At 28.4% G+C, this 235167-nt stretch overlaps 8 protein-coding genes and 1 pseudogene across 15 annotated transcripts; 5 read left to right on the top strand and 4 right to left on the bottom strand.

Moving 5' to 3' along the window:
* Positions 1–2055: 2055 nt before the first annotated feature.
* Positions 2056–17675, bottom strand: LOC147806263 (uncharacterized). The gene is made up of 4 exons (XM_087169058.1): positions 17340–17675; positions 13751–14230; positions 4341–4515; positions 2056–2650 (listed from the first exon to the last, which is right to left on the bottom strand). The coding sequence occupies exons 2-4, from the start codon at positions 14192–14194 to the stop codon at positions 2580–2582; spliced, it is 690 nt and encodes a 229-aa protein (XP_087025184.1). The 5' UTR covers positions 14195–14230; positions 17340–17675; the 3' UTR covers positions 2056–2579.
* A 1835-nt stretch (positions 17676–19510) lies between these two features.
* LOC147806262 (ubiquitin carboxyl-terminal hydrolase isozyme L3 pseudogene) lies at positions 19511–22334 on the bottom strand (annotated as a pseudogene). Of its 3 annotated transcripts, none has more exons than XR_015435881.1 (2): positions 22063–22334; positions 19511–20501 (listed from the first exon to the last, which is right to left on the bottom strand). The product of XR_015435881.1 is annotated as a ubiquitin carboxyl-terminal hydrolase isozyme L3 pseudogene, transcript variant X3 (transcript). The 3 variants fall into 3 exon arrangements; XR_015435880.1 differs by lacking the exon at positions 22063–22334 and adding an exon at positions 21772–21981; XR_015435879.1 differs by lacking the exon at positions 22063–22334 and adding an exon at positions 21451–21656.
* Positions 22335–23837: 1503 nt separating this feature from the next.
* Positions 23838–37780, bottom strand: LOC147806261 (prostamide/prostaglandin F synthase-like). 2 transcript variants are annotated; one of them, XM_087169056.1, is made up of 7 exons: positions 37642–37780; positions 35000–35088; positions 33462–33666; positions 31357–31408; positions 30115–30178; positions 29603–29678; positions 23838–26656 (listed from the first exon to the last, which is right to left on the bottom strand). In XM_087169056.1, the coding sequence occupies exons 3-7, from the start codon at positions 33595–33597 to the stop codon at positions 26565–26567; spliced, it is 420 nt and encodes a 139-aa protein (XP_087025182.1). In that variant the 5' UTR covers positions 33598–33666; positions 35000–35088; positions 37642–37780; the 3' UTR covers positions 23838–26564. The 2 variants fall into 2 exon arrangements, with proteins under 2 accessions (XP_087025182.1, XP_087025183.1); XM_087169057.1 differs by lacking the exon at positions 37642–37780 and adding an exon at positions 37392–37563.
* Positions 37781–37828: 48 nt separating this feature from the next.
* Positions 37829–56031, top strand: LOC107443929 (transcription factor IIEalpha). 2 transcript variants are annotated; one of them, XM_016057954.4, is made up of 7 exons: positions 37843–38072; positions 38986–39034; positions 40207–40516; positions 46793–47148; positions 49658–49880; positions 53272–53491; positions 55138–56031. In XM_016057954.4, the coding sequence occupies exons 3-7, from the start codon at positions 40232–40234 to the stop codon at positions 55305–55307; spliced, it is 1254 nt and encodes a 417-aa protein (XP_015913440.1). In that variant the 5' UTR covers positions 37843–38072; positions 38986–39034; positions 40207–40231; the 3' UTR covers positions 55308–56031. The 2 variants fall into 2 exon arrangements, with proteins under 2 accessions (XP_071037331.1, XP_015913440.1); XM_071181230.2 differs by lacking the exon at positions 38986–39034 and having other exon boundaries at positions 37829–38072.
* Positions 56032–63178: 7147 nt separating this feature from the next.
* On the top strand, positions 63179–69952 carry LOC147806260 (uncharacterized). The gene is made up of 4 exons (XM_087169055.1): positions 63179–63456; positions 64918–65134; positions 67818–67983; positions 69701–69952. Exons 1-4 carry the CDS (start codon positions 63375–63377, stop codon positions 69785–69787), a joined length of 552 nt encoding a protein of 183 aa, XP_087025181.1. The 5' UTR covers positions 63179–63374; the 3' UTR covers positions 69788–69952.
* Positions 69953–75037: 5085 nt separating this feature from the next.
* Positions 75038–81478, top strand: LOC147806259 (uncharacterized). Its single transcript, XM_087169053.1, has 4 exons — positions 75038–75195; positions 76651–76867; positions 79173–79338; positions 81232–81478. Exons 1-4 carry the CDS (start codon positions 75111–75113, stop codon positions 81316–81318), a joined length of 555 nt encoding a protein of 184 aa, XP_087025179.1. The 5' UTR covers positions 75038–75110; the 3' UTR covers positions 81319–81478.
* Positions 81479–83441: 1963 nt separating this feature from the next.
* LOC107443933 (ganglioside GM2 activator) lies at positions 83442–89177 on the top strand. The gene is made up of 4 exons (XM_016057958.4): positions 83442–83646; positions 84698–84911; positions 87977–88142; positions 89020–89177. Exons 1-4 carry the CDS (start codon positions 83562–83564, stop codon positions 89098–89100), a joined length of 546 nt encoding a protein of 181 aa, XP_015913444.3. The 5' UTR covers positions 83442–83561; the 3' UTR covers positions 89101–89177.
* Positions 89178–90561: 1384 nt separating this feature from the next.
* On the bottom strand, positions 90562–133587 carry LOC147806258 (uncharacterized). Of its 2 annotated transcripts, none has more exons than XM_087169051.1 (4): positions 132087–133587; positions 115029–115272; positions 96258–96377; positions 90562–93259 (listed from the first exon to the last, which is right to left on the bottom strand). In XM_087169051.1, exons 1-4 carry the CDS (start codon positions 132906–132908, stop codon positions 92886–92888), a joined length of 1560 nt encoding a protein of 519 aa, XP_087025177.1. In that variant the 5' UTR covers positions 132909–133587; the 3' UTR covers positions 90562–92885. The 2 variants fall into 2 exon arrangements, with proteins under 2 accessions (XP_087025177.1, XP_087025178.1); XM_087169052.1 differs by having other exon boundaries at positions 93029–93259; positions 96229–96377.
* A 1768-nt stretch (positions 133588–135355) lies between these two features.
* Positions 135356–233788, top strand: LOC147806257 (eye-specific diacylglycerol kinase-like). Of its 2 annotated transcripts, XM_087169048.1 has the most exons (29): positions 135364–135433; positions 139730–139799; positions 143449–143532; positions 144719–144796; positions 173465–173542; positions 178382–178438; positions 180110–180178; positions 183761–183793; positions 184871–185026; positions 188315–188499; positions 190846–191020; positions 193375–193445; positions 197058–197203; positions 200930–201048; positions 203361–203434; positions 207483–207591; positions 207940–208110; positions 209937–209959; positions 211225–211319; positions 213079–213185; positions 215082–215142; positions 217210–217444; positions 220396–220463; positions 223057–223094; positions 223456–223576; positions 225465–225501; positions 226502–226601; positions 228240–228303; positions 233434–233788. In XM_087169048.1, exons 1-29 carry the CDS (start codon positions 135423–135425, stop codon positions 233457–233459), a joined length of 2661 nt encoding a protein of 886 aa, XP_087025174.1. In that variant the 5' UTR covers positions 135364–135422; the 3' UTR covers positions 233460–233788. The 2 variants fall into 2 exon arrangements, with proteins under 2 accessions (XP_087025176.1, XP_087025174.1); XM_087169050.1 differs by lacking the exon at positions 144719–144796 and having other exon boundaries at positions 135356–135433.
* The last annotated feature ends 1379 nt before the right edge of the window (positions 233789–235167 follow it).

The following is a 235167-nucleotide window of genomic DNA, read 5'->3' as shown; positions in this document are numbered from 1 at the left end:
TAAAAAATTATATGAATGGTATTCTAACTATTCATTTGGTAATTTTTTCGTTAATGTATTAAGGGTTTACCGACAATTCTGTTTTTCAAAACTATAGCTCTTACTAACACACATTTAGTAAAAAATACAGAACTGGAGAGTAAATTTAACCAAATAAAATGCTTTTTACATGATACGGAGTCATGATAAAATTATCGAATTTTATTACAATTACCAAATTTTAACTCGCATTTAAAACTATACTTTATTGTTAATTTTACTAAAATAATTATCAAAGAGTAACGGTAAAAATTACAAGCATTTTGGTATTCCCATGGAGCAAGAACCATATTATTAATTTACCATATTATAGTAGTTATGACTATACTTTTTTTAAGTGTATCAGTGTAATTGAAGTTTGGTGAGTAATCAGAGCAAAATCTATCAGGAAAAAAAACATATCGGAAATTACTTCTTTTAGTGCTTACGAAAGATTATTTTTTAAAATTGAATTTTTTCTGAATTTTAAATATTTTTTCTCAATAAGAGGGGTTGTTGTGTTTTACCTCACCTTTGACAAAAAAACAAATTACGATCTTATGGGGGCGTAACATTTTAGCAATCCCTGTACTAGCAAAGCAGATAACTCTGAATGTACATGAAGTTATTTAAGTGTATTACTAACTAAATAATAAAATAATTAGCAAGATATTTATGAAAAAAAATTTGTAATACGAATAATACGATACTAATTAGAGCATCCTTTTTTCTTTTCCTTACCTGCTGGAAAGCAGGGGCGTCAGGATACGAGATCAAAATCATTGTGATCCCCAAAAAATTTTCCTTTTTCATCAATTTTGCACATTTTTTCTGAAATCGGTAATTGTAACAATTAGGGAAACACGAGAGGTTCGACACATTTTTTATAATAACACAAAGAAAAATTTTGCTTCATAAAGTTTCACAAAGAAAAAATTTTGAAGTTGACATAAATTAATAGCTTATAAATCGATACCTGTTTGCATTATTTTCTTTTACTATTATAAACTGCACTTTCTATCAATGATTTTTCAAGAGTGAACAAATTCGATGGCTTGGTTCAATGGAGGTTTGACTCATATGGGCTTCAAAAATTTATTAAAATTTTTAAAGCAAGAATTAATCATCTAAAGAAATGTTACATGCAATAATTGCATCAAAAAGTGTATTTATTTACTGGTGAAAAAATAACAAGTCTGAATTTAAATTGTTAAATGAATTTAGTTTATGTTAGTAAACTAAACTAGATAAAGACAATACTTTTATTTTTTTATTGGTTTCAGGTTTTTTTTTCTTAATAATTTGCAAAATCTTCGTTATTTTATTACTTTCTTTTAAGTTGTGCCTCTTTTTGATTTCACTTTAGGACAAAAAGGGATGATAAATAAATGTAAATAACGTTAAATAAGGGATAGTCATTTACAGGCAAATAGCGTGTTGATTTTTATTAGTTTTTATACGGATGACAGCCAGAGATACTGTATTTTCTATGTTTAGTTATGCTGATAGAATGTGGTTTTTATGATATCTAGAGGCATTTCATAACGTTTCAACAATTTCCATTGGTTGATTTCACACAATTAAATTTTTTTGTCGAAAGCTTTTAATGTCTAGTTAGCAATATTAAACATTTTAGTGAGGTGCTAACTATAAGCTATTTTAGAATTTGGTAACTTCTTTAATGAAAAAGTCACATTGTTGTTTTTATTTCCAACTCAAAATTATAAAGTAATAGAAGTTTATTAAGAATTCACAAACGCTTTACTTTACAATGATAAATGTATGCTTGAAGTAAAAACAGTTTCAGTGACTAAATTTTGCACAGTTTTAAACGCTTTTGTATAATGTAACTGTTTTTTTTCTAATGCAAAATAACAAAGTTATAGAAGTTTATTAAGAGTTATTCATTTCACCAAGCTTTTACTGTACTGTAATAAATGTATTCATAAAGTAAAAATAGTTTCAGTGGTGGCTAAATTTTGCGCATTTTGAAATAACTTTAACAATTTATTTCTAAAGCAAAATAATAAAGTAATAGAAGATTATCAATAATTATTTATTTCAACAGCACTTAACTATACAGTAATAAATGTATGCTTTAAGTAAAACCAGTTTCAGTGTCTGAACTTTGTACATTTTTAAACAGTTTTAACCGCTTTTGCATAACTTAAGAAAATAATTCATGTTAAAATCACTTTTAAACAGTAAGTACAAAAATGGCTATTACTTGAAATATAATAACTATTGCTCTATTTCAATCAGAGAGGTAAATAAAACAGAAAATAATTCATGATCTAAGAACTAATTAACTTTCCTCAGTAGCAAAGTCGACACAATTTAAGAAATTAACGAAAATTCCTAAAACACAGAATTCATGGGGATGTATGTATGAATTTAACACTTACTTTTAAGAGAATTTAAATTACGTAGCTTCTAAAAATATAAATTTAAACCCTTTAAAATATTTCAATTTTTTTTAAAAATCTCTTTGAGGAATTTTCAATTTAATAGAACACTAACGATAAAAGAAATTCCTCAATGACAGAGGCCACTTGTTGCTACTAATCTCTTCTTCTGTCACCAGCTCCTTTTAAAGGTGATGCATTTCCGGAATCAGTATCTGTAGATTCTCCTACAAAAAAAGTTTGTCTTTTGTAATTAAAAAAAAGTAAATTATTAAAGTTTTACACGGGATATAGGATAATTTTTAAAACTATGCACGGGAAACTCAACCGCAGAATTTTTAATACAGTTTCATTAAAACACTTCAAGAAGACGAATAGGAATAAAATTAAAATTTAGGAAAAGGGGGATCAGAAAAAATTTCATTTTTTACATTAAAATCAAATAGATAAATACATTTTTAAATACTTTTTTAATTTTTAATTGATAATATAAAAACCTCGTTATCAACAACCAGTTGCTATCTAGTGTGCAAATTTTAATTGCCAGATCAATAAAAATCAATTTGTTTCTGAGCAAAATCTCTAGACATGCCATTTTGTACAACATCGAAATTTTTTTTTAATACAGGGTTATTCATAATTCCCTCCGGGGTTTCGAAGCGTTATAGTAAAAAAACGAAGACGAATATGGCAAAAAAGAACATATGAAATTATTCCGAAAGTATTCAAGTTTTAATTTAAGCAGTTGCCGGTAGATGGCAGTAACATGTACCACTGAAGCCAATTGTAGTAATGAAAAATGGCGTTTACAGGCGAAGGGAATTATGAATAACCCTGTATTTTGCCAGATAGAAAATGCTGTAGCAAAAAAAAAAAAAAAAAATGAAAATACGATTGTGCAATATCCGACGAGGGTGGTGGGCGAAGCACTAGTATAGTTCGTTCACCAGGAATTAGCACTTGGCTTCGAAGAGTTCATTTCAGCGCAGGAGTAAAAGGAGAAACGACTCCGCTCTTAAAATTGAGACAACCCTTAATGCGCGCCAAACGCAAACAGTGAATTCTTTTTCAATCACTTACTTCGCTTTATCATCTGCTATTATACCTTTCGTTACTCTAACTAATTAAATATATTGCAGCGAAATGTCTCAAAAAGGACAAACTATTCATTCAAAGGAGAGAAATATCAAATTTATGAAACATTTAATGTTAAAAAAAGGCACATAAAGATTGCGAAGTAAATAGTTTTGTCATACGATAGCCAAATAGCAAGCTTGTCCAAGATTGTTTACATCATTCTCCCAAAAATAGCGAAATAATATCGTCAGATGCCACTTGATGAAGGCGGAGCCAAGTGCCATCTCCTGGTGAACGAACTATACCTCTCAACCCAATGCCTGAATTATTTCGAATATGTGGTCTTCTTAATCAATACTAGTAAAAAAAATCAGAATTATCGGATTTAAATTTAGAAAAACCACCTTTATCATTAATGAACGTCAAATGCACTTGAATAAATATCGCAAATAATTTTAGTAGTATTGGTAGTGCTTCTGTTTTTGTGAAACTCATAAAACATACAATGCATGTGTACCTGTTCCAACTCTTATCAGGCCATTTCGCCATAAATTGCAAATAATAATAATAAATAATGAAATTTAAATATTTATGATTAAACAAGTCAATCTCTATTCTTAAAATGTTTTTGTTATTGTTTTGAAGTACACAATAACCGATAAATGGAAAACAATATCGAAATGCACATTAGAAAAGATCAATATTATTCACACGCAGTAATTACATTATTTCTACAATATGTCTTTACTTTGTGAAAACCATAACAGATAAAAAAAATTTAAACATCTGAAAAATATTTTTGGCTCGTTAAATCTATAACTATCAAAAAATGGAATATACCTGTTGATGCTAAAATCGGAGTTTCGCAAAGACTATGAACATCTCCTATTATATCTACTGCATCATGCCGACGTCGCTCCTTTGAATTTTTTCGACTTCCGTGGTTATATAGATGTGAGATTTTCTCCATTTTCTTGCAGATATCTTTGGCTAAATTCTTCGTGTCGTTGCATACCTTTAAAGTTATATATAAAACAAAACATTTAGAAATATATAATTTTCGGTTGTAATATTTTTGCAAAATATTTTCGATAATATTAAAGAATCGCGGAGAAAATTGAAGAATATTCTCTTGGAAATTTTTCATAATAATGACATACCAAAATTATTTTATCCATGAATGACTAATTTTAAAATAATAAAAAAATATTTATGATGGCTATGTAGGAAACAAAAATAAAACATAGAAAGTCATCTATGAATTTCTATTGTATTATCTTGATCCTTATGTGCAAATATACAGATAACAGTTTTATCACGTACAAAATAGACTAGCGATACTATTATTTGTGTTCAAATTAATCATATGAGAATGTTTCTGATGTAATCATAACCGCAGGACGAAAATTAACAAACTTTAAGAGTGGAATAGTAGACACATGGGACTTTCTCTTACGGAAATTGTAAAGAAATTCAATATTCTTAGATCTGCAGTGTCAAAAGTGTGCCATAAATACCAAATTTCAGGAATAACCTTCCACCATGTGCTACCTAGTGGCCAACCGCCTGCTCTTAGTCACTGAAATCACCGTCCTATGCCTAGAATTGCCAGTGTTAGCCAGGCCCGTTCCCAACTGATTCGAGAGGGGGGGTGTTGAAGTTTATTTTGCCGACTGTCATGTACGTGTCATACGTGTATATATATATATATATATATATATATATATATATATATATATATATATATATATATATATATATATATATATATATATATATATATATATATATATATATATATACAATTTGTACATGGCTAAAGCTTGATAATCAAAGGTAAAACAAATCAAATAAAAGAGTTCAAATGCGCCACAAAACTTGAGCTTCCAAAGTTTATTTTGAAATCATTTCGACTAGTTATAAACATAATGCTATTCATCGAAATACTTTTTACAGCACTTAAAAATGCAACCGCCATGGGTGAAAAATGTGGTATTATTGATAACTGAATGGTACCTGTAATTATTCAAAATAATGCAAAGAAAATATACTTTTTGCATTTCTATTAATTTTAATTATTAAAATGGTAACAAAATATAAAAGAAAAAAATTATTTTTAAATAAGCTGAAAGTTATTCAATTAAAATAAGTTTTCAGTAATATTAAGCAATAATTATTTGTGGAAATAATTTTAAAAAATTTAGTTGTAAATTTAAATGTTTTTCAACGCAACTTTGAAATACTTTTGACTTTATATTTAAATATTTTTTGAAAAATCTCTTGGTAATTAAAATGTGTCTTTTGTTTCATTTAAACGTTGTTACCAAAAGCTAATTACAGCAACTGTTTGAAGATGAGAAAGTAAGTCATAATCAGCAATTACAGACTTTTATAAGATATTGATTCAAAACAAAATTCATTCAAAAGTAAATTGACCTTTCATTTTTAAAAAATAAGAAGAAAAAAAATGTAGAAAAACATTGAAAATATTTGCCATTAAAATTATAAATGAAGAAAATCACGTAAAAATTATAAAAAATTAAGATATTAGTAAAATTACGTTATATTATATTAGCTACATAATTTTACTTCGACGTTGTTTTAAAAGAAAAAAATATTCTGCCAACTTACAGGGATGAGAGTAGTCAGAAAGTAAAAAAGAGGAAATCCAAGAATATATATATATATATATAAATCGCACTTTTTTTGTCAAATTTTTGTTTAAACTTGTAATCCATGTGATTATAAATCCCGATATGAGGCTTTTAAATCACGTGAATATGAAACTCTACATCAAATTTAAAAAATGCGAAAATACAAATCATGATGCGTAATTTTTAGATCAAGATGCATAATTTTAAAATCGCGCGATATTACAACCGCAAAAAGGAATCACGACATTGGATTTTAAGCTCGCGTAGCTACATAGGGTTTTAAAAGCTCGTAAATACAAATCGCGATATTGGTTTTTTAATCTCGTAAATAAGAATCGCAATGTACAATATTTAAATGGCCTGAATAAGAATCGCAACGTTCAACTTTTAAATCAGGTAAATACGAAAATCGATGTTTGATAATAAAAACGCGATTTTAAAAATGCACAAATACAAAACACGATATTAGATTCTTAAATCTCGTAAATACGAGTCATAATGTACGATACTTAAAAAGCGTAAATAAGAATTGCAATGCGCAATCAGGTAAATACGAAAATCGATTATTGATATTAAAATCGCGTGAATAAAAATCGAGATATTTGCAGCTGATTTCTAAAAGGCTTGTTTGAATTGTTTTTTGTTTACACAATGAATAAAAATTTACAAGATTAATTGAATAAGCAAATAAACATTTTCACCACAAATCCACCTCTTCTTTTTTTTTTTTTTTGCTTTTTTTGTTTGCTTTCTCTCCAGAATACAAGAAGCAGCGACGTCTAAATTACGAAAATACGAGCTATCCCGCCGGCGGATAAAAAATACGGAAAATCTTATTTTCTGTGCGTGAAATCGGAGAAAATAGCTAATATAAGTAAACATGCGGAAGGATTAACAGCTAGGACGTAGTTTGAATTTTCTGTTTTTCTTTGAAAATCGTAAATAAATATAATAATTTGACTTCAACGACTGAATTAAAAAAAAAAAAAAAAAAAAAAAAAAAAAAAAAAAAAAAAAAAAACGGGATATTTATAAATGAATAAAAAAAAAAAACTTCTAGAGAATCTGAGTTTTTGATAAAAAGGCTGAAATTCGAGAGACAAAAGCAAAAAAAATCTTATTCCTGTATAAAGGTCAACCAGTTTTATCCCAAGGAAATGATTTTTAGAGAAACTTCAGAGGGAGGAATGAGGACTTCAATAATTTCGCTCAGTGGAAAATTAAATTCCTCATGAAATATTTTAACTTGTGCAAAAAAAAATTTCAGCTGAAATTAGCGGAAAAATCTGAGAAAAAGCGGAAATCCGCGGTAGAATCTCATCCCTGAACTTATCACGCTTAATATTGTCAACAATATCTTTTTCTGCTTCGAGTAAAAGCAGTGAATTTAGGCGTTCAGTGGTTATTGTTGTTCGGAGAGAGTTTTTAATCAATTTCATCTTGCTGAAAATTCTTTCATTTTTCGCAACTGTCATTGGTGCAGTTAACGCTAATAGATTTAACAATAAAAACTTATGAAAGCATTTATGCTAAAATGTATGATTCTGCATTTTTAATACAAACTGTGAATTGAATTTTTACATAATTACAAAATTATAAAGTTTTTTTTACTAATAATTAACTTAAATGAAAAACTGTTAACTTTAGTCAAAAAGATAATTATGCAATTAAGCGGGTTATTCGATCAAAAGCGGAGTGCAATATTCAATCCAAAATTCTGAATTTTTACGAAATTTTACTTTTTAATGATATTTAATGCATAGTATAGCATTTTGATTAAATAAGCTCAGTTTCATGATCAATAAACAATTATAATTAAAACTGTATGCGTTAGTATCATAAAATATAAATGTCATTTAAAATTACATAAAAATAAATCAATATTAGTAAAAACTATAATGTAGGTACTAAAATATTAATTGATCCCTTCCGAAAAAATTTATAATTGAAGACTGTTTTTTATACCCGTTGAATTCATCAAAATTAGATATTCCCTTTTAGTTTCTACAAAAAATTTCATGACTTGCGTGTATTCCTTTCAAACACGTTTAGAATTTTTTTTACTTATTTATTTTTTTTAATCTTCGAAACTTGAGACATTTTAATTAATGCGCTATTTTAGTTAAGGGTTTTCTGAAATTTATTACTTCTAAGATTCATTGTTTTGCTTTTTTCCGATTAATTTAAATCATTCCTTTTCGCTCTCAACTTGCACCCAACTCGAAGTCATTAACTGGGTTAAGCAATTGTTCTATTTAAGAGAAGGACTCTCTGTACTCTAGTGTGTTAGGTTTTTGAAACTTTTTCTTATCAAAGTTAATAGTGCATCAACAGGGGATCACAAGACAAATCACTCTATCCCTTTTTTACATTCTAAATGATGTGAGTAAGTCAAAGAGGGGTAAAAACCCCTTCGTTTACTTCAATGTATAAAACTGACAGCAAGATTTGATTAAATTTTCAACTTTACCTCAAACACCTACTAATGAATAAGAAATCCCTATTGAAGTGACCACCTATTGTATCTTTATCTTAACTGAAAAAGGGAAATTCCATTTTAGCTGGTGAAACATTTTTCAAAAATAAACAATATTTTTTTCATTTCAGTACCACTTCTTTATGCAATTAGGCGGGGGCGAAAAACAACAAATAACCGTTTAAACGGGGAAGCTTAACATTAGTTTCTTCTAAAATGATTTGGTTCCATTAAATTTTATTCGTATAAGCGGGCAATTCGATTATGCGATTAAGTGGGGAAGACAGTACAAAATAACTAAAAAGAATTATTTATCAAAAAAAAACTGAATTTTCTATTTTTAAACACGTTACATTTTCAATAAAATTAGCATTAGTACATTTTCCTTCATAAAGGATTGCAGTTTGGACTTATAAAAACAAAGCCTACGAAGAAATATAGAATTTGAAATTTCAACTAAATAAGATCTATGAAAAATAATTTCAGCTGAAAAAATCTAAAAAAGAAAAAAAAATACTATTTCAAGCACAAAATAAAAGCTTAGTAAAAAGTAAAAAACGGAAAAAGAATTCCAATTTTCAGAATTCAAATGTGATTTATCTTTTTCTATCCCTAGCTCCTACTAATGAATATAAATAACATAGCATTTTTAATTGCTCTTTTTTCTTTCTTTTAATTATTTTACTGCACAAAAAAGATTAAAAAAATAATTTTATCAGCTTCATAAAAATCAATTTTTACCCGAAATAATTTAATTGGAAAGTAATAACACATTTAATGCTATTTAATTAAACTTAATATTTAAACAATAAGACTGCAAATAATAAATATGTATTCATAAAAAAATTATACTTACATTCAAAACTTAGACTGCGGTAGATAGGATGATCGTTGGCATGTGAGCGGACTTTCTATTTTATTCAATAATAATATGAATTTATAAAATACGCTTTGAGTAACTAAGTACCCGTACATGACAGTTAAAGACAGGTCAGTGAAGTAATTGGTACCACAGCTGCCTGTGCTTTGAGCCCCTTCCTTCCCCTTCTTAACCACATGGACAAAGATATTGTCTTTATTCTCAGAAAGAGTAAAACCCCGAGAGAAAACATGAGAAAATATAGCTTAGGGCCTTTCTAGCTAACCACTCTTAAAAGACCCTCGATTTTTCAAGTTGACAGAAATATCCGGGGTTTTGTCTGCTGCTTTACAAGATCAAGTCGCAGCACCAGCGGCTTGATCAAACAGAATTGCCACTTCTCCGTGAATATTCAGAATTCTCTATTTTCACCATATTTTTATTGAAATAATTAATGAATCCAAAATTACAACATTTAACACTTTGAACTCGGCAACCATTCTTAAATTGTGTGAAATGATCGAAGTGTTGATTCGATTGAGTGTAACTCAATTTAATGTTTCAGAATTCTTAGGATTCTTGAAGAAAAAAAATATTAAAAGCAAAAAACAATATTTTATTTTCAAAACAGAAACTTTTATAAAGGTGAATTGAGGATCACATATATGTTAACTATTTTCCATTGAGAATATCAAATTTTGTTGTCATGATTAATTGTTCTAAAGATATGAATTAGTCCCTGCACACTTTATTTTAGGTTAAAGTAATAATCCAATCATCATAGAATTTTAAAAGTTATGAACTGAATGGTAGCTAACAAATTAAATGTTTTTATTTTCTTTTTTGGAGTTAGGAGTCCTTTGAAGTTAGTAAAATTCTTCATAATAGAAAAATAGCGTTTACTAATTGAAAATATAAATTATTTAATAATTTATGTTATTTAAACAGAATTTAACAATTTAAATAAGATATTTTGAATAATAAAGTATCCTATTTAATAGGTTCTCTTATTTGTAATTTTTTCCCTATATTTTGAAAGTAAAAAAAAAATAGGCTGCATCACCAGCACGATTATTTCATATAAAATTTATAATTCTTTAAAAAAAAAATCATGTAAGTTCATCACTTCCTTTAAAAAAATTACTTAAACCTCTAATAAAGATTTAATATAATTCAGATAAATAATATCTGAATTTTATGATACATTATTAGCTAACTATAAATTAAGGCCACTACAAAATTTTTTCAAATTTAGAGATGTCTCGTTGAAATAATAATACAAGAGAAATGGTTTTCGAGATTTTGGCATGTAATGTCGGTCATCTTGCTTTGAATTATCATAAATGGTTACTCTTGGAGGAGGGAAAAAAAAACTAAATTTAAAAACACATTTCACAACAAGATTTGCCGAGTCGGGTCTGGGATCCCGAAACGAAATTCAGATAACATTGAAATCCGTTTAAATCTCATCACCGATGAAATATCCGACAATGAAGGAATTTTGGCAAAGTCGGGATTTTGGCCTGAATTATCGATCATCTTGCTTTGAATTATCATAAATGGTCACTCTTGGAGGAGAAAAAAAAACTAAATTTAAAAACACATTTCACAACAAGATTTGCCGAGTCGGGTCTGAGATCCCGAAACGAAATTCAGATAACATTGAAATCCGTTTAAATCTCATCACCGATGAAATATCCGACAATGAAAGAATTTTGGCAAAGTCGGGATTTTGGCCTGAATTATCGATCATCTTGCTTTGAATTATCATAAATGGTCACTCTTGGAGGAGAAAAAAAAACTAAATTTAAAAACACATTTCACAACAAGATTTGCCGAGTCGGGTCTGGGATCCCGAATCGAAATTCAGATAACATTGAAATTCGTTTAAATCTCATCACCGATGAAATATCCGACAATGAAAGAATTTTGGCAAAGTCGGGATTTTGGCCTGAATTATCGATCATCTTGCTTTGAATTATCATAAATGGTCACTCTTGGAGGAGAAAAAAAAACTAAATTTAAAAACACATTTCACAACAAGATTTGCCGAGTCGGGTCTGGGATCCCGAAACGAAATTCAGATAACATTGAAATCCGTTTAAATCTCATCACCGATGAAATGGTCGATAATGAAAGATTTTCTGCAAAGTCGGGATTTTGGCCTGAATTATCAATCATCTTGCTTTGAATTATCTTAAATGGTTACTCTTGGAGAAGAAAAAAAAACTAAATTTAAAAACACATTTCACAACAAGATTTGCCGAGTCGGGTCTGGGATCCCGAAACGAAATTCAGATAACATTGAAATCCGTTTAAATCTCATCACCGATGAAATATCCGACAATGAAAGAGTTTCGGCAAAGTCGGGATTTTGGCTTGTAAAAAAAAAAAAAAAAAAAAAATGCCGACTCAACCTGAATTTGCCGACTGGATGATATCGCTGGGGGGGTGAGACACCCCTCTCACCCCCCCGTTGGGGACGGGCCTGGTGTTAGCAGAGACAAGTAACATTTCTTGCAATAGCGCATCAATGCGAGATGTGAAATGGACGTGTCCGTTAGGACAGTGCTGTGGAATATGGTTATAATAGGATATGGCAACAGAGGACCGACTCAGATGCCTACTAACAGTACGACATCACCTCCAGCTCTTGTGACCACATGGGTAGGACTTAGACGATTGGAAAACTGTGATTTAGTCAGTTGAGTCACGATTTCAGCTAGTCAAACCTGATGGGAGAGTTTGAGTGCTTCGCAGTCTCTACGAAGCAATGGACACAAGTTGTCATCAAGGCACTGTACAATATGGTGGTGGCTCCATAACGGTGCGGGCGGTCTTTCACGGCAGGTCTTATGGCCTGATTGCACCAATCATTGATTGGAAATGGTCATGTTCAACTACTCAGAGAGCCCTTACAGCTACTCATGGACTTCATGTACCCAAACAATGATAAAAATTTTATGGGTGATAATGTGGCATGTCACCGGACCTTAATTTTTCGTGACTGGTTTGAAGAACATTCAAGACAGTTCAAGCAAATGAGTTGGCCACTAAGATTGCCAAACATAAATCCCGAGCAGCGATGTCTAAGGGGATAGAGCATTCACCTTCCAATGATGTGAACCGGCGTTCGATCCCGGCAATAGCTGGTCGATACTAATTGCGCATCCGGCTTGCACCGACCACAGTGCTGACGTGAAATATCCTGAGTGGTAGACGGATCATGGGTTAGAGTCCCCTTGCCATCAGGCTAACCACGGGAGCTTCTCGAGGTCTTCCTCTCCATATAACACAAATGCTTGTTAGTTCCATCAAAAAGTCCTCCACGAAGGCAAGTTTCTCCCAATACTTGATCCAGGAGATCCCTTGTCTTCTGGATTGGTTTCAAAATTACAAGGCTACGGAGTTGAACATTAGTAGTCGTAAACCCAAAAAAATGAGTCGGCTGTTCAACGGTGGTTATAAAAAAACATGAATCCCATCGAACATTTATGGGATATTATCGAGAGGTCTGCATCCGCAAGTTATCTATTCAGGCTGCATGGGAGAAAATTCCTGCTAAAGATTTCCAACTACTTGTTGAGTACATGCCAAGCCAAGTTGCTACACTTCTTACACTTAAATAAAGTCTGACACGATATTAAGAGGTATCCTATGACTTTTTTCACATCTTTGAATAAATCTGCGTATCTTTTTTCAGAAGCTGTTTATTTAATCAAAATATGATCCATTTGCTTCAATATACTTTTCTCAAAGAGATTTTAATGCATTGATACTTGACTTAAAGAAAATTTGATCTTTTGCATCAATAAACTCTGTTATCGAGTTTCATTTCAGACTATTTAGTCCGAAAAAATTGTTCTAAATGTCTAAAAAGATGAAAGTTAATTGACGAAACATCCGGTGCAGAAGCTTATTCCCTACCAACACTAGTTTAAGCGAGTTTAATTTATTAGAACAATTTCGTTGATGTATTTTGCTATCAGCAGGCTAATTAATATTGCTGAATTCTTTGTTAACTGATATTCTTTTTGAACTAACATGGCATGAGGCTTTTATCGTGCCATCTACGGCATAAATCGAAACAAATGTAAATTTTCCTGATATAAACTGAAAATTTTGAAGAAAGATTAATTTTTGATATATATAAAGAAAAAAGGGGAACATCTAAAGACTTCTCAGTGGTAGAGAATTTTAGTGAACAACTTAAAAATTAGTGACTATTTTAAGAAAGACCTAGTGGGAGCCCTGAACTTACCTTTAGCACATGAGTACCCACATTTGAAGACAGAGAACTGCTGCTTTTGCCAACTTCAGGGCTACTTCGAGGACTTTTAGAAGAATATTTCTTTCGAAACCGAAACATTCCATTCCGGGTACTCGTTTGGCGAGCTGTCACAAAAGAAAACTCTGACGAGCTTGGTACTTTGGACATCAATTTTTGGCAAGTGGGTGAAAATTTAAAACTCTTTAGCCTGATTTGGAAGAAACTTAAGTAGTGGCGCCATGTAAAACCATTCCCTTGATTACTTTGGGCTAGATTGAAACAACGGTAAAAGCGAGCTATATCATCACAGCTATTAGTTCTGCGCACAGGTGGTTCATTATATGGCAAGTATCTGACTTCTTCTTTTAGTCCATCTGGAAAACTAGCTATTGAAAGTCTGTCATAATTATAATCATAATCAGCATTTCTATACATTTCTTTATACTCCTAGAAGGATCTATATATCATCACCTAAAAACAAAAAGCGTTAATTAAATGGTTAAAAACGGGATTGATTAAAAATTGTTAAAACTTTCCATAAATTTCTACTCATTATCTCACACATGCTGAATTCAAAATTTTACATGTACAGAGGAATATTTGTTTTCAAACTCAGATTCATTTCGATAAGACGATTAACAAAATGTTTTTTCCCCAATGTCCCCCCATATACATTGACATTAGTCTTCCGGTTATCAGAAAGGTAAAGGTGTTGTCTACACTTTTAGGAGGCATCATATCAAGTGTGCCTACATAACCCCCATGGTAAGAAGGACAAACAGTACAAAGAAGAAGGAAAAAACATTCAAACCTCTGATCGGGATTCAAACGATGGACATTAGGTCAATTCCTTGACCACCATCTAGGCCTGTCGGATTAAAAAACATTACAAGTGCTTCTCAACAAAATATTCTTAGCAAATTTTTTTCTTCTTGTTCTTCGTTTTTGTAAAAAATATCGACTTTTAAGGGGGCAAAATGAAGATACCTAGAAGGTTCATGGGGGTCAATGAGCGGAGCCTCCTTGTCTATACTTACGAATAAATAAATAAATAAAAAAACTGTGATAAGTTTATGTTTAATTAACAAGGTTTCTGTGTTATCAGACTTTTGCAGTATACAATACTATTTCTTGCACAGTTTGGATTAGATACATCATAAGAAATTGGGCACTTATTACTAATCACATGGTTGTGTCTAATCACGGGATTGTGCATGGCGTGTTAATGTCACAACTTTGAGGCTCGAGTTTATTATCACGCTGAATCAATTTTCGGCTGGGATTTAATTGGATACCAGCTGCGTGTGCGTCGAATCTAACTGATTGATTCACACTTTACGTCACTTACAAGTATCCAACAATTGCCAGTTAAAAAATAGAAAGGTGATCAGCAGACAATAATAATGGTTTTTGATTTTTATTCATCTTTCTTTTATAATGATTTTGCAGATTTTACTGATGTTTCTTATTTATATTTTTTAATATGTAACATCAAATATGCACTCTTTTTTAATATAGAAAAGAGATGAATTAAAATCAAAAACAATCACACTGGTTTTTGATTTTTATTCATCTCTCTTTTGTAATGATTTTACTGATGTTTCTTATTTATCTTTTTTAATATGTAACATCAAATATGCACTCTTTTTTCATTCATTTTTGACATGGATGGTAATAACATATTAAAGATATGATTACGGAGCACTCAATATGTATAAATAATTGCCGCTAATAGTAAGAGCAATTAATTAATAAGAGTTTCGAGTCGCGGTAACTTTGGCAGGTAACAGGTGGCAAAGATGCAGAAAATGTAATCTTAAATCTGTAATCTTAATCTTGTAAACTCAAGCCTCAAAGCTGCAACGTTAACCCGCAATGCACAATCACGTGATTAACTACAAATACCTACTTAAGTGACCCAGTTTCAAATCCTAGCGATTTTTGGTAAAATAAAATTCTGTTTCAAGTTCGTACTGGCCACAATACTGACACAAAGCTGTGGAAAGAAATCTCCTTCCGTGATAGATTTCGTGGTTTCCCTCAAAGTTGGTTCCAGATAAAAGTCCTCAAAAAAGGCTAGTTAGTCCCAATGCTTAATTCAGTAGTTTCCCTTTGGGTTGGGTTTAAAATTATTTACAATGCTATGGAGTTAAATATGGATAGTCATAAACCCAAAAATGGGTCAGCTGTTCAAAGCCACTAACAGAAAATCATTAACATGATAGGAAATCCAAAGCAGCGCAAATTTTTACGTTCGCAGAGTTTTAATTAAATATAGAAAACTATTGGGTTTGAATAAATTTGTTGAATTAGAGAGTGCTAATCTAAGTTAAAATAAAAAGTTAAATTGAGTCTCTTAATTAAGCCTATGTGTTGGCAACAAATTTAACGCTAAGTTTTTTAGAGGAATTTGGCAAAAACGCAAGGTTAATTGGCGGATGTTTCTGAACAACCATGGAAAAAAAGCTCTCTTTGTCACCAAATTAAAAAATCATACTAAATGGATTAAAATAAGTTTAAAATTAAAAAAAAAAAGAGTTATACATTAAAGATTAAATCCCCATTCTGCAACATACAATCTTAACTATTTTCCGATTCAGAGCTTAGTTGGTTTGGCTAAATTTATGCTTCCGAAAGATACTAAAATTTTACAATTGTTTTCGAAACTTTTAATGATTTTTCCCCTAAACGAACAGTTAGTATTTTTTTTCATTCATAAATTGTTTTTCTAATACGTTGTATACACTTTATAATGTTATTTTTAGTATTGTCGATGTTTAATTCTTGTTTGAAAATTATAGGCCGATTTCGACTTCATCATAGAACGTTATGCAGAGGATATTTCCCACAATTTCTGAATTATGCCACTGGCTGCGAAACTACTGTCTCGGCCATATATCGGCGGGTGAATTGTAGAACCTAAGCAAATGATCAAAAACTTTTCTCCTCGATATTTCATTTGTTTTTCCAATTGTGTCCCTTGTGGTTTCTTTCCGTCTTAATAGTTATTAATACAGCAAAAAAAAATTTTTTTTCCTTTTTCTTACATTTTGTACTGAATAAAAATAGCTCATTTATAAGTTTAGTTTTAAATTCTTTTGTATATTATATACAAATTCGAATAGTATATTAAATAGTGAATTCCGTATCATTATCATTTTATTTTATTATCACAGTTCAAAAGCATCTTATATTTTTATTGAAATTCCAACGTTTAGTTGAATACATTTTATCACTTAGTATATCATGTATACATACTTTTATAAATAAAACTTGTATCTTATAAATTCCCTACGACATTTTTACACATTTTTCATGTTATTACATAAAGGGATTATTATAACCATAAATATTTTTTTTGAAGATTTATAAAATTACTTACCAAAATTACGATCAAAAACATAAATAAAAATATTTAGTAACTGTTGCCATAGCAACCTAAAAAGCAAAACTTTCCCAAACAATACTCATTTCTGTATAAATACACGTACGACGTGTATAACTTAATTATTTAAAAAATTCTACATATATATTTTTGTATTCAAATAAGAACTTATTTCAAATAAATAGTTTTACTTACTTTTGTTCCACTGTTAGTAAATTCCATCATGTTCGGAATATGATTTCTGTCACCATAATAGAACTTAACGAAATCAATAATTCTATCCTCATGTAATTAATATCTTTCGGATAAAGAATTCGATTTGAAATTAATATTCCGGAAAAGAGAAATTTAAATATACCTCATATTCTTCTTACCGTTCCCTATTTATCACAGTTAAACTTCTAAATATAGAATTAGAAAACAGCTGTCATTGGAATATATTATAACATCAACCACTCAGCTTGAATTCTGTTCTAATTTTACTTAAACATTCGAATCATTCGTGGTCTTCTTCTTCTAATGTTATTGATGTCATTTTTTTCTCTTTCTCTTTTTCAATTATTTAGATTATTTGAATATTTTTTTAAAAAATTATATTTGTTATTTATTAATAATTTTCTTTAGTTTTTCTAACCTAATTATTATTGTAGAAAAAGTGCCTTTATATAGCTAATATGTTTATTATAAAAAACATTAAGTATTTTAATCAACTCATTTACAGACTTTTGAAATATTAATCATATTCATTCATTTTAAGACTAAGATTTTGAAATGAAAAAAGAACAAATATTCAGCAAACGATTTCATAAATGTCCGACTTTCGGAATCGTTTGAAACTTTTGTAACTAGGACAAAAGGTTTCCAATTAGCTATTCTTACAGTAATTCAGTTTGTAAAAAGTATAAAATTTCAAAAGTTAATTTAAAAATATTTTTTAGCAAATATATAAATGCTTTTGCATGTAAAAAAAAACAACATACTTTTTCTTCTCGAATCGTGGCACAGTGCTCTCACTGCGGAAGCATATTCAATTACTAATAAGATCATGAATTTACCACTTCTTTTCATCATTTACTAAATAATTTATAAAATTCGTTTCAATCGTTTATTAGTTATTTGTTTTCCCTTAATTCTATAAAAAGTTAGGATGATTTTTCTCTAAAGATGTCGAGTGTTACTAAAAAACGAAGTAAATTTTGTCTCAGCACATAAAGTAAATTACGATTTAGTTCTAAATTTTTAACACCTTTCTATAATGTTGTTCTTACATTTATGTCGGTATAAAACATATAAAGTACATGCACAAATATATGACGTGAATTAAGCGACAGTTAATAAAAAATGTGACAAAATAGTTGTAAGGGCTCTTAAAAATTAATATTTAGCGAGGCTGACAAGAACAAGAAAATTAATGAAGCATGGAACGCTAATATTAAAAACATCACGCGCGAATTGTGTTCTTATTTTTAAATTACTTTTAGAAGAGAACGAGATTCACTTTTGTTTAAAGAGGTTATAAATTGGGTACTTGCATTTCAAGAAGAAGATAACGGATAAACACACACGTGACCTATGATATCAGCTCCAACTGATAGTTTAGAAGCAAAATGGCGTGTTAAAGTTGAGCTAAGATTGGTCACATAAGTTAGAATGTTAATTAACGCTAAGTTCATTAAATACAGCGACGTATCGCGCATCGAATTTGTTGAAATATAGCTCTTTCTCGTATACGTCTCATACTTAACTTAGATTTATTATTTGTTTATGTATTTTATTGTAACCGTGATATATTTTTGTTTTATACCAGGCAACTTCCATGCATAACTAGTTTTTTTATGTTCTTCATGGCTTCAAGCCTGTTATGGCTTCAAGCCTGTTGTTTTCGTGTTAAGTGAAAAATGTATAATGAAAGAATTTAAATTTTTGTGATAGTATCTTTGTGAAAGAATATAGAATGAGTCACTTATGAGAATTGACATTTGACGGGCTTGGCGTACACGAAATAGGATGGAAAGAACAGTTACAAACGTAAACAAAACTCCACGTTGATGGAATACCGAGCAATAATATACTTTATCTTAAAAAAAGAAGAAAAAAAAACATTAGCGTAGAGAATATGGACAATGTTTTTTTTTTCCCCTATTTTATTTTAAAATAAAAGAGTTAGGAACATAAGGCGATGACACACATATCCCTACCTTGTTGTTATCTCTCTTATTAGGAAAAACGTGATTGTTTATAATTACCACATAACTTATGACTCGTATTTCATACATTGATATTTTGCAGAATCTATCTTTAACACTTGAGAGACAAAAAACCTATCCAACTTCTATAAAAATTAAGGGATATTTTAATCTGCGATGTTTGATCAATGATAATTAGGCAATATAATGCAGAATTTATTGCAATAATAGCATATATACAAAGTCATAGAACAATGATGACATAAGTAAATGATAAAGATAACTGTAGGACAAAAAATTTTATTGCTGACTGCGATGTTCATCCAACGTTTCCGATTCTCCAAAAGCTAAAACAGCAAAATTGTAGCTATCCGGCTGCCTTTCTATGTATTCTCGACAAATCCGGGCAGCATCTTTCAAAAACGTCTCTTTGGTAGAATCCCCGTGGTATACTGGCATGTCCTTGTACCCATCTAGCTCATAGAGTTTCGAATTAACATTAACCAGTGTTAAATAATGGTTATCCGAAGTCTTTACGGGAGCTTGAGGGGAATCCTCCTTCTCTGCAGAGGATGAACCCCCCTGACTTGTTGGAGTGAAATAAAAATTCGCTGATTGATGGGCTTCTTTAATGCCAGCGTCTTTTTCAAACACTCGTGCTTTTTCTGTAGGATCTAGAGCTATGCATTTTTTAATGAACTTGAAGGCTATGGATGCAGGATTTAAATTCATGTGTTCCATGTTATTAGCAATAGCGTGGATGACGGCTATGGTGCCACAGGCATTTCTGATTGTTTGGAGCATGAAGAAAACTTTTGGATCTACATTCTGTATCGAGTTTTCCAACTGTCGCATTAGATTAGAACAATATTTTTTGTAGATCGCTGTAAATGGGAAAATAAATATAACACCCAGAACTGGTTGAGAAATCGTATCTAGATACTCATCATCGAGTGATAGGATATCAAATATTTTCCATTTAGCTGGCACCCCTAGAGATATCAATAGATTGTTCATCACATCTGGGTTTGATTCCAGTTCCATCCATTCCGAGTCACTCATCATAAAAGACAAACAAAAAAAGATAAGACTATTTGAATCTTTAATATCGTAGGCGCTTTTGGCTTTGCTAAATTAATGTAGGATTTAAGCAATTTCTACAATCAGACACCTACGGGAAACAAAAAAACAGCAACTTAAGGTTTAAATTAAACAGTTAAAAATAAACAGCATTGAAAATCGCAACTAGCTATAATTTCGAAAACTTCTGTTTAGATTGTCGTAAATTACACGACCAATAAGAATGATAAAACAATATTAGAAAAAGGCATAGTTTGCCAAGCAGTTTAGGCCAGGCATAGTTTGAATATTCTTAACTTTAGCTATTTTTACAGTTTTAAAAGACATAAACCAATTGTCTTCAGCCTTTTTGTACCCAAAAGCAAATTTTAGAATATAAGATGGCACTACTAATTTTTCAAGGTGAATTTATAGTTAACATGAACTTTTTATTTTATTTCATATACGGCGTTGAATAGCCGATCCAATTCTGAGTTCACGACTATCATTTTTTTTCTTTTTATTTTATTTTATAACCGTCGGTGAATAGTCGAACCCAATTTTGAGTTAACGTCTACTAACGTTCAATTCCCCAGCCTTGTAATTATGAACCCAACACAAAAGACAAGGGATCTCTTTGATCAAGCATCTGAACAAATTAGCTTTCGTAGAAAACTTTTTCATGAAACTAACCAGCATTTGCGTTACATGGAGTGGAAAACAACGAACATCCTACCGTTAGAAAGGGGATTCTAACCCATTTTCCGTCTACCACAGAGATTTTACGTCAACACTGTGGTCGGTGCGGGCTAAGAACAGAATTCCAGTCAACCAGATACCGCTGGGGTTAAAAAAATTAGTTTGGGAAATTTTAATAGATCTTAAAATTTTTGTCGTTTTCTGCTTTAAGCGTTCCATTTTGATTTATTATTTTAATGTTACTAACTTATTTTTTCTTTTTCTGAATTTTTAAATTAGTTTCATTTTTTGATTAGAAATTTTAATAGCTAAGAAATATTTAATGCCTATTGTGGCATCACAATAATTAATACTACACTTACGTGGCTTGGGCATGTTTTACGAACGTCTACTAACAGGATATTTTTGTCACATTTAAGTGTGTTTCGTCCCACCGAAGGTAATTTATCTTAGTTCTTGAATGAAAAAGATCAAGGAAATCAAGATTAACGTTCAGCAGGTTCACTGTTTTTCAAAGTATTAAATGAATCTTTTTACTATGCTATGCATGATTCTCCGCATCTGAAACAGAAATTCCTTATTTAATTTTCTGTAAAATCCTAGTATACGTTACACGTTTAAAGAGATTTTGAAACATGTCGCCAAAACAGCAAATTCCAAAATGGCTAAAAAGCAAAACGTACCATTCCAAATATACAACAGATAGCAAACTTTATAATCCATCCCTTCAAACTGCGTCAAATCTATCGTGGAACGTATATTGGGATTAATCTAATTTAATCTTTATGAAATTTTAAATTGAAAGTAAAACAAATTCATAATATTTCACATTTTTAACAGGAAAGATTTTATGAGAATATAAAATCCTTTTTATCACTAGTGTACGATATTTGAAATTTTTACTTTTAAAAATTCAAGTAGCAAAAGTGCAAACTTTATTAAAACCAAAATAATAGTAATAAACACATACTTACATTTAGGATTTTGATTAAATTCTTCTATACATATTTCTGTACTGAAAAAGCTTGGTAATTCTCAGATATACTTAACTATGCTTAAGTTAACCAGCATTTTTATCATTTACTAAAACTTGTAGGTAAGGGGAAATAGAGAAGGATGCCGCTTATTTTACGGTTCAGAATTGGGTATACTATATAGCCTACGTCACAGGTCGTGTTATTCCTACTAAATTTAACTAGTTAACAGCATTTTCTGCGAACCTGATTTCTAGCAACAAGTACACATTAAATGAAGTGTGTTGTTATAAGTCGCTACTCGGCAGGTTGAAATTGTATTAGTCTAGTTCCTTTTGAAATAATTTATTTTGTTGTTTTATGTATGTTCATGAATTTAGTAAACGTATTTAAAACTCAGCTTATTAATTGAACTAAAAGGTAAATGTTATTCCTAGTAAAAATTTCGAAGTGGAAGTAGTTTTGTTTTTTTCATATTATACCCAATTCGGAAACATTTCTTTCCAGAGAAGAAAATGATCTCAAAAGCATTTTGACTTTATGAAATTCTCACTTTCTTTTCCTTATTAGTAAATGTTTACTTTTATAAGACATTAATAAAATAACTATCGATGTTAATACGAGTCCATTTGAAATTTTCCAACTGGAATCTATTTAAAAGCTATTTTTTCCGGATATGCTCTTTATGTAAGATAAATTTTCATAAACAATTTGGAAGGTTTCTGCCAAAAGTTGAATGGCCTAAAGATTTTTCTTAGTGATGCTGTAATAAAAATTTGAACAATTTCGAAGCTTTGCGTAGCGAATAAAGGAAATGAATTTCTATTGATGCAGAGTGAGCTTCTAGTATCAATTTTGAGAAAAAGACTAAAAATTTATTAAGTCAAATTATACTTGCTATAATTTTATATTTAATGTTGTTTCTCTTACTCTAAATGAAAAACACAATACATTTAGTCAATCCATGTATGAGAACTTATGGTACACTTGATATATTATTTTCCATTTTATAGAAAGACTTTTTGATTCATTATAATTCTTCTATGGCAATAACTCACCTTAATTGTTTTAATAACCAATAAAAAAGCTGTTAAATCACATATAATTAAAAAGAAATCGTTTAAACATAAAATATTTGAATTCACATTGCTTTTTGTTTCTTTTCCCTTTTAAATTAAAAGTCACAATTACATAGGCAAGCCATTGAAAAAAAAAGTATAGTTTTATGAATGAAAGTAAATATATTAATTAAACATGATGCAATATGAAATTATAAAAGGCAAATAGTTCTTGTTTACATCTTTTTTTTGCAAATATTTAAAAAGACCTTTTTATCTCTTTAAATTCTTTTTTACTTATACATAAAACAAGAGCTTTGGTGTTATATTAATAAAGATCAAATTAATTTACTCTAAGTTACATTAATGAAGATTAAATATTATATTCCACTCAATAATGACTATTAAAGCAAAGAGAAAAACAAGATGTTTTAAAGATTGGTTAATTGCATGATGTTAAAATTGTACGGGTATAAATGCGTCATAATCAAATGTTATGTTCTAATTAAAGACATGGCAATAAAAACTTTTAATCTTTTACTGTAAAAACTTTAATCAATATCTTTTTGGAAACATTCCCCAGCTTTATTAATAATATAGGCTAACTTGACATTTGAAGAAAATGTGACGACGATTAATGTTTATAGCATTTTAGTGTTGTTTCTGGACTATATTTATATTGAAAGGGTAATTGTGTTAAAGTAATCAGTACAAGTAAAAAGATAAAATATTTTAATTAAAAACAAAAATTAAGTGCAGAATATCACATGGTTATAACACTGAAGATTTTCGTATATATACATGTATTAATGTTATAAAATATTTTGTTTCAATCATGTTATTTACAAAACATTGAAATTTTTAAAAAAAAAGAGCATAATTTTAATCCTTAATTTCTGCACAAAATAATCCCTATAAACCAGAACAGTTCGAACATCAGTTACTGTTCCGAATGTTTAGAACAAAAACGTCATTTAAGGCTCTTCTGGTAAGTGATAACATTTTTATTACAACAACTTTGACTATAATACATAAAATAAAAAACAACAAACAACATTAAGGTAAAACAAAATTTTATGTAAAATGAAAAGAAAGTAAAAAAGGAAAAACCATGGCAAAACCATTTAAAAAATATAAATCAAAATGACAATACTTATAAAGAAGAAACTAAATAATGCCTAGATAATGATATAAAAAAAGAACTACATTTCTAATAATACTTATGTAGAAATAACAATATAACACACATATTTATGTATTTTGAAACATACAATCATTTTTAAAACTGATTTTTTTTTTAGTTCTGCTTGCATATTTCAAAACTTATTATAATGTTAGTGTGCTCATTCTTGTTTATATGTAAGAAAGTAAAACAAAAAAGATACACGTTATCAAACAAACTATGAAAGTATTTATCTACATCAACTGTTGCCCATAGTTTTAGGGCAGCAATATCATTGACTAAACACTTTCACGATTGTTTTCTGCTTTGCTTACATTTTTAAAAATTCATAATTCAACAATTGTGAAAAACTTAACTATGGATTTCATACAGCATTTCTTAAATATGAAAAGGTTAAAAAAAATAATAATAAAAAACCATATACCGATAACCGATATCAAAACAATTCAGTAAGTATTCATTTACATCAACCATTGTCCGTATATATTTAAGGCAACAATGTCATTCACTAAAAACTTTTCAGAATGGTTAAATTCAGTTATATTAAAGTTCAGAAATTTCTGTCAGGCAAGATAGGGGACTTAAATGAAGTTATATTAATGTCAACTAATTAATTATGCCAAAAAGTTGAATGTAAACAGAATTTTTTATTCCTTATTTAAATAAAGATTATAAAAAAAATAAAAATATATGGATTTTTCATTGTCATCAACATGGATTCTGCATTGTTCATAATTTTCAAACAAAAATATAGTTTATTAAAAATTTCAAATCAAGATTAAGTAGGATCAAAATTATCTAATAAAATAAATTAGAATTATTTAAATACTTAACATATTCCATTGAAAGATTGCATTAGGAAATTAAACTTCTCACCTTTTTCCATTATTTTTTCTGATACAGATTATAATTTTTTTCTTATATGGATAATAAAAATAATTTTACAAGTTTTTATTTCACATCAACTAGTATGCATACCCATAATTTTTAGGCTATGATGCAGTCCTACAAAATTTTTTAATTAATTTCTAATTAAGTTCAGAAATTTTTGTCAGGTAGGAAAAAAGAAACAAATTTAGTCACTATAATTGTAATATTTAAATTAAAATAGAAAACAAGACTTCAGTATATTTATCATTATTGCTAACATTCCCCCACCAATTGAGCTCATAGAAAATTGAATTTAAAACAACTAATATAATGATTTTTAAAAATCCACTGTAATCTTTAAACAACAAACTTAAAAAAGTCTCCTAAAGAGCTTTTTGCATAATTTTAATTGAGTTTGCACAAGGTTTTAAAATTTATATCAGCAGGCAAAAACATAATTAAAGGCAAGATTGTTCAATTAGATTAAGTTACAATTATTTTAATATTCAAAATACTTCAATTGGAACATTTTTAATAACACTTCACCTTTCAAAGATTCAAAAGAATATTTAATAATCAAAAAAATTCAGGGCTGGCAAAATTCATGATTTTTTTTATTTTAAAAAATCAAATTTATTTGATTTAAATTGGATTTTTTATTTTATTTAAATCAGATTTTTTATATCATCATCAGATTATTTTATTTAAATCAGATCTTTTTTATTTCGAATCATTGGTTAAATATATTAACAGAACTCAAAATTGTATAACAATAATAAAGCGAAAATAGTTGAAAATTTAATTATTACAAACTAGTCAGTGAATCACAGTAATTTTTGTTCAAGCTATTCATCCTAAAATTTTAAAGACAGAGAGGCAATTTGTCAATTAGATACCTAATGAAAAATACAATAAAAAAACTTATTGTAAGGTTCTTAGGTAAGACAAGCCTTTCTTCAAAATTGGTATTCACTAATTACATATTCAATATGCTTTAAAATCACATAAAGTATTCAAATATTGAACTATAAACTAAATGGATACAATTGAGATATATTGAATGCCAACAAATTATTTTACGTACAGAAAAAGAAAAATCTTAAAGCTTCCTTCCACTTTTAGCGTTTCTCTCTTTTTTTAATTTTCACTTTATTCCATAATATAATAATTCCCTTTTCATTATTTCTTTGAATCTTTATTATTACCTTTATCATCAGTGAAACCAGACTGTTAAAATGAATCACACAAGAATTTTATAAATAATCCTAAAGGATATATTTATAAAAATATTTTTGACTTAATGATTTATTTAAAGCAAATCAATTGGTTTAAATGAATATATTTCTTAATAAAATTGCAGTTGATTTAAATTATGCCAACCCTGAAACAATTTATTCAATATTCAGGCATTTCAATATTTCTTTAGTATCAGCATGATCAGCTAATTCTTGTTGCTTATGGCTAAAGATCACCTCCTCACCTCCTAAAGCACAGGAAAAAAAAATAAGCCCATATAAGAATTATGAAAAACATTCAGTTTGTCAAAAGATTTTTAAGAAAATTGCAAATTGCACATCATTCTTAAAGTAATATAAAAAAATTCTGTGCTGAAGGCATATAGCATCACATTTTCTATTGAGGAATAATAACTATCAGGCTAAAAACTTAGCTTTATAGAAATCATTTTATAAACAAATTTTAAAAAAAAATATCATTTATGCTTTGGAAGATAAAAAGTGAAAAAAAATTTGGTTTACATAGCCATATGTCATGACATTTTCATTTTGTTCAAATGTGTTTGCAAAAGGCTTTCTGCTTTAAAGAAATATTTTTCTATTTTCTTATTAACAAATTTAAAAAAAAATATCATTTATGCTTTGGAAGATAAAAAGTGAAAAAAATTTGGTTTACATAGCCATATGTCATGACATTTTCATTTTGTTCAAATGTGTTTGCAAAAGGCTTTCTGCTTTAAAGAAATATTTTACTATTTTCTTTTTATTCTATATATATATTTAGTACAATTTATACTATTATAAAAATTTGAACTTTAAGGATATTCCTTAAAGAGTAAATTAATTTCTTGTTTCAATGATAACTAATATTTACCATTTTTCAACTTATTAACTTTAGTATTTTTCTACTCATGTTTATAATAGTAGACCGACTTTTCTATTAATAATTTCAGCTAGTAATATTAAAGGATAAAAAAAAAAGAATAAAATAGGAGTAAATTATTATCAAATTTAAAGATTTTTAACATACCACATTACATTTTTTAAACAAATAAAATAAATTGCACAATAATTAAAAAACAGAAGTTTTATCTTTTAGTTTGTCAAAGGTAGGTATATATAAGGTATTTATTGAAGAGAAATAATTTTGAAAAGTTAGAACATACCTATCTTCTACGCTAAAATATATGTAGAGAAAAAATTAAGCTATTGTCGACAGCAAGAATATTTTTATTATTTATCTTTCAAAATTTGGCAGTTTGACAAAATCCTGTTATACTTTATTATGTATGAAGTTGCAGACAATGCACTTGACTGCTAAGCAAAATATTAGAGAAAATAAAAGTTTTTACACTGGAAAAGTAAATTCACAATTTACTTGCTAATTGCCAATTTATTATTATTATTTTTTTTTTTTACAATAGTACACATAATGCAATGAATGAATTTGCATATTACATATTTTGATTTGCCTTTTTTTTAATCAACCAAAAATTAACTTAGGTGAACAAATGACCAGAAATGTGATTGCTGGAAGAAGAAATTATCAAAATTTTTTATTTTTCAAAGTGTAATATTTTTTTAGCACTTACCTTTTTCTTAATAGATAGAAGATATTTAAAAGACTGTCATTTACATGCACAATGGTAACATTTATAAATTTTAAAGAGAGAAAGAATTTTTTTTCTATACATAAATTGAAAAAAAATTACAGATTCTTTTTTTTTTGCAATAAAAAAGTGGAAAAATATTTCCCATTTTAATGCGTAGCAGCAAAATTGCTACGCATTAAAATATAAGTTTTTTTTTAAAAAAAAGAAGAGAAAAAACACCATTTTTACTGATAAACACTCGTTTATAAGTTTGCCATTTCAGAATTACTTTCAAAATTACCAACTTTATACTTTTGGGTTTTCCTCTGAAGTTCATTAATTCTAGTTGAAGTTATTATAGAACTTTTTCTTTTGAAGATTATATGAAGTTTGGTTTTTCTCTAACAAATCTGTATAGAAAAAAGTCCACATTGCATGTGAATGAGAACTTAGAAAGAAAAAAAAGAAGGAACTAGTTAGGGCAAAAAATAAATGCATTGTTAACGAAATATTGCGAAAGTAAAAAAAAATTATATTTTAGATTGGCGGTATTCAGAGAAAATTTTGCCGGAATATAAATTGATTCGAGGAAGCCTGCAAATTAAAGGAAGGTTCACATGCCTGAAATAACTTCAGAGAGCTCCGGTGAACATATAGGCTAGTGCGAATATATCAATATTAAGCTGTGATAATAATGTGGGTAAATAATTAACACATGACTTATTGGAATCTTTAGAAAGTTAGATTAATTTCATAAAGTTTTAAACTTTTTTATGCAGTTTTAAAAATTTTAGGCTTTTATCTGAAAGATTTCATTAATATTTTGTAAACTGGAAAATTTTATAAAAACTAACGCTTTTACATGTTTTAAGATTCGTTTTTTTTCCAATTCAAAATGTTGATTCACTGTAGAATTTCATTAAAGTTTTAATAGCCAATATAAAATGTGTACTTACAAAATTCTATTTATGCCTTTCCACTCAGCTGATATTTTATATTGATTTGTCAAATTACTTTTGAAAATAAAAGTCAACTGTGACATTATTAATAAAATATTTTTTGCATTGAATAAATAAATATATATATATACATATATATATATACATTAAAAAAAACATTCTAACAAACTTGTTCATTTTTTAAATAGTTAGAACAAGGATAAGTTGTTAATTAATATTCATAAGGCCCAAGTAGTAATTAAAATGATCATTGATAAAATTATTTTTCAAAACTGAATTTTGAGATTAAAATTAATGTTGCCTTTTTAATTCGACCACTCCTTTTATAAGTAAAAATAGATCAAATATGAGATTTTATGACTTGCATGCATAAAACACACGTTATGTTTATAAATGAAGATATACCTTCCCACTTTAATAATAATAATAATAAATGTTAGATATGTAGAAGATTTAAAAAATACTCAATTAAATTTTAGCTAACAAAATACTAAGTATGTTCAAACAGATTTTAAGTAAACGTTTTTTATTTATTTCTGAAAATTGTCTGCATTAGCTTTCCTCTCCGGTACTGTTATTGGCATTTATTTATAAATTAGAGTTGTTTTAATTAACCAGATAATACAAATGTACAAAAAAATACCTTTAATGACAACAAAAGTGCCACCAACTTGATAATAATCCCCCTTCAAGTCATTAGGTATATTCGCAGCTTTTGCCTAGACAGAGAAAAACACATACACATTAGATTTTTGAAAATTCAAACCTTACAAATTATGAAAAAGAAAATTAATTATCATAATTCTTTTTCCGTCTTAATTCACAAGAAATAAAATAATAATAACAATATCTATATAATAAAAATATTTTGCCTATTTATCATAAAATTATATACTAAAAACAAACAGCTAGAAATTAGATTTAAATAGCATAAAATATTTTCCTAAATGTTTATAGAAGATCATATGAAATTTCAACAATATTAGTCTGTTTTATGTTTTGTTTCACTAGATTTACAAACTATGATGAGGTGATAAGAAAATTTCAATTAAAAGAACTATCTAAATTAATTATTTCAAAAAGGTTAAGTAAAATTAAAATCACAATTTAATTTTTCTTTATTTTTCAATGCAAAAGTAAAACAAATAATCTTACTTCTGACATAGCATTTCTTGAGGATTTGTATAATAGAGCTGAACCAAGACTTAAAACACCATGTCTAGAAGAAAATACAAAATTAAATTTAATAATCAAGTAAGTATTTTCCATAACAAGAGTAATTATTTTGAATGAAAAAAATTTCGCAGAGTTAGAAAGAAAACTATTGCAAAATTGAAATAGCAGGTCTTAGAAAAATTAATAGTTCATTAAAATCACAATAAATACATAGTTCAAATGCAAAATTCATACATTATTTTATTAAATTGTAAAAGTGTATGATTTCAATAGAAACAAACATAAATAAGAGCAAACACTAGTAATTTAAGTGCTCAATTATTGTCAATTTTTGTTTATAGACACTTTTTGAAATTTTATCAGACATGCCACAACAGTTTCAGAAACAAAGATGAATTTTGTGCGATTTCCAAGCATTTTTCAATTTATAACTAAAAAAATTATTATTTAGTTATGTATAATACTATTTAAAAAAAAACACACACAATGAAATTTTACTTCACGTTATAAGACTTTTCAACTTAACTTGCTATAAAATGTCTTTAATTACTTAACTTTCAAATGAAATTCAAATCTGAAGATTTCATATTTTGATAAAAATTGTCATTTGGTTAAGCATTGCAATAATAAATAAAAGGTAAATTTTTAAAAAAAATATTTACATGATAGCAATCCTTTTGCTCAATGTTTAAAAATTTCTATGACTACTGAATTGTTAATTGGATTAAAATAATTTTAAATAAACTGTACAAAGAGATCGACAAAATTTTTTGAGAAGATTCCTAAATATTCAGAAGCAATAGACAGATAATTAAAAAAAATAAATAAATATGAGTGAATTTTGAACAAGAATCTTAACTAAAAATCTTCTTAGCTAAGTTATCTGATTTGTGAAAAAAAGAGAAAATAAAACCTTAGGTTTATTGACTATCTGAAAAAGGATTAAAAAATTTTAAAACTTCAGCCACGATCAAGATGGCAAGAAATTATATTATAAGAAAGTTCACAGTACATCTTTGACTGCCACCCCAGTAGAAAAGAAGATTAAGTCCTATCTCATTGAGAAAATTTACAAATCTATTTATAAGTGAAATTAGAAATATTTGACTTTATTAAAAAAACAAAAACAAATATTTAATTAAATTTTAAAATAAAATTTTGCATAAAAAAGTAACTCAATATAGGTCTTGATTGCTTATCTATAAGAGTAAAGATATTTACCTTTTGTATTCCAAGTCTTTGTAGCACTTTTTATCAATATCAACGAAAAGATCTGAAACATAATTGTCAATATAAAAGTATCATCAATTAGTCAAGTTGAAAGCACAATAACACAGTTAAATAGTAATGATTATAAATATACGCAACTAAATAGTAATGATTATAAGTATACACAACTAAATAGTAATGATTATAAATATATTAGTTGTCTTAAAACAATAAAATACTAGAACTAAATTAAAACAATAAAAATTTACATAAGTGGTAAATTTTTTTATGAATATCAAGTACACACCAATATAGCACTGGGTACTAGAGAGAGAGAATTTGGACGAATCTGTTACATATTGTACCAGATACTTATCAATCTAACTTATAAGAGCTAAAAGTAATTTAAAAATTGTCTTATTTTATCATTATTAGAGGTTTAAATAGTTTGATAATTTAAGGATTAAATACCATCATAAAAATAACAAAAAAAGTAACATAAGCCAAGTTTAATTTTCAATACGAAAAAATCTTGACAAACATTTTAGATTAAAGAATGGAAAAGGGACCATCTTTTAATTTATATATTTTGTCTCTTTTTATTACATGAAAATCATTTAAAAGTACTATTTTAAATTTAACTGTAGTGTTATATTATGAAAAATATGAGCCAAAATTATTTAATAAAAACATTATTTTAATAAATTATGTAAGAATAAAAAATAAACCATGTTAATGCAAATAAATAAAGCAGTATATTACTAGATCATGCTAAAAATGCAAAAGAAAAAAAATGATTAAGCATGTATAGGCATGTACAAGTGATAGCAATTAAAAAAAAAAATAAACACAGAGCAAAGGAGAAAAAAAGTGAGTCTGTATAAACTAAATTTTGGATTTTTTCCCCCCATTAAAAGAATATATATTTTTTTTCAACACTTATACAAGTAGCAAAAAAGAGAAATATTTTAAGCTGGTTGTGAATCAAACACTAATAATAATAACAAGAATTTTCCCTATTAGATTATGTTTTTAATACTTCATTGTCAAGGTCTTTTCCTTAAAAGGTTGAATTAAACAACATTAATTAATTAAAAACAATATTATCTTTTGAGGAACAAATGGCTCCATTCTTGTATGAAAATATGCTTTTCAAGTAAAGAATTTGCAAGGTCAAACTTAACAAGTTATTTACAAACAAGGAACATAAAACCTACTACATAAAAAGAATTTAAAAAAAAAATCACATCTACCATAAACAAAATTTTTTCCCCACATCTTTCTTAGATTCAAGAAAATTAAAAAAAAGTTTTAAAATATATAAATTTTGAAGTTCAAATAAACATTTTGTTTTTATAAATGAAAATGACCTATAATTAAATTACAAATTTTATTTACATTAATTATTGAACAAAAAAAAATCAGTTATAAACATCATTTTCAGCTTAAAGTGAAAAAATATTCAAACAAAATTATATTTTAAAACTAAGGAAAATTTATGTGTACATAAATCAGAAGCAAAAGTGAATAAAAAAAATTGCATTTAGAATTTATTAATGATTCTATCATATAAATTTACATTATAAGTTCATCATGAAAATTAAAAAATTCTTTTTAGATAGCTTTCCTCAAACTAAGTTCTATTTAGAGTTGAGATATTATCAGTATTATTTTGTTTATTGTACATAAAAAAATTCATAATTACACATAAATTAAAAAATGTAATAAAATAAATAAATCTATACTTAAAGAAAAGAAATTAAAACAAAAATAACTAAAAATAAAAAATGTCATATTTTTAATGAATTTAGAAGTCAAGAAACCTATAAATCCAGCGAAAAATATTAAAAAAAAAAAAAAAACCCAACCCAAAGTAAAATATAATTCAAAATTTTTACTACACATAATATATTTTTACTACAGATAATTTAATTTAATGCTTAAAACAAGATGTCTATTTATATAAAAATAATAGTTTATTGAAAAAAAAAAGCAAAATAATAATTTAAAACAATATCATTTAATTAACTAAATATTAATAACTGCTTCAAATAGATAAAGCCTTCTAAGCTGTTGAATATTTCTCAGTGCATTGATTACTTATATTTGATTTTTACCTCCAGTAAAGAATTCCCCTTTAATAAAATCCTCCACTCCTAATTCTTCCACACCAATACCAATTAGGCGGACATTTTTTGTATCAAGTTGTGGTTTTATGTCGCTCAGCTGTTTTGCAGCTAAGCGACAGAACATTCATCCAAATCGTCTGAAGAAGGTGACCACACAATCTTGATTCTCCCATAAAGATTTCATCTTTACAATCTAAGGGGAAAAAAAATGATGATTGTATTTCAAAATTAATATTTTATTCAGTTAGACAATAAAAGCTATTTTTTTTAAAATTTAAAATCATCCTTCTAAAGTAGGGATTAAACTTTGAAAAAGAGAAATAAATTATTAAACAAACATAAAAAAAATGTGAATGCAAAAATTGTACAACAAATCGCTATGATAAATTCTTTTGCTTTCTGTACCAGATAACTCATTCATAAAGAACATATATGTTTTTAATTTTTATGCTGCATTAGTTAATAAGTTTACAGGAAGAAGACAAACTTCCAACATAAATAACTCAAAGAGTTAGAAATATATATAATTACGAATTTTTCTAGAGCTAATTAAGATTTAATTGTCACTAAAAAAAGTGTTTTGTAATTTTAATCAAAAAAGTATTTAATAAATGTTTTTTTTTTTGTGGAGTCAAAGTAAAAATAAACAAGGATGTAAATGAAAAACACTCTTTTACATTCGACAAGATTGAAAATAAATAAAACAAAATAAATGTGTATTAAATAAAAAATTATAACTTTTAACGTGATAATGCTTTTTTTCAGAAAGTATTCTTCAGAAAATTATTTAAAAATTGTTAAAGTATTTCTTTAATAACTATGTTTAGATTTTATAATCAAAGTAAAAACATATTGAAGAATACTTGAGACATGTTCACATTAAGATTTATAAGAAACAATTTGTTCAAGTAAAAAGAAATGTAAAAAATAATTATTTTCATGTGTGATTTTTATTACTTTTACAAAGTATTTTTTTTTAAAGACAATTAATAAAAAAGAATCACTCTTTTTCATTAAGGTCAGTAATTTAAATTAAAAGCATTGTTAGTTCTCAGTATGGACACATTGCTATTATTATTCACTTTTTTATTAAAAGCAGATCCTTAACAGAGAACCATAAAAAAAAACAGTAGTCAAAAATGTACAATTATGACAGAGGATAAGAAAATCATAAAAGAAAATTTTAGATAAAAACTGACTATGAATTTTCAAATAAACTGAATATTATTAAATTATATATTTCATTAAAACCATATATCAAAACAAAATGTAACAGTACTTTAAATAAAATAGTTTTAATAAATATAAATTTATGCAAAATTTCTTATTTAAAAATTTGTTAAAATGAAAATGGAATAACTCAGCTAATATTAATTCAGCTATATCTTATTTTATAAAGATTTCATTTAAAAATAAAATCAATTTCTTGGATTTATAGCAAGTATAAGAGCCTGGCAATAGCATATAATTATGAGAAAATCCTTTAAAAAATAATTAACACTGATATGAATCACATTAAATCTTACCTCTCCACTAATAGGAGATTTGACAGTATTTTCTGCAATCTTTTTTGCTTCATTCATAGTTGCTCAGTTCTGCGACAATAACAAAGTTTCTGATAATGAAAAGAGATATACTTCAGTTTAATAAGCTAATTAATTTTTTATAGTTTCTAGTTATAAGCTTGCACATTTTATCTGATCTCTAAATAGGACTGGGCCATAAATCGATATGTCGCGAATGATTGATTGAACATATAGATATCGTCATGCTGATATAGCGGTTTTCCTTTCTTGCGAGCATCTGTATTATGATTTAAGCAGCTGATTTAAGAAGAAGCTAGCGATTTAATGATTTAACCCTGTTATTTGGATTTATTTTTACCTTAATTTTTGTTCTGAACTCAATCTATTAATGAAAAGAAATTATGAATAAAAAGAAAAAGAGATTCTTCATTGTTTTTTCCTGAAATAATTTTTTTCACTTTAAGCAGTACAATTTTAAGTGCGATCTTTAGCATTTAAGTAATTTATAATTTGTTATAAAAAGTGTTTTTTAAAAAATCTATTTAATACACGTAAGTATAATAATTTGATTATTTTTAAATTAATAAATCTTCAGTCATTTTCAAATATACAAAAATTTCGAAAAAGTTAATGTTATTTATTTAAAATTTTTTTTTGTTGATATTAGTTAAAATCATTAATATGTTTAAACTAAATTAAAAGTTAAGAGATGTTTTGATGCATTTTAATAATTTAACAATAGTGCTATCAAATTTAGTACTTTTTAAAAAAGTTTCTCTTTAAATTATTTCACTATTTGCTTATTTAATAATTTGTTAGATATTCAGTATTTTTTAACCAATAATTCGATTTCCATAAGTTGATATTTTATATTAAAGAAATGAAATAATAATAAAATAAAACTAACATTTATTTTTACTTATATTGCAAATAGAATTTAACCATCAGCTAATAAAACTTAACTATTTTAAATAAATAAATAAAAGAAAGTCTAATGATACTTCAAAAGCATATTCTTTTCAACAAATAATTTAAAAAGTTTTACTTAAGTAAAATTTTCTTTATTTTAATACATGTAAGTAAAATTATTGTTAGAGTTTTATTGTTATTTTTAACGCAACAAATATTAAGTTGCCTTTAATTTATAAGAAAAATTAAAAATAAACTTTAACTTTAAGACAGCGGTCTTAAGTCAATAATCCTTTTTTATTATTTTAATTGAAAAAATTAAGCAATGCTATTGAAGCTATAAAATACATTTTCTTAAAATTAACATTTTCTTTTGTTATAGATTTGTTTCTTTTTGATTGATTTAAGATTGATAAGATTCAGATTAAGATTTCAGACTCAAAAGAAATAGCTTTCGAACTTATGTTATATTACAATGTCTACCAAACAATACATAATGATATAAAATTATTTACATCTTCCAGTTTTATCCCTAACATAAATATGGAAACTGTAATTAAGTGTTATTAATAGTCTTATTGCTGATTACACCGAAACCTAATCGTTGGAACTAGTCTTACAAACCTTAGTCTGACAGCACTTTTTAAATTAAATTCTTTCAAAAATATAGCAGTTAATCTTAATTGCTTTTTTTTTTCTGAGGCAGAACGAAACATTGTTTCCATTTAAGTTTATAAAAGTCAATTATTTTTAAAATAAAATATTATTCTCAGAATATAATTAATTTTATACAAAAATTTTGTGAATGATAACTTCATCAAAAAAAACTTTTACTAAATAAAACAAACACATAAATGTACTTGTCTTGAGCTATTCTTTTATATTTAAAATAACACAAAATATATAGGAATACATGATGATGAAACTATTAATAGACTATGACATTAATCAATATAAAAAAAATTGACCTACCAAAAATGTTTATTATTATCTTAAGATTTTTTTATTATACATAATATATTTAAACAATAATAATCATGTAAGGCATCATTATCGCACTTATTCTGATGTATTACCTATCAAACCTCTTAACAAAAGTTTTAGTAAAAATCTAGCAATAAAATAACCTAATGGCAAAATTCTTAGGATTTTCAATTTAGACCACCATTTTGAAAACTACTAGTCAGGAAAGAAGATAAGAAACATGGCTTCTGTTCTATCCTGTAATTACTAAGATGAATATGATCATCAAAAACAGTTTGGTTTGGAATGAGAGTATTAACTAAAGCCAATAAAGTTAGTAAATTGCATCAGAAAAAAGCTTTTTCTATATACAATTTCAAAAAAACTCATAACATAAAAAAAGTTTTTATGAAATATAAGTGTTAAAAAAACAAACTTGGTCACCAATTGCTGTAAAAAGTGAAAAATACAAAAATGCAGAATTAGGATTTATATAGTATATGAACATAGAAAAATTTACATGTTTAAGGAGCCAGCACTAAACTAAGACGTAGAGGGTGTGCGAGTTTGATAAAGTTAAAACAATAGTCTGTGAATTCTTATATAAGAAGGGAGTAAACAAGAGACAAAAAATAAATAAAATGGGTATTCTGGGTAATACGAAAATTTCTACGTTCAAGGTTCCGAGATACGAATCAATTTTTTATTTAGAATAGCGATTGTCATTTCCCTATACAATCAGACAATATAATAAATTATCGATGTTTTACCTTGAGATACACTTATTTACTGCTTGCAGCTAAATCTTAGTTAATATTTAGTTTTTCTATTTTTTTCATCCTCTGAGGAAAAAGTACGTCTTGAACGTTTCCTGTTGCCTATTTCATTTTCCATACAGGTCACTATTCAAGTTTATTGGAACTATTTATTGAAAATAGATTTTTAAAAAGCAGAAATAAGCAGCGTTTGGCGGGTTCCCAACCACCATACAAACAATTCCTCACAAATAAAATGTGTGATCCATCTATTGAATTATTGAATTTAATAATATTTATTTTTTTTTGCTGCCTATAATGCAACTTTAAAATTATTTTATCTTTTATGAATTGAGTGCTAAGTAGTGACGATTAATGTGTATGCTCATCTCCTAAAACTTCGGTTTGAAAGTCAATGTTTTGATTCAGAACAAGACCTCATTTTCGTAAGTGTAATAATATTTGTTTCTAAAAGCGGTAAGGTTGAGTTAGGGGGATTATCTTAACTGCGGCAAGTTGGTGATGAGATTCGTTTTAATGGTATCAGGAGGAGGGGATAGTTATTTGTAATTAGAAATGACCTTAAATATGTGGACAATTTTAACTGACAATGTATAAATATTGAAAAAAAAAATTGTTTGCCCTTAATAAAAATCGCAGAGTACCCTATTCTCCCTAAAATTAAATGGTTTAAGGTCATCTATGGAAAATATTTGAAGAAATTCTACATAACTGTTTGATCAGTTTCTGATATTTAGCTTTATTCTCAATGATAACCATACATAATAAAATTTCAGTTTTTTTTATTGTATACGTACTTGCTCTTGCTTTGTGAAACTGCCTGTTTGTTATACAAGGCATAAATTAAAAAAAAAAGTGTATTCTAGGGCTTTCCTTCATGGAGCTTTGACTTTTATTTTTCAAGTTTCCCAGATATTGCAATATCTTTTCCTTAATTTTGGGAAGATATCCATATCATGATCTGTGGCAGAATAATCTCCAAGTCTGCCCTCAAAAAAGTAAAGTAAAAAATAAAAAACAGTGAAAGGGACCAACTCGAAGCCATCAAACCTTTTATAAGTTTTTTTATTTTAATAAAATTTTCCCCTTTAAAATTCAATTTGGCTCCTTGGTGATTGTAGTTGGCATAAGAGATCTCAATACAAAAATATCTTCTTAGTTTTAGTTTCTTGTTTTTTGCTGTAAAACCCAGTTATTGTCAATTTTGTGTTAGGTGCCAGTAAGTTCAAGTGAGGAACATGTTTCAGTTCTGAAGCATGTTTTCTTTATTTGCTTTTTTTTATAAATAATTTATCTCTCCTTGATCAAAAGTATACTCATTATTTATATCTGTTTCAGAAATCTATATTAAAGCCCTTGCTTGAAATCAGGAAGTGTTTAGAAACAGGTAGCAAACTGAAATTGTAAAATTTCTTGTCTTCTTGCAAACTTCTACACTAAATATGAAAAAATAGTTAAAACAACTTATAAATTATTCTGAGTTTATAAATTTTTTACTTATAAAATCTGAAGTGTTGTCTTCTTTTCCTTAATTTTTTCGGTTGTTAAAGTCAAGCTGTGTTTTGATGTTATGATAATTCAAATAAAATGGAAAATTTTTTGAAAAAAATTTGTAAAAATAGCTACATAGTAAATAGATTAAAAAATTTATGATTTTTAATTTGTTATCATTACACTATTGCTGACTCAGATTGTATTGTTTTCGCTTTATAATATTTATTCCTTTTAAAAAAATTATACAAATCAAACAAACTAAATCATGCAGTCTATAGAAATTAAATTTTTAACAAATATATGTAACCACTATTTTTTTTTCTTCTTAAAAATTTTTTTTAGAAAATAAATCACATTAAAATTTATATGCAATTTTAGTGCATCTATACAATCTAGTTGACCTGGAATGTTGGTGCAAATTCCCTAAATCAACCCCAAATCATTTTGTATCTCTTACATATTTAATAGAATTTAAAACTAAAAATTAATTAAAAAAAAATAATAATTAATTTTTTTCTAATGCCCACTTTTTTCAATGCGACACTTGTCATTCAGGTATTAGGCAGATTTGTTGGCCACTTTTTCAGGGGCGCCATAGAAGGTCACTGTTGCTCCCACAGTAAGGATTGATAGTGGAGAGAGTGAAAGGCTTGTCTGGGATTTGAATTCAGGACCTTTCTGATGTGAGATCAGCGTCGTTACTACTACTCAGTCTGGTTGAGAGAGAAAAAAAAAACATATTGAAATTGATGTTTTAGAATGTGAATCGTGACTTAGTTAATTTGTAAAAATAATTAAACACAAAACTATGCTTTAAATATATTGTATTTTAACAACAGAAAAAAAAGGTATTTCACAGGAAACCATTAAAGAATAATGTTATAATAGAACGTTAAAACTCCTCATGGTATTTAAAATCACTACAAAAATACATGCAGGTACCATATTTATAGTTTTGGTAAAATGGTTAATGGGATTTTATACTAGTTCTGTTATTTTCACACATTATTCCTAAGCTTTACTATTAGTCATCTATGTATAAAATGTATAATTTTTCAATTTTAGGTGTAGTAATTCCCCATTGAAGAAAATGTCAATAGTAGTGACAGAAGTGCCAACAGCTTTAAAAAGGCTTGTTCGTTTGGTTATGCGCGGTTTTTATTCAGTCGAACATGCAATATTAATGGATATGCTGATTCGTAATCCCTGTATGAAAGAAGATGATTTGGTTGAACTCTTGAGATTTGACAGAAAACAATTGAGGACTCTGATTGCTCAGTTGAAAAGTGATAGATTTGTGAAAATTCGCTTAAGAATTGAAACTGGTGCTGATGGTAAAGCTACAAGGCAAAATTATTACTATATCAATTATAAGGTAAGTGATGTAATTTTTTTAATTATTTTAAATGGTTTAAAAGCCTCTTTTCCTCAACCTACATTAGCCATTAATGGGGTCTTGATGAAAAGAGAGTAAGTTATATATGTTTTTAATCATTTTCATTTAATTTTTAGAAGCAAATTTCTAGTTAGTTGTATCTTTCAAAACATGTAAAATATGAGATCATCACTCTTTCGGAATTTGAGAAATAGAGCTCTTGGTATTCTGTTGTTGTTCCCATCCCAATGACCAGCAGAGCTAGATCAGGTCCATGAGCTCGTTCACTCTGAGAAAGTCTAGCACCAACAGGGGAGCTTGAACCAGGTCCTGCCTGGTAAGTCCTAGGCAAGATAAAATGTGGTCAGGGGAGGCCTGGGTTGCAGAACATTTAGTGCAGATTTCGAAATGTTTGATAAGTCATTGATGACTGATGTCTACTGAAGAAACGAGCGATGACAGTTTGTCCTCGTCTATTGCTGCCCCGAGCCAAGGAACCCCCTGGGCACCTACTCTGATACCATGAGTGTACCGGCGGGACCGTCCAAATGGCCATATTCTTTGCCTTACATGTAGAGAAATGCTCCAAGTAAGTAAGAGGAACGACAGTTGTATAGGCCTCTTCAGTACCTGTTTTGGCCAAACTGTCAGCAATCTCATTTCCAGCTATATCGACATGTGAGGCAATCCACTGAAAGTGGATCCGATGAGAAAGGGAAAGATGTTTTAGTTTCTTCAGAATGTCAGCACCAACACTGTCCCTGACATTAGGCCAATCGGCCAGGTGCTGGATAGCACTTTTACTATCCGAAAAGATCGAGATATCAATAAACCGCGAGAGCGACATCATGGAGTCCAGACCTTCAAGAATTGCAATAAGTTCCCTTCGTAATACCGGGCAGAAGTCCAGATTTCTCCTCTAGATTTTTATTTCCTGATCTCAAAGTTTAATATAAGTGCCACTTCCAGATCTGCCACTATCAAGTCTACTGCCATCTGTATCCAACTGAACAGCATCCATGGGGACATTATTAATTCTTTCAAGTGAAAGCTGTTTCATTCTTGGTATTCTAAAATTAAGTATTGTCAGTGTCATGATACTTTAAAGCAGATTTTTTTCTGATAAAATTATACTATTATAATTCAGGAATTAGGATTTTTTAGAAAGATAGTTTAGTATTATAACTTTTACATTTTAAAAATATCTTTGTTTTCATGTTGTTTATGTTAAAAGAGTGTTTTTTTTTTATTAAAATTAATATATGCCAGTTTAAACAAAAGTAAGCAAAAACATTTGTTTTAAAGGAATATATTAAATTCAGTTTTCTTTCAAAATTGTTAATTATGCATTGTTCTTTATAAAGTTCATGTTTGTGAGAAATCCATAAAAATTTTCCAAGTTATTTTGTCCTGTTTTATTCAATCTAATTAGTTGAAGGAAGCCTTTATTTCCGATTTTTAAGAATGAAAAATAGTGCTGTTGAATGATTCTCTATCATTAAAAGCTCGTTAAGAATAAAAAGCGATGAGAAAAAATTAGCCTAAAAAAAATTACTGAAAATCCAAGATGACCAGTATGTCATAAATGTTAACTTACCAGAGATTTCTTGTCAGTAATCAAGCCAAGACTTTAATTCAATATTGATCAGCAAATAAAAAGTAATGATTTGTGTTCACTGGGGTGTGGTGGTTAATGTAACAAACTGAAAAGTTTGTGGAAAATCAAAAGGTTCATTTTGATAAAGCCTCATATTAATAAGTCTTTTTAATTTAGCTTTTGATTTTTTAAATGTATTTTAGGGCAGGGTTCGTTGATTTAAATCAGCTTGATTTAAATCATGATTAAAATCAAATGATTTTTTTAAAAAAATCATTGATTTAAATCAACTGATTTTTATATATATATTACATTGATTTTAAAAGTTAAAAAACAGTGCTTTAAATTATTGATACTTTTATTATTTTCTTTTCTTAGTTTTAAAATTTATTTTAATTAAATTGCTGCATTAATTAATTTTAGTTAACGAAATTACTTTCTTTCTTGGAGTGTGTTAAACACATTTAAAATTACATGTTTAAAAATCTTTTGATTCTTAACATTGAAAGTACAGATTAAAGTAAATATTTAATGCTGTCTTAATATAGACTTGCATAGCTGTAGAAAGTAAATAAACCTGCTTTTTTTTTCAAAAAGCAAATGTTAATTAAAATTCTACCTTTTGATTAAAAAAGCATGAAATTCAAATCTACATTATAGTTTATTGATAGAAATTTCTATATTTCTAAAGCTTGAGGTTATATTAAAAAGAAATTACCTTAATATGCCAAAAATAGAAAAAAAAAAAAAAAAAAGCTGAGTTCAGATATTTTTTTCCTGATATAGTGTCATTCTTCCCTATCAAAGTCTATTTGAAGCAGTAGGGTTATTAACTGGTTTTTATTTTTCTTCTCATAATATGTTTACTGTATATTTGAAATTATCAGATTTTCTTTTGTGAAAAAAAATTCCAATGAGTACATAGATTTTTTTAAAAATGTTTTTTAGCTTAACTTATGTATTTTGATAAAGGATTAAAAATGAATATTTTAACATAAAAATATATAGATTGAATATTTATTTTTTGATGAATAACAACATTTATAAACACAATCTGTTGCATTTATTTTGCCATTTTATAAATCATGAGAAAAAAAAGAGATCACAATTTTAAATTAAAATTATGCTATGCTAATTGAAACTTTGTGTTATTAGTTAAAGTAGCATTCTTTAAATTATCTATTTTATCTTGTCTTTTAATTTCAATCATGCCTTTGTATCAAAATGGTCGCTATGCATTATAATGAAAAATTATTTTAGTAAGTTAGAGCTTCTAAAATATTGTTATAATATAGTTTTAATATTAATTTAATTTTGATTAAACATTTATAAAGTTTTTTTGATCATAAATTAAAGCTCTTATAGTGTATTTAAATAAAAATCTGATTTAAATAAAAAAAATCCGATTTAAATCAAAATAATCCGATTTTTTTGATTTTTTTTAAAAAAATCAAAAAAATCACGAACCCTGTTTTACCTAATATGTTTTTTATTTATTTTTTATTTTCATTTTATTCATGGGCATTATTTGCTTTATTTCATATAAAATTTATATCATGTGTATTCTGCTGTTCAGGGTGTTTCTTGCAGTTTTGATCTATGTTTCATCACCTTTTTTTGTATTATTATTGTTTATTTGTATCTCGCCCCGCCCTATTTAAGGGCATGCGAGAGTAGATACATACAACATACATAAAACTTTACACAAAACATCAGAAATTATATCAACAACAAGAAGAAAAAGAATAAAACACAAGCGAACAACAGTTAAAAACATGACCCCAAATCCAGCCAACACATTGAAAATCGCAAAGATCATAATTAAAAGAGTAAAAACAATATATACATAAAAGTGAATAAAACATCCATATCGTGCGTGGTAAAAGCAATGCATAAAAGTAAAAGATTACATAAGGAACAAACTGGAATAAAATTTACAGTTGAAACATGACCCAAAACCAAGTCAAACATGAATAAAACCGATCATATAAAAGGAATAAGTAAAAGTAAAATATTACATTAAGAACAAATTGGGAAAAAAAAACTAGCAGTTAAAAACATGACTCAAAACCAAGTCACACAGGTATAAAACCAATCAAATTAACAATAAACGCACATAAAAAAGCTTGAGACACCCAATTTGGAGTGCAGGGTTCCGAATCCTTAAGTGTCACCACCCAAAATATCTTCAAGTGTCTTTTTTATGATACATTTAATAATACCCCTGCAGGTCGAATTAGCAAAACATTGAATTTGATTGAAATTTTTAAAATGTTCTCCATGGAGCGTTCGGAAGCGTGGACAGTATAAAATTAAATGATCTATGCTTTGAATTTCTCCACAATAATTGCAATCAAGGGCTCTATTAAAAAATCTATTCTGATACTCACCGAACACTCCATGGCCTGTAAGAAATTGATTAAAATAAAAATTCAACTGAAGTCTACTAATATTAGGATCCTTAATAAACTTATACGTTTGTCTGCCTTTCTCGGAATCCCGCCACTCCTGTTTCCAACGCATGAGATTATAGCCTTTGACCAATGTTTTGACTTGGGCGGTGGAGCTCGGGACCTCAATGTCAACATTGCCGAGACTGATGGCGTTTTTAGCAACTCGATCCGCCTCCTCGTTGCCTTCAATACCAATGTGGGCTTTTACCCATCCGAGAAGAATATTATTTTTCCAGATTTGTTTGGTGTTTTCTACCAATTCGGAATCGGGTTTAGGATTTTTTAAAGCTTGCAACGAGGAGAGCGAATCAGAGTAAATAGTTGCATTGGGATATTGGTTATTTGCAAGCCATTGTAAAGCAGTGTTAATCGCCATCATCTCGGCCTTGTAAACACTGCAGTTATTGCTCAGTCTGATGGAGGTTGCCTGAATGAGTTTTCCATCTCTCCTGACTATCATTCCCATTCCTGTTCTATGTTCAGAGGTATTATTCATAGCATCGGCAACCTCCATCCGCAAGCCGTCCGTAAAAGTCTCAATTCCCTTGTTAGTTGGGGTCAATCCACCAAAGGGGACGGATTTATAAAGAGAAGGGTGAATATTAATAACTGGTTTCTCGAGTATCGTTGCTCTTAGAATTTCTTGAATATTATGGTCGTATTCCTCAATTCTGTAATTCCATCTTAACCTCTTTATACAAGTATCCTCAATAATTCTTAAATGAATGGGTTTCACCCCCGCCAGAATCTAGAGAGCCTCAGTGCTAGTTGTTGAATAGGCCCTTGTAATCACTATTAAGGATGTTCTTTGAATGGCATTAATTTTATCGTTAATTCTAGTAGTGTTACGATACCAGACACTGGCGACATAAAGTACGATTCTCTCCGTTGCTCTCTGGTAGATAATCTTTAAAATTTTTGGTTTCAGGCCCCAAGTTGCCCTGGCCACCCTCTTAATCAAATTATTAAATTTACCAACTCTCTCCTTAACGTGATTCAAGTGAGCTATCCGAGTCAATCCTGGGTCAAAGAGAATTCCTAGATATTTAAGAACTTGCACCTGCTTAATAGATTGTTTATGCTGATAACTCATCTTAATATTTGGTAACCTCGTTATTGTCTTCTTGGTTTTTGGAAAGGTTATACATTGTGTTTTGTTATCACTAAATTTAGGATTATTATTATGAGCCCAGGATGACAGTTCGGGGAGACAGAAGGTGGCCAATTGGTCAAAGCGATAAAGAATTGGATGTCTCAATAACAACAATATATCGTCCGCAAAAGCAATAATACGGCAATCTTCAACTTTCACATCATTAAACTGGCTAAAATTGATATTATTGTATCAATTGTATTATTATATGTTAACTTAGTAACTGTAATTACTTGTAATTTGTATTATTATATATTAACTTGTAATTTGTATTATTATATATTAACTTAGTTATTGAACAATTGTTGTTAACAGAATAGTAAAATTTATAGTTAGGAGAATCATAATTATAAAACTTCTTCATGTATAAGCTTCATTTGTATTTTTTAGTAATTTGCAAGCTTATTATTAATATTAGATTGTTTATATTAATTTTGTTCATAATTTTTTTTTTAGTTGCTAGGAATCAGTGATTAAATTTTCTAAACTTTTATTCCTATTTTGTGATTGCTAAAATTTGTGCCCAATGTTGAATCAATTGAAATACTGCAAATATTTTTTTGTAGTTAATTTTTTATCCAAATAATTTTTCCTACTTTCAATAATTGTCTCCAGTTTTGGATTCTATTTTATACAAAAATTGTAAGGTTTTTCTTCAAAGAAAGTTTAAAAAAAATTCAATTTTGGAATAAATTTTAAACTGAAAAATACGTGTTCTGGTAAGTCTGGTTTATTTTGCTCTAACAATTTTTTTACCTTTCCTATAATTTATAATTTCTTACCTTTTTTTTTACCTTTACCTTTTGATCTGGTCCTTTGTAGTGAAAAAATACCAAACTATTTTTCGATTCACCAATTATAGACTTTTTACTTGGATTATAACATAATCAATAATAGTTAAATCAATACTTTTCTAGAATTATTTGTTGATCAAGTTTCTCTTCAGTATCTCTGATCTCACATAACAAAAAGAAAAAAATCATGTAATTCTATTGTATTTAAACTTATGCAGTAACCTTGTATGTATTTACTTTGTTATTGTTTAAACCCTTATTTATTTTTTCCCCCTCTAGATTTTTGTTAATGTTCTCAAATACAAGTTAGATCATATGAGACGAAAAATTGAAACCGAAGAAAGAGACTCAACTAGTAGAGCATCTTTTAAATGTACTGTTTGTTCAAAAACTTTTACAGACCTTGAAGCTGATATGCTTTTTGATTTTTCTACTAATGAGTTTCGCTGTAGTTTTTGCGATGCTCCAGTGCAAGAAGATGAGAGTGCTTTGCCTACCACAGATTCTCGCTTGATGCTGGCAAAGTTTAATGAACAAATTGAACCTCTTTACAGTCTCTTAAGAGAAGTGGATGACATAAAATTAGCCCCAGAAATTCTTGAACCAGAACCTACAGACATGTCCCAAATTAAAAGGTGTGTTTACCATCCGTTAAATTTAATTGTTTTATATATATATTTTTTATGAAGTTAAGATTTTTGAAAATTGTGAACAATCTTCTGAATTATATAAAATATATAAACTTCCTCTCAATATATTCTTTTATTTTTCTAAAATAAGTTTACTCTGTTTATAAAAAGCATGTTTGCTATTTTTTAAATTGAATTGTTTTATCTGTTTCTCTTATGAAGTTTAGATTTTTTTAAAAAAAAATCTTAACAGTTTTTGGAACAGTCTAAGTTTATTCTATTTAAATTTACCTCTCTCATTTTTTCCATAAAAAAAGTTAAAATCTTTTCCTGAATTTTTTTTCAATGTGTTTTGTTGTAGCTGAGTTTTTTTATTAATATTCAAAAAATGTAACTTCTTGGAGCTTCTTTCCTTGGCTACTTATTTATAACTTTTTACTCTTTTGTAAAACTCAGTAATATTTTTGAAAGAGGACTTAACTGGTATTTCTTGCCTTTTTTTTAATGTAAAAATCGCATCTGGACATTTTTAGCAGTTTTACAGCTTTCCATTTTATTTTGTGCAATTAAATACAAATAATGGATGACTTCTATACTAATACATTTTTTCATATTTCTTCGGACTTACTTAATGCAGCTCTAGTGCGATGTAAATGAACTACAACAACATATTTCTTCGGAAATGTTTTATGAGATATTTTATAACTTTAGAAGTGTTTGGATCATGTGATTTCTCATACATATATCAATGAAATTTAAGGCTTTTAAAAGGTTTATGGGACCGACAATAAATTACAAATGTAAAATAATGTTTTTAAACACCCTATGCCAAAAAATGTAGCAATAGATTTGTAACTTGTGACAGTTATTTTGGTTATTATATGAAATAATTTTTTATAATTTTGTGAGCCTAGCTTAAACATTTATGAAGAGATGGATATTTTTATAAAAAACAAATTTTTTTGTCTCACCTTTTTTTGCTATCACTTTAAAAATATTCAATAAAACTAAATAAACTTTTTAGAGCAATTTAAAATTAATTACAAAACTTTTGCTTTAAAATTTGAGAAAAATTTGTTGAAAAGCGTGTAAAATATGAGTAATTAAAATAGTTTTTTTAATGCTGTGCATGTACAAAAAATATAAGTTTTTTTCTTAATTTTGTAGTGAATCCGATTTGACAACTAATGAAAAAAGTCTGATTTGATTACCTTAAAAATTTAAAAGGTTTTAAGGAATTTTCAAAGAAATTTTTAAAAGGAAGCTCAAAATGATATGGGGTTTTCTGTAAATATTATTTTGAATCATGTGACAGAATTTAACAGCAAATGATAATACTATACAATAAATGTTCATGCACCAAAATGTGACTTAATGTGTTAAGAAAACAGACGGAAAAAAAAGATGCTTTTCTGGGGGATGATACCAACAATGCTAATGTCATTTTTAATAAATCTTGTGGAATAGTACAGAAAGAAATATGTGGAAAACCCCTTATCATTTTGAGTATTCATTTAAAAAGTACAATAACTACTTAGAAAATTGCTTGAAACTCTTTAAATTTTTTAGATATTTTAATCAGATTTTCTTTTAATTAGTTGCCAAATACTATTCACGATAAAATTACGAAATTTTTTGTAAAAATTTCCCCTTGCACGTGCAGTATAAAAGAACTACTTTAATTAGTCATTTCCTGTGCAGTTTTAAATGAATTTTTCTCAAATTTTAGAGCAAAAATTTTATAAATAATTTTAAATTGTTTAAATTTTAAATTTATAATAATTTTAAATTTTATAAATAATTTTAAATTTTGTTTAATTGTATTGAATATTTGTAAAGTTATAGCAAAAAAACGTGAAACAAGAAAAAAAAATTTTTGTTTGTAAAAATTTTCATTTATCCGTAAATGTTTAAGCTAGGCTTAAAAAGTTTTGTGTAATTTTTGCATATAATAACCAACATAACAGTCAGGTGTGGCTGCTGGCACCATGCCACATCTTTGAGTGTCCAGCAATGAGTGCTAATCTGAGAGAAATAGGAGTCTTGCCGTCATTGATACACCTTTATGACAATAATATCAAGCAAATCGCAGAAGCAGTAATCAAGACGCATGGAAACATTTGATTCGGCTATGTCATAGACACGACAAAAAAAAAAAAAAAAATAGCAGTCACAAAGTTATAAATATATTGCTGCTTTTTTTTGCCATAGAATGTTCAAAAACATTTTACGTTTGTAATTTATTGTCGGTCCCTGAAACCTCTAAAAGCTTTAAACTTCATTGATAAGATGTGTATAAGCGATTGCAGGATCTAAACTCTTCTGAAGTTATAAAATGATTCTCTCAGTACTTCTGGAGAAATATGTAAAAATGTATTAGGAAAGAAATGTTTCCATTATTTTGTTCACCCTCTGTAAATAAGCAGTGTTACATAAATTACTTATAAAGTTTTTACTTAATGCCAGTTTTTTAAGTGTTTTCTAAAATGAATAACATACATTTTCTTATTTTCAGGGATGCAAGCACAAACAAGAGTTCTCGGCCAAACCAATCTCTTAATGATAATCATGGTGTTTGGAGTGGTGATGCCACCAGGAATAAAAGTTATGACTTTGGCAATAACCAAGGCATTACTGTCAACTTTAATGCAGAAAACACAGCTGCTACAAAGGTTCAAGAAAAGAAAGAACAACCTATCTGGATGGTTGAAAGTACAGTTAAAGCTGAAGCCAAAGATGTACTTACTTACATTTTATTTAATTTTAGAATTAAAAACTTTAAGCGAGGAAAAGTGTTTTTAAAAATTTTTTAGAGTATGTAAAGTTAATATCTTTTTTAAAGCTCTTCTAACTTCAACCATGAACTTAGTTTAGGATAGAGCCTGGTTGCTATCTCATACCGCAAACCATTTTTCTTTCAATTTTTTTCAATACAAGTGACTTAGTCATTTCACACCATTTGGCAAATAAAGCATTCAGGCAACTTCTTCATAGTTACTGGCATCTGGTTTCCTCAGATGTATGCAATCATGATCTTTTAAAGTCAAGTTGTGTTTGTCTTTGCCAGGTTAGCTAAGTAAAAATGACAGTTAAGGCCTGGTTTCTTAGGACAGGACGCCGTCAGCTGGAAATCAGCGCTAACCTCTGATTGGTCCATTTGTGAGTTTGATAGTAAACGTCATCAAACGCTCATCTTGATTTACAATTGCCGTCCAACTCTACTGCAGTTGGATTACAACGTAACATTAACTACAGAAGGCAATGGCGGACAACATCCAACAGCACATTGAAATCAGCCAAGATTTTGATTTTGACATTAAACATAGCTTCTTAATTAAACATAGCACTCTTCATTTAGCTTAGCTATAATGTGTTTTTTCTTGGACAAAGTCATTATTTGTTCTCTAAAACACTGGCCGACAAAAAAAATCAATACAAATTCAAAATAAATATTTGTTTACGTTATTAACGCATGCGCAATGAGAGATAATGTCTGCGTTGGACGGACTGCTCACGCTGAGCTAACAAAAAAGTATTTTTTTTGGCGTCAGCTCTACGTCAACTTTCCGCTGAAGCCCAGATAAGGCGCTTGTCTTAAGAAACCAGACCTTTAGACTGGCTTTGAGTCATCCATGTTTAATGAAGATTTATTATTCATAAAATGCTGAAAACATGTGAAATTTTTAAAAAAGATGATGTTAGATGATAAAGCATTTCTAAAAAAGACAAAATTCACAAAATGTGTAAAATTATATATATAACATTCAAGAAGGTTTATTTATACCGAGTTTCGTATATATTTTCACTTTGAAGTTCAACTGTATATTCTGAAATATATTTCATTCTGTTAAAATTTTGTGAATATGTTCACTTTTTCAGCTTCAATTGTAAATGCATGTTCATTCAGTTAAATTTTTGTGAATGTGTTCACTTTTTCAGCTTCAATTGTAAATGCATGTTCATTCTGTTAAAATTTTGTGAATATGTTCACTTTTTCAGCTTCAATTGTAAATGCATGTTCATTCAGGTAAATTTTTGTGAATATTTTCAATTAGTGATTTGGATACATTTTTAAAGATATAAATTTTATTCATTAGTGTTAGTAAAATTTTGTTTTTTCTAATTAGAAAGAAATCGCCCATTTATGACAAATACTTGTGTATATAAAATTTCAATGCAGTTAGAGCTTGATAATATCAGATTTTGAAATTCAATATGCAGTTGTTTGCTATTTTTCTGGTTTAAATTGAAATTGCAATAAGAAAGAAAAATTCCCAGTTTTTGCAAACTATCCCTTTCATGTCGTAAATTGTGCTACATGCAGAATCTTTTTATTTTATTTTTTATTCTTGAATCTTGGCAGCTATGCAAATTTTTCTTATTCATTTAAGCCATGTTGACACAGTGGTTAAGGCATTCAGGTGTAATTGTGAAGAATTGAGGTTCAGCTGAGCTTCAAATTGAGAGATACTAGTTTATCTGAGAAGTAAAGGGGGTCAGTTGAGTTTGCTGAACAGATTGCCCCCCTCATGTTGTTTGTTACGAAATTGAGGAGCATCCTTAACATTTATGACCCCTTTGCCAACTCTTTCCAGGAGTACTAAACATTTAATAAAATAATGTAAGGATTTATTTGTTACAAAATTTAAAATAATTTGGATTTTTTACAAAATTAATTTTCTTAAGTAGACTACATATATAATTTGAATTAAAATACAAGTATTCTGACCATAAAAAGAGGATAAAAGTAATCAATGATTACTCTAACTATAATAATGCATTATTAGTCAATTTGAATACGCAAATTTGTGTATGTATTTTTCTATTAATACATTTACATTCATTTTGGTATTGATAAAGTGTATTACATAAGTTTTTCTTTAGAACTTGTATATTACATATAATCAATATCAAAATTAATCTTATTATTTAAAAACTTTTTTCTTATTTAATAATATGTTCTTGGTAAGAATGGATACATATTGTTTTTATGTCTAGATTTAAATAATTGAATATTTTATTAATTTTTTTTAAATAAAAGTTTTAGTTTGTTTTAAAGATTTAAAAAAAAAAATTCCTTATGGTAGATTAATGAGGATTTAGCATGATCTGTCTATTATGTGTAATTCTTTCTATAAATTCAATTTCAAGTACACTTTAACTATCAATGAGCAGTCATAAGTAAACCTGAAATGAGAAAATATTTCTTTATAAATTTTTTTTATCTGTCCATTTGTGTGATGTTCAAATGCCACAGTAATACTTTATACTAAATTCATCATCAATCACAACAGTGCTTTCGTTTTTTTCTATCATTTCATTTCATTTTCCCTTGCTTTCTTTATCTCTTTTCTTTCAATTATGTATCTTGCAAATGTTCTATTTGCTTCCACTGATAATCTGTTGTACAGACCTCTGTTCAGCTGTCTCTTCTTAACCATACATTCTTGTCATACAATAGTCTGTAACTCTTTACTGGGTTCCAGGAACACTTTCACAGACACAGCCTTTTTGAACGTATAAATAAGCTCTATACTACTTGCAAATGAAGTGTATTTGTTTGATAATGAAGGGCTTAGACTCCACAATTTTGAGATCAACAGCATGAGTCAGCATTGTGCACTGACCACCCTTACTTCTCAGACAAACTTCAATTCATTGATTTCAATCTATTACTTTATATAATCAAAAAGGTTTTTAACTATTTATAATGCAATGTCAATAGATGTGGCATTACCGAATTTGCCATCATGTCCTATCTCTACTATGTGTACTGTACTATCATGGCAATAGTTTCTCCACTAAAATTAAAATTTGATTTAAAAATTAAACAAAATAAATTAATAGAATGGTTTTTATACAGTTAAATAAATAATAATTTAATATCACATTTTATGACCATAACAAGAGAAATACTGATGTTGAGGGGGAGGGGCTTTTGATAACATCATCACTTCATCCAAGCATAAATTATTCGGCTGGGATTTGGAATTTTGAGTAGATTCTGTATTAAGGTGTCACATATGAATATTATTAATAAGTTTCGAGTTTTTAAAAAAAATTTTTTTCTATGTGTTGATTGTTTGATATAATTGATTTTTGATGGAATTGTTTTAACAATTTTTCTAGACGTCTGATTTCGCTTGGGGACAGGAAAGAGTACCTGGACATACAGTGGACAGTAGTCCTTTTGTTAAACAAGATGATATAATGGAAGCACTTTTAGCACATGAAAGGAAAGGTAATGCAGAGCAGAAAATCGTTATTCCTGGTCAACATAACCATGAAGAAAGCAGTAGTGGTTCTGATGAAAATTCCAAAACAATGCAATCATCATTTGCAGAACCTGGTAAGCATTCAGATAGAACTAAATTTTATTGTGAATGTAAAATATATAACATTTTGAATTTTTCATTTAATAGTTTGGAAAGAATTAAATTTCATAATAAAAAGATACTTGTTTAATACTTTTTTGACCTTTTTAAGTTTTTATAGTTTTTGAGTTGCTGAATTATTGATTTAATATGTATAAAGTTGTCAATTAAACTTCATTTTTGTATGTTCAAAATTTGCTTAAAAATAATTCTTACTATTAAAATTGTGTCCCAGGGTTAATTAACAAAATTTTAACTTCAAATTTTTGCACCTTCAAAATCTATGAAAAGTTAAACATGTTTTATTGTACAATATATTAAATGTACAATATTATTGTTACAGTTTCAAAAAAAAAGTTAAGGAAATTTATTGTTACTTTTTTCAGTTTAAATAAAATTAACTATAACATATGTAACCTTAAGTTAGCTAGGTGTGTAAAAATATGTTTTAAACTATAAATGTGGGGCAACATAACAAATTTTGTATTTAAATAGTGTTGTTTTTTGATTCCGTAATGTAAAAAATGTAAAGTGGCAAATATAATATTGGAAATGAAACTTAAAATGAATCATGAGTATCCTTGTATATAAGTTCATTTAAATTTATCTTACACTAAGTTCATTTATGTCAAGTTTCTAAAGAATTCCTAAAAAGAAAAGTTTGGAAAAAAAATAATATGTATCAAAAATTAATCCCAGTTTTTAAATTAATATGTATGTTGCCGTTTGAGATTTTAAAATTTTCTTTAGATTCACATTCCTTTAGATTACTAATTACTAATAATTTAAAATGAATTAATGTTACAAAAATTGATTTATACTAACAATGAAATTTCGGTAAATTTAAAGTTATCAGTTCATTATAATATTTAGTTTGTTGTAATAATTCTGTGAAATTTACATTATTTAATAAATAAACTGACAATTTGTAATATTTTCCTGATGTTATAATTTTTTTTATAAAAACTAATAAAAATGCTTATATATAAGCTTATATATATGCAGGAAAAAAATAAATCTCTAGGAATAAACAATGTAACTTTTTGTACCATCCATTTTCATTGAGGAGTCATTATCTCCCTCTTTTGACAGTAATGTCAAAACCTATATTAATGGTTCTACATTGATAAAAATTTTGTCATTTTTAAAAAATTTCTTTAAATTGCGCAACACTTGGACAAAAAGTTGTGTCATTTTTATTCAAGTATAGTTAAATTAAAAAAACATTTTTATGAATGCAATTTTTAGTAAGTAGTTTCCTATAAAACTTTTATATGCATATTTTGTGGATTTTTGAGTTGCATATTCTAAATATAACTAATAAAACTAAAATTTTTGAAATTGTTTTGAGTATTTTTTTATCACTTATAACTTGAGAGTTATGCAAACTTTTTACTTTTATCGTACTGTGTATATTAAAAATTTTGATCCTCTTATCATATAAGGCGTAATTTTTATAAAGAGCTATTTCTAACGGAACAATTACTTTTAGCTAACACCTTTTTTCCTATTCCAATTTTTTTTTAAAATCCCATATAAATATTATGTTATGCCCAACTAATAATTAATTATACAGTTTTGGTGTGTTTTTTTTTTTAAATATGATAATTCTTTTCTGCAGAAATTGGTGAAATGGAAAGTGATGAAGATGATAACTTAATGGTGACTGTTGGTGACCATAAATATCCTTTAAACGAAGTCACAGAGGAACTGATATCAAGGATGACTGCTGATGAAAAAGAAGCATATATCAGACTAACACAAGACTTATATGCTAGTATATATGAATGAATCATTTTTTTATATTTGAAAGAAGAATTATTTTCATATGTAAATAAATTTATCTTGAATGACCTGGCCATTTGTAAATTTAATAATCAGTTATCATTATTTCATCATATGTTACTCACATTATTTATTGACTATCTATGTTTTTTATGGTTATAATATGAAGGAAGTTGTTAAAGATGTTGCATTTTAGAAATATTTTAATTAAAGGGTTTTGTTTAACCGCACAAAATGTATAATGGATTATATGGAATGAAATAGCCACACGAATAATTAGAGTTTGTTAAATTATTTGTACTTATATTTTTTTATTTTAAGTTTTCCCAATTTCATATTGTTTTCTTGAAGGAACGAAGGAAAAAACTAAATATGAGAGGGAAATTTATAAATTTTATTCTAAGTTTTGAAAGAGAAAAAGCCATCATATAAAAAATAATCTATTTTAAGATCAGAATTGATTTGTGAATTTTAGTTGTTACTCAATTCTTCAATGACAATTTCTGAGTAAAATAATTGTAAGTTCTCACCTAGTAAACTTAAATGAAATTTAACATGCATTGCAAAATATTCCATGTTTATTGTGTTTTTTTTTTTTTTTTTTTACTTGTCACTGTTGGTTATATAATAACTGGTTTTGTTACTCTACAAGTTGAGGTTTTAAGTTGAGAAAGGATATATTATGTCCCCACTTACCTCACATCTTAAATGACCTCATCATTGATAAATTCATCAAATTTCTAGTTTTTTTCGCTGTGGTAGTTTAAAGTGGAATAGATAAAACTAAATGTTGGAAGTATTTAAATTATGAAAGTTTAAGGAAGTATTTAAGTGGGAAAGTTTTTAAGTTATTTTTTATGGCATGCCAACCATGATTATTTATAAAAGAGAAAGAAAAAAAATCTGAATTGAAACTCTTATTAAGTAAGAAAAAAGTTTGAGTTATCAAGGGACAAAACTAAAACATTTGACTAAATGTAAAAATAAAAACTAAATTTTTTTTAAAAATTTCGAGTTAATATGTAAAAGTATTTTAGAATTTGTGTGAGATAGTCATAACTGCTAATGCTTCTCCATGTTCCAATAGACAACTGGAGTTTGTCAATTTCTCCTGAGTTCTCACTGGAGTTTGTCAATTTCTACTTATTTTAATACATCTTAAAAAATTCCGTAAATCAGGGAAAGTTTCAGAAAACATCTCTTATGAAAATATTCTTAATTTAATTTATTGCTTATCTGAGTTATCAGCCTCATTTATAGTTATGTGTTTAAAGCTTTTCTTTTTTGAATATTTTATGATTTTTCAGTTCACGATTTTTAAATTAATTTAAGAATATGTTATCACCATTTAAAATTAGCTATAACATAAGAGTTTTATGCATTTTGCCATAATTGCTATTGCAAAATATAACTTTTTTTAATTAAATTGATTAAGCTTTCCATATTCTATCGATATAATGCTTTATGTTGATATATTCTAAAAGAATTGTTTTTTATTGCATTTGTATAATATATAATATTCAAAGTGCACATTAAATGATATTTTTAAAAACCGAATGTGCTATCTAAAAAGTGCCTTAGTTACAAATATGTGGTCTTTATATGAAAATTTAGTAGTTTTATATGCTGTAATGCTGCACATTCTTTTCCTTTGTTTGCTCAAACAAACTTTAAAGGCTTTGACTTGTTTTTATTCTGTCTTATTCTAAGTTATATATGTGAAATGTTTATTTTTTTCTGGTTTCTTATGAAACTATTTTGAATATCACTGCAATTCATTATGAGGGTTTCAATTGGAATTTTTTGGAATTGTATTTAAAGGGGAAAAAAGTTCAAGATTTCTTAACCAGCTTTTAAATCTCTGACGTTTAGAATCTTATGAGGGGTTTTCTTTAGAAATGATATAAATTTTTTAATTTATATTGCAATTTTAAAATTATAAGCTACTGTAAAACAAAATTTAATGATAATTAATATATTTAAGTAAATATATGTTGAATGTTTCCATGTTTTTTCCCCTTTATAAACCTTTAAAATATTTTTTTTTCAATCGAAAAGATAAGGGAATGAAGGAGATATGTAACAAGAAGCATGTTTGCAGGTTACTTTTTAATTTGGCCCTTTTTTTTCTTCTTTACTATATTGCATACCTTTGGCATTTCAGTATTGTGGGGATGCTACTATCAAATAGTAATGCTATCAATATAGAAGATACTGATGTTATGTAGAATGCCCAATCATGATATAGAATGCCTGCTCATTTGTAAGCGACGTATAAGATCTGAGATTTATTTTTTGCTTCATCTAATATTGTATACAGTACCTAGGATTCTTAAGTATCTTAAATTTTCTTTAGGCATAATATGACTCATGTGAATTAGTATACAATTTGTCTTGCCATTGTACAGAATGCTTGTAGATTTCCACTAGTCATTCTATAGAACATCTAGGCAATGTATGAAATATTAATAATTTCAATTTTGCTGTTTTTTTGGGCATTCTATATGATGTCAGTTTTCAAACACTGATAGTAACATATGCAAATCTTTTTTTTAGCAATAATGTGATTTTTTTTAAAAATTGTGTTGCACATCTTTATTTGCTTATGTTGTCAAATATCAGTTCTAAGGCAAAATATGTTGGTTTGCATATTTCTATTAGAAATTTAAAATCTCCGTTCTTTCAGTCATTACATTTTTTTGGTTGCACAAATTTAAAAAAAAAAGATTTTTTTAAAAATAATTTAAATGTTGTTTTGCTTCAAATAAATCATAATTACTAATTTATATTATTTTTGCATGTAACTTTCATACAATTATCATAAATGTTAAACTTGCATACCAAGATAACAGCAGTGTCATAAAAGTGTGACTCAGGCCTCTTTTATTAATATGATCGCTTTCTTTTTTCTTTCTATTATTTATTTATACCTTTCGAGTGTCCCCAAAAAAATGTTTTCATTTGCAATTTATTTGATTTTTTATTTAAGTTGTTCTGAATCAATTTTCTGGCACAATAATCATATTTCATATATATTATCTGAATTTAATAATAGTAATGTTTAATTTATTTTGGATAATTTACATTGTTCTCATTATTCTTTTTCATGCCATTAGTATCTATGTTAGACTAGCATTATATGATTCTCTCTCTACAGAATTGCTAGCAGTGTTATAAAACAGTGATGCATATCCTAAATATAATAATCTGTCTCTCTTATTCTCTCTCTTTATATAAATTATTTTCTTTTTTTATTTATTCCCTCAAGTTTAAATTCCCAAAGAAAAATCTATTTATTTGCAATTATTTTTGTGTTTTAGACTATTTATTTTGTGTGTATTTAAGTTATGAAACAAAACTTAAAACCTGGCACAATCTTACTATTTCAAATATTAATTATTTAATAATTTCATTGCAATTGTGGTACAGAACATTCATGGCTATTATCATTATTTTAAATAATTATATTTAGTTAATTATATATATTTATAATTAATTAAATAAATGGTTTAAAACAATGAAATCATTATTTTAAATGTATTATGATTATATATAATACATTTTATAATTTAATTAAGTCTGTTTTTTTTTTTTTTTTTTTTTTGTCACATGAATAATATTTATCCAGAATGTTTAACTGTCAAGAGGAGCATGAAAAGAATTAATTTTGACGCACGTTTGTGGAGCATTTTTCCGTGTATATTCCTTTTGCTCATATTAACTATTATTTATTAACTTTTTAAAATTTAATTTAACTGTTTTACAATCTACTGATCAAAATTCAAGTTATTTTTGGGGGTTTTTTTCCATGAAAAATAGAGAACTCATCATGATTTTTTAAATCTATTTCATGTTTTGTCATGTAGAACATCTTTTGTTAAGAGTGTAAATATATTTATCATCTATATGATTTTATTTTCAATAAAAATTATTAATTTCATTTGGGCTATTCATAACATATAATTATCTCTTTATTTTTTATAAATTAAAAACTTTGCATTTTTGCTTGGAATAATGTTTAAAAAATACATTATGTGTATGCGTTTGCAATTAAACACATTGAACTTTCACATTGTACTTCAAAATTTATATTGTCCTTATAACATTGTTCAATTATGATGATAAATCAAAATAAATCATTTAATTTTTATTACTCATCTCATTAAAGCTAGCAAATATTGAAGTTTTATTTTATGTTTTTGTTTTATATTTTGATATTGCTTATCTAACATATGAATTTGGAATAAAAATTAAATTCAAATTAATGCTGCAAAAGCTTGTAAAACTTTTAAGAAATTATGAAATGACACAAAAATTAAATTATGTTAATTTATAATTGATGACAATATTCAGTTTAACATAGACCTACTCTAACTCGTTAGTGAGCTTTTTATTTTGAACTTAGTTCAAAATGTGTTTAAGAAAATGGACATAATTTGAATTGTGTATTTAAGAAAATGGTCATTGCTCAATCTGCTTATTTAAAGATACAGACACAGATCAAAATCCAAATTTTAACAATTGAACCATGAATTTAGCTTCAGCGATTTTTAAAAATTAAATATTGGGTTGAGTGAAGAGTCATTTCGTTTTTCCCATATTTTTCAAACCCATATATTTAAATAAAGGTTAAAGATCAATCAATGCTATGTATTTCCTTTTGCTCAATGACCGTTCGTCATCTTTCCCTAAGCTTCATAATTCCTGGTGCGTAGAAAAACCCGCCTTTAATTGCCTGAAACTGAATAAAGTGTCGATTTAAAACCTTATCTGACTTCAACGTTAATCCACGCAAGGAAATTGTGAAGAGATCGAAGCAAGTGGAAGTCTGAGAGCTTCATGTCAGGTGAGTATGCTAGGTGGAGCAACACATCCCACCCAAGCTCTAATAATTTTTGATGGGTCGCCAAAAATGTGCATGGTCTGGCGTTGTCGTGAAGGAACACTACTTTACAATTGCGAACTGCGGACGTTTCCGGATGACAGCTTCGTTCAAACTGCCCAATTGCCAACATTACCTATCCGAATTGATTGTGCCGTTACTTTGTTGGAGCTCAATAACAGCACCACACGCTTTCAGTCTTACTATATTGAGAGCATAACCTTCCTTTAACGAAGTTCTGCTTTTGAAGTCGCCGGTGATTCATCACCTCGCGACCAAAACCTTTTGTGCACCACATTGTTGTTAACAATTCCATTCTCACCACCAGTTATCATACGTTTCAAAAAAGGTTTGTTTTCTTCACATTTCATGAGCATATTGCTGATGTTTTATTCGTGATGTCAACTGAACTTATTTGAGATTATGAAGAATCCAAATATCGAGCTTTACCTATCCCAGTTTCTTTAGTTTGACGTGAACAGTTTTGACTGATCTTCAATGTAATGGAATCAATGTCTATTTTACCATCATCAATCTGGGTAAGCCTTCCTGATTGAGGAGCACCTTTCAAAATCACAGCTGCCAACTCTTCCGATTTTCCCGGAAGATTTTAATTTCGTATTTGATGTGGTACCGAAACTCATGTCATGCCATTAGACTTTTTGAATTATAATAATAATTATAAATGAGTTTGACCACCTCTACCACTACATATAAATAATTACGACGAATATATAAAAGCATACTAATCTTTATGATAGCGAATTTTAGCGGAGTCAAAATATAAATACATATATTTTTGAGTAAGATTGTTCTTCGGTGATTGTTTTACTACCACTTAAAAAATTCATTCTCAGAAAGAGTAAAAGTTGGCAGGTATGAAAATTATATTATCAGCGTTCAATTTTTTAAACCAGTTTAGCCGCTGTAAACTTTTTGCAATTTTTTACAAGCTTGAGGCTCGTTTTTTCCTTTTACGGAAGTAAAACAGTTAAATGTGGCAAAAACGAACAGTGTGTTTTTTCTTGTTCACAGTGTTGTAAAGTCTCCAAAACTCAACAAAATCGCACAATTTGTTTTTTTGCAATGACGCCTAAGTTGTGATTGACATAGCAACTACTATTTCAAATGCTTGAAGTATTTCACAAACAGTGCAACTGACATCTGTAGCAAAAAAACGCAATATAATTATTACAAAGCAAAGTTACGGACTTCGCAATGAATTGGAAAATTACAGGTGATGTTTTCGTATTCAGATCTCTTAACAGTAAAGTGTTGTGTAAAATACGAAATTCCAACAACAAAATTGCATGGCAAATTTATTTGAAATTATTAGTTAATTCTTTATATAATAACAATACTCGTAAGAGTAGTTTGAAATATGGTATCAAATGCTGTGTTCAATTTCTTTAATACCCATTTTAAGTTGTGTTCCTTTTTCATGTGAGTCAAAATTACAGAAATGGAACGTTAAGCTCATTTGAAGACCTTTAAATAATAATTTAAATCGGCCCTATTAACGCCAAATTTCTGCACTTCTACTTGAAATATAAAATGATTAGATTAATCATATTAATAGATTTTTCAATTCAAAGTTCAAATAAATTTATTTTTAAATAGAAAATCGAAATCTACAGTAAGAAATTGGAATTTTTTAAAGTCTGAAATAATGTCCTCTTTTTTTTTTATCTCTAAATAAGTTATGAAAGAGTAGTATATACTTATGCTTAGATATACAAGTATATACACTTTTGAGAAACTCAAATATGATTCTTGTTTTTTTTTTTTTTTGTAAAACAAACAAACTTTTATTGTTGTAATCACGAATGGATGATTTATTTGAAAAACCGGCCGGAAACGAAGTATTTTTGATACCATTTTTTAAACTTTTGTATGGCCCGCAGAAATTTCAAAAGACGAATTTTTACATGACGAGCTTGCAATGTGTTAAAAAGCCTATCAATGTTGGACTACCTATTACCAAAATCTTAAGCTCAGAGAATGTAAGAAGACAAGGGAACTTGAGAAAAGAGCTTACCAAACTCACGCTTGTGGCAAATTATTTGAATGGAACTAATCTGCATTTGCACTGCATAGAGAAGAAAACAACGAAAATCAATGATTAGCCCGACGAAAAAAGACTCTAATGTATAATCCGTAAAGCACATGAAATTTTTTGTTATTGGAGTGAGTGGAGTTTAATATATACAAATCGACCAGCCTTCGTCTGAATTGTTTCTATGAGAAGAAATTGCTGTCTCCTTTGTTCGACCTCCGTAATTTATGTTCTTTGTATTAAATTTTTTTGTGGCGCAGAAGATAGGCAATACGTAAGTCTCAATTTAACAAAGATCATTAATTTCATTAAAATTGCTTCAAACAGTTATTTCACAATATAAATAATTCATTCAATTAAAGTCGCGGTGGCTCAGGGGATTGAGTGCCGTCTGCCTTTAAATGAGGTGATCCAGGTTCGATTTCTGGAAGTTGCTAGTTAATGAGAATCCTGCCCCCGGCTCGTATGGACCGCAGAACTGATGTAAAATATCCTCAGTGGTAGACCGATCATGGGTGTTAGGATCCGGTCGTCGTCAGGCTAACCGTGAGTGGTTTTCCTCTCCATGTAGCGCAAAAGCGTGCTAGTTCTACCAAAAAAGTCCTGCACGCAGACTAGTTTGCTCCAATGCTTGATCAAGGAGTTCCCTTGTCTGCAGGGTTGGGTTCGAAATTACTAGGTTATGGAGTTGTACATTGGGAGTCGTAAACTCAGAATTGGATCCACTTTTCAACGCCGGTTATAAATTTCTCTAAATTCAGTCATGAACATGGTTTTTAAGAGTCTGATTCAAAATTATTGACTTTAAGTACAATAAAAAAAAATATTTTCGAACTAAATAACATTAAAAATATTAAGTCAGATAAAAAATAAAAATCCCCTTAATTTTATAATTTCTTCGCAGATAATATTGAGTAAAAATAATAATTGATAACTCAGAATCAACAAAATAAAAAACCGCCCAAATCTCTCTCTCTCTTTTTCTTTGTATCAAACGACTGAATGAGCAGACTTATGAAGATAATTTTTAAACGTCAAGTGTTTAGGTTCTCATACGAAATTTATTTTAAACAACCATTTGTTCAGGAAATAATACATCATTTCACTTTTTCGGAATAACGTTTTCTGTCGAAAAATGCAGACTCTTGGATTTACCGTTGCTTTTTTACTGGTTTGGGGAACCGTGCATGCCGAATTTTTTAAATTCGAAGATTGTAGTAAGTTTTTATTTTTGTTCTCATCTACCTGTTATTAATTTTTATACATCATTTTGTTCCGATAAAAGAAAGGTAACTACAACGTTTAATAATTTACTATAACACTATGAATTTAACTAGCATTACAAGATGGTTTTTTAAGTTCATAAATTTTATAAAATATATGAGATGCAGTTCATATTCTAAAGGAAAGCAAATATTTTTATTAATTCCTTCAGTTGGAATATTTGAATTATAAATGAAATATTTCTTCTTTTGAAGTAAGAATTTTAAATAGGATAATTATGTTTCAAAGCAAATTAAGATTATTTTAAGGGTAACCACAATAAATGAGAACCATACTTAAATAAAATGGGAACAATAATAAAATAAATTCAATTACTTAAGGAATAAAATTTGCTCATATAATTAACGAATAATTGTTACTTTATATAATTCGGTTCATAAAAATTGTATTACCCTTCGACTCCGTCGTCACATGACGTCATTTTTTTTATTTTGGCGAAAAGAAATAGTATTGTCATTACTGGTGTGAGTTTGCAAACGTTACTCATTACTGTAAGGTCAAGCTTAATATATTTACAGCCAGCGCTCTGCATGCTCGGTTTTAAAATGGTGCAAAACGTCAATATCGTGAAAAGCCTAAATTAAGACACGTTTGTGGCTTAATTTTTTAATACTTAAAAACTTATTACAATACTGCCTTATCCGAGTTCATAAGAAACTGAGAATAAGGATACGATTTTAATAATTTTCATCTAGGAGGGAAAATAACGCCAAATTGACGAGTTTTAAAAAAGTTTAATAACTTTTAAAACTGCCGTGATAGCCTGCTTGGCAGAGCACTGGACTTACATGTGTGAGAACGAGAGTTCGAATCCACTCGTCCGAAGATTCCCCTAGTAGTAAATGGTGACTAGTGCACGTTAAATCTGTCGGATCACGAAGTCCTCCATGGTTTCATAACAAATAATACCTCTGGGGATAGATCGTTCTCTGATGCAGGTCAAAAATTACGATCTGTAGATGAATGAATGGGTCTGCCCTAAAAACGGATGGGACGTTTGGGTTTAGCAGAAATCGAATTTTTGGCCATGGATGGCGTCACTGGAAAATAAGAACAATCGCACCCCTTGGCATACGGCAACAACAGCAACTTTAAAAATAAAGTTATTTGTCTGTTCTAAAACCCAGATAATTCTTCATGGAAAGATCGTCTATGTACTATAATATTATAGCCTTGCTTCATCTGCAATAAAAATGGGGATTTTTATCTAAAATTTTGATGTTTCTATTCTATTTGCCAAGATAAGGTTAAGGTGTCGATTTCAATAATGCTAATGCATCTTTTCAAACTATTTCATAAGTGTATAGATCATAGATCTGATGATTTCGATCTTTTTTTACCTTTTCCAAACTTTTCAGACACCCTGTAGATGCATGTAATATTTTTTTTTGCAGCGAAACTGCAGACAGCTTACGTAGATGCTTCGGAATTCGTAGTGCGCCCAGATCCAATTGATCTCGAGTCTAATCTGAATGTTACAGCATGGTTAAAAGTCTTAAAGGAAGTTCCTGAAGGTGCAGTTCTCAAGGCCTCTTATTACAGGTTAAAAAAGATTTTCGGTGTGGAGGTCGATGTTTATATTCCTTGCCTGCTGAACAAATTCGGATCTTGGTAAGTTATTTAACACTATAATTTCACTGGTAATTATTATTTTTTTGTTACATGAGATTTTTTTAAAAAAGATTTTAGATACTTTCGTATCGCTGATTTCAGGTTTGTAATCGGTTTCTTTCTCCAAGCTACAGTTTTTTTAATGACATTTTTAGTTATGTCGAAGTTTAAAAACGTTATATATAACAGGAAGTCATATCGTTATATATAACACATTTCTAGGGGAGTTCGGATCAGGATTAAAATTGCATTGACATCCATGCCCCGGAACGCTGTTATACGCTCTGCTAGGGGTGCTTCTGTAATATGAAAAGTTTTTTTTTGCTTGTTTCTGAACAGGTCATAATAGGGAAGCACTACTAACTGCATACGATGACCTTTACGGCCATGCGTTCCCGTGCAGTTTTAATCCTGATAATGTGCCCTATCTCTGCTAGAAGCTTGTCACAACATTGACACGATTCCCTATTTCATAACGTTTTTAAAGTTGCGCATTTCGACAAAAAATAAACTAAAAATATAATTAAAAAAAAAATCTGTTGCTTTAGGAGCAAAACTAATTTCAGATTCGAAATATCCACGTCCGAAATAGGCAAGATAAAGTATTTGATGATTTTGCAACAACAGTTGTTTTTGCAAAGTTGTAACGGGTACTGTAAATTTATAGTAGTGAATGTAAATTAACGCTGTAGGAATTTAGAACTTTTAAACTCACTCTGTCGTTTAGAATTCTGAATACGAAGACATCGCCTTAAAGTTACATTGGTAATAAACCTAGCAACTTTGCCACGCAAGTTGCTAACGAGATTTTGCCCCGTATGACAATACTTAGTGTTTAAATAAATGAAGAAAAACATTGGGTTCCTGTTTATTTTTTAAAATTAGGTTGAAAGCAAAAAAGGTGTATTTTTTGCATCAATTTTGTAAATACGCATTTCAAACTGTATCCATTTTCATAAACACGCTTTTTGAGATCTATTTATTGTCGCAAATATGCATTTCGAGTTGTGTCCATATTAAAATACTCACCGACGAGTTTTAAAGTATTGCTACGCTTGGTCTAAAATATCTTGTAAACTTACTGCAAAGTTATTAAGGTGGCTTAATGCAACTTCCGCCTTTTGTACTCTTCTTTGTATCATAATTTAACGTGAATGATTAGATGGTTGTTTAATATCTTTACTAGTTTTGCAGCAAAATCTAGTAATATAATGGTTTCAGGGACCGATCAAGGCAAATTCAGGCCCTAGGCCCACAAAATTTTCCGGGCCCCTAACAGAATATTCTGAAATTAAATTTCTGAAGATAGTAGTCCTAACAATAAAAAGAATCTATTGAACTGCATGATTCAAGAGAAACTTTCTAAAAAACTTTGAAAGCAGACAATAGAGGATCATTTTTCTAAGATAAAGTTAAAGCATCTAAATATTAAAGCAAAATATAAAACAACAAAACAATGCAAAAATTAAAATAGTTTGGTGACCACAAACAATTGAAATCAGTGATTTTTGCTAAAAGTCACTGATTAGCTGAATTATTTTAAAGATTGTAGCCTTCCATCTACAGCTTTACATATTTGTTAAGAATAAGCTTATAGTTCTTGTTGACACTAATCATTTATAAGACTTTGCGATTGTGCATTCTCGTTGCATTTACGTAAGCCATTGGAGTAAAAATTGCACCATTTAAAATTCAGCTGTACTTTCGAATTTGATTAGTGCAATGTTTACACGTGTTTGGTTTATCACAATATAAAGAAAATTTGAAATAAAAAAAATGCCTTTTTTGAGAAAAACTGTTTCTTTCTGTAATTAAAAAAATATTATTGTGGACTTTTCACTAATTTTTGAGGCCCCCCGGAAAGTCTGGGCCCTAGGCCCGTGCCTATTGAGTCTAGGCGATAATCATCAGGCCCTGAATGGTTCACTTGGTTGACTTTTTTGCTGGTGCGTCTTATGGGTATATTAAATGAAATCTTAATAATATAATAATAATAATAAATATATATATATATATATATATATATATATATATATATATATAATAGCAAATTTAGGATGATTTATTATATCAGCATCGCAAACTATCGGCATTGATTGTATTAGAATTAGATCAGCTGAAAAAAGTTAGGAAACATTCTAACAGGAATATGAAATGAAGGCATTTCTTTAATTTTATTTCACGTGATTTACTTCAAATCGTTAATTTTGAGTTGTGTCGCCTCAGAAGATAGAGCGTTCCTAATGAGGTGACACAGGTTATAATAAAAATTCTGCTTTTGGGCGTATTGACTATAATACTGCCATAAAATATACTCTGTGGTAGACGGATTACGGTTTGGAGCCCCCTTTCTGTCAGGCTAACTGTGAGAGGTTTATTAGTTATCCTCTTCATGCAACGCAAATGCGGGTTAATTCCATGAATAGTCCATGAAGTTTAGTTTGACCCTGTGCTTAATTCAGGACTCTCCTTGTCTTCCTTGTTGGGTTCAGTGTTAGAAGACTACGAAGTAAAACATTGATAGCCGTAAACTCAGATTTGAGTCGGCTGTTCAATGTCGGTCATAAAATAAAATAAAATTCCTTCATTAGAATGTTTTTCGTTTCTTACGTTAAATTTCCAGCTGCATGATTTACTATTGTTTTTGAACTGTAGTGTATAATATGAGATTCTTTTTCTGTAGTACAAAGTACTGGTGTGATTACCTTCGAGATTTTGAAGAACAAGTGACACCATTTTTCCCCGAAGGAGTGCCAAACCACTGTCCAGTAAAACCTGGTGAATATGGCGGCACCAATATTCCAGTTAAAATACCTGAAATGGGTACGATTGCAAAGATAATAGTTGCGGTATGTATTGGGATCAACTGTATCCAATAAACTATTTTAATGAGACTTATTTTTAGATTTCTATCTAAGGTGATATGTCAGTAAAATTGGTAAAATACATATTTGAAAACTGCTTGAAAGTCAACAGTGTTTTTAAAATAAATGTTAAGTTTATAAATCAAATTTATGAATCTTTTAACAAAATGTCTATCTATTTCAATTAAATTCAAATGAATTGTGAAAGTTGAATACCATTAAAAGTGCATATCATTGAAAGTGAACTTATAAAGCACTGTGAACTTTTAAAAAGAAAAAAAAATAAAGAGACTGGTAACTCAATTATTTTATTTTTGAAATTAATCTGAGAGAAGTATGGCAATCGTGCTCTGCTAAATTTATTATTACTGTATATGTTTATATTTTGATCAGAAATTCTTTGATTGAAAGTTTTTTTTAACCTAAGTGGTAGACAGCATCCGATATTATAAACATTAACAGTGAGGATTCCGATCTACCCCTTTTATGAAGGAGCATTTTACAACTCGACAAATTTGCGTTTACGCAACGTCAGAGAAGAATGGTTTAAAGCAGGGTTTCTTAACCTGTGGTTCATGAGCCCCTAAGGGGTCCACGAGTTATATTTTGGGGGTCCGCTGACTACTCCTAATTTTTAAAACGTTTGGAAGCCGACCCATTGCTTGTAAAGCGAGCTATGGCAGCTATAATTCCGTTTGTTACAGTGTATCTTTGCAGAGAGGGATTTTCCACACTTGTGACAATAAAAACATAATATCCAAATCGATTGAATGTTGAACATGATATGCACGTTGTTTTGTCGAAAACCATCCCCCAATTCAATTTATTAATTAAAAAAAGCAGCAGCAACCTTCACATTAAAAATTTTAATTTTAAAAATTTTATATACTATTAAAATAATAAAATTAAATGTTTTCTAACAATTGATGTTTTTTACAATTATTTTTTTCATGGTCCGTGACTTCTTAAAATTTTTTAAAAGGGGTCCATTATATCGAAAAGGTTAAGAAACACTGGTTTAAAGAATTACAACATGTGTTTGGTTAATATTTTTATTTATTCGTATTATCTAGTTGATGTTAATTGTGTTAAGAATGATTTATAAGAGCTTTATTTCTTTAAATTTTTAAAAAAAAAACAATAGTGGTTCTGACTAAAAACTTGTTAAAAGTTAAAAAGAGAGTAAAAAAACTGAGAACTGTGCTTACACTTGTTTCAGTCACATGTTTCTAGTACAATTTAATAAACACGCTACATCACTTTGCTTGCAGTTTTACACACGTTGTATTTGAGGGTGTATCCTTTATAGTGTAAATTGTTGTATACACTACAGTATATGCCATTTCTAATTTTTATAAAAATTCTCCACGTACCACTCATAGAAATTAAATGCTAATTTTATGCTAATTATATTAAATGCTAATTATATTTGCAACAGTGGGTTTTTAGAACATTTTATTATTGTAATTGAATGTTTGTGTTTACTTTTGTTATTATTTTAGATTTGCTAAATCACAATTAAGTTTTTAATTCAAGTTTTTTAATTTAGAACCTATCACAAAGGTTTCCTTATTTTAAAAAAAATAGACTGCCAAAATTTAATGTAGATTGATAATGAAGTTGGTTTCCCGAATGGAAACTATATTGTACATTTTGAAAAAAATTTTCAATCACAAATAATACAGATATTTTGTTAATCCAGGGGAGGTATCGAACAGAACTTGAATTGGTAATAAATCAAAAAGTTGTTGCATGCTACAAGATTTGGGCGGAAATGACATGGAAATAAGAGAAAAAGACGTATGAAGAACTGTTATGAGTCACAACTTCCATTGAAGATTATTTTAAGACGTTTTGTAAATTGATTTATTTATGTAATTTCTTATAAATGCCTTTTTTTCAAACATTATTATTTTCGTTCTATTTTAAATAAAGTTTCAAATTTTTATCGAAATTCAATGTCGAATGGTTCGTAAGTCGATTTCCAGATTTTGTAAGTTACTTTCTAGATTTTCTAGCTTTGAAAAGCGCTCTATACAATATTACCCAAGTAACAACTCCTTACAATATTTTAGATAATTGTAGCCAAATAAGGGATTACATTAAAAACGAGGTAAACTTTACACTTTATTTATGTTGTGAAATTAGTTTTCTTACATTTGTTTTAGGCTCACTGCCAGTTAGAATTTATGAATTACAGAAAATTTTTTTGAATGATAAAATTTCACGTAAATTTGAATACAAATCACAATAATAAAACTTATTAGAACTTAAAACTTAAGCTTGTTCACACATCTCCTGGTAAGCATAACATAAGCGGAGGAATACATCAGAAGTTTTCGAAATTTCTTCAGGTTTTAGGAAGCTTGTTTTTAAATTACATTCAGTCAACTTTACATAACACTTGTATAACATTTGCAATTAAAAATATTTAAATATTAGTACATCTTTTTTATGACACTAACAGCAATAGCATTTCAAAATATTGAGTTAATACCAAAAAATAATAATAATAAAAGTAGAATTAGTAATTTTAAAAATATCAAGAGGTCTAATCTGATGTCATTTCACTTACCTCATCAAATCAATCCATCAATCAGTTACAGATGCAACCAATTGGATTACGTTTCTATTGGGACAGGAATACAAACCGCCCAATGGGAGTAATGTAAACGGAAATTAATTGAATGATAATGGAAGGTTGTTCTAGTTTTGCCTTTGACTTGGACATCTCTATGGGTAGAATTATTTAAAGACACCAACAGTATTTTAATTTAAAAATCTTGAGTTAGTATTGCCTACAATAAATCACACAATAAAGTTTTTGCACATATAAAAAGGGTCTGTAGATGAGTTTTATGTTTAATGACACTGACAGCAATATTTATAGAATATTTGCAAGATAAACGCAATTTTTGCATTTTAAAAATATAAAGCTATTGTTTAATGAAAATTTTGTATGCTCTTGTGTTGAAGTAAGATTATACTTACTTATTACATTGTAGTTCGTGATTTGCGTCCCTTCTCAGGACACAAATGAAGAGATGAGTGGATGAAAGATACAAGTGACATTTTTGTCACAATTGCGATAAAACGGAGATAATTTTTATTTTCACGATGCAATATTCATTTAGTTTCTCACGTCTTTCGATTCCGAAGATTTTAAAAGACGAAGTGACGTCTCTGAGTGCTTTTAGAGTGGAAAAATGGTCCAAGTGCATCATGAACGTGAGTTCAGTTTACCAGTGATGTGGGTGGAGTCTAAACGCACCTTAGATAAATAAACATTCACCTATTCGACATCCGACCCCTAGAAGTTTCGCGAGCTCGAGATTATCCTGTTACGCTAATACCACTTCATTCACAGTACCTTCACAACTAGTAAAAAGAGTCATCCGAAGGTGATAAGCACGGCTTTACACATTTTACTTTTGAAGATCTTCTGTAATCGTCCTCTAGCAGTCGAATTTTTAGTTTCATTTAAGTAAACATAAAAGATATTTTGAAACATTGCATAACAATACATTAAAAGAGTGAAGCGACCAGTTTGGCCCTCCCCAGATAGAGTACACCAATTAGGGATCCAAAATCTTAGAATATAATCATAATTAATTTAAAAAAAAAAACATGTTACAGACTTGTTCATCAAAATTGTATGGAACTTTATTCCATTTGGTTAAATAAAATATTTGATCAAGCAGAACACTGATTTTTCAATTAAACCCGTTATTTTTTAGATAATTCCCTTTTCTCTATAATTAATAATTATAAATACGTTCAAAAACTCATATATATATATATATATATATATATATATATATATATATATATATATATATATATATATATATATATATATATATATATATATATATATATATATATATATATATATATATATATATATATATATATATATACATATATATATGTATATATACAACAAAATAAATAAATACAAGAAAACACGAAGAAGGTTAAGAAAAACAATAAGTTTCATTTATTGCGCATAAGCTGCAAGTAAACAGAACTCATTAGATAAGTTCAAAATGAAGATAAAACAAAGGAAAATAGTAGACATATGGAAAAAAAGGGGGGCGGAAATAATAATGAAAAAATAACAAACAACTGCTTAAAAAAAATGATGAATTTTCTTTTTAAAAAACCTATACTAATTAAGTTATATAACTAAGTTATAATCTTTTCATCAGCCCACACGATTATATCCGCCAAAAAAGTGATACATATATATATATATATATATATATATATATATATATATATATATATATATATATATATATATATATATATATATATATATATATATATGGGTGATTCTCTCGAAATATGACAATTCACTGTCCTTTCCTCCAAGATCTAATACTATAATACTAAAATAACTTTCTTTTTTAAAAATTACTAAATAGCATTGCTGTTAGCATTTTAAAATGACTTTGCACTAGCATTGACAGTTTTGTATAGTTAAAAAACTTAATTGAAAATCAAAATGTCATTTTCCTGGTATGTCCCAAACAATGTTTCCAATAATAACTAGCTTCAAAACTTCCCATACTTTTCAAAACTTTTTCAATATCTAATTTTTTTTTATCTCAACAGAACATTTTTTCCGTTAATAATTTTCTTGTCCCAAGAAAATCTGTCAATTTCCTGGCTAACTTTATTTAGTGGTTTATAACCAAAATAGATAGAGCCAGCAATCAATATCTTAAGTTAATAGATTGATTAGATACCCTCCTATATGAGCATGTCTTGTTGCATGAATAAAGAACCAATTTTCTGGTTCAAAATCTATTTCAAAAAATTTTGTGTTGTCATTTTCCTGGCTTCTTGAAATTATTAACAACATAAACTATATAGATTTATCTGAGTTATTTTAAGAAACCCTGTTGTTTTCTGCAGAATATAAACGTCTTAGGCCAAAATATTAAATTAAAGTAAAGTTATATGCTATAAAATGGCGAATTTGTCATTTTCCTTGCTTATGAATGCCAGGACATTGAAGTGTTACCAGAAATTCTTTTTAACTGCTAATACTGTAAGGAGGGAAAGCAAATATTAACCTAATACCAAGTTTATGTATGATTGTAATGTGCTTGGATGTAATCAAAGTTATTTATTTATTTAATGATTGATTGTTATACAAAATTTTATTCTGTACATATCGGCAACAAAAATTTTTTTGATTCTTTCTACAGTGGACAAAAAGAATTAATTTAAGCAATTTATGATTCATCTAACATAAAGGTTTAAGTTAAGTTACTCACTATTAACTTAAAATGACTGTTTTTTTAACTTCTAAGCTAATATGTCATTTTCCTGGCATTCAATATCTATAATTTGGTGAATTTCTATTTTATTTTTCTTCTCGAGCAAATGTCAATGAACTACACTGCTGTCTGTAAGATACTAATAAGTGTAACTAAAGAAGCATACAAAAAAAAATTTAGATTATTTTGAAGACTTTAAATTTGAAGAAGTTTTTTGGTCCGAATTGTCATGTTTAAAAAGAATCACCCATGTATAGTAGTACAAGTTCCATTTTACTGCCCATAAAAATATTCAAAAACCTATCGTAATTTTAAGTTTCTATGTCATTCAGAAATGCGGTTTGTGTTTTTGTGATACTCCTCTGATGAATGTGATGCCACAATTGGCATTACATATTTATATCCTATCTGTTATTATTTAAGCTTAACAAACAGACTTAATAGTAAGCTTATAATTTGCTTAATATTAAGCCTAATAATAGACTTAATCTTTCAAAACGAACATAAAATATTTTTTTTAATCAATCAATGTAACGGATACTTTTTACTTTATTACTAATGCAGACTTATTAATTCACTGTCGCGCCTAATCGAAAACAAAAATCTTTTTATTCTAAATTTCTAACCGCTAAATATTTCAGTTGCATGGTTGTAATAATTCTCATAAATTTGTTGGCGACTCGTGATCGCCAAGGCATTTTTTAAACCCAATATTGATATGCGGGGTTGGCTTTGTTTTGGCTATGTTATATTTTTAAAAATTGCCAATTTTTGATCTCCTACCCATGCTTCTCCTGTGTCCGTTAGGAACAACTGTATTCACTTTTAATTTCAAATTTGTGGAGACAAGGGGTGCCCTTTTCGGGCCTCCCCAGTCTCAACTGTTACCGTCAGAAAATGATATTCTGGCTGTATGAACTCTCGATGGGAGAGTATTCTGCTTTGATCCCTTTAGGGGCTTTCCTTCTTTTATGGATCTTGAAAATGGCCATTATCCATCATATCAATTCTGCTTAATAAATAAATTTCTCACTAAACGATTTATATTTATTTTCCCGGAGACTATCATTTTGTTTCATCCATTTTAAACGGCCAAAAAGAACAATAATGAAGATACTTTTCCACTATATGATAAGAATGGCGGTGACTACCACCTTCATCATAATGAACAAACAACAATTTTATGAACTCTACAGAAGAAAAATCTGAAGTTTTTGTTGACTCTTTAGAAAATCAGTTTTCACCATGCCGTCATGCACCAGAAAAAAAAAGAAAATCAGTTTTCACCATTTCACCAAAAAACTGCACTCAGGCTAGTTTGTTCCAATGCATGATCAAGGAGTTTCTTTGTTTCCAGTGCCGGGTTCGAAATTACTAGAATTGGGAGTTGTAAACTCAGAATTGGGTCCACTCTTCAACGCTGGTTATAAATTTCATTAAATTCAATCATGTTACATGGTTTTTAAGAGTCTGATTTAAAATGATTGACTTTAAGTACAATGAAAAAATATTTTCAAACTAAATCACATTAAAAATATTTTAAAGTCAGATAAAAAAAATCACCTTAATTTTATAATTTTTTCACAGTTAATATTGAGTAAAAATAATAATAACTCTTACATAACCCAAACATAAAATCAACAAATTTAAACACCACCCAAATCTCTCTCTCTTTTTTTGTATCAAACGACTGAATGAGCAAACTTATGAAGATAATTTTCAGACGTCACGTGTTTAAGTTCTCACAAGAAATTTATTTTCAGCAACCATTCGTTCAAAAAATAGTAAATCATTTCACTTTTTCGAAATATCTGTTGAAAAATGGAGAAGATTCTTGGATTTACCGTTGCATTTTTACTGGTTTGGGGAACCGTGCATGCCAAATTCTTTAGATTCGAAGATTGTAGTAAGTTTTTCTTTTTTGTCCTCATCTACCTGGTATTAATTTTTATACATCATTTAGTTCCGATAAAAGAAAGGTAACTACAACGTTTAATAATTCACTATAACGCTATGAATTTAACTAGCATTACGAGATGGATTTTTAAGTTTATAAATTTTCTAAAATGTATGACATACAGTTCATATTCTAGAAGAAAACAAATATTTTTATTAATTCCTTCTGTTGGAATATTTGAATTATAAATGAAATATTTCTTCTTTTAAAGTAAGAATTATAAATCGGATAATTATGTTTCAAAGCAAATTAAGTATATTTTAAGGGTAACCACAATAAAAGAGAACCATGCTAAAATAAAATAGGAACCATATTAAAATAAATTCAGTTACTTAAGGAATAAAATTTGCTCATATAATTAGCCAATAATTGTTACTTAATATAATTCGCTTCACAAAAATTGTTTTACCCTTCGGTTTTTATTTTCTGTGGAATTTTTTTTTTATAACTGCTGTGAGTTTGCAACAGTTACTCATAACTGTTCGGTCAAGTTTAATCTATCTACAGTCAACGCTCTGTATGCTCAGTTTTAGAATGATGCAAAACGTCACTATTGTGAAAAGCCACAATTTTGTGAAAGACATGTTTGTGGTTTAATTTTTTAATATTTAAAAACTTACTACAATGCTGCCTTATCTGAGTCCATAAGAAACTGAGAATGAGGATATGATTTTGATAATTTTCATCTAGGAGGGAAAATGTCGCTAAATCGACGATTTTTAAAAACGTTTAATAACTTTTATAACGGCCGGGATAACTTGGTTGGCAGAGAGCTGGATTTACGTTTGTGAGACGGGAGTTCGAATCCAGCAGTCCGAAGACTCCCCCAGTAGTAAATGGCTACTAGTGCACGTTAAATCTGTAGGATAATGAAGTCCCCCATAGTTTATAACAAATAATATCTCTGGAGGTATTGAATTGGAGTTGGATCGTTCTCTGATTCAGGTCAAAAATTACGATCGGCAGATGACTGAATGGGTCTGCCCTATAAACGGTTTAGCGAAAGTCGAATTTTTGGCAATAGATGGCGTCACTGGAAAATAAGAACAATCGCACTCCTTGCCATAATGGCATATGGCAATAACAACAACTTTTAAATTAAAGTTATTTGTCCGCGTTCTAAAACCCAGATAATTCTTAAAGGAAGATTGTGTATGTACTATAATATTATAGCCTTGTTTCATTTGCAATAAAAATGGGGATTTTTATCTAAGATTTTGATGTTTCTATTCTATTCGCCAAGATAAGGTTAAGGCGTCGAATTCGATAATGCTAATGCATATTTTCAAATTATTTCATTAGTGTATAGATTATAGATCTGATGATTTCGATCTTTTCGAGATATTTTACCTTTTCCAAACTTTTCAGACACCCTGTAGATACATGTAATATTTTTTTTTGCAGCAAAACTGCAGACGGCTTACGTAGATGCTTCGGAATTCGTAGTGCGTCCAGATCCAATTAATCTCCAGTCTCAACTGAATGTTACCACATGGTTAAAAGTCTTAAAGGAAGTTCCTGAAGGTGCAGTTCTCAAGGCTTCTTATTACAAGCTAAAAAAGATTTTCGGTGTGGAGGTTGATGTTTATGTTCCTTGCCTACTCAACAAATTTGGATCTTGGTAAGTTATTTCACACTATAATTACGATAGAATTTTTTTTTCTTGTTACGTGAGATTTTTTAAACAGATTTTAGATACTTTCGTTTCTCTGATTTCAGGTCTGCAATCGGTTTCTTTCTCCAAGACACGATTATTTTTAATGACATTTTCTATTTTTTGTCGAATTATAGAAGTTTAAAAACGTTATATATAGCAGGGGGCCATATCATTATAAATAACACATTTCTAGGGGAGTTAGGATTAGGATTAATATTGCATTGACACTCATGGCCGTCAGTTGCTCTGCTAGGGGTGCTTCTCTGTTATGAACTGTTTTTTTTACGTGCTTCTGAACAGATCATAACAGGGAAGCACTCTTAACTGCATACGACGACCTTTCCGGCTATGGGTTCCCATGCAGTTTTAATTTTGATGATGTGCCATAATTTCCCAAACAATTTGTCTCAGCATTTACACGAATCTCTATTATTTATAACGTTTTTAAACTTGCACATTTCGATAAATAATAAACCAAAAATATCAATTAAAAAAAATGTAACTTTAGGAGCAAAATTAATTTCAGATTTAAAATATCCACACCTGAACAAGGCAAAATCAAGTATTTGCATGAATTTTTCATTGTTATTGACCATATTTCAAATTACTTGCTCGCTAATGCACTTTGCTTAGGTTTTTAGAATAGTTCATATTATATAAATAAAGACCGCTATATACACTCAAGAGCTAAAACATTATGACCACCTCTATATTTTGCAATAAACTCTCCTGGATGACGTGGAAGGCACGTGATCAGGTGGAAGTGGTATTTAACTGTTGCTGGAGAGTTTGAAGAATCATTCTTTCACTTACTTCTGTGTGTGATGGGAAAGGCTGAGGATCTAAGCGATTTTGATAGAGGACAGATTGTAATGGCTCGAAGGCTCGGAACAAGTATTTCCGAAACTGCACGACTCGTGGGTTGTTCGCGATCTACAGTTGTTAGTACTTATGCAAAGTGGATGAATGACAGTGAAACCAGCAGTAGATGACATGGTGTTGGACGTTCCCACGCTATCAAAGAAAAAGGTCGTCGGAGATTGTCGCGCTTGGTGAAGCAAAACCGGAGCAGACAATGGCTCAGCTGACAGCCCAATACAATGCAGGGTCAAGAAGAATAGTATCAGAGCACACTATTCAGCGCGACACTGTTGGATATGAGGCTACGCAGCAAACATCCCATTCGCGTGCCTTTGCTGACCAAGCGTCATCGCCAACTATGCCTGCTCTGGGCCCGGGAACATCGCGGCTGGTCCATGGATCAGAGGGAGAGAGTTGCCTGGTCAGATGAATCACGGTTTGTCATTCATCATGCCGATGGTCCTGTCAGGATATGCCGTCTTCCAGGCGAACAGTTGCTTCCTTAATGTTCAGTAGGTCACAGGCCGGTGGTGGCGGTATTATGCTTTGGGGGACGTTCTCTTGGGCGTTTCTGGGACCCTTGGTTGTGGTAGAGTAGACCATGAATGCTACAGGTTATCTGAACAACATTGTGGACCAGTTGTACCCTCACACGTTCTCTGTTTTTCCAGCTGGAAATGGAATTTTCCAACAGGACAACGCCCAGTGTAACAAGGCTCAAATTGTGGTGGAGTGGTTCCAGGAACATGATGCTGGATTCCAGTTAATGTCCTCGCCGCATAACTCACCGGATCTCAATCCGATAGAGCACATTTGGGATGTCATGGAACGGCAGCTCAGAGTTTAAAGACCACTAAGTCGCAATATCTCGGATTTGCGTGACCGTTACTTAAACATCTGGTACAATCTGTCTCCGAACATCTACCAAGGACTTGTGGCATCCATGCCAAGGCGGGTTGCAGCTGTGTTCCGGACTAAAGATGGGCCAACTCGTTATTAAGAGGTGGTCATAATGATTGGCTCTTGAGTGTATATATATATATATATATATATATATATTATATAATATATATATATATATATATATATATATATATATATATATATATATATATATATATATATATATGAGTCTTAATTCCATGAAAAAGTGCTCCATGAAGTCTAGTTTGACACTATGCTGAATCTAAGAGTCTCCTAGTCTTCTGGGTTGGGTTGAGACTTGGAAGACTACGCAGTTGAACATTGACAGTCGTAAATTCAGAACTGAGTCGGCTGTTCCATGTTGGTTATAAAATGAAGTAAAATTCCTTCATTTGGATGCTTTTTCTTTTGGTTAAATTTCCATCTGTATGATTTACTATGGCTGTTGAACTGTAGTGCATAATATGAGATTCTTTTTCTGTAGTACAAAGTACTGGTGTGATTACCTTCGAGATTTTGAGGAACAAGTGACGCCATTTTTCCCCGAAGGAGTGCCAAACCATTGTCCAGTGAAACCTGGTGAATATGGCGGCACCAATATTCCAGTCAAAATACCTCATTTGGGTACGATTGCAAAGATAATAGTTGCGGTATGTATTGGGGTCAATTGTGTTCAATAAACTGTTTTAATCAGACTTATTTTTAGATTTCTATTTAAGGTGATATGTCAATAAAATTGGTAAAATACATATTTGAAAACTGCTTTAAAGTCAACAGTGTTTTTAAAAGAAATGTTAAGTTTATAAGTCAAATTTATAAATCTTTTAACAAAATACCTATCTATTTCAATAAAATTCCAGTGAACAAATGCATTTGTCCGAATTGTGAAAGTGAGTACCATTAAAAGTGCATACCATTGAAAGTGAACTCATTAAGTGCTAAAGTGCTGTGAACTTTTTTTAAAAAAGTAAAGAGACTGCTGACTCAATTATTTTATTTTCGAAATTAATCTGAGAGAAGCATGGCAATCATGCTCTACTAAATTTATTATTACTATAAATGTTTACATTTTGATTAGAATATATATATATATATATATATATATATATATATATATTATATATATATATATATATATATATATATATATATATATATATATTGAAAATTTCGATGTATCCTTTTTGTAAAGGAACATTTTACGCTCGACAAATTATTGCTTTTACGCAACGTCATAAAAAGAATGGTTTAAAGAACTACAACATGTGTTTGGGTAATATTTTTATTTATTCGTATTATCTAGTAGCTGTTAATTGTGTTAAGAATGAATTATTTGAACTTTATTTTTTTTTTAAGTTTTTTTAAAAAAGATAGCGGCTCTGACTAAAACCTTGTTAAAAGTTAAAAAGCGGGGCAAAAAAATTGAGAACTGTGCTTACACTTGTTTCAAACACTTGTCTTTAATACAATTTAATAAACAAGCTACATCATGTTGATTGCACACTACACACGCTGTATTCTTTATTCGGTGGTGTATTTTTTGTAGTGTAAATTGTTGTATACACTACAGCAGTGATTCTCAACCTTTTTTTTGTTGCGGCACACTTTTAACGATTTCGAAATTTGACGGCACACAATGAAAAAAATTAGCTTAAAAGTTGTTTACTTACCTATAATACACTGTGTTAAATAGTTTGTGATAATAATTTTGAATGTGAAATAAAATAATATGTACTATAAAAGCGCGTTTATTAAGAGATTAATTATTTCGCACGACTAATTCATTATTAGTTAGTAACAGTTACTTTTTGTTTTGCTAGTTATTAATTGTTAGCTTGTTTTCTACAGTTATTAACTGTTAGTTTTTTTACATTGTTATTTTTTGTAATTTCTTGTTAACTAGTTATTTTTTTGCTGATTATTAATTGTTAGCTTATTTTTTTGTTAATTATCCCTTGTCAATTTGCTTTTATAACTATTAATTGCATAGCTTACTTTAATGATTAGCTTTTATTTCCGTTTGAAAGTTAATATTTAGCTTTCTTTCCTCTGTTAATTAATATTATTAATATACTCATTAAATTTTCTACTTATTTCAACATTTTTTTTAAAATTGCCAAAGATAATTCAAACGCTTATATATATATATATATATATATATATATATATATATATATATATATATATATATATATATATATATATATATATATATATATATATATATATATATATATATATATATATATATATATATATATATATATATATATATATATATATATATATATATATATATATTATATATATATATATATATATATATATATATATATATATATATCATCAATCACAAGTAAGTATTTTTCTTAATGTTTTTACATTGAAAACCCATCACAAAGATTTCCTTTTTCTTAAAAAAAAACTGCCAAAATTTTAGGTAGATTTATAATGAAGTTGGTTTCCCGAATGTAAACTATATTGCACATTTTGTGAAGAAAATTTACAAAATTGCAAATAATACAGATATTTTGTTATTCCAGGGGAGGTATCGAACAGAACTTGAATTGGTAATAAATAAAAAAGTTGTTGCATGCTACAAGATTTGGGCGGAAATGACATGGAAATAAGAGAAAAAGCCGTTTGAAGAACTGTTATGAGACACAACTTCCAGTGAAGATCATTTTGCGACGTTTTGTAAATTGATTTATTTATGTAATTTCTTATAAATGCTTTTTTCCAAACGTCATTATTTTTGTTTTATTTTAAATAAATTAAGTTTCATATTTTTATCAAAATTCAATGTTGAATGGTTCGTAAGTTACTTTCTAGATTTACAAACTTTGAAAAGCGCTCTATTCAATATTACCCAAGTAACTACTCCTAACAACATTTTACGCAATTATAGCCAAATAAGGGATAACATTAAAAACAAGGCAAACTTTACACTTTATTTATGTTGTGAAATTAGTTTTCTTAAATTTGTTTTTGGCTCACGACCTGTTAGAATTTATGAATTACAGAAAACTCTTCCGAATGGTAAAATTTTACGTAAATTTGATTACAAATCAAAATAATAAAACTTCCTAGAACTTAAAACTGAAGCTTGTTCACACATCACCTTCTAAGCATAACAAAAGCGGAGGAATACATCAGAAGTTTTCGAAATTTCTTCAGGTTTTAGGAAGCTTGTTTTTAAATTGCATTCAGTCAACCATCCTAACACTGGTAACAATTGCAATATATATATATATATATATATATATATATATATATATATATATATAATAATAATAATAATAATAATAATAACTATAATTCTCGAACTAATTGTTGAATGTTTTGTTCCATTTTACTACCCATGAAAATATTCAACAACCTATCGTAATTTAAAGTTTCTATGTCATTCAGATTTTTGGGAGCAACAAACCTATATAAAGTTGAGCACCTAAATGTGGCTCGTGTTTTTTGTGATACTCCTCTGATGAACGAGCAAACTCTACAGAACTCTACTCTTTTATGAACTCTACAGAAGAAAAATCTAAAGTTTTTGATGACTCTTTAGGAAATCAGTTTTCACCATGCCGATTTGACTCATCATAACATTGTCACCGATGAAGCAAGCAATTTTACTTCAATTATATTAAAAGCGATTAATCCTGAGGAAGCTAGAGTTTCATTAAAAAAAAAACTATGAGGTTGTGATAGATCAAAAATGAAATGTTTCTTCCCGTTAAATACATAGAGCAAATTGTGAACATCGTCAACTCCTACCTGGCTCTTGTTTGCCCCCAGCTTCCTCAAAAAATGCTAAAGACATCTTAATCTTGAAGTAAAACAAATTATTGGCCAGTTAGTGTTTTGAGTACAATTATAAAAACTTTTGAAAAAAAAAGTTGTTATTGTTGTCGTCGGCCATTAGGCAAAGGGGATGCAAGTGTTCTTCTTTTCTAGTGGTGCTATTTATGGCCAAGAATTTGAATTCTGCCACACCCATACGTCACATCCGTTTATAGAGCGAACCTATTCATACATCTATTCATTCATCCAATGATCATAATTTTCACCTGAACCAGAGAACGATCAATCTACCATTCAGTACCTCCAGAGGTATCGATTTGTTACGGGAACACGGAAGACTTTGTAACCCGACTGTTTCTAATGTGTACCAGTCACCATTTACTACACGGGGAGTCTTTGTCCGGCTGGATTCGAACTCCTGTTCTCGCAAATGTGATTTCAGTTCCTTGCGAACCAGGTTATCCCGGTCAAAAAAAAAGTCATCTACAATAGGATTAAACCACATCTACTGTCTTTCCCAGGTAAACAGTTTGGATTTCGAGGAAAACGTGATATACTTAACATCATAGATTACATTGCTTTTTTTCTAAGAAATAAATAATATTTTAATTCCTATCTCAAAAGATTTTTCGAAGTCTGGCATCAAATTATTATTTTCAAATTATTGCAACTTAATCTTAATCCTGTATTTCAATCAATTGTAATTTAAATAGCAAAACTTTTAAAGTCTTCTATAAAACGCTATTTCATTCAGTGGAAAAAATACTAGCTGGTGTTTCACAAGGAAGCATCCCGGGTCTAATTTTATTTACATAGAATTTTCCTGTACTTTGAATCTTTCTTTTTCACTGATTGTACCACACAATGCAAAAATGAGTGATTATTAAAATATTAATCTCAGTATTGACACAGTTTCAAATTCTAAATTGAAGACATGGACAACAGCAGACATAGATAACTTCAAAGATAGAAACAGATTTCTGTTTACACAGGGTGTTAAATTTCCCACATTTTCTTTTCATAAATATTACTCTGATCTATACATTGTAATTCAAATTACATCTCAGCAAACATGGGTACTTTTCCATTAATATTTGCATTTTTAGCACTTGGGGGAACTTGCGTGAACGCAAAGTTTTTTAAGTTCGAGAAATGCCGTAAGTAAGATTTTTTAAGAATCCTATTAAAATATTTTAACCTAAATTTCATGTTAAAAAATTATCATTTTATACTAAATATGCATTTAAAAATGGATGAGTGATTGAAATATTATTGTGATTGAAAGGATGAGTGATTGAAATAGTTAGAAAAATATTGTTTAATAATAGTTAATTAATAATAGTAAATAATAGGTAAAACACAATAGATAATAAATTAGTTAAAATAAAATGCATTGTTTTGTTCAATTATCTAAATTTCGGTAATATCTGCTGCATTGCAGATAAAAAATATTTGAAATAAAAAAATTCCTGAAAATATTTTCAAGGATTGTAATTAAAAGAAAAGTTCATCTTTGAACTTATTTTCCATTCTTGCTCGATTTTAAAAAATGCCAAAAATCGAATTCCGTTTAAAATTTTCAAAATTAATTAATTTCGATATTGTAAAATGTTGATTTGAATATCGCAAAACAAGGAAATAAATACAGTGTTTAATTTGCTATTAAGTTTTTTTTTAAAGACTTACTTTTTAGATGAATATATAGATTTGAAATAATAGCAAATAATAATAGTTTTAATAGAATAGTAACTCATTTTTGGAGAAATTTGATTTCTCGATCTTTGAAATATAAGGATTAATCGTCATCTGAAATAGATAGTTCCAATAGATTACTCTAGAGACTCGATTTATTGGACATATGATTTATTTTTATAATTCTGTGCATGTATTGTTTGATTTTCTTGAATAGTTTGCGCAAAAAGTGAAAATAATTAATGTAACTCTTGACTGCTCTCTTTTAGTACTATTTTTTCTATATATATACATTGCTAATTAAAAAACAACAACAACGAACGAAACCAAATCTAAGTTTATGGAATCACGGATATTTATCTCCGATAGTCACGAGGTTCCTTTGAAATGGCGGAAAAATATAACTTAATCTGCCATATTTGCTCTTCAATTTATTTAAGGTACTTAGTTTTAAATTAATTTTTATCGTACTTTGCTGATATTGTCAATATAATAAGACGCGTTTCTATTATTTAGAGAAAAATGATGGGCTGGTTACAGTCTCTGAGTTTACAATTAAACCAGATCCAATTGATTTGAAGAAAAATGTGACGATCACGCTGCATATGAACTTGAAGTCGCCTTTGCCAGAAAAAACCAAACTGAGGACAACATATTATAAAATAACTAATCTCTTTGGTGTAAACTTTGATGTAAGAGTACCATGTCTGCTGGGAAAATTTGGATCATGGTAAGTAAGAAAAAAGTATGTCAGGAATTAAAGCTTTGCCTCTGATAATTTTTGTTTTTTAATGAACCGTATCAAGCAACCAATAAGAAAATTAGTTAATTATATAGGAACTAAATTTCGAAAAAATTAAAAATTGTGTATCACTAAATCATAATTAGAAAAAAATGGTAACTGAATCAAAATTGTAATTGTTTTTTTTCTTTTTAATTGTATTTAAGCAACTCGCTAGCAAACGGCATTTTGCGAATTAGGTCAGAAAGGTGCACCTTTTATTAGCTAAGAACTCCACGGATAGATGGCAGCAACACTCATTTGCGAGACCATTGCATTGTAGATCTGAAGGGGAAGGAAATTTTATCTAAATTCGTATACCCATGAAGTGCATGGCGACAACTCTCTCTCTCTGTGTATATATATATATATATATATATATATATATATATATATATATATATATATATATATATATATATATATATATATATATATATATATATATATATATATATATTTATATATATATATATATATATATATATATATATATATATATATATATATATATATATATATATATATATATATATATATATATATATATATATATATATATATTTATATATATATATATATATATATATATATATATATATATATATATATATATATATATATATATATATATTTATATATATATATATATATATATATATATATATATATATATATATATATATATATATATATATATATATATATATATATATATATATATATATATATATATAACCATCCTACAGAAAGTGAGGAAATTTGGCACCCTGCTAGATCGAACTACACGGAAGGTCCCTATCGATATTAGAACATTTTACGACGAACAGTTCGAGTGGGATGAGCGAAAAACGAAACGAAGTCTTCTGATTGGTAAAGCATTAATCATTGTTTTAAATTTTATTATAAGCGATTCAGTTTTTCAAATATTTTAAAGATAGCATTAGTGATATTTTCTAGTCTATAACTCAAAAACCGTTTATACGTTTATTTGATCAAAAAGAGTTTATTGCATTTACCTTAATTTTTTATTATTTTTTATTCGCTATGTCAATTAGCAATCTATAAATTCAATGAACAACATTAACGTGCTTGCATTTTTGGATTACGTCACCAAATTAAAATTTATAAAATTATCTGATACCACATGTCTTTTTTTTCCTTGGTAATACTTTTAAAATGTATTTCTCTGAAATCAAACAATTTAAAACCAACAGTTATTGAAATGATAATAATTCCATCAAAATCAAAATTAATGGAAAAAAATACTAATTCGCTTATGAGAAACTTAAACATTTGCCATTTATTGAAACCAATGATTGTTGCTAATGAAAATAATGATTGTTAAATTATTAGGCAACATGTATAGGTGATATATATATAAATAAAAGAAATAAGTTATATACTAAATTAATGGAATTCAGGTACTTATTCATTTAGAGGAAACTTGAAAAACTACCATAATATTATTGACGACAATGATAATTAATGTTGATAATATGTATTAATTGAAATGAATAAGTACCCTATCTACCAAAAAAAAAAAGTAAACAGAGAAAATATACTTAGTCATTTTGAAGATATTATTATTTACCATATTATTATTGATACCAATGCATAATTGATATTGGTAATATGTTTCAGTTAAAATAAAAAATATAAGTTACGTTCTAAAAATCTAAGTTAATGAAGAAAAAGTTAATGTGAAAATCGCCTGGAGCAGATGACACTTAATTTTGGCAGTACTGCTGAAATTATGATAATTGGTGCAGTTTTAATAAGAATTCTACAACAGAATTTCTGTAGTTTCAGAAAATATTTTCCAGTGGTGGCAAAGATATTGTATTAATATATTAATGAATTTAGAATCAAAATAACTTTTTTCCACCACTTATAAAAAAAAATTACAGTAAATTAAGATCAAATAGAGAATTAGTTATACTCAGATGTCCTCATCAAGTTCTTATAAGAATTCAATTTATTTTTAAAATCATGACTTTAGTTTGCTGCCATGTATAAATGTATTTCGCAAAAAACTCAAACGTTGAAGGTTATGAAATAAGTACCAAATATACCATTATTGCTATAAAGTATTTATATTGATATATTTGCTGATTATTAAAACTGCACCAATACTATTTAGTTTTAATACCAATACTGTGGGAATACGTGCCTTACGGCCAATTGAAAGGGACATGTACAAGATAAATTTACTTGATAGTGGTCAATTTTGAATATCATCAGTTAACCATCATCACGCATCAAATATCTTCACGCGAAGTGATGCTAAATGCAGTTAATCTCTATTCTGATGGGATGAACTATGAATCATGCGTTTTGCTTGACATAATAATGTAAAGATATCGGAAAAGTAATAAATAAACAAAATTGATTGAGTTAGTAAATTGAATAGGAATCGATTTGTTCAAAATGGATCATCTAATCTTCATTTCGTATTTTTTCTCATTTTCATGTTTTAATGATTCGCATATAGTAATTATTAAAATAAATTGTACTAAGAAAGATTAGCGTGTAACTATTATTCGAAATAAGTGAGGGTATAACTAAAAATTCTGTATTAGTAAATCATAATTAGAAATAAATATTTAGAGAATCAAAGATGTGAATAGCAATTAGAAATATGCAGCAAGTTAATTGTAATAAAGGATGAGAAATTGTAATGTAGAATTTTAATTAGAAATACTGAATTAGTGTATCTGTAATTGAATCAACAATTTCGCGAAAACACTATATTTGCCAGATAGTGGATCTTCTTATTTTCAAGACTGATTCAATTAGAAATTAAGTCCGCAATGAATTAGTGAATTGAAACTAGAAATAGTAAATAGCGTCATCAATTAGCCAATCACTGTTACTCAATCACGTCGTGCCAAATATGCAAATTCTGGTTGAGTTAAATAAAGCAATGTAAATCAAAGATTATATAACAGTAAAACACATAATAGAAGAAAAAGAATAATTCTCAAAATCATTTCAATTCTTTTCCCTTTTAGTACTAAATCTTTCTGCAAGTATCTCGAAGATTTTAAGGAACAAGGCGAGCCACTTTTTCCAAAAGATGTTCCATATGGTTGTCCCATGAAACCTGGAACGTTCGGCGGAGATAATATTGAAATACCAATTCCAGATATGGGCACGATCGCACGTTTTATTGTAGGGGTAAGTGCATCGTAACATTGAGACTTAAGACTGTAGTTTATTTTTAGATTTTGTGCCTACCAATGTTCGTATAGCATGAACATATTACGACAAAATTAATCATTAATTTTAGTATAGACTCGATTATTATAAAATCCAGCTACCTTTAAATTAATCTTTTTTTTCCGAACTAATCAAGTATATTTGAATTGCAAAGAAACAGAAACTTATACTCGCTAGTAAAAAATGTTTTAATTAACCAAAACTTACTTTAGTACTTTTAAGAACAAACAAAATCACTAAGCCTAACTCACGCCCATTTTACCCCATCTTGAAGAATTTCTAATCATGAAAAAGAAAATGAAAATTTTTCTCACCTGACTGGCATCAAGTGTTGCCTAGACTGTCTTTCTAATATATAAATATCCAAAGGAGCAAAATAAAATTATTTTCTTTAAGATAATCAGAAGTTAAAAAACCATTTGAATTTTCGTTTACATTCTGCAGCTTCAGAATAAATTTTCATGCGTTGCCACTTTTGAAGCGACGTGACGCTTCACTTTCATGAAAACAAATTTTGCTGAGAATGAAATCATGAAACAAAAAAATGTTGTAAACATGCTGAGAAATATTAAAAAAAAAAACAAGCTTTTAAAATTTTTTTACTTTATAATATTAGTTTTTTGTTTTTGTTAAAGTTAACCATTTTACCCCAAGACCCATTTTACCAGATCCTACCCTATCGTATGTATATTTTACCAACATTTGTACCAATTTGAAAATTTAAAAAAAATGACCATATTTAATGATATTAATGTATTTTTTGAAATAATGAGTATACGTAATTGTTTATTAAAGCCATGACACAGTGTTTTAAAAATTATTTTATCAATTACAGGGAAAATACAGAACGGAACTTCAATTGGTTGTGGAAGGCAAAGTAACCGACTGTTTTAAATTTTGGACAGAAATGCATTGAACAAGATTTTAATGAATATTTACAAATGAACTCTACATGCTAAAACACAAAGAATAAATAACAAGTTTTTAAACAAATGTTTAATAAATTATTGTACGACATTTTATATCATGCTTCATGATACACAAACAATGATTACAGATTTCATGAGTCAGTTTGGCAGTGAAAGATTCAGTGAAAGTGTCATTAAGGAGCTGAGTTATTTTGAATTTCAGTTGGCTGTAGCAATTATTGTACACTGTATAAAAATATCGGTTCAAATTATGGTGACTTTTTACCGTAAAATTCATTTTCACCGTAAGATTCTACGGAACAAAAAATTTGATATACTGTAATTTTTACAGTTATATTATTTTTGTAAAATCACTGAATCACTGTAGTTAAATAATTATAACTGTAAGATATACGGTATAAAATTTTATGGTAAAAATTGATTTTACAGTAAAATTAATGTTACGGATTAATACACCCATCGTGTTGGTACTTTTTATCATAATTTGATGTAGAATTTTTTGCAGTGTACTAGAGCAGGAATGTTGTTGTTAATTTTAAAAAAAAGCAATTGAAAATATATTGAAATTAGAAATGGGTCAAATTTAATTACTTTCGAAATTTTATATGAAAGGGCTCTTTTAAAATTTGCACTGGATATTTTTATATTGAATAAAGTATACTTTGAGGCACAATATAAAATTTTAGAAGGAATTAATTTTGTTATGAAAATTGTTTGTAGACAAAGAAGACCCAAGTTTTGGGTCTGTTGAAAAATTAAGTAAGCAACTAAAGAGTATAGTGTAGTAGCATTGCTTACTTAAGCAATTAAAATGGATAGAGCTGTAGCTTTGCTTACTTAAGAGAATATTTTTCCTTTATTGTAGAAGAATTCCTCTAAAAATTGCGAAAAAAATGTCTTTTTTTGAAGACAAAGTAAGGGTTTGTAATTTTTTTACTTTTCCTGATAAAAAAGAGGGCATAAAGTCAACAAAAATGTGCTTACGTAATATTCAAATTGCTTTTCCTCTCACAAAAGTACAAAAATAATTTTTTTGAGCATTCATTATCGTCATATTGCTAAAAACATTTCCATAAAATATTTTTTTAATATTAAAAAAATTATTTTGAATTTTTTTCTTAAATCACCTGAAAAATATAACTTAAACAAAATTGCTAAATGACGAAATAACACCAAGAACATTTTGGAATAAACAAAATGCTTACTTGAGAGAGCACAATGAAGAAGAAAAGGGTATATAGTTTTTTTTAATTTTCATCTCAAAATATTGCTTATAAAATGTTTTTTCTAATGCAATACTTTGTTTAATTTGAAAGAAAAGTTTTTGTAAAAATTGTGGTATCAACGGTATTTAATAATTAAGTAGAATACATAGCGTAATTCTCTTTTCAAAACAAGAATCAATATTAATTTCGAACTGCGAAAACAATTAAGAATGTGAGATTCTCTTTTTTTCTATTTTAAAACAATTATTCAATCTTACTCTAGATATATTCAGAAAAAAATTTGCTTTTCATACCATAGTGGATTTAGAATTTTTTTTGCGCTTGTAAGAAATTTCTTCTTATAAAGTTTAGTTGAAATTTGTTTCTGAAAGATAAAATCTTCAATCCACTAAGATATAAGCTTAAGAAAAAACAAATTTCACTTAGTATAGAGTGCATTATAATTATTATAATATTTTCTTCATAATTATATAATTGAACATCGGTTGTTCAAACATTCATTTAAAAAAATATCAATGATATTTATCAGCTATTATATAAAAATGAATTTTCTAAAAGTTATTATAAACCATATTTATGTGACGCAAATTTGCAACTCCAAACTTTAAACAACTCGACGTCTGGTTAAAAACTAGTGATTGATTTTACATCGAAAATTCAGTTTTTGCGAAAAACTCCCTGAATGTTATCAAATATGCAAGAAATATATTTTCAATTTTATTGTAATTTAAGTTTATGAAAAACTCATATAATTTATATGCGTTGTGATATGACTAGATATGTGCGAAAGTAGTATTAGACAGTCAATGAATAAAGAGGAAAATGATATTTCACAGAAACTATTAAGCGAAATTATAGAAATTATAAAATGGTTAAGTTATTTATAGCATTTCTATATTAACCACCACGGAATGCCATTTGTCATTGAAATTTTTTGACTACTTTTTGAACCAACCTGGAATAATTTTCGAATTTCATATTGGATGAAGGTGGTTACGTACATAAGTGTGGTCAAAAGTTTTTCACTTAAAGTATTTCTTTTTTAATGAAATAATTCAATAGGTAGGACAATGAAAAGGTCATTTTAAAATTGTCTTTAAATGAGCAGAGGTACAGAATTAAATTACTTGAACTGCATAGTCAGCAGAAGTTTCATTTTTTTTAAAAATTGGGTACTTGCACTTCACGAAGAAGACCACGGATACCCACACATGTAACCTACAACGTCAGCGCTAGCTGATCGCTTATAAGCAAAATGTCATGTTAAAGTTGTGTTAAGTTTCTCCTCATAAGTAAGAATGTTAATTAATATGAAGTTAATTAAATACAGTGCCGTATCACACATCGAATTTATTGAAGTATAATTCTTTCTCTTCTAGGTCTTTTACTTAACTTAGATTTATAATTTGTTTATGTATTTTATTATAACCGTGATGTATTTTTGTTTTGCATACCTAGCTTCTTCGATGCATAATTAGTTTGTTTATGTGCAACATGCTGTCTTTGCCTGTCTTTGGCTTTATGCCTGTCTTTGCGTTAAGTAAGAAATATATAGTGAAAGAATTTAAACCTTTGTGCAAGAATATCGAATGCATCATTTAAGAGAATTGATGCTTAGCTTACTCGAAAGGAATAGTTGCTAACGTAAACAAACGCCACGCTTCAACAACTAATCAGGATCGAGAAAACCACACTACGTCACTTCCAAGTACCCCATTGCTGTATCAAGTGATATTTTCTCTCAAAAGCCTTGTTAAAGTCAAAAAGAAGAAAAAAAAAATCAGATTTGAGGATTTTTAAGCTTAAGCTCTTTTCCGATGTTGACCTATTCATTGTTAACGTGAAATAGAATGACAGAACAGTTTTCCATTGATTACTTTCTCTTTATTTGAGCATTGAATAGTCAATAATCTGCATCATTTATGCTTCGGATACTTGACGAGGCATTCTATACTTGTTATCCTTTATTTATGTTGCTAGAAAATTTGTCAAAAATAAAAGTAGAAGTATGCACATTAACGGTTGCAAATTATTATACAATCGAAAAGAGAAAAAAAACGTTATTAAAATCTTATCAATCACTATTTCGGAAAAAATAAGCAAAACCAGTTTGATTATTGCATGAAATTTTAACGTATTTTTAACAATTGCCATTCACCTCCGCCCAGAATCTTCCAGCTATCTAACAGATATTCATTTCTTTTGAATATTGCCTTCATCTTTAATAATTCCTCAATTTATTTTTGGCCTTTTTTCTTGGGTTTTAATTAGAGACTCACAATGTGTTTGATTTTCTAAAACTATTTTTCGACAGGAATTTTAAAATCGTATATTCGGGGCGCAGATTGTGGAACATCTCGTTTCCAAGATGGTGTTCCTCACACAGGCATTCTCGTAGGATCGTAATGTTGAATTTTGTCGCTAGATTGACAACATAAACAGTGTAAAAGAGCCTTAACCATTTTAGAGCAGAATTTTTAAGTTTAAATAAATGAAATCTGTGAAATATCCTCGTATTTATCGACTTCTAACACATCTGAATAAAACTAAAGTGAATCTAGTACCCTAAAAATACCAATGAAACCACAACATCGCGCTCTCAGATGATCAATAACCACACACGCATCTGTCAGATGATCCATGATATTTGAAAATTCACACATGACACAATAGTTAATGATTTTCGTGGGTAAAATGCTTTTGTGAACGGATATTCTTTTTAGTCCCATGTACTGGGGTACAGTTCGATAGAGTTGGCGAGCCCCTGTCCACATTACCCAGTTTTGCTCGAATTTGGCTCCATCCTCTCCAGGGAGTACTTGGTACAGACACATCACAAATCCTGTTTTATCGGAACTAGGTTTTTCTGGGAATGTACAAGGTGGTGGCCGGGATATCGTAATAGCCTCTTCATAAGCAGCTGAAGATGAAAAAAATGGAACTTTAATCAGTTTATTAACTACAGTTTTAACAAAAATGAATGACTGAATTTTAATTATTTATTTTTTCAAAAATATTAAAACAATTACTGCTCAACCATTGATACATGAAATAATCAACAATTAAGAGATTAACAATATAATAACAATAGCATCAATATAATTACAACAATAATGAGGAGGAGAATCACTCAACAATTGATACGCGAGTATCAATTATTGTTTGTAAGACAGCAAGTGCTTTACACTGCTTAACATAGTGCTGTTTAGTTTTTTGCTTCGCGTTTTGTTTAGTTTTTTGCTCTTTAAGTTACTTTAATGGTATTTATATTAGTGCTGCTTAACTTAGTATTGCACTGCTTAACTTAGTGTTTATTTTGGAAAGTGTTCTACACTGTTTAACTTAGTGCTGCTTGTTGTTAGTGAAACAGCAATTGTTTTACGAAATTAAAGAAAAATATAGAAAAAAAAATTTCAGTTTCAAATGTTCCATGTGTGACCATTTCGTGAGTAGAGGAACATCTAATCTGTAATTAATTTCTATTCACACATTTTGTAGTTTTATACTGTTAATGTTACAAATGTGTTCTTTAAGTATTTGCAGTGTTCTTATCATCGGTGGCTCTTAAACAGTGCTTTGATAACGCGTGTGACAATGACTTACCCTAAATTGCATGGTCATAAAGATCCCCAGTCACGATTTTTCAATCCAGCGGCGTTTAGCGACCCGCACTCCTGTTCGGCATTTTAATAAATAAAATAAAAAATGATTCTTAAATTTTTTTTAGTTCAAGTAGGAAATTTTAAAAGAAATAAAAGCTTGCGTTATAGTTTCAACTACAGCCAGGTGAAAACTCTCTAAAAAAGAGAACGACATATTAAGGACCGCTGAATTGCAAATTAGCCCCCTAGGACTTATGCCATGTAACCTTTTTTATGGAGTTAAAACTACGACACGGTTTATGAACTATAAATATCTAAAAAGATGCATTTGGAGCCATTGACAGTGCGAAACTACAAAATGTGCAGAACGAGCTCGGTTACATATTTTGTTTGCAGTTTCATACATATGGAACATTTGCAACTGGAAAAAAGCTTATATATTTAAAACATTAATATTTAAAACATTTATATTTAAAACATATATATTTTAAATATATATTTAAAGCATATATATTTAAAATTTGATCATTCAGATATTGTATTTCAAAATACAATATCTGAATTTTAATAAAGAAATGTTCTAATATATGAAAATTGCATTATCGCACTGTTTAACAAATATTCAGCAGTGAGAATAATTATATTTTCATAAAATAATACAGACTGGTAAACAGTTCTTTTTTATTATTATTATTCTTTTTTGAATTGTAAAAAACCTCTGTCTTTAATTACTTTAAAAAAAGTAACTTTAAAAAAAGTAACTTTAAAAGGTTTTCAAGTCTGAAAAAGCTTTAAGTCGAAGAGCTGAGATCTAAGTTATTGAGTTTCATATACATTATACACATAAAGTAACTGAGTCTCCTGGGAATATTTTTCAGTATTTTTACAGAATTCTCTGTAATTCTGCATGAGATTTCTGATAAAAGATTTCTAGTTGATTAATATATATCCAAATTTTTTTTTACAAAGTTGTTTAGCGGAAATTCGTTTCTACCCTTTATAATACCTTTTAAGGATACAAATAATTTTTGTCATATTTTTGTTTGTTACGTCTAAGAAAAATACACATTAGCAGTTTTCAAAATTGTTCGCTTTAAGTTTACTTATAAGTTAAAAAACTAGTAACGAGTAAGTTTATAACAGGAATACGTAATTAACCATTAATCATACGTTAAACCATTCATAAGAAGTCTCACGAAAAATTGCAGAGAATAAAAAGTTAAAAGTTTCTGTAAAAGTGTAGAAAATATTCATAGGAGACTCAGCAGTTTTACAGGAAGAAAATACGTAAATCCCTGTAAAATACTTCCTAATTTCTTAAATGTTAAACTCTTTTTAAAAAATTAATATCCAAACCATTAATTGGAATAAGTGCAAATCGATCCCAGTACACGGGTAATCGTATCCCAGTGCAACTCATTGTTTGCAAAAATTCTGTCCACCATACTGAATGCGAGGCTAAATTAATTAAATTAGTTAATAAAATTAGTTAATATATTTATCGAAAATATTTTGTAAATATGTTAATTTAGCAGTAATATTTAATAAAAAAAACTTCATTGGTTCAAACAATATGCAGGTGGAAATAGAAGTCGACATGGTTCAAGCAGTTAAATATAGGCTCCCATTCAGAAGACTTGATAGACCGGAATGAGAAAAAACAATAGTGATTTGAAATATGAAACGACGAGTTGCCAACGTACCATTAAAAATAAATGTAAGAAATAAAAATAGAAAAATGGCAGTAGCCAAAATAAAATCCATCAATAACATTCATTTTACCGAAAAATCTATTTTTACCGTAGCATCCATTTTCACCGAAAAATCCATGAAACCGTAAAATAATATACCGTAATTTTTACAGTAATATTTATTTGATTAAAGTGATTCAGTTATTTTATTGTAAAATAATGTTAGATCAGATTATTTTCGTTCCGTAATATGTTTATCTGAAAATGGGTTTTATAATAAAAAGAACCAATAACCAGAGTGCCGGTATTTTTTACCGCAATTTGATCCGTAATTCTTTAAAATGCAATTTTTGTAGTTCTATCTTGAGTTACGTTACAGGTAGCGTAAGTAAAAATTCAAAAGACATTGAATTACGTTTGTAGTATAAAGGAACAAAAAATAATTCTAAAGACCTTGCGTTACGTTATTTGTAACTTGTAATGCAAATAAAGGAATTAGTTCGCTGCATTCTAAAGACTCCTAGGAAAAGTAATTTTTTTAAAGGTAATGAATTTGTTTTCTTAAAGTGAAAATACGATATTAAAGTTAAAATTACCAAATAATATTGATTCAAATAGAAGTTACCCGTGAAATGTAGCTGTCGCCCCCTATCGGGTGAGGGACTTGAATTTAGGGCTTGCATCTTCTGCGCCACATCATTCCTGCCTCCATTGACGACAAGGTATGTTGCGAAAGGGAATTCAGCTGAAAAAAAAAAAGGTTTTTGTTCTTCAGTTTACATTCTAATTTCAATTAATTACATTCAGTTAATATTCAAATAATAATAAAGTGATAATACTGACGAACAATTTATTTTCGTTTTCTGCTGCACGAGATTTTTTAACGGATCTTATTTTCATGTTGCTGATTTCAAAACTGCAATCGGTTTCCCTGTATAAGTACCGATATTAATGTATATGAATAATATATTTTTGAGCAGAATTTGTTTAAAATATCAATCGTTTGAATACTAAGCGTCCCCACCTTTCTGTTACGTAAGGCGTGGTAGGAAGATGGCGATAATTCATTTCAGTTTATGATGCAAGATTCAATCCGTTAATATATATATATATATATATATATATATATATATATATATATATAATAAACCTTTTTGTAGGAATATTTTCAACGTTTCTTTCGATCAAAAATCATATACACACGCCAATGGCTTACTTTAAAATGGAACTATAAGTAAACATGCTGTTGTATTATTTTATGATGGGTTATTCATTTTTACTCAAATTATTTTGCTGAAAGGAGAACATCATTGTGATTATTTCATAAAAAGCAAGGTTTTTGAGCGAAAATTTTTAAGCTCCAGTTAAAATAAAAATATCAACATTTGTTCAATATTTTACACGCTCTAAATTAACAACTAATAAAATAAATCATATAAAGCAAATCATATAAAACAAATCAAGCATTTTGTTAATCACTTCAAGTAAGACTTCAGGTGACTTCAAGTAAGACTCCACTACAAAGTCATCTGAAAATAATACAGTAGTTAACTACATCAATTTTTATTGACATTTCTTACAAATTTAACTTCTTTTCCATCATTAATGAAAATTTTGTAATTTTATTTAAAAATTATGATTACACATTAAATAACAAATACTCCAAACCCAGATTTCGCAATCCCACATTAAATAAAAAAACCGTGGATTTACACTTAATTAAACAAAACCTATTTGTGTAATGGCAACTCAATTTATGCACGCTAATAAATTTTCAATTAAATGGGTGGAATTGGGTATAGCTATTTAGTTTATTGTTTGAAAAACATTGTTTTAAGAAAATATAATTCAAAATTACGCTAGTTCAGTTTACATCTTGTGTCAATATAGAACACGCTAATCTTTTCTAATTTTACAAGTTCCAATTAAGGAATTTACGTCATTGATCTCAAACATGCATTTTAAGGAATTACCGTAAATCCCATTACCAGGGTTGTTTCAAGTGTCGGAAAAACAAGTGTAATACTTTTTACAGAATTCGAAACATTAAGAAGGAATTAAGGATTTAAAAAAAATAGAAGGGACTTAAACTGTAAGTAATTTTTATGCTTTTAGAAATAACTGCTCAGCCCTCTCAGAAATGAAGATTTGATCTTTGACAATTCTTCAATTCTTGAGCAGAATTGTGTTGGTTTTGACAGTCACAAAAATTCAATGGTTTTTGATAATTACGAATTCTCAAATATTTGATGAAACTGGATTCCTCTAATATCATCGCAACTATCTTTCCTTTCAAAGAGAATTAAAATCTTAAACGAATGCATTATCGTTTACTAGAAATATTTATTTGTAAAAAATATAATATATTGAAAAAATCCTTTTCACAAAGATATTCTTTTTAAATGACCTTAATTTTGATTTCACTAAATTTGCAGAAAAATGTGGCGAATGATTGAGATATGAAAAAATAAAAATATTTTATTTCTTATTTTTTCCTTTATTTCTCTTCATTCTTTCTTCTTTTAAAAACTTATTGCAAAATTTACCAATTTTAAATATTAACTTTTATAGTAATAATTCAGGAGAAAAATAAACCGATTCAATAAATTAAAATTCCGGATCAAATTACGGTAAAAAAACTGGCACCCTGAGTACATCATCCTAAAAATCTATTTTACGGTAAAATTGATACGGTAAATTTTTCCGTAAAATTTCATACCGTAATTGTTACAGTTATATTTATTTAATGACAATGAAGCAGTGATTTTACAGTAACATTAGTATTAAAATTACGGTATATCAAAATTTTTGTTCCCTGAAATTTAAAGGCAGCAAGGGATTTTACGGTAAAAAGTACTTGCACCCTGAGTGACGGTACTATTTTCTGTAATCTTTGCAGTGTTATGTGTGAGCTTAAATAAGAACACGTGACTGAAGAACATTATAAAATATTTACGTTCAAAATAATAATTCAGAGGAAAATCAGTGGATTTAATGCCTCTAAATGAGTTCTTAATATTAATTTCAATAACAAAACGTGTATTCTTAAGTAAGTTCACGTGACTGAAGAACAATCTGAAATATTTACCTTTAAAATGATAATTTAGGAGAAAATTAATCGAATTAATCCAATCTCCAAACGATATTCAAATATTTATTTCAAAAACAAAACGTGTATTCTTAAGTAAGTTCACGTGACTGTAGAACAATCTGAAATATTTACCTTTAAAATGATAATTTTGGAGAAAATTAATCGAATTAATATCTCCAAACGATTTTTAAATATTAATTTCAAAAACAAGATGTGTGAGCTTAAATGAGATCACGTGACTGTAGAACAATCCGAAATATTTACCTTTAAAATGATAATTTAGGAGAAAATAAATCGAACTAATATCTCCAAACGATTTTTAAAAATTAATTTCGAAAACTAAATGTGTGAGCCTGAATGAGGTCATGCAACTAAAAGACGATATGAAATATTTACCTTCCTAATAACAATTGGGTATAATATAGCTTACGTCACAGGTTGTGTTGTTCCTACTAAATTTAACCCATGAACGGCATTTTCTGCGAGCCTAACTTCAAGCCACAAATAAACAAACGAAGTGTTCGATCGTTTAAATAGCTGCTCGCCAGATTTTATTGCATTATAAAGAAAAGTTATTGAAACTAAATACAACTAAATAAACAACAACAACTAAATCAAATAACAACAACTACTAATAACAATAACTAAATAAACAACAACTAAATTCCATTCGTTTAGCATTGCGTCATATGTTGTTCCTACTGAATCGAAGTAGTTGTGTTTTTTTCATATTATACCCAATTGAGAGGGGAATAAAGCCAACTATACAAAACAGTTATTAAATATTCATTTTGAAGACATACTGTAAGAATTTAATTGAGACGTACAATCTGAAAACCTTCGTAATAACAAAAAGTAAATCGGTTCAAATATACGATGCAGTTTTTAAACATTCATCTCTAAAACATATTGTGTGAACTTAAATGCGATCATGTGACTGCAGAAAAACACTGTTGTCAACGCCTTTCCTTTTAGCCTCAGTGATGAATGATCCTTCCTCAAGGACGGGGTTAAGTGAGAATCGCTAAATGCTTCAAATTTGTGGAACAAGCCCCGTATTGTTTCGATAACCAATTTTAGACGGCTACCGTCTTATTTTTATGACTCTGAGGATAAGCGGTATTTGTACACTCAATATTTAGAGCTGAATGTCGCTAAGCTATTTCAAAAACTGAAACAATGCAACCGAACTATAAAATAAGCCCTTATTTATCACAAAATGAATGCATTAGAAGAAGGTTAATAAATTCAATAATATTTCACTTTTATTTGGTTTCAAAATATCCCAAGCACATCCAAGAAAGTTAAATTTCTGCTACTTTATATAATGTCTTCCAACATCTATTTGCATGTACTTTTAAAAAATGGTTCGATGTAATATCAGTACCTTGAACTCAAAAAAATTGATAAGTTATTAAATTAGAGCGTCTTCTGTTTCAGTTGAACTATAGGTATAATTAAATGCAAGATGGGTATATTTGTATCATATTAGGAATCTACTTATCATAGTTTCAAACTGAATGTCTCTAAGCTATTTCAAAAATTTTTCTTAGGTGCTCTCTTGTGTTGCAAATTTAAATTGCTTTTTGTGTGTATTGTCTGTTTGTTTTTGATCTTTAGTGATTGTATTGTTGTTTGATCTTTAGTGATTGTTTTTAAAATTGAGTATTTCATCTTTTTTAGTGATTTTTGGCAAAATGGTTATAGTTTATGCGATATTGTTGGACATTTGTTTCACACACATCCAGGAAATTATAAGGCGCAATTAAAAGTAAATGGGATTGATTTTCACCATTATGTGATTCATCTTTTCATCGTATAGCAATTGCGGTGAATTTCAACGATATTAGAGTTAAATGCATTCCAAATTCTTAACAGTATAGAAATAATATATGAAATACATAATAATTCTTGACAGAAAGGTACTCGAAAAACTGTTGGAAAGTAAAGAGAATGCTGAACCACAATATCAATATCTCCATGTATACATTAAACAAAAATCTATTCTTTTACGTAATTTTCTTATCGAAATCCTCTTCTTAATTTATTACTCAACCACGCTTCCTCGTTTCTTATTCTATATTTGGATTTCAAGTACGCAAGAATTAATGTTTTAAATTTTCTCTTAAACTGAGCCGTGAGGACCATATTATTCCCTCGACCTATTTAATGAACCAACTGAATTTACTGATGTTCTCTTTTTGCGTGTAACTCAAGAAGTCATCGGGATAATTTCGCAGAGATTTTCCCAAATATTTATTCAGAAGCACTTGGATGTCTCTTGTATAATGATTAAGATATATATATATATATATATATATATATATATTTATATATATATATATATATATATATATATATATATATATATATATATATATATATATATATATATATATATATATATATATATATATATATATATATATATATATATATATATATATATATATATATATATATATATATATATATATATATATATATATATATATATATATATATATATATATATATATATATATATATATATATATATATATATATATATATATATATATATATATATATTATATATTATATAACATAAGGAAAACCTTGAAGATTGACCATTATAATACATACTTTTTAAACTTAATTTCCCGATACTATGGTTACCCTTAAAACAAAATTTATTTAAGTTGTAGCTAATTAGCCCATAAAGCATACTAGATTATTCTAAGAGTGTAAAAATGTATTTTTAATGTTAAACAAATCAAATTTATTATCCCCTTGATCATCACGATATAGGGTAATTCGAAATATAACACTTTTAAAGCATTGTAAACAACTTATTCTTGTATTATTATTGTTAATGCACCTGTTTTTTTTTCCAATGTGACAGAAATAGACGACTCTCTTATCGAACTGGGTATCTACGTATGGGTATTTTAATTATTGCCTTTTTCGAAAAATTATTTCAACATCTAGCCATAATATCAATATTTTTAACAATACTGTTTGAAACATTTATATGGCAACAACTAGTTTTTAGCACAAAAACCTGTACAAAATATAGTTTTTATAAAAATGTAAAAGTTAATATTACTACTTAAACTAGAATAATACGTATGAGTAATATGAGTAAAAATTACTCAACTTTCGTATGAGTAATTTTTTTAAAGTTATCATTAATTGAGTAAAAACTCGCAACTTATTCTATGCTTTTGTATGAAGAAAGAGACAATAAAATGAATTATACTTCAAGAAAACGCATTGAAACGTGTCTTCTAAAGCTAACAGAGTTTCAAAATTTTATTATTTTTTCAATGTTTAAACTATTAGAAACATCAGAATAAAAACGACTGTTTCTAACATCCTTAAATGCATCAACAAAAAACAAAATTAAAGTTAATATTATCTTTAGAAACTTAAGGTATTAAAAGGCTTTTATGTGGTCAGTCATTTTTTATTTTTATTTTATAATTTTATGTAAAAAATGCACTTGGAGAAATTATTAAGGAGGTTCAACACACATTTCAGAGATTGTTTTAAAGAGAAATATTTTTCAAAGGATTTATGGAATATATTTACTTTAATAAATACAATACATAATTACAATACATAATAATAAATCATAATTACAATATTTTCCCTTCAGATTTAAATTAAAATTTGCTCATAATTCATTTTAAAGGAGATTTATTAAAAAATTTAATGTCAAGAATAAATGGTCACGTTCTTCAAAAGAAGAAAGGTTTAATAATAAATTTCTATCTCTCTAGCTTAGTTTTCCTAGAGAATTTTGTCTTTTCATCCTAATGTCACTGAGAAACAAGAAATGTTGTTTTTATCAATATCGTTTTCTTACACAGTGAAAAAGTTTCATTCGAAAATTATGGTAAAATAACCAGCAGCTGTCTGACCATCCAATTAACCGTCAAGTTTACGGTAATGAACATTTATTACCTTCACGGTTTTGAAATCGTTTACAATTAGTATGGTTAAAAAACCATGAATACAAAACTATGCGGTTTTTTAACCCTTTACAACTAGCTTGGTTTCAAAGACGTACAAAATAAATTTAGCATGATATTGGAGCTAGTGTTTTCGTTAGGTAATGGGCATTAAAAAAGGTTGTGGTTGAGTTGTGTTTTATAAAATGAATATCTGGTTGTTTCACCATCTTAAGAGCTAGGAAAACCAGACATATTTGTGCAAAACAGCTTCATGGTGCTGCCATCTATGCATGAGTGAAAGAAAAAAATATTGCGGTCGCAATGCAGGGATTTGAGCCTTCGTTCAGTAGGTCATGAGATTGAAAGATTAGCTTTCTCGGCTATAACGTCTAGCTGCATGGAACTGAGTTGCTTCATTGAGTGGGCCAAGTTTGTACCATAAAACTCTGGTTGCTGAACCGTATTAAGTGAAAAAAGTTATTAGACGGTTTTTTTCTACAGTTATCAGTTGTTTTGTTTGAATGTGGTAAAATAGAAATTAAATAAATTGATATTTAACCATTTTGTCTGAGAAACTTCTAACAGTGTGTGTTTGTAATATGGTATTTAATTTCAGTAATAATCGCTTTGAAACTAAAAGATTAAATTATCTAATAACTTTTCTATAAATTTATTTTTAATTGAAATTAAACTTTAATTTAATTCAGCATTTTATGGTTAGTGAGCTTGACATCGATTTTTTTAGCAATAATGCATCGCTTTCATAGACTGCATGAAGAAAAAATATTTTTTCTTAAAAAGCAATAAGCCAAATAAGAAATCTCAAACCTTGCAATGCTTAGCGTAAATTTAATAGTTTGATTGCTTATTATAAATAATACATCGCTTCTTTTTTAAATGAGATACAATATTGATAATGAAATTATGACTTCTCAATAGCATAATGGTTAAACTCAATTCTCATAAAAACCCAGAATAGAGAAAGAATGAATAGAAAACAGAAATCGAAATCTACTAATGACTGATGTAAATTTATGTAATTTAAAAAAAACAACAATAAGTTCAATTTTCGACATATTTAGTGCGATAAATAATTCAATTGAGTCATTAATTGTTGCAGAAAAATATTTAATACTAGAGGGCTGCGCCCCCTGCTCTCTAACGCTCGCCAACCCCCGAAAATTGCTACGCAATCTTATATGGTTTGCTTCGCAAACCAAGCTCGCTTCTCTCGCTACTAACTTAGGTACATTGCAAATGCACAAAATTATAAGAATTCAAAACAATCATTCAAATCCATATAGCAACTTTTTTTTTAAAAAAAAAATTAGCATTATAGGAAAACGTTTCCCTATATAACATAAAATCATAATGGTCTGACACTGTTTTCCATTGTTGTCGGAGCATTTTTATTGGCCGGAAAATCAGTAGGATCCAGTTATCTCCCATTCATTTCCATATTGTTTAGGTTGTCATCAGCAGATCACACTTAGTGAGAAAGTTCCCTCTGGTTATTTCAGTTTCCGTTTTCAAAAGCGCTATATGTTGAGCCACCTCAGCTATATTTGGCATGTGACATTTTTAGCGGCAATCATTGATCGATTTTCTAGCGTTGCCATTCGGGGAGTTGTAATGAGGCTTTTTTTTGTCGCCGTGTAAGAGAAATATATGTATAGATAAGGCACACTAAACTGTATCAATTCTAGTTTTGATTAATCAAGCAATTTTTAAATAGTTTTTTTTTTCGTTTCATCGTTTACTATTAATTTAATCATTTGGTCGTGCATAGCTAAAATGTAACGAAAACACAACAAAAACCGAAAATAAAAGTATTTTAAACTAATTACTGATACAAATCGCTATAAATTCGGATAAACAAGAAGTTTTACTTCAGAGAATATTTAGTGTAAAAAACAATTTAACTAAGCCATTAATTATTTCAAAAAAGAGAATATTTAATATAAAGCACACTATGCTATAAACTATTCAAGTTTTTATTAATGCTTGGTTAATTGAACAATTTTTAAATAGTCCAAGTTTCGATATTTATTTTGAATTAAATTAATCGTTTTAATCGATTAATCTTACATTATTTAATCCTTTCTTATTGAAATGAGATTTAGTATTATGAATGGAATTGCGATTCTTCAATGGCATAAAATGACGCTATCGTAAAAACGAGTCCCAGAGAAAAATGTGACGAGAACGAAAAAACAAAATCCCCAAGTTTGTAATGATTGATGTGAATCGCAATGGTTTAAAAAAATACGAACAGTTAAATTTTACTGAGACTTATAAGAAGAATAGTATGATGACACGTCAAGTTCGGAAAAAAACTCAAATTGAAGATTTCAAAGCTTTAGTTCTGCAGCTTTATCATTTCGGCAATAACAGTGCCAAATTGAAAATACTTTCATGGCCCGTAACAAAAGATTTGAATCTTCAAGGATGTTGATGATGTCAGTTATTTTTCAACCTGTGCAAGTGAATTTTTAGATACAAAATATTAGCTGTCATAATGGTTCTGGCAACATTTAGTATCCGGATTGAGCGAAACAGAAAGGAAGTCAAACCATTCTTTCTTTCCTATCATATAAAAGTTTTTGACAAAAGACTCTGAGCTCCGGTTCGTGGTAGATAAATGCACTTGTTCTTGAAATTATGCCAATTTTATGAGAAGGTAATGAGTGTTAATTGCAAAATATAGAAATAGCTCATTTTGCCAGATAAAACTCGAGTGAGTCATGTTTCATGTTTAAAATAACAACTCATTGTATTTTACATATAATAAATATATTACAAGTCAAAACAGGAATTATTTAAATATGTTAACATCTTCTTAGTATAAAATGTGGTTCGAAATGTCAAAATTTCAAAAACCTTTATTAGTAAAAAATAATTGTAAATTCCACAGAAAAAATAACATAGTTGCTTATAGAAAAAAACCTGTTTGAAGATATATTTAGATTTTTTTCTGTTTGTAATCGTTACCTGCGCTCTACAATAAATTCCTGTTTTTTATAGACTTTCTCCTTACATTTGACAGCTTAAATCTTTTTCTTTTTCTTTAACAATACAGTTTTTCTCTGTTTTTCACCTAACTATAATCGGATTAAAACTTAGTTCAAACTCCGGCTTATTCCATGTAGTTTTGCTTACAGTAAGATAACCTTATCTTTTTTCAAAACATTCCATCACAACAAAACATCATTATTTTCTATAATTGCCTCAGAAATTATTTTATGCTTTGAACATCGTTTGAATAAAATTTCGACTCTATTTTATTGTCAGACTGATTATTATCTTTCATACGAATTCTGCTCTTGGCTCGCACCGACCGCTATGCTGACAGTTATTTTAGAGATTTTTTTCCTTTTGCTAAAATGACAGACTTTGGATCATAAAATAACAGTATTCATCTGCTTGAAAACAGAAGTCCTTTTTGAAATAACAGTACTTTTTTAAGAAATAAGCTGTCTTATATGGCCACACTAGCTGATATTTTGTTTCTGTAAATTTAACAGATTTGTTTTCCGGTGTAGTGATGAAAAGAAAATTTATTCATGTAATTTTGTGCTAAGGTGAATTAGGTGATGTATCTCTCATGGACGTTCAAACAATATAAATATTAAGTTTGTCATATACATGATAAGGAGCTCGAATTACGAACAAACAGTTTAAAAGTATTAATTTCGTTTTAAAGTGAAGTATTCGTTTCAGGGATTTTATTTGGATAAGTAGTTATTTTAGTTCTTCAGTACGGTATGTCTTTCAGTATTCTGAAAAATTAATGCTCTGTGAATAACTTTTGATTTAGTTATAGGATTTTATTGAACTAGGAATCAATTTTTATGATTCTTGGATAGATCTTTAATAAGTAAACATGTGTGGGTCGTATTTTTTTTATGGAATCAGACACAAAATGAAAGCAATTTCTCTGAATTAACTTAGACTTATTTACTTATTTACCAGCCTTATCTTTTGACCCTCTAAATGTAGAAGTTATCAATAAATTGTGGATAGCAGGCAACGAGAACGGTCGAAATTTAGATTTGCATTACATTTCACAGGTTTCCCTATATCTTCGTTAAAATATTACACGCTTGAAAATACTTTTGCACGTTATTACAAAAATCGTGTATTTCAAACATTAATAATAATAATTTGTTACAATTATTTAACAGAATAGTTAGTTAATATATATTCCATACAAAAATAGATAATAAATAGTTATGTTATTTAAAATAATGAAATTTTTTTAAAATCAGATCTGTCTCCAAAATTATTATTTTTTTCCCATTCTAATTTAAGTGCTTAAAAAGTGTAAAAAAATAATGAAAAAATCATTACAATAATTTATGAAAGATTTATTAAATTTTAATCTTTGACTTACTTTTTTAGAATCTTATTATTAGTGTTGCAAATACACATTTCACAGCTAAATAACTACTTTTTTTAACACTTTTTCAGGAAGCTATTTGATTAAATACTGAATGAATTTTATTAATACCTATTTTAAAATTTTTATATTTCGATTTCTTGGCCCCTTTATACAATTTCGTATGCAAAAAAAATCGACTATTTTTTTCAATTATTCTTAAGTTGTTTTATTAATCTATGAAATGAAGAAAATTAACGATTTCAAAACCTTTTTTAACACTGAATTTATGTTTCGAAAATCATAAAAAATAATTCTTGATTGAATATGAAATCCAATTTATTTGCTTAAAAACTATTCCATTTGTTTATGGAACTCAGGATGTGTCAAAGTATTGCATAATTAAACTTCTCTTTGCGTTGAAGAAGACCGCAACCAACAAACTTATTTTTCAAACCTTATAACCTTCAAATGCATCGGAGAAAATCAATTCGAACAACAAATTGGCATCACTTAAAAAATCATACAAAATTTTTTTAAATGTAAATTTTCAATTAATTTGTTTTAAACATTTCTTCTTATTGATTCCTCCTATATTACGCCCCAATTATTATTTATAACTGTTGTCATTGAATGTTAAAAAGGATTATGTTTTCAAGCAAAATGATATCTCAAATTTCATAACACTTAATTGCATCAGAGAAAAGTGATGTTATAATTAGCATTAATTCAAAAAATAATCTAAAAACAATTTTAAAACATAAACTTTTAAATAATTTGTTTAGAAAAATGCCAAATTGTCCTAACATGTTTTCAAATACATATATTATGCCTAAAAGGAATTCAGAATTTCTTTTTCCTGTTGAAAGAAATCAGATTTACAAGTACATTTTCTTTTCAATGTTGATAAAAAAATCAAACTTTTGAGTTACTAACATATAAAGGTCTATTTTTTAAATAAATGTCTGTAATAAGGTTTTGTAATGCCTGTTTTTATCGCATGTTTTCAATGAATCATATATGTTAGTAAAATTGCTTTTAAGCCTTAACTGCAGAAGAAAAAAGTAATTATAAAATGAATAAGCATTAGTTTTGTGAACCATCAAAATTAACTTTTGATTACAAACATTCAATCAATTTGCTTAAAAAATTACCCAAACAAATTTTCAAATATTATTCACCTAAAAGTAATTCATTATTTCTTTGTCATTTAGAGTTGAATGAAAGCAATTTTGTAAGAAAACTTACTTTTCAAATCTGGCAATATTTTATTGTACCAATACAATAAATTTTTCATTAGTTCATGAACCATTGAACATATTTATGGCTTTTAAGAAATGCTGGTAATAATTTCAGTAATTTTCAATAATTTCATGTTATTTAATGTAATTTCATTAATTTGTAATAATTACATATAATGTAACTGGTAATAATTACAATAACTTTTCAAACCAGATGATATTTTAATGCACTAGAGATAAAAGTTTTTAAGACAATGAAGTAATAATTTCAATTAATTTGTGTTAAGTGTTGCTTTTATATGCCTAAATGTATCACTCAATTGTTTGACAAATGGAACAGAATGTTTACAAGAAAACTGACTTTTCAAACCAGATAAAATTTTAATGCACTAAAGATAAAATTTTTTTAAACAATGAAGTAATTATTCTTTTGTTCTATCTCTCTTTTCATTTTTTTTAAAAGCAGTACCATAAACTCTCATTCATAAAATTTCTTTGAATTCATTTTATTTAGCAGTTTAGTTTCCTTTTCCTCAAGAAATTATGTTCGTTAGAAACTGGCTATAGTAAGTTTGATTTTTTTCAAATTTTATTTCGAAATAATTGATCTTAATTGTCTGAATCATATACAGCTATTCTTAAATTAATTATTTTGTTTTGAATATTTTGATATTTAAATAATATTTTAATGTAGTTAAAATGTAATAATTTTTAAATATCGAAATTGTTGAACAATCGTATGCGCATTTTGGAATTATTCATTATATTATATTTTTTCTGAATTTTTTGTTAAATTTGCATTATTTGTTAAACATGTATTATTCAAAAGGTAATTCAGATCAAACATCAAAGGCAATAAAATCGATTTAATTATAAATCAGAAGATATTTTTAAGAAATTAGAATTTATTTTTTAATCTAAAAGATTTCAATTTTCTTTTAACATGAATTTTAGATTGAGAAATTTGTTTTATTCAAATGATATTTTTTTTTGCCTGAGATTTTTTAAACAGTTTTTAATATTTTAACGACGTTTATCCATTAATGTTGGTCAACTGATAATCTTCATTAAAGACTGTCACTTTTATCCATCAGCAAAAGTTTGATGGTTTTTAATATTTTTAACGACGGTCTTTAAAAAAGTTAGTAGATAAATAGAAATTTATTTAAAATTTACCGTAATATTATTTTGGAATGAATTTCAAAGAAATAGAGACTCGCATGATAAAAATTTAAATAACATTTGCCTTTAAGGTATCTCTGACAATTGCAAGAACTTGTATTACGACAAAATTTTTGAAATTGAGTTTATCATAAATTTAGAATACCTGTAATCTTAGTTATCTTAAAATACTGTATTTTTGTGAAAGTTTTTGTGTTTTACTTTTGTGCAGTTTTTGTGTAAGGTGATAATAGTGGATAGAGCAATAATTTTAAGTCTTTGGATGCGTTTTTTTCAAAATAATTCTTTTTCTCCACATTTTACACCACTTTAAACGCAATGTCTCATGCTGGTTTTAAAATAGTTGTCTACAATTTTTCATAAGTGTTTATGATTACAACACATGTGTTTTGAACTACAGACTGAAAAAAAATGCAGAACTTCATATTTATGCATATATTTTCACAGAGAGAGGTGTTGAAATTTTTAAAAATTTGCTTTTTAATTACATTTATCCCTAACTCAAGATTATAAGTGCCTGCTTTTAAGATAATAATTCGAAACATAGTTGATAGCTTTCTATATAAAATACTAAAATAATTTTTTTGTTAGGCGATAGAAATTAATTTTTTTACTGTGTTTAGCGTATATGCTAAAAAGTGCCTAATTTTTACCTAAAAATGGCCATTTATTTAAAAATAATAATAATTATAATACTTTATTTGCTAGTTTTATAAGGTTTTGAAAATAATAAAAGAAATAAACTAGTTTTTAAGAATTTTACACTAATATTTTTAAAAAAAGTTGTTGAAATTAGTCGGATACCTTGAAGAAAAACATTTCATAAATAATTTTATATAATTACTACTTACACTTACGTACAATAATTTGCAAACAACAAATGTATCAGTTGAATAATTATTAAAATAATGCTCAGTGCAAAGTCACTTTATTTAAATTTCACACCTAAAATCAACTTTCAAAAGTACTTGTTTATATATTTTTCACCCAAGTACTTGTTTTCAAGATTTTTTGAATGCCAGATTTTAGAGGACTTTAAAACAAATATTAATATATGCATGCGCCTTATTCTGATTGAAAAAAAAAACAAAAAAAGAAAACAAACTCTTGGTGAAAGTCTAAAATTATTAACATTCGCAAAATTTACAGTATTTTCCAATCTTATTAAGTTTTTTAAGCTTATTATTTCAAGCATGCCAAAGTTTTTATCGACCCATCTGTCTTTAGGCGAATTAAAAATGCTCAAAGAATTACTTATTTTGGCTGAATTTGTGCTAGTTATTAAAATAAATATTTAATTAGGCTAATTAGGACAAGTCTTTAACAAATGAACTTATTGTAAACTGCAAAATAAATTCGGATAATTGAATGATATTGAGCAATTAAGGATAATTTTTTTAAGACTAAACGTATGTAGGTTCTCTGCAATAAAACCAAAACGTGTGGGCTGGTTTAAAAATACTTGAAATTTTCCTGATTAGCCAGACGATTCGCAAAATGACGGCGACTATTTGCAAGGATCTGGTTTGATTGAATATTATTAAAAAATATTTACTTTAACAATAAATAGTAACACTATAACTATAAATAGTATAACTATGAAGAGTACATCAGAATGTCAGAACATTTTTTGAGTAAGAAAGTATTGTCTGAAAGTATCAATATCATAATATCGTAGAATAAGAATAATATTATTCAAATTTTCAAATTTATACCATATTAAGGGGGGCGTAATTCGCAAAATATTATAATTTAATACACGGATAAAAATATTCCGGTAAAATTACCGTACTCGTATGATAATGACATTTCTGGTTCAAAAACGAATCTGCTAATAAAAGCAAAAATATACGGTATTTAAACCATTTATTTTGTAATTTTTCCATTTATATGGTAATGGTTTACCAGAAATTTTGTCTTTCACATTTATAGTTCGTATTACCGCACATTCACAAAAAATAGTAATTCATAAGTAACTTAATAAATATAATAATAATAATAATAATAATATGTGTAATAATATAAGTAACTGAATTAATATTATACCATTCTCTAAGGTAATATAAAATGTCCAAACTTTACCACATTTACCAAATTTTTATATCATATTATAAAACAATATTTTGTTGTTAATTTTACCAAAATCATTACGAATACGCTTTGGTACAAATTATCGTGTTTTTTAGTATTCCCATAGAACTCAGTAATTAGCATATTCTGGTAGTTTTGACCATACTTTATCTTCTTAATCATTCATTCGCTTTAATCATTTATATTTCATCATTCATATTTATCATTCGTAATGAAAGTAAAAACTTTTTATAGTATTTAAATTCCGATTTTGAATTCTATTCTATAGCTAAAAATACTTTTTTTGTTGACATTGATTATGTAACTTACTCTTAAAAATTTGAAGCGGATGAACCATAGTATAATTAAAATTTGTTACAATTCTTATATGACATAAAATTGAACCATATTATCTCCCAAAAGAATCTAGTTTAAACTATATTAGAGAGGATATTATGGTTTAATTTAACATGTTAAGGTCTGTCTGGTATTGCGGTTTATGGCACAGATTTTACGGTTTAACGTCTAAGCTGTTTTATTTGAGAGAGTATGGTTGGAATTTCAGTAAAGTACTGCGTGCATCATGTTGTTTACGAAGCGTTACTAAATGCGTTTTGACGCATTCCCTTTTCGCCATGCTTGTTATCTTTTTTTTGTTTGAATCGAAATCCGGCATAACAGATGGGATTTTAGATAACGAAATAACTCACTGATAAAGTAAGTTTTATTTTGTTTTGAAATAAGAACATCCAAATTTCTTCAACATGGTACTATTTTTTCACTAATAAGAAAACTGTTTTGGGAAATAATTTTATACCTAAAAAACATTATATTTAAATTAAGATTTGTTACGGTAATAAAAATTATTAAATAACTTTAATATTCTTCATAGCAGTATATCAATGTTTGCATTCTTTATTTAAATAACGTTTAAATATTTTTGATTTTTTATATACGCTGTAATTTCTGGTTCAAAGCGTAGAATATTAAAATTTAAATGTCCGACCGAAAGCGATTTGACATACAGATAATTCGCAGTCCGAGGATTAGAACATTCTACGATGAAACTTTTGAGAAAATTGAGCAAAGACTGAAATGGGATTTTCTGATTGGTTAATTTAAATTTAACTATACATTTTTTAAAAATATTGTAAAGATCTCATCAGTAATATTTGCAAGCTTATAGCTCTGAGTGATAAAAAAAGTTAATTGCGTGCACTTTAACATTTAATAAGATAAATGCAATGAATAGCATGAACGTGGTAGCATTTAAGGACTACATCACCAAATTAACGTTTCTAAAGTATCATCTGATGCCACCTGTTTATTTTGTTTATAGTAATTCTTTTAAAATATGTTTAGATAAAAGTAAATAATTTAAAATCAACGGAATTTTAAATAAAAAATTAGCAAAATTACTGGAAACGGGATACTAATTCACTCAGGATTAGAAACGTAAAAAATCACCATACTATTATTAACCCTTATGATTCTTAATTAATATAGGTAATATATGCATATTAAAATAAAAGAAATAAGCTACATAGCTAATATAATTAAAAGGGAAAATTAATGGAGTAAAAGTATTTTTCGCTTAGAAAAACCGTAAAAAATTGTCATACTATTATTAGCGACAATCATGCTTAATTATTGTTGATAATGTATAATAATTTAAATAAAAAAATAACCTATCAACTAAAAAGCAAAGTTAATGGAGAAAAGGTTAAGGGAAATTCGTTTAGGGGAATCGTAGAAAATTGACATACGCAGATGACGCCTAATTAATTTTGATAATATGTACTATTGGTAATAAGATAATTGGTGCAGTTTCAAAAAGAATTCTACAACTTGAATTCCGCATTTTCAAAAAATATTTTTTCAGCTTTTGCAAAGATAGTATGTATATTAATATTTAAATGAATAAGAATTTAAATGATTTTTTTCACCACTACTTATAAATATTTTAAAGAGTAAATTAAAGGTCAAATAGAGAAATAGTCATGTTCCAAAGTCCTTATCAAGGCCTTATAAGAACTCTTTGGTTTTTATAATTTCGACTTTAGTTTGCCGTCACCGACAAATGTATTTCGCGCAAAATTCAATTGTTCAAGTGTTACTCAATTAGTGACAAATATACTAAAATAGGTATAAAGTATTATATTGATACATATGGTGACTGTTAAAATTGCGTCAATACTAATCGCTTTGATAATGATACTGGGGAAATAAGTGTCTTAAGGCCCCTTGAAAAAGATATGTACATCAAAATATGTACTTGAAAAGTATGAGGATAAAGAAAGGACAGAGGATAGGTACGAAAGGAAAAAATTGCTTTAAAGTATTTAGTTTTGAGTATCATGAGTTGATTGCCAGCAATATCATCATGCCAAGTAATACTTAACTCAGTTAATACTTATTTTGATGTGATGAATTACGAAAAATGTGCTTAGATTGATATAATAACGTAAAGTCACCAGAAAGGCAACAAATAACAATAAATAAGAATATTAAGTAATTTCAGCTTCATAAATTGAAAAGCTGAGTGGAAAAACCCGATAAGTGACATTTTCAGAGAGACTATAATCAGGGAAAGAAGAAAAAAGTGGTACCTGAACTATTTTATTCATTAAAAGGCCGAATATTTTTTCATCTTAATTTATTAACCACTGCCTAATTTGAAATGAAAGTCACGCAATCATACATAAAACTAACGTGGATAATTTTAGTTAAGATTAAAGTGAAAGAAAAACAATCCTGTTATATTGAACACACCCATATTGATGGAATTCATTAATTTTTCCTGACTCATAAATACAACTAGAAATGGCACTTACCTATTTCTTCCACTAAGCTCTCAAATTGTGTCGGTATATAACTTTCAGTTTTGTGTATGATTTCGTAGTGTTGTTTAGTACTTATTTAATGACTTTCTTTTTTTATTCACAAAGTACGAAGAACGGGTATTTAGCTAGATTTTTTTTTTAAAATTTAAAAATGAAAAGTTTTAATTTTTATTATTTCTTACACATTGTAAAATAATTTAACAGATTATTTCCTTTTATTTTTGTCGTGAAACAAATCCCACTTTGCCTTAAATGACGAGCCACACAACTGTCTAAAATGTTACGCGGATCGAATTTCTTTCTTTTTCTCATAATTTTTCAATGCAATTAAAAACTCCGCCTTACAAGGGTTTTTATTTTTACGCAGACAATCGCTTTGCGATGCCTTGCAATTAGAAAAGAACCCTTAAATTATTACCCCGTAAATTATTAATGCCCGCAATTATTAATACCCCTTAAAATATAATTACCCGTAAATTATTAATACCCGTATTTTATAGATAAAATTTTTCTAAATGTTGTGCAATCAAGGCTATTCAAGGTTCTTCAAGGTATTAGACGCAGTATCTCAGGAGGATATGACTGATGATTTGTTCAATCATCATCCCCTTTGAATAAGCATTATATCTTAATTTAAGGAAATAGTTACTTACTTATTCTTTCAACATTGATGAGGAGCATACCAGCTGCGGCCACATGGGTTTCCCGAATCCACGAGAAGAACTGTACTTGGTCTCTGGAATGAATAAGGGGATTGTCTTCTGGAGGAAGGACTATCAATCCGGATGTCGAAGAGATGGGCGGAAGAGGCAGCGGGCTCTCTTCAAAGTCCAAGATCACATGGTACTTCCTTTCAGGAATCGGAATTACGCGCATACTCAGAATGGGATCTGGATTCTGCAATTGACAAAATAGGATTTATTTTTAATTACACCTTACTTTGATACTGAATTCTAGAAATAATACAAAATTTACACAAGGAAAAGTTTTGTTTCTCAAATTACCTTATTGTATGGTAATTAAATTTCTGGAAAAATAAATCATACTTCCTGTCAATAAAACCAAAATATACTTTCCTTAAGCAATTCATTCGGCAATTTTTCCATTCAAACGATAACGGCTTGCCTGAACTTCTGGTTTTCAAAATTATAGTTCATATTACCACATATTAAATAAAAAATACAAAACTGAAGAGTAAATTCGACCGAATAATTATTTTTTCATGCAGGTATTACAGGTATCGTCATAAAATTATCAAATTTTACCACATTTACCAAATTTTAACACATATTGTAAAACAATATTTTATTGCTGATTTCACCAGAATCATTACACCGGTAAGAACTTTTCTATGTTCTCATAGAGCCAGAAACAAGGTAAATATCTGGTCATTTTGACCATACTTTTTGCTCTGTGTACTATAAATCGAAAGTGAATTGTTATATAAAATAAAACAGGACATTCAGTAATCACCATTCCAATTAACTCTTAAGTCGATAAGACAAGAGCTTAATATGGGCATAATCCAAGGCGTAACATTCAATGGTCAAAGATACAACATATACAACATATATAGATGCAAAGATGTAGCAAAGATATTGTGGTCTAAGATACAACATATCAAGGAGCCGCAATGGCTCAGGGGATAGAGCGTTCGCCTTCTAATGAGGGGAACTAGTTCGAATCCCAGCGATTCTGGTTGATACGAATCTGCATCCAGCTTGCACCGATCTCATTGCTGACGTGAAATATCCTGAGTAATAGATCGATCATGGGTTAGAGTCCCCTTACCGTTAGGCTAACCGGGGGAAGCTCTCGTGGTCTTTCTCCCCATATAATGCAAATGCGGGTTAGTTCCATCAAAAAGTCCTCCACAAAGCCAAAATTTCTCCCAATACTTGATCCAGGGGTTCCCTTGTCTTCTGGATTGGGTTCAAAATTACAAGGCTACGGAGTTGAACATTAGTAGTCTTAAAGCCAAATATTGGGTCTTCTGTTCAACGACGTTTATAAAATATTGTGACCAAGGATGTAGTATTGTGTTCAACTTGGAATGGTTTTTCTTTGTTTTGAAATTTTTCTTTACTGAAGTGCATAAGGCTATTTGCTTGCGAGAATTTTTTATAGATATAAAAATATATTATGAGTTTTTCGCAAAGTTATACAAATTATAATAAATAATAGGTAAGGAAATAAAATGTAATTAAATAAAGTAAAGTAATGTGATTTTCTAAATTTCGAACTGAAAAAAAAAACGAAAATTGCGTAAGAAAGAAGAATGCTGTAAGAAAACTTCTTTTGAAAGGTTATAATAATTAGGTTATAAAGATAATAAGGCTTTATAAGGTTATCCTTTAACTATTATAGTTATTCTGTTTTTCATACTCTTTAAAAAATGAGGATTATGATTAATGAGCAGTTGGTCTAAACCGGACAATAAAATGAACACTTCCAGCAAGAACAAAAGCTTTTAGAATTAATTTGGTGAGCAATTCAAGACACTAATGCATGGTATTACCAAATGGTAAGTTTAAAAAATAAGTAGTTCAAGATTTCATTAACTCACACAAATTTGACATATCATAAATTAATAATTATTTGCTCATTTTTTAATATATTTTTGTTTTGTTTTTACCACACTAAATGACGGCGCAAATTCGGTGAGATAAATTTCTATCCACCCCATGGAAAAAAATATGGTCAAAGCTACCAGAATATGATAAAACTTAGCGTGTTTCTGGCTCTGTGGGAACATCAAAAAATTCGGTAATTTTCCCCATAGCGCTTTGGTATTGATTTCGATGAAATTAACAATGAAATATGTCTTTATAATATGTGATAAAATTTAGTAAATGTTGTAAAATTTGGTAATTTTATCATGATACCTTAGAGCATGATATAAAAGCTATTCGCTCGGTTAATTTACTTTTACATTTTCGTACATTTCGTACAGTTTCGTACATTTTACTAAACGTGTAAATTTATTTTTAATGGCGGGTACTTGGGATATATTGTCCCATTGGCCTCTTAATTCCAGAACTGCTACTCTCTTCTCGTTACCCAGTGGGCACCTGTGGCGAAGCCACGGCGGTGGAGCAGCGTCGCCCACGTCTCACAACCACAAACCCGTTTATAGGGCGGGTCACATTCACACAATCACACGAAGGAGAAGGGACATAGAATACAGAGAGAAAGAAACATCCATGCCCTGAGCAGGATTCGAACCCGCAACCATCGGCTCCGCAGTCAGGCACGCTAACCACTCGGCCATCTGGTCGGCAACGTGTAAAAATACGACCTGTAATTTTGACGGCCATAATTTCTGGTAAACCGATGACATACGAGCTGAAAAACCTTACCAAATGAATGGTTTGAATATTGTATATTTCGCTTTTATTATTCAGAATTATGTTTCCTTTAACTAGAAATGTTATAGTACAGTAACTTTAAAAGATTTTTTTTCTTCGTGTAATGTGGTTAAAAAACACTGAAAGATGCTAGTAGCATTATTTAAAATTCAATTAATTCGGTCCCTGTTGGCTTAAAAAAATTACAAATTTTCTTACTCTAAGTAAATTAAAAGTTTAACAGAAAAGAAGCACATTTCTAGTTGATTGTAAGTCTATTACTTTTTAACTATTTGGTGTTTTTTTTAAGAAAAAAGGAAGATTTTACGACTTCTTTGCAGGAACATGTACCGACCTTTGCTTAGAATTTACAATACTTTGCTCTCCTTTTCTCGAGGGACTAAAAAGAGGCTTTAAAGAAAATTAAAACATTTTTAAAAAACAGGATTCAAAATTAACTACTCCCAGAGATTCTCGTTAAGTTTAGCAATCTTGTTCATTTATTTAGTGTGATTCTTGAATTTAATATATAGCTATGTTCTATCCATTTCGCATTTATTCAAATGGTACATTTGATTAGATGCACTTCTATGATGAATTATGACACAATTTGCATTTATGTATGCAAATAACCGAAAGACATTTTTTTTTGTTTTTATGTCAATTGATTTCATTAACTATTCGGTGTTTATAAAGGTTGAATTTAAAAAAAAAGCAGTAAAAAGCGAAAATGACATTGAAAATGGTAAGAAACCTCTCTATTTTTATATTCTAAAAAATAAAATGTGATATTTCGTTACAGTTAACATTTTTATGACACATACGAAAATATTTCGTTTATATTATTTTTAACTTTCATTATCTTTTAAAAAAATAAATAAGTTTTTATTTCTTAATATTTAACGGCAAAACATTTTACTAAAAAACAGAAAACTGAAACACTTTGTGGGATGCTGAACGTTGTAGAGTAAACTGAACACTTTTAACATATTAAAAAGCATATAAGTAATCTTAGTATAAGGCAATATCAAGAAATCAAATGAATATGAACAAAGGAAATTATTCAGTATTTAGTCAGATTTCTTTGAATATTTTACGCTAAAATGTTAATGCGTTTTGAATTATAAATGAACTGAAATCCTCATGTAAGTGATTCTAATGAAATGGAGCTTTTCGTATTGCTTCATTCTCTTTTTTATTATATGCAAGATAATTGAATAGTTAAATTAATAACTGAATATGGCAGATTCTAATTAACTTATTAGAATTATTAGGAGACTGTCGTATAACCCCGGGCATACCTTTTTAACTTCAAACATTATTTACGGTTTTATGTTTACTATAACATTTGCACTTCTTTGATTATACTTTATTTCTTTAGTCTCTAATAGTTTCAGTACAGAGGGAATTAATTGAAAATAATTTTTTTATCATACGTCATTTGTTTTTCAGTTTGGATGCATTTATTGTTATTGTTATGAGATTAATTATTGCAATTTTATTTTATTGCTATAATAACATGTATCTTTGATGCATTAGTGATTAGGAGGAATGATGCATAATCAAGTGCTTTTGAAATAATAATAATAATAATAAACTTTTTTATTTTCACTATTTCCAGGTTTTGTTTTGTGTAATTATAATTGAAACAAAATTTGTTTTTCATTATTCAATATTAAATATAAAGGACGACAGGCCTGTGTAAAGGTCAGGGAAGTGGCCTTGCATCAAAAAGGTTCTGGGCTCTAATCCCGGGCAAGTCATTGATGCTCTTTCATTCTCTGCTCTATTCGTCCTTACTGAGGGAGCAACGTTGGCCCATCTAATATGGTACCCCTGAAAAAGTGGCCAACAAATCTGCCCTTCAGATGCCTGTATGACGAAAGGTCATTTATCAGGTGGGCATTGGACAAAAATATATTAAATATTGACATTATGAGAAAGTGACATTATGACTTTATTGAGTGACATTATTTTTGACATTATGAGAAAGTGATTTGAGTTGCATGCATTCATTGTGCTAATTAAATTTCCCTACATAATTGTTAAATTATAAAACCAGACATATAGTTTAAAAATAACGCATCTTTTTCTACATTTTTTCGTCTGACTTAGGTTTAAGCTTAGCAACCAGTAAATCAACTAGTATATTATATTTACAAATGCAAACAATTATCATACTATGTTTACTTCGATGTTTATGTACGAAATTTTACTTTTAAAAAATATTACTTTTATAAATCACTGTTAAATATTACTTATAGGAAAAAAGATTTTTTAATTACAATGTTTACTACATAATATATTAATTACACGTATCAAAAATCACAAATACTGATTTAGTGTTTCAAAAAGTGTTTGTAATTTCTTGCTAATCCTAACTTATAAATAATACTTTATATTGCTCATATTGCTTAAAAATTAATATTTTATTTTTCTTGAAAGTTTAAAAAAGCTCGATTTTAAAGCTTTATCTTTAACACTTTTGAATTCGTTTTAAATAAAACAAAATTTACTGTTTCTTCTATATAACTGCTTTTATAGGTAAATATTTTTTTGCTTTTTTTTACAACAACAACACTAAATGTTCACCATTATAGAAGCGAAACTATAGTGACGAGGATCGCGAACATCAATGATCTCACATGCATCTGACAGAATGTTCAAAATCGTTGACAAACATTGAATCGGTTTAAGCAACATTATTTCTTCACTTTTTACGTTACAAATAACGTGAAAAGTGAATTTTGTGCTTTACAAATGTAAAGCACACTTTGTGCTTTACAAATGTAAAGCATGTGCTTTACAAATGTAAAGCACAAAGTTAACTAAAACTAATATTAATAATACATAAATTTTCATGTTATAGCTTAGTTCTTGATATGGTTTTCCTTTTATTCCGTATAAGATAATCAAAACGCTTTCTAACGGAAAACTATGTAGCGAATTGATCATTTTCATCTTGACAGGTTGAGCACTTTTTGTGGAACTAGTTCTTATGTTCATGTATAAGTGTTTACATTTTTGTATGCAATTCTTTTAAAAAAATGGTTTTGGGAAAATTCATAGAAATTTGAAATATTACTTGAGTTAAAATTAAAAAGAGATACAATAGCTTATTAATGTAATATATATGTTTATAATTTCGAAAGCTTATATTATATTTTATTATAAATAAGTCTATTAATTAGATTTTCTTCATGAATAGAGTAAATTCCCAGCCATGTGCATCAAAGTTTAGCGGTCCGTAAAAGCAACAGTTTGAGAATTTTAAATAAAGCAAGATTTCAGCAAAGAATAAGTGAAATGTTTAGAGGGGTAACTTGAGATGATGCAAAACATTTTTGAAATATCGTTCTCTAACGGAAAATAACTAAAGCTTGTTCCTTTTACCAAACTTTGAGAAACAAACTATAAGTTTAATTACAATATTCAAACTTCTTTTTTTCTTATCCAAATTGGAAATGCACTTTTCTCACTCTGTATTGCCATCTTTCTTTTGCAATTTTTGTCGATAAAAGCAGAAATTCTTTCGATTTTACATCGTCCAAAATGGATTGCCTATCGACTCTTTCGTTTTCGCCATTAATACAGCTGTCATGAGACTATAATCTAATTATGTCATCTTTGAGTTGTTGGGTACAGTTGTATCACGGGGCATGCAGCTTTCAAACATGTATTCTGAATAATTCAGAAACATCTCTCTGTGTTACTCAAAAACATTTCACAGTACTATCTCATTCTAATTTTAATCACTCATTACAGTACAAACGTTTCTTAATATTTCGGAAACCTGTTGTGGGACTAGGTTACACCAATAATGTCCACAATCATCAAAAGGTGCCAATGAAAAGGTGGAATGGAATTATACTAGTAAATACCAGTGAATTGTATACTAGTGAATTGGAATTTAACAGTTATAGTGGTAGCTACACAACACTCTGAAACTGAATCGGCGACAATGAGATTCCGTTTTCGATTTTCGTAAATAAAATAAATGTTTCTCAATTTATCGGAAACATGATCTTAAATGAATTTCTTTGATATTTTTGAACAATGCAGAAAATTTTTTACAAAACTCCTTAATCACTCTAGAATGTGACTTAAGAATAAAAATAAATCTCCAACATATGAATTGTAATCACTGTTTTTGAATAAATGTCCCATAATAATTCAAAACGCTTGATTGTAAGAAGAAGAAAAAATGTACACCGTGAATAGATTACTAAACAAAATTAATCAAGCAGCTTTTCACTCTGTATTGAAAGAAACTAATTAATGATTAAACTTCAACTGTTTTTTGGAATCATCTTCTTTTTTTTACACTGAAAATGGCAAACTCTTCATCTTTTTTGAAGAAAAACCAGAAACTACCAAAATATGGTAAAACTTACCGTGAAAAACCAGAATTTACCAGAATTTTCGTTAAACCGTTACCATATGAGTGAAAAACTACTAAATAAATTGCTTAAATACCGTATATGTTTGCTCTTATTACCAGATTTATGCTTCTTTTTATTGCCAGATTTATGTGTTTTTTTAACCAGACAGAAATATCAAAACTATATACAATATAATAATATTACCAGAATTTTTTTCTGTGCTCTAATCCCAACTCAACTCTCAGTATAGCATTGTATTTCTTTTTACATTTACCAGATTTATTGTATTTCTGACTGTGCCAAATTTTACCATCACACATTTAGTTCTTAAATTATAATCACCATTATGAATTTTCGAAAACCGTTCGATCCATAGTGATTGTGAATTCGTAAGCTAATACGAAACGTCAAATAAAAATGGCATCACTGTCTATTCAGTTTATGAATTGCTTAGTGTAAGAAACTGAAAAACACAGTTTTGATGACTTTTACACATTTTGAAGCATCACTCCGCTTTATGGAAAATGATTTGTTACTTACAGAACGCAACGATTGCATAAAACAATACTTAGAGTTTATCAATCAAAAAGCAAATCAAATCTTACGAAAAACCGAATTTTCAATTTTCAATTCTCTTTGCACTTCTCTTTGCATCACCTTGAAAAACAAATGCTTTACAAATGAAGTCGTTGTACCTGAAATCGCAGATTGATAAGCATTCAAAACAGTTTGAAGAATAGGTATTCTTCGTACCTGGAGGAAATAAAAAATTCATGAAGTTTTCTTTAAATTATGAATTGTAAAACTTTGATGCGCATGACTTTAAACTCACTCCATATTTTTCAACGCTAATTTACAGCACGTATTAATTGTAAAAACATATAACAATTAACTTTAAAATAACTAAAAAATATTTTATTAAAAAAAATGTGTTTACATTACGCACAATAAAACATAAAAAACACGAAAATTATTATTTACATAGATTGCTATTATCATTTAAAATTATCTACTTAAATGCTTGCTAGCGTTTCGATCTTTTTAAATTTAAAAGCCGATTTTTCCCTCCAATTACATCAAGAAACCCTAAATGAACAATTTAATGCCAGCTTTATTACGAAAAATATGTTAACGCACATTTTGAATCAGGAAATTTCTGCGTATCTCAAACAGAACGTTGGGCATTTATTTATTAAATTTAATATTAATATTTCTAACATTTTTAGACATGATTTAATCTGTAATCTTCACACAGGTAAAAATATATTCCGCAAAGAAAAAAGACTCAAATTGAAATTTTATCTGTAGATATTTTTAATCATATGTCGTAGAAAGTTATAGTTAAGATTCAAAGAGCTTTCATAACACACGAAAGAATTTTCTTTCTTAAAAACGCCGAGCAAAGAATTTTATTTTGCCGTCAGAATGCCTCAGGTTTGATATGATTAAGATTCTGTGCCTATTTTTGAAAATAAATTTTCTAAACCATATTGATAATCCTTGCCTGGGGCTTTTAAGATAAAATTTCACATCTTAAAATTCATATGACTTAGTTAAAATTTTTTCTTTTAACCTTTCGTCATATATTGAGTGCATTTAGGAAAGGAAATTAGAATCCCACTTTTTACAGAAATATCTTCAGGCGTTTTCAGAAAAACACATTAAATTTAAATTTTACCAATAATATATTTTCAGAGTTTTATAAAATGCTTTTAAAATGATAAAAAAAAATACAAAGAGGCTATACAAATACAAAAACAAATTATTCAGTATTATTTTAATGACGTGGATATAGTTTTTTAATGACTAAAACTCGGCGACTTCACTCACCATTGAATATTGATAACCAATAATTAATGATAATAAATGAATGAGTCGATTAGTACCAGACGATTAGTTCTCATTCCTCGTCGTTCTCTTAAAGTCAATATTTTTTTAAAAAAAAGCTAGAATCATTTTGTGAATAAAATAAAATTTTCTTATAATTTTATGCAAGCACGCTTTGATAATCTGTTAATCGTAACGAAATAAATGATTGCTTGTACGAAGAAAAAAATTCTAGACCAATTACCACACTGTTTCGTAATGATATTTCTGTTTAAAAAAACACTTAATTCTGGTTAATAAAACTGAAATATGCGGTATTTAAACCATTAATTTGGTAATTTTTATATTTTGACCGACTGAGAGACTATCAAAATATAAGAAATTTACCATGTTTTTGGCTCTAAGGAAACACCAAAAAGTTCGTTAACTTTTATCGAAGAGATTTGGTAATGAATTTGGTAAAATTAACAATAAAATGTTATTTGCTGAAACTTCTGAGTTTCAAAAATACAGTTCTTATTACCACACTTTTAGTAAATAATACAAAGCTCAAAAATAAATTTGATAATGAACGAAAATTTTTAATTTTTGCAGTGCTCTATGGTATCACGTTAAAGTTATAAAATTTTACTACATTAGCCAAATTTTATCACATATTATAAAATTATATTTTATTGTTTATTTTACCAAAATCATTACCAAAGTGTTTCGGTAAAAATTATCGAGCTTTTTGATGCTCCCATAGAGCCAGAAACATATTTTAGCAGCTTTGGCCATATTGTTTTTTCTCAGTGGGGATTCGAAAAATAGTAAACTATATCAAAAAAATTAAGCTTACTAATGTAGCGTGTGCGAAATAATGAGAAAAAAAAAGTGTAGTGGCTTCATTCGTTAATGATACATAACAAAAACCTTACATCATAATACCAATTGAAATAGGAAATGATTTTTATCTTCCTTGAGCTCGGTTTCTTATATTCTTAAAAACAATTAATATGAACTAGTGGGTTGCGCCCCCTGCTCGCTAACGCTCGCCAACCCCCAAAAATTGCTACGCATTCTTGTATGGTTTGCTTCGCAAAACAAGCTCGCTTCGCTCGCTGCTAACTTAGATACATTGCAAATGCACAAAATTCTAAGAATTCAAAACAATCATTCAAATCCATATAACAACTTTTTTTAAAAAAAAAAATACATCTTTTTAGTAAATACTAAGTCATTAAAATAAATTTGAATTCAAATAAATGACGCGTAATTCGTTAAACATATTAGAAATGTGCTATAGTGTAAAATCTTAAGATAAAATTTCTAAAACTGATATCTCTTTATAAAGGTTAAAGTTTTGGTTATAATTAAGTCTATTAAAAATTGAAATAAGTGAATTGCAATGGAAAAACCTGCATAAACAAAATGCTCTCTCTTGTCAAAAAATACAAAATAAACTGACCTGAAATAAAACTCAAAAGACTTCGAATCAAATAATTAAGGAAACTACTATCACGTTTAATATAAAAGGAAGATTTATTAACTAAACAATAAAATTACAGCTTCGAAGCTCCAAAAAACAAATCTCACACTCACTCAAAAAAACAATTTACATTCTAGCTAGTCACCATGGCAACCACAAAACTCTTCTCGTTACCATCTATAAACTAATATATAATAAATAAATTATTTAACAAAAAATACGATACGCATAAGCACATAATATTTTACACTCTGGTTACTTCAGTTTCCGGTTTTAAAAGCGCTATATGTTTAGTCACCTCAACTAGATTTGGCATGTGACATTTTTAGCGGCAATCATTGGTCGATTTTCTAGCGTTGCCATTCGGGGAGTTGTAATAAGGCTTTTTTTGTCGCCGTGTAAGAGAAATATGTATATAGATGTTAAGCTGTTATATCTCACAAGCTATTATATCTATTAAGCTGTTTTGTTGTTGTTTTTTTTTTGTTTTTTTTTTCGTTTTTTTCACATCAGTTTTTTCTTTTTGCCTTTTGTTACTTTAGACTTCAACACAAACGCAAGAATATAAAATTACTAAGAAAGATAAATAAGAAAGATAAATAAGACTCTCAATAACTATGGTTCCATTGTGCTTTTTTAAAACAAAAGAAGTTCGAAAAAGTTTGCTATAAAAACACTTAAAATTGCGATAACGTTCAAACAAACTTGAATTCCAAAAAAATAATGATATGTTTATAAATAAAACTAGAACTTTCAGCAAATCAAATTTCATGTCCAACCTGCTGGAATGCAACTTAACTAAATTGTTAACAGCTTGAACTGTTATTATTGAACTTCCTGTTATTCTTGAACTAATTACTCAATTTTAAATTTTATTCCACCTCACTAGTTATATATTTTTGTAGAGCCCTTTGCAAATTCAAGTTTAAAGTTAATTTCGTTTTTTAAGTTACATCTCTTTTTTGCGCTGCAAAAAAAGATGTAAAGTGAAGTCTGACACCCAAAACAACTACGGTGGGGCTCACGGTTTTTTAATATGGAAAGAAATAAGTATCATAGCAAAATTCATCAATCAGTATTTTTTAAAAATCAAAAAATATTTTTAAATTTTTGTTATCAGCAACATCTAACATTTTTATTTTCTACAATAGCTACCGTGTATCTGAAATCAAATTAATGTAAGTTGCTGCATATCTATTTTAAACCATCTAATTTCCTTTACCGCTCCAGTCGTATACGTATGTTCTCAATCATCATAGCAAAAGACGACTCTGATTTTCTAATACTGAACAATCGAACAGTTTTTTTTTAACCGAAATTGTAATGGTACATTTATTTTATCAATAATACGCAAAAAACACAAGAGCTTTTTTATTAAATCTAAATAGTTAATTCACTTTGTCAAAATTGCGTAAAATATACAAAAGTATTCTCACCGAAATAAAATGGTAAATTTATTTTGTCAATGTTATATACAATATGCGGAAGCTTTTTGCCAAAATCTAAATGCTAAAATATACATCAACATTATGACGTAAAATGCGCGTCAACTTTCTTACCAAAATTTAAAGGGTAAACTGGCTACTCCAATAATACATGGCATACACAGATACATTTTTACTAAATCTAAATAGTAAATTCACTTCGTCAATAATACGCACAGTATATCAAAATATTTGTACCATAATAAAATTTTAAATTTATTTTATAAATGTTACATACAATATACGGAAGCTTTTTACCGAAGTTTAAATGGTTACGTCAGCATTTACACGCAAAATATAAGAAAACTTTCTTATCAAAATTTAAATGGTAAACTTTCTTCGTCATTAATACTTAGAATACACAGAAGCATTTTTACTAAATGTAAATAGTAAATTTCTGTGTCATTCTTTCTTAAAATGTACGAAACAGTCTTACCAAAAGTAGTTGCTAAATCCATTCCGTTAACGTTACGTAAAATGTATTAAAACTTTTTTGCCAACTATCTCAAAGGAAGTATCATTCCGTCAGTATTACGTAAAATATACTTATAAAGAGTATTGACTTTACCGATTTCCAAACAATTTGAGTTTATTTTACGTATTATTTTAATAAATGTTTGTTCATGCATTAAAATTTTTATTTTGTTTACGTATTTGTATTGTAGTATAATTTTGTGCAGATATAAACAAACAGAATGCTCATGAATAAATTTAGACATAAAAGATTTATATTAATTGAAATATAATGTAAAACTCAAATTACTAAATAAATTTTAACTAAAAACATTTTGGGTAACAAATTGCTTTGCTTAATTAAACGTTTAAATTGCGATTAAATTGTTTGTTTTACATATTATTTATAATAAACAGTTATCAATCACAGCGTAGATTAGCATTCCAGATCATTGACAGAGAACTTAATGCATATATTATCTCGGCAGTTTTATTCATCATAACGTTTATAAAATGTTAAAATATCCTATTGATATATATTTATATAAAAAAACATATTTACTTTAAATATTGAACATTTTAATTTTAATTTTTACCTACACTGCTATTATTACGTATATGATTTTGATTGTTTTCGAAATTACGAGTTAGAAACTAAAAGAATTGTTTTTTGTTTTGTAGACTGCATTTTAAGACAAAGTTACTTAAATCGGAGTCTAATCTTACTAGCCACTTTACATATATTATTTCTTGTGTAAAATTACATTAATATAAAGGATATTTCTTAAATTATTCAGAACTTAACAATCAGCTTCATGCGCAATGCGATGCATACGCAAAATTCTATATATATATTTCTCTTACACGGCACCAAAAAAAAGCTTCATTACAACTCCCCGAATGGCAACGTTAGAAAATCAACCAATGATTGCTGCTAAAAATGTCACATGGCAAATCTGGAAGAGGTGGCTCAACATATAGCGCTTTTAAAAACGGAAACAATAACCAGAGTGAGCATTATCAGGTTGTTCAATTCAGATTCATGGCCTTAAAACATGATAATATTTAATTTAAACTCAATTAGGAATTAATTAATTAATTAAAGTGAGAATACTTTAAAAGGCCGCTGTTGAATTGATATTTTTCTACTGGGAGCTACCTAAACGTCTAAAAAACGTCTAAGTGTTTGTATTGAATGCGTTGAATTTTTTTATATTTCGCGTTTATTTATGCATTGAATTTTCACGCTTTAAAATGCAGAATATTAGTGAAGCTGCTAGGGCTTTTAAACGTAAAGAAAGAGAACGTGTTCGAAGAGCCCAAGAAAGTGTTGAGGAATGTTATGAAAGACGTAGATTGCAGAGATCAAGTGCAATAATAAGTGTTCAAGATGTAACAGTAGATGTCGAAGAGTATAATATTGGCTCAACGACGGAACAATGTAGTTATTGTAATGCTTACTTCTGGGCCAAAGAAAGAAATTCTTCTGGCAAATCAATAATGCTGATCACCAAAAAATATTTCATTTGGCGATAAAACAAATTTTTGTGTTCTTGAAAATGAAAGACTTTTTGAGGGTTATTATCTCACAAGGAAAAGTTAGGGTAAAGTTTATATTTTTAAATAATAAAATTTTTTTCTAAAACTTTCAGAATTTCTAGCATTAACTAATTTATTATAAACATTTAGTTGAATTTAGGCGAGTAACTGCAATATTTGATAATTTATTTTGCTAATATGTTTCTCATTTAGCCAACGTTTTGATTTTTTCACCATGTACAATCTAGATAATATATTTTTTTAAAAGCTAATATACTTTTTTAAAAGCCAATAGGAACATTGATAGAATTCTTCTACATAAGTACAATACTATGCCTTTGATGATAAAATACTATGTCTTTGATGATAATATACTATGTCTTTGTGCTAGAACATTGTGTTCATTGGCGAGCGAGCGCAGCGAGCAGGGGGCGGAGCCTCCTAGTTTTATTTAATACATCAGTCCATTTGGTAAGCGAAAATATTAAATTACGGTTGTAAACTCACTAAATTTGCTATACTTTTAATTTTAAATGTTATTTAAATGAATGATTACTTAGAAAAATAGTATGCTTACTAATGGGTCTTAATAAAATCATAAGGGAAATACACTACTTTACAATAATGGACTTCCTTTGATACTGTTTTAAATTTCTCAAGAAATACTTAAAGATTATTTTCAATTTTAGAGATGTTTATTTTATGCTATTTTTCAAACTTAGCGGTAAGATTTAAAACTTTCAGAGGTTTAGGAGACCTACAATGAATAACGAAAGAAAACAAGTATTTTTAAACACCCATTGTCAGAAAATCAAACAATAAGATTGTAACTTGTATCGATTACTTAAGTTGTAATTTTTAATAACTAACTACATGAAATTTCGTAAATCTAATACACATATTTATAGAGATATGGACATTTTTATTAAAAGAATAATTTTTTTGTCTTACATTTTTGGCTATAACTTTAAAAAGACTTAATGGAATTAAACAAAATCTTTGTAGCAGTTCAAAATTAATTACGAGATTATTGATTTAAAATTTAAAAAAAATCATTCAAAACTGTGCAAGATGTGAGTATTTAAAGTAGTTCTTTTATTCTGCGCATGAGCATAAAAAATTTTATTTTTTACCTTTATAATTTTGAATTAAATCGTATTTGGCAAGTAATGAAAAGGTTGGATTTTAATATCTTAATAATTTAAATAAATAAATAATTTTCTAAGTAATTTTCGCACTGTTTAAGAGAAAGCTCAAAATGATTAGGGGTTTGCCACAAATTTCATTTTGTACTACTAAACAAGATTTATCAAAAATGAAACCATGTGGGGAACATCTCTCATAAAAATATGTTTTCTTTCGCGTGTTTTCTTCCCTTATACCATCACATTTTGGTTTCCGAACGATTATTGTAAGGTATTATCATCTCTTATTAAATTTTGTCTTATGATACAAAAGAAATTTTTGTAGAAAATCCCGGATCATTTTGCGCTTCCTTTTTAAGAAGTACAAAAACTACTTGGAAAATTGTTTGTAACTTTTACAATTTTTAAGATAATCAAATCAAACTTTTTTCACTAGTTACCAAATGTGATTCACTACAAAATTATGAAAAAACTTTTTGAATTTTTACTACGATTGCGTAGTTTAAAAGAATTATCTTTAATGCTTACATCATGCGCTGTTTTTAACGATTTTTTTTCAAAATCTTAAATCAATAATTTCAAAATTAATTTTAAATTGTTCAAAAAGTTTTGTTTATTTCCATTGGGTACTTTTAAAGTTATAGCAAAGAACACAAGGCTAAAAAATTTTTTTATAAAAAGGCCCATATCTTCATTAATATTTAAGTTAGGTTTACGAAATTACATGCAGTTATTTAAAATAACAAAATAAGTAATCGATACCAATTGCAAGCTTATTACTTGATTTTCTGGCATAAAGTGTTCAAAAATACTTGTTTCCGTTCGTAATTTATTGTTGGACTTGCAAACCTCTGTAAGCTGTAAATCACATTGCTAAGTATGAAAATTCGCATGAAGTAAACACCTCTAAACTTATCAAATAATACTTTTTATAGAATTTATTGAAATAAATGTAAAAAACTGAAAGTAAATCTTCTATTATTATAGGGTTGGACAAGCATAATCAAGCATAATTCTTATTAGTACATAATATAAGTTAATAATTTCAACTATCCTTAAAATAAATATCCCATGAAACAACATGGGTCTTATCCCCTTAGTATTTTAAAAAAATGCGCAATCAATATTAAATTCAAAGTCTATTTAATTCCAATGGTTTAATTCTTAAACAGACTTACAGATTTTTTTAATTATTTGGTGGCATATATTCAATATATTGCAAGTTAATTTTTTTAATCGAAGAAAAATAATAAAATTATTGGCTAGACAGTATAAGATTCTTAAAAATGTCAATATGGAGTCTTTAATTTTAATCAAATAATGTTTTAATCAAATGATTTATTTTAATCAAATGATGTTTTAGAAATGTTTTCAGTAATATTGTTAATATTCAGTGTCAATAAAATCGACCGGATGATGAAATATCCTATTACTGAAACTGAATTCAAATAATTCTTAACTTTAAACAAATTTATAGCTATTTTTTTTTACGGAATCAAACCATTATAAGGCTTTAATTCAAATCACTAATAAACTATGAATTTTAATATTAAATAGCTAAGAAAAAATTTAAAATTTGTTAATAAAATTGACCTAATGTTTAAATATTCTATTAAAATAAGGTTATTGATGCCAAATTCAAATCAGTTTTAATTTTAAACAAATTTATAGTTAAGGACATTATTAGGTTTTAATTCAAATCAACAATAAATTATGAGCTTTCATGTTAAATAACTAAGAAGAAATAAAAATAAAAAAACTGCTAAATAATATACAATATTCAACTGATCAGCTAAAATATTTCAGATTATTAAATACTGTTCAAATTGTCAGATTTTATATAATAAAAGTATCGGTTAAATATTAAACTCAGTAAAATATTAAATATTGCTCTTTTCTATAATACTTTTCTAATATAATTTCGTTTCATCTAGATTAAATGATGAAATCCTAGATTGTCTTACATGAAGTTTTAAAACTATTTAAGAGTCCATATTCCTCTAAACAATTTTCTTAAAAAAAAAACTAATATAAAAATACGAATGTTCATTTTTTTTAATACTCACGTGGCGTGATGGTAAAAAGCGGCCAATGTTATTGCCAGTTATAATTAGGCAGAACGCGTCACCGAAAACGTCGGTTCCTGACCTCCGTTTATCTTCTTGTATTGACACTTTCTTTTTTACATGGGCTGGAATGGATACTGGCACTAAGGGTGGAGGAACACTTGCAGGAAGTACAGGCGCACTTTCAGGCAATGCTTTCGGGAGGTCTTCTAGTCCATTTTTTGGTGATTTCACTGGTGGTTTGGGGGCCTTGGGTGGAGGTGGCGGCAATGGGGACGGCGGTGGTGTTATTTCTGTTTTTGGAAGAATTGCATTAGGAGGCTGAAGGGTTGTTGGCCCTGGTGCAGAAGCTGGAGGTGCAAAGGTTTCAATAGTGGCTGATAATGGCCTTTTAGTCTTTTTCTCAGACATTGGCTTCCCATCGCTAGTCACACTTCTTTCGCGTTCTGGGTGATTAGGGATAGCTAGCGTCGGTGTCCTGGTAAAACCCTCTTTACGAATACTTTTCTGGGTACTCGGTGAATTAGTTGGACGCTTCATTAATTTTTTAATAGATCGCCCAAAATCAACCTTTGATTCTTCTGCAGGTTTTGGTTGAGGTTCAAATTCTCTTCTCGCTGTCTCCAAGTTTGGACGATAAGCGTTCATAAAATCTTCGAATTCGGACCTTTCGGTGGCTAAGGGTATGGTACTCCCAGCTCCCGACGGTCCGGCTCGTTTCATCGATATGTCTGTCGGTTGATGTTTTACTGATAAACTTTTTGGATTGCGTATCGAAATGTCTCCTCGACAGTTAACTGCACCACTGCTATTTGGAGACATACACTGTATGTGAGTAATAATACAGCAGAAAAACAAGCTTTCATTTAAAATAACTCAAGGCACCACACATATATACAAACTGAATAAATAATAAAAATTAATGCACACGTTCATCTTTTTCGTCGGCGATAAAATTTTTGTAATTTGGTTAAAGATTTGAAGCTTTCACTAGTCATTTCTTCCTAATATTTATCGTGCAGAAAACACTAATCGTAATAATGCATTTGTTAACAACGCTCTACACTGATCAACAACTGATATACAACGTATCCTGATACACTTAGACCTTTACTTGGAATTTCACATGCTTGTTCACAATTGCGTTCGATCGAACTATAAATCCATTGATTAATCCTTGACTCTGCAACACCATTGAGAATATACTTGCAGAAGTTTTAAGAGCACAAAGAATGATGGAATGCTTTATTACCAGAAATTAAAAATGAGTGTCGTACACACTTATTTCAGGAACTAATTTCGAAGAATCTATCTCATCGCTGGATATGTTTGTAGGTAAAATTGATCTTAAGCCAAGATTTAAGAACATAGACTCCATAGGTAGTTTTCATCCACGCATGGCATCATCGGGAAAATTTTGACACAGGCAGGCGAGACACCGACATCAATACAGGGCTTAACCACCACCGCCAGATGCAGAAACCCTTTTTCTTATTTCAAATGCATCAAGGAATGGATCGGGGACCTGGCGTCGAATTTAGTTACCAAAATTCAGCCCACGGAAGAGAAAGGATATTTTTGATGTCGTTCTAAATATATTTTCACACGCTTTGGCCTGTCTCCAGAGGAACAGGACTTTTCCCTTCGCCTTTTTTTTATTTTATTTATTCTGATTTCCCTTTCTCTTTGTTGCTTGCATTTTAAGCTGTTGAATGGACTTTTGGATTGTCTTCGGAAAAAGATACAATGGGATTGGAAATTGGGTGCGCTGGCGCTTTTGTTTGTGTATTGGATACCCTTTTTTCTCTCGCCAAGCATGCGAAGCGCTGGGTGATATATATTTGGATGAGTGAAGCTCGTGGCAGAGAATGAAGTAGAGATTTGCATTCTGTTCTAAGTAGAAGTTGATATCAGTTTCTGTTAAAAGTATTGAGGAAAAGATAACATAAACATAATATCGTACATGTCATATTTTTAATGTTAATGTATTAGATTATTAAGTTTTAAAAATTCTAAAAATTAAAAGCCCTGTCTCCCTTTCGAAAAATTAAATATTCGACATTAAAACTTAAATGTATTTATTGCAACATATAAAAAAATTTAATGAATTTTTTAACTTTAGATTATTAGGTTACTTTTCGAAATTTTAGAAAAGAATTGTTACAGCAATAAATATTGTTTGAAACAACAACAAAATTTTAACAAAATAAAACTTTTTTTTAAGTAATGTGAAATTTGGTTATTCTTAACAGCAATTCATAACGCAATCAAGAACATTATTTCAGGTCAATTCCTCATTATTTAATATTCAGGAATTGACCATTTAAAAAATGATCAATTTTATTTTAATGCTTTTTAAGTTTTTAAATGACGTTTGTAAGTTAAAAATTATAATTTTATAAATTCACATTATTTCTATAAATAACGGCAACACAAAAAAATTCGTAAAAACTTGAGTTTATCGAAGTTATTAGATACTTTCAGCTGTTTTTATAAAAAAAAATATTTAGATAATTTTTTACACTGATGACTTATAACTATAAATCGAGAATTTAATTTGACGTAGTAAAAAAAGTATTTAAATGAAAAACATTTGAAAGAAAGCAAAGTAATTTTGCTTTTTTAGTAAAAGAACATTAAGTCATTTTGTAAAAGTAATCGTACAAAAAAAAGTTTGTTGCTTATTGTAAATTTAAGTACATGTTCTAATATAAAGGACTTAGATATCATGTTTTGATAAGTATATGTTAGGCACTTTTTAGAAAGTTTACGAAATATTAAAATGTCAAAAATAATTATACTAAAATACAAAGATATATTTTGTTTCGCATTTCAAAATATTCCTCTGATGTTCTAAAAAGAAATATGAGTTTAAATTTATGACATTTCAGTTCATTTTTTTTAATATACGGAAATTCGCCACAAATCTCCTTGAAAAATGTGAAATCGTAGCAAATTTGTGTAAAAAAACAATTTTAAATAGTGTTTTCGACATTTTCTGATAACGGATGAAATACTAAGATTCACGAGCTTTCTTCATAATTTTTATTTCTCTTAACTGAACATTAGGGAATAAGTTCAATTAGTTTAAATCAAAATTAAAATTAAATGACATTTCTAAAAACAATAAAGTTTTTTATGTTTAAGTAATGAAACACTTACTGAAAAAATTACGCTTTGTCATTGTCGTCACCGTATGTATTTTATAAAGAATCCTTATTAAGACAGAGACAAATGTAAAGGGTAAAAATGTAACTGTTCCAAGAGAAGCCTTTGAAATGTTAAATATTTCCTGACTTTATTGTTGCTCATACCCGCAACTGCAAACTTGAGATAATGGCCTCCCCGTAAGTCTTAGAATTTCTTTTATACATTAATTAATATCAAAATACATTTTAATTTTTTCCATATTATTTGCTTGTTAAATAGATATGATACCCCTTTTTTTAAATAATATGAAGGTTTCCATGCTAATGCAAATACAAAGCTGATTTTGGCTGGTTTTATTTATTTTTTTAAAAGCACATGTTTAAGAAGTGTAATTTAAGAAAAGTTTTCGAAAAATGTTTATAGATATAATTTTATGCTAGCACTTTATACTGATTGAAGTGATAATTGTTTTTACCTTCTCCTAATGAAGCAAACCTGAAAGAATGACGTCGCTATAAGCTTTAGAAAATATTTATATCTTAATAAATATGAAAATATATTTGAATTTTTTCAATACCTATTCCTTGTTATTAGATGATATTTAATACATTTTTCTTAAAAGAAATTTGAAAGCGTTGAAACAAATGCCTAATTAATGTTTTTTTTTTCACAAGAATTACTTAAAAGAATTACAAGAATTTGTTGTTACTTTTTTAAAATTTTTTTAAAATATATTTATTTACTGATACTTTATACTGATCAACCTGATAACTGGTTTTTACTGGCCTCCAATGCTAAAAATCTAATCTTAAGGTGTCCTCCTAAGTTTTTAAAAAATATATTATGCTTTAATAGTATTCCAATTATAATTTTAATTCTCTATTCATTGCTTAGTTGGGTAAAGATCATGCATTTTATACAAAATAAATTATCATATAATAAAATAAATTAGATTATTTTTGCTCAAATTTCTTTTTTTATAACACAATTAGCAGACTCCTGTTAATTGTAGTTAAATAAATTATTTTGAAACATTTTTTTTTATTTATATACTTAAACCTTTATACGACTATTTTTCATTTGACCCCAATGACAAAGTTGACATCAAAATAGGAACGCACATAGCGAATAAGGAGTAAAATTTTGAATAACAAAAAATTACAAATTTTTAAAACTGAAGCAATAATAGTAAATTTTAAAAGCTGTTAATACTTTAAAAAGATGGTCTAGTAATTTTATCTGCGACTTTATTTTGATTAAAACTCTCCTTTGATATTCACAAAATTAATTTTCAATGTTTAAATCATTTAAATAAAATAAAAAATAAGCTAAATGTATATATTTAGTTTAGACATGTAAGTAGGCCAGTGAGCCGGCTCGTTAGGCGAGCTCACTGGCATTCACATTGGGCTCGTGCTCGTGAGGTTGTGAGCTCGAATTCTGCCGGCCGAAGAATCTCCATGCATTAAATTGTGATTGGTGCACGTTAACATGTCAGGGTAACAAAGTCCTCCAAGTTCCCATACCAAATCAATATCTCTGGGGGTACTGAATCGGAGATTGATAGTTCTCTGGATAATGTCAAAATTACGATATGTGGATGAATGAATGTTGTATGAATGAGTCCTCCTTGTATAACGGGCTGTGATGTATGTAGGGGGCTGAAGTCGAATTCTTGGTCATAGATGGTGCCACTGAAAAGCAAGAAACGCACCCTTTACCTTAGATTTGCTTGGATTCCCCTAGTAAACCAGCCGGTATTGGCAAGTGGCATTAGTAACAACAAAAGTAACAAGTAGACAGTTTTCACAAGCGCTTTTGAGTTGGTAAATAAAGTGTAATTGTCCCTTTACGAAATTTATTTGATGTAAAATTCTTGCTTTCTGGCAATTAAGACGCAGGAATATTTATTTCAATAAAATACATTTGGCGAGCATCTACACAATGGTTAAGACTTTTGAGCCATCACCGTGCAGAACTAGGGATCTATCTTTGATGGAGACATGAAGTCTATTTAGCTTCTGATCGACAAGTTCTATCCGGGAAGTTAAAGGGATTGATGCGTAGTGCTGACCACTACGCCTTCATCATACGATTGATTTCAAAATTGGGTACCTTCCACCTTCATAAACCCTTTGAGTTGGGATATTTGACTGCTGCAGGAGTGCTTTACTTTTAAGGAAATTTTTCTTTAAATTTTTTGCAGTTTTGCTTCCTTATAAAACTATTTATAATAAAATTATCAAGTTATTAATTCCTTACGAAGTTATTAATTATTGTTTATTAGTGAAATTTACTTGATTGAATTTGAAAATACATTTAATAAATTCATAAAACAGATTTTGAATATGTAATGAAAATTTATAAAATAAAATAAAAATTTCTTGGATTTTCTGTAATTGATGGAGTTTCCAACTTTAAACTAAAAATCATTGATTACATAAATTTAGCAAATCTTGACTGTTGGATAAAATTAATACGTTAGACGTATCGCTATTTCTCGGTATTAAATATGGTAAGAACCGACTCTGCCGCTGTTCAGGTTGCTCAACTAAAATGTTAAATTCAATTTTGCTGCGCAAAAACTACAATACTTTTAACTCGAAATTACGAAATTGTGTTGAAAAATACTCGCACAATAAACCAAAAATATTTTACATTTGGTATTTTGTTCAGGAATGACTAAGTGTTAAACTTGTTTAAAAGATAATATACGGATCGCACTAGAGGCCCAGGAATGCAACTGCATTGCAAAAAAAAAAAAAAAAAAAAAAAAAAAAAAACTTTATCAAATTATCGGCATTTAGAGTGTCGGTACTTTTTACCGTAAAATGTTATGGAAATTTATACCTTATTTTTACAGTAATATTTATTGTAAAATCACTGAGTAACTGTAGTTGAATAATTATAACTTACGATTTATAACTTACGAATTATAACTTATATACTATAAATATAAGGTATAATATTTTATGGTAAAATTAATTTTATGCATGACACACTCAGGTGCCGGTATTTTCTACCGTTATTCGATCTGGAATTTTTTACTGTGTACAGAGTTGAAGTCTGAGATGATACAAGTCCCATTTTTATGCATGAACTTAATACGATTTTTTCCGAACGTCTTATATAGTATTGCAATTCTAAGTATTTAATTTGCGAATTTTTAGATAAATTTTTTTCTTTACGAAACATTTTTTTTGTACAAAAACTATTAGAGTTAGAAGCTGAAAATTAAGAGGGTATGTAATCAAATGCATAAGGAGTGCGAGGGAATAAAACAAATTTAAGATTCGATTATTATTCCAAGGATTATCAATTGTTAAACTTGCAATAAAAAAACATGTTTCAAATGCTATGACAGAGATGAAATGTGACGTTCTGAAAAAGCCATTTTCGTTTATAAGCTTAAAGTGAATTTTTTCTTAAATTTTAATTTGTTTACAAGTTATTACAGTTTTTAAGGACTTTTTCCACTGACAACCATGGGAGCTATGCCGGCGGTAGTTTAACTACCGGTAGGGTCTCCCAAGCCGGACAGGTCCTCGTAGGGTAGGAGCCTGACTAAATGGGATACCACCAAGAGCTAAGTCGGTCCTCTACCTATTCTTTTAGGTGCTCTGGTCCTTGGGACTAACAAAGGCTGCAATTTTTCCCCATCCAAACTGTTTATAATTACTATGTTGATTACAAAAAAAAAGAGATTTGAAATTCCAAAATGCAAATTCTTAATGTGTAAAAAAGCATTTTTTTTTGTGATTTTAAAAATCGGTGAATAATTAGTTCTATACAGAAAAGAAAATCATGATCCTTTAAATCCCTTTAAATCCTATTTTCTTTCAGTGAATGATTAATACTTCGTAACATTATTAATTACTTTAATCATTTCCATAAACACTGAGAAAAAAAGTTTAAGATCAAAACAACCAGAATATGGTAAAAATTAATAATTGATAGAATTTATTTTTAATTTAATAGTAAAACAGGATTTGATGAAATATAATAAAATTTGGTAAATGCGGTAAGATTCAGCAATTTTATTATGATACCTTAGAGCATGGCATAAAAGCCAATTTTTCGGCTAAACTTAATTTTCATTATTGTAATTTCTACGAAATGTGTTAATAAGAACTATAATTTTAGAAACCAGAAGTTTCGATAAACCGTTACCATATGAACGGAAAAATTACCAAATTATCAGCCTTTAATTCCGTATATTTTTGTTTGGGTAATTAGAACTATGGCTTTTCTTAACAGAATTTTTTTTAACGGTTACCATACAGTGCGATGATTTACTAGATTTTTTTCTACATTTACCTACAGTTTGAAAAAATTTCCTCTGAGATTATAGTCAGTAATCGGCAAAAGGCTATCCAATCAGTGACTGCAAATGAATACATTTTTTAATAAGTCTTGTAAAGAATTTTTAAGTTAATATGTATGTTTTCATTAAATATGTATGTTTTCATTATTAAATAGCGATATTTTTGCAGTAAAAAGAGCTGTGACGATGAAAATGAGGGAGAAAAGGTCATAAAGCAATCTTTTACACCAAAATGGAGTGTAAGTATTATATATTTTAGGAAAATAAAATTAAATAAATGCATTGTAAAACACAGAACTGCGCAATACTTTTGCTTTTTTGAATAAGATTTAAGATAAAGTACTTATGCCGGATTTCAAACTTTACGTAAATACTAATACAGATATTTTAAATTTTACGTGAGCTTGAAATAACTATAACCTTATATATTGAGCAGTTTCAACTTCTAATTTCATACTTTTCAATTTTCTGTAAATGCAATTTTAAATATAGTCAATAATTAATATAGCTCTCGTAAAATGTTGACTGACTAAAATTCGCCTTTTAGTGATTATTTTCTGTTGTTTAATGATCAGGGAAATTTTTTTTGAATTTAAATATTCGTTTGCTTACATGTTGAGAAAAATCAGATTTATGAAAGCTTCTTGGAATTTTCTGGGTTAAATAAAGGCAATTAAACGTATTTCCTAAACTTAAGCGTAACTCGCGAGTTAATTACGTTTGGAACTTAGTGTTTAAAATTGCTGGAATATGAAAGTTAACTTTCAAATTTTCTTTAATTTTTCTTAGGGAAATATTTATCGTCTGCAAAAATGTAAAATAAATTAAGTAATATTTTTTTTCAATGGAATTTTTTTTTATTCAATTCGTTTTCAATTGATTTTGAGACGGGAGATACAAATTTTAACTTATCAAAGACAGGGGTTGGTGAGTGGGAAGAGCAGTGATTCGATCTTTGAAAATTGTGATATATTAGTTTTTTTTAGTACAAACCACAGTATCGACAAAAACTATTTTGCCAGTAATAAGTGGATCAAAACTAGGAATAACATTTTCTTAGGGGGTATACTTGAGAGATTTGTTGTGTGTGTATACATATAAATCAGCTTGAATTGCACATAATTAAGTGGGTAATTGATTAAACGCTCATAAAACTTGTCAAAACTTTAGACTTTTAATAATGGTTGTTAATCAATTTTGAAACAAGGAATGCGAGATGAGGCTATTAGGTACATTGCGAGATAAATTAAAATTTTCTATTGTAGTGAAAAGTGATTAACGACGCAATTGAATAAGGCAATAATGATTTATATATCTATTCAAAGTGTTGCCAATCTGTCTTCTAAAAGAATAATATAGCATTAGAAAGGGTCGAGTAGAAAAAAAAGACTATGATGGATCTTTAAAACATCTGGAAGTCGTTATCTTCGCACATTTAAGAAGTGTAATTAGAATTTGTTTGTATCAAGGACAGTATGAAAAAGAAATATTGTGAACATAATTCATTAAAAAATATCTTATTTGACTAAATTACTTGCATGTTTCACAATTGTTTGTAAAATTTTTAATATACATATGTCCAACTGTTTTTTGTTTGTTTATGGATTTTAGGTACCACTCCTATTTGTGAAGGTTTAAACTTTCTTCTTTCATTAAAAATATCTTTCTTTTAGCATGGCTTAAAACATTTGTAATGAGTTGTTGGATTGAAAGTGTTTAAAAAAATAAATTAGTTAAAAATAATTATTTCGTTAAAAAGGTTTTATGAATTATTAAAAAAAATCGAAAAACTTTTTTTCATTTTTCAAATTTTTTTCAAAAATTTTCCAAAAATTACAATTTTGTTATTCTTATGGGCTTACTAAAAATGATCAAGCGCGTAAAGTGAATAACGGTTCTTGCTATTTCTTTAACGTTTGTAATTTTGGATGAGAATAAATATATAACTTTTTTATGGACTTAAATTTCTGCAATTTCTGCAATTAAAAAGTTTGACATAAAAACATAATAATTCAAATATATTATTCTATCGATATTATTAATTAATTGAATATGTTTCTTTAACGTAAATTAATATTTAATTGAAATAAAAACTAAATCGCTATTGAGGAAGATGGTGTACCGAATTTTAAATCCTGTTTAATTGCAAAATGATACTTGAAGGTGATAATAGTCTTCTTTTAACTTTTCTTTTCCCTCAATCAAATACGTTTTGATGATTTATTCGATAAAGCTTTGTTGTTGTTGTTGTAGTTCATTTACGTCACACTAGAGCTGCACAATGGGCTATTGGCGACGGTCTGGGAAACATCCCTGAGGATGATCCGAAGACATGCCATCACAATTTTGATCCTCTGCAGAGGGGATGGCACCCCCGCTTCGGTAGCCCGACGACCTGCACGCTAAGTCGAGCACTTTACGGTTGCACAGTTTAACGTGGACCCATACAGCACACCCTCGGTCCCTACGCAGACTGATCCAAGTGGTCACCCACCCGCACAATGACCGCAGCCAGTGATGCTTGACTTCTGTGATCTGCTGGGAACCGTGTCTTAACGATCAGTCTACTGCGGGACTCGATAATGCTTTGATAATCATTATTATGCTGAGGTTTTGAAATCCCTCAGTTGGCGTAGTGGCAGGGACGGATTAAGCGTACGGGGGCCCTAGGCCTTTCAAATTGGGGGGGCCTTTAGATTAAATTTTTTTTCTCGTATATTTTTTATTTACTTAAATATAAAAGTATTTATATATCTTTTCATTTAAGAAAACATATTTAAAATTAAAATAAATAATAATAAATTAAATTTTACTTTATTTTGTTAAATTAGAACTAAAAAATAATCATAACATTTTAAAAAAAATTATGTAAATATGTAAAATAAAATATGTAAAGCATAATGCTACAATTATGTAATACATTATGTAAAAACATTAAACGTATTTCATTAATATACATTTGAAATTGACTTTTTTTAAAAAAAAATAATTGTTTTTCTTATTATTTTAAATTTATTTTCAAAATTTTTTTTAAGGGGCCCCTAATCATTGGGGGCCTTAGGCCATGGCCTAGTCTGGCGAATGGGTAATCCGGACTGTGTAGTGGATTGAGTTTTCCCTTACAACGGCTTGGCCCGAGGTTCGATTCTCCATGTTAAAAGCTGTATGCCTGATTGGCCTTCATTTTCTTCTATCGGGTCTTAGTAGTTTGGAATCCACTCCAATGTAATGACACTGGTTTGATAAGAGGCAGAAATAATCAACGCTTGGCTGAGCGGTTAGGAAGAAAATTGCCGAGACCTCGTGATTACTACCATCCACCATTCCCTAATTGAAAAAGTGATTGCGTAATGGAAGCATGCGCTAGTATCATCTTCGTGTCTTCATTAAGAGGACGCCATTTCCGTTTCAAATTCTCTTTTCTCTCCATAAGTAATATAAAATTTATAATACAGAAAAAGTGAGTTCAGACTAACCTAGAATCAGCCTCGATGCCTCAAATACTGAAAAAAAAATTTCAAAATATCAAAAGGAAAAAAAATATGACTCAGGCTTGCGTAGCTGGGAAATTCTTTTCCGATAATTTGCTTGAATTTTGATATTTTCTAAATTTTTTCAGCATTTAAAACTTTATGGCTCACTCTAGGTTTGTTTGACTCACTATTTCTATACTTTAATTTAGTTATGGAGGCAAGAGCGATTTTGCGACGAAACTTTTTTCCAGTGGTGTAGCGGCGTCCCCTTAAGAATTAATCCCAGACCAGCAGCCCAAAACAGCGACATTAACTATCAAACTGCAGATTTTTTTGCACATTTTATAGGATTTCTAACCTGCGATAAGAAATTATTAAATAATTTTTTTGGCTATAGCTTCTGTTTGTTTTTCAGATCGATGCTAAAAATGGAGTACACTTGTGGTGCCGATCTCAAGCTTCAGGAGATCAGTGTTACGTTTCTAGTGATATTTGTGTAGTAAGTGAAAAGTTTATGTCAACATGTAACGTTACTTTGCTAAAAAGTTCTTTTCACACCCAAAAATTTTGCCATTAAAAATTTTCCTAAATTAAAAATGCTTTTCTACGATTGATGTCAAGACAAGATTCACAAAACTACTTCCCTTACAATGATTCTTCGATCGATCAAATCTTGTTATCATGCAGGTTATCCTGCGTGATAGCGATTATCATGCAGGTTTTATGTAGGATATCTTGCATGGTAACGAAAGATAGCACCATGATAGCAGGATATCCTGCATGATATCATGGAATAAACTTCAAGGCTGTGGTTATCACACTTATGAAGCTTTCGAGCTCTCGTGTCTTTTTCATATTCTACCGAAGTAACTACCAATTTTTTAAATAAGAAAAATCTTACATTTAGTTTATTAGTTCAGCGCAAGAATCAAGGTTAGTTAGTCAACCGGAGCGTTACGCTATATACCCAAAACTTCTTCGCAAGCTAATAGTATTTCTCGATTGAAGGTTCGGCGATCAGTACCGTCTTTAATCATGGGCACACCTGGGCATTTCCCCGGGGTCCCAGGCACTCAAGGGGCCCTTGAGAATCTTACTTTTTATAAATTGTGTTCAAAGAATAAACAATATATATATTCTGAAATAAATATATTTATTATTTATTTTAGCCTTATATATTTTCTAAAATAAATATATTCTATTATATAAAGTGTGCATTTTTTTCTACAAATAGTGATCAATTATCATGCAAACACCAATAATTTGAATAGTTTATCAACAAGAAAACTTAAAAAAGCAATTGAAATCCATTTTTCAACGTTCCAATGAACATTTTATGTACTTGGGCATTGAAAGATGTTTTAATAACTATTTAGTGTGACAAAATAATTCATATCTTTTGAATTTATTTTAATTTGTTATACCTTTATGTCCATTTAATTTAATTTCATTACATGAATTAACTTCCATAATTTTGAAAATTACTTTATTATTTGAGGATTACAACAGCTTAGCATCTTATATATTTTTTTAAAAATTATACATAGTTTAAAAAATTTTTATTCGAGTTTTTGAGGTGATCAAAAATAGTCTAAATTTGTTGAAATTATTGCATCATATCTTAAAAATTATTTACTTTATGTAAAGTATTTTAGTTCGTTTTTAAACATTATGGTATGTTCTAGGGGTCTAGAACATTTTTGTGCTGCCCGGGGGCCCTGTATGCTATTAAGACGGCCCTGTCGGCGTTCAATGGATTAAAGGTAAATAGAATACAACATGAGAATTAAGGATTTTATGGCGAATCCATGATTAGAACTATCATCAACGATATTTGGAGGGCGTATTTTTCATTATGAATTAGCTATTATTTTATTTTGATTTGTTTTTGAATCAGCAATTTTATTTATCAGAACTATCTTAATTGTATGTAATTTTTATTTTTTTGAATGGTTATTGACGAAAGCATTCAAATAGGCACAGAAATCGAATTTTAAATTCGTGATATAAAACTGAAAGATGCAACTGTTTTTTAGAAAAAAATGTAATTTCGTTACCTAAACTACAATTTTATTTTTAATAATTTAAACAAAACGGGCCGAAACAAAACTTCGAGTCAAAAAATACAAATTTCAAAAGTAAATAAAGTTTTAAGATTGTTATGAGTGTTGAGAATAGTCATACTTTCAATTTCAAAAATTTTATATTTTTTGTTAAATTAGAAATGAAAAACTGCTCACTTTTAAGCATTTAAGTGCTTTGTTTTGTTTCAGTTCTAATTTATTACTAGCATACCCTATAGTTAGATACTAAAATTGACAGAAAAACTGATTCAACGTTGAGCCATAATATTTAAAAACTATAACAATGAGCAAATTTCTTGTAACCTAAAAGCGATGTTAAAGTAAAGCATTGTAACGTCACCTTGAGCCATAATACGGAGAAAGTTTGCAGCAATCTGAATAAGATGTTTAATTCATTAATTCATATGCTTAATTCATATGTCTGAATTAAATGTTTAATTCATAATGTTATAATCTTTGTTCATTCGATAAGGGAAGCGAATTTTCTGCAATTTGATTAAAGAGCTTAATTCAACCATCATACAAAGCAATTTTTCTGCAACCTGAGTGAAATGTTTAATTCTACCAGAAGGGAGCAATTTTGTTGCAACCGGAATGAGGTTTTAAATTGAAACAAAACACTGATACTTTCAGCCATAATAGGGTGGAAGTTTCCCGCAACCAGAATAAGGTGTCTAATTCAACCATAATACGAAGCAAATTTTTTGCAACCTGAATAAGGTGTTTTATTCAACCATAATAGGAAGCAAGCTGAATACTAAACTGAACTAAGCAAAATATTGACACCTTTAGCCGTAATAGCAAACAAGTTTTTCGCAACCGTAATAAGGTATTTAATTCAATCATATTAGGAGCAAGGTAGTTGCAACCTGAGCAAGGTGTTAACTTTAACCATCCACTTTGGACAAAACATAATATCCTAAAGTTATATTTAAAATGTACGATTATGTAGTTCAACGCAGAATTATATTAATACTGCAACAAATATGAAGGATATAATGGTTCTAGGGGAAATTTAAACGATATAATGGTTCACCAAGCTTTAAAACTTCTAACAGTGTATACACATTTTATACACTCTTTATTTTTTTCTTGAAAGTCATGAACAATTCAAATTTTTTTTCTGTAAATATTTTTGTGACAATGGCAACAGATGATGGCAGTAAGCAGGCAATTGGCCAACTTCCTTACAAACAGTTTATCGAACAATGGATGCCAACAATTAAAAATTTTACTCGCACTGGCACTACATTTTATCTTTAATGACACAACATCATGCCAAAATTTTTATTTTACTGCTTCTTTAATTAAATCCTGATCACATAAGTCTTAATGGCTCTTGTATCTAAAGATGATTCTACGGGGAAAAAAATAGATTCAAGATGAGTTCAATAAAAAAAAAACTTGCTACTTGAAATTTCACAAAAAAATCAACAACAAAAAATCATAAACCATCAAAGAGTATTGCAAAAGGGTTATTTTACTGCATGAGTTTCTTAACAAATCTAAAAAAGAAAGTAATCCTTTAAATACTTTTGTTTCTGTGGGTGGTTAAAAGAAGCAGAAGTAGTAGTCCATACATTCTTAATATTTTTTACCCTTCGAAAAAAAATGTGGTCAAAACTACGAGAATAAAATAAAGTTAACCTTGTTTCTGGCTCTATGGAAGCACCAAAAAGCAAGGTATTTTTTCCCGAAGGGCTTTGCCAACGTTTAGTAAATATTATATCCTAATATATGATGAAATTTGGTGAATGTGGTAAGGTAATTTGGTAATTCTACCATGATACCTTAGAGCATGGAATAAGAACAATTTATCGATTAAATTTACCCTTCAGTTTTGTGTTTTTTATTAAATACCTGGTAATAAGAATTATAATTTTGAAAATACCAGAATTTCTGGTAAAGAATTAGCACATGAACAAAAAATCATTAAATGAAAGGTCTAAACACTGTATATTTTGAATTTTTTATTCAAAACTATTATTTTTTTAAACCAGAATTGTCATTACCATTCAGTACGTTAATTTAACAGAATATTTCTTTCTTGCACATATTTATCGTACTGTGCAGTTACAGTTTGTCGTGATTGTCATTACCATACAGTACGGTAATTTAAAAGAATATTTCCTTCTAGCACATAAGTAGTATATGGGGGGGGGGCTAGAGGACACTTAGCCCTTTCCATATACTACTATTGATTTCCTATTTTTATATTAAAAAAAATTAAAATAGGCCTATATTTTACATTTTTTATGAAATATTAAACAAAATCAGCATATTTAAAAATTCTTATTTTTATATTAATAATTTTTATTTTATTAATAATCCTGTACCTTATTGAAAATATCGTTTTTTATTTTACATGTAATTCATAATCGTAATATTTATTTTTACCTTTAAAATCAAAAATATATTTTCCACTATTAATTTTTCTTATAGCTTTATCAGATAATTCACCATGACATTTCGAGAGATAAAAATCTTTCTCATCATTGTCTACTTCTAATCTAGCTATAATAGAGTCACCGTATTTTGTATTTATTTTTCTCAGTGATATTAAATTATATTTACCTATCTCGAGTTCATTTAATTTGTATGTTTCAGGAAATCGTTTGAGGTCATTAAATTCTTCCATTTATTTAGAAACATTTTTTGTAATATAATTTCTGTAATACATACACTTGTATAACGAACATCCAGGTCCTAAAATTTTAGTACATTTAGGTACATCAATGTCAATCGATGGTATATTCAATTCATCTAATATCTCTTTTTCTAAAATACCTCCTTTATAAGCAAATATACCACCATATAGTTGATATAGGTTATTTATATAATTTTTTACGTCTTGATGATTTATCCATAAACTATTCTTATTTCTATTAAATCTTAATCCGTGTACTTCTGAAGTACATTTACGTACAATCTTCAATTCTTGATCATTCAATTCACAATTAGGTGTAAATACGCCAATATATTCACCGATTGGTAAATTTAAATGAACCCATCCTATCTCTCTTACAATCTTACGATTGGGAAAAATAAATCCCTGAATGTTTAGGATGACTGTAATCTTATCCATTTATTAAGAAACATTTTTTTAAAAGCCAAAAGGTACAGTATCATAATTATCTAAAAGTCTACGTTTATCGTATCCAAAGGTATAACGTTTATTTGTTTTAATACTTGAAATATTTCTATCTTTTTCGATTTTAAACTGATTGATTTCTACATCCAAATAATCTGTTTCACCTGTTATTATTTTAGCCCTATTATCAAAGTCTAATATGGTTTCACTCTGATAAGACATTTTAAATCCTTTTACTTTTCCATATACAGATTTATCATTTAATTTATACCCATAATCTTTAGAGGCTCCAGCTATCCAAGATGTAATATATTTATCATTTCCCAATTCATCAGTCCATTCTCCTAACATGCATCCCGTTTCAATTTTATTGGTTCCGTCGTCTATATATACTACACTATCTGTATCATAATAAAGTACTTTATCTCCTAATTTATCTAACATTTCATATAATCTAATTCTGGCAGAACTAGTTGTAAAAGCAGCTATATATATATTAGTATTGAAGTTATTTTTTTCAAATATATCTTTCATTTTATAACTCATTTCCACACAATCGTCATTCAAAAAATTCATATTCAAATCTTTAATAGTATCATTTAGAATAATTCTATAAAAATCTTCAATTTCCATCACATATTCAGTTTGTTTCATGTTATTTCTCTGACCAAATTTACCCCATAAAGAATTTAAACATATTTTAGCTATGAATCTCAAACCTGGATTTTCTTCAATTTTATCTAATTCTATATCTAATTTTTCTTTAACTATTTGTCTGTATTCTTCTTCATTTTTGAAATTGTTTTTCCATTTATCGCATGTTTCTAGTTTAATCTTTAAAAACGTTTTAACATATTCTTTAAACAATTCATTTGTTTTATTTTCAAAATGCCAAACCTCATATATATTCAATATTTTATATCCTTTTTTAACAGCTAATCTGATCTCATCGGTAGTCCACGTTCCTATTAGACATCTTTCGTTATCAGTGTGTTTACACTCAGAATTTCTTATCTCATAACACTGCTTACATTTTTTCTTTTCTAAAGTGGTTTTGAAATGATTACATTTTATTGTTTCAGAACAAGTTCTACATAATGAAAATATTAATTTTTCTGCTTTATAAGGTAATACTGGATGATATAATTTTCTAGGTGGAAGTACTTTACATTTTATTAATCCATACCAATTTTCATCGTATTTTTTAGGATTAAATATTTTGATTGGATGACCTTCTGGATAGTTATCAAAATAATTTACAGTAGGATATAAAGAACATACGTCAATATATCTGCCTTTTTCATTACTTTTCATTTCATATTTTAATTTGGTAGGTTCACATCTTCCACCATAAAAAGCATCTCTAGGATTTAAAGGTTCTATAAAATCTCTCTTCCATTCTTTTTTCATGTAATTTTTCATATCCTTATTATTATCAAAATCACACTCCCAGATATTTACCAATTCATAACCTGCTTCAATTATATTTTTATTGATCTTCTTAGTTCGTTTATATAAATCTTCCATGAGCAATTGATTAACAGTGTTTACTTTTGTTCTAGTGAAACATTTGGTACATCCATGCCAGAAACATCCATTAAATTGAAATACTGTATTTTTATAAAATCCATCTACCTTATAACATTTTTCACCTAATTGTAATTTTTTCTCTCCTCCATTCAAAGCATGGCGTATATTAATATTTTCCTTTTTTGATATGTAATCTAACCAAGCTATTGAATTTTTACTGTACTGATCTTTTTGAATGACAATTTCATCAATAGCTATTGTGTTTTCTTTCAAGAATTTATCTCTGTAAATGGCCATACATAGATCAGCTAAAGTTACATATTTAAACGGATCTATATTCACAGTTACTAAGAATAATCTTCTTAATTCTAAACAACCTTTTCTTAAAATATCTACATCAGATCTACAGTATTTTATAAATTCCTTTTGGAAATCAAAAGTTTCATGTTTAATGGAATCATACCATTTATCAAATTTTTTCCTGTCTTCACCAACCATATAATTATATCCATAGTAATATTTATCTGGATATTTACCAATATAATTTTGATTCTTTTGTTTGTTGAATAAATGAGGAAAATAACCCTTGACCAGTTCATTTAAATTGAATGTTTTTGGAAATTTCTTGAGTGCACACATTGTAAAATTAATAGAATCAATAAATCTTATATAGTAACCATCAGCATTCATATATGTTAGTTTATTTCCTTGGTAAATTGTAAATACTTTAATATGCTTTTTGAAACAATATTTAGCTAAAAATTGAAAATCAAATCCTTTTCCATAATGAGCTATAACTGTATATCCTTCGTGTTCCTCGCTAAATAACCATTCACAAAAATCGTTTTCATTTTTAAATTCTGTTTCGTTTCCATGAAAATCATGACATATAACTAGATTCACTTCATGAATTCCTGTATCTTGCTTGGTTTCAACATCAAAAAATAAGTATTTTCCTGTTTTACATTTCTTACACCAATCTTTTTTAATACATTTATTTTTTACACAATTATCTTTACATACACCTCCTTTACTGTTTTCATTTTTCATGAAACACTCATGACCTTTAGTGACCCACTCCCAACAATTATTACAATGATATTCACCACATATATGTTCTTCTGTTTTCCTTTCATTTCTATTAATATTTCTTTTACATTTTAGACATTTCCATAGTAATTTGCAAACAGTAAAACCTTCTGAATTTTTCTTGTTATGATTATCAAAACAGTTTTCTCCTAAGAATTTCCGATTACATTTTTTACAAAATATTTCCTCTCCTTCACAATCAGATTCTTTAACAGAACACCTATCACATTTTAAAGGGCATTTATGTTGATTTGAACGTTTATAACCCACTTTACAATAATTACAATAATTATTCTTACCTAAAAATCCTGTCATTGATGTAATGACATCGAAATGATTTCTATTCTTATATATAAAAATACATGTTGATTTATAATCACCATTATATATAATTTCATTACCATTTTCTCTACAAACTATATTGATCTGAATGTCTAAAAAATTTTCAAATATTTTAACTTCTTCTAAACTGCACACTTCTAGAGGAATTTTACATATATCATGTAATTTTATAGCTAATGTTTTTTGTAAAACACGACCTTTTTTAATATAAATTATCTCATTGCTTGATAATTTTTCAGTACATAATTTATCACTTAACAGTTCAGGATTTTGGATAGCTAAAGCTGTTACAATTGATCTAGCCAAACATATATTATCATCATTTTTTATTTGGCAAATACTTTTCTTTTTTGCTGGATCTGTTTCAGAATACATTTTTAAAGCCTTGTGTCTACCACTTTGAGGTAATTCGATGACATTAAAATCAAATATACACTCTGTTATATCGAGTTCTTTATATTCAATTTGGTTAGATAATTTATCAATGTATTCATTAAAAGCAGTTTTAGTTGACATCATTTTATCATGAAAAGGTACATTTAATTTAGGATTATGTATAATTACATCTACTTTTCCTATAATATTTCCAATAGCCCTTTTAAATATATTTCTTAAAATGTTATAGTATTGTTCAGGTAAAATTTTAGATCCTACCACTCTATATTGTTTTCTATAAACTTTATATTTTTCAATATATTGACCTCTGAATTCAATAATTTTATAATCTGGTTTAAAGAAATTTTTAAGATTTACCTCTACTTTTATTTTTTGAGGCCTATACAAAGCATTTAAATTAGTTTCAGTTATTATATTTTTTTCTTCTTTAGGTATAAATTTACCATCTTTATATTTTAAATTATAAGAATCAAAAACTTTTTTTAATTCATTTCTATACTTAGGATATTTATTAAATAGTTTAGTTTTGTTTTCCATATAATAAGAAACATCCAATCCTAAATAATCTGATAAAACAGATTTATAATTTCCTGTACTTTTGATATAAGAAACTACTGATTCAATAATATTTGATTTTAATCTCTTATCAGTCAGGACAGGAATTTTAAGTTTAGTTATCAATTCTCTTAGTTTTTTAATACTGAAAGTTGAGAGTACATTACTCAAGTGTTTGAACTCCTTTGTCATGTTACTCATTTATAAGGAAGAAAATTTATAAATACTTTTTATAAAAAGGAGTTCATACGCTTTATATGAAAATTACTTCTAAAATGTCTTTGTTTATGCGAATAAGTATAATTTTTGCCACATTCGCATTCATAATATGTATATTTTCTTTTAAGATCACAATCTATACATCTTTTAAATAAATATTTTCTAAATTTGTAAAATTCGTCAGCTGATTTCAAAGTCTTACAATCGCAACAAAATTTATCTTCCATTTATTAAATGGAGTTTTTATAAATACTTTTCTGTCTCTTTAAGAAACGAATTCCAAATTTCATCATAAATGTTTTGTTTTTTAGGACTACCTAACTTAATATTGTTAGGAATATTATAATAATCACATATCTTTTTCATAAAATATTTATAATTTAAACTCTTTTTAAAATACATATAATCTAAAAAGTTTAAAAACATTTCATCTGCTTCAACTGTAAAAATCAAGTTCAATTTTCTTTTTAACTTTTTAAAAAAACTAATTCTCGAATTGTATCTCTGTTTTAAATATTGGTCAAAGTCTTTCGTATCATAATAATATTTTTCTTCTTCCTTATCAAATGTAATTTTTAAATTTGAATGGCTATTCCTTTTAATCTGATTAAATATTTCGAAATAATGACTTTCCATTTATTTACATAATAATAATTAAAACACTTTCCTCTCTGACCTTATCAGCGGGAGGAAAATCGAAGAAACTTTTTTCATGCCACTTTGCGATAAAAATTGACCGCTTCGTGGGATTCTGACCGGAGAGTGGTGTGATTTTTTTATCTGATAATAATCTTCTTTATAAGCTCTTTAGTTACGAAAAAAATGGCAGGTCAAAGTTGTGCAGGATATTCTTACTGAAACTACTGGTTCTTCTTTAAAAGATATTTACTGATAAAATTTTACATTAATAATTGAAAAAATAACATATGAAATTAGAGATTATAAATGGATATAGATAATAAAATTAATTTAAAAATGTTTCGTAATAAAATGACTTCTTTAAAAGATGAGCAAATTAAAGATAGTTATTATTATGGATTGTTTGGAGATTTTAAATTAATAATAAAAAGTGGTTAGAAAATAAAGAATCTAAAGAGTTAATTTTATATTCATTATTTTATTAAATTAAAGGTAGAAGAATTAAAATATAATGGAATTTCTAAGGATTTAATTACAATGTTGGATTTCACCTGAATTTTCTAAAAAAGTAAACGATGTTGTAATTAATTATTATGCTAATGAATTTAATGATAATGATAAACTTCAAAAGAAATTAGATATAATAAAAATTAAAATGAATGACTTAAAAATAAAAAATGAAAAACATCTCAACCTCATGTTTACAATAATAGAAAAGAATAAAAATGATTCTGATTATCATTATTATGTTATTAGAGGTTTATATAATAAAACTATACGAGATTTAAAATTTAGATAAAAATAGCTCATGAAATTCAATATAATCCGAATGCTATTAATTTATTTAACAGAATAAAAGAAAATATTATACTAAATTTAATCATTTAAAATTAAAAGATTATGATATTGAAAGATTTAAAAATGATTCCTAAATTAGCATAATATTTTTTTCATCTATCCAACTATTAAATTCTTCAGGGTAACCTAGCCATTTTACGAATAACTTATTATCTTTTCTTTTTATTATTTTCTCAATCTTATATGTTTCATTTTTCTTATTATATTTTACTAATTCTTTTTCATAATAAGTTCCTTTAATTTCTTCACCATTTAAATCTTTCACTCTATAAGTTATAGGATCTGTTTTCAATATTTCAGATATGATAAAAATTTCTTCTGTAAATGTAGGATGATAACCTCTGGTAAATGTTTCTTTATATTTTGAAATTCTAACTTTATCGCCTATTTTAAACTTTGGTTTCTTTACTTCTTTTTTAGAAAATAAATTATTGTATACGATACTTTCATTTTCTGTCCGACTGGCTTGTGAGGGTGTCATTTTAATAGATCGATGATAAGAATTATTATAATTATAAACTAATTTATCTAGTACTTCTAAGTATTTATTTGTATTATTTGCTGCCATATATTTTCTTATTTTTCCATTAATTGTTTGATTAAATCTTTCAACAATAGAACATTTTATTTCAACATTTTCAGTAGTAAACCAGTGAATATTATTATCTTTGAATAATTTTTGAGTATCTTTATTTATAAATTCCGTACCTTTATCCGTTTGTAGTTTCTCTGGAATTCGTTCTTTAAATATTAACTTGAAAGCATTTGATACTTCTTCGCCTGTTTTTCTTTTTATTGGAATAGCCCAAGTATATTTACTAAACATATCAATAACTGTTAAAATATAATTAACTCCACTATTATATTTACTAAATGGTTTTATAAATAATAAATCGGCTTGCCATTGATCATCAATATGTGAAACGTAACATCTCCTTCTTCTAAATTTACGAATAATTGGTTTATGTCTAGTATAAACATCTTGTTCATGTAAAAAATCTGTAATTTGTTTTTGAGATAAACCTGTTTTTCTTTTTAATTCATTGATACCACAATAACCTTTTTCGGGATCATAATAAACTGTTTTTATGACCCCGTTTTCTTTAAAAAAGTACTTTTTTTAGATCCACAAACTTCACATATACCTTTCCTCATCAATCTTCCATTTTTAGAAGTTTCTTCATAAACATCTTTAGTATTAGTAAATTTTTTACATTTTAAACAATAAATCATACCCATACCGAATGTTCTTTTGGCTTTGATAATAGGTTTAACAATTCCTCTTTCTATTCTTTCCCTGATTGTAGGATTTGGAATTGTATTTAACTCTTCTATCATATTTTTATCACATACATCATTTCTAGTTTTAGTATCTTTATTTTTAAGGTAACAAACATCATGTTTATATGCAATTTCATCTACTCTGTTAATGGGCTTACTCCATTCTTTATATGTTAAATCATCGTTTAATCTTTTCTTTCCATGTAATAATTGTGTTCCAGGTCCTGTAAATTGATGTCCTGGTAAATGCATTTCAAAGGGTAAATTATTAATTGTTGAATTGATAAAGCCAGATCCTTTTTGACCACATTCTTTACAACAAAACTTGAACTTTCCGTCTTTACTTAATTTTCCAACTTTGAATATATTACTTTTACACGTCATTTATAGGTAATAAAAAATTATATGTATTTGTAGCCATTCAATTGAGTTTTTTTAACGTATTTCTCTAAAGGAAAATATTTCAAACTTTGAATAAATTCAGCCTCTTTTTTATGAATTTCTTCTTCAGTTAATGTATTGGCTTTAAACAAATTCAGTAGTTGTTTATAAAATTTGTAAGTATATTTATACTCTTCTTTTCTTTCGGATATATTTAAAGATCTGTCAACCACTTCAATCACACCAGCTCCTAAACTCAAAGCTGATAAAGGGATTAAAATAAAACCAGATAAGCCAGACGCACTAAATAAAAACTTACTCATAGATAGTGCGATACTAATCTTTTGATAGAAATTATAACTTTTTCTGTGAATAAAAATTCTTTTCTCTAAATATTCTTCCATTTATATATACACAAATTCTTTATTTCGGTACCTCATATTAGGATTGACTAAATCTAAAACTAAAAAATCATATGGTTTTTTGATACAGTTCTTATACATTTTATTAAATTCTTCTTTTGTTAATTGACCATCTATTTCTCGTATTATTTGTTTAATTTCTTTTTGTTTCATATCGAAAAATATAAAATAATTGCTGTTACTTCTGATGGTTATAGGTATTTTATAATAGTACTGACTTATATAGATAAGGGATGTATTTTTCTTTCTTCCTCGTATAAAAAATTCTTCTATAGATTGTTGATCTTTTTCACATATACAATCATCAAATACAACTAAATTCATATAGGAAGGATCCAAGTCATCTACGGTAATAATATCCTCTAGTTTGGAAGAAAACAAAACTTGATCTTTTTTAAAATTTTTATATTCTTTCAAAACTTCTTTTTTATTCTTTAAACCTTTACATTTTTGAATATCTTCTAATTCTACATCTGTAAATTGAATGTATTTTTCTTGTAATTTTTTATACTTAGATTCAAATATGTCTTTTGTACACATGTAAAGTCTATCAAAGTGTAAATAGTCATAAATTAAATTGATTAATAAGTTTGATTTTCCACTGTTGGAAGAACCATTTATGATTAATCTAAAGGGATGTATAGGCAATAGAGGATGTTGATTTGGATCTTTAAATTCATCTGGTTCATTATAGTCTTTAATTACAATTTTAGAATACATTTATTAATTAAAAAATAATCTACTACGAGTAAAAAATAATCTACTACGAGTAAAACTATTATTAAAATAAAAATATTTTTTTTTAAATAATTTATTCTTTTAATGGTTCATATAGCGGTACTCGTGTATTATGACAAATTTCAGCAAGAAGTATACAAACTATCTTTTCTTTGTTTGAATTATAAAATTCTTCTGGTAATATATTACTTTTATTTTTTATTAAAAGACAGAAATCTATTTTAGAAACAAATTCTATTACAAAGTCTTTATCAATATCTTGATATTGTATAATATAATCCCAATTTACATAATCTTGAAATTTTCTTATAAGGTTCATTGATAATTTTTGATATCTAGATACAACATTCATATTTAAACGGTCAGAATAATTTTCTATAAATCTTAAATCCAATTTTTGGAATCTTGATATTTCATACCAAGTCACTTTATCTAAATGTCTCTCAATAAAACGGATAGATAAGGTTTGGTATCTACATATTTTTTCCCAATCTACATCAGAGGCATGTTTTTCAATAAAAGGTTCATTGAGTTTTTGATATTGAGAAATAATATACCAATCATTTGGCTGCACATATCGTTCGATTAAAACTTCAGACAATTCAGAAAATTGAAACACATATTCCCATTTTAAATAATCTGCTAAACTTATAATTACATCTTCTGAAAGTTTCTTTCTAGAAAAGTCGTTCCAATTAATTTCATTGGCCATTTATTAAGAAGAAAAATTTATCTTTTCAATATGTAAATAAGGCTTTAATTTACAGCCTCCTCCTGTTAGCACTGATAATGTTAAAACTTCATTTAACTTTCCATACGCAAACATAGTTATTGAATCTTCATTAACATTTATCTCTTTATCAAGAAGTACTTCTTTCACTTTTTCTAAACGTATTTTTGGCTTTTCATTCATTTTGTCACAGGCTAAAAAGATGGTAATTTTCATATACATGTTTTGTGATAATTTTAAGTTTGAATCTAAAAGTTTTGAAGTAGTTTCGTTGAATTCAAAAGTCTTGTAACCCACACCTGTAAACTGAACAAGTCTATCTGTGGTAGCGCAAAAAGTTTTATTATCAACGTAATATTTATTAGCAACGTCAGTATCATTTATGGGCCATTTTACACTAGATATTCTTTCGTTGTGAGCATAATAACTTCTATTAATTTTATCCCACAGTATACAATAATAATCAAGATGTTTTTTGGTAACCACATCGCCTTCTTTTTCAGGTTCTTTTACATTTGATATGATTTTATTTTTAGCATCAAAATTATTTTCATCATGTATTAAACTTTTGTCTTTTAATTCATCGACATATTTTTTAGTTGAAGCATCATTGTCCTCTAGAGGAGTAGCTATATTTCTAATACATTTATTTTTAGCATTAAAATAACCGTTATTACGAATCAAACACTTATTTTTTAAATCATCTACATATTTTTTAGTTGAAGAATCATTATCTTCTTGAGGATGTAAAACATTTTTTAAAAGTTTACTTTCCATATCATAATTACCATCATTCGTTAATTTAAATCCTACACCTGGTGGTCCTAAAGGTCCTTCTTTTATTTCATTGTCGTAAAGTGGATAATAAGCAGCCATTTATTAAAATAGAAAAAATCCTTTTATGTTTTCAGAGTTTTAATCATTTTTATATCCTGAGTTGACATATTCAAGGAGCATTTGTTTCTTTCTTTCAAAATAAAGTAAAAAACATAATTTTTAGTAGTATTATTTCTCAACCTCCAATTGAATTCAATCATTAAATTACTCAAGTTCGTATAATTTTCATGGTTTGCCAAGTTGAAACAAATTATAGGATACTTACTGAAATTTGAATAGTTTATCATACAACCTGTTTCAGAATTTATATTATTCATTCCTGATTCTAAAAGAGCATAATATAATCGATTATAATCATTTTTATTAAAGTCCATCATATAACTTACAGTGGGAACTTTAATGTTATTAATCATTAACCAACATTCTATCATATCCAAGTGATCAAACATCATATTATTTTGATTCATGTTTTCATTTCTTTCATCATATTGAGGAATGACATATAAACTCAAAACTTCATCAGATGTAGCAGGAATAGAATAAGACCCACTGGAATTTTCATAAAATACATTTGATTTGATAATGTTATAATGATCCCAATTTATTTCTATAGGAGTATTTGATAATTTTAATTCATTGAATTTTACAGATGCGGAATTTTTAAATCTAACATAAGGTAACCAAAGTGATAAATCTTCAACAAGAACCTTAAAATCTGGATTTTGAATATCTGTATACAACATATTTTTACTATCATTTCTTTGAATTTCTATTTTAACTTGGAAACCTGTCATTACTTTTTTATATTCGTTAAAGAAATCAAATATATACTTTAAAGGAATCCATATTTTTACTGTTTGACTATTTTTAGTAAATTTACATCTTTTTGAAAATCCTTCGTTAAAACTTTCATTTAGTTTAAGGTTTTTAAAAAAATCAGTTATTTTGGTAGTATCTATCAGATTTCCATTATATTTGAAATTGTTTCTATCTACAGAATCAGTTGTATCTACATAAAAGAACATGTTAGTAGCTTCCGATGTTGAATAATCAGGGGTGAAGTGTATCATCCCTAATACTTGATTCATAATGGCTTTATAATTTATAGTGGATTCAACTTCAGTATTTCCTATAATCAACCTGTTTGAATTAATGAGACCTCCTCCATTCACTAGAGTAACATTTTCATTACTTATTACACCTCCATCTCCTTTTACAATTTTTAATTCTTGTTGTAGATATCCCGCAGAATATAAAATATTAGCATTTGTATCATTGATAAAGAAATTATATGTAGCATTTTCATGAATATTATTTCTATTTTCACTTTTTAATTCTCTATATTCAAAACTTTCAACGTCGTTATTATAATAATAACTAGTGTCTTTCAAATCGTAAATTTTATCCATTTATTTAGGAATAAAAAATTTCAATCCAGTACCATGTTTTTTATTTTTAGAAAATATTTCATTCAATTTTTCTCTCACAAATTCCTTAGATTTATCTTCTACAATAGGACTTATAAAGTCTGAAAAGAAGCCTCTTCCTTGTATTTTTTTACTCTTTCTGTACAATCTTTGTTTATTCATTTATTTAGTAATAAATTTGTACTGTACTTCTTGTTTATTTAAATCAATTAGTTCACCTCTATGATTTGTAATTCTCATTCTAATTCGATTAATAGAATCAGATTTAACCGGAAAAAATATTAGTTTATCAAATTCTTTAGCATATAAACTTCCAGGAGGATTTGATGATGTAAAAGAATAAATAACTTGAGATTGAAACTGATTTATATAAGCACCATCCACTATATCACAGTGAATATAAATATTATCATTACCATTAGCTATATCCGCAATAAATTTACCTTCTTGCTCTTCCTCTTCATATATTTTAGGTTCAAAGCCTAAAATTTTGTACAATTCACTTTTAGATAAATCAATTTTATAATTCTTCTCGAGTTTAATACTAAACCTTTGTCTTTCTTCTATTATTCCAAATAATATAGGTGAATCATTTCCAAAATATTTTACCATATAACGATTCAAACCTCTTATATTGTAATGACCATGAGGAATAATGAAATCTGTCCATTTGACTCCATCAAAATATGAAAATTTATTGTTTTTCTCCGTAATATTATTCCATGAAATATACATTGAAAAAGACTGAAGAGCTATCTCTGTAAAATGAAAAGGTCTCGAATACTCAATGGTGAAATCTTCAGATTTATCTACGTTTTTCGAATCTAATATAATATACTTCATTTATAAAGAACAATTTTTTCATTTAATTTACTAGGTTCTTGAGTAAATGAATATAAAACTTCAATAGGAGATTTATTTTTATTTCTTTCAGTTATATATTTCATACAATAGAAACCACATCTTACAGAACTCGGACTTTGTAAAAAACTATCGTTATATCTAATTTCTTTTCCAGAAGTATTTAAATAACTTAGTATGTTTTGAGGAAGAAAATCATTTTTTATTATTCTATTGTTATATTTATATTCTCCAAAAGGATCAAAATATTTAACAAAATTATATTTTGGATCATTATAATAACAAACCCAATGAGTTCCAGGACCTGTAGATACATCTAAATTTATAATTCCGTTTTCAAATTTTCTTATCTTTTTAGGTAACATATCTATAGTAAATATACCTCTAAATCCTTTTTCATTTTTCATATTGTTTTCAATCATTTTGTTGGATATTCCCATGGCTGATAGACTCCCTTTCCACAAGTTTTTTTTTTTTTACCTGATCCAGAAATTTTGTCCAATACTTTTTTAGTACCCCAACCAGCTGCTCCACTAGCTGCTCCTAATGCTAAAGTAGAAAGTAAAGGTACTAAAAATGGTAAAAACCCTCCATTCTTTTTCAGTTGAGTCTTTGATATTTTAATTCTTTTACCTTTATCAATTTGGTTAATTTGTGTAGCTGTTAAATGTAAATCAAAATTGGGTGTTTTACTTTTATCTATTTGTAAACTAAGTTCTTCACCATTTTTATAAGCTGATTTCAATTTAGAAATCTGACTGTCGCTCAAGTATACTTTTTTTACAATATAATTACTCATTTATATACTAAGAAATTTTCCATAGTATTCCTTTACCTGATCGTTTGTCATAGTTCCCTCTCTTAAAAGTAAATCCAACAAATCTACAGTTTTATTATACAATTTTTTACTTTTAGAACCTTTACAAATTTTATCTGTCAGATCAACTAAGATATTCAGTTTATCTTCTAAACCTTTTCCTGTGTAATGTCTACCTTGTTTAATAGCTGATAAAGCTTCTAAATATCTTTTCATCATATTCATTTTATAATCAGCATTATCAATCCTTTTCTGATACTCATCTTTGTTGTTTGTTAAATTTCTATTTTTGGTTTCATTTCCTTTTTCTCTTTTAAATTGATCTCTTTTTGCTTTTGCCCTTTTAATAACTTCTTCAATATCTTCATCAGTTTTATTCCACATTATTGAAGGTAATTCAAATTCTAATTCTTCTAATAATTCTTTATCTAAATTTTTGTCTATATCTATTTTTAAAAACATACTTCCTACATCTTCAGTATAATCTTCCTCTGACTGATTCTCTATCTGAGGTAAAGATCTATAGGTCTCATTCATAGTGAAAGATAAATTATCAACAGCATCTTTTATACCTATCAAGTTTTGTTGTCTAGAAGTTTCTAGTTTTTCCATTTGATGAAGTACAGGTTCGTGAAAATCGGCTAATGATTTTTGTATTCCTATATTTTCTTCTAATTTTATTTCATTATTTTTCCTAATTTCTGATTGTAGTTTAACTAATCTTAGATCATTTTTTAATTGCTCTAACAACTTTTTATTTCTCTCTTTTTCAATACTTTCCATTTATAGGTAGTAAAATGTTCGTTATACAAGTGTATGTATTACAGAAATTATATTACAAAAAATGTTTCTAAATAAATGGAAGAATTTAATGACCTCAAACGATTTCCTGAAACATACAAATTAAATGAACTCGAGATAGGTAAATATAATTTAATATCACTGAGAAAAATAAATACAAAATACGGTGACTCTATTATAGCTAGATTAGAAGTAGACAATGATGAGAAAGATTTTTATCTCTCGAAATGTCATGGTGAATTATCTGATAAAGCTATAAGAAAAATTAATAGTGGAAAATATATTTTTGATTTTAAAGGTAAAAATAAATATTACGATTATGAATTACATGTAAAATAAAAAACGATATTTTCAATAAGGTACAGGATTATTAATAAAATAAAAATTATTAATATAAAAATAAGAATTTTTAAATATGCTGATTTTGTTTAATATTTCATAAAAAATGTAAAATAGAGGCCTATTTTAATTTTTTTAATATAAAAATAGGAAATCAATAGTAGTATATGGAAAGGGCTAAGTGTCCTCTAGCCCCCCCCCCCCCCATATACTACTCACATATCTGTCGCACTGGTCAGTTACAGTTTATCGTGATTGTCATTACCATACAATACGATAATTTAAAATAATATTTCCGTCTTGCACATATTTGTCTTACTGGTTAGTTCACAGGGTAATGATGAAAAAATAAGTAATTCTTTTTTTTTCCTTCTTCTTTTTGAAGATGGAAAACACATTACCACCTAACACACTAAATGCAGCAGAGATGCCAACTTGCTCCAGACAGCGAATAAATATTTTCGAGCGGTAGTTCATTAATTGTGATTCTAGGTTTAATAAATTCAATTTATTAGGTTTTTATCTACCTCTATTTTTAAATAATTAAAAAGCTTATATAATTCACTACTTTGTTGTTGTTAAGTCATGCTAAACCTTTTAAAAAATAAGCAAAATTAGTCAAATATTTGCAAATTTTATCTTGCAGTTATTTGCCGTTTTTTAAATTATTTTGGTTTGTTCGGCGCAGTTGGCATCTCTGACGTAGTTTATAAAATATTAATTTCTTTCTTTTTTCATCTTTTAAAAGCCTATCGATTTAAATGAACAGTGTTAGAGGCAGAAAGTAGACATACGACCGCAAAGAATTAAAAAAATAAATGATTGAGAACTGTTTTTTCGTTGATTTTAAATGTATGATCGATAAATTAAAATTGAATATAAATTATCGTTGAGTTAGAACGATAATTGAAATTGAATATGGTTCTCGAGAATAAAGAAGCATTACTCGGCAAATCTTCAAAATTGGCCTGGTTCCGGTATCCGGTACTAAAATTCCTTAGCACAGTACAGGTGACAAAAACTTGATCGACCCGCGACATCCCTAGTAATTATTATGCATTCTTAAAACCACTTCTATTGCTGGAAAATAATTGGAATTTGCAATGGATCAGCCTAAAGATTGCTGGGAAGCCTTTTTTTAAATCCAGTTCCTAACAAAGTTAGTATTTTTACGAGCATAGTTATTGCTGAAAAAAATCCACTGCAATTTACAACGCATTAGCATAAGTATTACAGGGAAGAATATTTTTACTCCAGTTCCTAGCGAAGTTAACATTCTTGAAATCATACTTATTGCTGAAAGAATTCCCTGTAATTTAAAACGCATTAGCATAAGTACTGCAGGGAAAAAATTCTCATTTTCAGTTCCTAACGAAGTTAACATTCTTAAAAGCATGCTGAGAAAATCCACTAGAACTTGCAAAGCGTTAGCATAAGTATTAGAGGGAAGAATTTTTTAATTCCAGTTCCTAACGATCTTAGAAGCATAGCTATTGCTGAAAAATTCCACTGAAATTTACAACGCATTAGCATAAATATTGCAGGGAAGAATTTTTTAATTTCAGTTCTTCCTAACGAAGGTAGCATTCTTAAAATCGTATTTATTGCTGAAAAAATCCACTGGAATTTACAACGCAGTAGCATAAATATTACAGGGAAGAATTTTTTAATTTCAGTTCTTCCAAACGAAGGTAGCATTTTTAAAATCGTATTTATTGCTTAAAAAATCCACTAAAATTTACAACACATTAGCATAAATATTGCACGGAAATTTTTTTTAATTTTAGTTCTTCCTAACGAAGGTAGCATTCTTAAAATCGTATTTATTGCTGAAAAAATCCACTGGAATTTACAACGCATTAGCATAAATATTGCAGGGAAGAATTTTTTAATTTCAGTTCCTAACGAAGGTAGCATTCTTAAAATCGTATTTATTGCTGAAAAAATCCACTGGAATTTACAACGCATTAACGTAAATACTGCTTAGGCGAGATTTTAAGTCTACTATGTAACGAACTGATAAACTGGGGAAAGTTTGTTTTCTTCGGAAATAGTGGCTTGGAAAAAATTCATTACTCCGCCAAACTTTCCCCGTTTAAAATAAATAAACAGGGAGAAAAAAAAAGTCTGAATTGACGAACTTTTTGTCTATCTTGCTTTTTAAAGAGTTGGAACTATTTCCAAGCATCAGAGTAACCTTGTATTTAGTTTTTACTTTTGTCGGCAAAACGTGATGATGAAGATTCATCAACTTAAAAAACATTTGGTCTTAAAATGAGAATCAAATAAACAAAATACATGCATGAAAAAGAATAAGAGGAAAGAGTCAAAAGAAAAAGAAAAAAAAATTTTGCTGAAAAAAAAAAGTATTCTCCTAGGTGAAACTGACAAATAGATACCAAGTTACTAATAGCTCAAATTAGTTAATGTTATTGAAGACTAATAATAAGGTAGAATTGTTACTTTTATTTGCGATGAAACTTAAAAAAAATCTGTCTACTTAAAAATAAATATTTTTAAACGAACATTAATATGCATAAACAAAATCAGAAAAAATGGTAAAAATTAATTTTTTGTCCATAAAAAAAACTTAGTATTTTTTTTAACTTAATATTTTTTTTAAAATTTTTACGTTAAAAATCTTTTTTGTTAAATGCAAAAAATAAAGATCTAAAACAATATTTTTTTCAAAAATCTTTAAAGACATTAAAAAAATGACTATGAATAAAATTCTAAAGATTTTAAGTAAGTCTACTTATAACTTATAGTTACCAATAATAATTTATTAATATTTACACGGAGACCCAACCAAAAATAAAACTTATGACTCTTATTATATTTATTACTCTCCAAATGTAATGATTTTTCAAAAAAATATTACATTTTTGAAATACTAATACTCCGGAAACTGATTGTTTATATGGCCGATTCAAATTTCATTTTTTAAGTTAGTCTACTTATACGATTTTAAGTAAGTCTACTTATAACTTATAGTTACCATTAATAATTTATTAATATTTACACGGAGATCCAACCAAAAATAAAACTTATGACTCTTATTATACTTATTACTCTCTAAATGTAATCATTTTTCAAAAAAATATTACATTTTTGAAATACTAATACTCCGGAAACTGATTGTTTATATGACCGATTCAAATTTAATTCTTTAAGTTAGTCTATTTATACGATTTTATGTAAGTCTACTTATAACTTATAGTTACCATTAATAATTTATTAATATTTACACGGAGATCCAACCAAAAATAAAACTTATGACTCTTATTATACTTATTACTCTCTAAATGTAATCATTTTTCAAAAAAATATTACATTTTTGAAATACTAATACTCCGGAAACTGATTGTTTATATGGCCGATTCAAATTTAATTTTTTAAGTTAGTCTACTTGTACGATTTTAAGTAAGTCTACTTATAACTTATAGTTACCATTAATAATTTATTAATATTTACACGGAAATCCAACCAAAAATAAAACTTATGACTCTTATTGTACTTATTACTCTCTAAATGTAATGATTTTTCAAAAAAATATTAAATTTTTGAAATACTAATACTCCGGAAACTGATTGTTTATAAGGCCGATTCAAATTTCATTTTTTTTCATTTAAATCTATAAAAATGATTCCATAATATCGAACTCAAATTTCGAGATTTATAAATTCTGAACATGTAAAAAAATACATTTTATACATTGTTTCATAAAACTTAATAAAAATTAGTTCCAGTTATTATGATGGCATTGATCGCCATTACTAATATTTCAGTGGTAGTTGAAGTATCATCTTTGACTTTTTGCTGTTACATATACGTCTTAATTTGGATGAAATAAATCGATAATTATCCGAAAGTAAAAATTTGATTTATTAAGCAAATATTAGTTTGTCAAAAATGACTATATTTAAAATATAAAAATAATAAAGAAAAGAAATCCCTTAAAGGGATCAAGATAACATTCTCTACATAGGAAATTATCTTTTATTTTCAAACGGTTGGGACTGGGAGGCCCGAAAGAGCACACCCCAGTTGCACAAATTTGAAATTGAAAGTGAATGAGTTTGTTCCCAACGGACAGTTAGGAGCATGGAGAGGATATCCAAGGCTGGCGAATTATCGAAAGATAACATAGTCAAAATAAAGCCAATCCCTTATAATCTATATTAGGAATGAAAGTACTTTGGCGATAACGAATCGCCAACAAGATTGTGAGAATTAGTATAACCATGTAACTGAAACATATATGTGGTAAGAAATTAATAATAAAGAGTTATAAATAGATTTTTGTTTTCGGTTAGGCGAGGCAGTGATTTAATGAACCTACATTAGTATTGAAATAAAAAGTTGGCCTTTACATTGATCAATAAGAAAATACTGATATCGGGTAATTCTTTTGGCAATAATATCGGGTTTGGTCAACGGGATAATCCCAACGTGCCTCATTCCTCTTTGGGATTATCCCGTCGACCTGCCCTCGCTCGCCAAATCCTTTGGCGCTAGTTTTTAGGTTTGGCAATAATATCGGGTTTGTAGAAAATGGTCGACGGGATAATCACAAAATACCAAAATATTTCATGTTCGCTTTTTATAAAAATTAGCAAATTGATTTAATTTAAATACAATTCGATTAGTAATGATTAAAATATAAGTTTAAGTAATTAAAAAAAATTAAAAGCTAGGAAATATGTAATGCCTATTGTGGCATCACAGTTATACTCTAAATTCCACCTCTAGATTACAATCAGTGACCGGCCAAAAGTGTTAAAGTGACTGACCGTGAAAATACATTTATGATAGTAAAGTTATCTTGATCATAAAAGCACAAATCTGACCGTATTTTTTTCCTAGCCACTGACCACTCATAAAAGTTATGCTCGTTAAAATTATCTGAATTATTTAGGCCTTGAAGGTGTTTGAGACTCAGGCAATGAATTTGCCGAACTAAGGCAAACCACAGAATGAGGTGAAAGAATGTAGTGCTGCCATCTATCGAGAAGTGAAAAAGTTGCATGTTTGTTTTTCATATTCACCGACATAGAGGGAAAGCGAGAAGAGATCTTTGGTACCAGTTGGGTGTGCGGAAATTTTTTTTCCTGTAAAAATATCATTTTTCATTTAGATTTCTTAGAGTATACCTAAAATTTTTTAATTACCCTTGAACAATTGCGATTGCAATTTCGGATTTTAAAATCCCATCATTTCAAATAAATTTATTACTTTTTTTACTCACTTTGCGGGCACCAAAATTAAAAAATAAACTAGCACATTGAATATCTTTTGATCTAATGAATAGATTATAATGAATTATATCACATATTTTCACATAATTGTTATTTATGGGGATAGGTTCTTTATAACACATATATTAAAACCAGAATACTTTTTTCTTCCAATCATTTAGTACTCGTTCTTTTCCCAATACCTCTTTTTCTTCATAAAGAAAGTAATTCCTCTTTATCTCCCAGAATTTTTTCAATAATATCTGGAAAAAAAATCATTCTCTAGGGTATTCTTTCTCTGTATTTGATGACGTGTTCTTCTTTTTATTCTTGCCAGATTCTAGCCTATAATTTGCGTGGGGGATAAATGATTCCAAACCTTTTAGGAAGCTTGACGAATCATCATTTTTGACAACAGTCGAGAGAAGAAAAAAAAAATTGTACTCGTAAAAATGCGTGTTCTTACTCTTTCCGACACTTGTGCTAGCGAATGAGCCTCTACATTATGGCAAGAGATCAGCAAAAATTCGTTTTTAAGTCATTTTTATTGTGTGATTCATTATAATTACGTAATGAGCTTAGGAATCCTAACATTTGACTTTTTCGACTTGCTAATGAAGTTAAATAGTCGAACGCAAGAATTCTTTAATTTATTTCACTAACAAGTAATAATTTAAACAATTTCAATACAAAATATATTAAAAAAAAGTATAAATCTAAATGATTTATACACTAGCCAGACGTATGACGTAATTCTCAATTTTTTTCTGTAAAAAAAGTTTCTTTCTATAATTGTCTTTACAGGTTATTTATTTTGGTGAAAACTCTTTGAGTGAACAATTCCATCTATGGCCATTTTCTGTTTAGTTTCAAAATTTTAAACTCAAAGGTTTGAATTTTTTTTCATTTTTAAAATTTCGATACATACAAAAAAATTTTTTTAAAAATTTAAAAAACATATTTTTATTTATCAATTTTTTGTTATTTTTATTATTATTTTTTTTTTTGCTTAATTTGTGCAAAAATTTCATTTCTAAATTCGAACTATTTTGAGATCTATATAGCATGAATTTTAAAATTTGATTTGATACATATGATTACGTCAAACATTGTGATCTAAAGCTTTAAAGAAAATAAATCATGCTTGAAGATAACACTGGCAGACAAATTTTTTGCTGTATTTATACAAATACTTAATCTTGCCTGATTCGGGAGTGGAGAGAAATTATATTTGCTCCTAATGGCAGAGATTTTTAAATGGCAGAGATACATTTTATAGTAAATGTAAACATGAAGGCTTGTACTCATGTCTAAATGAATGCACCCATGAAAAAGACATGAAGAATAGCTTATGATATTCCAGAAAATTGCATTTAAAAACTCAACATGCATTTTTTAATATGCATGATCAACCAGAGTAAAATCATTAAACTTGAAAACCATAACCAGTTTAAATCCGTAATAAAATCATTCTAAAAAGCAAGCAATAATGGTATTAATTAAACGTTAAAAAATCATCGTTTCATTGCATGATATTAGATTTATGTGGCAGTTACAATAAAATGTCATATTAGTCAAGAATCACTCATTTACGATTTGTTTTACAGCATTAGAAGAACAGGTATTCAGTTTATAACTGATAAAGTTAATAAGTAATAAAAACATTTCATTATTATTTTCCATTATTACTCTGAGAAAAAAATTACTGTCAAAACTACCAGAATATGGTAAAATTTACCGTGTTTCTGGTTCTATGGCAACACCAAAAGGTATGATAACTTTTATCGAAGCGCTGTGGTAATTATTTTAGTAAAATTAACAAGAAAGCATGGTTATATGTAATGTGATAAAATTTTGTAATTTTATCCAACCCCCGCGCCGCGGATCGGTATCGGACCGTGGTTTGAATTATGCCGGGGTGCCCAAAGGACTTGAAATTATTTACATTTTATTTGCTGTGGTGTATTTTACCCGGGTTTGTACAACTTCCGATTGACAACCGGGTTACAATCGGTTAACCGGAAGCTCAGAAACGTCACCAATACAGCGTATGTAGTTGTACTTCATTTAGAATACACGTTTAAAAACAATTAAATTAAAATTATTTAACAATTAAATCAAAACAATCACGGACAGCTGCAAAATTATCAAACGTTGACCGTCCGCAGGGATATAAAGGTTGGAGAGCATTACGTAAGAGCATCACATTAAAACCAATTATTCGGTTAAATTTATTTTTCAATTTAGTATATTTTACTAAACGTTTGGCAATAAGAACTATAATTTTAAAAACCAGAATTTGAGGTAAACCGTTATCATATGAAAGGAAAAATTACCAAATGAATGGTTTAAATATCGTATATTTTGCATTTTACGATAAAAATTATGTTTTTTTTTCAAGGAAAATGTCATTGCCATACAATACGGTAATTTGCCAGATTTTTCTTCTCAACGTAGATGACTTTTACTGAATTTTAATTGAAAACAATATTTTTCAAATGCTACTGAATCGTATGTTTGGAAACACCGGCAAACAAACATTAATTTTAAGCACTGCGATCGTTATCTTAAAGCACGGTAGTTTTAAAAACTCGGAAAAGAGATCTGTATCAGATGGTTCAACTAATTACAAGATAGATGAGAATGTAACTATTATACTCAACTTACATGGCTCTTTCAATTACTGCAACCTTAAACAAATAGTTAAAGCATTTTCTTTCTTAGTTAAACAAACACGCATATCTTTCTTTTAGCATAAACTAAATATTTGATTTAAATGTAGATTTTTGAAGTGAGATTGCCAATAAATTTGTGTAATATGTATAAAATAAAATATGGTTAAATATCTTGATTTAAATTGCTTTCAGTTTGGTAGTTTTGTTTATTCTTCTAAAGTTTTGTGTATTTATTTCAATTAATATCTGAAGAGGAAATATTTAGCTATTTATTTGTATCAGTAGTCATATTTTATAATACTACTAAGGGGCTAAGCCCCCCTGATCGCTGGCGCTCTCGGATCCGGATGATTGCTTCGCAATTGTTATTCCTTATCAGAAAACAGTTTTTCTACTAAAGCTAAAATTATTCACGTAACATGTATGTACTAAAAAGAATTCTGTTCGTTTACGCTTGTGCCTTCACTTTCCAAGCCCAAATATTTTATCTATTAGTATTATAAGTATTTAGATTAATTGATGAACAGAAGTAATTTTTTGAAGTACTCAGTTTTTTAAAATAACATTTATATTCTTATAACATTATATTGTTCAAACAAATTTGATGAGTTCACAACCATAATTTAATATTTTCGCTTACCAAACGGGTGGATATATTAAATACCATTTTTGCTTGCATCTCAGTGTGAATGAAGCTGATCGTTAGCTCTAAATCAGTTAACAAATCTCTTGAACTGTAATTTAAAACTGTATATTAATCTTATTTGATCAAAAATAATAATTGTAAAATAATTAATAAAATTAGAGCACCTTTCTAATAATTTTATCTTAAAATGCATCGCAGAATTACATTATAATAATAACAATAAAAAAAAACAATTCTCTTAGTTTTAAACTCTTGAATTAAAAGCGTAATAATAGCTGTGCAGTAGCTTTAAATTAGGGATACAAAAATATTTATAAAAAAACAGTACCTTTACGACTTTATTTATTTCAGACTTATGATACTGTAATTTCAACAAAGTAAAATTATTAAGTTTAAATTATATTCTAATAGAATCGAGAACTTAATCAGATGACAAAAATATAAGTTAATAACCGCAAGAAAAAAATATTGGGATATCTGAAATAAAGCATTTTTTAATTTTAAAGCACAGAGAAAAATACGGACCATTCTGAAAAATTTTGATTTAATGATTGGATCTTTATGTTCTAGATCTCAATCTTAACACTAGAAAGACGGAAAATTAGCATATATCTATATTGCCCAAAAGCAGTCAAAATGACTGCATTGTGAATGCGTAAATAAATCTATTTAAAATTAATTTTTAACATTTATTGTATTATTTACAGTTTTACAACAAGTTATTAGTAAATATTAACAATAAAAAAATTATATGTTGCGCAAAAAGTCACAAAATTCTAAGAAATTGCGTCATTATATACATCATTGTTTTTCTAATTGAAATTAAAAGCAGTCAAAATGACTTTCTTAGACAATCTAGTGTTAATGATTTGAGGGAGTGATCTCTGCTAATTAATAAATGCAGATAATATTTTTGAAAAAAAAATTGGACACAAAAACGTTCCTTCTTTGAATAAACATACATATTTTTTTCAACTGATCTAGAAATGATCACGTATCAACTGATGACCAATTGAAAGTAAAAGATTATAAATAGCAGCGTTGCTTCAAACAAAATCTTGAAAGAGTATGCCAAACGCTTTATCATTGTCATCAAGTCACATCTGTTGTTGACTTATTTACGAGTCTTATTAAAAGAAGCAAACTTACGAGAAAGACAGAAAGAGGCATTTGAGGAAGAAAACAGTTCTCAGACAGAAATTCTCTATCACATTCTTGAAAGAGTATGTCCGATGCCTCCAAACAGTCATCAAATCACATTTGTGGTTGCCTTATTTAAAAGTTTCATCAAAAGAAGCTAATTTACGAGAAGGACCAAAAAAGGCATTTGACGATGAAAGCAGTTCTCAGACTGACTTTCTTGATCACATTCTTGAAAGAGTATGTCAGATGCCTCAAAACAGTCATCAAATCACATTTGTGGTTGCCTTAATTGAAAATCTCATCAAAAGAAGCAAATTTACTAGAAGGACCAAAAAAGGCATTTGACGATGAAAGCAATTCTCAGACAGACTTTCTTGATCACATTCTTGAAAGAGTATGTCAAATGCCTCAAAACAGTCATCAAATCACATTTGTGGTTGCTTTATTTGAAAATCTCATCAAAAGAAGCAAATTTACGAGAAGGACCAAAAAAGGCATTTGACGATGAAAGCAATTCTCAGACAGAAGTTCTTGATCACATTCTTGAAAGAGTATGTCAGATGCTTCAAAACAGTCATCAAATCACATTTGTGGTTGCCTTAATTGAATATCTCATCAAAAGAAGCAAATATACGAGAAGGACCAAAAAAGGCATTTGAGGATGAAAGCAGTTCTCAGACAGAAGTTCGCGATTACATGAGTTGTAACGTATTTTAAAACATGCTTACCTAATTTCATAATAAAAGAAGCAAATTTACGGGCAAAACTAAAGAAGGAATTTATCGAAGAAAGCTGTTCACAGACAGAAGTTTCTGATCACATTAGTCTTGAAAGGCTATGTCAGACACTCTACCACCGCCAGCAAGTCTCATTTGTGCTTAGATAATTTGAGAGTCTCTTAAAAAAAGGCAAATTTACGAGCAAGACCAAAAAGAGTAGTTCTCAGACGAAAATTCCCGATCACATAAGTCATGAAGGAGTTTGTCAGACGCTTTACCACAATCATCTAGTCACATTTATGCTGACCTAATTTGGGAATCTTCTCGAAAAAAAAAACTTCGAACAAGACCATAAAAGGCATATTCTGTGATTTAAATAAAACTTTGGCAATAAACTATAAAAAATTTGGAGATTAAATTTGTTCATTTTGTTGTTCCAACACTTTAAGTCAGAAATCAAATTTAAATTGGTTTAATGTCAACACTTTAACGAATTCTCTGGTTTATAGCAAACATTTTCTACTTGAGTCTATCTTTTCTTTAATTCATTTAATTCAAAATTGTTTTTTTTCAGGATCGAGGATCTAGAATTAAATGCTCCTCTTGTAAGATAATTGTTCACGAAGATTGTAAGAGTATACTAACTGATAAGGTAATTTTAAAAATTATATTTATATTGCTGTTTTCATTTTTATTTATTCATTTTAACAATTTTTCCTTCAAATCACCTGCATGATGTGCTTATTTACTTTAATTAGTTGTTTTAAAATAGTTGTGCTCCAAGGTAACTTAAAAATATAAATATTTCAAGTAAATTTAGAAATAAATAAACAAAAAAAATCATCAGTGTTCGCGTATTGATTCGATTACAACCAGTGATATTTTTTTCGAGAAGTATAATTTATTTTAAGTTGCATGCACAAGAAAATTAAGAGGCTATAGTATTGATGCGTTTATTGCATTGAAAACGAAAATAAACTTTGAATGCATTTCTCTTGAAAGATAATTGTATTGTATTGATCGCAGTACAGTTTAAACTTCATTGAAAATTTGCTTAAATATCAGAATTTTAAATTATGTTATGTCCAAAAATGCTTCTCTGTTTGAAATATGTATTAATTTTTTTTTAAACTATAAAGAGTGTATAGGTGAAAAAAAATCCAAATTTCGCAAAAAAAAGTCTAAAAAAGGCGCCAAACATTTTACTACATGAATTTCCGTTTATACTACATAATATGCATCAATAATGAGTGAGTGGAATTTTTTTTCACATTTGTGCGCTTTAATCCTTTTTATACGTATTACAGCAATGCACATAATTCCGGCATAGAAATTCATGACTAAATATAAAATATGAGAATTCCTGCATGACTTTATATAGTCCTTATTTATACTGAATAGGCATAACATTACTAGAAATTACTTTAAATTCAAACTAAGAGATCAAGCATTGCGTAAAATCTATTTTACCGTAAAATCCATTTTTACCTTATATTATTCAGTAAATTTTACAATAATATTTATTTGATTAGAGTGAATCAGTGTAATAACATTTTACGGTAATAATTACAGTAAAAATATGGAAATAGAATTTCTTGTTCCAGTAAAATGTACCGGATATATAATTAACTGCAATGCGCATATTACCGGCATAATAATACACGACCAACTATGAAATATGATAAATACTGCATCACTTTATATAGTCCTTATTAATAATAATTAGACATAACGTTACTAGAAATTACTTTAAATTCAAATTAAGAAATCAAGCATTCCGTGAAATCAATTTTACCGTAAAATTTATTTTTACCATAAAATATTATACCGCTCATTTTACATTAATATTATAGTAACATTTACATAACATTATAGTATATTAGGGTAATAATTACCTTAAAAATATGGAAATAAAATTTCTTGTTCCGGTAAAATGTACCCGCTGCCGGAGTGACGATAATTTAAAAAAAAATTGTGAAATTTCAAATCATGCTTTTCTTTACTGATTCATTTTCGACATAGTATTGTGCTATATCAGATTTTGAACTTCATTGGTAGTATATACTTTTTTTTATATACAATTTTTATACTTAATTTCAAATTTTTGTTTTTGAAAGAAAAAAACTTTTTTATAATTTTTTAAATTGGGTTATTTTATTTATATTTATTTATCCGTTTTATTTTTATTATTGTTATTTTCTATTATTTTTTTATTTTGCATTATTTAAGCTCTTATTGTGCTGTTATTCCTTAAGGGTCGAGATTTTCTTGTTTACTTTTAGAATAAAGAGTATTTGCGTGATAACGTGTTTTCTTTCGGGAAACACTATTTTTTTGTTCCTTGTGATATTGATTTTTGTTCATTGTTATTCAAAAAGCTTTGCATGGAAGTTTTGGTGCTTTTTTTCAAACTTTGTTTGTAGGTTTTAGGTAAATATACCATAAAAAACAGAATATATAATTCAAATTTAGTAAAATATGCATACATATTGTATGTTTGGAATATTATATGAAATTACGGTATTTAAATGATCGTTAATACTTCAACTCACTATTGTTGCTTGTAAATATTGCAATAATTATGAAGAAATAAGATTACAATAACTCACTAGTTTTAACTATATAGTACGAACTAGTAAATATTCTACTGCGTTTAGCATAGCTACTTATCCAAACTTTTTAATCATTAGCTTTTGAAAAATTATAAAAACAAGTTTCGAAGCACTTTTTTTATATCATTTAATTATATAAATGACCATTCTCAGATCTATAAATGACCTGCCTTACAATTTTTGAAACTTTGTTATGTAAACCAGGATTTATGGTTATGAAATATTAGTCATTTTATAATTTCTTTATGCTTTGGTTTTATAAACTTCTAGCTGAAAAAAAAACAATTGCTGTAAATCTGAAAAATTAATCGTAGTACGTTAAAAAATCTATAATATTCATTCATGTATCAGATTGGAAACGAAATGGCCTGGTTGATAGGGCGTTGGGCCTATGACCAAGAGGTCGAGAGTTCTATCCAGGGCCATCTATCCGTCCAAAAGGTCGTGAGTGCCGGATGAAGACTCTCCGCTTAGTAAATACTGACTGGTCCACGTTAAATCCGTTGGGTCTCAAAGTCCTCCTTGTTTCCATAACAAATCATTCCTTTCGGGGTACTGAATTGGAGATTGGTCGTTCTCTGGTTCAGGTCAAAATTATGATCTTCAGATGAGTTACCTTTTATATGGGTTGTGACGTATGGGTGTGGCAGAAGTCGAATTCTTGGCAATAGATGGCTCAATTGTAAAACAAGATGAAGCGCACTACTACTGCCTTAATGGCATACAACAACAACATTAATCAAGATATATATATATATATATATATATATATATATATATATATATATATATATATATATATATATATATATACATATAAGTTTTATATATATATATATTTACTCTCTAACAAAAAAATCGACTCACCAAGAGGGAGTTGTCCGATTGAAATGAAAATTGGTGGATAGGAAGACAATGTACAGAATAGTAAATGATTAAAATTTCAGAACAATTGAATTGTTCTGAAATTTTACAATTGAATTGAATTGTTTGATTGAATTGAATTGAAACGATTGAATTGTACAATTGAATTGAATTGAATTTCAGAACAATTGAATTGAATTGTTATTGCAGAGTTACAGTAACAAGTTCAATAACGTGTTGATCCACCTCCAGCCTGGATAAAAGCTGCCACACGGCGTGGCATAGACCGATAAAGCTCCCGGATGGTCTCTTGCGGTATTTCCTGCCGAATTCAATCCAATTGTCGGACGAGGCTACTAACATTCCGTGCCAGATGCAATCTCCTTCCCATCATATCCCAGACATGCTCGACGGGAGAGAGATCCGGTGATCTGGCAGGTCAAGGAAGAGTTTGACAAGCTTGCCGACAGTTCATAGCAACACGTGCCGTACGTTGTCTGGCATTGTCCTGATGAAAAACTAGCCCAGGGCGCTGCAAAAGGAACGGTAACAAAACAGGTCTTGGAATGTCGTCGACGTACCGTTGTGCAGTAAGTGTACCTCTAATGACGATCAAAGGAGTCCGGCTGCCAAAGGAAGTGGCACCCCAGACCATAATGCCTTGTTGAGGGCCGGTGTGGCGTGCAATAGAGAAGGCAGGATCCCCCTCTGCCCTGTGCATCTCCAAACACGTCTTCGATGATCGTCAGGACACAGTTGGAAGCGGGATTCGTCGCTAAGGACTATACGTCCCCAGTCGGTATCATTCCAGCCTGATCTGTTCAAAACATTCATGCATACGAAATTTCAAAGCAATGCTTCTTGGTGCGTCGATTTTTTTGTTATAGAGTGTATATGCAATCAATAGGTTTATCCGTATGCCTCTGTATTCTACAGGTTTTTCTGTTTAACTATGCAATCGGAAGGCTTTGTATATTTATATAATCTGTAGTCATTTCCGTATGTTTTATATTCTGTTGTTATACTAGTAAGTATTCGGCAATACTTACTATGCTTAAAAGGAAATGTTCCCAAGCTAAACTCATGGATATGAATTAAATATTTGCAACTGTTATAAGAATTTATAAACCATATTAACGAACCACGTAATTAACCATATTATTAATGGCAGAGGAACAATAAACCCATTTTTCCTAACATAGAAACAATGCTGCTTTACTCCTAAGTATTATCTTCCATTTAGATCAGACAGATAGCGTGGACTTTTATTTAAACATGACCACAGCTAAAACAAATCAGTGGTGTCTCACTCAAGGTCCGTAGCCTATAAGAAATCGCTTAGTTTTAAAATATTTTAAGCTTCTGGCAGTGTATAAAAAATTAAAAGGAAGAGCAATTAAAATTCAGACTTTGGATAAGTGAAACAAAACTAACTATAACTATGTTTTATCGTTGACGCTTTACAGTAAAAAACTCCAGTATTAAGTACTAGCAATTTAGGTGCATCATCCATAAAATCAGTTTTACCGTAAAATTCATTTTCATCATAAAATACCATACCGTAATTTTTACTTTAATATTAATTTAATTAGACTGTGATTTTACGGTAATACTGTACCACGAGCTATGAGATTTTTTGTTATGTAACATTTTCCGCTAAAACTTTAACGTTTTAAAGTATTTTTTACCGTAATTCGTTCCCATTTGATCTGATTTTTTTTGCAGTGTATTGTAACAATCAGCTTGATCAGTCATGTACAGTCTGTAATACTGCTATTGTACAAACAGCTACGATCGTTGCGAACATATTGTACCTATTCATTTCCTATTCCGTTGTGCGTAATCTCCCCCATTTGCATTAAAAAATTTAGGGCATTAAATATTTAATAATATATATATTAAAAAAAAAAGAAATAAATTTAACAATGTTGAATTACTAAAATTTTTTAATAGATCTTTGCACAATATTATTTAAAACAATTTATATAAATGTGGTTCATTTTTTTAAATTTCAGATCAAAGTTTGCTGCCGTTCAACTTTCCAAGATGTTGAAATCGGCTCTTACCGTGACGTAAGCTTTATTTGACTTTTTTTTACAGTTTTACAATGTCAGACAAACAAGTACATAAAGCCAAACAAAAGTAGATTTGTTGAACTCATTTTCTTTTAGCACCGCTTATTTTACATCGTTCTAGCAACAAAAGAAAGAATAAATAAAGATGTTCATGTTTTACACTTGCAAATAGCCGCCTTCAGCAAAAAGTAATCTGTCATTTAAATGAATAACCTGCCGGTGTAGACACTTGCTTTACTTTGAGTGCTTTGAGATCTATTTGGGGACAAAATTATCGCGAAGACATAATATAGCCAAGATAATCTCGTGGCTGCTCACAAAATAAGTACTTAAAATGATAATGCAAAATATTGCACGAATCAATGAATCAACGAACGAACGATGAATCACGAACCAACGAATCAATGAATCAATGAAAAAATAAAAATGCTATAATGAACACACTCACCCTTTAAACGTAAAAGAATTTTAAACGTTACTACATTTTGAATGAATTTTTGAATACTTTTAATGTGGGAAATATTAATTTTCACACCAATTGTTATTCGTTATCTACTAAAGTTTACATATGATTAACTAATATGCTTCGAGTAATTGTTTATTAATGTTAATTTAATAAAATCAAAGCATTTAAAATTTATATAATTATTATAAGTAAATTAACTCATAATCAAGTAATTTAACATTTATCAAATTTAATTGATTATATTAAAGTAATTATCAGTTATTTATATTAAAATATTAGAGAACATTTTAAACTGTGTACTTACAAAAAATTGGATAACGGCAATCTCAGGTGAAATATTATTGGAAATAACGTAGATAATATTTTATTTTAAGACTGGTCTATATACAATTCTGAGCTTACGACTCGTAGCCTTGTAATTTTATATTCAATCAAGAAGACAAGAAAACTCATGTATCAAGTTTTGGGAGAAATGGAATTAACCCACTAATTTTTAATATAAATTTTAAAAATAATTTTTTATGAAATTAACCCACGTTTGCATTATGTTGAGAAGAAAACATACCACGAAAACCTTTCACGGTCAGTCTGATGGCAAGGGGACTTTAACCCATGATCCGTGTACTACTGAGGATATTTTAGGTCAGCGCTGCGGTCGGTGCGAACCATGTGCAAAATTCGTATCAACCAGCCATCTCTGGGATTTGAATCTGGGTTATCTTATGATAGCATGAGAAATCATAATTTATGAGAAAATCTATTTTATAATAAGAGTAACTCTCTATCCCCTGAGCCACCACGGCTCCTGTAGATGATATTTTGTACACTCGATGTTTTGTATAAACAATATTTTTAATGCGATATTTTGCCTGCAAGATAATGTCTTACACTCTTTGAAATCACGTGCTTTCAAATAAACTTGTAAGTACCAGTAAGATTAATAAATCTTCCGTAGTTAACATTATTTTGAATATTAATAGATAAATATGTAATAAATAACTTAATAATTACTTTTTCAGCAATAAATAATATAACTTGCAAAATGGATTGGTTTTATTTGAACTATTCCTTCTCGGTAGACTCTTTAGACTAATCAATTATGCGTTTCTTTAAAAATAATTTAAGAAAATAAATTGTAAAATAGTATTATATGCTTAATACTCTTGTATTTTCTTAAATGATAATAAGTAATATTCCTTTAGAATACAGCTATTAATCATCATTGGATTGCCAGACGAACTCTTAAAGGTCGATGTAGAACATGCTCTAAAGTAAGTAAAGATGCATACAATTTATTTGTAACAACGAATGTAATTATTAACTGATTAGTTTGCATAGGTCAATTTAGAACTCGTATTTAGGTAGGCAGTAGTATAGTCATTAATTTAAAAACTATAACAAATTTTCTGAAATAACTAAATGTTTAATTACCTTCATTTATTTTATTTATCGGTATTTATTATAACTGTCGAGTTTTTAAAAGTAAGTGTCTTTATTAATCAACATTAGCATTGACTATAACACTTTTAAATATAGACTAATCTTAAGTACTGAGTTTAAAAAAATATCTTCTTATCCCAGTAAACATGTTTTGCCATAGCAGCAACGTTTTGTTATAGTTTTGTTAACGTATAAATAACGCTATTATTCGGATACAGATGATAAACTCTAGCTTTACCATAGCAAAAATGATTTCAGAAAGGTAATAAATATGTAAGGTTTAAATTTTTTTCTAAATTCATTGTATGTCTATACGTTAAACAGCAGTTTTTATATATTACGGCAGTAACATTTTTGTTTCCTCCCTGAATCTCAAAAAACGTTAACATCAATTAAATGAAGTGAAGCGTTGATTTTTATTTCTGCTGTGATGCAGAAACATTGCAAAAACGTTTCTAATTATCTGGAGGATAAATCTTATAACACTATATATTTATTAGACACTGAAATAATGATTAGAAATTGAAATTAAAAAATAGCAAAGTCCAAAAGTTATCTAAAAACATCTAAATCAAATTTCGTTTTGATTAATGAATGAATATTTCAATATCATAATTCTTCTTTTATGTTTTAACAATATCGATTTTTTTAAGAGAAATTCGGCAAAATTAATAACAAAACGTTAATACATGAGTTACGTTTTAAAGGCATAAAAATGTTTTTCAACAACATAAAAGGAGCTTAGCACTAGATAATCAGTTTCGTTTTGAATAATGAATGAATAAATAAATAAGTAAATAAAATTTCATTGCGAATGAATGAATAATCAATTTTGCTTTGAATAATGAATGAATGAATAATCAATTTTGTTTTGAATAATGAATGAATCAAATTTTGTTTTTAATAATGAATGAATATTTCTCTATCATAATTCTTCCTTTATGTTTTAAACAATGTCGATTTTTTTCAAAGATTCGGCAAAATTATTAACAAAACTTTAATACATGAGTCATACTTTAAAGGTGTAAAAATGTTTTTCAACAACATAAAAGGAGCTTAGCACTATATAATCAGTTTCGTTTTGAATAATGAATGAATGAATCAATCAATCAGTCAATTAAATTTTATTTCGAATGAATGAATGAATAATTAATTTTGCTTTGAATAATGAATGAATGAATCAATCAATCAATCAAATTTCGTTCTGAATAATGAATGAATATTTCACTATCATAATTCTACATTTATATTTTAAACAATATCGATTTTTTTCAAAGAAGATTCGGCAAAATTATTAACAAAACGTTAATACAGGAGTTACGTTTTAAAGGCATAAAAATGTTTTTAAACAACATAAAAGAAGCTTTGAGGCTGCATAGGTTTGAGCGTTGTTTTATTATTTAGGAAAAAGAAAATTAAAAAAAAATAATATAAGTACCTAAAACTTTTAGAACACGTTCCAAATAGAGGGAAACTTTATTGCGTGATACTTACTCTATCTGTACCCTTTCTCCCAAATTTAATTTTTTCTGGAAACTTCTATACAAGTTCACATTGTATAAATTAAACTTTGTTATAATTTATGAGAAGAAAATCTACTTTATACTAAGTGTAACAAGAACTAAATCCAAAGAATCTTGTACAAACATTTGTGTAGAGTTATTGACATTTTTTTTAACTGGTTGTTCGTAAAAAGTTCTTTTCCTCTGTTGACTGGTTGCATAGTAACGGTAAGAGGATATAACTTTTCTTTTTTTATTTCTGATCACGAACGTTGACTGTAATCAAAGCGAATGAAAATACAGTTGGGATGTTTTTAAGAGACATAAAAGGGTTTCACTTCACCGGGTAAAGCAATCTTCAATCATACTAGTGAATATATTTTTTACTTTTATAAATTTGATCATGGTAAGTTAAATATATTTATAAATTTTCATGCATAAAATTTTTTTCCGCGTTTAACTAATAGCTGTTTTTTTAATTTATTATTATTCATTTATTCGTTATAAAGAGAGAATCCATTTCATTGTATTTTTCAGGATCATTTTTATAAATTATGACAAACTTTGTAAGAGGTAAAATAAAATTTTCTCTTCAGATTTAGTTTAGTTACTTAGTTATTTTTAATTTCTATTCCTATTAAGTATTGTTAACCATTATGTGAGGCCACTTTTAAAGCTAATTATTACCAAAATGTTTTTCTAAGCATTTGCCAATTTATTTTGCCTTTGCTTTCTAACAAGTATAAGAATATACAGCATTTAAATAGTAAATACTATGCATATTTCAAGCATAAATCTTCTCTTACTTTTTCTTTAATTTTGCAAAACACTTAGTTTATCAAACTAAGTTGATGCAGATGAACAGCTGTAGTAAAATGCCGTAATTAGGGGGAAAAAATTAGATATCCTACTATGTTATTAGGTAATATATTTAAAACGGTTTAGGATATAATGCATCGAAATCAGATGAATAGGAAAAAAAATTGAGTCATAATTAGTAAAAAATTATGCAGTATCTCAACAGTGAACTATCTAGTGACTAAATTTTGACTATGGTGACTTGTGAATAAATTAAATATTCTTATATGTTATTAGGTAGTATATTTATGATGGTTTAATTTGTAATGCATCGAAATCAGGTGAATAGAAAGAAAACATTGAGTCATAATTAGTAAAAAATGATGCAATACCACAACAGTAAACTAACTGGTGACTAAATGGTGACTGGTGAATAAAGTAAATATTCTAATATGTTATTAGGTAGTATTTTTATGATTGTTTAATATATAATGCATCGAAATCAGATGAATTAAAAAAACATTGAGTCATAATTAGTAAAAAATTATGTGGTATACCACTAAAAGTAAAATAACTGGTGACTATGGAGACTATTGATTAAAGTAAATATCCTAATATGTTATTAGAGTACATTTATGATGGTTTAATATGTAATGCATCGAAATCAGATGAATAGAAAAACAACATTGAGTCATAATTAGTAAAAAATGATGTAGTACCACAACAGTAAAATAACTGGTGACTAAATATTAATATATAAAAAAGATAATCATTTCTTTTATTAATTGAGATTGTTTTGTAGATAATTTTGTAATGAAATGAAACTGTGCTATTAATTAATGCGAATTTAAAAATAAGTTGCTATCAAATTGAAATGCTTATAAAACTAAAACATATTTTGTACAGCAGAAAAATTTAAAAAAGTAAAATAAACAATACAATAAATTGCAAGTTTTACATAAGCGAATTTTTTAAAACTCTTTTAATGTTGCTATTAAGAATAAAAAATTAACAATTTATAAAACTAAAATTTCTGTTCATTGATCTTAATTTTACACTTGATCTTCATTTCACAATTATTAAAAATTCATTGTTTGATTGTGACTATTTCAGACATTTGGAGGAAAAGTTTGCAGCCTGCTTAATGTAAGTAATCCAACATTAAATTATTTAAATTCAATTTGAATGATAAGCATTTAAATTATGTTTAATATTTTTATGAAATAATTATGATTTGTATGATTGATAAGATGACGCGCTTTCTATTGCCTTTTGTGTGTCTTTTTTTATACATAAATTAAGAGTTAAATAATAGTTAAGTAGTTAAATGGACTTTATTGTAGTCTACAACACAAGACCTAGATATAAATTATATAACATATTAACATATATAGTATATAACATATGTAGTATATAGTATATTAACATAATCTGCATATATACATAGATATATAGTATATTAACATAAGCTACAAGGTTATTGGCTATCTGACACCACTGAAAAAAAAATGAAACGCACCCTCTGCCTTAAATTCGCTTGGTTTCTCAATAAGACTTACTATCATTGGAAAGTGGCAATAGAAACAACAATAACTCTTTTTGCTAAAGTTTTTAAAATTATAACAACTTAAATGCCTCATTCAATTTTTGGGGAAAAATTTGTTTTTTCATTTCCTCCAGCGTTTTTTATAAGATTGTCATTAATATATGCTCTCTTTATTTACGAGTGAAACTTTAATAAGTTGTAGTTATCTTTTTAACATGTAACCAATGGGACATGTAGCAAATATCTTGACAAGTTGATTTAGAAAAATATGCTGTGTTTCTGTACAGGTGTTTTTGAGCTCTATGCTTCAAGTTTGCTACCTTTTTTCTAAGTCATTTGTGTGTCAGTGCTTGTAGTAAAGTTCAAATTGTTAAAAAATCTATTGCACCAACTATAAATACAATGTTTCGAATAAGTCCTGGATATTTTTTCTCAGTCAAGATTATTTAAAAAAAAATTTAGGCCCAAGATGATTCCGAATTTTCATACTTTCTCTGAGTCAATGATGTTTTTTTAGATACATTATAAAATTATTATTTTTCTCAAAAAAATTACAGATTTAATTGGATTTTTTGTGAAGCAAGAGGATTAAAAAATATTCTCTTCCCATATAAATTTTTTGACATTTCCTAAATGCACCCTTTTAAACCATCAATCAAATTCACCTGTATTTATAGGAAACCGTGGCAATGAGTTGCTCATGGTGCAAGGAAGTTTGCCACAATAAAGAATCATGTTTTAACATGAAGAAAATGAGTAGTGAAAACTGCAATTTAGGAGATCATGCCAACTTAATTGTTCCCCCAACGTGGATTGTAAAGTTACCAGAGAAAGTAAGTCCATCCTATTGTATTATATTCCTAATTAGTAGAAAAAAATATAAGCCAAGATTTTTTTAAAATTAACACGAGGTTTTATTTTTAATTAATATAATTTATTAGCAAAGTTGAACTGCAACTATAAATTTACGGCTATATATTTTAGCTTTAACGATACAAAGCCATTTCAATTAGGAAGATCTACCTAATAGATCTTGACCTATAAATAATAGACCTTGTTCTTCAAGTGGAAAAAGGATTTCAGGTACGATTTTCAACTTAAATCTACCTGGAAAATAGATCCACTATCAGTTATTTAAATTGGATATGCTTCATGCAAAATTGTACGCAACTTAAATCTGTATCAATCATTTAATTTCTCTTTAAACTTGGATTTAAAAAAATCCGCTGATTAGCATTACTCAACACATAATTATTAAAATTTTATAAGTTTTCGAAGTGACTAATTCTGTAATTTTACACATTATTAATGCAAACTAGCTTGTCAACAAGTCAAGGGACACAAGAGACAATTAAAACATCAACCTAATGCTTTTCACAATTCATTATATGATAGTTAGAGGTATTTTTGATTAGCCATCTTGGAGAGACATGTAAGTTCACACAGTTAGACGTTTGTTGCAATTTTTAATTTAACGATGCAAATTGCCCCATAGAGTCTCTATGAGCTTCAGGCCTGGGCACCGGATAAAACAGTTTATTAGTTTCAACCCAGTATAAAATAAACAAACTCATGATGTAAATCGCAGATGGGGTTACCATTCTTGAAGGAGATAGGGCTGAAACTACCACAACGAACGAAAAAGACTTTTATCCAAATTAGGGCGATAAACGTCAGTTTTGAGCTTACTGCTTGAGCTTACCATTAATATCAACCAAAGGTCCCAGACTTTAGCAAGAGACGTCCGGTCCCTATTTCCATCTTCACCCATATGCATGGATGCTTTATGCACCTAAAAACATCCATCCATTGCAACGTAGAATCGAACCTCACCCTACATCTTGAAGAGTGAAGATGCGATTTTGTAATAGCCAGGTAGTTAGCCATACTAGGTAGTAATAGCCATACTAAGTTGAAAAATTTCAAATAAATACTTACTTTAACGTTATATGCATTTTGTTACATTCCAGTAATTCGTGAATCGAGGAAAAGAAATAAATCTAAAAAACATTGAGTAAAAAGACATTTTTAACTGCGTAATTTTAGAAAAAAATATTTATTGAATACCTTATGAAGCTACTTAGCTTGTAAAATATAGTTATAGGCTTCATTTGAGACATCTAAATTTCTCTATGATGCCTGTATGAAACTGGGCAATAATGCGATTATACTTCTGAAAATCATGAGGACTCAAGAAAGTTAATTACAATGAGTAAATTACATATACCTAAAAGCATTAAATAATCCAAACATGCATAGCTGGTATTTAAGTAACTGAGTTAAGCTTAAGCATAACGTAAACGTTTCTAGATGAGTAGAAAAGAAGTGATATTTGTGTAAAGGAGAAACGCGAGATCGTTGTTCCTTAAATATTTAAACTAATTTGCATAGCTCCTGTAGATTGTTCAAGTTGCCCGGGTACTTGAAACGGATTACAAACCTAGGAAAGCAGAATTGGTTGAGTGGGTGCATCTGCACTTGAGACAACTTTTGAGTCTAAGTCTCTAAGGTTTTCTGGAACTTAATATGTTTGCGGGCTAGAAGCACCACATAACCTAATTGGAGAAAAAGCAGTGAGTTAAAAAGCAAAGAGAAAAATAATTATGGGACTAAAATTTTGCAGAAGAAAATGTGTTCTAAATTACGCGTCCTATTACGTCCTGTTACGAAAAATAGTGAATCTCCTAAGAGTAATGCATTTAACTAATAGAAGCATTTTTCAGAGTCGACTACATTATTCTTTTAAGAGAGACAGATTTTGATCTAGCTGAATGTTGATCTAAACCTTTATCGAAAATCTGGAGCTTTATTCAAATGCTCCTTTTGTAACATTAATCAATCGTTATTTTTTCTTACGCAAGCACAAAATAAAACAAATTATTCAAAATTTATAAATTTAAAATAGTTTGCCTTATTTTCCTGAAATTCGGTAGAAATATTTTTATGTCTTTTCAGGTGGGAAAAAACATTTAACGCTTTCGAGCATTCAATCAAAAAAGGGCCTTCAATCGACAGGCTAAAGACACTAAAATTAATGTTTTACTCATACTAAATCTGTTATAAAAAATAAAATATGATTTTCAGACAAATTTAATAATTAAGAATTAAATAATGAGGAATAAAATTATTCAAATTTAAACATTCTTTGCATTTAAGAAAATTAAAGAATATTTTGTTGGGAATAATAAATTTTTCACCTTAATTTCGCCTTGTTTTTACCAATTATAATACATTCTTATAATTACTTTTAATTTCGAATAACGCAGAAAAAATTTCAAATATGGATTTAGATTATTTTTCATTTTTATTTTATTTTTTTGTAAATTAGGCTTTTTTTCCATGAAGTGATTACACTTCAATTTTCATGGACATCAACTCGAGGAATTTTGGCTGGGAATCCAAATACCTCGTCACGCTATGACAAGACGCGAAGCTGTTTTTTTCTTCAAGAATTCTATCACCTATGCGATGTTAAAGGATCAAAACAGCAACTGGCCTTTTGCATTAAATTAGCTATACATTTATCAGCGTTTGAGCATAATAAAAAAGAGATCCTTCAAGTTTGTTATTTTTTTTAATCTCAATCATGAATAAAATTTAAAAATAATTAGAAATGAAAGATCAAAAATATTCCGTAGTAACAGTTGACTGCCACAATGGAATACCTGCAAGTGATATAGTGATATCTTGATCCTGATTGGTTGTGGGAATGTGGCATTTGTTGAAATTAGCAACTGTTCTTTCTATTCTGTTTGGAGTAGGCCAAGTCCGTCAAGTATCAGTTCTCTTAAGTGACACATTCTATATTTTTTCACAATAAAAATATATTACGGTTACAGTTAATAATAAATTTAACTTAAGTAAAATTCATAGATGAAGAAGGAATTATATGTTTACCAATTCAATAATCGATGCGGTATTGTATTGAATTAACTTCACATTAGCTAACATTCAAACGTATGTTGAGAAACTTAGCTCGATTTTAGCATACCATCATGTTTATAAGAGATCAGTTGGCGCTGAGGTCATAAATCACGCGTCTGTGTATCCGTGATCGTATTCTTCTCGAGTTGTAAGAGCCCAATTGTTTTTTTGTTTTTTTAATTAATTCATCTTTGCAGGAAACAGAAAATTCGAAGCACGTATTTGCCATCAAACCCATACCATCATCCACATCTAAACCTCTACTTGTTTTTATCAATCCTAAAAGTGGAGGTAATCAAGGTTCAAAACTTCTTCGAACATTTCAGTGGCTTCTGAATCCTCGACAAGTATTCGATTTGACAGAAGGTGGTCCAGGAATGGGGTGAGAATTTTAAACCTTTTCTTGGAATCGTTGTAGATTTTTTATAACTCTATTTTTGTTTAAATTAGGCTTTGTGTTTTCTGTTATTCGCACTTACGCTATTGGAAAGCGGAATAGTTGGCTTTTGATTGTCCTATTTTTTTCTTATACACTGTAAAAAATTCTTGATCAAATAACTGTATAAAGTACCGGTACTATTTTAAGTTTATTATCCGTAAAATTATTTCCACCAAGAAATATACCGTAATCTTTACAGTAATACTTATTTAATTGGAGGGATTCAGTGATTTTACTCTATTTATTACTGTAAAAATTACGGTATGTTTTGTTCCGTATCTTGCTCCAGTATAATGTACTGGCACCCTGAGTGAAGTACTTTGTACAACTAAATAAGATTCTTTTCACAACACTTAAATATTTACTTTATTTTCTTCATATATAGAGAGAACAGTCGGCAAAGAATTCTGTTAGGTTAAAAAGCATTTCACTAAAAAAAAAAGAATTTTAAAAGAAATAAAAATAAACAACTTTAAAAATAGAAATGCTGTTACCACTCATAGAATTTTTTGAAAGTTAACTCAGCAACATAAATCAAAATGACATACAAGTGCAGCTAGATCAAAATTATGATACCTGAGAGCTTGACGTAACACTGAGTGCTATCGTTATTTGATCCGGGAATTTTACAGTGTAATTCTTACACCAAATGTGACTAATTCGGTGGATAATTACGGCAATAAACTGAAAAATAATTCTACAAAAACTATTTTCTATTTTAAGTGTTCCATGTTGTTTTAAATATTCTTTTTTATAAAATTTTACATACTTTTGAAATATGTTACTCATTTTATAAGCTTTACGTAACTTGTGTGTTTTTTTAAACATATTTTTGCTAAATTGTTTCAAGTAAGCCAGCGCAGGAGATGAATAGTTAGCAATTGATTTAATATAATCAATGAAATCAGTAATAAAATCATAAAATTCATGAATTGTTTATCTTTATTAGTGAAACAAAAAAATTTCAGACAGGATTTTTTTTATTTAATTGTTTATTGATTTTGAGACATTTACAAGCATTTATTGAAAATGTATTAATTAATGATACAGAGAGCCAGAATTTACTTAGATTGTATCTTCATTTAAGTACAAGCATAGTAATGATTATAAATTAAATCAGATGCATGCATTGTAAAATATTTTTTACAGTGCATGTAAATCTATAAATGCATTGGAAAAACAGTTTTGCATTTTTTACTTAAATTTTTCGAGTAGTACAGCTTTTTCTATAAAATAGGAGGCTTTCAAACAGGATTTTTATATTATTTTGCCAACTCATTTTAGAACGTACTCAAAAAGTTATTTAGGCATTAAGGATTAATGATAAATAGAATTAAAATTCATGATTAATGTACATACATACATAGAAAATAAATTCAACTTTCATTTCTTCGACATAGTTTGCGTGAAATATAGATGAACGGTGGTGTAGCAAATGTGACACAATTTTAATGATAGATTGATTGCCATTAAACGTATCTGTAAAAGAGAACATATTTCACACGGTTTCCTTAGCAACAGCTAAAACTTATAACGAAGGATGATACTTTATTACTTTTTTCCTTAAACTTTCTTTTTGGTTCATATTTTTGTTTTTCAAATATTTTAAGAGAGTTATTATGCCGAAAAACATAAAATATCAATATTTTACACCCCTTCAAAGGAAAAATTAAACTTAAGTAAGTATTTGAAATAAATAACTTTTTTTTAACGATTTAAAAGTTTGTTTTAAAGACTATTGAGAAAAATTAAAGTTTAGCATTATATTACATTTTTATTCTACCCAAGCAGTTGAAAAGAAAAAAAAATATTAAAGCTTTATCTGTTTGATATAATTAACACTATTAGTTTTAGTTACCGAAAATATTTTTTAACGTAAGCAATAATTGAATTTCCTGTTTCAAATATCAATAATATTGTTTTTGCTTTTAAAGACATTCAAAATCATCATAGGTCATGTTTCTAAAAATTCAAATTTTTTAGGCAATTATATTTTTTAACAACTAAAATAATGCTTAGCCTCAATTTCAAGTCATTAAATTAATAGTATTATCGAATTGGGCTACGTTGGTACTGCAAGACTACATTGGGACAATGCTGTCTTAACGAAACTGTTATGGAACTGTAAAGAACTGTTTGGTGCAGTTGTTTTGCTATTGTCTTGCATTCTTGGGTGAGAACGACACCCTTGCTTTCTGATTCAGTTGCCACTCTTGTGGAATCCTCATAAATGAATGGCTTAAACATTCACTGTTAAAATGTTTATTAATTTTTAATTCAATTTTTCAGATTGGATCTGTATAAACGTGTTCCAAATCTTAGAATCTTGGCTTGTGGAGGAGATGGAACAGTTGGTTGGATACTTTCTGTCTTAGATGATCTGAAGGTTACCACGTCACCACCAATAGCCGTGCTGCCTTTAGGAACTGGGAATGATTTGGCAAGATCTCTTGGCTGGGGTGGGGTATGAACTTGTACAATGACTTTCTTCGTATTATGAAAGTTGTGCCCTGAGTTTTTAAATTATGGATGTTCTTTGAAGTGCTTTTGAGAAGGAAAATTAAAAAAGATTCAGCATAAAAATGCTAATCTGTAGCAAAGTTTTGATTTTGAAGTATCTCGGTGAAAAGAGTTATCTTTACTTAAAGCCAAACAAATGTCTTAAATAATTGAAAAAATTGTACCAAGCGTGCATCATAGTCATGCAAGCTTGCCTGGGTACTGAACACTGGGAGGTTCCGTGCTTGATTGACTACCCAATCGGAACATCTGCCAAGAAAACTGAGATGGGCACATTAAGCCTTGGTCCTCCATGGGCTGTAGTGTAGCTGAGTTTAGTTTTTTTTAAAAATATTAGTTCACAAGCGCTTACCATTTTTCCAAAACTGCGGAGTTTTTTCATATTAAGTATATATTCCATTTCTTGATGGACAAACCACAACCTAACAATCTTGTAGAGCTGATGCAAATCACAGCAGTTATAGGCATTGCATATTATTTCGCTAAAAAAAGGTACTTTCATACAAAGCAAGAACTTTCTAAGAACATCCTTTTGCACTTTTTCAAGTCATAGACGCGATTTTAGAGTAGTTTAAATGTTTCAAACGTTTTATAATACATAAATTTTTTTTATTATATTCATGTATGGATGTAATAGCACAAAAATATTTAAGTCAGGTACCTTGTTTCTAGACGTTACCAACAAATATTGCAACATAGAAAATTAAAACGCAGAATAGTCTGTAGGTCCGTATAAGTTTCTTTTTGATAGTTATATGACTGATTAAATTCAATGAACAAAAATATTCACTTGGTACCTTCTCCAACGTATTGCAAGTAATCTCAGACAATTAACAAAGTTATATTGACTTTGTAGCATTTGTTGTGTACAAAAATGCTTCAGGAAGGCTTGAGAAACGTTTATGAAAACTGAAAATGTTTGAATAACAATGATTGCTATTAAAACCTTCATTTGCGTTTCTGAAGAACTTCATTAACAGTTTGCATATGTTTTAGTTAGTTTAAAATTAAATGTGTTACTGTCTGTTTGTTTTAAATGATTTTAAATTCCTAAAGCAACAGCTAAACAATGCTCTTTAAAAATTCACTAGATGTAGTGCACAAAGTAAAGAAATGGTCCACTCTGTATGACCTTTGATTTTATGATCAGATCTTCAGGTTCTAGAACTTAATCTAAATGGTTCGAAGGGGTGACTTCAAATATACTTATTAATTAGTACAGATGATGCTTAAAGTTGCGCAATTAGGCACAAAAGCGTACTTTCTCTGAATAAACATACCTTTTTTACGACGCATTTAGATTTCTGAAATCATTAACATATGGGATAGTCGCAATCTGGGAAATATGGTTACAACAGTTTGATCAAAGGAGCGGTTTAAAGTTTGAACCTCTTAATGTTAACTTTACTTTTTGCTTATTTCATCATGTTTCTAGAATTTTCTGACCAATTAAAAAAAATTGCACACTCTTATAAAATTCGCTTATCCAAAGATATATCCATGTAAGAAGTAATTTTTAATAATTATGTATCGAATTTAATGTAATGAAAGTATAAAACATTTAATAATCGGGTATAAAATTTTTTGCGTAATTTTAAAGAACATAATTTGCGCAATTTTAAGGAACATAATTTTAGAGAACTTTACAGAACATAATTTTGCATGGAAAATTACAAAATACGTGCGAAATAGGTCGAATAATTCCTGAGAGATCTTATTTTAAATATACGATTTTTTATTACTCAAGCGTTTCAATTTCGTTTGGGAAATGAAGTTTTATTTTGATCAAAGTGAATCAAAACCCTTGAAGCAACATGGAATGAGAGAAAAACTTTGAAGTACTTTATCTATTAATATGTATTTACCTTTTATTTACGGCTGGTACAACATGTGGACCACATGTGATGGTACAATATGGAACATCGCAAGCAAAGGGTTAATTTAACTTTTTGTTTAACCAGAATGGCTTCATTGTTCTAAACATTTAAACAAAAAGTTTTTTTAAATTTTTTTATTTTATTTCCATTGGCAGATTATAGACAGTAACAGCATACATGAACTCTAAAAATAAGAGCATCTTTTGTTTCTGTTCTTATTTTTAAAGTTTATGTATGCTGCTACTGTCTATAATCCACCATTGGAAATAAATAAAATAAAAACTTTTTGTTTAAGTACTTAGAACAATGAAGCCATTCTGGTACACTTATTGTACCAGTCATACGCAAAAGGCTAAATATTTTTTTCAAAATTAAAACAAGTTCTTGTTTCAAATTGGTGAATTTGTTTTTCCTTCCTAAGGGCTATACTGATGAACCTCTGACCAAGATTCTTTCAAACATTGAAGATGGAGAAATCGTAAAACTAGACAGGTATTTACATTATCTGTTACAAAATATTTTTGTTAGTAATTGTCAATTAGATAAACTCTAATAATATATAAATTATTATCAATAATTATAATGAATAGTCAAACATAACCAGAAGTAAAATTTTAAGTGCAGATTAAATAGTTAAATTCATACATCTATTTCATAGTTAAAATCAAATTTTTTCATCAATTGTGCCTAGTCAACGAATGTTATATAATACTCTTTTGGTCTTCCATTAAGGTTCTGTGTGAATGCCTGTTTACAGAGAATATAATGCTGGTTTTTAGCATCGAAGTAGTTGTGGGTCCAAAATATTTTAATGTTTATGAGATATTTTAAAAGTATGCGAATACTGTCGTTAATATTAAAATAATTGATAAAAGAAGGGGTAGTTAATTTTCGAATATTTTCTGTACCTTTTAAAACTTTATAAAATGCATTTTTAAACTGTTTTGGAAGCAAAATAAATGAATTTTTCATGAAAGTTCAATGAATATTGTGCGAAAACAAAGCACAAATATATATTTTCTTTTTTAAAAAAAAGCAGCTAAGTATCAAAATTCTATTTCATATATGATGAAATTCCATCTTTTCAAAAAAATGTCTTCCTTTTGTTATGCCTAATAACATTAAATAAGTGTACGTCTTTTGTATGTTGGACCAGTGTAAATATTGCACTATAACTAGTGCAAAATATTTATATAAATTGAATCTGAACTTCAATAAGTGCACATATATTTCCTAGGGGACTAACAGAAAACAAAAATTTTATGTTTTTAGTAAATTTATTAATTTTTAAATATTTCAGTAATCTATTATTTGTTCTTACGAATATGATTCCTTCCTTTGGCATAAGTTGGGCTATTTGACTTCATTAAAACAGTTTTTATTTAATAAATATTCAATATCAGCACTAACACATACTAAAGACAAGAAGTCAAAATGAGTGATATTCAAAACGTAACATCCAGTGGTGCAAGGGCAACGTCATGTTGATTTCAAACCAATATTTTTAAAAAAATCTGTAGTATATGGCAGTATTCGGTTACAAAAAGTTATATAAATAGTTCAATATACAATATATATATATATATATATATATATATATATATATATATATATATATATATATATATATATATATATATATATATATATATATATATATATATATATATATATATATATATATATATATATATATATATATATATATATATATATATATATATATATATATATATATATATATATATATATATATATATATATATATATATATATATATATATATATTTATATACATATTGTAAATTAAATTTTTGAGAAATTTAATTTATTACATTTTGCATAAATGAATAAATCGTAATAAATAAATGTATCCCACCAACATGCATTAAAATTTGTATGATTAAATAAGTTCTTATCATTTAAATTTTATGATTCATTTCCAACAATTTATATCAAAGTTCCGAAGTTCTGCGTTTGTTTTATAATATACGGTAAACTAACCTGTAAAGGAACGCTTAAGCTTCGCTTGCCTTTTAAAAAATCATATTAATTTCAAAATTCGTAATTTTAGTTAAATGACAGTGTCAACATATTTGTTACTAATTGCAAATTATGTAAACAAATTGTAGAGAACTTTCATAATATTGTTGTAAAGTTTTGGAGGTTCAAATAACAAGTAGTAAGAAGACCAAGTGAAGGAAGAGCTCTTCCCAGTGAATGAACACCCAGTAAAGGAGCACTTAATGTTGGCTATTTTTTAATGCTCTTTATGAATTTATAAGCCATACAAATATTTAAAAACAAGCCTATTCTTGAAATTATAACATATAAATACTTGGATAATGTTAACTTTTTTTTGTAATCATGAATTGAAAATTAAAGTGTCAACATATTAACACATACTGTTCATTCACTGGGAAATCTATGCCCAGTAAAGGAACATGCCTGTTCCCTCACTGGTTAGAAGTTGCTTTTCGTATTTTTAACATACTTTTGATGCGGAACATCACTAAAGGTGTAAGAAAATTAAAGTTTATCTTTTATTTTCATTAACTTAGAAAAAAACCAGTAAAGGAACCCTGTGAAAACCAGAAACCCTTAACTCAGTACCTTATTATGACATGATGCTTAAAAAAAATAAAACGTAACTTCAATAACTATATTTTAAATTCTCTTTTTCACAATGAGAAAAATAAAACTATTACATGCAATTAATTCCACTTCAAACATATAAATACAAATACTCATATTATAATTTTTCAAAGAAACAAGATATTGCAGAGATAATAACTAATTCAAAAAATTTTCCAGAGTAGTCTATTTGACCAGGTAATCCAAAACATTGCTAGATGACTTTCTATTGTTTGGCAGTAAGCTATTGTTACCAATCAATCTGAAGAAAAACTTTCAAATTCTTATTTTTAGTCAATATATATATATGAAATGTTCCTTCACTGGATAGTGTTCCTTCACTGGTTCGTTTACCCTACGATCCTTATTAAATTCTTTATTTATGGTTTGGTTCTAATAATTCGTAACACATAAAATTGCGCTGATTATTTCTATCTTAACATGCGTTTACAAAATTTCTCGCCAGTTATTACTTATGATTCATTCTTTGTAAATCGTCAAGCAACAATGTGCTGATATCTGAATCGTAATCTACATTACTTATTAAATTCCTCCTCATTTATTATTCATGATTCAGTTCTAATGATTCGTCATGAATCAAAGCAAGTTAATGTTTTTAATATAATATACGTTACTTTCTAAATGCCTCATTTTTTATTTATGATTTAGTTTTAATAACTCTCTGAGAGTCACACTGTGACTGTATCTATCGCAAGTTAAGTTACTTAATAAATTCATCATAATTTATTTCTTATGATTCGTTATGAATCAAAGCAAGTTAATGTTTGCAATATAATATACGTTACTTACTAAATAAATCATTTATTTATTTAAGATTTAGTTTTAATAACTCTCTGAGAGTCACACTGTGACTGTATCTATCGCAAGTAAAGTTACTTAATAAATTCATCATAATTTATTTCTTATGATGCGTCATGAATCAAAGCAAGTTAATGTTTGCAATATAATGTACGTTACTTACTAAATAAATCATTTATTTATTTATGATTTAGTTTTAATAACTCTCTGAGAGTCACATGTGACTGTATCTATCGCAAGTTAAGTCACTTAATAAATTCATCATAATTTACTTCTTAGGATTTCGTTTTTATAATTTATCAAACATCAAAATGTATTGATAGACAACCTCAAATGCTGGTTAGTTTCTTCAAAAAGTCCACGAGGTCAAATTTCTTTCAATACTTGATCTAGAAGTTTCCTTGTCTTCTGGACTGGGTTCAAAATGGCAAGGCTACGGAGTATAACATTAGTAGTTGTAAACCCAGCAAATTGGTTCGTCAGTTCAATAACGGTTATAAAATAAAATAAAATCAATCGTCCTTTTATTTATAGTTCATTTAGAATAATTCATCTCTCATCGATTTGTTTTAAGTTTTGAAGACGCAATATAAGCTATTTATTAATTCCTCGAATATTTTGTTAATCTTTAAAGAAAATATTTATCATTAGGTGGATGTTGAATGTCATTCCAAATCCTAACGCTGACACAAGCAATCAGGAGGAGGGGCGAAAGAATTTACCACTCAATGTTGTCAACAACTACTTCTCTCTTGGAGTAGATGCTAGAATCGCCTTAGAGTTTCACGAAGCCAGAGGTAATAATCAAGACACAGACTCTTATTAAAGAGGCTTAAGTTTTGAGAGCCTTTATTATCTTAACAACTCTGATAACTCAACAACTTTGAAAACTTTAACAGCGTGAAATAACTTTTGAGAGTTCAGTTATCGCTAAAACATGTTTTAGTCGCACAATAGTTATAATACTTTAATTTATTTCAACATCAGAACCAGATTAAAGTTTTAAGAGACAAAATATTTCGACAAAAATATTTCTTGATGAAAACAACTCTATTGTACCTAAACATTGATACCTAATTGTTGTACCTACCAATGGTGTACCTAAACATTGATTGAAAAACTGATAAATCAACTGATTTTATGTAGTAGATGTGATTGACTCTTGAGTTCATACAAAATCACAATTTCCATAAATTTTAAAAGTAGTAAAAAATGTGTTATTTAAAATAATATATATGTAATAGCGTAATGTCACAATTAACAGAAAAATTTGACATGAGATCTTCTGTAAATTTATTTTAGAATTTATTACACAAAACACTAACGCGCATGATCTCATCTGAAAATAGCTAGACCCAATTTTGAAAAATCAATGACAATAAAACTTCATAGATCATAATAAGCGTGGTCAGATCATAATAAGCGTGAACATCGAACTACAGCTTGAGATATTTTTATTTCAGAACTTATTACACAAAACACTAACGCGCATAATCTCATCTGAAAATAGCTAGACCCAATTTTGAAAAATCAATGACAATAAAACTTCATAGATCATAGTAAGCGTGGTCAGAACATTGAATTACAGCTTGAGATATTTTTATTTTAAAACTTATTACACAAAACATTAACGCACATGATCTCATCTGAAAATAGCTCGACCCAATTTTGAAAAATCAATGACAATAAAACTTCATAGATCATAGTAAGCGTGGTCAGAACATCGAACTACAGCTTGAGATATTTTTATTTTAAAACTTATTACACAAAACATTAACGCACATGATCTCATCTGAAAATAGCTCGACCCAATTTTGAAAAATCAATGACAATAAAACTTCATAGATCATAGTAAGCGTGGTCAGAACATCGAACTACAGCTTGAGATATTTTTATTTTAAAACTTATTACACTTAACATTAACGCGCATGATCTCATCTGAAAATAGCTCGACCCAATTTTGAAAAATCGATGACAATAAAACTTCATAGATCATAATAAGCTTGGTCAGAACATCGAACTACAGCTTGAGATATTTTTATTTCAGAACTTATTACACAAAACATTAACGCACATGATCTCATCTTAAAATAGCTCGACCCAATTTTGAAAAATCAATGACAATAAAACTTCATAGATCATAGTAAGCGTGGTCAGAACATTGAATTACAGCTTGAGATATTTTTATTTTAAAACTTATTACACAAAACATTAACGCACATGATCTCATCTGAAAATAGCTCGACCCAATTTTGAAAAATCAATGACAATAAAACTTCATAGATCATAGTAAGCGTGGTCAGAACATCGAACTACAGCTTGAGATATTTTTATTTTAAAACTTATTACACAAAACATTAACGCACATGATCTCATCTGAAAATAGCTCGACCCAATTTTGAAAAATAAATGACTATAAAACTTCATAGATCATAGTAAGCGTGGTCAGAACATCGAACTACAGCTTGAGATATTTTTATTTTAAAACTTATCACACAAAACATTAACGCACATGATCTCATCTGAAAATAGCTCGACCCAATTTTGAAAAATCAATGACAATAAAACTTCATAGATCATAGTAAGCGTGGTCAGAACATCGAACTACAGCTTGAGATATTTTTATTTTAAAACTTATTACACAAAACATTAACGCACATGATCTCATCTGAAAATAGCTCGACCCAATTTTGAAAAATCAATGACAATAAAACTTCATAGATCATAATAAGCGTGGTTAGAACATCGAACTACAGCTTGAGATATTTTTATTTTAGAACTTATTACACAAAACATTAACGCACATGATCTCATCTTAAAATAGCTCGACCCAATTTTGAAAAATCAATGACAATAAAACTTCATAGATCATAGTAAGCGTGGTCAGAACATTGAATTACAGCTTGAGATATTTTTATTTTAAAACTTATTACACAAAACATTAACGCACATGATCTCATCTGAAAATAGCTCGACCCAATTTTGAAAAATCAATGACAATAAAACTTCATAGATCATAGTAAGCGTGGTCAGAACATCGAACTACAGCTTGAGATATTTTTATTTTAAAACTTATTACACAAAACATTAACGCACATGATCTCATCTGAAAATAGCTCGACCCAATTTTGAAAAATCAATGACAATAAAACTTCATAGATCATAGTAAGCGTGGTCAGAACATTGAATTACAGCTTGAGATATTTTTAGTTTAAAACTTATTACACAAAACATTAACGCACATGATCTCATCTGAAAAGAGCTCGACCCAATTTCGAAAAATCAATGACAATAAAACTTCATAGATCATAGTAAGCGTGGTCAGAACATCGAACTACAGCTTGAGATATTTTTATTTTAAAACTTATTACACAAAACATTAACGCACATGATCTCATCTGAAAATAGCTCGACCCAATTTTGAAAAATCAATGACAATAAAACTTCATAGATCATAGTAAGCGTGGTCAGAACATTGAATTACAGCTTGAGATATTTTTAGTTTAAAACTTATTACACAAAACATTAACGCACATGATCTCATCTGAAAATAGCTCGACCCAATTTCGAAAAATCAATGACAATAAAACTTCATAGATCATAGTAAGCGTGGTCAGAACATCGAACTACAGCTTGAGATATTTTTATTTTAGAACTTATTACACAAAACATTAACGCGCATGATCTCATCTTAAAATAGCTAGACCCAATTTTGAAAAATCAATGACAATAAAACTTCATAGATCATAGTAAGCGTGGTCAGAACATCGAATAACAGCTTGAGATATTTTTAGTTTAAAACTTATTACACAAAACATTAGCGCACATGATCTTATCTGAAAATAGCTCGACCCAATTTTGAAAAATCAATGACAATAAAACTTCATAGATCATAATAAGCTTGGTCAGAACATCGAATTACAGCTTGAGATATTTTTTCTCGAATCACGAACCTAAACATTGTTGATAAATCAACTGCTTTTATGTAGTAAATGTAATTGACTCCTGAGTTTATGCAGAATTACCATTTCCATAAATTTTAAAATCGTAAAAAAAAATTCTTATTTTAAATATTGTATAGGTAATAATGTCGTGTCACAATTAGCAGAAAATTTGACGTAAGTTCTATTAGAAATTTACTTTAGAATTTAATACTCAAAACTACACGGGTCTCAATTGAAAATAACTAAACACTCTTTTGAAAAATCAGAGACAGCAAACTTTATAGATTGTAATGATCTTGGTCGGAATTTCGAACTACAGTTAGAGATAAATTTTAAAAATAAACTAGTGTATTATAAAAATATGTATTAAATGTTAAAGAGGGGTTTGATCCTAAAACCAATTCAGTATATTTCCGTATAAAGAATGTTTATAAATTTTATCTAGATATTTGGTATAGGGAAAAAGTGTTTTTTTCTTCAAATCATTCAATACGTTAAATTAAACTCGAAAAAAGCAGATAATTATTTAGAATCGATTATTTGAATAAATAAATGGATGAAATAAATTAAATTTTTCAGAGGCGAGACCGGGTAAGTTCAATAGCAGGTTTCGGAACAAAATGTTTTATGGGCAAGCTGGTGGAAAAGATTTAATACAAAGAAAATGGAAAGATCTCTGCAATTATATTTCTTTGGAAGTAAGTGCAAAATATTAAGCATAATCAAATTTCCTTTTTTTTTAAATTTAAATACATTATATATATAAGAAAAACTTTTATGTGTTGGTATATGTGTTTAGAAGTTTATTGCATGACTAATGAATTATGACTACGATTTAATTTAATACAGAAAAATACATTGTTTGGCTATAATACAATAAATATTACCTTAATCGCCATAAAAAGATTCAATTTTTTCAAGTGTGTAAAGTTAAAAGCTATATTTACAGAAAGGGCAAAAGCCATTGTAAAGGTCATAATATTCATATTTATCAAATTCGCCAACCGGACTGCATTGTTCTCAAGAAGCTGACTTCACACCAGAAAGGTCCTGGGATTGAATCCCTGTCAAGGCATTTCATTCTCTGTACTATCTGTCCTTACTGTGGAAGCAACGTTTGCCCACCTATTATGGTGCCCCTGAAAGAGTGAATTTGTCCTATTGATGAAAGAGTGTCAATCGGGTAGGCATTGGAAAAAAAATTATTTATTAAAAATGATGTCAATGAGCTTTTGAGTTTAGACATAGATTAAACTGCATGTTTAAGAAAATTGTCAAGGTTTCAAAAACATGTTTTAAAGCATAGAATAAGCTCAAAATGATTACCTAAGATAATGAATATGGCTTATGCTTTATATATTTTAACCCTTTATTAGGCAGTGGTTTGTATTTTCATTATCAATTTTATACGTTCATGGTGGACTATCCACCACTTTTAATTTGGGTTTCCATTTGTTAATAACTTAAAAAACTATGTTGAAATATTGAATAAATTTGCGAATAAACGCTATAATCTATAAGACGTTCATTTGTTGGAAGTTGAAAATTCATTGCAGTTATTGTGAACATTTTGGACCCAATAGTAATGATTTTTGGTACAATTACACTTCTTACGACATAGGGATTTAATTTAGAGAATTGAACAAAATTATAAAAAAAATAATTATTGGTTTATTTTTGTCTAGAAACATTATTATTAGATACATTAAGGTCTCACAATATAAGGATGCTCCCTTATTGGGATTAACAGATGCATTATTCTAACCTGGAGAAGATTTCGTTAAGTAAATTAACGGTCAGACCGTTAATTTGCTGAAACCACCCAGTCCTAACACAAAGAATTCGAAATTGAAAGTGATTGAATTATTTCCAACGGACAGTTAAAAGCATAGGAAGACATCCTTAGTTGGCGATTTATCGAAATATAAAATAGCCAAAATCTTAGCCAACCCCTTGTAATTAATATTAAACTTGAAATAATTTGACTATAGCTTAATTACTAAAAAGACAGTGAGAATTAATATAACCCTGTAACTACAACATTTTTTGGAAAAAAAATAAAGTAACTTAAGATGTAAAGGGATGTAAATAGAATTTGATGTTCGATTTAGTTGTGACAGTAAATTAGTAAACTTTACATTTGTATTGAATTAAAATGTTAGCCGTTACATTGATTGTTAAGAAGAAAATAAAATATTTATATTTTCTTCATAAAATGTGATAAAAAATAGTAAATGTAATAATAATTTGTTTAACTTAATTAAAACGAGATTAAGAATGATTAAAAATTTCAGTTTATGAAATTAAGAAATTTAAAAAGCTAGGAAATATGCAACGTTTTTATGACATCACAGTTACAAATATAATTCTTTCTTTACTTTGTAGCATTCATAAAAAATTTTTCCAATTAAAAAGAAGTAAAATTCATTAAATTCCCAATTTTTTATAACACTTAATGTTCGGGGGTAAAGAAAATTACCACAAAAATTTGTGTCAAAATTTGAATAAATTTTATCTAACAAATCTAAATTCTTAATTCTTTTCTGATATCAGTTATAGTTTCACAAATATATTAATTAATTCTTTCCAGAAATAAATTATTCGTTAAAAGGTAAAAAAAAAGTACGTGTTTGATATAATGGGCTCGAACAAAATGCATTTTTCTTTGAGTCCATGCATCGAATTTTTATTTAACTAAAGAAGCCAAGTTTTTAGCATCAATTTGGAAGTTGATTTGCTTTTTCAAAAGTACCAACAGTGATGAAACGTGAAATACAACATTCTTTCTTGCTGGTGGATAGTGACAATGTTCTGTTTTGAGAGCTCAAAACATGTCGATCTTTTGCACCTTTATTTTTTAGGCTAATTTGGTTTTTTTCTATTGAAATGTACGAAGTTGTTCATGCCTTTCTGAAAGAAATTGAAATTATCATAAATGTTTTTGCATAAATCTTATTGAATTATTTAGCCAAATATTTAATGACCGAGGTTATAATGCTTGTTTTTACAGTGTGATGGACAAGACATGACACATAAGCTGAGAGAATTAAAGGTTCATTCCATATTATTTTTAAACATTTCAAGGTAAGAAAATGTTGATGCAAATATTTTCTAAATTTAAAATGTTAAATTATATTTAATTAATTCATAAACACTTAAAATTTAATTTATTAAATTAGTGTGAAAATTTAAAAAATTCAAGTTGAAAACATATTTTATTCCTTCATCGAATCTAATCAAAAATTTACTACTCGTTAAAATTATTCATTTGAGGGTTTAAGAAAAATATTGCAAGCTAAAATGCAGAATATAAGAATGTATACTCATTTCAAAATTCAATTATTTTATTTCAATATTTTGTACGTTTTTATAAATAATTATTGAAATATTGATGGAGTATGTATTTTTAAAAACCCATTTACTCTTGAAAAAAAATCTGTCCTCTGAAAAAAAAGCCAAAGCAACGTCCTATTCAAATCTATCAGTGACATTTTATTTCACGAGGGCAAAAAATGTAAACATACTTTTGTAAATTCTTATCTATCATTTTCGCAAAAACCAAACAAATAAAATCCTCCTTATAAATAAAAATTTCCGAAAGTAAAATAACCAACAAATGTTTTTAAACGCAGGCTCTGAAGCAATAATTTCAAAATATTTTTAAAATTTAACTTTTTACTTTAATTCCCATTAAATATGTACGGGTTATAATATGGATATAATAATGGTTATATATTTAACTTTCGGAAAGACTCTTTCGTATTTTCCGTTATTCAGGACGTATAGTATACAATATCCTGAATCTTATTTTTCAATTTATTTCTATTTTATCCATGCTAACTGCCTTAAATAAATACTTATAGAATTGTTTATAAAAATAGAGTAAAAAGAATTAATTTTGAAGAGAAAAAGAAGAAGAAAATCTATTGAAATCTGACAAATTATTATTACTGTAAATAACGGGATCACAAAACTTAAAAACCTGTTTCATAGCAGGAAAAAAAATTCTAATAATTTCATTTGAACTCATTTCTAATTTCGTCAGCAATAAAATAAGTTTCGGCGTTTTCATTCCCACTTTCCACAGTAATGATTTGTTAGATTTCTAAAGCGCTTTCCTTGTTTCTAGCTTAAACATTTATTTCTGAACTCTAGCAAATACATTTTTCAAAATTTCTTTTTGAAAAGAATTTTATAAATTTATATTAAAAGCTGTCGTCGCGAGCACCTTGTATTTTTTTTAAAATTCATTGCTTCAAAAGATAAGCTTCTAAAAATAAAACTGCATTCAATTCATTGAGGAATCTATTGATAACAAAGATAAAATGATTTAAATAAAGAAGATTAAAATGATAAAGTTGATTCAAATATACATCACGATTGCAGGTAAAATGATCCAAAGTACTTTTAAATTGAGATAGGATTGTATGATACAAAAAATAACCGATACCACGTCGTGAAAGTATTCTAGGAATAATTTTCAAACCTAAACTGACAAGAAAATAAATTGATGTTTCATAAATAAAACTCAATACATCATACAATTGGAAAAAGTTAACATGAATTTATTTTCGATGTTTAATTTAGTTTTAATAAAAATATTTTCAAGTTAAATTTTAAAGAACGGCGTCAAATACATTTTGAAAGAAAAAACCTGGGAGCTAGATTATTTTTAAACTTAGTTTAAAAAATTATGAACGGAATCACATATCTAAGTTAGAAAAAAGTTTGCGCAAAATTTTTTTTACAACTTCTTTAATTTTCATGAACGATATCGATTTGGTGTAAAATTACTTTAATTCGTTATTATTGTCGTAGGTCATTAAGGCAAGGTGTGCGATTGTTCTTTTCTTCCAGTGGCGTCATCTATGGCTAATAATTCACCTTCTGACACACTCATACGTCACACCAGTTTATAGTGCGGACCCATTCATGCATCCATTCAATCATCCACAGATCGTAATTTTGACCTGAACCAGAGAACAATCAATCTCCAATTCAGTATCCCCAGAGGCGTAATTTGTTATGGAATCATAGTGGGTTTTGTGACCCGACAGATTTAACGTGCACCAGTTACAATTTACTACACGGAGAGTCCTTGCCAGTCTGGATTCGAACTCCCATTTTCACGAACCTGAGTCCAGCGCCCTGCCAATCAGGTTATCCCGACCCCATTTTATTTTTTATTCGTTTAATTTTCATGAATGGAATATATCTGAGATAGAAAGATATTGGACAAAAAATTATTTCAATTGCAAGTTTATTTTAAATGAGAAAAATGATATATATCTTTGATAAAAAAAAAGTTTGATGAAAAATTACTTTCAATAGATAAATTTAGTTTTCATAAACGAAATCAGATATGTCTGAAATTGAAAGAACTTAAGTAAAGCTATGTTCAACTTCTCATTTTAGTTTTCATACACGAAATCAAAATTCTTTGAAGCGGAAAGAAAAGTTAGGCGTTAAATTATTTTCAATTTCTTTCATTGAGTTTCCAAATGCTTCAAAATTTCGAACTCTATAGTTATAAAACGACATTTCTGAAAATTTGAAATATCTTGAAAATTCAATATCCTGAACTGGGAGTATTTTGTGTTTTGAAGCCTGCAACGTTATCAAAGCAAAAAGTAATAAAGTTTCTTATTTACATTTTGCTTGAAGCTCAGATTTTCGGAGAACATTATTTTTCTGCACGTCTAAGTAGGCAACATTCTCTGAATGGAGTTCTAAGGAAGCAAAAATAGGTTCTGAAATGCGATAAAGTTTGGAAATATTTGTCGATTTTTGATGCAAAAATTGGCAACACTTTTTTTTTTTTTGGAAGAGAACTTAAATCGGAGAAAATTGTTTTTCGGTTATGTTTCCATCAGTCGTATTATTCTCCTAGTAAGATCCATTTTGTAACACTATGTATTTTGGTTTACTTTTAGAAACGATGAAAAATATTGGGAACTGCTGCATCAAAAAACAGCACGAATGAAATCTAGGGAATTTGTTTTTAAATTTTGTTAAAAAAGACACAATGTAAAAATAGAAAAGGGATTGAGGTTCCAGCTTGGGTAACTTTAGTTTACCGTGCGTAAAATTGAAGAGTTAACCTGAACTGTGAGTGAGACTAAATCAGTACAGGTGCTTTAAATACTTTAATGAAATATATTAACATTTATTATTCATTTATGGATTAATTTTAGTATTAAAAGTTCATAAATATTTAAGGATAAAATGAATTTTTTAGTTCGAATTAAAAATGAGTAGTATTTTTTTAAAAAACTCTATCCTACACATAGAAAAGAATACTGTTGGAATCACCTTTATGTGTTGTATAGACATTCTCTGGTAAAAGAAGCATGTATTCTTTCTTATAACACTTGGACAAACCAAGCACGCCAATTATTGGCTTTTTTTTTGTTGCGAATTAAGTCAGGAAGGTGCGCTTTTCGTTTAAAAAGACAGCACCTCAAAGGTGAAAGCACGTCTTATCTCAAAACATGCCGGATAGATGGCAGCACCACTCATTTGTAAGGCAACTTTCACAATTTTGACATATTTCTGAAGGGGAAAGAAATTTTCTTCAGATCTCCGTGCCCATGGTACTCGTCAGCGATCGAATACATGAATTTCAATTCTCAGATTTTTTGTGCGTGTAAATTGCATCTACTCGGTGGGACTTAACGGAGTCGAGTATACAACCCCGGCCTTTTTTAACAGAAGTCCAAATTCCAGTTAATAAAACCTAAATATACAGTATTTAAATCATTCATTTAGCAATGATTCCCGTTCATATGGTTTTCAGAATCATACTCTAATTACTACACATTTAGTAAAAATTCAAAACTTGACAGTACATTTAACCATATAAATCGATTTTATGCCGGACATCATGATAAAATTGCCAAATTTTATCCAGATTTACCGAATTTCATCAGGTATTTGAAAATCATAATTTATTTTTAATTTTATTGAAATCATTACTGAAACACTTGGGTGAAAGTTATCGAGCTTTTTGGTGTTCCCATAGAGCCAGAAACACGGCTATCATATTCTGGTAGTTTTGACCATATTTCTTTTTCAGTACGAATTGATATTTTATGTTATTTTTTTAAAATGATATTTTATCTTTTAATTTTAGTTATGGAGGTGGTACAAAACCATGGGGGACATCTGGATCAAACAATTTTCAATCACCAAGAACTGATGATGGCATGATTGAAGTCATCGGTTTAACCACATACCAATTGGTAAGTAGTTCGTTAAAAATTATCTATGAAATGAAAAATTAAAAAAGAAAAACTGAAAAGCACTTTTTTCTGCAAACTTGAATAACTTTAGAAGGCATTGGCTGTTTTTGATGAAAAGGAAGTCACAACTAGAATTTTTTCTAATGAAATTGCAGATGTTTAAATCTTTTAAAAAATCTGTAAAATGTGAGGTATTCTGGTAAATGTGAGGAACATAAGAAATCTACAGTATTAAGGTGACAGCAAATTTGCCTGCTACTATGATTCAATGTGTTCTAAACTTCTCAACAATGAATAAAATATTTGCAAATACAAGATCAAAATTTTTATTCATCTATTATTTTACAGCCTTTGCTACAAGCTGGTGGTCATGGCTCAGCCATAGCTCAATGCAAGAGAGCTAAACTAGTCACATCATGCACCATTCCTGTCCAAGTAGACGGAGAACCATGTCGTCTTGCACCGTCCATAATTGATATAGAGCTTTTAAACACTGTAAATATGATTGCTAAAACAAAGGTAAGCATTCATCAACTTTTATTAATTTTGCAATGAAATTAACAGTTACCATTCGAAGGAATTTAAGTAAATGAAGCCAGGATCAGATATTACTATTATTGTATTATTGTTATGCTGTTTACCTTTGATAAAAAATACTTACTAATTACTTAAAAGTAGTTATCAATTAAATTACAATAATTAGAGATAGGATAATTAAATTGTTCTTGCATTTTCTTAATTTAAAGGCAACTGTTGCATTTATCATTATGATTAGTTATTTGAAATAATCATAAAATATTTATAATTTTCTAAGACTAACTGACTTTTAAAAACTATATTAAAAAATGTTGTGTGTCATGACTGTGTTTCCACTGGAATTGCAGCATATTTTAGATGAAAAAGTGATCTTTAAAATGAAGGCGATACATAATTTTATTTTGAATTTTTTTGAAAAGGACAAATATCTCGTGATTTATCAAATAGAGTGGCTGATATGGTAGCAATAATATTATTAATAAGGATATATAGTATATGAATTACACTGCAAAAATTCTGCGTATTTTTACACTAAAAATGGTAGCAACTACTACACACCATAAACGCTGATCTGGAAAACGAGTAATGTCGCTTCGCACTACTTGATGTAAAGTAGTTGCCACCATGCTTTTGTGTTCAGTAACATTAATATTTATAATTACAGTAAGATATGCTACATTAAGACTCACTAAAATTATTTTTCCGAGATAATATAAAAAAGAATTATTAACTTATAATGCATATATACGCTAATTATTAAAATATAATTAATTTATTAATCAAACTTCCAGGTAGCACAGAATAAAGGACAGTTCAAACTAAGCTCAAAACATTGAAAAACATGTCGGATCTAATCACGGGAAAAAGTACGGCAACATCCGTATTTCCTTATTACCTTAATAACTATTTTTAAAGTACAATTTTGTACCATAATTGTTATATTTATATAATTACAGTGTTTCAGTAATTTTACTGCACTTATTGCTAATATTGCTCCTTCGCTCAATTTTTGTGTTGTTAAAGCAGCAAATTTGGAGAAATAGTATACCGCAGTTTCTTCCGTGCATTAATATATATTTTATATTTTATATTTTAAATACACTGTTAGAAATTTCTTCGAAAAAGTGTTTAAATAACAATTTATTTAATTGTTATTTTATCAAGCGAAACAGTTAAATAACCTTAAATAAGATGACATTCAAACTGTTAACTGTAAGGAAAACCGTTTATTAACTGCTTTCACCTAAAACGGTTAAACAACTGGAATTTTATCGCACAAACTAAGCTCACCTGATGAAACAACTTAATTTTTTAATGATGGGTAGATATTATAGATGAGAAAGCAAATTTGTCAATCTCATGGCCGAGAGAACGGGGGTTCGTGTCCGAGATTTGACACCGCAATATTTCCTCCATTCCCTTCAACACATGAGGAGTTTCCATTTTCCTGCCCACTCCAATGCCCATTACTTAACAAAAAGCCTTGCTCCAATGTGCAGTTAAATTTCTATTTTGCCATTTGGAAATCATGCTAGTTGTAAATGGTTGAAAAACCGCATAGTTCTGTATTCTTGGTTTTATGATCATAGTAGCTGTAAACGGTTTCAAAACTGTAAAGATAAAAATTGATCTTTACCGTAAACTTTGTAGTTAATTGGATGGGCAGATTGCTGCCGAAAATTTTACCATAATTTTAGGACGAAAATTCTAACAGTGTATAAAAACTAATAAAGGTAAAAAAATCATCTTAGAATAGCGATTAAGTGTTTATAATAGTTTAAAATCTATATTATTTCACGCATAACCAGAGTCATGGGACATCAGCAAAAAAGTAAGTAATAAGCTTTAATATAATTGTTAAAATATTGTATTGTACTGGGGATATTAATAATGATATACTATCAATCAGGGATTTGCGATTCTTTTTCTCATCACCATTTAGAAATAAAAATGGAGTTGACAAAAATATTTTTTTTTTCAATTGAAGAAATTAAATAAATACAAAAAAGACAAGGAAATTAACTCTCTGAGTTTATATTTTGACTGACGAAAGAGACTTAATCAGCAATAACTATTCCAAAATATACATCAATATTTTTAAGCAACTTTTCGATGTATATTCTTTTAAAATATATGAAATGATACATTCCAAAAAAGAATATATTTAGAGTGGTATAGCCCCCTAATTACTGACTATAATTTAATTATTAAACAGTTTTATTTTAAATTCTTGTGAGTGTGATCCGTAAAGAACATCCAGAACTTGAGAATTTAGAACACCCATACAGTTAAAAGTTATAATTTATAAAAAAAATTATTATCTAGGAGTATGTTTCTTATTACCCCATTTCAGAGCTTGATCTTTAAAGCTATTATCTTTCATTATACCCCGTTTGTTTTACCCCATTTTGGAGTCATGAAGTTTAAGTTATAATTCATTTACTATTATTACCCCATTCGCAAGCACCCGTAAAGTTGAAGTTATATTAGTTTTATAACCAATGTTTCTTATTACTTCATTTAGGAACAATCATAAAATTTGGTAGATAATGTGTTTCGATTTTCGTCAGTCTCTCTTTTTACCCTATTTAGAATTCGTGAATAAAATTATTAGTTAATTTTACTATTACTACCCCCTTTGGAAACACCCAAAGAGTTGAAATTATAATAATTTTTACAACCAATGTTTCTTATTACCCCATTAAAAAAAACATAAAATTGATGGTTATAAAATTTTTAAGTATCAGTCTCTCTTTTTACCGAATTCAGAAATCGTAATGTATAAAGTTATAATTTTATTTTACTATTATTACCCCGTTTGCAAACACACAAGAAGTAGAAAATATGATAATTTTTTTGACCCATATTTTTTATTTTCCCATTAGAAATATTTTTATCATTTATAAAAGCGATCATTTTTATGACCTTCCAAATGTATTTGCTGCTAATTGTAGAAATTTTGAACTTATTTCATAAATGTTAATTTTTTCTTTCTAAAAATTATTCCAAGTTCTCAAAGCATTCTTTTAAAACTTTCTTTTTTTCATTATAAAGTTATATTACATTATTATTTAAAGTTATATATTATACTTTTAGAGAGAACGTCGAAAAAGTTAGTCTTCCATTGAAATTACTGTCATTGCAAAAATATGAAGAAGAACACCATCGGAAGGCTAATTTAGTTGAAGATGGTAAAAAAAATTTTTAAAAGAACTTTGAAAATCGTATCATTATAATTATGTCAGCTTAAAAATTCTTTTAACTATTTCACCAAACGAAAAATATTTTAATTAAAAAATGCTATTTTAATTTGTGCTGATTTTTTTCTTCAGTTTTTTCAAAAGAAAAAAATTTATAACTATTCCTTTTCATTTTTCTTTTGCAATTTGTTTTCGTACAGAAAGGAATTAATTTACACAGGGGAAAGTTGAAACTTTTTTCCTTAAATAAACAAATAGCAATGTTAACTCTAACAATAATAATAATAATTCTTAAAAAATATTTTCTCTTGATAAAAAAAAATATTATTTCTAAAATGAGCGAAAAACTCTCAATGAAAATTGTAATTCACAGAAAAACAACATCACCGTTATAAATCCACTCTGAGAAAAACAAACATAAAATTTGCCTCGTGAACAAAAGGAGAATGAATCCTGTTAACTTGTATTGCTTAGTAACAGCAGCAAAATTGAAAAGTTCAAAGGAAGCAAAATTTTAGAAAGTCAAAACAAAATTTTTTTTGCTGAAATTTCTTTCTTTAGTAGTTTAAAAGTTTTAATAGTTAATTCCTTAAAAGTTTTAAGAATCATACTATATAACTTAACCACCATTGTTTGTTTAAGCCTTAAAATATTTTTAAGAAGTGAGCAACAACTTTTCCGTGTGATATAATTTGTATGTTCGATTTCAAATCAGTTTTTAATAACAGTGTGTTAAGAGTTTTCTTATATGTTACTGCTAGTTTTTTACTTATTAACTAGTTTTTTTCACATACGGTGTATTTTTTGAAATTTGAAAATTAAATTTTTTTTCAAACATGCTCCGTTTTAAGGAAAGAAAAATTTAATAACTCGATGGGCTTTAATGTATTAATTAAAAAATCTGTACAAATTTAATAACTCATTTCTTTTTAAAAAGAAATTGAGAATAGAACTCTAAAATATTTGTTAGTAACAATAACCTTGTTTTTCAAAAAAAGGGAAAAAAAACTTCAACATGTATTCTTTTCTTTACATTAGTAAAGAAAAATAAGATCAATTAATACACGAAGAAAAAATAGTGTCTAAAAAGCCGTACAGCATGGTAATGACATTTCTGAAAGAAAAAAAAACATATTTCTGGAGATTAAAACCAATTTATTTTAACTATTCATTTGATAAATTTTTTGTTCATTTGTTAGTGGTCTATTAGAAATTATTCTTTTCAAAATTGTCTTTCTAATTACCTCATATTTAGTTAAAAATACAAAACTGAAATGTAAATTAAACCAAATAAATGGTTTTTATGCATTGCTGATTTGTATATTAATAAAATTACTAAATACCTCCACTTTAAAAAAATTCTATTGCATATCACAAAACCGTATTTATTGTTAGTTCTGCCAATACCATTATCAAAGCGCTTTGGTAAAAATTACCCATAGAGCCAGAAACACGATAAATTTTAACTCATTCTGATAGTTTTGACCATACTTTTTTTCTCAGTGAAAATTATTGGTAAAGTCATTGATAAAATAATTGATAAATTCCCTTTATTATTGATAAATAACCCTAATTTTAATTATCGAATTGTAACAGATTCGTTTAAAATTATTTATTGAATTTGAATACGTTGAAGTTGTGTTAATGCTGAGATTCTAATTAAAAATGAAATTGCAATTTAATAAACTATCTCATAGTAAAATTTTTTTTAGTAAGATGACAGACATACTTAACTATTTTTTTATTTCAGCTTTTCCTTTGGGTGATGTTAGCGTTAGTCATAACACTGACTTATCAGAAATTCGATCACAAATTAACGAGCTATTGAAGGAAAGAGACAAAAAATTTGAGGAGCAGGTAAAACTTCTTGAACTGAAAAATTCATTTGAATCAATGCTTAAATTAGATTGCTGCAACTTAATTTTGCATTGACACCTAGTTTTATAACTTTCATTTTAACGCACTTACAGATGAACTTATATTAAATACAAACAAATTTTTGAGTTTGATAGCATGAATTAAAAACTACTTTAAACTTTAGTTGCATCTGCACTAATCACTATTTAATCTCTTATCTCTCACTTCATGTGTTTGCTCTTGCTTCGTTAAAGGTTTTTGAATTAAAAATTTTGAAAAAGGACTGAGCAAAATGACATTGTAAAACTTATTATTTGATCATAATTTCAGACACAGCATTTTTTAAAAAAAGAAGGAAACTGTGAAGGAATTAAATGCTTTTCGTTTAAGGTACCCGAACACCTTTGGAGGTTTTTAGTTTAGAACCGCCGAAGTTTTTAGTTTAGAAATTTTTTATTTGGATTTCTGTGAGTGTTTTACACTAAAACGTTGAATAAACACAGAAGAAAAAAACAGCAACTTTGTTTCAGAAACTATGGGGGCGGGGGACTAGGTAAGAAAGACCAAAAATTGACCTCTTTTCAACCTTACATAGATTTGTAGAAATTTATTATTTCCTTATTACTCTTTCTTTATGATACTTATAAAAACTCAACTTAGGGACAAGACAAAGCTAGATGTAATATTAATATTTAGCAATTTTGGATCAAATATATAAATTTATTTGGCAAAAAAAAGAATCGCAATTAGTTATTTTAACTGCAAAATGTAAAATAATAGTTTAATCAACTAGTTCGTACTCTATTCCCTAGAAAATATTCATGCAAAATTTCAAGTAATTCGAACTAAAACATTTTGCGATATGGCTTTCAAAATGAAAGACAATAACCGAAAAATTATTTTTGAGGATAAAAACAAAAAAGGCAGAATTATGAATGTAGTAGCCAACAACAAATGATTTTTTTTAAATCATCATAACCTCCGTTCAGTTTGACAATAAAAAAGAAACTCAACCAATTTTAGAAAGGCTAAAGTTCATAGTTTTATTTTACGTACGTAAAAAAACTGAAAGATAATTTTTTATTCATAATCGGCTTAAAAAAGGTAGTTAGGTTAATTAAATGAAAAACTTTTAAACAAAAAAAACTTATTCAAGTAACTATGAAACTCTACCTACTAATATGACTGGGACATTTCTTTTTATGAAGATAAAAAAACCTAGAAAATGAAAAATCTCTCTTATCGTGGCAATATTTTCTTTTAAAAATAATAATGTGAAATTAATTTAGGTAAAGTAACAGTACTGCTAAATTTTTTTCTCACTTATTCATTTTCACACTGTAGAAAATACGTAACAATAATTTTTTTTAAAATTTAACTATATTTGAACTATAAAAATCTGTTGAAGTCTTATCACAAGTTAAATATTATAAAAAAATTATACTGCTTGATTGCATACTATCATATGTACTTCATTCTTATGTGAAATTAACAAAAATATTATTATTTGATATTTAATTTCTTATTCATTATAAATGAAACACCCGTAGAAATTTAGTAAACACACAGCCTGAAATCCCTTTTCTAGAAATATAAACTCTCTCAAAACTTAACAAATCTTACGCATGCTTTTAGATAATGTAACATTTTGGTTTAAATAAAATAAATTTTTATATATTTTAACATCAAATTGAAAATTTAAAAATTTTAATGAATCTTCTTGAAAAGAGGAAATTTTGTGTGCTTCTGGCACTTCTCCCCCATTTCTCTAGAACGATTTTAAGACTCTATTAAAAGTTTTAACGTTTTGCCATTTGTATTGAAATTATCCAATTGAATATTTGATTTTTTCTTGATTATTTATTAATACATAAATTTTAATTGTTTCTCTTACAGGAAAGAGAACAAGGAAATAACCAACCGAAGAAAAAAACTTCAAGCTGGTGGTTTCTGGATTGTAAATTCCTTTCTAATCAAAACATTTCAATTGTGTAAATTTACATTAAATTTCAATCGTGTAAATTAATGTAAACGTCAAAGCTGATATAATTTAAAGCACATTAATATCTGCAGAGTAACTTGTCATTGAAACTAATAGTAATCCTTTGAAATACATCAAAATTCATATTTTTAACTCTTTAGTTTTTATGAACTTTTAAACCACTTTTTTCCCAAATTTTGCAATGTGACATACAAATTTCGTTCTTAAACTTGTAAGGAAAATTCTTCCAGTCGTTTTTGAAAATTAATAAAATAAATAATACAGTATAAAAAAAGCACTTCTGAAATACCGAATCACGGGATTATGAACCTTAAGGGTTCACAATTTCGTAGCCAATAGTATGATAGAGTGAGCAAGATGTATCGATAACAATTACTTTCCTAGATAAGCAGCTACTCCTCCATATGAAGTTGATCGAAATTTAAGTTGCTATTCAGAAAAGAAATCCGGTTCAACACTTTTAAAAAAATGTTCCGGATTGAATTACGGTACTAAGTACCAGCACTTTGAATGCAACATTCGTAAAATCTATTTCAACCGTAAGATACTATATCTTAAATTTTACAATAATATTTACTTATTTAGAGTGATTTAGTGACTTGACGATTATTAGTATTATAAATATTTTAGCACTTTAGATATTTTATTTCGTAAAAATGGATTTAATGGTAAAAAAGTACCAGTACCTTGAGTACCCTATCGTAATTTGATCCTGGTGTCCGACAGTGCAAATAAGCTGGTCCCCATCAATTTGAAATTCAAGCAGTTATTGTGAAAGGAACCCCAGTTCTACCCAATAATAACTTAGTATCTTATAATACAGTGCAGTAATTAATATTTCTCAAGTAGATGAGTTTTCTAATAATTGATTACAAAATGCTCCAGATTGGCAGAAACAAAGGTGGAACATTGGCAGAAAAACATGATACTTTAAAGGTTGTTCAAAGATATCAATCAATCATCAAGATATTAATCATCCTATACATCTTTTAAAGCGTAGGGGATAGTATTTTTCATTTATTATACTTCATGAAAATCAGATGTAAATCGTACGCATTTAAAAATGGCCTTTTTTTACTAAGTATTAAATAAAAAATCCTAAGAAGCTGAAACAGTTAGATACTACTTAGATTAAAAATATACAAATTGGAAAATAACAGTCGGCATGTTTCAAGTGCTTAAAATTCAATTTTGGCAATGCCAATGTTATTACCACCCCACTCACATCAGCTCATCTTGATACCCTGGAATCTTGCTTTATTCAAATAAATGCTGAGTTCTTTGCTAACGACATTAGTTTCTCATCATCTCTCCATAGCGCTTGGAAATGCATTTTATCTTGATTTCATCCTCTTGGCCACAGCGGCTCTTCTTGATTTGTTTCCCATCTTTTTTAGCTCTCGGCTACTGTGATTTTTTTAGCTTTGTTTCTCACTTTCATTTCTCCATTTTTCGTTGGAAACTTTTCGTTTTATATTTCAAATCATTTTCGTTTCTTCTCTTTAATGTCTGTCAAGTCTTGAAAATGGGTGCCTGCTTTTTAAGGGATTGAAACACGTCAATTGTTATTTTTATTTTGTATATATTTAAAGCCAAAAAGCCAATGAAGTTTTTAATCAAGTAATGGTCGATTGTTTTTTTTTCTTTTTAATCACTTTGCACCCTCGGCCCAAGTCGATACCGTTTGCAGGCTGGATAATTTTTTAAATCGATAATATATTTCAAATATTTGAGAAAATCTTTGCCGATATCACCATATTAAAATTGCATCAATTATGAATGATTCTATTGTTCAATACATTACAAAATACAACAGATTAACATCTTTCATAATACTGCATTTGCTTATCATATACTGTTTTATAATAATTTTCCCTTCAAAATAAGATCCATAACATTTAAATATCTTTTTCAAGTATCTGGATAATAATAACTCTCCCTGCGAAACTGTTAGATGTAATAGCATCGTTATTATTTATTCAAACAACTTCATCAAAATGTTCTTTATTCCTGTTATCCCAGCATGCAGCGGACAAAAATTCTTTAGAATAGATGAAGCTCAGGAGCATCTATACTACGTGAATGACATATGTGATCAGGAACTTTTCATCGCTGAACAGCGAGAGTTTCTGGCAGAGGCAGCAATTGACGAAGCTCCAGTTAAAGTCGAGAACGACCCTGATGGTGATGACGTAAGCAGAGCGTCTAGTTCTTCCTCCAGCGTAGGACAGCAATCGCAAGGGAGCAGAGATTTCGGGTGATGATAAATATTCATTCTCTTCAACAAAAAAAAATTATTATTTACTACCGTCAAACGAGATAAGAAATATTGGAAATTTTGAAAGAAGCGTATTCCGTCTTATCTTCGAGGAGCAAATCGAGCGTACTTTTGTGTCGAAACTTGATTTATCTTTGTCGATGGCTGAATAAATATTCCGAATTATTTATTTAGTATAGCTTACATTACAAGATGTGATATGAATTTAGTTTAGTTCTAAGAAAATTCATTTTTAAAATATTTAAAATATATTTATCTTTTAATTTAATAAATATATTATTAAAAAATCGAAGCTAATTTAAAACTAAAATTCTCATCTGGACAGCAATTCAAGAATATATTTTTAAATATATTTCTGGAGCAGTTATATGTATAGCATGCTCTACAACCACTCCCTTTAAAATATACGAGTTTTTGAACAGATGAGTGATGCGTAGACGACATGTTTTTACTTATAATTTTTTAAATTCATTAAAAAATCGGTAATCGAATTCAGGAAAAAGTTTCTTTTTTAATAATTTATGAAACGCATTATGAACTATTTTAAATGTCAGGTTTTGTAAAAAAAAAAAACTCCATTTAAAGTTTTAATACGGATTTCTTAAGGTGTTTATATACGAGGGTTTGTTGGGTTGCTTATTATGAGCTTAAACCTCAATGATAATAATCGAGGCATTGAATCCAATATAGCACGCAAAAGTTCCATGTGGATTTAAGAAAATATTTGAAATTATTAAATGATTTGGAGTTTTCTATGATTTTTATATTAAATATAAAAATAACTGGAGTAGTGATGCAATATGGCATAGTGGAACTTGAAGGAAAAGTATCTTAAGCGACTGGAATATGATAAAATTAACTTATGAATGCTCAAAATTTTGCATAATAGCATTTTTAGGGTTCCGTTTTCGCCTTCACTATTCATTCACATATACAATGCAAATTGTAAATTAAAGGGACATTAGTATGCTTGAAATTTATACATCATGTGATTTCTGGAGATTGATATTTAGTTTAAATCAACATGAACACTTATAGAGATAAATTCGCTTTACCAAAATATAAGCATACTCTCCCAGTTGATCGTCAATTTATATAACCAGCTCACTTCTTTGACAGAAAGAGCCTAATGACCGTGATAGTCATGAACTTCAACAAAAATAGTATCTTTAGATCGCTAATTTTCATGGAATTTATATATTACTTGAAAATTAGATTCAAGATGCTCTCTTACATGAGAGCATCAAAAAATTTATCGACTAATCGAGCACCGAGAGCATCAAAATACTAATACATAAGTCCATATCAGTGGTCAAATGCATGCCCAGTCTTAGCTAAAAAAACAATCAAGACTAATGAACATATTTCTCGCGCTCCCTCTGTTTTGGTGACCACGGACTACGAACATACAACTTCCTTAAACCTCGACAGATGGCAGCACTACAATATTCGTTTTATTCCACGGGTCGTCTTAATTCGACAAGCAAATCGCCTGAGTCTCAAACAATATCAAGTCCCTAACTGAAGTTATTTTTTACGAGCATAACGTTAATTTTCGTTCAGTGATCATACATTTTACAAGAACATTTTTCCGGCAAACCTTCATTCTTAAAATTGCGAAAACTTTACAGGTACAAATTTATTTTTGTGGTTAGTGACTGGAAGTCTTTTTACTGGTCATTGACTGTAATCAAGAGAAGAATTTTTTAGTACACATTATTTCCTTGAATTTCCGTCCCTCTTCGAATAATATCAAACATACTGATAACATAAGCTTTAATTGCTGTTATTAGAGCAAAACAAATATATTATCTTATTTACAAGGATAAATTAATATGTATCATTTAAAATTAAAAGCGTAAATAATTTAAATTCTCTTCATAAAAACTCTCAATTTTAATTTCCTTACCCTAAGTAATAATTGCAACAGAACTCGGGAAAACTATGTTAGATATTGATTAACTAAGTAAATACAGAAAACTATTTCAAAATTAATTAAAACGACTGGTGCGTATACTGTAATTTGGGAAATTCCTAGTTTGAGTGATTAAATCAGCGAAGCAATTAATAATTAATCAATAAATAAGCACATTCCTTTAGCAATCACTTTAACGAAAACAAGAAAATATCTAATGGGAAAATATCAAAATGAAACAAATTCCAACTTTCAGAAGAAAAAAAAATATGCACATGGAATTTAATATAATTAAATTAAGTTAAAAGCATTTTAGAATAATATTATAGTTAATGCAATTTATAAGCAAAATATTTATTTACCTTATTTATAAACAAAATATGAGTTTTACTAATTTGTAAACAAAATTCAATCATCCAATTTACAAACAAAATATTTTTTAATGAAATTTTTAATCATAATGTTAGTTTGTCAAACTTGAAGTAAAAGTTATCGAATTTATAGCCTTGATCTTGAGTTTGAATTTTCTCGAAGAAAAAGTCTAATTTTACAAGACAAATACAACACAGATTGACTTTATTACCTTAAGCATGATATGTTATTTCAATTCGAAGCAATATTTCCTCGTTGGACTTTAGTTCCTACGAACAGAAAGTATTAGTTTTTGCTAACTTCTGATCTTCAACATTGCAAATAGAATATAAAACTGTCTAAATAGTTTATTTTTTTCTAAATATGAGAAATTTAATTAGAGTAGATTTAAATGTAATTTACACTGATGATATTAAAATATTCACGATGAAAAGTGAAAATTGAAGAACTTTTTATTATGTTGAAAGAAAAACGTTTGTATTTGTCGGTAATATACTATTTCCTTAAAATAAACTCAACACATGTTATTATACCTAAGTGTTCTTACCAACCAACTTATATGTATTTTAATTTTTTACGCTTTACGTCACAAATTTTAAATATAATTAATATACAATGCATAAAATATGCAATATTTTTATAGGGGTATAATTGAAGATGCTGCACAAGTTGAAGAAAAACCAGATCCAGGAATTGATATGAGCGATATGGGTACGTGAAATATTATTTTTCTATAAAATGTATTAGATGGACATAAATTGAAATGTGATTTATAAGGAAATTTGAAAATTTAATTCGCAAGCACAATTAAGAAACAGTAAGTTTTCCTAGAAATAATATTTGATAATGTTTTAAACTTAGTTTGATCGCTTGAAAACTTGATTAGATTGCAATTACTATTATTTTTTTGGTTTCTTTATACAGTCGAACCTAGCTATAGTGAAAGTTCAAGAGACTGAAATTTCGGTTAACTATAACCGGGACTTCACTGCATCAGTTCCGCAAGCAATTTTAACTATTGGTTCCAAACTCCTCCTTTTATTACACATTATTTAAATAAATGACCAATAAAATGAACTACAAAAATGACTGAAAAATTATATGTAGTAACAAAAAAATGTGTTTAAATTTATTTTTTATTACTCTTCGTCTTGAGTACAAAAAAAAATTAGGAATCTTCAGCCGATGAGCAATCCTCAACATCAGATACGGAAACACTTCCAGACTCTCCGATAATTTTATCCTGAATTTTTGTTATTCCGCTTTTTAGACCTGTCTAACCAGCCATTCGAGCGCGTAAAATTAGTCTCACCAAATCGCTCAACAAATTCATCGGCTTTGACTTGAAGCATTTGTCCAGATACTGGAAGATTGCGGCTTCTTTGAATGCTGAACTAATTCAAAATTGGTATTCAATAATGGAGCAAACAAGAAAAATACTTATTGCTGCATTCCATGCTATAGATGGTTTTAAAAATCGGTATATGTGTTTATTTTGAAGCAGAAATTTCAAAGTAATACAAAAAGAATGAAGGAAACAAATCAGTCGAGCGACAGAAATAAGTTCATAATATTCCACTTACTCTCTTTTTTTGGTTCATTATATCCATGAAAAGTAATATTATACGTGTGTAGCAAGCAAGGCACGGGAGCAAACATTTCGTTCACTATATTCGGGAGTTCACTATAAACCGCGTTCACAATAGTTGGTTTGACTTTAATAAAGTTACTATAAAATAAACTCATTTTGGGAGCTATTTTGTTTAGGTTAATGCTTTTAGAAGTATAATAAAATAATTGAATTGCGTGCCACTGTATTGTCGACATTGTACCATTTTTCCAAGTATAACCATTATATTGAGATCATTGCGTGACCATTATATCTTAAGTTTCGTTTAAAAGTGCATTGTGGGTATATTGAGAGCAATGCCAAAAACAAGGTATTTTGTTTTTTAAAGAAATAAAGAAATAAATTTTTAATGCTATAATATGGGGGGGGGGTTATGGGAAAAATTTTTATTATATCATTTTAAAGGTCGAAAATTCTTCCATTTCTCTAAATAATTGGCACTTTGATAAGTTATCTGTGAGTTATTGCATTATCATTTCATACTAGATAATTGCCATGTCCTTTCATTAAATGTCGTTGCCGTTGCTGAATCGCCTAACGTCCATATAGCGTTATTCCCACTTAGGATACAGGTGATTCACACTGGGCACCAATCTCAGACTATAAGAAGGTTCAACTGTTTTAATGAAACTACTGCTTGAGAGAGATTGCCCCTTCTGAACCGTGATCACATATACGTGATTGCGTGATTCTCCATTCACGGCTCATAGTATAATACATAAAACGAGCCTTTCTGACTCTATACTCTAGAGGCCCAAGATCACACGTATGTGATCTCAATGCGATACTCTCGCATTAGTGATCGCGTGATTCTCCATACACGGCTCAAGGTATCATATATAAAACGAGACTTTCTGACTCTATACTCTAGTGAGGACCAAGATCACACGGATGTGATCTCAATACGATAATCTCGCATTAGTGATTGCGTGATTCTCCATTTTTAGCTCACGGTATCATATATAATACGAGCCTTTCTGACTCTATACTCTAGTGACCTAAGATCACACGGATGTGATCTCAATACGGTACTCTTGTATTAGTATGCATAAACTCAAAGCTAGTAGGCTAAGGGAAACGCTCCGTTGTTATTCCGACGGTCTTGAAACAGTTAACGAAGGCAGTGAAGGGTGGACTTCATTGCTTTCACATTGGAATCAGTTGAAATGGCAGTTCATACGAAAACTGACACAATGTCTACAATTTGTATCAACTGACGAGGCATTTATTAGAAAAAATTAAAACATTTCAAGCATTAAAAAAAATTTTTATTATGGAAAATTTAAAAAAATTTGTTTCCGAATTAAAAAAAAATGGGAAACCTTTCTTTTGGCATTGAATTCGTACAAAAACTTGACAACTTAATAATTTTTCAAGTTAGATATACATTTTTTTCAGATTATGCTCTCTATTTACATGTTTGAAATGCTATAAATAAATTACTCTACAGCTAACCATAAGAAGAATCGGAGCGGTAGGTGTTAGAACTAGATTAAAAATTAGATATAAAACTGATTTTTTTTAAAAAAGAAAAAAAACTAGTGTTTTATTGTTATTTAATTATAGTACTATGCGTACAACATTTAATAGTGAATTTCTAGTACTAATCGATAGAAACTTTTATTTATAAATTTATCTATCCAAATAAAGTAAAATATAATTTTTATTTTCCAGATATAATAGCAGCTGCAAAGATGGGGTATTTGGATCAGGTAATTTTAATTCAAGAAATTAACAATGAATGGTATTTATTGTATGAAATGAAAAACTGTTATCAACTTTATAAAACAGTTTTTCATCTAATTATCTAATTACTTTTGAAAATACATCTTCATATATAAATTATGCACAATAGCATAATAATATTCTTTGTATATGTGACTTACTTTAATAAATATTTGTATTAGTGAAGATATCGTACGTTTGCCATAACTATCTCTCTAATAGCCAATAATCGAAGTCAGATTATTTTATACTCGCAAGTAAAATGTATTTCGCATAATATATTTTGCATAATATTTTCAAATTAGCGAGAGATTCAAAAAAAGAATTGTGGTTATTTTATTTTACCAGGTTGCCAGATTGCATAATGAAGGACAGAATTTAATGCTGAAAGATCATGATGGTCGAACAGCTCTTCACCATGCAGCCTTTATAGGAAACGTAGATGTCGTGAGATACTTAGTGGCTTATGGTAAAGAAGATGCTTTTATTTTTTGCGTTATGTGAAGGGAAAAAAAACTATCTAAATGGACTAGAATTGTAATAAAAATTTTTAATTAAAAACTAAATTTAAAAATAGCATTTTTATCAAGGTACTTTTACATCAAAAATATTTTATGAATTACGGCGAGCACAGAGGTTAGTGTACTGAGATGTTATTGTAAGGAATTGAGTGTTCTGTACCCTGTAATGGCTTAAAGCTCTCTCAAATTCATGTAGATGAGAGAGTACTAATTCCGAATCCGGCTTGCACCGGCCACAGTGCTGACGTAGAAAAATGTCAGTGGTTGACGGATCATGGGTTAGAGTCCCCTTGCCGTCAGGATAATAATTGGTGGCTTTCGTGGTTTCTCTCTTCATGTAACGCAAATGCGGGTTAGTTCCATCAAAAAGTTCTTCCCGAAGGCAATTTCTCCCAATACTTGATACAGGAGCTCCCTTGTTTTCAGGATTGGTTTCAAAATTACTGGGCTACGAAGTTGAACATTAGTAGTCGTAAATCTAAAATTGGGTCCGCTGTTCAACTACTGTTAAAATCAAATAAAATATTGATGAAACAATGTGCTAAAAAGTTGCTTTTTTTTAATGAATAATGTCTAAATCAAATGAATAGAATAATTTTACGTGATGGCAAGAAATATGTTTTTAGACTAGGTTTGAAATCATATACTTTATAGATCCATTGTATTTGGCGTATGGGCCTATTGGCCTAGGCCGCTGTATAATTTCAAATCATATACTTAATCGCAAGATGTTGCATAATTTCTCTCAAATCTAAAAACGAAAGCCCAAACAAATACATCCTAACATAACACAAGCTGAAGGTACTCAAAATTGGCGGTAGGCAAATTTTTTACTATCTTTGTACTTATTATCACTCATTTAGTAACTTATTATCACATATTTAGTGAACTTGTCACGGAATTTATTATCACACATTTAGTAAACTTGTCACGGTACTTATTATCACACATTTAGTGAAAAGTGCAAAATTGAAAAGCATGTTTAACCGGATAAATGATTTTAGTACCATACTCTAAGGAATTATGGTAAAATAACCGAATTGTTATTAAATTATTAGTTCAATTTTTAAATCATTCAAATTGCTAATTTTATCAAAATAATTACCAAATCGCTCAGTGAAAACTACCACGTTTTTTTGGCATTAGCATATAGAGCCAGAAACACGGTAAATTTTATCATATTCTGGTAGTTTTTAATACACTTTTTTTCTCAGTACAGATCCCTCAGCCTTAGCGTTGTTGATGCTTTTTTTTCATGGCTTGGTTAATAACCACTATTATATCTACTATTTTAAACCCCTTATATCTATACTTTTTTTTTAAATTTGTAAATGTTTCTAAATATATGTATTAAGGGTGCTCATTACAGAACACCCAGTATAATGAAGCAACCTTACTCTATTTCAACTAAAACCGCTTCATTAATTTTGTTTCGAGTTGAGAGAGAAAATCACCTTTACTGTCTAAAAAGGATTTAGAATTGAGATAGATGTTTTTAATCTTAGAACTAGAATAAAAATCTGTGCGAGAAATTGAATTTGCAGAAGAAAAAAATTCAAAGCATATAACATGCCAAAATAAATTGCAGGACCAATTCAATGAATTGCGAAACGAAAATCCTATTACCTTACACAACGAAAAATTCCGCAATTCCTATGGGAGAAATATTAAAGTGATGAAATTTGATAGTAATACAATGATTTTTTTTTTCATCTATCGAAGCTTGTTAAATGAAACCTGTGATTCGTCCGTTTTTTCTTATAGTAGCATTAAGTATAAAGAATTTATTTTCATCACATGTTGTTTGAAAATCCATTTAGCTTTGTTTCTTTGCAGCTCCAATTTCAGTTTTGGATGCGCAAGACGATATTATGTAAGTATATTTAATAGGCTTATATAAATCCTATCTTCAAAGTAAAGAAACTGATTGGTTTTATTTACTTTTATTTCAATAGAATAAAATGCTAATATTTATTCTATATAGTTAAATATATATATAGTTAAATCTCAATACAGTTAATTTCTCCATACTTAACTCTATGTTTCTGAATATTCCATTTAGTTACTTCTATCGATATTGTATTTAGTTCTAATATGCGATTCGGGATCGTCTAGTTGGTAGGACGTTGGGCCCATGTCCAAGAGATTGTGAGTTCAATCCCTGGCGGCCGAAAACTACCCCAGTAATAGATGGGGACAGCAAACTCCCCATGTAATAGATGGTGACTTGTTCATGTTATATCTGTCAGGACACAAAGTCCTTCACGTTCCCATAATAAAGCAACACCTCTGGGGGTACTGAATTGGAGATGGATCGTTCTCTGGTTCAGGTCCAAATTACGATCTGTGGATGAATGAATGGATGTATGACTAGGATGTGAAACGGGCTGTGACGTGTTCGTCTGTAGTCGTATTCTTGGCCATAGATGGCGCCACTGAAAAACAAGAAAAGCACAATCTGCTTTAAATTCACTTGGTTTCACTTAATGGGCTTGCTAGCATTGACAAGTTACCTTAGAAACAATGCAAGTTTTTCAACTCTGTCGCTTTTTAACTGCACAATCTACACTAGAAAAGTAAAGTAAGTGAGAAAATAGCGTTTGTAAATAGCATTAAGAATACAAAATGTTTTTTTTTGTTGATAATTTTGGAAAAATATTGTTAAATATCGCTTAAAACATTTTTTGGGCTAGTCCAAACTTACAGTGGGACGAAGTAACTTTCTAAATAGATGTAAACTATGTCTTAGACTTATTTTTTTAACAATAATTTAAAAAGCGAATTTATTTTCATTGTTTCAAGTATTTTTGGATTTGGATCCCTTTACTTTTCTTTAGATGTAACTTAAATATTTTTATTAATTTAATTTATAGGTTTCACACAGCTTTACACAGGGCAGCTTCAAGAATGGATAAAGTAATCTGTTCGATTTTAGTTAGTGGGGGAGCATCATTAGATGTCAAGGATAAACAGGTAAAATTGTCACTGAGAAAAGAAAAAGCAAACTGAGTGCAAGCTAATTAAAAAATCGAGATGTTTGCAAACTGTCAACTTTACTTTGCGATGCACCTACACGCCTTTTTACAACAAGAATAACTAATAACGTTGGCAGTCTGCAAAAAGTCTGATTTTCTAATTAGCCTCCAATTATATTGGTATTCTATGACTATTTTAATTCAACTAGCTACTTTTATGAAAAACAGACAGTAATAAAATGTTATATTTTCAAGTAAATATTAAAAACAAAGAACATTAATTTAATTCTTACTGCTTATAATCTTGATGTTTTCAAAATGAAGCTTTTTTACATATCTGAGAATTAGACAAGATTTTGTTGCGCTTGAAAAAGGGGAAAGAAATGACGCTTCCTTAGTTGCATTTGTTGGTTCGTCTATGATAAGCAATATCGATATAACAATCTTTATCATTTAACGAAAACACACGAATGAATGAGAATATAATTATTTAATAGTAGCCTCAATTGTAACTTAATATTACAACTTAAAGTGAAACGATCGAAGCCAGTTAGAGTAAGGTTATGCCAGATTCTTCGCTGAGAAATTTTATTATTTTGTACTTATTGATAGCAAGCATTACCTACGGACTGTATTGTTTACTTTGTAGTATTGTAAAAGCATTATCTTGGCAGTGTGTTAATTTTTAATAAAGATTACTGCACAAGAAGATAAAATATTTATACTTTACTCTAATTTTTAATGCAAACAAAATAGGGTCCGATCACTTTGTTAAACAGAATTTACTAGCAGATTACATACCAATTGCTAGTTGCCTTTTAAGAACTATCCACAAGAGTTTTGAATGGGATAATTATACCACATGAAGTGAAACTAACACTTAGCTACTTTCAATAACTATCTTTCTACCCTTTAGGAACTATCCACAAGGGCTTTGAATGAGCTGATTGAAGTGAATCTAGCATTTACCTACTTTTAAGAACTACCTTTCAACCTTTTAAGAACTATCCACAAGGGCTTTGAATGAGCTGATTGAAGCGAAGCATTTACCTACTTTTAAGAACTACCCTTCTACCTTTTAAGAACTATCTACAAGGGCTTTGAATGAGCTGATTGAAGTGAAGCTAGCATTTACCTACTTTTAAGAACTACCTTTCTACCCTTTAAGAACTATCCACAAGGGCTTTGAATGAGCTGATTGAAGCGAAGCATTTACCTACTTTTAAGAACTACCTTTCTACCTTTTAAAAACTATCCACAAGGGCTTTGAATGAGCTAATTACACCAAATGAAGCAAAGCTAACATTTAGCTACTTTTTTGGGTTGAACGAACAAGGAAGAAAAATGCTTTTAAAGCCTGAAATAGTAAAACCATATCAAGCTTAATTAGGTCTGAATAATCCTCTTATTTATTCCTTCTAGATTTATTTACATACACCAACAAACTTGAAACATTGGAATTTGCTCAAAAATGGAACAATCATGAATTATGAGAAAATTTACATTGAAACAATTTTATGTTCAATTTATTTATTACGAAACTAAAATTTTAAGCAATTCTTGTAAAGTTCTAGATCTCTTTAAACATGTCTTTAGAAATACAGATCTGAAACTCGTATTAATCATTCTTTTTCAGGGCAATACCGCTGAAGAAATAGCAGAAATAATGGGAGATAAAGTTTTAGCCGATTACTTAAAGAGTAAGTCAATTAAGTTTTCTTTCTCTCAAGACAGCTTTTAACAAATTGCACCTTCATGTCTATTTACTACTTCATAAAATTAATGGTTTTCATAATGAATTTTATGACTTCTATTTCTGCATCTTGTTTACTCAGAAGATAATAAATAATGTCGGGTTATTCTTTGCTGTTTTTCGGTCGCAGTTAAAATGGAATGAGGCGAATAATATAAGTGATCACCGCTGTTATTCTCCACTGAACTCCTAAAAATAGATTTCAATTTACAGAGAAAGTCGATTTCTTTTTATAGCAATTTGAAGCAATAAACGTGAAATTCTTTTGGAAAAAGTTGTCTAAATAAATCTTTTAATAAAAAAAAGACATTATGGGGTTAATTTTTGATGAGAACTTGCCACTAGCGTGCAAGCTGAATTCATTCTTTATTCATAGAAAAGCCTTCAGTATCTTTTTATTTATTTGTAGTTTTTTAGTATAAAGTACAAGTTTTGTATTTAAAGCTAAGATAGTATTTAAAATATAATAAATAAGTAAGTATAATTCCATTTCATTATTATTTTTTAAAATCGATAATTGGGTATACTATAGCCTACGTCACAGCTTGTGTTATTCCTACTAAATTTAACCCATGAACGGCATTTTCTGCGAGCCTAACTTCAAGCCACAAATAAAGAAACGAAGTGTTTGATCGTTTAAATAGCTGCTCGCCAGATTTTATTGCATTATAAAGAAAAGTAATTGATATTCGATTTTTGATTAATAATTGATTTATGTGGATAGTGGCATTTATGTGGATAGTGGCATAGAATTTAGCATTGCGTCATGGTAAATGTTATTCCTACTAAGTGGAAGTAGTTGTGTTTTTTTTATATTATACCCAATTGTGTGCTTGCATTTCAAGAAGAAGAAGATCACAATACCTATGACGTCAGCGCCAGCTGATCATTTATAAGCAAAATGGGGCGTTAAAACTGAGCTAGATTTCTCCACATAGGTTAGAATGTTAATTAAGGTGAAGTTTATTAAATATAGAGCCATATCGCACATCAAGTTTGTTAAAATATAATTCCTTTTCGTCTACGTATTTTACTTAACATAGATTTATTATTTGGTTATGTACTTCATTGTAACCATGATCTATTTTTGCTTTGTTTCAACAACCAATCAGGATCGAGATACCCACACGATGTCATTTGCAGGTATCCCATTGGAAGTTATACCTAATCAGGCGATTTAAATCGGATTTAAATAGAAAATACTTCTAAGCAACACCACGCGTGTTTGTCGAACCTGATTGGCATCCGCATCGACAAATGCCTCTATTTACCTACGATGTTTTACTTGCAAGTATCCAATTAAAATTCTAAATAGTTTTACTTTTTTTTTACCTATTTATTGTTCAAACTACAACTCGAGTTAAATTATTGTTATTATGAATGAGTTAAGTGTATAATTTTATTGTATTATATATTTTGCCGCCTAATACCGCTTAAAAAATATTCCTTCTCAGAGTAGCATGAGGTTTATGGATATATAAGAAAAAAATGCAGTTACCGAGTACATGTAATGGTTCTGGTAAATCCAATTACTATATCCCCAAGGAAAACAGGATTAGAAAGAGACTAGTTCTCAAAACTTCTATTTTTGATGGTTGATTACTTTCAGTATATATCTCCATTTTACTGTCATGTATAAGGAAGGTTGTCTCAATATACTAAAGCCTATCACAAAAGCAATGTTGCTTTGATTAGATTTGATACGCCCTTTGTGTAAAGTATGGCTTAAGCTGTGAGCTACCCTTTATAATTAACTCCGTTTTTATAATGACAAAGCCAATTTATGAAAAGAGATTTTTCACGATCAAAATTTATTGGCGTTTTTCAATTTAGCTGTAAAAAATCTAAGAAGAAATACAACTTGAGCTATTAACATTTTCATAACTAAACTACGTTTTTAATAATTACTTATGCAACTTTACTTCTGTGTTATAATAATAAAATCAATTAAGGAGATTAAAAATTTAAGTAGAAAAGATATTTTGAAACACATGCACACAAACATTGTTTTATTTAAAAAATATGTATAGTATTGCATTTAATAATTACAAAAGCACAACACTGTTCTTTACTACATCGGAATCAAGTCTACCATCCCATGGCTAAAAATGATGTTTAATGTCTAATCTTATTTCAGTCTAGTAGTCGCACGTGAAAAACAAATGACAGATCTTTTTCTTTCCAAAAGAAGAAGTCCTAAATATGCAGTAAAAATAACATCCATCACATTATTAAAATATCAATTAAATTAAGTTCCTAAATATGATTTATCTTATTTTATTGTTACCAAGGCAACTAGAACACATTTCTTAATTTTGAAATTTCATATGTTCTGTTAAATTAAATTTTGGTAATTGGCAAGACTGTATTTGTATACTAAACTGTTACAATCAAATTCAGTCTCGGTTGTGCTAACCCTTATTATTTAACTAACTGAAAAAATAATAACAAATACTGTTGATTGTTTAATTTCAAATTACAGATTAATTATGTCTTAATGAGTTAGCTGATTCTCTGATGCTCTAATATACTGATTTTTTCGATTCACCAGAACGCGAGTTCATTTATTCGCCATTCGCTTATTGTCTGATACTCCAATTCATCGATAGGTGAATTCACTAAAGTGCTGATTCTCTAATTCACATTTTCAATAGTTCACCAATTAGTAGATTTGCTTCTTTCTTCATTATTTTCTTCCTTCATGAGTGCAATGTAGCAAAATTCATTTGAAATATTGGTTGATATAACGCAACGAGTCTTTAATACTATTCTGCTTTTAAAATTAAAAATAAACAACGCATAAAAATGACGTGTAAATTAAACTGCCTAAACAAAGGCGTAAACAATTCTCAAAAATGGACAGAGATAAAGTACTTTAATAATAATAAGTGAACGAAAGTAAGTCATAGTATCGTAAAAATTAAATGACTCATGCTAAATATAGTCTTGCAGCATTACTTCTAGTATTAAAAACCTTTACAAGAATTTCTATAAAATAGAATTAAGTGTCTATGAAAGCTAATGTATTTATCGCTACCTAATATCTTAATAATTAATCTATAATTATAAAAGGAAGAGTTTGTTGTGTGTGTCATATGTAACACCAGAACCGTTTACGCTCGCGTTTCGAACACGTGACAGTGACACGTTACACGTGACAGTGAGTGAGAATAGCAATTTTACACTCCGATTCTCAAAATCGTTCAAAAATTTCAATTAGAACTTTCGAGAGAGACGTTTAAAAAAGGGAAAACATGGCTTAAAACCGGTCATTGATAAAAAATTAAACTTTAGACGATTCTGTTTTTCCTACATTTTAAAGATAACATTAGTAACGTTTTCAAGCCTATAGCTCTCATTAAAAATAGGGTTTTATATCACACGTTCTTTAATATTTAATCTTCCGTTAGTTATTTCAGATAAACTCAATTATCACAGTAATCGCTGTAGCATACATAGTTTTGCCAGAGTTATGCATTAGTATTTCTAAAACTATCTAAAACGCAGATTTAGTTTACAGACAGCTTTAGAAAATGTTTCTATAAAACTGAATAAAGGCAGCGATATTTGTAATTAAAAAATAATAAGTTACGTACTTAAATACAAATGGCGCCAATAATGTTTGATTAATTTCAGTAATATCTATTACTTGACATAAAAAAAAACAAGCTATGTACTGAAAAGAAGAAGAAGAGCTAAGTAATTTTGAAAAACTGTAAAACTTCACCTCACAAATATTGTAGTTAAAGATGCTTAATTAATTCTTTCACTACTGGAAGTAAAAATATAAGCTATGAACTAAAAAGTAAAATTAATGTTAATGGGTAAATGACACAAATTCATTTAAGAGTAACGTAAAAAATCACTTAACAAGTATTACATCAAATGATGCTTAATTAATTTTGATAATAGATGCTGATTGAATAAAAAGAAAGTAAGCAATGTTCTAAAAATCAAAATTAAGGACTGAAGATTCTAATTCGTCTTGGAGAAAATTAAAACATCGCCATACCATTTTTGAAGTCTATGATGCTTAATTAATTTTGATAATAGCAATCAAATAAAAAAATAAACTTTATACAATAAAGCAAAATTAAAGAAGGAATACTGCTCATTCTCTTAGGAGAAACTTTGAAAGTGATCACCTTTAGCCCTCAAAACTGCAAGCACCCGCTGTGGCATTGATTCCACAAGGTGCTGATAGGTAGTCTGAGGTATCTGGTACCAAGCGCTCGCCAACAGGTCACGCAATTCCCTCACATTGCGAGGGGGTAGCGTGGCAGAACGAATTTAGTTTTCCAAAGTAGGACCACAAAGATGAATTTGGGGGCCAAGACATGACTTGAAAGTCACTGGAATGTTCATCGAACCAATCCATGACGATTCGACCCTTATGACATGGTGCATTATCCTGTTGGTAAACACCATCCCCCGCAGGAAAACTGTTGCCATGAAGGGGAGAACCTGGTCTGCAATTATGTTCAAGTAGCTTACAGACGTCAGGGATTGTTCTATGAGGATTATGGGTCCTAATGTGCCCCATGAAAGCATTGTTCCTGGGCGATAAAGCATGAAAACTTGGGAGAGCCCATTGTTTTAGATGGAGGGTGGTCATAATGTAATGGCTCTTCGGTGTATATTGGTGTATTTGGTACCTATCAAAATTGCATCAATACTGAGCAGTTTTAATATTGATACTGCGTGCAGAGTTTTTTAGGGCTCTTCGAAATGGGTGAGTACTGAAAAAAAATGCTTGATTGTTACAAATTTTGATTGTCATGAGTTGGCTTCATGCAATAACCTCACCCCAAAAAATACTGAATACAATTAATCTTTATTTTAAAGGGTATGTACTATAAATAAACGTGTTTTGCTTAATCCAATAACGCAAAGCTACCTGGCAAATGTCTTTCAGTTTCATGCTTGATTTTGTAGTGTTATTCCATACTGATTTATTGATTATTTTCTTCTTTTTACCCCGTATAAGGAACGGGTATTCAGCTAGTTAAATATATCACTTGCTATTAGATACTTAAATTGTAATTAAATATAAATACTGATTTGAAATCTTTTATAGGTGTTGCAGATCCAGTGATTCTATGATATGAAAAACTATGCAAAGTTTCGACGCATCGCAGAATGCTCTTGTCTTTCCGACATTCCAATCATTCAATTATATTTTTGCAAACCAATTTTCAGTGCAAATTTTAAAAAACCCAAATCAATGTTTGCCTTTGGAAACGATGCTCAAGTGGTCTTGAAGCATTTCAGAAAAAGCAATAACAAACTATTTTAATAAAACTATTTTCTTTAACAGAACAAATATATGTAGCAAAATAGATTATTTATTAACATCGGAGTCTGTTCACTACATCTGTATTTTAAAGTAAAATATTTCAAAATAATGTCAAATAAAATTTTTGGACTACAAATTGTTTACCAGTTTCCTTGTATCCATTCACTAACTTTATGTAAAACTGTGATGATTTTACGTTGAAGTTAAATTCGTTCTTGAACTACGAATTGTTTGCCATGCACTAAGATCCAGAGCATGTGTATAAGAAGCAATGTGACGGTCAGGAGGTATAGTTTGTCTAAAGTAACAACTCCCCTATCCATTCTTCAGGACCCGTGGTGGTGACTATGGTAACTAGGTATAACTATTTTAAGTAGGGGTGTGGGGTCATTATTTAGGGCATTTTTTTGGTTCCCGTCGGAGAAAGAAAGGGAATATTTTTCTTCTGTCAATTGTGTTAGCCCTAGTGTGAAGAGAAGCTACCCTCCTTGAAATGCGCTATTCTGGTTTCCATAGCAGCAGACGGCCTCAGACTTTGTGGCGGGGAGAGTTCTCTCCGTAGACTAACTATGCGTCAGTTGTGAACCGGTTGTTGGGCAACTTTAAATGTAAGGTTGGGTACGCTGCCTCCCTCCAACCGCCGTTTTATTCTTTCTTTCTATGTCGAAATTTGTCAGCAGATTTAATCAACATGGATGATATAAATGGTTTCTGAAATTTTAATAATTGCTGTACTGTTGATGAAATCTTTATTAACAGTACAGCACCGTTTCTCAGTAGTGTAAAAATGTAGAGCAGACCGATAATAAAAAAAGGAAAAAAAATTCCTTCTTCCTTCCCCCCCCCCAACCAAAGTAGTAGTTGGGAGGAGAGGAGGTTGAAATAGGCTGGATTACAATTTTCGTTAAATTGAAAACGAACTCTTATAAACTTGGAAATGGTAATCAGGCAAACATATTTCGGCATTGTGAAATTTTTATTTTTTTTAATTTTGAGTTGAAAGTTTAGATGAGAAATACATACTAACACAATACATAGCCTTCATATTAATCTAATTTATTTTTACTAGAAAATTACTATATACCCTTAAAAATTAATTTTCCTCCCTGGCCTTTTATTAAAACAATTTCAAAAAATAAATAAAAATTGGATCATTGATTGGATATCTATATAATAACTGAATTCAAAAGCATTACTTTGTTTTCCTAATTCTTGGTACCCTTCTGATTTCCCATGAAGTACACTTACTGGAAACCACTGCTATAAACGGCTTATTTTCGTAATAATTTTAACCTTAAAATTTAAACTTTGCTTTTCAAATAAGATACCAGTACAAACATAGGGCAAAATTAATGGTCGTTAAAGGCTACACGCTAACTAAATGTAACAAATGTCAAGTTGTATGATAATTGTCACTCGATCATTACTTTTTTCTTTGGAAATGCGCATTTTATTGTTATTATTATTATTATTTTTTAATAAATGTGGAATTAGTAAAAATATTCTAAAAATGAT

The sequence above is a fragment of the Parasteatoda tepidariorum genome, chromosome 8 (assembly GCF_982258835.1).
Source record: "Parasteatoda tepidariorum strain Cologne lab strain chromosome 8, Ptep-v5.0, whole genome shotgun sequence".
Classification (NCBI taxonomy): domain Eukaryota; kingdom Metazoa; phylum Arthropoda; class Arachnida; order Araneae; family Theridiidae; genus Parasteatoda; species Parasteatoda tepidariorum.
Note: the sequence above shows the minus strand (reverse complement) of the source record. Positions and strands in the feature narration are given on the sequence as shown.

Coding starts and splice junctions, on each gene's coding strand:
- LOC147806263 (XM_087169058.1), bottom strand. CDS start 14,194: ATGTATAGAAATGCTGATTATGATTATAATTATGACAGACTTTCAATA. Junction 4,516..13,750: donor TGGGTACTCATGTGCTAAAG/GTAAGTTCAGGG, acceptor ATAACTTTAAAG/GTATGCAACGACACGAAGAA. Junction 2,651..4,340: donor TCCGATTTTAGCATCAACAG/GTATATTCCATT, acceptor CTTTTTTTGTAG/GAGAATCTACAGATACTGAT.
- LOC147806261 (XM_087169056.1), bottom strand. CDS start 33,597: ATGTTCTGTCGCTTAGCTGCAAAACAGCTGAGCGACATAAAACCACAA. Junction 31,409..33,461: donor AGGGGAATTCTTTACTGGAG/GTAAAAATCAAA, acceptor ATTATGTTTCAG/ATCTTTTCGTTGATATTGAT. Junction 29,679..30,114: donor CAAGAAATGCTATGTCAGAA/GTAAGATTATTT, acceptor TTCTCTGTCTAG/GCAAAAGCTGCGAATATACC.
- LOC107443929 (XM_071181230.2), top strand. CDS start 40,232: ATGTCAATAGTAGTGACAGAAGTGCCAACAGCTTTAAAAAGGCTTGTT. Junction 47,149..49,657: donor GACATGTCCCAAATTAAAAG/GTGTGTTTACCA, acceptor TCTTATTTTCAG/GGATGCAAGCACAAACAAGA. Junction 49,881..53,271: donor TTAAAGCTGAAGCCAAAGAT/GTACTTACTTAC, acceptor CAATTTTTCTAG/ACGTCTGATTTCGCTTGGGG.
- LOC147806260 (XM_087169055.1), top strand. CDS start 63,375: ATGCAGACTCTTGGATTTACCGTTGCTTTTTTACTGGTTTGGGGAACC. Junction 63,457..64,917: donor TTTTAAATTCGAAGATTGTA/GTAAGTTTTTAT, acceptor TTTTTTTTGCAG/CGAAACTGCAGACAGCTTAC. Junction 65,135..67,817: donor CTGAACAAATTCGGATCTTG/GTAAGTTATTTA, acceptor CTTTTTCTGTAG/TACAAAGTACTGGTGTGATT.
- LOC147806259 (XM_087169053.1), top strand. CDS start 75,111: ATGGAGAAGATTCTTGGATTTACCGTTGCATTTTTACTGGTTTGGGGA. Junction 76,868..79,172: donor CTCAACAAATTTGGATCTTG/GTAAGTTATTTC, acceptor CTTTTTCTGTAG/TACAAAGTACTGGTGTGATT. Junction 79,339..81,231: donor TTGCAAAGATAATAGTTGCG/GTATGTATTGGG, acceptor TTGTTATTCCAG/GGGAGGTATCGAACAGAACT.
- LOC107443933 (XM_016057958.4), top strand. CDS start 83,562: ATGGGTACTTTTCCATTAATATTTGCATTTTTAGCACTTGGGGGAACT. Junction 83,647..84,697: donor TTTTAAGTTCGAGAAATGCC/GTAAGTAAGATT, acceptor TCTATTATTTAG/AGAAAAATGATGGGCTGGTT. Junction 88,143..89,019: donor TCGCACGTTTTATTGTAGGG/GTAAGTGCATCG, acceptor TATCAATTACAG/GGAAAATACAGAACGGAACT.
- LOC147806258 (XM_087169051.1), bottom strand. CDS start 132,908: ATGTCTCCAAATAGCAGTGGTGCAGTTAACTGTCGAGGAGACATTTCG. Junction 115,273..132,086: donor GCTTTTTACCATCACGCCAC/GTGAGTATTAAA, acceptor TGTCAATTGCAG/AATCCAGATCCCATTCTGAG. Junction 93,260..96,257: donor GCGACAGCTACATTTCACGG/GTAACTTCTATT, acceptor TTTCATCTTCAG/CTGCTTATGAAGAGGCTATT.
- LOC147806257 (XM_087169048.1), top strand. Junction 203,435..207,482: donor TTATTTTTAAACATTTCAAG/GTAAGAAAATGT, acceptor TTTTAATTTTAG/TTATGGAGGTGGTACAAAAC. Junction 217,445..220,395: donor CAAGGGAGCAGAGATTTCGG/GTGATGATAAAT, acceptor ATATTTTTATAG/GGGTATAATTGAAGATGCTG.